The sequence below is a fragment of the Mus caroli genome, unplaced genomic scaffold (genome assembly GCF_978045245.1).
Source record: "Mus caroli unplaced genomic scaffold, Mus_caroli_1 scaffold_6, whole genome shotgun sequence".
In the NCBI taxonomy this organism is placed as follows: Eukaryota; Metazoa; Chordata; class Mammalia; order Rodentia; family Muridae; genus Mus; species Mus caroli.
Genome location: NW_028227261.1, coordinates 100,535,045 through 100,823,402, shown reverse-complemented (window position 1 = coordinate 100,823,402; position 288,358 = coordinate 100,535,045). Strand labels below are relative to the sequence as shown.

The window sequence follows — 288,358 nt, the reverse complement described above, 5'->3', positions numbered from 1 at the left end:
CAGGTGTGGAATGAATAGGTTCAGAAGAGCTGGAGGAGAGCATTGGGTCACGCCCTGAAAAAGACTTGTGGCTGGAGAGAGTGAATGAATGAAAGAGAGAGTGAATGAATGAGTGAACTTACCTGGAGGCTTAACTTTCCTCCAAATCTCATGATGACTTTCACCAAAGAAGATTGCTTTTCTCTGTGGTGCTGGGGATCAAACCTCCAACATGCTAGGTCGAAACTCTAGCCCCAAAGAAGGAATTTGTTTTATCAGCAGTGCATGTGTGTGTGCGTGTATGTATGTGTGTGTGTCTGTGTGTTTGTGTGTGTGTCTGTGTGTTTGTGTGTGTGTTTGTGTGTTTAGGCCAGAAGCTAACAATGGGTCTCTTCTCTAGTCATTCATCTTATTTTTTTTTAAAGATTTATTTATTATTATATCTAAGCACACTGTAGCTGTCTTCAGACATACCAGAAGAGGGCATCAGATCTCATTACAGATGGTTGTGAGTCACCATGTGGTTGCTGGGATTCAAACTCAGGACCTTTGGAAGAGCAGTCGGTGTTCTTAACCACTGAGCCATCTCTTCAGCCCTTATTTTTGAGACAGGGTCTCTCTCTCTCTCTCTCACTGAACTTTAAGCTCACTGGTTTGGTTAAGCCAAATTTGGCTAATGAGTTCCAGGGCTCTGCCTATCTCTGCATCGCCTGTGCTAGGATTATAGGCACGTGCCACAGTGCTCTCAGCTTTTCACAATGGCACGAGGGATCTGAACACAGGTCCCCATGCTTGAGTGACAAACACTTTCCTGACTGAGCCATCTTTCCAACCCCTTCTCAGCAGCCGTATGACTTGTGTGATTAGCATCAGAACCCTTGTGCCTAAATGGGGATATATTGCACATTTCTGACCTGATAGCTGACCCTGTCATGTACTGTGAGTCTCTAATGTTTGACACTGGAACACTTACTCTTGGTTTTCTTTCCTTCTCTCTCTCTCTTAATCATGGCTCCTAACCGCCCTGGTTCAAGGGTAGAAGTCCGAAGGTCCTGTCACCTATGGGCTGTCCGTCAGATGAATGCTTACAGTGAGCTTCAAGTTCAGAGACAGAGACAGAGAGACAAACACAGAGACAGAGAGACAGACACAGAGACAGAGGGACAGACACAGAGACAGAGAGAGACCTTGTCTAATATATAAGGTGGAGAACAGACAAAGAAGAGATCCATAGCTGACCTCTGGCCTACACACACATACACACTCACTCACTCTCTTACTCACTCATTCACTCACTCATACTAAAATTCCATATCATGTATGCCAGAGTTTGACTCGGTTTTTCTCTTCAGTGACTCAGAATACTGCACATCCCCTGCCACCAAAGATCGAGGTTCTCAAACTAGAGTTTTGAAGAAAGAGAAGTTTCTAATCTCTACATACCTGGTCACCTGTGAGTTAAAAATACCCAACAGTTAACAGTACTTCACCCAGGTAAACAGCTCCTTGGAGAGGGCATAAGGTCCTGGCATGCTTGCTCTTGGTACTTACATGTGTAACACATGGGCAGAAGGTTGCGTCTTGGGGCTCTGCCCTCTCCCTCCACAGGGAGCTGGGTGGGTCCCAGCCGTTCTGTTGAGACTTACCGTTGGTAGTGCAGGTAGACAAGGTGGGGAAAGGTCCCTGGAAATGAGACAGACAGACAGCTAGAATCTCCTGTGTGTGGGCGAGTCTCCAATGGGGAGAGGCAGTGCTAAGTAAGACTTACCAAACTTTAGGAAGACTAGAGAGGTAAAAAGCAAAATTTAAGATTATTACTTGTGTCTGTGATCTTTAATTTTTTTTTTTTTGTATTTTTTAAAAAGCTGAGTAAAAGGTTTAAATTCTTTTTTGCCTGCTAGGCTAGTTTGTTTCGTTGAGGTGCCATCTTGGAATTAAATTACTTGGGAACCAGGGATTTCATTCAACAAGCAGTAAACGTCAAACACTAGAGATGCAGTCATGAACAAAACTGACTTCAATGCCTTCCTCAGGGGTACATTAGAAGAGAGAGAAATTAAGTAAAATAGTAAATTATGTCATGTATGGTGAAGTCATAAGGACTATTAAGAAATAGAGCCGGAAAGACTGAAAGGTTTTCTAGGTGGGGGCGGGAGGGTGGGGGGAGGGAGCTCTGTGGATTTCACATATAGTGACCAGGGATCTGTTTCCAGAGAAAATGACACAGAGGGAGGAAAGTAGGCTCTGAGGGGCTAAGCCACACAGAGAGCTGACGCAAAGCCTTCGAATCCCACTTGGAGCTGGGTGTGCTTGTGAAGTGGTCAGTATAGCCAGTGCGGCTGACGTGGAGTGAGCAGAATACGCAGGCCGAGATGTGTGTTCAAGGAGAAACAAAGATCTGACTAGATAGGACTCTAAACCACTCGGAGGCCTTTGCTATTCCTCTGCAGAGCTCTGGGCAGAGGAGAGGAACTGTGACTTAAATGTGAGAAGAGGAATGGGAGGGAGGGGAGGCCGAGGTAAGGAGAGCGGTCCCCATTACACTCAAACTTCGGTGAATGAGGAGGAGGAGCGATGGATACAGTGAGGAGTGTCAGATCGCCCGGCAGGGTACATTTACTGATCACTTAGTTTAATAATCATTTAATGAATGATTAAATAAAGATTTATTGCGTCCTTGCAGAAGCTACAATCTGAAATAAAAGGCAAATGCCTAATAAAGCCAGTTGCTCCAACATTCCAAGTAGCCCCAGGAGGGGAGGAGCCAGCCGCTTCCTCTCATAGAATCCACTGAGCAGTGTAGATGCCTGTTAAGTACTGTTCCATGTGATCACCGTCAGCAGCAAGGGCAAGGGCTGAAGGATTCTCCGGCCTTTCCTCTCGCTCCTTCATTCAGGAGAACAGAACCCTTCATCTCTGACATCCACTCTCTTGAAGCCCTGTAGGATGAGGCTGTGATTTCTGTCAAGGATGCTGGATACTTGGGCTTTCTCCCGGGGGGGTTTGACCTCTGTCCCCATTTTGTTCTTGCCATCTGTCTGGACCTGCTCCATTCTCTGCATTCTCTCACTCTGGGGGCTGACTCCACCTTCCCCGATGTCTCATAGGAATCTCTGCCACTATTCCCACACGAAACAGCTACACTAATGTTGTGTTTCTCATTAAACCCTAAGACAGTCTGCTCCAGTCTCTCGGGTCTCTGCACCCTGGGCCATCTCCCCCTTTTCTGTGTGACATCTTCCCTCATATTCTTTGTCCCTGTAGTTCCCTTTAAAAGCCCAGCATCTCTCCCTCTTCTTATGTTACCTCTTTTTTTCTGATTATTCAGTATTATCAGAAGTGTCTAGGGGACTGTGGAAAAACCAGGTGAGGGAGGAAGTAATTTTCATCTTATTAGTCTGATTTCTGCCTTCTATAAGGAGCAGGGTGCTGTATTTTACATCTGATCTGGATTGGAAGGAGTAGACCTGTTAGCTCTCCTTTAAAAAAAAAATGCAACATTTTCACTTTTCAGAAGATTTTCTTTTAAAAATACGTGTTTTTATTCCCCCCTTGTGTTGGTGTGTCTCTGTGTGTGTGTGCTTGTGAGCATGTACTACACACATCCATATGTCACATGAGGAGGCCTAAAGAGATGTAGAGTTGGTGTAACTGGTGGTTGTGAGCTGATGGATGTGGGTTCTGGATGCAAGGCCCCTGGAGGAACAGCCACTGCTCCAACCTGCCGAGCCATCTCTCACGCACCAAGATTTTCAGTTTTCAGACGATGCGTTCTTACTACCGGCAACTTGAGCTTCCTGGTCAAACACAAGCTTGTGACGGTTTGAACCAGGCTCCTGTGTTAGAACACGTAGTCTCCAGCCAGTGCTGCCATTTCAGGAGATGGTAGAGCCTTTAGGGGTGACAGAGGAGGGTCACTGGAAGCAGGTCTGTGCAGGTCATAGCCTGAGCTTGGTTCCTGTCTACTCTTTGAGGCTCCTTCTGCCCTATGAAGACACTACACCATGCTTTGGGCGGATCTGCTCCCCCAGCATGGTGAGTTATGTTGTAATGCTGCTTGCTGCCTCACTCCACAGCTTGCTCAAAGGCTCATGCTTAGTTTACTTTCTTACACAGCCCAGGACCACCTACCCAGGGATGGAACCGCCCACAGTGGACTTGGGCCTCTTACAACAATCATCAGTCAAGAAAATACCCTGCAGACATGGCCACAGGCCAATGGTATTTAAGCAATACCTCAGTTGAGGTCCCTAGGCTATTTCAAGTTGACAATAAAAGGAAGCCAGCCTACAGCCTAAAGGAGCTCACAAGAGGCACACACGAGGGACACATGAGGAAATACACACGTATGAGCTTTGTATGTTAAAAGGAATGTAAAAAAAAAAAGCCCGCTACAAATCAACAGTGTTTGGGGTTTGCATTTTCAACCCCAGCTGCAGAAGAGCTATAATTTGGAAACTGTCCCTGCAATAGGCATATATTGCCACCAGATGGCAGGAGAAACCTGTGTTCCAATTCAGGAGGCCAAGTGTGCCAAGAGAATTAGTGAAATAAAATAAATGCTGATTGTTAAGAGCTTCAACTGGTTAGTGATTATTAAATAAACAACAGAGCCTATTTGTAAATCACAACATTGCAGAATAAAGCAAACAAACTTTCAGCGCAGTGAGCCTCAGTCGGTGGTTTGCACTGCCATGCTCGTCGGCAGTTGGCATCTTGCACAGAAGTCCACACAGATCAAAGCGGCACTAGTTTCTCTGAAGCTGGGTAGGGACACTGGCACATCTCCCTCATCTGCTTCTTTTGTCCTTGAGCCACCTCTGCTGAACTCTAGGTCTTCGTGGGAAAGAGTTTTAAGTCACAGGTCTAATAACTGTTTTCTTAACACCCTTTAAAAATAAGTGAAAATACTTACAACCTTTTCAAAATAATGACTTGTCAATAGATTGCATAAAATATAGATTATAACTATGTGGACACAAACATAAAATATAGCTTACATCTGTATTACATTATATGTAGAATATAGACTTTTAAAAAAACCTTTATGGACTGTACAAACATAATATTTAAAACTCTGTAATGAAGAAAAGGTTGCTGAAAAGCTAATTCTTACTATTCTAAGTTTCTATGTACTTAAACCACTGAACTTTTCTTCCCAGTTTTGGGTAGAGGATGGAAGACTGAGGCCAAGCAGTCAGTCTCTTCCAGCCTTGAAAACAGCAATAAGTTTACTCAGTGTAAAAATACTCATGAAAATGAGGGTGTTCCCTAGAGATGTGAGGATCAAAAATGTTGAAAAATGTTGCTGGAATACGGAGGGTGTGTTATGTTTAGACTCAAGAGCAAGCACAGTTGGAGAGGACCAGTGCCCCTTGCTGCCCGTGGTGGTGACGTTGAATAGAGGCAAGCTTACCTGGATCAAGTTTACCTGGGGAATGTGAGAACTTTCATCGTTCAGAGTCCACAGTACCATGGAAATGCTGAGCAAACTGATCGGGATGTGGCTGCCTTGTTTTTGTTTCCAATCTCTGCTCCTTCCTCACAGGCATCCCTCTAAACAATGGGGTTCTTTTCTATCCAAAACTGATGGAAGAAGAATATCTTCTAAAAAAATTCAGCAAATCGGAGTGTAAGCGGGCACAGTGTCAGTATGGTAATCCAGAATAGTCTTTGTGCTGCAGGCAGGGGTCAGTGGGGTCAGAGGGCATCAAGGATGGTGCCTTCCACCTGCTCCCCATCCTTAAATCCTTCCCAGAGGCTGGCTGGTGAATAAACACCCCTAATCTCACAGTCCCCCCCCCCCACCTCAGGCTAGAGGCAGATCAGCCCATCTCTTCATGAATCTCCTTACAGTAGACCTTTCTTCTGAAGTGTAAGCTTCAGTGACCACCAGGGTCATGAAGAGAATGGCTGAGAAAGGTCTGACCTAGTGAATGCTGTGGTAATTTAGGGAGAAGAGGATACCTTGAAAGGAATACCAGAGATGTGAATTCCAAGAGAATGTTCTCATGAAGTGCTAAGAGAATACTAGAATCAAGAGGCACCCAGGGAGGACCAGGAAGAAGTTGACTGCTTCTGAAATGAAGGCTGGTCCTCTGCACAGACGTAGCTGGCCCTGCAGGAGTGATGTGAATGGGGATTGCTGACCGCTGAGCCTGTAAGCGCTGGCTTGAGAGTGGGTGTCAGGCAGTCTGGGTTTAAGTGCAGCCTGTGCTACAGCAGGGGCACTGACTCGATGCCTTGGGCTTTACGTTCACTTCCTTCTGGCTCCAAGCCACTGTGGGACTGGGGATGCATTTGAGGAGGGCATAGCAGGAAATCTTTGCCTGTTTGATTCTTTTGCCTGTGTGAGTCCTTCAAGGCATTCCTGCAATTCTCTGGGTTAAACTCTCCAATTTTAGTCAGAGGCATTTTTCTTCCTTTGGATCTGAAAACAGGAAGTAAAGGATTCGAGAAGACCCTTTCTTTCACTACCCTCTCACGTCGTCTCTGACGATTCCCAGACTGGTTCTTTCTTGGCAGTGCTTCAGCACTGGACAAATAAAGCTCGCTCCTAAAGTTAGAGCCTAGGAAAATCAATGCAGAGTTTATGGAGTAATTCTGTAGCCCAGGAGGCACGGCGATGTGCTGGACGCAGCAAAGCATATTCGCTTCCCTCTGAAATAGATCTTAAAAGTCAAAGGAACATTAAAATATCAATTCCTAGTAAGAATCATGTGGATACTTTCTTCCATTAAATGGTCCAGTCTGTTAAGGGGAGGAAAGAGAGTAGGAAAATAAAAAGAGACATGGAAGTGAGAAACAATAGGAGCAGAAAAAAGCCTGGGTGGCAGAGACCAGGGTTTTGTTGATGTCTGCTGGTTAGACAGCCTACCAAAAGGACTACAGTATCCAGGATCAGCAAGAGATCCTGTCACAAGAGGATAAGGTGGGGAGTGCTAGAATAGGACCTCTGACACCCTCCTTTGGCCTATGCATGTAAAGGAGTTTGAACTTGCACACACTGATACCACACACATTTGCAAGTGTACATTCTTACATACATGCATACATACATACATACATAATACATATATACATATCAAATGCACCATGTATACACTATAGCTACACACTACAGCTTAGCAAGGCAGTGAGGTCCAAGAAATGTGAATCTTCCTGCAGTGAACTCTGAACTTACTAAACATAATTTAGCAATACAGTTGTAGGGGAGGTAAAGGTTATATGTAAAGAAATGATACTTCAGGGCTGGAGAGATGGCTCAGCAGTTAAGAGCACTGACTGTTCTTCTGAAGGTCCTAAGTTCAAATCCCAGCAACCACATGGTGGCTCACAACCATCCGTAGTGAGATTTGATGATGCCCTCTTCTGAGATGTCTAAAGATAGCTACAGTGTACTTACAGGTAATAAATAAATAAATCGTTAAAAAGAAGAAATGATACTTCTTTAAAGCGGAAAATATTGTCCCTTTCAAAATAAAGGGCAGCATCGAGAAAAGTCTGGAAGGAAAGGAGAATGCAGCTTTTAATTTCTACATTTTTTTCAATAGACCAGAGTAAAAATTGCAGTCTTTATAGTTGATAAATAAATACAGATTTTGAAAGTTTTGGATGCAATTAACTACTGGAACTCCAAATATGTGCGGGAGGTTAAGGCATAGAGCAGCTCACTGGGAAAATTAGAATGGGCAGGAAATATTAAAGAAACAAAACTCAGAAAGAATAAGATAATGTGACAGTGACCAAGCATAAAGCATATGAGAAGACACGTGGACAGTCTTTATATATTTAAATTAAGTTAATATTCTCTTCAATGAGATCACCAAATAAGAATACAGTGGTGTTTAATATACTTAGTCACACCTTACATACACAAATAAAATGCCGAAATGTATTAGGGAAACAGAAAAGTAAGAAAGAAAAGATAACACTACAGCAGTCAATTAATGACTCATCTTGTATCGGTTCATACTGGGCTGGGGATGTGGCTGAGTCTGCAGAGTGCTTGTCTTCAGTGCCTGAAGCTTGGGGGTTTGAGTCACAGAGCCCATAAACTAGGCGTGGTGGTACACACCGGTAACCCCAGCCCTAGGAAGGTGGAGTTGGGGGATTGAGAGTTCAAAGACATCTCTGACTACAAATCAAGTGTGAAGCCATTCTGGGCTGTGTGGGATCCTGTGTTTAAAGAAATCATTTCATACTGTTAAGATTGTCGATGCTTGAATCGGAAGGGAATCAGAGTGACCTGTAGGGCTCTGAAAAGCCATCTCTGGCCTCACCCAGTGTCTAGTTCTTCAGGTCTGAGGTGGGGTGGGGTGTCAGGATTTTCTGTCTAGCAAGTTCCTAGAGGAGGCAGATGCTGGTGGGAAATGGACTAAAATGCTGGAAAAAGGGGTTGGGGGGAGAAAGAAGATCGATATGGTGAGAACTCACGTGCTAGAGAATAACACGGAAGCATGCATCACAAACATGCACATCTCAACAGAGCTTTGATTTAAACAGCTATCTAATAAGCAATTAAATTATGTAAATATTTTAAACAACATCATTACAGTAACAGCATAAAGACAGGACAAGTGCATTTTCAAGTGTCCACAGGATACATAACATTCAAATGTGGATTTCTATCTTTATAAGTATCTCTAGAAAACAAGGTAGAAAAAAGTACATGATTATAGTTCTGGCATATATATGTGTGTGTGTTTAAAATGCACACTGGAACTAGAACAAGATCAAGAACCCAACTTTAAAAAGTACAAATAGGAATATGAGACTGTAGTCAATGTTTTTCTAGGATGCATAAGGCACTGGGTTTACTTTTCAGCTTCAGGGAAAAAAAGTTACAGTTTGGTAATTTGACGAAATTCAAATAAAGATGCACAGAGCACGGACGTTAATAATATTGGACCTAGGTCTGATGAAGCAGACAGATTGCTAAATTCTCAAGGTGCAAGTGGGGAAATATAAAAGAAAGGCTCAGAACAGGAACGGCAGAGTGACGTATCAGCGGCTTGGAAGTCAGCACGTCAGCCGTAGCAACAATGAGTTAGTTTGTCTAAGATGAGATGAGTTTCCCAGAGGAAGAGTAATTATAAAATCTTACCTTGTCCCATCTGCAGGCTGGGGGTAACTTTCAGTATTCTTCCTTGGCTGACAAGAGTCAGAAGATTAGCTTATCATTCTGGCTGTTGTAGAATCCAAGCTTAAAGCCAATTAAAAGCTGACATGGTTTAATATTCTAACAGAGGTAAATGCAAAGATGGTCCTCAGGCTAACCTGTGAATCTTTAATCTTTCTTTTTTGAAAAAGTATTTACCAGCAAGCAGCTGAAAGAATCAGATGCAGATATTTGCACCCAACCAATGGACAGAAGCTGCTGACCCCTGTGGTTGAAATAGGGGAAAGCTGGGAGAAGCTGAGGAGGAGGGCAACCCTCTAGGAGGACCAGCAGCCTCAATTAACCTGGACCCCCCAAGATTTCTCAAACACTGAATCACCAACCAGGTAGCATACACCAGCTAATATGCGGCCCCCCTAAGACATGTACAGCAGAGGACTGCCCATCTGAATTCAGTCAGATGCACCTAACCCTCAACAGACTGGAGGCCCCAGGGAGTTTAGAGGTCTGGTTGGGTAGGAGGGTGGGTGGTGGGGACATCCTTGTGGAGACAGGGGTGTGGGGAGGAGGTATTGTATGTGGAATAGTTGGAGGGTGGAATAAAATCTGAAACATAAAAAAATAAATAAAGTGTAAAAAAAGATTTTAAAAAAGTGTTTACTTTGAAATCTTCAATCTTTTAAAGAAGCAGAACAAAAGATGACCTGATAGAACCATATATTTTATTTCACAGTGGCCAGAGTCACTTTGAGAATTTATTTGCAATACAATATTATAGCTGTTACAGTAAGATGTTATTAATTAATTAATATATTTTATGTATATGAGTACACTGTAGCTGTCTTCAGACACACCAGAAGAGAGCATGGGATCCCATTATAGATGGTTGTGAACCACCATGTGGTTGCTGGGAATTGAACTCAGGACCTCTGGAAGAGCAGTCAGTGCTCTTAACTGCTGAACCATCTCTCCAGCCCACTGTATAATTGCTTTAATAAATGCCAACAAAGCGTGTTATAAAACATATAGAGTATTGTGTCTATTTTACTAGAAAGTTAATCCAATCTATGCACGGTGTTTATCAGTTGTGATGGTCTTGGATTCCTATCAGTCTCACAAAACAGTGGGAGCATTTACAAAAGACAGCATCTAGTCAGATCCATTTGCCTGGTGTATGGGATGTGCCTACAAAGGAGACTATATTAAACTACTTGACAAGTTCCTGATTCCCTTCATGTCTTTACAGCTGCTCGCTGGTGCCATCAACTGAGTGAAGAGCTAACTCAAGTGCTGAAGCAAGTAACAAAGATACATCTTTCACTTCCATGGCTCTAGCCAGGGTACCTCTATTGGCAGTCCTGCTCGGGGTCCATTTTCTCAGAAGGCAAGTTAATTGTAAAGCTTTTTTCCCCCTCAGTACACAAAATTCAAGGCTATCTGTTTCTGATGCATATAGCACCCAAGGAAACTCAGGAACAAGAGTTCAGAACAAAGATGAAGAGAGTATGGACACATGTTCCCCACTGCAGAAATCCACAAGCTATTGATAATGTCACAGAATGTCCTGCAGTTGAGTGGGCTGAGGCTTTAGGCTATTGTCCTCGGGTACTAAGGGACACGTCACTCAAAAGGGTAGATTGAGGCTGTGGAATTGGATATGCAAATACAAAAGAAAATGGCTTAACTTCTGCCACAAACACTGGAGAAAAATAACTCCGAATGGAAGATGCCTAAGATAAACTTGCAAATTTTCATGATCTCGTATTTGGCAAAAAGAGTTTCTTCAAGTACCAGAAGCTCAGGCATCAAGTGTCTGTAGTACCACATCGATAAATTTGACTATATCCATATAAAGTTCTTTACTTGAACAGTTTCAGAGGATCCTATCAATGAAGTAAAAATTTAATATAGCATGGACAAAAACGTTTGGAAGCCATATATCTAATAAAGTAACAGGAAGCAAGATTTAAAGTGAGTAGATGATCTGCTTAGATTATTTCTCTGAAGGAAACATACAAATGGCCAATAAGGGCATGAAGAGATGCTCAGAATCACAATTCACTAGACAAATCATGGCTTCTCTGACACAGCTTCTGGGAACAGCCTTTGCGTCTTAGAAACATAAGACTGAGAAAGACTTAGAGATATCAAGTTCCTTCATGACTCAGCTGTTCATGCCTAGGAGTTAAGCCAAGAAGATGGAGGCATGAACTTCTCTCAAAACAGAGGGGCGAAGGAAATCAAACCACAAGAAAGCCTCTACATCAATTATTTTCAAAGCAACAGTATTCCTAATATCCCGAAGCTAGAACGAGTCTACTGTCTATCAACTGATAAAAGAATAAACAAAATGTGTATCTATAAACCATAACTCAGTCATAGAAGGAATGAAATATTAATGCAGGATACATACACGTATCTGAAAATACTATTAAGATGATTGAGCCAGGAGTCTAGCTCATTGGTAGAGAGCTTGCTTAGCTTGTCCAAAGCTCTGAATTGAATCCCATGCCTACCCTTACATTGTATGATGCCGTTTTTATGATTCATCTAGAATGGATGAAACCACAGACATAGAAAACACATCCATGGTTGTCTATGGCTGTTGGTGCTGAGGAGCTATGAGGCTGGGACTTCTCTTGACTGATGAAAATATTCCAAAACTATGATAAGGGTTGCACAGCTCAGCATTGCACTGTGCACATTAGTGGGTGAAATATGCAGCCTGTGAACTCTATCTAACTAAAACTGTCAAAGAAAAACTAGAATACTTTGGACATCACACTTAGACCCAATTTCTTCAGTATATTTCCCATGTCTCTCTTCTTTTCTTCCACTTAAAGGATATGTTTGTTTTTCTTCTTCGAAGTTAGAATTTTTCATTCACCTCCCATTTTGGCAAATTGATTTTCTGTAGAATCTACCTGCTCTGTTAATTTTGATTCCATTTTTTTCTTTTTTTAATCCCAGTGCTGAGGATTGAATCTAAAGTTTTGTTCCTGTGTATCTTCAGGGCAACAGTTTGGTTTCTGGTTATTTAGCCCAGGGGTTCTCAACTTGTGGGTCGTGACCCCTTTAGGAATCAAATGACCCCTTCACATGGGTTGCCTAGGGCAACTGGAAAACTCAGGTATTTGTTTACATTATGACCCACAACAGTAGCAAAGTTACAGTTATGAAGTATTGACAAAAACAATTTTATGTTTGGGAGTCACTAAAACATGAGGAACTTATTAAAGGGTCACAGCATTAGGAAGGTTGAGAACACTGCTCTACGCCTTTTCTACTGCTGAAGTGTCATGTCTTTACAAATATTTCATTGAGTTGCATAGATGCAATATGCTGTGTCTTGTAAAAAGAAAGAGTGCCAGTAATGTGTTTGGTAGAGTGAGGTATGGTGAGGTGGGATGGGGTGCCTCTGAATTCCATGCTGAGGCATCCCCTCCCCTAAGATACCAGCCATAGAGGGTTTAGTATAGAGTTTAGTATAGAATAGAGTTTATTTAGGGCATGGGAAGGAGAGTTGAGAAGGGAGGAGGAGGAGGGAGAGGGAGAGAAGGAGGAGGAGGGCAAGAACACATGTAGAGAGGTGAAGGGGGAAGGGGAGGGAGGGAGAAAGGAGTTGAGAGTAAGAAAGTAAGAGAGTAAGAGGATAAGAGAGAGGAGAGAGAGAAGGTGGCAAGCAGCCCTTTTATACTGGCTGTTGCCAGGTAACTGTGGGGCAGAGCCTAGAAGGAATGCTAACACACTATATCTTTGGATCTTTTTGAGAATGAACTGAAAGATTGTTTCAAATTTTGTCCTGATTTTTGTGAGAAATGTATCCTATGACATTAATTAAAAAATTCCTTTCCTTCCTCTGACTTTGACATGTGAAGAACCCCAGTCCTCAGGCTAGGCACTTTTCCTGTCCTTAAAGCACCAGGAATAGGCTCGTAGGGACTGTAAACATGGGCCAGGGGAGCAATGGCAGTCTCCAAGTTCTTCATCAAGGCTGTGCTCCAGATTGTTAATGCACTGTACGAACTGGAGTTCTCTTACCTTTTTCATAGAAACTTGAAGGTAAGGGCATCTGATATCTGCTCGCTCGTCCTCATTCTGCCTAAACTTTATTTGCTAAAATGCTTAGAGTAGAATCTACCCATGACAATTTAGGAAAGTTGAGATTCCTCAATGGACATATTGAGAGGAATTCAAATATAGATGCTCAATGACTTATGATGAAGCTATATCCCAGTTAAACCCACTGCAATGTGAATACACCAATAAGATGAAGCTGTGTTTACCCCCACAGCCTACCGACTGTTAGCTTAGCAGCAGTGTGCAGAGTGCACTGTAGAGTACCAGTTACTGACTGTCATGATTTTATGTTAGACTAGAATTTGTGTCTTGGTGCATTGTTCAGGTTCATGATGGAGGATCTAAATTGTATAGAGCTAGCCCAGGAGAAGACAGAAATTCAAAGTTCAGCTTTTACTGAATGGTACCGCATGCATACCATTGTAAAGTGGAAAAATCTTAAGTTAAGTCAGGGGCCAGCAGGGACTGTCTGCCATGCATAAAGTACCTGCAAAGCTCCAACCTGTCTTATAGCAGCTATTGCAAGGAGAGGCAACAAGGAGACTTCCTGTCAGAAATAACGTTGTCTAGGTCAAGAAGATGTAAAATTTCATTACTGCTATGCATCAAAATGAATTCGAGATGCATTCAAGAGGTGGGAGAGTGGAGTTAAAAAACAGAGTAAAGTAAAATAAAAGTTTTTGTTTTCCCTCCAGTGGAATACATCACTAACTACTGAAGTAACAGAAAACCCGTAAAAGTTCACAAGTTTGGGGCCATAAAAAGAACAAGAGTAACAAAATTTAAAAGACAAACATACTTTGAATGTATTTTTTGTGAAAGTGACAAAGTCGTGGCCGTAAAGTTTCATGCCTGCACGGGGCCTCAGGAGTTACTGTGGTCCAATTCCTTCTTAGCGGCTCTGCCCGTCACCAGCTCCCAGTGGGCTCTGGGCTTGTGGCTAGATTTCTGTAAGAAGGCATTCAGCATACTAGTTGAGAGGGTATCCCGGCTGTCTTCAGGTTTTGGCTTCAGCATTCCTATACTAGCTGTGTAAGTTGTGAGGCACTCATTTTCAGTTTCCTTATCTGTGCCATGCAGGAAAATGACAATGTCTGCCTCCCAGGGTTAGAATGGGGCTAAGAAGGGCGGAACAAAGGACTGAGGTCTTCTGACAATGTCTGCTAGATAGAGTTTAATAAATGGAACTGACTGGTCACTTTCATGCTTACATGGCCATCACCATTGTCATGCCTACCATGATCATCACCATCACCACCATTATCACCATCACCACCATTATCACCATCATCACAAGTTATTACATCCTCCTCATATTTATCAATTATCTTCCTAATCAGTCATTCCGCTACCATCATCACCATCACTACCACCATCCTCGCCATCATTATCACCAGCATCATCACCATCACCACTATCACCACTACCACCATCACCGTCACCATCAGCACCACCGTCACCATCATGATGTCACTGTCATGTTTTCCCTCTTCTACCTCATCCACTCTTGTCATGTGTCATAAGCATCATCAGAGTCCCATCCTTACCACCGGGCATCCTTACCACCATCACTGTCCTACCAGCCTGCATTTCCCCCAGCCTTTTAACCCATCCAAAGCTTTTTAATCTCTTGGTAAAGACAGGGCTAAGTGAGGCCAGATGTCACAGATCTCAACCACTGGTTTACCCAACTTCCTCTCTTCCTCTGCTTCTCTGACACGGCCCTATTCCCTACTGCTTTAGTCACTCCACCCCTAGGTAATCATGTCCCAGGATATGGTGTACCCGTGATAAAACTGTGAAACACTTCTTTGCCACAGTCTCTTCACTTTGAATTTGGGGTGAGAATTCCCATGGCCTCAAGGTGGTAATGATGATTTTTTTTAAAAAAAATGTAATTATGAGAGTTAGGTTAGTGGCAGATAGACTGAAGTTTCCCCCAAACTCTAACTCTGAGAGAAGGAGACTTGTTCAATGTCATAGTGTATTGAATCAAGGAATGCCTATGGGAAGCCGGCATCTGACTACTGTTCGATTTATGGCCTGCTCTTGTGTTAAATACAGAAAGCTAGGCTGCTGCGTGAATCTGCAGCGTACAGCCCAGTTCTCTCTGACCTCTCCCTTCATTCACTTCTGAATGCTTTAGATTGGCTTTTATTTACCCAATGGTAATAGCCTTTTGATTTCCCTCCGTCCCTCCGTCCCTCCGTCCGTCCCTCCCTCCCTCCCTCCCTCCCTCCCTCCTTTTTCTTCTTTCTTTCTCTCTTTCTTTTTGTTCAAATTACTTATGACCATTTAAAAATACATAAAGAACCAAACCTGACACCCCTCCCCCAATAACAGTTGGCAAAAACCACAAAAAATATGTTAACGTTTAATTTTATGTATATACTTTTTTTTACCCCCCAAAGAAATAATAAAAAAAATTATACTTGCAAAATAAGTAGTGTGGGTCTTGAAGCAAGCAATCAAGTTACTTCTGCCAGATGCCTTTGACAGCACCCAAGAAAGTCTGGACTCCTGGGGTTCCTTTCTCTGGATGTACCCTTCTTGTTTCTGGACTTTATATGTATGTAGGATCTGGCCTGGGTGTGGTCCACCCCTTTAGTATGCAATTACTGGTGTAAAAAGGCCAGACGAAGGACATTCTTTTTGTTGTTTTGAACAGCCTGTTTCTGCCTCAACAGTCTGATGGTGGAGCAGACTCCTCTGGAAGAGCGAGTCTGTCTCTTGTGCAGTTCCTCCCCAAACCCCTCCCACCCTCGCCATATGCTTCCTTCTTCCCTGAGCTAATTCCCATCTCTTGGATGCCATACGGTTTGGCAGAATCTTGGCATGGGGCTCGGAGATCTGAAATTATACTGGGTGTGGCACCTGACCACTCTGCCTGTCTAGCCCACTTCATTGTCTATGGAAATGTGGACATGCCTGGAAGCAGGAGTTTAGATTTGTTTCTCTCATGGTGGGAACCAATTGCTTCTCATTGACATTGACACGCTTGCTTTGATTTATAGGCTGCATTTCAATTCGAAGGAATTTATTTAGAGCATGTGTTTCCAAATGATGTTATTCTTCCATAGCTGTGATTCAAGACAAACCATTTCAGTAGGAGCTGCCTCATGTGCCCCGTGAATGTGCCTCATCTCCCTCTCACAGCAGCTTGCCAGAGATGAACCTCCACCTTTGAGGTATATGACACAGGGGTCATACTTGCATTAATTTGGCTAGACTCTCTGTGGCAAATACTCCAGGGTCAGTTATAAAAATCTGTTGAAGGGCCACAAGATCATTCAAACCCCATGATTTTGGTGAAATTATTTGACTTCTGCTCTCACTATGTTCCCCTTCTGTGTGTTGCTGTGGTCACCCAGAGTCAGGCTTGCTTTTTCCTGACTGATATCTCCTTTGCCTGTCCTCTAACTTCTTTTGCAACATCTTCCTGGGCTCCTTGGCATTGTTCTCTTGTGGGATCTCTGTCCTGTGTTCACCATGACTGAGAAAACTCTTGCTCTTTTCCCTTTGTGAAGGAATTAACCTTTGGCCCACATCCAGGCTTCATTTGGCATCCCTGGTCTCCTCCCTGCATCCACTACCCACTTGGAAGTCCTTTTGTTGTTAACCAATTGTTGAATCTATGCACCGACCAGAAACTAGTCTATTCCACCTATGTAGATCTTCATTCACCCCATCCTTCCTTCTTTCACTCACGGAACATTGACTACATTCTACTCTCAGGAAGGTTCTTCTATCTACCTGGAAACAGAGATGGGAAAATAAAGGGATAATTACCCACACATGGGGTGAAGTCTAAATTAGAATGCAACATAGAATGCTATGAAGACAAAGGCATTTACATCTGGGAACTAAGGAGAGAGAAGAGAGGCTCATTTCCTGGAAAACATACTTATGAGACCAAGTCTCCCACTTGACAGTTCTTCCATCTCTGTCTTCCCTGGTTTTGCCCTGTACTTTGTTGGTTATTCTCCCAAAGTCTTGTCTTTGTGAATGAGTTCCTCTCTGAAATTCTGACCGCATCACTTTTCTATTGCCATGAAGAGGCACCATGACCAAATCAACTTATCAAAGAAAGAATTTAATTGATGGTTTACAGTTCCAGAGGGTAAGTCCCTTATTATCAGGGTGGGGAGAATGGCAGCAGGCAAGCACTGGAGCAGTAGCTGAGAACTCACATCTTATTCATAAGTATGAGGGAGGAAGAGAGGGAGGGAGGGAGGGAGGGAGGGAGGGAGGGAGGGAGAGAGAGAGGGAGAGAGAGAGAGAGAGAGAGAGAGAGAGAGAGAGAGAGAGAGAGAGAGAGAGAGAGAGAGAGAGAACAGATGCTAACTGGGAATACCATGGGCTTTTGAACTGCAAAGCCCACCCCCCTGTGTCACACTTCCTCCAACTAGGCCACACCTCCTAGTCCTTTCCAAACTGTTCACCATCTGGGGACCAAATGCCGAAACATACGAAGCTATGGGGGTTATTCTCATTCAAACCCCATGATTTTGGTGAAATTATTTGACTCCTGCTCCCACTATGTTCCCCTTCTGTATGTTGCTGTGATCACCCAGAGTCAGGCTTGCTTCTTCCTGACTGGCTCTTTGACTCTGAGCTACAAACCCTTAGGGTACCATCATCCTTTAAACGCTCAGCCTTCCCAGACACAGGATACAGAGAATCAGACTGGTAGGCTGGTGTCACTTGTTTATCCTGAGCCCACCTGTTCTCTCTGCCTTCACTTCTGACTTTTCTTCCCAGATCAGAGTCCCAACTTAACCATTCCACTGCCTTCTCTAAGATTACTGCATGCCTTGTGTGTGAGCTCATCTGACCTACAGGTGTAACTTGCCTACATGAAGAATGAACCAGAGTGTATCCCCCTAAAGTTTATTGTTTATCTCCTCTCCCCTTGTGACTCTTCAAGGTAGCTGGGCTGGGAACCTCTTTTCACTTCCTAGATAATATCTCATGTGGAAGTATTAACTTGTCAAGGCTCACAACAGACACATTTTGGGGCGTTTTAGGGATTTCAATTTGATATAAACTAATATTTCTTCTTTATCTTTTCCTCTCCCCTTCTCCCTCTCCCCGTCTCTCCCATCCCTCCTTCTTATAAAGAGAAAGAAGAAGAGAAAGAAAGAACGTGGAAGAAAAAGAGAAACAAAAAGGGAAGAAGGAAAGAAAAAGAAAAAGGAAAGAGAAAGAGGCAGAGGAAGGGCAAGAGAAAACAAGAGGGTGAAAAAGCAAAAGAGAAAGAGAGAAAGAGGAAATGGAGGGAAAGGAAAGAGAAGTAGAGAAAGAAAAGGGGGCCAGAAAGTGAAAAGAACAGACAGAGAGACAGGAAAGGGAGAGAAAGAGAAAGTGGAGATTAAAGGAAAGAAGTGGGGATGGGAGAGACAGAGGGATGGGGAGAAGAAGGAGAGGGAGAGAGGAAAAGATAAAGTGGAAAGGGAGAGCTGGAGGAGAGACCATTTAGCTGAGCTATGGAGCTGAGCTTGGCCTCTTGTGCACCTTCCCTCTCTGTCCCAAGAGACACAATTAATACAAGGGCTTCAATGCTAATTGCTTCTGTAGACATGAGCTGCCTGCAGGAGTTCATGCCTAGGCTGAGGGACAGAGACAAGGAAAGGTCTGCTTGGGAGGGGCTAGAGAGGCACTGGAATCAAGCTTTCACTTCATCGAAGAGCAGAAAGGACAGGGGCCATGAGTTAGCTGGTGCTGTAGCTGGTGGCTGTGGGTTTGCTTCCCTCCTTTCTTGAAACTTTAATACTTTCCAAGGCCCCTGCTTGGTTAAGAACTCTGGCCCTGTGAGCCAGCCCCTCCCCACCTGCTTCCACCCAGCTGCCCAGCCAGCCTTCTCCTTCTCGGTGGCACCCTTGTCCTTCCCCTACATCCAGAAGGAAGGTGTCCCAGGTGGCGGTAATGCATGTGCAGAAACTTCTGCATTTCCTGAGTCAGTGTACTCGGTCTCCTCCTGGGCTGTCCCCATTCCCTTACTGAGCAAGGAAAAGAAACAGAAGTACAGAAGTCACAGGTTTACAGGGGAGCCAGGATTTGGTCTCCACACCAGCATTTCCTCCTGGTTAAGTCAGAGTCCTTTGAGTCCTGGTCTCACTTAGACCCAGGGAGATTATAAGCCTGGCATGAAGTAACGGTTAAGTAACTACACAAATGCCAGCTGCTAACACTACCCTAAGACAACGGTATTAGATGCTATACAGAATTGTGTTTGCAGGCTAAGAAATATCCAGAAATCATTTTGCATGATGACATGCACCTTAATGGTTCCTTCTAACCTTTCCTGAAGATCAGAATCTTCAGGAAGAAGGTAGAACTCTTTCTTTGTAGAAAATACAGATTTCTGTCAGGCATGGTGGTGCATGCCTTTAATCCCAGCACTTAGAAGTCAGAAGCAGGCAGATCTCTGTGAGCTCAAGGCCAGTCTGATATACACAGTGAGTTCCAGGACAGCCAGGGCTATAGAGAGACCCTGTCTCAAAACAAAACAAAACAAAACAAAACAAAACAAAACAAAACAAAACAAAACAAAACAAAACCAAAACAGATTTTTAGGTTCCTTTTTAGAACCAGTGTTTTCCCCCTACTGGGGTGAGGGTAGTGAGAGTGGGATAAGCAGCTTGGAAGTGTTCCCTCTACATCCTGTCTGTAGGTCTAGGACGCTGGACTGTGTGATGCTTGTCAGGCTCAGGTGCTGGCCTCCAGAAGAAGAGGGAAGAATGGGTGAGGGTGGGAATAGAGGCATTCAGTTATTTACTGGGCGGGAGGCTGGAGCCTTTTGTCAAATGCTGGGCAACTTGGCTGTTGCTATTAGTCCTGGCAGTGAATCAGTCAGGAGCCTTCCCACGAGGCTGCCCTTCTCCTTGAAGATTAATGTCTGTCTTCAGCCAGAGCTGCCCGGGCAAGAGGAACTGAACTTGACAACAAGGAAGAACCTGGAATTAGTCACAGCAGCTGCCAGGGCCAAAGTGTGGGGAGGGGCAGAGTCCTTTGGGGGAGGTTGGACATCAGTGACAGTTTGCTCAGCACTCCTTGTCCCTGGTGAGTGCTGGGCCTGTCACTGCACAACTGTGGAATTCGTGGATGGCTATCCAGAGTAGAATCTCGAGGCAGGCTACTTACCTCTTCCTGAGCATGGTCCCTCTGCTATCAGAGCTGAGTTGGGTACTTAGACTCACCTATTCACATGTGCATGCTCTCTGTCTCTTTGTCTGTCTGTCTGTCCGTCCATCCACCTGTCTGTCCGTCTGTCCATCCTCTGTCTGTCTGACTCTCTGGAAACACGGCTTCACAATGTATCTTAGCCTCACTTTGAATTCACTTTATAGCCTAGGCTGGCTTCAAACTCACAGAAATCCTCCTGCTTCAACCTCCTAAGTGCTGGACTTATAGGCCTGTGCCACCAGGCCACAGTTTGAAAGGATGTCTGCTCTATTCAGGTCTGGCGGTTCCAACCCTTCTGTGGTATTCCCAGTCGTCTTTCGCTGTGTGTCTGAACAACTGGGTCTGTAGTGTGGTGGTACCACATGGTAGAAGAATCCAGATTATGGACACCAGTATAAAGAGCCTTGCAGACCTGCGTAGTGCTGTGACACCAGACGGGATCGCATCACTAAGGTTATTGAGTTGTTACTATGGTCAGTCATCCCTATAGACTGGCGATCCGGTGGTGATGTCCTTTGCCCAGCTCACGTTTGCTGTTCCTATAGCTGGGACAGGGCCTGGGTTTAAGTAGGTAGATTAGGTCACATGGAGTCATGAGCACTGGCTGTTAGAGTGGGGCTGGTGACCTCTGCTCTTGGAGGAAGTGACATTAATAATAAAAGCACAGGTTAGGAACCACAGGTCTTCAACCATCAATTTTATTAGCTGTGCATAAGGCTAGACCTTGGAGACACCCAGCCATCCCATCTGTAAAAGGGGCTTAGAACCTCCTGTTTGTTGAAGATTAAATGAGATTTTTTGACACAGCTTGGTTCTTACCTGTGACTGTTCCCAACTGTTTTCATAGATTATTTTGTGCAAGCAGGAAAACACAATTTTATTATGTTTTTGGCCTTTCTTATGGGCAGAAAATTTGGTGATTGCAGGGGTTTTTCAGGAGCAGGGAGACTAGACATTAGTCAGACCTCAGGGGCCACTCTGTTCCCTAGCCTGTTCTTCTCTGGGCCATTCTTCCTTTGTCACTTGCCACCTAGATCAGCTCATGCCTTTCCTCTGTGGGAAGTCCTTTTACCTAAAGACAGAATGAATCCAAGTCTCCAGTGCTAGGGAGAAGAACTTCCCTCCCTCTATTTCAGATAAGCCATTATCTGACATACATTCCTGAATGCCACCTAGTCCCTAGATACCACCTATTCCCTAGAAATCATCTAGCCACCAGATGCCATCTAGCTCTTAAATGCCACCTAACCCCTAGATGTCACTTAGCCACTAAATATCACTTTGCCACTAGATGTCACCTAGCCCCAGATGCCACCTATCCCCTAGATGCCATCGAGCCTCTAGATGCTACCTAGCCATTGCATGCCATAGCCCCTAGATGTGTCCTACCCCCTAGATGAGGTCATAAGCTCTCTTCAGAATTACCTGATATGCATCACCTGGGAGATTGTTCCGAGCCCAGATCTCTCAACACTGACAGTACTTTCTCATACCTCCAAAATGAATGAATAGTCAGTGGCTGGGGGCCTGGAATCCATCTTATGCTGATGTAGTCCCCAGGTAAGGATGAATTGTTCCCCATACACTGGCTTTTTATTTGCCATTGACAACAGCTGTCAGTTACAGCTCACATTCTACTTGCAGGAATTGTCTTAAGTGCTTGGCTGTTGGCTGTGACACAGGCACTATTATAGCCCCATAAAGAAGAGGATCAGAGGGGACAAACATGTGACTTCTGTAAGGACACACAGCTAGTGGGGTAGGGGCCCTGGGATTTGAACTCAGCTGCTTGACTCTAGCCCTGAAACTACTTGCTACAGTACTTCCTGGGTCACAGCCACAAAGCTAGGAAAGCCCACTGCCGGTCTATTGCTGGAGGATTCTGGCTATGTCCTCTGCTGCTGTAGTTTCAAGTGGCACTTTGTAGACAATGTGGAATGCTGGAGGCCAGGGGACCGAGGGCAATACCGAGAGTCTAGTTAGTGTGGTCAGGGGGCTGGGATATGGAGGAAGCTGCAGCTCCTTTTAGCCTCGCAGTCTGGGCATCTACCTTGATTTGTTGTTTTCAGATCCACAGGAACCTGCCTGTCAAGCTGACACTTGTTGAGCCTGCACCTTGCTGCCTCTTTGCAGCCCAAGGGGCTGGCTCCTGGCTCCTGGTTAGGTACATAGTCGTTTAACTGCATGTTTGAGGTTTAGATGGGTTCATGTTCCCTCATGAACTCTCTCTCTATAGCCTTTCTCTGGCACTCTCCTTAAGCCCTCATGCTCCCTTTGACTTACATTTTATGTCATTTAATTCATCATAGTAGCCCTGCTTACTCCGTTCCAGTTTGTTCCATCCCAGAAATTCCTTCCTTTGAGTGGCTGCCAATTAACGTGCTGGAAAGAGCCTGACACATAGAATCTCAAAAGCCAAGTAAGTGTCTATCCATACTGTCCATCCAGTCTCAAGGAAGAGAGGGCAGAAAGAATGCTCAAGCCCAACAACGTGGGATGGGCTATAAAATGCTGCCTTAGCCGCACATCATGGCTGCTACTAGTGAATCCACAGCAGCCTGCCAAGGGTCTGCATAAGACCGAACAGTAAACACTGAGTCATAGATGCGGGAAGGACTCTTAGGGTTCCACTCCACACAAGGGGAACCAAATGCATCAGTGAGCTGCTTGGAGTGAAGATGGCATTGTCTTCAGTGATGAGTTCCATGCTCCTGTGCACAGCTTCTCACTCATGCCAGGATATCTGCCCTGGTTAAGAGTGTTGGGCGTCAGAGCAAAAGCAAAGCCAAAGCAAGAAGAAAGGACTTCCGGTGGAGACTTGGGAGGATTGGTAGGTGTGAGAAGAGGGTAAGGATATAGAGGGGACTGGTAAAATAGCTCAGTGGGGCCAAGCCTCTCCCTGAGCGCTGTTCCCAGAACCTACATGGTGGGAGGAGAGAAGGGACCCTTACATACCGTTCTCTGACTTTCACATGTGCATGGTGTTGTGAGCATTCCTACATCGTAAATGGACGAATGAAGACACAAATGTTTACAAAAGAGAAGATGTAGAGGCGAGTGTGATCACTGGTAACACTTGCCTGGTAACCAGTAAGCCGATGTAAAAACCCCAAGTGTCCCTGATCATTCGCTTATTAGGTCAAACTTTAGTTTCCTTGTTTGTCAAGTGGGAAGGACTTGCCCAGGAGAGTGGTTAGGACTGAGAGAGACATATGCAAAGGGACACAGCATGATGAAAGGGCCTACTAGCTTCCCTGAGACTGCCCTTCAGGATTGTCTCTATCTGTAAGTTCCTCCCCTGATCTTGCCACACTCTCTCTCTGCCCCCTGGTAATTCTCTGTAACAGGAGTTTACTGTGACAGAATGGCTCTAGGCTCCTCCGGTCAGACAGGGCCTGATTTAAATCACCTGGCCAAAGTGACCCGGTGCATCTGTTTCTCTTTCGTACTCAAAGTGGGATTTCCCTAATGTCATTTAAGTATCGCCACCAGGGAGATAGACATATTCAGAGGAAGCTATAACCTGGGAGTTTTAAAAATTAGCTATAGTAGACTTGGGCATCGTGGCTCACATCTGTAATCCCACATCTAGGGAGGTTGAGGTAGAAGATTGTTATGAATTTGGAAGCCAACCTGGATGACAATACCGAGCTCCAGAAAACTGGGGCTACAGAATGAGGTCCTGTCTTATAAAAGCTAAGAAAAAAAAAAAAAGAACTTTAACTAGAGTAGCATATATATTCACAGAAGGAAATTGTCTAGTTATTGTTAGTTGTGTTGGCCAAATCACTGCTAGATTACCATTTGGGCCCCAAATTAGTCGCCTCACTGGGAGGTGGAATGTCTTTGCATTTGCAAGTCGGGTTTGAAGACTTATTTGAGCTGTGCTTGGTCCTAAGAATAATCTAGAGTGCATAAGGACGGGCTGTTTTCTTGCCCCTGTTTACAGAGGATGAATCAGTCCCTCAGAGATTCTTATGAGGCAACTTGGGAAAACATTGATTTCTGTGTCTCTCAGAAAATTTTTTTCCAGAGTTTTGTTAGGATTCTTATTTCTTTCTAAATAGTAACGGACTTAAAAGCCATCAGGCTGGGTCCATAGCTAATAACATATCCACATCGCACATCTGTGTTGTGCATGCGTGTGGCAATAAGAAAGTGTACATTGTGTTGATGTGAGTGTGTGGTGTGTGCATGTAGGTAGTATGCACGTGCACGTGTCTGTCTGTATCCGTACACTCTAAAAGTTAAGACACTGCCCATTGTAGGTCAGAATAACAAATTTAGGTTATTGAGTTATGAAGTTAACTCATCCTCTAGAGTCTTCCTGTTTATCCTTTACTTCTAAAAACAAAAAGGGAAGACGAACTCCCTTGCTTTTTCTCATTTCCCAGAAGGCTTCGCTCAAAGAAACAATTCCTTGTGTCTACAGAAGAAACTGTGACTATTAGAAGCTGGATTACCATTTCAATGGCTTCTGACATGGAGGGGTTTTCAAACCATTTCAGTAGGGCTGATTTGAAGATTCAGACTAAAAGTAGGCACTGTAGTGGGTGTCCCTCTACATGATCTCATTTAAATTCAGAGCAGTTTTCCCTGCCCCTAGAAGGGTTGCAGGTGTGGCTGCTATGTCACACGTGTGTCGGTAGGTGGCAGAGAGGCTATGTCACCACTCAGCATTCTGACCTGTGAACATCTGAATCATTAATATCTCCACACTCCCTCACAAAACAAGCCTGAGAAGACCACCAGCCCAGCGCCAGGCAGGCCCAGTCAGGAAGCTATTCTGAGACACTGGCCAGTCCAGCGCTGCCCAGATCCAAAGGGCTCCCAAGAGGTTGGAGACTAGAACAAACCTGCCCTGTGACCGTGGTCCCTGTCTGGAGTGAACTGGATTCAGATGATCCTTGCATGGGGCCCCAGGGGGAGGACCTGGGCAAAAAGTGAGCCTAAGATGACCACCAGTTTGGAGCCATGGAGCCCAGACACAAGCTAGCCTGAGATGACCATCAGTTGGGCACTGCAAAGACTTGGGTGGGGTTGGGGCAGACCGTGCCTGAGATGATCCCTGCCTAGTGCCGTAATTCACAAGTGGGGCATCGCACTCCTGAAACCACTCCTGAGATGACCTCAGACATTCAGAGACTCCAGGTACCACTAGGAGGAGCATGTAAGTGTTAGAGAAATGGAAGAGAAAGAGAAGCAGAAGGGTAAGTGCACAATGAAGAGAGGCAAAAATGGAGGCTTGAGGGTAGTGTGGAGTGGCCCGATGTGAGTAGCCAGTGATGCCTCCTGAGAGCATGGTGGAATCCTGGCCTGGGCTCCCATTGGGACCCATGTATGGGTCTGTGGCCCTAAAGCATTTCGGGGGTGTGTTACCACCAAGGTCAGGCAGTCATCCCTGGTCTAGGGCATGTCAATGTCTGAGGGCTGTGTAGAACTAGCCCTACTGCTTGCCTGGACATCCTGGAAAAGCCAGCCTTGGGGGTGTGAGAACAAGAGAGCTGAACGCCCCCCTAGCCAGCCGCAACACCAGGGAGAGCTGGCTCCTCACATTCTCCAGGAAGCACAGTAGAGCTGTCTCTGTTTTTGAGAGTTTTGGGTGAGCATGTCCTTTCAGAGTATCTGCCTGGCAGAGCTGGCCCTGACACCTATCTCCCATGCAGTGGCATGGATAAGGGAGGGATATTCTCTTCCCTCTTTCCCTTCACAGGGGGGAGACCTGGTCTTGAGAGTAAGAGAGCTGGCCCTGCCCCTCATCTGCTGCAGCACTCAAGAGAGTGGGCCCTGCCCCTTGCCTGGCTGCACAGTAGAGCTGATCTTGATGGTGTAGGCACAGATGATCTAGCCCTGAGGGCATGAGAGTGAGGTAGCTGGCTCTGCCCCTTGCTGATGGTGGCATTGGATGGGCCAGCTAGGGTAGGGCAGGAGATCTCGCCATGTTGGTGTGGGTGCATAGAGCTGTCTGGGCTGACCAGCTCACACTCCCCTCAGGCCCAGTTCCAAGTCTTTGAATTGGCTTATTTCAACATCTGGACTACTGGAGTGCATGAAGTGGCCAGTCACAGACCCCAAGCTATAGGATCTCCATGACACAGGACAACAACAGGGTATCTGAGAGAAGTCCCAGTGAGGTTCCAGTGTTGATAGAGTAGCAGAAGCCAGAGGCCTTGAGCCAGACTAATGACTCATTGCAGTGAACATTTGCAAGTAAAGGGGGTATGGACACACTGTGACACACTACAGCTTCCACAGTGAGATTTTTTTTTTTTTAATTTATTGTGGGGCATGGAGGTTGCAAGGGTGGAAGGCAGGTACAAGAGGAGTGGGAGGTGAGTGGGACTGGGGGGCATGATGTGGAATTCACAAAGAATCAATAACAAGTTTTTAAAAAGTAGTATTATGGGGGAATTGCTACCATGATTTTGTGGCCGTGCAAATAAAGGTTGTGAGAGCTTAGGGGTTGTGGAGAAATTCATGCCTGGGATGGTGCCGTGAAGTGCTGTGGCTTCTCTAAAATCCTTTACAAAATCCTTGATATCCCTGGAATGAAGCTTCTTAGAATCTCAAACATTGCCTTTGAGTGGACTCTTTATTATTTTATTATTTTTGAAATTAACAATTAACTTTTCGATTGTGAATTGTTAACACACAGGGACTCTTGTGGTGACATGGGAAGAAAATAAGCTTTTGTAGTGAGGCTAAAAAACCACTACCTAGGAGTCACGTGGCTTTGATTAAGACACAGAAAGCCCAGCCTCTAAAAGGTGAAGACAAGGGTGCCCGATTCACTCCTCAGGCACGAGCAGGTGGAGCAAGCGATTGAAGAGTCTACGTGTCAAGCTCACGGTTAGCACTTAATAGTTTAATTTTGTCTTCATTCTTATTTCTGGTCACCATTTGAATAGCCACCTATTATCACACATTTCTTCTCAGGCTTTCTGCTAACCTTTCCACAGCGATAACCTTTCTTAGCGGTAATATTTAAATATATACATGATGTGGGGCTAGCAGTAGAACATAGCAGGAGAACACGTGCCAGAAGGCTTGGGTCGAATCCCTAGCATCAAATACATCCATGTATAGGCAGTAAGTACTATTTATTGTTTTGCATATGCTTTACCTTTCAATTCTCAGCTCAGCATTATAAGGAGAGCATTATTACTAGCAGGTCTAGTTACAGAAGGGGCAGTATCTAAACCTATTAACAGCTCTGTGTAGAAGTGCAGAACAGAGACTTCTAACTGGGTTGGTGAACCAGAGGAGAATGGAAGAAATAAGTTGTAAGCTGAGTCTGAAAGCCTAAGCATTTGTCTAGCATGTATGAAGCCCAGGTTCAATGCCTAGTATGCATGTATGATGGGATGGGATGGAAAAAACTCTAATTCTATAAGGAACAAATCCCATAAGACTCTATATTCACACACACCGAGACCTTCCAAGAGCAAATATGTTCACGTGCCAGGCTTCTGGGTTGTTGGTGTGGCTCAGGTCTACAGTTTCTGAGCCTGACATTCTGATTTTTCATACTGGCCAGTTTTTATTTAGTACCTACTGCTACCTGATATTAAATCACACATTTAGATGTTTGCTTGTTATCTATTGTTCCCCAATAAAATGAAACAAAGCAAAACAAAACAAAACAAAACAAAACACCAGGGTGACAACACCGTGGAGTCTCTGTTTTGTTCCTGTTGAATCTCTTTAGGCTACTATTGGCAAGTGCAAAATAGATGCTCACAAGTAATTATGAATAAGTGAATGAATGATCAGCTGCCAATATTGTTTTGTGTGGAACACATACTGTGATACTTGGAATGTTTTTCTCTTAAGTATTTCATGCTTATACCCACCAAGTGCCCCACAGGCCCTGGGAATGGAGCAGGGAATTGGTATTATACATCTCACCCCTGTAAGAAGTTGTGAAGGCCACTGACTGAACTGGTTGTGCTTGCGTCCCAGTTCCTGCATATGACAGATATTTAGAGGTACTTGATAGGAGAATGGGTGGCTCAGCCTGAGAGGAATGCTGTCTTATAATGTGAAAAGGAGGAGATGGAATTATGTGGTTTTGATTCAACACTGCAAATAGAAGACCAGGCTTGTGAGCAGGCAGGGAGATACTTCTCTTTAGTGGTCACAAAGACAGGCTGTGGGTTGCCTTGGGCTTTCACCTAACTCTATATCCTTTGAGGACAGGCACGTGTCTGTTTTTAATCTCAGTGTCACTGGCACCTGCACATGACCTGGCTGAGAATTGTGGGAACTCAATCCATTCATGGGCTTAGGGAATGAATGGATTCCAATGAACAATTTCTGTAAAAGTGTCTACAACAAACTTCCTTGAGTGTTTTATCCACTGTGAAGTTCTGTGTTCACCACATTTTAAAGTCAGTGCAGGACAGTGATTGTCTTTAAAAGCTTACTTGAATCTTTCCTTTCCCCTTTGTGGGGTTTGCAAACCAAACATTCACATAGCTTTCCATTTCCCAGTGACCTGGCTAGTGTTAATGGCCACCCACGGTGGGTGATAGTACTTAAAGCTTTTGTTCTTTGGGTTTGAGTATTGGGCTGTCTGGTCAGTTTTCATGCATCCATACAAGTAGCCAGGAGAAGCACTAGCTTGCTGACTAAGATGATTTTTTCACTATGACTGAATTAAGAAACATGCGGGTGTCAGTGAAGGACAACTTTAGATCTCTGCCTGCGAGCATTCACAGAGAGAATAAACAGATTAAGGAAGACATCCTTTGCATGAGAGCAACACTATCCCATGAGTTAGGGTACTGTAATATCCAAAATAAGTTCAAGACCACCTAGCCCCTTCCCCTCTGAAGGGACTTTCAGAAACATAGCAGTCAAAATGACTAAGTCTACAGCTGCCAAAAAAAAAAGAACTGTTTTCAGAAAAATAACCATAACAAGATAGCAGTTCCTAGAGAAATCCTGAGGAAAAAAAAAACCCACAAACTGCCCTGACCTTGTCGATAGCTATGATGGTTAATAGCTGAGCCATAAGTTCAAAGTGTACTACTACTTTGTTGACCAAATCATAATAGCCCACCATGGGGGCAAGCAAAGTGAGTCACTAGGCTTGAGGTAGTTACTATACAAAGCAACCAATGCCTGAAAATGTTACTTGCTATACCAATTAGAATAAACCAGCTACCCTGTTGCCTAAATCTGCCCCTTACAAGGTATAAAAAGTGTGTTCTTTCTTTGTTCTGGGTCTCTCCTCTTGCCTGCATGCTGAGGAGGGTCCCCAACATTTTGGAATAATAAAGACCTCTTGTGGTTTGTAGCAATGGTGGTGCCTGTGATCTTTGTGAGTGAGGGTCTTTTGACAAACTCCAACAATACCAAGCTGATTAAAATGGGAAAAGGGTGCAAACCAGAAGCATATCAGCACCCATCTCTCTCTGCTGCCTGATTTGCCCAGATACGAGCAAGCTACTGTAGCTGTACAATTCTTCCTCTACCATGCCTTTTCCAGCAAGATAGGCTATATCCTCTTAAACCGAGAGTCAAGACAAATCTTTCCCCTTTGTGTTGCCTTAGCCAGGTAGGTGTGTTACCACTTTCTTCTCATTACACTTTTGGGTAGAAATACAGTATATGGAACTTGCAGGCTTTAGAGTCACCTGCCTGGGTTCAAATCCCAGCTGCAGCACTTACTAGCCATATGATCTTGGTTCAGTTGCTAAATTTTGTGCTTTGTTATTCTCACCAGCAAAATGACTGTAATAATCATATGCATTATTAGTATGTATATTTGTGTGCCACCCATGAAACAGTATCTGTAATATGGACACTGAATAAATGTTAATTATTTGGCCAAGTATCTATCAGTTATGTACAAACAAACACATTTTCCTGGTATTTATTAAGGTGTAGGCACCTCATTACTGTATACTGTTGGGTATACAGTAAGGAATAAGACATAATTACTCCCTTCAATTTGCTTGCAATTTTAGAAAAAATAAGAAAGTGTGCAGTTATTGTATAGTGGTTGAGTTTGGGAAGATGGGAGTTGAAGATGCCTCGGAAGCCAACATCAATCAAAGCTCTTAATATTGTTGGCAGAATTAAATTGGGCCAGAGAACAAAATTCCAGCTGATTCTAGAAGGATATCCTGACATTGAACACTGGGAGCATTAGGGTGTGGAGATCAAAGGCATTCCAGAGAAAGGACTAGTCTGGGCAAATGATATTTGGAGGCTAAAGGGAGGTCTAGATCGTAGGGGCAGAGACCATAGTTCAGTCTGGCTCAAGTTTGACTTATGACACAGGTATGATCAGAGGTGTAGATAGAGAATCAGAGGCTGGATCAAACAGTATCCTGAAGGTCAGTGTTTTCCAGAATTTAATGTATTGATAATTGTCTTAGGGTTTCTATTGCTCTGAGAAAATGCCTTGACCATAAACAAGTTGGGGAAGCGGACTTACTTCATTTTCCAACTCTTAGGTCACACTACATCACTTAGGCAAGTCAGAGCAGGACCTCAAGGTTGGAACCTATAGTCAGGAACCAGAGGAGAAGCTATGGAGGGGTGCTGCTTACTGACCTACTCCTCATGGCTTGCCCAGCTTGCTTTCTTATTGCACCCAAACCAGCCCACAGTGAGCTGGACCATTCTACATCAATCATTAATCAAGAAAATGCCCCACAGGCTTGCCACCAGGCTACTCTGGGGAGGGCATTTTCTCAATTGAGGTTCCCTTTCCCCAAATACCTCCCAGCTTGTGTCAAGTTGACCTTTAGTTTTAACTAGCCAGCACAACAGTCCATCTTGAGCCATCAATAAGGTGCAGACTATGAGAGTCTTTTCAGCCATCATGTCTCCAAGTTTCGCTGCTGTTGATAGGGAATATCTTCAAAGCATGAGGATAAGATGTCATAGAGCACCGGAAGCTGTCAGAAAGAAAAGAGAAAAAATAAGCAGGAGAAATCTAAAGGATACCTCTTCTTCCCTCAGGCTTTCCCTTTCCCTGAGTGATCTGGGACATTACAGTCTACTGCAAGAGCCTTTCCTTTGCCCAGGGAGTGCTTTGCCTGAGAGTGAATGCTTTCCCTTCCTCTGAGATAAAGCCTGCACTTGTTTTTATGTTTCCATGAAAGCCAGGCTCATTAGAATGTTTCTCAAGCAGGTCAAGGAGACCTCCTGCTCCGATATTATTTGGAAATGTTCTTTGAAACTGCAGTCGCTCTTCCTTTATGGGCAGTGACCAGTGTGGACTGGTAAAGTTGGAGAGAGTGTTGGCAATGGGACAAAATCAGTTTTCAAACATCACAGTAAAGACTAATTTATCTAGTTTATACTGATAGATGGTAAACCCGGGAGGATTTTTATTTAGAGTGGGGGTATTTTTGTGGTTTTACAACTTTAGTGCTATTTCAATGAATGGTTATTAGAATCAAAGGAGAGAATTTCTAGGCAGTGAGAGGACTGGAGAGCCTCTTGACTGTGCTGATAATTAGTATCACCAGTGAGGGGCAGATGGACAGTATGCACTTTAGATGTGATATGTTGACAAACTCTGTGCCACTAATGTCATATCACAGTTGGAAAATTATAACCTGGATGCGCTCATGAGAAAATGTCAGTGTCTTATAAAGAACTTGGCCTCATGCCTCAGCTTCTGGGAATGAATCTGTGTCATATCTGTAACAAGTGTCTTAGTTCAGGGTGGGGCCTGGCTGCGAACAGGGTGGGAGGTTGGATCATATGATAACAGTTGACCTCGAAGTAGATTTCAACTATAGGTGCAATCAATCAGTCATTCTGAGCAGTGGAGACTAAAGCAAGCTGAATCCCGAGACTTGAGTGAGGGTCTCTCACTCAATACTGTGTGATACACAGACTTCCAGGTGGCAAAGCAAGCTGATGCCAGGGCAAGAGGCCCACAGAAATGTCAAGTCTGCAGTCTCTCATGTACGCAGCAGCTGATTTTAATATGTGTGCTTCTTCTTCCTCCTCCTTCTTCTTTTTCTTCTTCTTTTTTTTTTTTTTCAAGACAGGGTTTCTCTGTATAGCCCTGGCTGTCCTGGAATTCACTCTATAGCCCAGGCTGGCCTTGAACTCAGAAATCCGTCTGCCTTGCCTCCCAAGTACTGGTATTAAAGGTGTGCACCACCACCGCCCAGCAGTCTGTGTGCTTCTTAAAATAGGTTAAGTCTGATAGCTTCTAGTGAGTTCAGCGAGTCCTTCTTGAAAATTATTAAAACTTCCAAAAGTTTAGAGGAGCCTTGAGTTTGCAGTATTAGATGGAAGTACAGCCCAAGGACTATGCTCTTAAAACACTCTCAACTCAATAAGCAGAACAGGCCAAGAGAGAAACTTTTTATCAAAGGAAGTGGATGATACTCTTTAAAACCTGTGCATATCATAAAATGCAAAGCAAGGCTGTGGACCTCTCCTAGGGGAGACAAGCCTAAGGGGGCGTGGTAGCTAAGTGCTAAGCATAAGTTTAGGCTGCAATTTGAATTGGAGCAAAGAAGGCTCCATAAAGGACATTTGAATCCATCAGTAAAATTGGAAAACAGAGAGTAGATTGAAATAAAGAATTAGATCTGTGCTAGACTGGCAGAAACCAGTTACTGTGGTTATAAGGAGAGTGCCCTTGCTCCTCTTAGCGATTGCACACCAGAGCATTTAGAGGTAAAGGGTCCTAATGTTTCAGATGGTTTATAAAAATTATATACAGAGAAAGAGAGAGTAAAGGATACAGCAAATGGCACAAAATACCAACATGAGCCCGAATAAAGAACAAATGGATTTTCTTTGTGCTACATTGCAACTTTTCAAATTATTTTTCTTTCAAACGAGGAATTAAATAAAATCCAGGCCCTCACCCAGCACTCAGGTCTTGGTTTCTGAAAGCTTTTTTTTCCAGCTAGCTGGAGCTCCTGGGATAAAGAGTTTCTTCTAGAACTAGAGTAAGGAAAGGGTGATGGAAGATGAGCTGTGGCATCTCATGGTGCCAGGAAGGAGGGAAGTGTTGAAATTCTCACACACAAACAATATGGCTGCCGAAATGGCTCAGTAAAAGGGGGATGCACCTGTCACAGAGCCTCATAAGCTGAGCCCAATTCTCCGAACCCACAAGTTGTCCTCTGGCCTCTGTAAACATGTTGTAACGTACACGCAATCATACATACATAGATACATGCATGTAAAATGCATGAATTAAACAAATGGACAACCAAATTGATAAGATATATCAAAGAGACACCATCCATTCCAATGGCTCAAACGTGAATAATTATTCAAACAGAATAAGCTAGTGCTAGACTACAGCCTGAAGTAGAAAGCAAAAGCTCTTGGTTTATGATAATGTACAATAGGATCCGATAAATAAGTGGAAAGAAAATATACATCGTGCTGCAAACTGCAAGCGAATGTACATATTCTGTCCTGGTCAGGGGGATGGCAACATAAACTTACTCTTTAGATGTGAACCGTACCCTGTGACTTCCAGCAAAGATGGTTTGCAGTTGGATAGGAAAAGAGAAACCTTACAGTAGAGAAAACCGTGACCACAAACAACCTCAGCTAGGTGAATAATGTCACTATCAACAGTGGTATATCATGCTGGACATTATATGCCTTTCAAACTGTGTGAGAAAATAGTACTCAAACCCCAGGACGATTTCGAGGAAGACTTGAGGCAGATTCCACCAGAGGGGCACCCTGTGCAGGAGTACTCTTCAGGACTGTCAAGGGCATCCACAGGAGACTCTGAAGAGTTGTCACAACCGGGAGTGCTGTGCTACCTGGAAAGGTATCCGGAAGCAGAGAAAGACCTTAGCGCACGTCAAACTTGATGCATCCATTTGAACGAAGGTGCTATTCTACTGTAAGATGATAGCGTCATGGGAAGCTGGCGAGGCCAGCATGCAAACTCTGTGCCACTGTTTGACAGACAAACCAAGAATCAAGGTGATTTTAAAAATGATGCTGGGGTTAGGTTAACATCCTGGGAGCAGGGTAGGTAGAAGCTGCTCATTGTTGCTAGTGGTTAGACATAACCGAATGTCCGTTGGTTGGTTGGTTGCTTGCTTTCCTAGCCAGACATTTCTTTGCCAAACTACTGAGGGCTTGTCTCCTTCTCTCTAGGACCCTGAGCGAGCATTCAGCCTGGCCTGGCTGAGTGTCTTCAGAAGCTAAGTGAATAATGAGGCTCAGCAACCGCTAACACACAGAATAGTAAAATATCATCCTTTCTTGTTCCCTTTCAAGGAGTCTTCATGACCCAGCCCTTGTTATCTATCACGAATCAACAAATATTTACCCTGGGCACTGTATCACAAGTGTTAATGATTCATCCTTCCTATTGACCTGGTCCTTCAAAGGGAGGCCTGGTGGCTTCCCTGCTGCTGAAAGGAAAAGCTGAGCAGTCTAGAGCTTTAAGGTTCATGCTGGAGGGCAAGAGGGTGCTTTCTGTTATACAATCAGGTGAGAGGATCAGGTGATGGTGTCAAGCAATAGCCAGGGCTGCCTGCTGGTTTTTCAAATATTTACTGGCTCCCTGCCTCTGCCTGGACCTTCTGCCTGAGAAACCTCTGTAGAAAGACCCATCAGGGCTGATACCTCCTCCTTCCTGTTGGGGCTTCCCCTAGTCTATTTCATTTCCTCTCATATCCTTCCTGTGTAGGCTGCTGGGTCCTGGTCTTGATCTTTGAGCATCAGTTCCTAACTTCTTTATACGAGGTGTAGCATCATGGCAAACTGAGCTTGTGTTAAAGACACTCTTTGTTGGGCATGGCTCTGGGGCCTCCTTTCTTTTGGAAGGGCAGGTTCTGAAGACCATGGAACTCCCAGGGCACATGAAAGAGCAGCTCTGGAAAAGGGAGAACGAGCAACAGTGCCTCACTCTTGGCCAGGTGTTCTGCATGGATAAATGTGCTGATGATGTGTGCAGTCTCAGCTCTTGGAGGCTGAAGCAAAACTACTGTGAGTTTAAAGACAGCCTGGACTACATAGTGAGTTCAAGGCCAGCATAGGCTACACAGGAAGATTGTGTCTCAAAACCAAACCAAACCAATCCAAACCAACCAAAAAAAGTTGCTAAAACCAAAACTATTTCATCCCTGGGAAGAAGCATCAAAAGTATATCCATTTTCCAGAGAAAGCCACTGGATCTTAGGAAGGTTTAGTCCCTTGTCGCTAATAAGTGACAGAGATGTGCTTTGGATGCAGGTAGTGATGTACCATCTTATAAAGCAGGCAGGTGTGTACAGTAACAGAGACCCATGGTGATTAAGGAAACAGGAGGTTTAGTTCTCTTTCATAAAAGTTCAAGTTATATGAAGGATGGAGAGGCGGGTAGATACAGGTCTGGATCTAAAGATTCATTTTTGTGTCTGTACTTGTCTGAGGCCTCTCCCCAGAACACTTTTTCTTGTGTATGAGGTAAGCTTAACGAGCCAGGGAAAGTGTTCCTTTCTTCAATTTCCCTTAACTAAACTGGATGAGAATTGACATATAAACCTGAATGAGCATTGGCATATAAACCCTCTAGCTCTCCTGGTCCCCTGGTAAGATATCTCTGAGTCACTTTCTCCACTCTCCTGGTGTGGTTATTGTGACTTCTCTCCAGCTGCCCACTGTGAGCACGGCCTTGCTAACCACACCTCACTGGTTTCTTTCCCTTCTCTCTTTTGCTTTCTTAGATGCCTCCAGTGTATCCTGCATCTGCCATCCTGAAATCCCACTAAAATCCTTATCTGTATGGAAACTCCTAAGAAAACTCATTTCATACACCTTCAGGACCCTGCATTCCTTGGGGTGCCATCCTCATCTTTCTGGATCAAAGTGGGATCTTACCAACTTGTGCATTCTCTTAGCCTCAAGGAAGAATAACAAACACAGAGATTAGAAGCTTCCTTCTGCTGGCTTAATCCAGAACCAGTAAGCACACAGGCTGTCTCTTATATGACATAGCCATTACCTATATGGTCATGGTCACAAGGTCATGCCTACCTGCAAAGGAGTCCTTGCTTTCTGCTAAATGCAATAGTGTTAGCAGTAGCACAGTACTAAGTTATGCCTCTCAGCAGTAAGTAGTGGTTGGTGTGAGTAAAATTATGAGGCTATCCTGGGATAGAAAAATAGGAGGTACTACCCCTCCAGAGTCTTGCTATGTAGTAGCCAAGGCTTGCACTGAATTCACTGTAATGATCAGCTTGACAGGATCTAGAATCAACTAGCAGACAAGTCTTTGGGCACACCTGTGAGGTATCTCAATTAGATTAGCATCTTGGCTTGCTCATGAGAGATTATATAAATTAGACTAAATCACAAGGGAAAGCTTATCCTAACTTAGGCAGATGGTATCATTCCATGGGGAGGGTCTGGACTGAACAATGGAGAAAATGTGCTGAGTGCTAGCATTTGTTGTTAGACCATCGTGGTTAAGGAGGCAGGCCCCATTTGAAGCTGACAGCAGAAATTGGAAGTTGTCCACTTGGTAACTAGTTTTGCAGGCATGAAGAATGCAAGATTATGGAGATCACAGAGTATCGTTTTAGGATTCCAGAGAATCACTGAGAGACATCAGGCAATAAGAAGCAAGAGGCCATTGTGTGGAGCTATAAAGGTGACTCCTAAGTTGAAATGTAGACTCCAAGATGTTTAAGATGCCAGAATCATGGGACCATGGCACAGGCATGAGATGGCTTGAGAGAGTCTCAGTGTGCTACAGCAACCAGAGCTGGAGAAGTGTGGCTACTGAGGCTCTCTCGAGCCTAGATAATTCTATGATGAGCCCCGACTCCTGACATGGAACGGCAGGATATGATGATTCCCCTGCTGGGTCTCCATCATGCGTTGGTCCAACTATTCTTTCCTATGCCCCGAGTCTTCCTTTTTGGAATGAGAACAATTACTTGGTGTCACTGTAGGTAACTTTTTGTGTGTGTATAGGGGCTCACAGTTAAGAGGCGTCTTGAGCTTTATAAGACACCACCCTTAGCCTTTTGAGCAGGGTTGGAACTATTAAAGACTATGGGGGCAGGTGGCTGACCTGTGCAGGGATCTGAACCTGGATTGTGGCACTGAAATGGAGGTGTTGATGAAGTTAAGACCAGTTCAATGAAGACTGAGGTGAGAGCTGTGTAGAAGATTAAGGATGGGGTTCTAGTCTCAGGCTAGGAGTCTCCACTCTGTCCTCTGGCAGCTGGAACCCTGTGTTGCTCTTCCAGCTCAATCTTTGCCAGCTCTATTGATATAGTCTGGTTATAACCCTTCTCAGGGCCACTTGCTAGAATGCCAGGTGGAGGTGGCTCTTTGGAAACATGAGGCCAAACTGAAAGGGAGATTTTAGAAGTAAAAGATAGGGTGGCATAAACTCAATGAAATAGTATTTCTGTCCCGGCCTCAGGGTGACGACTCCAAAATTGAGGGGAATGGATCCAGCAGAAGGAGAGAGCGCCCCAGTCTCAGTCCATAAGCCTGCTGTACTCTGCAGTTATTCTTCGCTGCCCATCTGTTTGTAATGGCCTCACTAAGTAAGCCATGGGGCTTATAAAGACACATGCACATATATGATGCCTTCAGATAGCAGATGTGAGGATGAGTGATGTACACGACCAGCAGTCAAGGGGCTCACAGGCGCTCTGTGCCTCCTTCAGCTCTATTTTCTCTTCTTTGTTCCCCAGTTTCACTTCAATGCATCTCTCAGTCATCGATATTTGGAACAAATGGAGAAGAGAGAAGGGCTCTGGAGTGTCGGGAATTCCTAGATTGTGTTAGGCACTCACAGACACTTCCTATTTAATATTTTATATCATCATTACCATGAAGAATAGACCAAATGTTCCCCATTTTACTGATGAAGAACACAGGCTGACATGGGACCACTCGTGCAGTTCCTGGACTGGGAAACAGTGGTACTGGGAGTGAGCTCTGTGTGACTGTGGAGCTCTGCCCTCAGACCGATGATGATGATGATTAGGGGCTGTGTATAGAGGTTCATGCCTGCAGTCCCAGCACTCAGGAGACAGAGGCACAAGGTGCATAACAAGTTCAAGGTGAACCTTCTCTGCAAAGAGTAGCCAGTCTGGTAAATTTAGACAGTTCCAGGTAAGATAGAGTTAGCCAGTGAGGTCCTGTCTCAGAACACCAATTAAAGCACAAACACACACAGAGGCCCATATAGATATACACAGACACACATAGCACACATGGGCACACGCAGACACATGCAACCACACACACATACCCACACAGAGCACACATAGACACAAACACATAGACACAAACACACACAGACAAACACACACACACACACACACACACACACACAAACACACACAGATACACACACACACATACACACACACACACACACACACACACACACCCCTCTGCCCCCTACTTTCCAGTTTGTTCCCTTCTGTCACACACCATCTATCTCCTTTCCACAGGCTGGCTGGACTCCACTTCTATGCTAAAGGGTGAGCTCCCTCTGGTGGCAGAGTGTTCTGTGAATGCTGAGACTTTTTTTTTTTTTTTCTTTTTATAAGTAGTAGTATACAGTTTTGTCTAACAACATATTACTGTGACTTTCTTACCACATTAGACAAATATAGTCTAAAACTGGGCTTACACCCACTGTGGAATTAATATAGGTAGAAATGGTAACCCCTATCTCACTCAGGGGAGCCACAGAGACAACTGGGTTCTCACATTTGTAGAACTTCATGGTTTTCCAGGTATTTTCCAGACTCTTCATTACACTCCGAGTGGCAGGTACCTCTTATTTATAGGATAGTAATCAAGGGACAAGAGGGATAAGTGACTTTTCTACTGGACAGCGAAAGAGTAGTTGTTCTTACCTGGAACTTGACACTTCAGCCCTGGGCTCTGCTATGCCATGGACCCTTTCAGAACCATACTCTAGTCCTGGTGGGCTGTCTTCCGGTGAGGTGAATGGTGAGAACCATAGCAATGATGGACACACAGCACGAGGCAGGTTACATGACAATGGACAGTTATAACTTCCTGCTATGTATCTCTCCTTCCTATGCTCCCCACTCTCACAGCACCAAGAAGATGAAACATAAAGCAAGTGGTCTGTCATGTTCTTGCTTTAAACCCCAGCTCTCCCCAGAGCTTTGAGGCTGCAATCTAAACTCTTGAGCTTGGCAGGCAGTGTCTTCCACCGTCTGGACATGTCTCCCTTCTGCAGGTTTCTCTTCTACACCGCAACCCATGCTCAACCTCACGTTTCCATCACTGCCTTCCAACAGCAGCTTCTGTCCCTCCTGTACCACTTGTGCCATCAGGAGCAATGTCCCTTCCTCTCCAGGGAGACGGCGTCTTTTGGAAGCTCATGGTGTATGCTGTTTAACGTCCCCTGACCTCGCTTGCTTCTTAGTTTGTGAATTTCAGTCCCCTCTGCCCCCACTGCACCCCCACTCCAGGATTAGTTTATTTCTGAATCTTCAATTCCTAGTTACTGGAACATAGCTCAGTTCACACATAGTTGGAGAATAACTTCAGCAGAGGTATAAAGGAATGCCCTGGGAATTGTAGTCAGGTTCAAAGTAACTTGATATATTAAAGATGTATTAAATGGGGGGTATAAGGCCACTTGAAAATTTGTAATGGAAATTCATTGTTAACCCATGTTCAACTATCACTAGCTATGATGTTAAAATTGATATTAAAAAGTACAAAATACTTTTAGAACAAAAAAGTATTGTCACAATAAGAGCCACTAGTTAACCTTAAATTTTTTTTTTCTGCCATCTTTCAGAGCTCTTCTGAGCAACAGGAAGAGGAGGAAGCTTGCGGTTTCTTGAGCAATGCAAGCCTTGGAAACTTTGGAGGCTTTTATAGCTCAAAAGAGAATTAGTTGACCACAGCAAGAAGGCACTGGGGCTGGGAAAGTAGCTCAGAGGAAGAGTGCTTGTGTAACATGTACAAGGACCTGAGTTTAATTCCCAGCACTGCATAAAGTTGGCCTAGTGGCCCATACCTATAAGACAACCACTCAAGAGGTAGAGGTAGGAGGATCAAAGCTCCAAGGGCTATAGGGAAGTCCAGCTAGATAGGGAATCAGGCTAGGGTAAATGAGATTGCTAAAAAAAAAAAAAAAAACCACAGGATTTCTATAGGTGCTTCCGAATGTCCATTCTCTGTGGGCAGCCCCAGATCCTGTAGGAGCTGATAGCGTTTGGATCTAGCTGACCATCTTTACGTTTTGAGCACTTCCTCCTAGGCCTTGAATGCAGGCTATCGCACATGCTAGGCAAGTACTGTATCACTGAGCTACATCTCCAGCCCCAGGTTCCTGCTATTCTAATCACCAGCTAGAAAACCTCAACAGTGTCTTCAACTTCTGAAACATCTGTATCACTCTGGAGATGGTACCTAGGCAACTGCTACAATCCTGTGGGCTACATTTCATCAGTTGTTATTAAAGTGCAGGCTAAATTCTCCTTTACCGTCCCACTTACTAGCTGTTGTACATGAGAATCATGAAGATGTGTCTTTGTGTCTCTCATCAAAATATTTTCTCATCACCAACTCTTGAACCCCTGTTCATAGACACAGCTAATGGCTGTCTCTGAGCCATCTCTGAGCAGGTTGGAGGTCTGCCTGCGGTGTGGGCTGCACACAGCTGTCACAGTGAGTGTAAAATGGAACTTAGCATCTGCCAGCCATGCACCAACAGGAGCCTGTCATATCTTCCTCTGGTGGGAGATGGCCAGACTGGAGAGAACTATGGTAACAGAATTAAAACCACCCACGCTCCCTCCATCACAACAGTGGTGTTCTTCCCTGCATTTGATGCCAATGTCCAGATGCAGAACTTGTTGATAGGGTGGAAATTTTGTTTGTGCTCATCTTTGCTGAATGTATTGATGCTTCACTTCTTATTTTAATGGCTAAAGAAAAATTCTCTTATGTAGAAAGCTACTGATTTACTCAATGACTCCCTAATAATGTAGGCTGGTTTCAGTTTTGTTTGTTTGTTTGTTGGATGTTGTTGTATCTTGCCCAGGCTAGGGTTATGATGTGTGTCACAATGCCTGGATCTACTTCCAGGTTTGGGGCTATGATGGATATGGTACAATCAAGCACTTGTTCACTACTTGGTCAGTGACTGCTTCCAGGGACTGGCCTGGATCCATGTCTGTCATAGCTTTGACATACTCCAGTGGATCTGAAAGCACTTTGGAGCCCTTGTTCTGGTACCCATAGACCCTAGGAAAGACTTGCCTTCTCAGTGTTCATAGGATCCTCACTAAATATTTTATTTTTGCTCTGGTCTCTTGCTCTATTTCTATTTTTTTCCCTTGGAGCCTGACCCTGGCTTCCTTAACTCAGACTGAAGGTAAAATAGTTGTGTGGCAGACATGACAGTGACCACCTAAATACGTTCAGAGAAAGGAGTGTGAGTGAGATCCTTAGCTGTTCAGGGAGCTGCTCGCAGATAGCTCTGCAGAGAATGTGTTCATTGAAGATGGGATCGTTGCTTTAGCGGTTTGAATGAAAATGTCCGACACAGGCTGCTTTATTTGTAAACTTGGTCTCTAGCTGATGGAGCTGTTTCGGAAGTGTTGTCTTGCTGGAGGAAGTAAGTCACTAGGATGGGCTTTCAGAGTTAAAATTTCTCCACCACTTCCAGATCTCTCTCTTGTTGTCTCTGTTTCTGTCTGTCTCTGTCCCTCTGTCTCTCTGTCTCTGTCTCTGTCTCTGTCTCTCTTTCTCTCTGCTTCACATTTGTGGGTCAAGATGGGAGCGCTCAGCTTCTTGTGACTGCCACGGTGACTGTCATTTGTAAGGAGCCGTCCTCACATTCGCCATTATAAGATGGCACTGACACCTGTGTTCTAAGTAGTAAACAAACCATCTGCACATGCGCTGGGGTAGTTTCCCACCCCATGTGCTCTGCCTTTCCCGTGATGACAACTCTGGCTGATGGGCTGCAGCCAATCAGGGAGTGACACGTTCGAGGCGGAGGACAGTCCTCCATAAAAGGGAGGGGGCTCCACTTCTCTCTCTCTCTCTCTGGCTCTCTTCTCCACTGGCTCCTGATGGGGTAAGCAATAAAGCTTGTGCCACAGAAGATTCCGGTTGCCCTGAGTGTGTTCTTACCAGGGGGAACAAAAGCGGCGGGCAATAAATGGTGCCGAAACCCGGGAGCTACTACATCACGGGGAAGGAGCGGTTAATGAAGTGTTCCCGGAAAACAGACTGTTGAGAAGGATCCGGTGTGGATTCAGAACTCTTCAGCTGGGGAACTGTGGTAATGAAGTGTTCCCGCAAAACAGACTGTTGAGAAGGATCCGGCATGGGTTCAGAACTCTTCAGCTGGGGAACGGAGCGGAACCAGAACTGTGGGGACGGGACGCACGTTACAGCTTTACAAGGTATGTCTGGTCTTGAACTTTCTCTAGTGTTAAAAGCCCTTTTATTTCTTTTCACATGTCAACAAGTGGTTAAGGCAGGGTGGAGAATTCTGGACAAAATTCAAGACAGTCTATCAGAAGTAAAGCGGGGAGAGAGAGCAGGAAAAAAGAGAAAGCATGGCGCGCGAAATAAGTATACAGGCCTTTCCACGGGTCTTGAACCCGAGGAAAAGTTAATGTCAGGGAAGAATACCTGGGGAGAGATTAGAAGGAAAGAGGAGAAAAAACAAAGGAAAAAAGAAAAGTTAATGTCAGGGAAAAATACCTGGGGAGAGATTAGAAGGAAAGAGGAGAAAAGAGATGAGTTTAAAGAGCCAGTTCTTAGTAGCTGTGAATCAGATAAAGAAATTAGCTCTTCTGAGAAAACAGACTTGGAGGAGGGAGCAGCTCGTTATGAGAGAGAAATGCGAGCTTATAGGTCAAGAAAGAAGCCAAAAGCGGCTGGCAAAGGCCAGTTTGCTGCTCGGCCTCTGGGCAGTTGGCTTCAAAGTCATAGTGCACCTCCGCCCTATGCGGAGCCCCCACCCTGCGTAGTGCGTCAGCCCTGCGCAGAGAGGCAGTGCGTGGACTCGTTCATTTCAAGAGAGGCACAAAGGAAGATACAACAGGCATTTCCGGTCTTTGAAGGAGCCGAGGGTGGGCGTGTTCATGCTCAGGTAGAGTACAGGCTTGCTGGCATGGCACTAACTCCTGCCGACTGGCAAGTGATTGCAAAAGCCGCTCTCCCCAATATGGGCAAATACACGGAATGGAGAGCTCTATGGCAAGAGGCTGCACAAACGCAGGCCCGAGCAAATGCTGCCGCTTTGACTCCAGAGCAGAGAGATTGGACCTTTGACCTGTTAACGGGTCAGGGAGCTTATACCGCTGATCAAACAAATTATCACTGGGGAGCTTATGCCCAAATTTCCTCCACGGCTATTAAGGCCTGGAAGGCGCTCTCCCGAACAGGTGAAGCCACTGGACAATTAACAAAGATACAACGGCTGAACGTCTTTGTTCAGAGCCAGATAGGCCCAAAGAGATGGTTTAATGGAAAGATGTTTTAAATAACAAATGGAAAGGCCCGGATCCTATTTTGATAAGATCCAGGGGAGCTGTTTGTGTTTTTCCACAGAATGAAGACAACCCATTTTGGATACCAGAAAGACTCACCCGAAAAATCCAGACTGACCAAGGGAATACTGATGTCCCTCATCTTGGTGATGTCCAGTGCGATAACAACAAAGGGAGAGCAGCGTTGGGAGATACAGAATTGGACAGCTAAATTTGAGCAGACCCTTTGAAAATTGAGACTTGCCCCACGCACTTGGACCTGTCCCTGACCTAAGGACTATCTTTTCAACATTTTCCTTCTTTAAAGAATGGGTGGGGGTGGAATTATTTGTAGCTGTTCTTTGCTGTGGATTAGTGTTGCTTCTCTGATTGGTCTGTAAGCTTAAGGCCCAAATTAGGAGAGACATGGTGGTTATTTCCCAGGTGCTTGCAGCACTAGAACATGGTGCTTCCCCTGATATATGGTTATCTATGCTTAAGCAATAGGTCGCTGGCCACTCAGCTCATGCACCCCACGAGGCTAGTCTCATTGCACTGGATAGAGTGAGTGTGCTTCAGCAGCCCGAGAGAGTTGCACGGCTAAGCACTGCAGTAGAAGGGCTCTGTGGCATATATGAGCCTATTCTAGGGAGACATGTCATCTTTCAAGAAGGTTGAGTGTCCAAGTGTCCTTCCCCCAGGAAAAACGACACGGGAGCAGACCAAGACCCCTTCGGGTGATGAGCCTGGGAGGAGGTTTTGTGTAAAGCCCCTATTTTACACACTGGGGATTTGACCTCTATCTCCACTCTCATTATTATGGGTGGCCTATTGCTCTTAAATAAAAGAAAAGGGGGAGATGTAAGGAGCCGTCCTCACATTCGCCATTATAAGATGGCACTGACACCTGTGTTCTAAGTAGTAAACAAACCATCTGCACATGCGCTGGGGTAGTTTCCCACCCCATGTGCTCTGCCTTTCCCGTGATGACAACTCTGGCTGATGGGCTGCAGCCAATCAGGGAGTGACACGTCCGAGGCGGAGGACAGTCCTCCATAAAAGGGAGGGGGCTCCACTTCTCTCTCTCTCTCTCTGGCTCTCTTCTCCACTGGCTCCTGATGGGGTAAGCAATAAAGCTTGTGCCACAGAAGATTCCGGTTGCCCTGAGTGTGTTCTTACCAGGGGGAACAAAAGCGGCGGGCAACAGTCATTTGTGCCATGCCTCTTTTCTGCCAATACAGACTTTAATTCTTCTGGAATCATAAACAAAACAAACTTTCTCTTTTCTTTTCAATTACCTTTGAGCACTGTGTTTAATCACAGCAAAAGAAAAGCATCTAATATAGTTTCCTCCCAAAGCTTGGATTTCCCTCACCCGGGACATCTCTATGCCGATATAGTAACGTACAGACCCTCTGTCTCTTCAATATGGGATGACGCTGAAGGATTCTGTCAGAAACAGTGTTTGCCAAAGACTAGCTCAGGCCTCCGTCAAGGTTGGTTTGCAACCCAGCTTCTCTAGTGGCTCACTCCTGCTTGCTTCCATGGACTTCCAGGCTGTGATAGAAAAAAAAAAAAACAAAAAAAAACAAACAAACATGCCCTTAACATCCTTCACTCAGATTTAAATCTCGGCCTCCACTGGCCTCAGAAACCAACTGCTTACACCTTCCATCCTTCTGCTGAGGGCTTCTATTCCACTGCCCATTTTCATTCCCTTGTGAAGCCTTCACTGTCCCCCTTGCTTGGATTGTGGCCACATCCCTGGCTAACCTCTCTGCTCTTGTTCTTTTGATGTCATGTGCAGAACAAAGTTCTAAGACTCACACTTGTCCTTTGCATAAAATTCTTTTACCTAAAGGATACCATTGATTCCTTTTAACTTACTTAAAAAAAAAAAAGAATTATTTATTTATTTCATATACATGAGTACACTGTAGCTGTCTTCAGACATACCAGAAGAGGGCCTTGGATCCCATTACAGATGGTTATGAGCCACCATGTGGTTGCTGGGACTCAAACTCAGAAGCTCTGGAAGAGCAGAGCAGTCAGTACTCTTAACCACTGAGTCATCTTTGCAACTCCCTCCGTATCACTTATAGGACCCTTAGCAGACCACAAGTGAGCCTCTATGGCCCTGATCCAGGGCCCTCTGGTGCCCGTGGACATGAACTTTCCTCTGGTGTCTTGCATACTGTAAATGCCTGCAAGCTTCCAAGTGTCTCCTCAGGCCACCCACTCTGCCTATCGTGCTTGCCCCAAACTTCTTCACATGTAGAATTGCCATTCCGTCAGATTTAGATGTCAGCCTTCCCAGGAACACCTTTTGTGAACTGCCAGGCAGAGCTGAGAAGCCCTCCTCAATGATATAAACAATATGCATCATTACCACTTACCTTTATCATTGAATCATGACTCTTACATACCTTGTGTCTTTGAAAGGCAACAAGCAAGACTTATTTGTACCTCAGAACTCCATCACATGCATAGCCCTTGCCATAGAGCAGACAGACACTTTTATAAGACTCCATCCAATGTCCTTGATTTACGGTGCTGAATTGTTTTGCAAAATATTCTATCAGTTTAAATGGTTACAAGCAGTGTGCAAATGAACCAACTGCATTATAACCTCCCTAAAGTTGGGCATTGCTGGTCTTAAATTTGATGGCTATAAAATGCTCTGCCTTGTTTTGATTGCATTTTTAATAGATATTGGGATTAAACATTTCCCCATGTGTATTACTGATTAATAGCATCTCTTGTCATATGGATTATGTATTCTTGTCCTTGCCTTTGACTAATAACTGGCTGTCTCAAGACAGTTTTTCTTTTCTTTTTTTTTTCTTTTTGACTTAGAAACATCAGGACTGAAGGGAATGTGTCCAAATGGAACCAGCTGGAATTGAGCCCTGTGAATTTGAGATAGAAATGGCTCTCTGTGAGCTAGGATTTTCTTTCTTTATAACGACAGGTTTCTTTACTTCCGAATGGAATCCCATGGTAACTTGTAAAAAACATGGACTCCTGGGCTTACATCTACCGATTTGTGTTCTGCCAAAGGAGCTAGGATTTCCCCAAACACCCCAGGCGACTCTGGCTCTGCTGGGTTAGCCAAGTCTGAAGATTGGCCCTGGGAACCACCTGCCTCCAGCTCTGTAGTGTATGTGCTTCTGTGGAGCCCAGGTACTTGGATGTGGAGCAAAGAAAAAAAGGGGAATCTGTTGCTGTGTTCTGACACCCGAGGCGCTTTATCCAGTCAAGTGCTTTCCTGTTTTGTGAAGCTCCAGCAGGAGACACAGCATGAATGAGTAGGATCTCCACAGAGGCCACTTAGGGCTCAGCAGATGTGGCAACTTGCTAAAGAGTCCCATTACCCAGCACAGGAGCAGCCGGCTCAGCAGCAGGAGAGAGGGTCAGTACCACCTGAAGCAGAGCAGGCTTGAAAGCAGCTAGCGTCTGGGTGGCCAGCAGAGGTTATACCCTTCCACCTAGAGCCGGGGGCTATTGGTTCTGCTCCCAGCTGGCTGTGTGACTTCATGCATGTTCCTGGATCTCTCCAGGCCATGGTTGCTTCATCTGTAAAATGGGGATGTAGCAGACCACGCAATGCAAGAGGAGAGTTTGGCACAGTGCCAGCTGTTAGTGTATGCTCAGTGAATGCCAGGCATTGATGTTCTAGATGAATTCCTTATCTATTGAGGACTTGAAGATGTGTGGGGTGAAAACTCATAGGGCTATTTATTACAGGAGACATTCAGGCAGCAGAGAAGGAGGATGTGGTCCTGCTGAAGTGGGCTTCTGGGTCTCTTCTTTGGGAATTGGCATATCGGTAAAAAAAATCACTATGTATGCTCGTGCACACGAGTCTCTCTCTCTCTCTCTCTCTCTCTCTCTCTCTCTCTCACACACACACACACACACACACACTGGAAGTCACATAAAGATCTTTAACCTATGGTTATTTTGTTTTGTTTTGGTATTTTTGAGCTTAGACATCATCTTTCTTCTCCGTTCCTTAAAGCCAAGAACTGGGCAACTTACTAAAGAGTCCCGTTATGCAGCACAGGAAGAGTCACCTCATCAGCTGAGGTGAGGGCCACCTGATGCAGCGAAGGCTCAAAAGCAGCTAGCCTAGAGGCCACAGTGTTTCTATCATAAAAATACTCTGAGTGTTTTGTTTGTTTGTTTGTTTTTAAATAGAGCAGATATGTCGGACATAAACAGGCCTATCTAGTCTTTGGGCTAGCTTTGTCTTCATCCTCCTCAGCCTCTCCCCTTAAACATATACATCATTTAAGCTGTATGTTTCCAGAAGGAGTAATACTCAAGGAAATTCTTACCAGGGGCTGGAGAGATGACATAGCCTTTAGGAGCATTTGCTGTTCTTGTAGACGACACAGGTTCGGTTCTCAGCACCCACCTTGGGCTGCTCACAACTGCCTGTATCTCCAGTTGCAGTGGACCCAACACCCTCTGTTGTCCTTTGTGGGTTCCTAAACACATGCCATGCAGATATATACACTCAGGTGAGCACACATGTGTCACACACACACACACACACACACACACACACACACACACACACACACACAGGTATTTTTTTTATCTTTTCCCCTTCTTCTTGGTTTTCTCCCATAGTCAAGATAGCAAGCATCCTGACAAAAGGCCAGAATAATTCTTGTCTGAGACAATACAGGGTTCCTGAAAGTCAGAAGGCAACATTGCAAATCGGCTGGGTCCTGAGACCTTGTGGTTTATGTTTATGTTCGGTTCAGGGGTTTTAAAATGCTTGTGTACAAAAGAGGCTGTGTCCACTCCGCTGTCACCAGGTGGGCTCCAGTCAACCCAGTTCTCACTTTCTGGATTACTTTTCTCTTGGTCAGCTTCCATGGATGTCTCTCTGTCATTTCTGCCTCACATCCATCCTAACAGAGGCAGGAACCATAATGCAGTGGCAGGCATATCTTTTCCTCCCAAGTGGGCAGACTCAAAGCAGTATCAATCTCCTTGAGAGTCAGAGATGTAGGCCATTGCAATCTCAATCACTGTGACCTCAGCTCACGTGTCTGGTCCATGTCTGGTCCCTGACCTAAGTTCCTAACCCAGTACCTGCTTGGGTATCAGGCTACCTCTGGATTCCCACTCCAGGCAGTTAGGTTCCAGTGCCAATGGTCGATCTGTCTTTTGGCCAGGCAATGTCTGTTTTCATTTCCAATGACATCACCAGGATCTGATGTTCTGTCTTGGCACATAGTAAGAGTGGAATAAATATTTATCGAATGAATAAATTGTAAGCATTCAAGGGCAGTGGGTATTGCAGAAATAGTTTGTGATCAGGTATTTGGTTTCAAAGCCAGGATAGTTTTTAAAAGTTTTGTTTATTTTCACTCAAACTCTAGCCCGTTAAAGAAACATGCAGCTGATTTTCTTAGATTTTAAAAGGTGCCAGAGGACTTAATTTAACACGCCGAAGCTCTTCAGCTTCCAGAGCAGTTACCCCAGACACTCTCACTGTATTCTCCCAAACCCCATTCGCATTCCTGCCATTTGGATTTGATCTTTGATTCTGTTCAGTTGGGGATAAACAGCTTTTTAATAATTTGGCAATAAAATGACTCCCTCCATCTCTGCTGTTTAAAATCTGAGTCGACTCAAATATTTATTTAAGAGCATTCCCCTTCATGTGCTTTGAAGGGACCTCAGATACTTTAGTTTTTTCTAAAACTTCACTTTTCAAAAATAATCTTTTTTTTTTTTTTGCTTGCTTCTCCATGAGGAAACCAACCACTTTAGTGATGAAATCAAGGAGAAGACGGTGGCTGACACAGACACAGACTGAATGTGAGGTCAACTTAAGAAGAGGGCAGAAGGTATGGGAACCATCCCACCCACCCTTTCTCTCAGTGCTTCCTGCTCTAGGACTATCACCAAGGGAAGCCTCAGGGCCCACTGAAGAAAGTGGTCTTGCTTTTCAGAGCATTCCTTGCTAGGGAAGCTCTTTACTCCAGATTTAATGCATATTACATGGTCTGTATTATGAACTGAATTGCCCCTACCCTCTGCCTCTGTTGAAGCCCCTGTTTGCGGTGGAGCAGTGTGTGGTGCAGGGAATTAAGACTGAGGAAGATCAAGATGGGGTCTTAACTTCATGCTCATGTTCCTTAAGAGGAATACACCTGCGGCACTCCCTATGTGCACACAAAAGCCAGGAGAGGATACAGTGATCAGCTGCCGTCCCATCCACCCTTGAGCCAAGAGGGTGTCACCAGAGACCAACTTTTGTTGCAAAACTTTGATCCCGGTCTCTGGCCTTCCTGTTACTGGTGGCTGCTGAGTCAATCTGATGCTTTGTGCTGGCAGCCCAAGTAGAAGAAGCTAAGCCTCCTCCTGGCTTTTCCTTTTCCTAGGCCAGGAGGTTGCTCTCTGTAATGGCTAACTCTGATTGTCAACTGGATTGGATCTGGAATCAAGGAAAGAACACAGCTCAAGGTGAGTCTGCCAAGGGTATTTGTAAGAAAGATGAGCTGAGAACAGGCCTTTCCCTGGAGCAAGTAGGACTGTGGATAGCGAGGACCAGGGAGAAAAGGGTGCTGCTTCTCTGCTGCATTTCCACCTGCTAAGCGCTCAACAGTGGAGCCTCCATCCTTTGCTGCTCACGCCGGGCACCAGCTTCTTTGGATTCCAGCATGGACTGAGATATCCCAAGATAGTCTTCTCTCTCTCTCTCTCTCTCTCTCTCTCTCCCTCTCCCTCTCCCTCTCCCTCTCCCTCTCCCTCTCCCTCTCCCTCTCCCTCTCCCTCTCCTTCTCTCCCTCCCTCTCTCTCTCCCCCCCTCTCATACACACACACACACTCACACACACACACATACACACTTGTTTCTTGATAGATAATGATGTCCTTTCAACACCTGTGTGACCTTGAGTAACACCCATAGAGATGGCTTTTATCATCTTCATTCTATAGAGAAGAAAAGGAAGTTAAGCAACCGGTGCAAGGACATGTCCTGAAACAATAATGTAGGTTCATTTTTCACTCAGGATTTTGAGTCCTTGTCTCCAAGTCTTGCGACCTCATTGTGTCCCACTGGCTCTTTCTGCATAGATAAAGTGAAGATGATAGTATCAAGAGATGACACTATAAAGCTTCTAATGAATGCTTCCTCTGGCCTGGCCCTGGGTTTTGTATGTGTGACTACAGACGCCTGTGTGCGCATGTGTGAGCTCCAGTGCTGGTCTCTCCTGATGGTCACTGTTGTGTTCTCTATCCTAGCTGGCCTGTGAGCTTCCAGCAGTTCTCTTCTGTCTGCCAGGATTGCACTGTGTTTCTGAACCCAGCCTTTATGCGTACCCTGGAGATCTGAACTCAGTCTGTGAGGCTTGTGAGGCAAGGAATTTTCTCAAGGAGCTATCTCCCCTGACACAGGTTTTATTTGTGTTATCTAATTCTCCCCATAACTCTAATAGATACTTCTTATTCTTTCTGCCCTTAGCACCGTGATTAGAATGCTTCCTCCCACCCTGCACAAGATGGTGTATCTGCAGGTCTTGATTTCTTTTCATTTATCCACTAATCACAGGCTTCAGCTAAACACTGCTTTTGCCAATCAGACAGTTAAAATTTCGCTCAAGAAAGACAATGACACAAGTCTGCCAAGGTAGGAATAAATGTCCAGTCAGGCCTGCTGAGTCCTGGGACCGATCAAATGATTGCATTATAATTAATGTTGGTATTATAATTAATAGTCATTTTACAGTCAACACGGAGAGACATCTCTACCTCCCTCAACCCCATACCTTAACCTGGATCACTCATAAAGGGCTGCCAGCTCTTATTCGAATACTGTTGGAAACGATTATAGGTGTAGGATTGCAGGTTAGGTCCCTTTGACCTGCAGAAGTTCATTTTGTCCTCATAGTGGCTTACCGTTATTCCTACCTTACAGATGAGAAAATTCAGCTCAGAAGACCAGAGCCAGATTCTCAGCTTAGATCTTCTGAGATCAATTTCAGTACAAGTGCTTCAGCGAGATTCCTAGAGTATTAGCATCTCCCTTCCCTGGGGAAACTTTTCTTTCTGTGAACCTCCTCATTCCACAGACAATAGAGGACATGAGGGGGCACCTGGCTCTGCCAGCATCCTCATGGCTCATAGCACCAGGGCAAGTTCAAATGCTAGGCAAATGTCCCCAGGTTTCTGGATAGTATGGGTGAAGTGGTTTGTGGACACAAGAACTCCCCGGGCTTTTTTGCATGTCATCTTCTCACTGAAGGCTACTGAGATGCTGCCTGTGGCCAGTAGCCCTCCCAGCTGGCCTTCAGTGCAGCAGAGATGCATAAGCAAGCTATTGTTTTCAAAATGCACAGACTGCTCCTCCACTGCTACGCTCCAGGCTTCTCAGTGTTGGGCACTGCTGAGGTCCTTAAGAAATGCTTTCTAAGAGACCTTTCCCAGCGTTGACCATCATTGCACTTTCCAGGGTAGAGAAGCAGGGTTGGCTGTGTGCTCCTGTGCCTGTACAGTGTCTAAAGTCCACATGCGGTGGAAAGTCCCTGCTTGGCTTAATGTTCTGCTGCCATTGTCTTGAAAGCCTCAACCATTTTTAAGAAACCTTCCCTCACCCCATGCCTGTCATGTCATGGCTCCTGCAAAGGCAGCTTCCTATCTCAATGTTATCCAACCCCTAGTCCTATGGACTCCAAAGACTGACTTGTTCTTTGGATATTGGATAACTAAACAGATCTAAGGAAGTTTAATACTCAGATTTTCTCTCAATTTTTATTCTTTCTGTTCTTGGTATCATGATTAGAATGCTTCTCCCTCCATGCACAAAATTATATGAGTATCATTCTTATGCCTTTTTCTTTTTTTCATTTATTCACTAATTAGAGACTTCAAATAAACACTGCCTTTAACAATCAGATAGTTAAGTTTTGGTCAAGGAAGACGATGACACAGGTTTGTCAAGGTAGGGACAAATGTCCAGTCAGGTCTTCTGAGTCCTGAGACCAATCAAATGATGAGATCGCTTGAATTCAGAACAGGGACTAACATACAACACAGAACTATGTGCTAACTTTTTATTTCTGTTCCTGTGCTGTGTTAGGATGTGCCATCTTACGATCTCTCTCTGGGACATGAGTATGTTGAATTGGAGATGTGTTTGGAGTAAGATTTGGTTGAAATATCATCAGTGAATGTAGCATGCACAACCTGTAGAAACTTGATAGAAAAACATTATTAAGGGACAAAGTCCCTTCGTGCCCTTTTCGAGTTTGGAGTTTAAGGGACAGAGCAGACAGAGGCAAAATCACTAAATTGTATAAATAGCAATACTGTGTGATAGACAGCTCCCCAGAAAGAGGATGTCAAGGCACAAAAAAGGCATCCAAGGAGAAGTGTCATCGAGAGAGAGTGGAAGGAGGCCTTTCAGGGACTGGACAGGACCTGGGTAGTAGAAAGTGCAGATTCGAAACTTGTGAGTTTGAAGGTGTGGCTGATCAAGGGACGAACACAGCTGGGGAAGAACTGGGACACTGAAGGTCAAGAGGTGAGCCCTGATCCTGGAGAGGTAGGTCATATTCAAACAGAGATTAGGATTTTGGTTTTGGTCTTTAGAATCAAAAGTCATTGAAATACTTTTAAGTTTTCTGGGGTTATGATTGGTCCTTTCTAATTAAGGGGGAGGGGAGGGATGGATTGATGGTAAAAGATAGGGAGAGTGGTCCAGATAGGACTCCTCAGTGCAGGGTGAGAGCTGAGACCTCTGTCTTCTCTGGGCATATCTGGGAAGGTTGACCTTACAAAAGAGGCCATGTAGAGAGAGGGTCTAAACCAGGGACCAGGGTATGCATGTAGATACTTGTGTATGTGTGCACTTGTGTTTTGGGGTAGGTAAGTAGATGCACACACATTAGTATAGGGCATTGTGTTATGTCTGTGTATTTGCATTCTTAAGCTAAGGGCTTCATGTGTGTGTATGCATGATCTTACATAGTTCTGTATATGCACATACGTGTTTGTATGTGTAAGATTTGTGGTGTGTGTGTGTGTGTGTAACATGTTTGTAGCACCTGTGTGCATGCACAGGAGCTCTGGGCTTGAAGAGCTCCTCCCCCAAAGTCACATATGCCCCTAACTGCCAGCAGGTGGCCCCTGAGCACCGTGTGCTAGGCTCTGGGGACAAGGTCGGCTTTGCTCATCCAGCCTTCTCCTTCCCACAACTCCAAGAATCTTTTCATGGTTTGGCTTCCTCTCTCAAGGCTCCTGTCCTGAGGGATCCTGAGACAGAACGGCTCGAGAGTGGTAGCGTTGGGCTGTGGGCGGGGCTATTGAGCTCCTGCGGTGCTCCTGGCTCTGTGCCTGTCTCTCAGTTGCATCGGTGTGGTTGGTCAGTAGCCACATAGGCAAGCGCTGACCTGTACTGAGCTAAGGAGGATTGTGGGCAAAGAATCGGCACCACAGAATGGACTGAAGAAAACGCCAGGCATGTCTGTTCACCCTTGCTTAAAAGTGACACCAGGACCAAGAAAGAGAGGAAGATGGAGTTTTCTGCTTGGAAGGCAGCGAACTAACATACACCTCTCATAAAAAGAGCGTCCCAAGTGTCCACAGGCAGCTAGCTAGTCTCTATCAGATCATGATTACTGGGTCTTTGAACAGTTGGGCTTGAGAAGGGAAGTTGGACCCACCAACCTGCTTGTGAGGTCCATGAGAATACTAAGAGGCTCCATTAGCACATGCTATTGCCGAGGTTAATCCTCACGTGTGGCTGTGAGCAGAGAGGGTCTTTGTAAGACTGTGCCTGATCTTTAGTGCTCCATCCAGGGGCTGAGTCAGGATGGGTGCTTGTTGATGACTTGGTGAGCATCTCAGAGGAGTAGTGCCTAGAGGAGGTTGAATGGGATGCATGGAGCTTGCAGCCAAGTTCTGGACTAAATATATGCTGGTTGGAGTTAGAAGGAGTCTAAAGGAAGCAAGAACTCTAAGACTGGTGGGAAGTAGACCCTTGGAGGCTGCACCAGAAAAACCAGAGTCAGTGGGCAATCCTGTGGTTCTTCTATCAATTTCCTGCCAGACCTTGGGACCTCTGGATATAGCTCAGGGCAGTGCATGGAGAGGAATGGGAAGAAGCTGTTGTCTGTTGGGCTGGGGATGCTACTCCTTCGCTAGAGTGATTGCTTAGCATGCTTGGAGCCCTGGGTTTGCTTGCCAGCACTGCATAAACCAGGTGTGTTGGCTCACTTATACTGAGGAGGAAGATTAGACGTTCAAGTTTATCCTGTTACATAGTGAATTTGAGGCTAGCTGAGACCCTGCCTCAAAAGACCCACAACAAATAAAATAAAATAAAATTAAATTAAAAAGAAGAATATTGGATGAAATTCTGGACCTGAGCTCTAATTAATTGTAGAAGTTCTTTTCTTTGAAGGTAAATTTGAGTCCATTTTTATCTGTTTACCATCTGTGCCTGCCTGTGGTGTATACTTGATATTCTCTCCCCCCCCCCCCTCTCTGTGTGTGTGCATGCACAGATTTTTATGCACAAGGCTCTGTGTGCATGTAAAGGTTGAAGGTTGATGTCAGGAATTATTACAATTGCTCTTTCACCTTCTTCTATGAGGCAGGGTCTCTCAATCAAACCAAGAACCCCACAGTATGTCTATCATCTTACTCCATGGGGGGAGGGTCCCCAGTGTCCTCTTCTTTAGGCTGGAATTATAGGTGGGTCATCAAGCCCACTTGGCTTTGGCAGAATCCACATGGATTCTGGAGACCCAAACACCAGTCCTCAGGCTTATACAGTAAGCAACCATTGAGCTGTCTATCTCTCTTGTCCCTGTTCATTGTTCATTGTTAACTAAGAATATTTATTTATTAAAATCCATTGTCTCAAACGTTACTGTCCTATGAAGATTGCTATCCAAGGTTCCTGCTTCTTCAGTGGTATGTTAGGGAGACAAGTAAATATATAAATGGACAAGATAGCTTTTGATGGAGACAGAGAGGAGCACGGCAGAGGTGGAACCTAGCAGGGCTCAGGGAGGAGGAGGAGGAGGGAGAGGAGGAGCAGGAGGTCTCTGGGTTGGAGACCTATACAACCTGCGAGGTGGAGACAGTTGAGGAGAAGACTATGTATGACGTGAGAAAAGCATTCCCGGGGCAACCCTTCTGGGAAAGGCTTTTGTTTGAAGAAAAATCAGAAAATCATCACTCAGTCAGTCTTATTTTATTTATATTTATTAAAATTTGAAAGTAATACAGATTTATTGAAAAATGTCAAACTTTGCATATATATACACATGCATACATAGACACACACACACACATATATATACATATAAATACACATGCACAAACACATACACAAACATAAGACACACATACACACACATACACAGGTGGCAAAATGTTCTGGCACTTCCTCGCTTCCGTGTGTCCTCCCTGAACCCCCAAATGCACTTACTGGAGAGGCCCCTACATTGGTAGGCAGGTATCCTCTCAGATGTTTTTCGATAAATTTGCAGATACATTTCTTTATTTAAATTATTTTTTATTTTTATTTTTTATTGGTTATTTTATTTATTTACATTTTGAATTTTGTTCCCCTTCCTGTTTTCCCCTCCTCTATGAAGGTGCTCCCCTACCCACCTACCCCACTCCCGCCTCACTGATCTAGCATCCCTCTGCACTGGGACACCAAGCTTCCACAGGACCAAGGGCCTCCCCTCCCATTGATTCCAGAAAGGCTATCCTCTGCTACATATGCAGCTGGAGCCATGGGTCCCTCTTTCACCATCCTCTTAGGATGTTCAAACTTAGCAAGCCCCATGTGGCGTTGTTGATTCTTTCGACTAGCTGTGTTCCAGGCTTCTCAGTTTAGTAAATGGGTTCTACCATCCCACAGAATCTTCCAGGCCCTGAGCTGGGGGCCTCTGGATTCATTCTTTGAGGTTAGGTTACAAGTTTAATGCCCTAGCGAGTTGTGCAGGCTCCATGCTCAGAGCATGGGCCATATCTGGGTATTCCTCATGCTCTGCCTGGTCCTCAGCCTGATCAAAACTCAGCACACCTTGCAAGGGCCTCCTCCCTCCTCTTCATCCTCCCAGTGCTGTTTGTTTTACAGCTCATTCTCCATCCAACTTCCAGAGCCATCTTTCAAACACAGTGAAGCAGGTCATGTCCCTCCCTCCTTGATATGCCAATGGCTTCCCATTTCCTTTAGGAATAAAACCCAAACTTTTCATCTCAAGTCTAAAATTCAAAGGCTAAACGGTTGGGCCAGACTTCCTTTCTAATCTCGTCTTGTTCTTTTCCCCTCTTATACAACATCCTGTAAGCACACTGTACACCACCCTACCCATCCTTCCTATTGTGTGAGAGGCCTTGAGCATGCTGGGCTGGCTAAGAATGTCATTCTAATCTTAGTTCAGGGTTTCTCTCCAGAGAAGCCTTTCTCCACGGCTTCATATAAAAATAGACTCCCTTCCTTCCTGCTCCTCCTTCAACCACCACCACTTTATTTTATTCCTGTTTTCTTTCCCTCCCAATGCTTGCATTACAGGACTTCCCCTTGCTCCCTGCCTGCCTCTCTGCTCCCTTTCATTTCAGTTCTCTTAGGACAGAGATATGACTGCTACTGGATCCGCTATGATTCCTCTTGCCTCCACTGAGGAAAGTTAGGGAAATGAGTTTATTTTGGCTCAAAATTCAAAGCTAAAGTCTATCATGGGGAGGAAGTAACGGTGTCGGGAACCTGAGGTGGCTGGTCACACTGCCTCTATAATCAGGGAGCTGGGAGTGTTGATGTTTATTTTGTCGTTTTATGCATGTGTGGACACCAGCCTCGAGGATGCTGCCTCCTACTTTCAGGGTAGGTCTTCCCACATCAATTAACCTAATCCATCATAGAGGCTCCCCGAGGCTAACCTAATCTCAGCTTCTAGGAGATTCTAGATCTTATCAACTAGCAATCAAAATTAACCATGGACCTGACTTTCTCATAGCTCTATTGATGGATGAACAAAATGTTCCCCATAGTATTGTTCATGCAAAGACTGTAGCGAACATTCTTCTTTCTTTTTAAAGTTTTTTTTTGTGTGTGTGTGGATATTTTATTTATTTACATTTCAAATGTTATCCCCTTTCCAGAGTTCACCCCCAGAAACCCACTATCCCCCCTCCTGCTTCTATGAGCATGTGCCCCCACCCACCCACTCTTGCCTCCCCGCCCTTGCACTCCCCTACACTTGGGCATTGAGCTTCATGGGACCAAGAGCCTCTCCTCCCATTGATGCCTGACAAGGCCATCCTCTGTGCAGCACAAAGTCTTGTAAATATATACCTTTGGGGAATTGTATAAGGGTTTCTGTGCATGGATTCTTAGAAGTGGCTCTATATGTTTTATTTTGTTTTTGGTTTTTGGGGACAGGGTTTCTCTGTATAGCCCTGGCTGTCCTAGAACTCACTCTGTAGACCAGGCTGGCCTCAAACTCAGAAATCCACCTGCCTCTGCCTGCCGAGTGCTGGGATTAAAGGCATGCGCCACCACGCCCGGCTTCTATATGTTTTAAAATTCAATAAATATTACATTACACATTTCCATCCAAATCACTATATCAGTTTGAACTCCCATTTACTTTGGTAGAGGACTGTCTTTCCCTACATTCTTATCAACTCTAGATAATAGTCATTTTTTCTTCCCTTTAGCCTGTGTTATAAGCAAAGCCTGAGTATTTTATTGTTTTAATTTGTACTTTCCTTATTATATAATGTTGAACATAGTTCTTTTGGTACTCTTTGATTTCGCTTGTAGAGTATTTTATTTTGTTTTAACTGTACTTTCCTTATTATATAATGTTGAATATAGTTTTTTTTTTATTCTTTGATCAGTTGTAGTTTTTCTCTTATTTGTAGGTGTGGTTTGAATAGGTTTGGCTATTGAATAGATTCATGTGTTTCAGTTCTTGGTCATAGGGAGTGGCAGTATTAGGTGGTGTGGCTTTATTAGAGTAGTGGTGGACTTGTTGGAGGAAGTGGGTCACTGTGTAGGCGGGCTTTCAGGTCTCCTATGCTCAAGCTCCACCCAGTGTGAAATCAGAGCCTCCTAGATCCCTGTGGAAGTTAGTCTCCAGTTGTTGCCTTCAGATCAAGATGCCGAACTCTCAGCTCCTCCAGCACCAAGTCTACCTGCACATTGCCATGATCACCACCATGGTGATGATGGACTGAACCTCTGAAACTGTAAGCCAGACCCAATGAAATGTTGTCTTGTAAGAATGGCCTTGGGCATGGTTTCTTCTCACAGTGATGAAAGCCTAACTAAGACAGCTTTAAAATTTTCTGTTTGTGTGCTAAAATCCAAATAACCACAGAGGTTAGGTACCTAATAAGGGACCAGAGGTGAGAAGTGGATCTTCAGAGGAAGGGGAAATAGAATATAGTGTTATAGAGAGGTGAAAAGGAAAAATTCTACTTAGAATAGGAGAATTTAATAAGGGGAATTCGAGAGAAGACACAGGAGGGAATATGGGGAGGGACGACTCACACTAAAGGGCATTTGAAAAACCATATAAAAGAATACTGCTTAAGAGCCTTTCTAAAACACACATGCGAGTACACACACACACACACACACACACACACACACACGGAGTCTAAATGCACTCACCAAATAATACCAAATAATAAGGGAGACAGCGACCCAACTAGACATCAACACCTCTAGTGCCAGGGATGGACTCCATCATTAGCCCAGAGAGTCATATGGACATCCTCCCCGCACCCCTAACATCACAGGTTATTGCCAAAGCTACTGATCGCTTTCCTCAACCTGATAACCCAACTGTTGAAAACAACACTTACATCTGTCATCGGACACAGACAAGTCAAAATGGCGCCTAACTGGAAAGCGTCACCCCTACTAACTAGTGATTATGGTGCTAGAAAGGTATTGACCTGCTTGCAAGCTATACTGGTGCAGTAGTGGCACACATCTTATGGGTGCAATAAACCACTTTGAAAAATTAGCTTTAAGACTCCCTCCATGAGATGGCACCCATACTTGACACTGCTCAAATGGCCAAAACCCTGAAACCAGATAGATCATGGGTCAGGGGAAAGCACACTGCTATTGTTCTGCTAAGGGAGCACAGTAATAAAATGGCATAATAGCATATTGCTCCTAATAACATATTGCTATATCCATAGACCAGTGCCTCACTCAGCCCACATCAGAGAGGCTTCATCTTGCATTAGATGGGATTTAACACAGAGATCCACAATTGGACAATGTAAAGAGTGCAGGAGACTTTGGAACACTCAATTCTTAATGGGATTCTTTAATTCTTCATCAAAATCCTCCTTTGAAGGCTCAGGGATCTATGTGGAAGAGGAAGCAGAAAGAGTAAGAATTAGAGGGATGGATGACTTCAAAGAAACTGTCCTGGACAATAGGACTGAGGTAATTATGAACTCTCAGAGATTGAGGCAGCACACATAAGCCCTGTACAGGTTCAAGCAAGATAGGGTCCCAGTACCAAGAAGGGAAAATCGACACAGGATCCCAACACTAAACAAGAACATATCTGCAATCGAAACTTGCTGGCAAAGGTAAAAATCAATGTTTTTCAATAGAGTGTCACTGGTTATATCAACAACACTCCAGTGCAAGCTCTATGCCCAGTAGTAGCTGGCCAACAAAAAACAGACTTCATGTTGCTTTTGTAGAGGGGGAGAGACATATTTTGACTTATTGGTCTTTTGCTTATTTTGATTTTTTTAAGAGAGAGAGAAAGAGAGAGAGAGAGAGAGAGAGAGAGAGAGAGAGAGAGAGAGAGAGAGAGAGAGAGGTCATAAAGTTAGGTGAATAGGAGTATAAGGAAGATATAGGAGGTGTTGGGGAAATTAAAAAAAATGATCAAAATATATTACATGAAAAACTAAAATATATATTTTTATGTTTATGAGTGTTTTGCCACATATATGTACACTACATGCATACCTGGTGTCTGAAGAGGTCAAAAGAAAGTGTTGAGTCCCCTTGGCCTAGAATTACTGATGGTTTTGAGCCACCATGCCAGTGCCAGAACCTTACCCTGGGTCCTCTGCAAGAGCAGGAAATGCTCTCAATGGCGAACCATCTCTCCAATCCCTCTTCTTTAGTTTTATATTGAGATACTTATCCTTTAAAAATACTTTAAATTGCCAGGCCGCGATGGTGCCTGCCTTTAATCCTAGAGCTTGGGAGGCAGCGGAAGACAGATCACTGTAAATTGAAAACTAGCCTGGTCTACAGAGTGAGTGTCAGGATAGTCAGGGCTACACAGAGAAATCCTGTCCCCAAAACCAAACCAACCAAACAAACAAAAACAAAAAAGCTTGAATTAATTTCTAAATTCTAATTTGTACAAATAGTTTTGTCTGTCACGGGTATGTCAACCATTTCGTTCTATGATGTAGTCCTTCTTTCAGTGCTGCTTATGGTAAAACTTTTACTCGTTTAGAGAAGGAGTAATGTGTAGAACATGTCAATTTCCATTTAGAACACACTCCTCTATTGTCTTCCTGTAGACGCTGCAACCTATATTTAGGTAATCTGTTTGTTTTCAGTCGCAATTCTTAGAGTACTGCAGAACAAGTCTCTCACCGGACTTGATGTTCTTTCCCCTATCCTGACAGCACATTTCCCTATTGATTTGCATGTTTTCTTACAAGTGTAAGCATCTTGCTTTGTTCCGTTAGGACTTCTGTCTTTGTGTTGGGCAGAATGCTGCCTGGCTCCTCATTCTTAGTTAACATCATCATCTCAAAAGCTGCTCCAGGGAAGCCTAGTGATTTAGTGGTTGTGACTCAGGGGCCTTGTAGAGGTTCTCCCCTCTCCAGTCTGAAGCGTGCTTTTGCTTGAATTCATCAGAAGAAAGGAATGGTCTCTGTGCTTGACCATATTGGAAGCTGCTGCTGTAGAACGGGGTCCTTATTTTCTAAAAGGTGTGAGTCTCTGGAGGTTGCAGGGTGTTTTGTTTATGCTGCAACCTCTCCCTTCTCTTGAAATGAAGCCTGCCATGAAATTTACTGGTGACAGGAGCTGAGACTCATGAGTGTTCAGCAGACAGATTTGAATTGCTATTAAACTACCATCAGGTCATTTTATTTTTCCAGAGAAGACACTGAGAGCTAAGGCTGACTAATACCCTTTCCTTTTTGAGCAACTTTTACCCATACCCATTCAAATATAAGAATGGTCCCATTTTACCCAGGAAGTTCATATGAGGCAAAAAGAGAGCAAGGGAGAAAGTGAATGACTCATATTCATCAATCAGAGCCAAGAACAAGTCATGCTGCTTTTGCTGGGCTTGACAACCCCGAACATGGGGACAGTATCAGTATCTTTTCAATAAGTCCAAAGTAGGGCTGCTTGAGTTAGTTAACCTGGCAGGTCAGCTGGGACCAAGATTCTCATCCTTTTACATTCAATGGAATCCGTCTGTGGTTTTCAGGTGAAGTTCAGGTGCAACATTGAACAATAGATTTTTACTACTGGCAGCTTTTCTAAGAGAGAGAAAACCTCTCCGAGCCCTTTGAGTTGATTTCCTTATGTTTCCTTTGTCAGAATTGAAACGTATGTCCCTCATCTAAGCCAGTCACGCCAAGGACATGAGATTAGTCCAGCCAATGACTGCGTTCCAAGATTTTACCTACAGCTAGAGAGGGCTGCATGGCTGGTCAAGGATGGTTTCCTGGCCAAAGCAAGCCTGATGTTAGCAGGGAAGTGGGAAATGGACAGGTAGCCAATGGGTGGCCAGGATACTGCTTTTCTTTTAACTAATTAACCATATTTCCTCCATAGAGCATTTCATGATTATAGTTGAAGCAATCCAAAACAGTGTTTTGAGATTGTTTGTACTGCTTTTCAAATGTCAGCACATTAGAGGATTGTATATGCACATGCCCTAAATCTGGATCTACTTGTTGAAGGGACACTCAGTGGGAAGAACAGGACCTTGTTGTCAACACAACTGAGCAGCATTCAAGAGGGAAGAAACCTAGAGATCCATTAGAAACAGAACTAGGTGTACGGTTCTTTTATATTCTCACCCCCTTCTTTGAATATTTAACACACACTATCCAATTTTAGAATTTCATCTGTTTGAATTTTACATCCATTTAGCTTGGTAACAAAGCTGCCATGTACTAATACACATGTAAATTAGTTATTATTTTTTTTAAGATGGGCTCCAAGGAACTTGGCCTCAAGGCTAGTTAAACAGTGCCTGACTGCTTCTAGATCATTCTTCGTCTCTTCAACGAACCCCTCCCTGGCTTTTGTTTTTTTTGTTTTTTTTTGTTTTTTTCTGATTAAAAACTTGCAGGTTCCACAATTTTTTTTTTTTTTTTTTTTTTTTGGCTGAAGAGAGCAAGAGTGGTAAATATGCTGACGGGGTATTATACACATTCTGAAAGCTGGCTGTGTGGCAGGTTAAAGTGGTAAGGTACAGATTCCCAGTGACAGAAATACAACTGAATGTATTCTGACTAGAGCCACCACTGGGCTCTGAAGACATCGGGCATCGACTTGTCACTTGAGGTGCATGCTGTTAGTGGCATGGCCAGGGTAACGAGAAGCTCTGTGCTCTGGGGGGAGGATGTTCGTGGTGCCCAGGGAATGCCACCAGCACCAGAGAACATGAATTATGCCATATGTACCCTCCAGCTATTTGCGCTAAATTGACCCTCCAGGGTCTGGAACCCAGCCCAAATTTCCCCATGCTGTTAGTCTCTGAAAGGCAGGAATGGGAAGAGAAAACTCACCTCTTGCCATGCTTTTTACAGTCTTTGAAGCAGCAGAAATGATTTTGCAAGGTACGTTTTCTTCGTGCATCTAGACATGTAAACAATGCAACCCAGAGTCAGATCCTGAGCTCCTACAGCAAGTCATCCTGAAGTTAAATACCATTCTCAGTCTGGCCAAATACCCTCTACCCCCTACCTCCCCCTCTATCACAGAAAGCCAGAGACCTGGTGGTCCTGACCTATTAATGGCTTCAGAGAGCTGGGGAGACATTCTTATGAAGATGATCTCAGCGTGAGGATTGAGAAGCAAACAAAAGATGATGTCCTTTCTCTCTCTCTCTCTCTCTCTCTCTCTCTCTCTCTCTCTCTCTCTCTCTGTGAGAGAGGGGGAGGGAGAGGAAGGGGTGGAGGGTGGGTTGAAAAGAGGGAGGGAAAGAGGGAAGGGAAAGAAGAAGGGAAGGAGGGAGGGAGGGAAGGGGAGAGAGAGAGAGAGAGAGAGAGAGAGAGAGAGAGAGAGAGAGAGAGAGAGAGAGAGAGAGAGAGAGAGAATGAAAATGTGCTGGTTTCCAAGAGAAGCCCTGGTAACAGGTTTCTGGGTAACTGCAAGTTGCATTGTCTTCAATCAGAGATGACTTGAAAGGAAAGTGCTTTAATGCTAATACTGCAGATGTCTGCAGGAAACTCAGCACCACACTGAACACTGTAGTTAGATAGCTGTGCAGAAAAGTACATGAAGGAAAGGGCTAATGTGCAATACTTCTATTTAAGATAGAAGGAGGAAATAGAAATTGTGATAGCATGCTATTTCAAGTAATAATAGAAAGTACTTGATGTTTACACGGTGAATGGATCGATACTAATTCTGTAGTCAGTGCACATAGAGTCGTTTGGATTATACTAGTGACAAATGCACTCGGTAGAGCTGAAATTTCCACCCTGAAACATTTATTTCTTGCTGCGTGTTAGATGGAATTTTCCACCCAAGTATCTGGAAGGATTTGCATAAGAATGGTGATGGAGCAGTGTTCTCTAATGATGCGCTTTTCTTTGTTAAACTTCAAAAATGTCTATGGTTCATGATGAGGTTTGGGGGAATTGCCAAGCTAATGCTTTTATATTTTCTTTAAAGAGCTTATCTTCCCTGTGTTGTGGGAGTTACTTTATATTGTGGTTAGAAAGGCAGCGGCAGCAAAGCTGAATCTGTAGCAACCCCAATAAATGTGTCCTCCTCCTCCTTCTCCTCCTCAAGAGCTGGGACTAAGAGGAAGGGAATTCGGAAGGGCGCTTGGCCACCGCTGCCTCAGCTACAGTGAGCAGGACACATTCGATCCATTCTCAGCTCCCATACCTGGCTCTCCTCACCCAGAAGTAAGGTTGCCATTCTCCAGCTTAAAACAATGACCTCTTGTTAGCCTCCATCAGCAGTGGTCTTGTCAAGGGGATTGAGGTTGACCCACAGCCTGGTGTGCTTGCTAGGGTTGAGTAGAATTATTCAGATGAGAGTCTGGGAGCAAATGGTGTTTGGAAAGCAACCTTTTTGTCCTCTCCACAAGAACCCAATGTTCACAGTGTTGAGGAGGCAAAGGGACTGGAATCTTGGGAATTCCAAGAATGCAGCCGCCCGAGCTAAAAGAGACTTAGTTGCTAAAGAAGAGGCTGCTCCCAGGCAAGCACAAAAGTAGAAAAACAAAGCCCTAAGCGGGAGCCCAGGCCAGTAGGAGACTGCACAGGAACCTGGAGCTTAGGGAAACAAAGGTTTTGAAAGCCCTGTATGCAAGGAAACTCAGGGGTCACCTAATCCACTTTAGTTTCTGATGCCCCAACCTGCTTCCCAATACAGCTTTCCAGTTTACTGAACACCAACTGATGCTTGAATACCTCTGAAGCCAAAGAACTCACTTCCTTACAAGGACAGCAGAAGACAACAGAATTGCCACCCTGTAGACATGGTGATACGCCCTCTAAATTCATGTTTTTTATTGAATGTGCACAACAACCCTCCAAGTTCACATACGGGGAAACTGAAGCTATATGTTGTTGAGAAAGGATTTAAACCTCTAGGTTTCCAGTGTCAGTGTTCTGACTTTTTTCCCCAACCTATACCATTATTGGTAGACCTGACATAACTCTTCTGAATTTTGGAGACATGGTGACCAGAATTTTAGGCATAAATCCTGACTATACCAGCAGCAGCAGCAGCAGGCCAGGCTTGGCCACATGTTCCAACAAACACCCTAATTAAAGAAACTTGTAATAGTGACAAGCAGGGGCAGGAGATGTCATCAACTCTTTGGGAAGAGGACAAAACAAAGGAATCCCTTGACTCTGAGTTCATCTTTAAGTTGTTGATGTGAGTTGTAGGACTTAGGAGAGAAGGAATTTGAGCCATGGGCAACAGGCAAGCATGGTTAAAAAGTTCTTGTCATGGCGTGGTCTGGTTGATTCTTGTCTCAGCCCTGGTTCTGTGAGATGTTTTGAAGAAGTTGTTGAGGGGGTCCATCCATTACATACGAGATGACTATTTTTGTTCTAGGGTGCAACCTCAACACTGCAGACATATCTATATCCATATCTATATCTGGAGGTGGGAATGTGTGTCCTGCCTGGGTAGCCTTGCTGTTTCTGGAATCCAAGGTGGCAGCAATAAGAATGGTCATGCAGACCACACTTACCAGTGACTACCATACCTGTCTAGAGTCAAACAGGAATCTGACCCAAAGTCGAGTGGACAGACACAGAATGGAAGTAGAGATGCCAGCTTTGCATCCTGCTGATCACCTCGTGGGCCCAAATAGCTACTTAAAGCTCCGTAAAAAAAAGCCGCGTCTATATTGTAACACCTGGGACTCTCGTCCATCTTACAGGATAGCCCTTTAAAAACTTGAGGCACTTTTCATGTAGCTCTTTTGTTCTCCCAGAATTTTTTTTCTTTTTCTTTTTTAAAAACAGGTTTACTTATGTCAGTCTAATGAGAGATTTATTTCAATTCCCCAATGCTCTTTTCAAACATCTTATTACATTAGTAGCAACCTCTCGCTCTCTCTATCTCTCTCTCTCTTTCTGTGTGTGTGTGTGTGTGTGTGTGTGTTTGTGTGTGTTCTGAATACAAAACATTAAAGACACAGGTAGCTTTTCTTATCCACTGCATTAGTTTGTTTTAGCTGCTGTGCATTAGCTGCTGTGATAAAATACTCCAACAAAAGTAACCTAAAGGAGGAAGGTCTTATTTTTTGACAGGATCCGAAGGTTGTGGCCAGGAAATTCTGGCAGCGGGTACTTGAGGCTGCTGGTTGGATTGTGTCTACAGTCAGGAAGCTGAGAATGTAAGACTCTGATGAGCCTTAGCTACACACACACACACACACACACACACACACACACGCACATACACACATATATATGTATGTATATATACACACACACGTGTGTGTGTACATAAAATATATACATGTATATACATTCTATTATATATTATATATACATATTATATATACATTATATATAGGTTTAAATATTTATTAAGTGAAGAAGGTATGATGGTATTTTGTTATCTACTTTTTATTTATTTATTTATTTTAATATTTATTTATTTATTTTATGTATGTGAGTACACTGTCACTGTCATCAGACACACCAGAAGAGGGCATCATATCCCATTACAGATGGTTTTAAGCCACCATGTGATTGCTAGGAATTGAACTCAGGGCCTTTGGAAGAGCAGTCAGTGCTCTCAACTGCTGAGCCATCTCTCTAGACCATTATTAGTATTATTTTTTATAGTGTGGTGATCACTTGAGTTTTTGTGAAACGAATTAGGAAGGAGACGACACTGTGTTGGAGATCCAGCCCTAGTGATGATTCTGAGTGACCTTGAGAAAAGCCCAGTCCCTTTCTGGGACTCCCAGTCTTTCTCTCTTGAGTTTGATGAAAGTGTATGCAAAATGGTCTCCAAATCCAGATGCCACATGTGCTACTCAACTCTCTGTTTCTGTAACAAGTGCCTGTGATAAGTAAACTTAGAAAGAAGAACGGTTTCCTGTGAATCAAAGTTTGAGAAGCTTAGTATAAGATGGGTTGGCTTGACTGCTTTGGGGCTTGTGGTGAACTTGTACATAGCAGTGGGAGGATGTAGTGGATCAAGATAGCTCATCTCATGGATGGGAGTCAAAAGAAAGAGAAAGAAATATACAACTTAAAATCCCATTGAGAGAGACTCATCTCTAATGGCCTAACACTTCCTATTAGGCCTCATTGCTTAAATATTCTACCACCTCTGTATAGGATTGGGAGCTGAGAACCAACTCTCTCTGCATATAAGCTTTTGGAGAAATTTCTGATCCATACTGAAGCATCATGTATCTTGGAAGGTCAAGGGCAAAAATAGTAACTTTGGTCAACCCTACTGGAATCTCTATTAAGCACAGATGCTTCTCTGGGGGCACTGAGCCACACATAAGAAAATCAGAGTCATGGAGACCCGGGCCAGTTTCAGACTGCCTTGTGTTATTTCATAGCATTACCTCTTACTGGTGATAGAACTGATGTTCATTCGTTTCCCATTGAACCTCATTTCTTTAAGGGATTGTACAAGAAAAATTAATGATATTCACATCAAGGGGTTCCTTTTTTTAAAGATTTATTTATTTATATTTTATATGTAAGTACACTGTAGCTGTCTTCAGACACCCCAGAAGAGGGAGTCAGATCTTGTTACAGATGGTTGTGAGCCACCATGTGGTTGTTGGGATTTGAACTCTGGACCTTTGGAAGAGCAGTCGGGTGCTCTTACCCACTGAGCCATCTCTCCAGCCCAAGGGGTTCCTTTTCTACAGTGCCTAGTACATTATAAACATTCAAATAATGCTGGTTAGGTAATGTGAACCAGATAATCATACAAAAAGTAAAATATTTCAGTATGTCAAGTGTCTTAGGAACCTGTATGAAGAGGACTGCTTGGTCTGGTAAGTAGGTATAGAGGCTGTGGTGGTTTGGAAGAGAATGAGGCATTTATTTGAATATTCTGTCCCCAGAGGGTGCTATTGTTTTGGAAGGAATAGAAGGTATGGCCTTGTTATAGGAGGCATGCCACAGGAGGATGGGGGAGTGAGATTTGAGGTTTCAATAGCCTATGCCATTCCCAATTAGCTCTCTGCCTCCCACATTGGCAAGGCATTTTTGTCACAGCAATTGAAAAGTCACTAAGACAGAGACTGAGACCCTAAGTATACATTCACTAGCTGGAAAGAGAGTAGACTAGAATTCCAGGTAGTGAGAAGGACATCAGCTGGTCTCTTGTGGAGGGAGAAGCTCAAGTTTCTGGGAACTTACAATATGCCAGAGTAAAGAGAAAGATGGAGAAAGAAGACCTAAATAGGAGGGCAAGGGCCAGGTTGGCATGGACTCTCTTCAGTTTCAAATGTAGAAAAACTGTACCATGAGTTCTTCCCTGAATTTAACATGTTGGAAACCTGGTCCCCAGTGCAGCAGTACTGAGAAGTGGGATATTTGGGAGGTATTTGAATCATGAAGCCTCAGGGATTATGGGTTATGGTGGAAGTGGCCTTCAATGATGTCCTTGGACATGCTGTGATCTTCTCTGACAACCTGTGGTGGACCAGAAGGCCTTTTCCCAGTGCTGGGTAGATGTCAGGGCCATGTTTCTGCACTTCTCAACTTTCAGAACTGTGATCCAAATGGATTTCTATTCTTATAAATGACCTAGTTTCAAGCATTTTGTTATAACAATAGGTATCAGGATAAGGTGAATTGATTTTCCTTCATCTCTGGAGGTCAGTATCTCAATTGTACTCATGACTCAGGCATCCTGGAATGATGGCTGACAAAGATTTTGTTTCTTTCAGTGTTGAACCTACAGGAACCTATTTCTGAGTTGTGGTCCAGAAGGATTGGTATCACCTGGACCACCATCTGTTTGGAGCATTAGGTTTTTAATCTCTAGGCTGAGGTCAGATCATTTCAGTCCTCTCTTCCTGTAAGCGGTTCTAAACATGGTTGAAAGATCAGACTTAATTTCCAACTGGAGTGCATTTTTAGGTTGGAATTTTTGAGTCTTCCTGAAGTCCATTACATAACAATATCTAGCATGGATGATTGTGGGTTCTTTCTCAGTCTCTGCCCATTCTGTCCTCTCCTTTTGTTCTCCACTGTCGTTACCTTGATCCTTGGACCCGCATACTTTCTCTCCAGGGCACTGTACTTTTGAATTTCTTTCTTTGGCTTTAATTTCTTACCACATCTCCAAATGAGTTCTGTACATGTTCTAGAGAAAGAAGCTTTACTGGGGTTGGGAATATTGTGAGATAAAAATTAATTAAGTTGTAAATATTTATTTTCAGAGTAAAGTAAGTAAGGCATTTTATAGGTACTTTGGGAAACCCATACAGGCTGAAAAGATCCATGGTGTCAGCATCTCCAGGCAACTAGTGGTCCAGGTTTATTGCAGTTTTTGTGAAAAATATCATATTTATAGCTGCCATCAAGCTGTATTTATATCTATTTTTATATTCAAATATTTTGCTTAATATCTATTTTTTCTTTAGACCAAATCATATGTGTATTTATCTATTTTTGTTACACAAAGTTTGATATACACAAAAACAGAGACAATATTATGATTTTTCTCACTCCCACTACATACAAATATGTAGATTAAAAATTTACCAGAACTGTAGCAGTCAGTTTTTGATATGTAACAGATGGCCCCTAAACTAAGTAACCCCAAACCATAACTATGCATTTGATTCATTATTCTCTAGAGCAGTGATTTGAACAGGGCTCAGCTTGTTGACTCCTTTGTTAATCTTGGCTGATCTGGTACATCTGGGCTTTGCTGACACTTGGGGAGGTGGCTTTCCTTGGGGAACATTTTAGGTGGCAGGCTAGACTGAGTCTTACATCTCTCATTCAACAGTCTATCTTAGGGCTCCCCCACTCGATGATGGAAAGCTTTCAGCAGGATCAGAGGACAAAGCCTTTTCAAGTTCCTTCTTGTATCTCACTGACTAATATTTCATTGACGAACGTAGGTCCTAGGGCCAGCCTCCATTCAAAAGGTAGAGAAATGAGTTCTACTTCTGGAAGGATATCATGCATCATGTTGTAAACATATGGCTATGGACAGAAGAGGAATCTGTGGCCAGGTTTATAACCTACGACAAATTTGCGCTAATCTTTCACATCAATGAATCACCATTTTTACATGTTACTGGTGATTTGTCATGACTATAATTTAGATGGCTGGTTATATGTCACCCAGTAGATGTGCTGAAGCTTACGTAACCATTCCTCTTCTGTGGGGTAGTAAGGTCTTTGTCATTTTTCTATTATTGTGAATAAGGACACAATGAATACTTTTTATATGAAGCTTTTTTCTTCTCCTGGTTTTAGGATTATCTCCTTGTAGTCACAAAAGTGATATTACTGTGTCAAACATTTTAGCACTCTTAGTACATTTTGCCAAATTGCTTTCCGAAAGGACTGTATCAATTTACAGTCCCACCGGAGTGTGTGAGAGTACCCCATAGGGATCCTTCTAAAATGCAAATCTGATTATTTCATGTCCAGTTTTAAAGTGATCTCTGTTGCTTTTAGTATAAAGACCAAACTGTGGAAGACAAAACTACTTCTGCTATGTAACTCTTGAAAACTAAGAGACTAAGAGACAGTTTTAGCTTGAGAAGACCCTATATCTAAAGGTCTTGAACGTTGCTGAGGAGTCTGCTTTGGCTCTAAACACAAAGAAGATATTTTTATATTATTCTTCAATGTAGGTGTCATGATTATAGAAGAATCAACTGATGAGAGAGAAAGTGGAAAAGTTTTCTATCTATAGTGTCATCTATTTTTGTATCATATAATCTTTATATATATGTGTGTGTGTATAAATATATTTTTATATATATAAAGTTTAAGTGCAGATTGAATCACAATTACCTTATAACATATATTTGTTTTGTTGGTTAGAATTCTTTAGGTGTGTTTGTGTGTGTGTGTGTGTGTGTGAATATGGTTGCATGTGTACATGTGTTTACATGCATGTGGGGGCCAGATGTCAATATTGAGTGTTTTCTTCAAAAGCTTGTACATTGGTGATTTTACTGCATGCATATTTGTGTGAGGGTGTTGGATGCCCTGGAATAGGAATGTTGTGAGCTGCCTTGTAGGTGCAGGGAATTGAACCCCAGTCTTCTAGAAGAGCTACCAGTGCTCTTAACCGCTAAGCCATGTCTCTAGCGCTGCCTTTCTACTTGTTTTCTTTGATGTTCCTTTTCTGCCTCCTTCTAGAGAAGGAGAATAGATATGAAGATGCTTTCTTGAGGTGAGAAGTTCTTCAGTTCAGGAGTTTTAGATAGCCCATCTGCAGTCTGGTTGTCTCCAACAACCATATGCCAATGGATGGAGGAGGGAGCTGTTGAAGATTGCTAGTCCCAAGCCTTGGCAATTTTCCAGAAAATGCCCAATAATGAAGCTCTCTGGGCCCAGGGTTCCCAGATCTGGTGAGCTCACTGATCACATGAATCTTTGAAATCGGCTGTGCATTTTATCGCTCTAGAACTGCTCAAGGTGAAGTTGCCATATTTTGGGTGCTTGGTAGCCACAATACTTTATAGGTTACCATAACCTTAGAACTGCAGACTCTCTCTGTTTTAGCTCTCTGGGGAATATAGGTCTTGGTATTTAAGGCATTTTTTTTTTTGTTTTTTTGAGACAGGGTTTCTCTGTGTAGCCTTGGCTGTCTTGGAACTCACTTTGTAGACCAGGCTGGCCTTGAACTCAGAAATCTGTCTGCCTCTGCCTTCCAAGTGCTGGGATTAAAGGCGTGTGCTACCATGTCTGGCCTGAAAGGCATTTTAAAGGTTCCAGTATGGATAGGTCTATAAGGGTCAGCACAACTATATGGAAGTCTGCTCATTTAGCCCAGGTTTGTTTCGGCGTACTCTAGAGTTTCCTGTTTTAATTGCAATGGGCCTGATCTGTGAAAACAAAACAAAACAAAACAAAACAAAACAAAACAAAACAAAAACAAACATTTATATCTTTGAACATCAATATGTAGGAGTTGGGCGATGGGAGGCTCAGGGTTTCAGATATTTTTCTTCAACAAGGCTCTATGGCCCCTATGTGAATTTGTAGGAGATGTGTGGGAACATGTAACCCAAGAGCATCAGGCTAGACAGGAGGGGATAGCTCTTAACAATGGGCAGCAGTGTCTGAGCCTTAGGCAATGGCCCAGCTAAAGTGTCCCCTTACAGAAGTAATAATGGTGTTCTTGGATGTGATGCTAGGGGGAGTGTAAAGGAATGACTCTGAGTGCAGAGAGGGAGACAGTCTGGGCTGGGTGAGACTTCCTGGAAGATGCATGCCATGGAAATAATGCTCAACAGTGACAGATAGGGTCATCAAAACCTTGCTGTGTATAAGAACTTCCCATGCCTTGTTTCTTTGTATTGCAGAGGAAACAGTTAAGCTCAGAAGGGTTGCATAACTTAGCCAAGGTCCAAGGAAAGCACTTAGGTTAGGAGACTTGGTACCCCCTCCTTTCCAACACACCATGGATGCTGCTGCACTCACAGGCAGCTGGGGACTGACTCTAGGGATCAGCTGGGATATACCTGAGGACATTTTACTCGTGAGCAAGAGATAGTTCAGCAGGCAGGTGTTAATGCACACCACTGTGCTGTCGCTGTAGCAATCTAGATGACTCTAAAAATGGCACTGAGCGATGCCTTGTGGTGCTGAGCAAAGACAGAGGCTGCTCATTGCTGTTCTGTGACATCCAGGTCCTCAGCTGGCAGCCTTGGCTTCAGAAGCAGGGTGATTTAATGTTTCACATGGCACCACCTCTGGGGTTTGGTGTTGTTTACAGTTTGAATACCCCAGATCTCTCTATGGGCCTCTGGGTATAGTCTGTCCGTATGGAATGACATCAGCTCTTTCAGCCTGGTGGCTGGATTCCGTAGGCTAAAAAGTGGACAAGAGCCAGTTGCTTATGTTTCTTTTGACCCCAAAACAAAGCATCATGCACTGTATAAATCATATTCAATGAGGTGCCAGCACAAAGGGGAGGTGAAACAGACTTGGACTTTGTGTACATGGTGTGTATGCATGTGTATGTATCATATGTGTTTACAGGAACACATACGTGTGTGTGTGTGTGTGTGTGTGTGTGTGTGTATCTCCCTCCTGGAGCTGGAATCACAAGTTAAGACCCAGATGACATGCTTCTTAGAATTAAACCCAGGTCCCTTAGAAAAGCGACAGGTAGTCTTAGCTGCTGAGCAATCTCTCCAGCCTTATTTTCTGAGCCAAGGTCTTTCACCCACCCTGGAGCTCACCAGTTCAGTGCTGCTGGATGGCCTGGAAGACACAGGGATATCAACATTCCTACTCACTCAGCTCTGGATTACAGGACCGTGCTGTAAGGTCTGGCTTTTCATACGGTTGTAAGGGATGATCCAAACTCAGGCCCCCAGACCTGTACGTGACAAAGACTTTAGCAACTGAGCCACCATCTCAGCCCTGGATTCAGTGTCTTCAAAGGAAGAAGCAAGGCTCAAGAAGGCTGTGTGGGGATAAAAATACTGCCTGGAGCCATTTTTGGAAAATATAATCTGTCACAACCATCAACATGTTTGCCAACAACTGGCTGGAATGTGGCTAGGTAACTAACTGGGAAAGAAAATGTTGTATTCAAATGCCATGGTCTTTAGTAAATGTCAAAGTGGTGAAAGAGAATTAGGAAAGTTCTAGAGAGGCAAATTAGCTCAAATGCAAATGGAGGAGAATTTGAAAAGGATTCCTTAGCTGAAGATGTTTCAAAAAAGCAGTTGACATCACCTCTGACTCAGGCTACTGCCTTTATTTCTCAGGGAGCTCCACTAGGCCAACCCCTGTGCCCTGGGGAACCTTCCACAGCCCAGTCCCAGGCAGGGGTCCCAAAGCTTGTCTTGGGCCTGCCCTCTTTCCTTCCTGGCTTAACCCCCAGCCTCCTTTCCCTTGAGACTGGGCATTTCATTAAACCAGGGCTTGAACTCAGGAGTAACAACCACCTTTATATGTACTGGCTCTTTGCTGGCAAGCTATTAGAGGGAAGACACTGTTCTATAACACTGCAGAAATAAAGCCCAGAAAATTATGCTAAAAGCTCCACCACCCAGGATAAATGTTATAGGAGGCATTAACCTTCCATAAAAATCCCTTTGCTAGGCAGGAATTTAAATGACAGTCACTGTGAGAGGAGATATTTAGCCTGAGAAACGTATTATACTGCCACCTTCTCTTAGAATAGCAAGCTCGTTGGTTATCAGCAATTGAATATTGTCCATCTTTTTCACATGCATGCTCAGAAATAAAGCAAATATGTACATGTAAGTTGGTGTGTGTCAACTCATATTGCATTTCCTATTTCCCTGGAAGTTGTATATACAGTGCTTTTATTTAGGGAACCTGAATAAGAAATTAATATTCAAGCAGAGGTGAAGCAAGCCTCCACATTGCTAGTCTTGAGAAAAATAATTATTTTTTTTCTCCCTAAGGCTTTAAGTGTGATTCTGTGGTGAGTATGCTAGACCAGAAATTACAAAGATTATATAAGATTTGAATCTTCCAGTAAACAAGCCAGAAGATATACGTAATGAAGGGTTTCACACAGAAGCTTAGGCATGCTATAAACTCAGGAAAGAGGGGGTCTACCTTACTGATTGTTCCCATTGTCCCAGCATGAAAGCCATCTGTTACAGAATGAGAATGTAGACAATCCCCTGCATCAGAATGGCTCAGTTGCTGCCTATCTGCCTCTGCCCTTCCAGAGTTTGATATGGGAAGATGTTCCATTTCCCAAGGGCTTGGTAGATGTGAATTGTTAACATTGACGCTGGCTTTCACTGCTCTTGTGACTGGGATTGCACAAATAGGAGAGTATTTTTTTTTTTCCTCCTGAGGGACTAGCTTTGCAGATGGGTTTGGGAGACCCAGAGTGGAAACCTCTCCATGGTGGGTACTTATAGACCCACTCTTGCCCACTGCTCACATCGTCAAGTTGGAATACTATGAGGTAGTAAGGAAATATCTTGAAGTGTTTTAAGACTTTCTGTAGAAGAAAAGCATAATGATAAAATCTACTGAGATTAATTATAGAAGATGGAGAACATGCAAAGAAAAAGAAAAAATAGGATGGGGAAGTGGAGGAGGAAGAGGAGGGGGAGAAGGAGGAGGAGAGAGAGGAGGGGGATGATGATGATGATGATGAGCAGCCACAGTAGCAGCAACAACCATAGCTGCCAGAAGAGGTGGTTCTTCCTCGGAACCCCAGCCTTTGAAGGCAGGGGAATCAAGAATTCAAGGCCACCTTTGGCCATATTATAAGTTTGAGGACAGCTTGGGTTATATGAACCTGTGTCTTAACAAAATGAAAGAAAGAAAAAAGAGAAGAAAAAAGAGAGAGAAAGAAAAGGAGCAAACAGGGAACAAATGAAAAGAGAAGGAGAAGGAAGGAGAAAATGAAAATAGAAGGAAATAGGAAAATGGCTCTTCTGAAAAGCCTTATATATTTTTCTCATGTAAGATAATAATGCAACTTATTGAAACATATTTTAAAAAATCGTTAATTAGACAATTGAAAGACTTGTATTTTATATGGATTGGGTTGAAAAGAATGCCATATCTGGGCTCAATGAAATATGCTACTTCAGGAGGACTACTCGCTATAGTCCAATTTGGGCTGGGAATTGTGCACACTAACTTCATTTGATTACTGTGGGTATTGCCATCTTACTTTCCAACATCGGAAAAACAAAACCCAGGAGGTCCACCAGCTTCTGCAGGTGCCAGTTTACCTAGAGGAGACAGGCTCAACCATCACCACTTACCGTCCATCACGTTCAGTTTTTAGAATCTATGTTACTTCATTCTTTCTTCTTTTGAGACAGGGCATTATATATCCCTGGATGACCTTGAGCATTATCTGAAGTTGATTTTGAGTTTTTGATCTTCCTGCCTCTACCCCCTGAGTGCTGATATTTCATTACACTGGGTCAATATGGTTCTGGGGAGCAACCCAAGGCTTTGTGTATGTCAAGCAAACCCTGTACCAACTGTGTCACATTCCTAGCCCAGAACTGCATGGAACTTCATGGCCATCAACTCTTTTAAGATGTTTCTCTTTAGGAGAAATATCTGATCTTACCATTCAGTGAAGTCTAACTGATTAACAAATCCTTGAAGTTTTAAAAAGATGACCATTGTCATCAGGATCACTGTTGGAGTCTTAGGCAACACTTGTCTGCCTTTTGCCAGAGCCCTATTTTGTTGTAAGTAGAATACCTATGTCTTAGTCAGGGTTTCTATTCCTGCACAAACATCATGACCAAGAGGCAGTTGGGGAGGAAAGGGTTTATTCAGCTTACACTTCCATACTGCTGTTCATCACCAAGGGAAGTCAGGACTGCAACTCAAGCAGGTCAGAAAGCAGGAACTGATGCAGACGCCATGGAGGGATGTTCTTTACTGGCTTGCTTCCCCTGGCTTGCTCATCCTGTTCTCTTATAGAACCAAGACTGCCAGCCCAGAGATGGCACCACCCACAAGGGGACCTCCCTGTTTGATCATTAATTGAGAAAATGCCTTACAGCTGGATCTCATGAAGGCATTTCCCCAACTGAAGCTCCTTTCTCTGTGATAACTCCAGCCTGTGTCAAGTTGACACAAAACTAGCAAGTACATTTGACCACTTGTCAACTTGACACACAAACACATCACTAGTAAGCCTCAACCCTTACATCCAATCATGCGGGACCTGAGACTGCTTTGGTTGGGGAGGCAGAAATCCGGCCTGAGTAGGGCCACAAGCCTCTTCCGGTCAGAAAAGCGCCGGGGTAGCTAGGGCGCAGGGTCGGCTGACACTCGCCAGCTACCCACAACACCCGCCACAGGATCTTAAGACTTCTGGTGAGGGGAACACAGCTTCTGCTCCAATCCAATTGCGTGCAGGACCTGAGACTGCATTAGTTAGGGAAGCAGAAAACCGGCCTGAGTAGGACCATAGGCCTCTTCCGGCCGGACCAGCACCTGGGTAGCTAGAGTGCAGGGTCTGCTGACACCCACCAGCTACCCACGACACCCGCCACAGGATTTTGAGACTTCTGGTGAGTGGAACACAGAGTCTGCTCCAATCTTTAAACAGTGATAACAATAACAACTAATCCCAGAGATTACCAGATGGCGAAAGGTAAACGTAAGAATCTTACTAACAGAAACCAAGACCACTCACCATCATCAGAACCCAGCACTCCAACTCCCCCCAGTCCAGGGCACCCCAACACACCGGAAAAGCTAGACCCAGTTCTAAAAGCATATCTCACGATGATGGTAGAGGACATCAAGAAGGACTTTAATAATACACTTAAAGAAATACAAAAGAACACTGGTAAACAGGTAGAAGACATTAAAGAGGAAGCACAAAAATCCCTTAAAGAATTGCAGGAGAACACTGCTAAACAGGTAGAAGACATTAAAGAGGAAGTACAAAAATCCCTTAAAGAATTGCAGAGAATACTGCTAAACAGGTAGAAGACATTAAAGAGGAAGCACAAAAATCCATTAAAGAATTGCAGGAAAACCAGACCAAACAGGTGATGGAATTGAATAAAACCATCCAAGACCTAAAAAGGGAAGTAGAAACAATGAAGAAAATCCAAATTGAGGCAACACTGGAGATAGAAACACTAGGAAAGAAATCTGGAACCATAGATACAGGCATCAGCAACAGAATACAAGAGATGGAAGAGAGAATCTCAGGTGCAGAAGACTCCATAGAGAACATCGGCAGGACAATCAAAGAAAATACAAAATCCAAAAAGATCCTAACTCAAAATATCCAGGAAATCCAGGACAAAATGAGAAGACCAAACCTACGGATAATAGGAGTAGATGAGAATGAAGATTTTCAACTCAAAGGACCAGCAAATATATTCAACAAAATTATAGAAGAAAACTTCCCAAACCTAAAGAAAGCGATGCCCATGAACATACAAGAAGCTTACAGAACTCCAAATAGACTGGACCAGAAAAGAAATTCCTTCTGACACATAATAATCAGAACAACAAATGCACTAAATAAAGATAGAATACTAAAAGCAGTAAGGGAAAAAGGTCAAGTAACATATAAAGGCAAGCCTATCAGAATTACACCGGATTTTTCACCAGAGACTATGAAAGCCAGAAGAGCCTGGACAGATGTTATACAGAAACTAAGAGAACACAATTTCCAGCCCAGGCTACTATACCCAGCCAAACTCTCAATTACCATAGATGGAGAAACCAAAGTATTCCACGATAAAACCAAATTCACACATTATCTTTCCACGAATCCAGCACTTCAAAGGATAATAACAGAAAAAAACCAATACAAGGACAGAAACCACGTCATAGAAAAAGCAAGAAGGTAATCCCTCAACAAACCTAAAAGAAGACAGCCACAAAAACAGAACACCAACTCTAACAACAAAAATAAAAGGAAGCAACAATTACTTCTCCCTAATATCTCTTAATATCAATGGACTCAACTCCCCAATAAAAAGACATAGACTAACAGGCTGGCTACAGAAACAGGACCCAACATTTTGCTGCTTACAGGAAACTCATCTCAGAGAAAAAGATAGACACTACCTCAGAATGAAAGGCTGGAAAACAATTTTCCAAGCAAATGGTAGGAAGAAACAAGCTGGAGTAGCCATTATAATATCTGATAAGATTGACTTCCAACCCAAAGTCATCAAAAAAGACAAGGAAGGGCACTTCATTCTCATCAAAGGTAAAATCCTCCAAGAGGAACTATCAATCCTGAATATCTATGCTCCAAATACAAAGGCAGCCTCATTCATTAAAGATACTTTAGTAAAGCTCAAAGCACACATTGAACCTCACACAATAATAGTGGGAGACTTCAACACACCACTTTCACCAATGGACAGATCATGGAAACAGAAACTAAACAGGGACACAGTGAAACTAACAGAGGTTATGATACAAATGGATCTGACAGATATCTACAGAACATTTTATCCTAAAACGAAAGGATATACCTTCTTCTCAGCACCTCACAGTACCTTCTCCAAAATTGACCACATAATTGGTCACAAAACAGGCCTCAATATATACAAAAATATTGAAATTGTCCCATGCACCCTATCAGATCACCATGGACTAAGACTGATCTTCAATAACAAAATAAGTAATAGAAAGCCAACACACACGTGGAAACTAAATAACACTCTTCTCAATGATACCTTGGTCAAGGAAGGAATAAAGAAAGAAATTAAGGACTTTCTGGAGTTTAATGAAAATGAAGCCACAACATACCCAAACTTATGGGACACACTGAAAGCATTTCTAAGAGGAAAACTCATAGCTCTGAGTGCCTCCAAAAAGAAACTAGAGAGAGCACACATTAGCAGCTTGACAACACACCTAAAAGCTCTAGAATGAAAGGAAGCAAATTCACCCAAGAGGAGTAGACGGCAAGAAATAATCAAACTCAGGGGTGAAATCAACCAAGTGGAAACAAGAAGAACAATTCAAAGAATCAACCAATCGAGGAGCTGGTTCTTTGAGAAAATCAACAAGATAGATAAACCCTTAGCCAGACTCACTAGAGGGCATAGGGAAAGTACTCTAATTAACAAAATCAGAAATGAAAAGGGAGACATAACAACAGACCCTGAAGAAATCCAAAACACCATCATATCATTCTACAAAAGGCTATACTCAACAAAACTGGAGATCCTGGATGAAATGGACAAGTTTCTAGACAGATACCAGGTACCAAAGTTAAATCAAGATCAGGTTAATGATCTAAACAGTCCCATATCCCCTAAAGAAATAGAAGCAGTCATTAATAGTCTCCCAACCAAGAAAAGCCCAGGACCAGATGGGTTTAGTGCAGAGTTCTATCAAACCTTCAAAGAAGAACTAATCCCAGTTCTTCACAAACTATTACACAAAATAGAATCAGAAGGTACTCTACCCAACTCATTCTATGAAGCCACAATTACTCTGATACCTAAACCACATAAAGACCCTACAAAAATAGAGAACTTCAGACCCATTTCCCTTATGAATATTGATGCAAAAATCCTCAATAAAGTTCTCGCTAACCGAATTCAAGAACACATCAAAACAATCATCCATCCTGACCAAGTAGGATTCATCACAGGGATGCAAGCATGGTTCAATATACGAAAATCCATCAATGTAATCCATTATATAAAGAAACTCAAAGACAAAAACCACATGATCATCTCGTTAGATGCTGAAAAAGCATTTGACAAAATCCAACACCCATTCATGATAAAAGTCTTGGAAAGATCAGGAATTCAAGGCCCATACCTAACCATGATAAAAGCAATATACAGCAAACCAGTAGCCAACATCAAAGTAAATGGTGAGAAGCTGGAAGCAATCCCACTAAAATCAGGGACTAGACAAGGCTGCCCACTCTCTCCCTACCTATTCAACATTGTACTTGAAGTCCTAGCCAGAGCAATTAGACAACAAAAGGAGATCAAGGGGATACAAATCGGAAAAGAAGAAGTCAAAATATCGCTTTTTGCAGATGATATGATAGTATACATAAGTGACCCTAAAAATTCCATCAGAGAACTCCTAAGCCTGATAAATAGCTTCGGTGAAGTAGCTGGATATAAAATTAACTCAAGCAAGTCAATGGCCTTTCTGTACACAAAGGATAAACAAGCAGAGAAGGAAATCAGGGAAACAACACCTTCTCAATAGTCACAAACAATATAAAATACCTTGGCGTGATTCTAACTAAGGAAGTGAAAGATCTGTATGACAAGAACTTCAAGTCCCTGAAGAAAGAAATTAAAGAAGATCTCAGAAGATGGAAAAACCTCCCATGCTCATGGATTGGCAGGATCAACATTGTAAAAATGGCTATCTTGCCAAAAGCAATCTACAGATTCAATGCAATCCCCATCAAAATTCCAAATCAATTCTTCAACGAATTAGAAAGTGCAATCTGCAAATTCATCTGGAACAACAAAAAACCTAGGATAGCAAAAACTCTTCTCAAGGATAAAAGAACGTCTGGAGGAATCACCATGCCTGAACTAAAGCTGTACTACAGAGCAATTGTGATAAAAACTGCATGGTACTGGTATAACGACAGACAAGTAGACCAATGGAACAGAATTGAAGACCCTGAGATCAACCCACATACCTATGGTCACTTGATCTTTGACAAGGGAGCAAAAACCATCCAGTGGAAAAAAGACAGCATTTTCAACAAATGGTGCTGGCACAACTGGCGGTTATCATGTAGAAGAATGCGAATTGATCCATTCCTATCTCCTTGTACCAAGGTCAAATCTAAGTGGATTAAGGAACTCCACATAAAACCAGAGACACTGAAACTTATAGAGGAGAAAGTAGGGAAAAGCCTCGAAGATATGGGTACAGGGGAAAAATTCCTGAATAGAACAGCAAAGGCTTGCACTGTAAGATCGAGAATCGATAAATGGGACCTCATAAATTTGCAAAGCTTCTGCAAGGCTAAAGACACCATTAATAAGACAAAAAGACCACCAACAGATTGGGAAAGGATTTTTACCTATCCTAAATCAGATAGGGGAGTAATATCCAATATATATAAGGAACTCAAGAAGGTGGACTCCAGAAAATCAAATAACCCTGTTAAAAAATGGGGCTCAGAACTGAACAAAGAATTCTCACCTGAGGAATACCGAATGGCAGAGAAGCACCTGAAAAAATGTTCAACATCCTTAATCATCAGGGAAATGCAACTCAAAACAACCCTGAGGTTCTACCTCTCACCAGTCAGAATGGCTAAGATCAAAAATTCAGGTGATAGCAGATGCTGGCGAGGATGTGGAGAAAGAGGAACACTCCTTCATTGTTGGTAGGATTGCAAGCTGGTACAACCACTCTGGAAATCAGTTTGGCGGTTCCTCAGAAAATTGGACATAATACTACCAGAGGATCCAGCAATACCTCTCCTGGGCATATATCCAGAAGATGTTCCAACCGGTAAGAAGGAAACATGCTCCACTATGTTCATAGCAGCCTTTTTTATAATAGCTAGAAGCTGGAAAGAACCCAGATGCCCCTCAACAGAGGAATGGATACAGAAAATGTGGTACATTTACACAATAGAGTACTACTCAGCTATTAAAAGGAATGAATTTATGAAATTCCTAGGCAAATGGATGGATCTGGAGGGCATCATTCTGAGTGAGGTAACATATTCACAAAGGAATTCACACAATATATACTCACTGATAAGTGGATATTAGCCCCAAAACTTAGGATACCCAAGATATAAGATACAATTTGTTAAACGCATGAAACTCAAGAAGAACGAAGACCAAAGTGTGGACACTGTGCCCCTTCTTGGAATTGGGAACAAAACACCCATGGAAAGAGTTACAGAGATAAAGTTTGGAGCTGTGAAGAAAGGATGGACCATCTAAAGACTGCCATATCCAGGGATCCATCCCATAATCAGCTTCCAAACGCTGACACCATTGCATACACTAGGAAGATTTTGCTGAAAGGACCCAGATATAGCTCTCTATTGTGAGACAATGCCGGGGCCTAGCAAACACAGAAGTGGATGCTCACAGTCAGCTATTGGATGGATCACAGGGCCCCCGATGGAGGAGCTAGAGAAAGCACCCAAGGAGCTAAAGGGAACTGCAACCCCATAGGTGGATCATTATTATGAACTAACCAGTACCCCAGAGCTCTTGTCTCTAGCTGCATTTGTATCAAAAGATGGCCTAGTAGGCCATCACTGGAAAAAGAGGCCCATTGGACTTGCCAACTTTATATGCCCCAGTACAGGGGAATGCCAGGGCCAAGGGGTGGGGGTGGGTGGGTGGGGGACTTGGGGGGGAGTGCATTGGGGACTTTTTGGATAGCATTGGAAATGTAATTGAGGAAATTACCTAATTTAAAAAAAATAAATAAAAAAAAGAAAAAAAGAAACTACTGACAACTCTTACCTTCTTGGAGAGAAATAATCAGTTTTCTCCAATGCAGTGACACTGGGTATAGCAATCACGTTCCAGGCAGTACCCATGCTCAGAAATAGCTGATCAACACAAAATGGACTGAGTGGTGTGTGTGTGTGTGTGTGTGTGTGTGTGTATGTGTTGTTGTTGCTTTTGTTTGTTGTTTTTAAACTTTTGACTTTTCTTTCTTTTTTGAGAGAGAGAGAGAACGAGAGAATGTGTGTGTGTGTGTGTATGTGTGTGTGTGTGTGTGTGTGTGTGTGTGTGTGAGAGAGAGAGAGAGAGAGAGAGAGAGAGAGAGAGAGAGAGAGAGAGAGAAAGAGAGAGAGAGAGAGAGAGGGAGAACATGAAGTTGAAGTTGAAGTTGGGTGGTGGGGAAGATTTGGGAGGACTTGGGGAGGAGTAAGAATATGATAAAAATATATATTGCATGAAAACTTTCAAAGCATAATAAACATTTAAGTGAACAAATAAAAGTACTTGCATAAAAAAGAAAATCCAGAAAAAAAAAAAAAAAAAAAAGGAATAGAAGAAGGTGAAGAATCCCAGCTCAAAGGTCCAGAAAAATCTTTTTTTTTTTTTTTTTTGCTGTCTCCTGGGAACACCCCGCAGACACAATTTTATTCTTTATCGAAACAAAGTCATTCCCTAGCACCCTCCCTTGGCTTTGTCCATAGCAAAATAAATAGCTGTTCCCTTTAGAGTGGTGACAGCAGTCCAGGGGTGGGGTGGGGTGGGGTGGGGTGGGGTGGGGTGGGGTGGTATCCAGCAGAGATGAAGAACTCACAGGAAGGTCTTAGTCCTGGGTCTTAGAGTCAGCTGTCATCCTCCTCCTCAGACTCTCCCTCAGACTCAGGTGCGCTCTCAGACAGGTCATCGTCCATCTGCTGGAATCCTCCTGACTCGGCGTCCCACATGTATTTGATGAAAACTTTGAATTCAGCCATCTCATACCCAAACAGCTTCAGGATATGGGCCTGCTCTGGGGTCAGCATGTCACCCTCTTTGCATACTTCATAGTCAGACAGCATGGTCACCACAGCTTTTTTGAGGGCAGTGGGCAGCCCCAGCTGCCTCAGCTGTGGCTCCATGGAGTGAGGGAACTGCTTCAGGGGACCTGGATCCAGGCTTACAGTTAGAGTTGCTTTGTTCCCCGCTCGAGCAAAATCCATTTCTGTATACTTTGTGAACCCCTCATTCACCTCCTCCTTCGTGTGGTTGGTAAAAAGCAGCCCAACTTCACCTCTCAACTTCTTGCTGACCTGATGTAGGTTGTCTTTGTATTTGTCAGATGGGCTTTGACCCAAGGCCACTATCATCATCTTGTTTTTGCCAAAGAACATCTGGCTGTGCTTCCAGGCATTCCGGATGTCCTCCAGTTTGCTGTTCTTCATGTTGGCCACAGAGAAGATGAAGAGGTATTTGTAGGTGTCCACACATTTCCGAAGCTCTTCTATCAGGTTCTGCTTTAGTTCCAAGCCTTTCTTGGCAGTTTTTGTTAAGGAAACTTTCTTGTCTCGCTTGGATTTGGGCATCGCGGCAAAGGCACATGCAGCGGAAGACCAGGCCTCCAGAAAACATCTTAAGCATAATCACAGAAGAAAACTTCCCTAACCTAAAGAAAGAAATGGCCAAAAATATACAAGAAGCTTACAGACCACAAAATAGATTGGACTAGAAAAGAAAATCCTCCTGTCACATAATAATCAAAACACTACACAGAACAAAGAAAAGATATTAAAAGCTGTAAGGAAAAAAAGGCCAAGTAACATATAAAGGCAGACCTAACTTTAGCAAAGAGGCAGGATATAAAATTAATTCCACTGCAACCAAATAGCCTTCTTTTATATAAATGATAAACAGGCTGAGAAAGAAACTAGGGAAATATCATCCTTCACAATAGCACAAAGTAATAAAACCTATCTTGGTGTAATTCTTACCAAGCAAGTTCTATGTGACAAGAACTTCAAATCCCTGAAAAAAAAATCTAAGAAGACCTCAGAAAATGGAAAGATTTCCCATGCTCATGGATAGGTAGGATTAGCATAGTGAAAATGGTCATCTTACAAATAGTAATCTATAGATTCAATGCCATATCCATCAAAATTCCAACAGAAATTTTCACAGACATGGAAAGAGCAATTCTCAACTTCATATGGAAAAACAAAAAACCTAGGAGAGCTAAAACAGTTCTTAACAATAAAAAAATTTCAGGAGGAATTACATCCCTGACCTCAAGCTGTACTACAAAGCAATAATGATAAAACCTGCAGGGTATTGGTACATCGATAGATATGTCAATCAATAGAATAGAATCAAAGACCCAGAAGTAAACCCATATACCTATGACCCTCAATATAAAACTGTATACACTGAATCTAACAGAAAAGAAAGTGGGAAAGAGTCTGGAACTCATTGGCAGGGGGAAATTTTTCTGAACAGAACACCAATGGCTCAGGCTCTATGTTTAATAATTGATAAATGGGACCTCATGAAATTGAAAAGCTTCTGTAAGGCAAAAGACTCTGTCAATGCAACCTACAGATTGGGAAAAAATTTTCACTAACCCTACATCCGACAGAGGACTAATGTCTAAAATATATAAAGAACTAAAGAAGTCAACTTCCAAAAACCCAAATAACCCAATTAAAAAAAAAAAAAACAAAAACAGGGTACAGAGCTAAACAGAGAATTCACAACAGAAGGATCTTGAATGGCTGAGAAACACTTAAAGAAATGATCAAAGTCCTTACTTAATAGAGAAATGCAAATCAAAATGACCCTAAGATTCCACCTTACATCAATCATATTGGCTAAGATGAAAAACTCAAGAGGAACACTCCTCCATTGCTGGTGGGATTGCAAAGTGGTTTAACCACTCTGGAATTCAATATGGCAGTTCCTCAGGAAATTGGAAATAGTTCTACCTGAAGACTCATCTATACCACTCTTGGGCATATACCCCAAAGATGCCCCATCATACCACAAGGACACATACTCCACTGTGTTCACAGCAGCCTTATTTGTAATAGCCAGAAGCTGGAAACAACCCAGATGTCCCTCAACCCACCTATCTCTTTGTCCCTTGTCAGGGTAATCTAAAAGTTCCGCCCTGTCTCCTTGCCCAGCCAATGACTGTGTGGCAATTATTATCAGTCGAAGCCAGCTGGGGGCAGGGACCCTCAGGTCTGGAAGTGTGGGAAGCCATTCCGGGCTCCCTGGCCAGCCAGACGGAAATATGCTCCAGGCAGTAAACAAGCCCATGTTTGGTGGATGGCCCGCCCTTAATCCCTGATTGGCTGAGCAAGCCTGCCTGGTGAGGTGATGTAACCTGTGGTGATTGGTGGGGGCGTGGTTGTGGCTGGAGTGGAGAAAAACACTTGTAACCAGAGAGGCTGGGGGATTTGTAAAGAGAAGCTGCCTGAGTAAAACTGCTTTAAGAAGAACCGGTGGTTGCGTCTTTCTTGCTGGCCGAGTTGGACACAACATGGAAGTGTGGCTTTTGGGAGCAGAAATAAGAACCAATCCCCAGCACTCTTTACTTAGAGTTCACAAATTAGATAAGCTGGTAGGCAGTGGGCTCCAGGGAGCTTCTTGTTTCCACCTTCCTACTACTGGGATTACCAGCACGGGCTAGGTTTGGTTGCTTACATGAGTTCTGGGGGATCATTAGTGGTCTTTATGCTTGCAAGGTAAGCACTTTACAAACTGAGCAATCTCCTGGCCCTCTCTGCTGGTTTTTGATCTAGAGTAAGATTGCAATTTATAATCTTAGCCTGTGATGCTCAGTATGACTCGTGTCAGTTCTGTTTTCTTCTCCCCTCCAGCCAGCTCTCTGCCTTGCTCTCTAAACTCCACCTCTTCCAACTGACATTTGGAATTTTTTTTTTTTTTTTTTTTTTTTTTTTTTAGAAAAGAGCAAGCTCGTCTGCTTCTAACTTAGTGTGCTCCTCTCCTGGCTCTTCCCAATGCATTACAACACTTCAGATCATAGTTCCTCCGTGGTGCTCCTTTGGCCACCTTCTTTGATGCAGGCTCTCAGCCCATTCTCTCCCATTTCAGCACCTGCTCTGAGTACGTGACACAGCCTGGCATTATTTGATGCATTGATTTCCATGCTCATTACTGGTTTCCCTTCCTCCTCTTGTGTGGTCTAGAAGCTATGGGAAAGCAGGAGCCCTGCTCATGAATTGTTTGCTGTAACATCCCCGCTGGACACGTGATTTTTCTGTTGCCACCAATCTCTCAGCCTCATTCCACTCCTGACATCTGGTGCTTTCTACGTTACCTACAGCTGCTCCCACCCAGGCAGCCTTCCTAGAAGTAGCTTGGCTACAAATATTCTCCATATGGAAATGTAGCCTCAGTTTCCATTTCTCTTCTGATGGAGATTCTTACACACTGTTCAAGATTTGCCATGTGCCACTGTTTGGGTGGAAGGCAATCCTTAAACAGCACTGTCCACCAGGGTAGATAGATTTTCTTGTTGCTACCAACTGCTGTGATGGTTGGGGGAAATTGTCTACCATTAGTAACACCTCAGTCAGGCTGAACAAGCATCCTGGAGTGAGGAATACCTACTGTGACACAGTGTAACTTACGTTATGTATCACCTATCTCGCCCCAGAACAGGGACTTCTCATCGCAAATCCTAGCCTGAGAAAGACCACGGGTAGCTGGAGACGGCAGGCTGCCCAGGGTCACCTGGATCTGAACTACGTGGGGGTCCTAGATGGTCACTTGTCCTGCTTTCCTACCTGTTAGATCCTCTTTCTCATTGCAGTCTGTTTAGGGGCAGGGAAGAGTAACATATGGGTTCTTTGGTGTGCTGGATGCTCTAAGACATCATATCAGTGAATGGTATGAGGTCTTTTTTTTTTTTTTTTGTACTATGCCCATTTTCCAAACAGGGGACATAGGGCTCTTAGAAAGATTAAGTAGCTTACTTGAAGCACCAGCATAGTGGTTACTTTGTAACTTCTTTGTCTCTCCTTGGGATTCCGGTGCTGGGACATTAAGAGAAAGAGCCACAGCAGCCCAGGTTTGAGAAGCCAGTGTGGTGGGTGGAGAGTGCTAGGATTGTATCCAGCAAATTCCCAACAAGCAAGCTTTGTAGCTTAAAAAAGTTAAATTAGGCAATTTGTAGCAGATGTCAAGATAAAGGCCAATAAACAAGTGTGAAGAATCTTCTGCTTAACAGGGAAAACAAAAACATTGAACTCTAAAATTAAGAAAAAAAAAAAAACACCAAACAAACAATTATTCATTACATTCTCACTGACATCATGGCCTTTGGGTGTCACAAGAACTCTAAACATTTCTCCAGCTAGCAAATCAACTCTAAACATTTCTTCAGCCAGTAAACATGCCTACTAGAAGGTATGTGAGAGCCAGAAGGAGGGGATGCTGACCCTTGTCTATGGGGGTGCCAGTACTGGGCTAGCATCTGCTGGGATGACAAGTTGGAGAGGACACATCTCTGGTTCCTGAGATATCAGGCTAGGCTGGCCACTGGGGCCAGATAATAAGTGTGCAGTTGAATGTTCTGTGGTTCTGGCTGTGACGACCTGAGAACTAGGAGCCTATGGCAGTGGAGGACAGAAAATTCTGAAGAGGAGTGAGCTTTGAGATGAGGCTTGAGGGATAAACCAGAGAAAGAGAAGTGGAAGGGTAGATAGAAGGATCAGTATGTGTGAAATTATAGTCACAGGACATATGTGTTATTGAAGGCAGTGGGAAGAGGGCTTGTTAAGTTGCTTAGATATGTATTTCATGTGTGTGTGTGTGTGTGTGTGTGTGTGTTGCTAGCTGGAGGTTGTGGTGCGATGTGCATGGGAGTGCAGGTGCTTGTGGTGGCCAGAAGAGGGCATCAGATACCGTGGAGTTGGAATTACAAGCAGCTATGAGTCTCCCAGACAGGAAAGCTGGAACGAAATGTGGTCATCTTGCAAGGGCAGTATGAATTCTGACCTATGTCTCCAGTCCCTGGAGAAGTTGGTGAGAACAAGACCATGAAGGCCCTGTGTGTCAGCTTCTGGAACAGGCTAGAAGAATGTTGCTTTACCTGTCCATGTGAGACTAACACAGTCTTGACCATGGCTATAGACATTCAAAACGGAGTAGAAGAGCTGTCTCACGCATTTAAGAAATTCTATAGCGGGGCAGTTGGTGGCGCACACCTTTAGTCTCAGCACTCGGGAGGCAGAGGCAGGTGGATTTCTGAGTTCTAGGACAGCCTGGTCTACAAAGTGAGTTCCAGGACAGCCAGGACTACACAGAGAAACCCTGTCTCAAAAAACCAAAAACCAAAAAAAAAAAAAAAAAAAAAAGAAATTCTGTTGTTGAGTTCTTCTACTGGAGTAGCAAAATGGGCACAAAATAGATGTTCAGTGTATGAATGAAAGCATAGTATTATGGATAGATCACCATAGGCACACAGCAGACATTTATGTGGTGATCCACATTCATGCATAGCAGTTATATAATTTCTATGATAAATAGATATTTTTAGTTAAAATATTTACTTTCATAACAGAAAGTGAATGCAAATTATGGCAATTTCAAAGCACCTAATGCTTCATACGCTATGATGACAAATTGTTCTTACCAAATAATTCATATTTAGTAACAAGGTTTTCTGCTTGATTGCTTATTATTTTGTTGTACTATTATAGATATTGTATTTGATCTTAGAGTGGAGTTTGCTGTTCCATGTCATTAAATAAATTCTCTGGGATATAATTTATTTTGCTCCTCAGAGAATAGAAGGAGTTCAGTAGCTCTGAAGCATGTGCCTGCTTTCTACGGAGCTAGGGAAATACAAAACAACTTTGCTGTGATTTCTTCTTTCTCTTTTTCTTTTTTGGTAGATGTATTCATAAAGGCATGTTCCTTTTCTTGGCAAAGATGATGCTGAAGACAGGATGTGTTTGTGGTCTGATGGAAGTGGGCTGAGTTTTCAATTCATGGCAATTTGTCCTACAGGGGTAGACAGCCACCTACCCTAGTGCTGCCGTTTAGATTTGCCGCTTCTCTTGGCATTCTGTCCCCAGCTTTCATGGCATTTAAATCAACAGTGATTTCTATAATGTATTCATTATCTGCACATTCTGCCCCCATGAGGAAGATGTGGGGTTTGCGTGTCCCTCCTGGGATTCTGGGTAGATTTTATGGCTATCAGACCAATAGATCATGGCAGAAATGAGGATGTGAGAATTTCTGGGCTTAGACTTTAATAGCATGGTAGCTCCTTTCTCCTCCTCCCTTTCTCTTGGAAGACTTTTGGAACCTTTAGCCCCTGAACAAAAAGCCTGAAGACTCCAACACTGCTTGTACAAGAAAGTGGCTATGTCGCTATTCTAATAAACTGCCCTCAATAAACCCCATAATTTGGATATCTCCACTAAGGCATTATGCTATATTGGAAGAGCACTCTGGATCCTCTAGACTGAACCCTATCTGCCAAATAAACGCATAAATGCATTGTAGCCTCTACCCACACCACGTGGCACAGAGCTCCCCAGCTGAACTCCATGTGAATTTCTGAGTTTCAGAATTATGGTATGTGATGTTTTAGAGTAGTTTGTTATAAAGCAATGGACAACAGAAGCACTTTCCATTAGTCTTTATTATTATTGCCTTTTTTAGACCATAGAACCATAAGGACAAACAGACCATACTTACCTTATTGATGTCTGTGTACTCGAATAGTTAGCTCCGTCTTAGCACACAACAGGGGCTAAATAAATATTTATTCAAATATGGATGGAAACTTTCATGTCATATGATACACAGAGCAGTTAAAACTGAGGTGAGGGTCCTTGTCTCACACCCCCTGGTTTTCCTCTCAGGTATGTTTGTGTTTTGATAATAATCTCTTACTTAATTGCATATGACATTCCACTTTATAGGATACATGATATCTATGTATGTCTTAGTTAGGGTTTCTACCGTGATGAACCACCAAACACAAAAGCAACTTGTGGAAGAAAGGTTTTTTTACTTATACTTCCAGGTAAAAGTCTACCCATGAGGGAGGTTGGGGCAGGAACCTGGTTGTAGAAACCGATGCAAAGGTCATGGAGGACTGCTGGTTACTGGATGCTATCCACGGCCTGCTTGCCCCTCTTTTCTTATACAACTTACGATCATCAGCCCAGGTGTGGTGCCAATTGCAGTGAACTGGGCCCTCCCATACAAATCTTTACTCAAGAAAATGCACCAAAAGCTTGCCTACAGGCCAATCTGGTTGGGGCATTTTCTCAGTTCAGGTTCCCTCTTCCAAAGTGGCTCTTTATTTTTCAGATAAAACTAGCCAGCATAATGTATATAACTGCATATGAGTCTAGATGTAGAAATTACATTTAGGCATTAAAAACATGTGTGTATGTACACACACACACACACACACACACACACACACACTCTTTTCTAGCGTATCTCGCATACCCAGTTTTTCTGATTTAAAAATAATTAATTTTTTGTCTCTCTAGTTTTTGATATGTCACTATATGTATAAACAAACACATTTCTGCAGTGGAAAGATGGTCTCCTTGCTTGAGTTGCTTTGACAGCCAAGCTTCTGCTTTGTCAGTATCCACAAATCATAACCCTTAGGAAGACATTCATTAAACAGTGGAATGCCGGAACTGGGTGCTTTGTCTTTTCAGTACATAATTCTGTACCAGCACCATCGGTTCTAATTATTATAATTATTGCTGTGTTTGGTTTCAATTTCACCTTCTACACCACAGCACCAAATAAACACTCAGTGACTCTTGAAGCACTTATTAACATCTCTGCACATCTTTTCTGTTTTGTCGATGGTAGCCTTTTGAAACTGGCCAAGCAGATGTGACCAGTGCAATAGTTTGCTAGCATCATTCAGTGTGGCTTCAATGCCGGGTCTTCAGAGTAACCCCTTATAATGAATAGGAAATGCTTTGTGACTTTTAGCAGGCTGTTGTAATGAGTTCCCACCTGAATGCTTGTCATTAGCAGGATCCCTCAACTTGGAAGAGGGTGCAGACCAGGGCAACTGGACAGTGTATCAGACACTTACAATCTGACAATCAGGCTAATGTTAACGTTAGGTGACTCAGATTCTAAAAGCCTTCATCTTTCATTTGTATATACACTTTTTTTCCTAATGGGGACTTCAAAGAATTGGATTTCTGTGTATTCAGAGATGGTATTTAAAAAAAAAAACAGCACTTGTTAATAATTTATTAATGTGATTAGTGCTAAGAGCAAGGCAGGGAACACACCCATTTAGGGGAGAGGGTGATCATATTGTCAGTGATTGTGTAGAAAGCTAAACTGTCCCAAGGGAGCCTACAAATTTCATCCAGGGTTGAAAACAATAAAAAAAGAATTGGGACTTTAGGCAAGACTTATTTGTTTACAAATGATAATATAAGCCAGACTCTCTTAAACAGTTGAGTAATAGGATTGATGATGATGATGGTGATGATATTACTGGCCTCAAACCCAGAGATCCACCTGCCTCTGACTTCTAAATGCTGGGATCAAAGGTGTGTGCCACCATTCCTAGCTAACGAGGTTTTTGCGTGTGGTTGGGTCTAGATACTCAGATTAGTGTCTTGTGTTGACTTACTGTAAGAAAGTTTTCCTAAGCAGCCCCTAGCAACCCAAGGCTCTTCATAACCTTCACAGTTTACTCCACCATCAACAGTAGTGAAGGAGATGAAGGAGATTCTCAATGGCCTCACTTAGGTCATATTATTGTCCCCTAGTGGCCAGAAGGAGGGTGAATCATAGTTATCCAGGCCAGGAACATGTTCTTATCTCTGCATATGTGAAGGATGTTAACTTAAAGTGCGTCCATCCAGGAACCTCAAGACTTTCTTACAACAGGAGCTTTTATTCATCATCTGGGACATAAATGAATTGATATTTGGGTAGAGAGATCTGAGGCTACACCCATTCTGCCATTCATTCATTTCATATTTTTGCTGTAGTCACTTTGCCACGTGGGGCCTCAGAGTGCTTTTTTTTTTTTAAAAAAGATTTATTTGTTTTAATTTTATATGCATGGGTTTTTATATGCACAGAGGGTTATGTGCCATGTGTGGGTAGAGCTCACAGTGGTCCAAAAGGCATTGGATCTTTTGGAACTAGAGTTACAGACACTCTGAGAACTGTGTGAGGCTCTATGTTACATGTGGGGTTCTCTGCAAGAGCACTGAGAGCTCTTAAGTACTGATCCAACTGCCCATCCCTCAGATTCACTATTTTTACAGCAAAGAGGACTCTGGAAGAGTTGAGGCTGATACTACCATCCAGCTCAAGGATTCTACAGTTTTCTTCAACTGGGAGGATTATTGTAAATATCCAGGAAGGTGGATTTTTTTTTTTCCCCTAAGATAGGGCTTTTCTATGTAGTTCTCACTGTGTTGGAACTCCATCTATAGACCATGCTGGCCTGGAGAGTTCCAATGGCCTCTGCCTCCTAGGTGCTAGGTTTAAAGGCTTATGCCACCAAGGCCTGAGATGAAGATGGTACCAGAATGCCCAAACTTCCTGGGTGTGATGGCTCATGCCTTAACCTCAGAACTTGGGAGCCCGAGGTAGGAAGATTATCATGGGTTTGAGGCCAGCCTAGGCTACATGGGTGAGTTCTAGGACAGCATGATTTCAATGTGAAATCTAAGTTTTTCAATTACAATTGCTTGAACCAACTAAGTTTATCTTTGCCTCTTAAAAAAAAAGTTAAGGTAGTCTAGATTTTAGTATCCTTTGTAAGGAAACTCAAGGAGAGCCTGAAGTCAGTAGTGACGCGGTGACAGCTGCCTTTCCTCAAGTAGAAACAGGCCAGGTCTTCACAGTTCTCAGAGACCTCGCTTCTGAGCTCTTCCCCCGACTTCCCCCACAGCTCATCAGCAATGCTGTCAGGACACTGTTTCTCGGTTGTAAGGTCATTGGGATAAATGGGAAGGTTGGCAGATTGCCTGAAAATGAGTTTGGCTTGAAAGTTCCTTGCCCAAGAAACGGAAAGAAGAAGCCTGCTGGGACAGCCAAGGGGAGAGAGAAGAGTGAGTGGCCTCTCTTGAAAGAGCTGCAGCCCTGGAAATGTGGCTAATGGCTGGAGAGGGCTCACAGTGATAACACACAGTGGCCACTTGGATTTAATTATAGCAACATTTGCAGACAATAAGTGGGCCCTGAGTGAAGCCAGCCTGATGATAGGCAGTGACACAGGCTCATCTCGACTTCCGGCCAAGAGGGGATGAGAGATGACTTGGAAATGTTTCCTCTAGAATATCCGCGTGTGTCCCCATCACCATGGTCAAATATTTATTCAGATTCCTGAACTGGAGATGACACTGTTGTAAATGGTGGAGAGAGAGAGCCTCGGACTTGGACTTAGGCTACCTGAACTCACTTCTGAAGTTTCTGTTCACAGGGGCTCATTTTCAGAACGACAGTCTTTGTTCTTTGCCATCAGGAAAATTAGCAATTTCGAGGCTAGAGATTTGTTGAGGAACATTCTATTTTTAAAAACGTTCTATGCTTTAAAAAAAAAAGCTTCTGTTGTTTACATATAATGAAAAGAAGATAAGATTCCTGACATCTACATACTCTCAATAAAAGGATTCATTAGAACGGTGGAAAATTTAAGCATTCTTTATAATAAGCTGTCAGTAGAATTCTAGGAGAAAAAAAATAGAGGCTGAAGAGCAAACATTGCTCCCCTCCCCCGTCCCTTGCTCTTTCTTTACCGAATGTCTTTCCTGTGTCAACACTGAACTTGGTGCTCTGTGTGTAGGTCAACTCTCTGTGGTGGATTTTATGAAACCCATTTTAAAGGGGAGGAACCTGAGGTCAGACCGATTAAACAACTAGCTCTAAAAATTAACACTCCTTAATAAGCCGTAGTCTCAGACGTGTTGATTTTCTTCAACATTCTTTCGCCACTGAATAAAATGGGGCCAGTAAATGGGAACAACAAAAGAGTCCTTGTCGCTCACTCCCAAGCTGTGGTAGTTTGACCAGTTCCCATAGTCTCTCTGCATCCTCCTTGAGGTTCAGAGATATGAACTCTCAGCTGTTCCTGTCTCGATGACTACAGCCTGCTGTCCCGATTCCCTGCCACAGTGGATTGTTACCTCTCTGAAACCATAAGCCCAAATAAACTCTTTCTTCTAAAAGTTGCCTTGGTTAGGATTTGTCACAGCAACAGAAAATCAACTGATATACAAGGCCAATAGGTAATTTAATAAGGTATAGAACTGGAATTCATGGCTGTCAGAATCCAAGGGCTTGCTTCTTTCATTCCTTTTCTCTCCTCTTCTCTTATGTCCCCTTCTCCCTTTCCCTTCCCCTCCCCTCTGACCCTCATTCTCCTGACCAGGTCTCTTGTAGCTCAGCATGATCACAAATTTGCTATGTAGGATAAGATGACCATGAATCAATTCTCTGGCCTCTACCATCCAAGTGCTGGGATTATGGGTGTGTGCTATGGGTAAGGCTTGGTTTATCAACACTACTCCGACTCCTTTTGCATTTCTTCTATGGCTCTCATTTTGTTTGATAGACTTGGAACTGTGGCCCTAAGAGCCATGATTTAGGAGTAGGGTTCTGCAAGATGGCCTGTTTTTTGAACTCCAAGCTTTCTGAATAGTGAAAACAAGTCCCACACAGACTTCCTCAGTGCATGTGAGGGTCTGAGGATGGGACTCATCAGATGTGGTGTTAGCGTCTTGCACCCAGCTAGCATTGCAAGAAAAGCAGCTGCTGCTGATTGCTTTTAATCCATTCAAATGAACTAATTTTTAAAAAATGAAAATAAGGTGTTTTGCCTCTATGTACAATGAAGAAGTACCTTCCAAGAGGATTCTCCTAAAAAGATTCTGATTATGTCTCATATCTATCTAATATTCATGACTCTCAAATGATTAGTTCCTTGGGTTGAATGATTATTTTTCAGGCTTGTAATTGATCTCAGTCATGGTATCAGTAAGAGTTTACTTTTTATGAACCTTCCTTATGTGTGATGGCTTAAAGTAACAAACAGGTACTTAGACCATGAATCTATGGGTCACAGCAAGGGCAGGATTCAGACGGGTGGTTATTGGTTGGCCATTGGCTGGAGAGATAGGAGCAACACTACCATACTGATTTTGCCACCCAACAGAATTACATGGGCTTGTTCAAATTGTGGTTGTATAGGATTCCATGAGAGAGGAGAATTGTTCAAATTATCTGGAGTTTTGAACTGTGCTTCTTCTTACTTCGGTTATATTCTGTTTGCTGAGGGAGAGACTGAAAATGAAGCAAGGCAGAGGGATGGTCAGGACTGCAGGGCTATGGTCAGGACTGCTAGGGGATGGTCAGGATTGCAGGGGTATGGCCAGGACTGCTAGGGGATGGTCAGGACTGCAGGGCTATGGCCAGAGTGCAGGGGGATGGTCAGGACTGTTGAGGGGATGGTTAAGGGTGCAGGGGGGATGATCAAGAGTACAGGGGGATGGTCGAGACTAGTTCAGAGAAAGTTCTGAGAGATTTATGTTTATGATGATAGTTCAAAATTACTGTTATTATATTGAAAGGGCACTGTTTATACATTTACTCAACACACAGTAAAAGAGGTCCTTTTTGGGGTGGCAGAGATAAAAACAAAGATGGAGTAGATCTGAACTGGCACAGCAGGAGCCACTACCATGAGCAAATATGTGGTAAAGAGATGCGAGAGAAAGAGAAGCTGAACAATTTGAGGACTATGAAGAGAGGAGGAACTGGAGATACATGGATTGTGAGGAATGACGTGATGAGTAGCCTGCCCTGCCACCCAAGGCCATGGTGAAGTCCCAGCCTGTGCTGGTGCTGAGGGCCATGTCTGGTTTCCAGGCCATGCAGTGGCAGGGATCTGCATTGATGTTCATGGCTCATATTACCACCAAAGGCCATGCTGATGTTTCTGGTCTGGGCTGCCACCTGGAATCATGTGGATTTCCAAGGGCTGTACAGAGATGGCCCTACCCCTCACTAGCTGCAGCAATGAGGAGCATGGTTCCTGCACCTTGCTTGGGCAGCATAGTAGAGCTGACCCTGGTGGTATGGGTGCAGGTGAACTGGCTCCAAGGTCATGAACATGGGAAAGCCGACATGGGTGAGGGAGAGTTCCTCTCCCCTCCTTGCCCCTCACTGCCTGAGGCCGGCAGAAGAGACAGCCCTGAGGATATGAGAGCAGGAGAGCTATCTCTGCCCCTTGTTTGCTGCAGCACTCCAGAGAGTGGGCCCTGGACCTCACCTGGGCAGCACAGTAGAGTTGACCTCAGTGGTGTGGGCAAGTGCCCCAAGAGCATGAGAGTGGGAGAGCAGGCCCTGCCCCTTGCTGGCTGCAACACTGGGTAGGGCAGCTGGAGTACTTGTGTTGGTGATGTGGATACAGGAGAGCTGACAGGCTGACCAGTTCAGCTACCACTCAGACTTTGAGTTGGCCCACCCCATTATCTACCCCATCTGTGGACTGCTGGAGTATGTGAATGGGCAAGTCCTGAAGATCCAAAGCTGCAGGATCTCTATGACATAGAGAAACAATAGGATATCTGAGAGGAGTCCCAGTGAAGATCCAGTATTGATAGTGTAGCAGAAGCCAGAGGCCTTGAACCAGATCAATAATTCATTGCAATGAACATTTGCAAATAAAGACATGTGGACAAAAGGTTATAGTGTGGAACACACTGTGACACACTACAGCTTCCATGACAGGTTTTTTAAAATTACTTTTTTATTTTTGGGGGGCAGGGGAGGTTACAAAGGCAGAGAGGGAAGGACAGGGAGGTGAGTGGGACTAGGGTGCATGATGTGAAATTCACAATGAATTACTAAAAATTTTAAAAAGAAACCCTCAAATAACCCGAAGGAAAGTGACAGAAACTGTCTGAATGAGGATCTAGGGCAGGACTCTAGGGAAGGAAGAGAGATACAGAGAAATTAGAACAAACAAAAATGGAAATGAGAGATGGCTCTGTGTTTAAGAGCACTGACCACTCTTCCAGAGGTTCTGAGTTCAATTCCCAGCAACCGCATGATGGCTCATAACCATCTGTAATGGGATCCAATGAGGACAGCAACAGTGTAATCATATACATAAAATAAAAAAGTAAATCTTAAAAAAAAAAAGAAATGAAACGAAAGAAGAAAGCTACTGATCTGAGACTATAAGGGTGGTAAACTTATGGAGACAATTCTAATGCCAATTGTTGACAAAGAGAAGCAAGAGCCCTGGCCTTGAGGGTTATAGAGGGGGTTCAAGTCTGAATCTCCAGCTACCATGAATGTAGAAGAATGGCTTGAAACCATTTGGAATTGTGGCTGCAAAGCACGGTTAGTGGTAACATACATACTAACTTATTAATGATTTTTTTCTTCAACAACAACAATATTCTTTCAATTTTCTTTCAATATTCTTTCAATTTTCTTCAACAACAACAAAAGGCATATTGCTTTCTACCGTGACAAAAGTTTAGGAGGTCAAGGTTGGAGACATGACTTGGTGGTTTGCTCTTCCAGAGGACTGACTGGGGTTCAAGTCTCATCACCCACATGATAGCTCACAACTGTCTGTCACTCCAGTACCAGGGAACATAACACCTTCCTATGGTTTTTGAGGGCACTAGACACTTCTTTGATACACAGACACTCATGCAGGCAAAACCTCCATACCTTTACACATAAAACCAAAAATATGGCATAAACTTATCATCAGACATTTAAAAAAAAGTCTGGGGAGCAACAATTAAATATAAAAATCACTGGGCCAGACTCTTGGCTGGTCTGCTTTCGTGAAGACACCACATCCTGATTCATCCTAGAGAACCCGCTGTACTCAAAGCAGTTGAGAACCTGCTGCACTCAGAGCAGTTGAGATCCGGCTGAATGCAGAGCAGTTGGACAACAGCTTGACTGCTCCACGGAAGACCCAACAGTCTGAAGGCCTCCAGGAGTTCTATTGCAGCCAGGGCAACAGATCAGCAGCTTCTCTGTCCCTGTGAGGAGCCCTCAGTTGGAAGGCCCCACAAGTGGTTTGCTATAGCCAAAGTTGCAGGCCTACCAGGAGATCTGAGGCAATCCAAGGACAAAAGAGGCAGACTCCAGACAGTCACCCAGACCAACAAACACCAGGGATATCGAGATGGCTAAAGGCAAGCCCAAGACCACAAGCAACAGAACCCAAAATACGTGGGCATCATCAGAACCCAGTTCTCCCACCACAGCAAGCCCTGAATAGACAAACACACCTGAAAATCAGGAAGCTGACCTAAAGTTCTATCTCATGAAGATAATAGAGTCCTTTAAGGAAGATATCAATAAGTCACTGAAAGAAATACAGGAAAACACAGGTAAACAGGTAAAGGAATTGAATAAAGCAACTCAAGACTTAAAAGTGGAAGTAGAAACAATAAAGAAAACACAAATGGAGGCAAACCTGGAAATGGAAAACCTAGGAAAGAGGTCAGGATTTATAGATATAAGTATTACCAACAGAATACAAGAGATAGAAGAGAGAATCTCAGGTGTAGAAGATAACGTAGAAAAGATTGACACAACTGTCAAAGAAAATTCAAAACATAAAAAACTCCTAACCCAAAGAATTCAAGAAATTCAGGACACAATGAAAAGACCAAATCTAAGAATGATCAGAATAAAGGAGAACGAAAATTCCCAGCTCAAAGGACCTGAAAATGTCTTCAACAAAAATCATAGAAGAAAAGTGCCCTAACCTAAAGAAAGAGATGGACATAAAGGTACAAGAAGCCTATAGAACACCAAATAACTGGGACCAGAAAAGAAAATCATCTCATCATATAAAAATCAAAACACTAAATGCACAGAACAAAGAAAGAATATTAAAAGCTGCAAGGACCAAGTAACATACAAAGGTAGGCCTATCAGAATTACACCAGACTTCTCAACAGAAGCTATGAAAGCCAGCAGAGCCTGGTCAGAGGTCATGCAGACTCTAAGGGAACACAAATGCCAGAACAGGCTACTATACCCAGCAAAACTCTCAATCAACATAGATGGAGAAACCAAAATATTCCAGAACTAAACCAAATTCAAACAGTGTCTATCTACCAATCCAACCCTTCAGAGGATCCTAGAAGGAAAACTTCAACAAAAGGAAGGTACCTGAACCAAAGAAAGGATAAGATATTAAGCATCTCAAAACAAAGCCAAAAGGAGAGAACCACAAACACATAAAGCCACCTATAACAACAAACATATCAGGAATCAACAGTCATCTCTGTTTAATATCTATGAATATTAATGAACTCAACTCACCTATAAAAAGACATAAGCTAACAGACTGGATAAGCAAACAAAATCCAGCATTTTGCTGCATATGAGAAACACACTTAAATAACAAAGACAAACACTATCTCAGAGTAAAAGAATGGAAAAAGGTCTTCCAAGCAAATCGTCTGAGGAAACAAGCAGGAGTTGCTACCCTAATATCCAATAAAATAGACTTTCAACCAAAAGTTATCAATCGTGATGAAGAAGGACACTTCATATTCTTCAAGGGGAAAACTCACCAAGAGAAAGTCTCAATTCTGAACATCTATGCCCCAAATGCAAGAGCACCCAAATTCATAAAAGAAACTTTACTAAAGCTCAAAACTCACATTGAACCACACACAATAATAGTGGGAGATTTCAACACCCCACTCTCACTAACAAGTCATTGAAACAGAAACTAAACAGAGACACGGCGAAACTAAGAGAGGTTATGAACCAAATGGATTTAAAAGTTATCTATATTCGTTGAAGAATTGAATTGGAATTTTGATTGGGATTGCATTGAATCTGTAGATTGCTTTTGGCAAGATAGCCATTTTTACAATGTTGATCCTGCCAATTCATGAGCATGGGAGATCTTTCTGCAAATTCATCTAGAATAACAAAAAACCTAGGATAGCAAAAACTCTTCTCAAGGATAAAAGAACCTCTGGTGGAATCACCATGCCGGACCTAAAGCTTTACTACAGAGCAATTGTGATAAAAACTGCGTGGTACTGGTATAGTGACAGACAAGTAGACCAATGGAATAGAATTGAAGACCTAGAAATGAACCCACACACCTATGGTCACTTGATCTTCGACAAGGGAGCTAAAACCATCCAGTGGAAGAAAGACAGCATTTTCAACAAATGGTGCTGGCACAACTGGTTGTTATCATGTAGAAGAATGCGAATCGATCCATTCCTATCTCCTTGTACTAAGGTCAAATCTAAGAGGGTCAAGGAGGTCCACATAAAACCAGAGACACTGAAACTTATAGAGGAGAAAGTGGGGAAAAGTCTTGAAGATATGGGCACAGGGGAAAAATTCCTGAATAGAACAGCAATGGCTTGTGCTGTAAGATCGAGAATTGACAAATGGGACCTCATAAAATTGCAAAGCTCTGCAAGGCAAAAGACACCGTCAATGAGACAAAAAGACCACCAACAGATTGGGAAAGGATCTTTACCTATCCTAAATCAGATAGGACTAATATCCAATATATATAAAGAACTCAAGAAGGTGGACTCCAGAAAATCAAATAACCCCATTAAAAATGGGGCTCAGAGCTAAACAAAGAATTCTCACCTGAGGAATACCGAATGGCTGAGAAGCACCTGAAAAAATGTTCAACATCCTTAATCATCAGGGAAATGCAAATAAAAACAACCCTGAGATTCCACCTCACACCAGTCAGAATGGCTAAGATCAAAAATTCAGGTGACAGCAGATGCTGGCGAGGATGTGGAGAAAGAGGAACACTCCTCCACTGTTGGTGGGATTGCAAGCTTGTACAACCACTCTGGAAATCAGTCTGGCGGTTCCTTAGAAAATTGGACGTAGTACTACTGGAGGATCCCACAATACCTCTCCTGGGCATATATCCAGAAGATGTCCCAACCGGTAAGAAAGACACATGCTCCACTATGTTCAGAGCAGCCTTATTTATAATAGCCAGAAGCTGGAAAAAACCCAGATGCCCCTCAACAGAGGAATGGATACAGAAAATGTGGTACATTTACACAATGGAGTACTACTCAGCTATTAAAAAGAATGAATTTATGAAATTCCTAGGCAAATGGATGGACCTGGAGGGCATCATCCTGAGTGAGGTAACACTATCACAAAGGAACTCACACAATATGTACTCACTGATAAGTCGATATTAACCCAAAACCTAGGATACCCAAGATATAAGATACAATTTGCTAAACGCATGAAACTCAAGAAGAATGAAGACCAAAGTGTGGACACTGTGCCCCTTCCTAGAATTGGGAACAAAATACCCATGGAAGGAGTTACAGAGACAAAGTTTGGAGCTGTGACGAAATGATGGACCATCTAGAGATTGCCATATCCAGGGATCCATCCCATTATCAGCTTCCAAACACTGACACCATTGCATATACTACCAAGATTTTGCTGAAAGGACCCAGATATAGCTGTCTCTTGTGAGACGATGCCGGGGCCTAGCAAACACAGAAGTGGATGCTCACAGTCAGCTATTGGAGGGATCACAGGGCTCCCAATGGAGGAGCTAGAGAAAGTACCCAAGGAGCTAAAGGGATCTGCAACCCTATAGTTGGAACAACATGATGAACTAACCAGTACCCCGGAGCTCTTGTCTCTAGCTGCATATGTATCAAAAGATGGCCTAGTCGGCCATCACTGGAAAGAGAGGCCCATTGGACATGCAAACTTTATATGCCCCAGTAGTGGGGAACGCCAGGGACAAAAAAATGGGGATGGGTGGGTAGGGAAGTGGGAGGGGGGAGGGTATGGGGGACTTTTGGGATAGCATTGGAAATGTAATTGAGGAAAATACGTAATAAAAAAAATTAAAACTTAAAAAAAAAGTTATCCATAGAACATTTCATCCTAAAACAAAAGAATACACCCTCTTCTCAGCACCTCATGGTTAGCTTCTCCAAAACTGACCGTATAATTGGTCACAAAGCAACCCTCAACTGATACAAGAAGATTGAAATAATCACATGCATCCTATCAGATCACCATGGCCTAGGACTGGTGTTCAAGAACAGCAAAAACTACAGAAAGCCCACATACACGTGGAAACTGAACAACTCTTTATGCAATGCTAACTGGGTCAGGGTAGAAATAAAGAAAGAAACTAAAGACTTCCTGGAATTTAATTAAAATTAATTAACCAACATACCCAAACTTATGGGACACAATGAAAACAGTGCTAAGAGGAAAGTTCATAGGACTAAGTGCCCTGGTAAAGAAACTGGAGAGATCTTACAGCAACAACTTAACAGAACACCTGAGAACTCTAGAACAAAAAGAAGCAAACTCACCCAAGAGGCATGGAAGACAGGAAATAGTCAAACTCAGGGCCAAAATCAACCAAATAGAAATAAAGAAAATAATAGAAAGCATCAACAAAACCAGAAGCTGGTTCTTTGAGAGAATCAACAAGATAGTTAAACTCCTAGCCAAACTAACTTAAGAGCTGAGAGGCAGTATCCAAATTAACAAAATCAGAAATGAAAAGGGAGACTTAGGAACAGAAATGGAGGAAATAAAAAAAAAAATTTAGATCCTACTATAAAACCCTATACTCAACAAAAGTGGTGTCACTTCCTATTCCAACCAGCAGAAAAGAGCAGCAACACTATGTTCTTCTCAAAGCAGTTTATTCAGGAACCTTTCAACATCATGCATGAATCTCTCTCCAGAAATCAATCTCTCCAGGTAAAAAACAACAACCAACCCGCCCCCAATCGCACAATCCCTTATATATCCTCTCACCCACGCCCCATCAGCTCAGTTCATGTAACAGCAGTCCATTGGCCAGAATCATCACTTGTCATATGGTCCGATCTTGCATCATGGTGCACCTGCGCAATTCTCACAATTTATGCGGCTTATTTTCAGGTGTATGAGGAAGTCAGGTGCAAGTCATAAGACTTGGCTGCATTCCCGGGTGCCATCTTGGGACTGCTGCCACACCTGCTCCTCACAACTGGAAAGTATAAATGAAATGGGTGGTTTTCGAGACATAAACCACATAGCAGAGTTAAATCTAGAGCAGGTAAATTATCTAATCTGGTCCATATTGCATAAGGAAATAAAAGTCATTAAAAACTTCCCAACAAGAAAAAGTCCAGGGCCAGATGTATTCAGTGCAGAATTCTACCAGATCTTCGAAGAAGTTCTTATACCAATTTCCCTCAAACTATTCCATAAAACAGAAAGAGAAGGAACATTACCTAACTCATTCTATGAAGCCACAATTACTCTGTTATGTAAACCACATGAGGACCCAACCAAAAAAGAGAACTTCAGACCTGTTGCGGCCTGCCCGCAGTCCACAACACGAATGGTTCAACTGAGAATGGCAGTTCGAACTGAAAAGAGAGGAATCTAGACGGGGCGGAAGAAACAATGGAGCCAAGACAACAAACATTCTGATCAAGGCTCAATTTTACTATTTTCAGACACTCAGTTATAAAGGAAGGGGGAGGGAACCCAACTTCCCGCCAAGTAACTCAGGGTCCAGTAGCAGGACGAACACGTGTGTGCCTCCAGGCAGCAAAGGCAGGTTCCAGCAGTAGGCGTGGCAGGACGAATGAGCCGGTAGCTCCACCCTTGAGCAAGTAGGTTCCAGGCTGGGGGAAGGGAGGCCACACAGACCAATCTCGCTTATGAATATCGATGCAAAAATACTCAATAAAATTCTTGCAAACCAAATCCAAGAACACATCAAAACCACCATTCACCACTATCAAGTAGGCGTCATCCCAGGGATGCAAGGTTGGTTTAATATATGAAAATCCGTTAATGTAATCCACTATATAAACAAAGAAAAAATTACATGATCATCTCCTTAGATGCAGAAAAAGCATTTGACAAAATACAACACTTCTTCATATTAAAAGTATTGGAGAGATCAGGAATTCAAGGCCCATACCTAAACATAATAAAAACAATTTACTGCAAACCAACAGCCAATATCAAATTAAATGGAGACATACTTGAAGCAATCTCATTGAAATCGGGGACAAGACAAGGATGCCCACTTTCCCCATATCTATTCAATATAGTACTCGAAGTTCTAGCTAGAACAATAAGACAAAAAAAAAAAAGAGATCAAGGGGATACAAATTGGCAAAGAAGAAATAAAGGTATCCCTATTTACAGATGATAAGAAATGCAAATCAAAACGACTCTGAGATTCCACCTCACACCAATCAGAATGGCTAAGATCAAAACCACAGGTGACAACACATGTTGGAGAGGATGTGGAGAAAGAGGAACACTTCTCCATTGCTGGTGGGATTGCAAACTGGTACAACCACTCTGGAAATCAATCTGGAAGTTCCTCAGAAAATTGGAAATAGATCTACCTGAAGACACAGCTATACCAGTCTTGGGAATATACCTAAAAGATGCCCCACCATGCCACAGGGGCACGTATTCCACTATGTTCATAGTGGCCTTATTTGTGATAGCCAGAAGATGGAAAGAACCCAGATGTCCCACGACAGAAGAATCGATACAGAAAATGTGGTTCATTTACCCAACGGAATACTACTCAGCTATTAAGAACAAGGACATTCTGAGTTTTGCAGGCAAATGTATGGAACTAGAAAATATTATCCTGAATGAGGAAACTCAGACCCAAAAAGACATGCATGGTATGTACTCACTAGTAAGTGGATATTAGCCAAAAAAAAAAAAAAAAGTACAGAATACTCAAGATACAGGCCACGATCAACAAGCTGATGTACCCAAGTGAAAAAGCCTTAGTCACACTTGAGAGGGAGAAGAAAGCAATCACAAGTAGGGAGGGAGGGAGGGGCCTGGGAGGGAAAGTGGATGGGGGGGGAGGGGAAAGGGGAACCTGATCTGGTATTGGGTGAGGGAAAAGGACTGAAGCCTGGAGGGCCAGCAGAAAGAATGGAAACAGGCAACTCAGAGATAGGAGGTTCGGGGTCCCTCCAGAATGTACGAGAGACCTGGGAGGTGAGAAACTCTCAGGATTCAAAGAGAGGGACCTTAGATGAAATGCCAGACAGTAGGGAGAGGGAACTTATAGAGCCCACCTCCAGCAGGAAGACAGGGCATCAAGTGAGGGATGGGGTTGCCATCCCATAGTCACAACTCTGACCCACAATTGTTCCTGTCTGAAATAATTACAGAGATGGAAATGGAGAGGAGCCCGAGGAAAAGAAGATCCAGTGACAGCCCAAAATGGGATCCAGCTCAAGGGGAGGTCCCAAGGCCTGGCACTATTATTGAGGCTATGGAGCGCTCATAAAAAGGGATCTATAATGACAGCCCTCTGAAAGACCCAACAAGCAGCTGAAAGAGTCAGATGCAGATATTTGCACCCAACCAATGGACAGAAGCAGCTAACCCCTATTGTTGAATTAGGGAAGGCTGAAAGAAGCTGAGGAGAAGGGTGATCCTGTAGGAGGACCAGCAGTCTCATTTAATCTGGATCCCCAAGATCACTCAAGCATTGGACCACCAAACAGGCAGTACACACCAGCTGATATGAGGCCCCCAACACACAAACAGTAGAGGACTGCCGAGTCTGGGTTCATTCAGAGATGATGCACCTAATCCTCAAGAGACTAGAGGCCCCAGGGAGTTTAGAGGTCAGGTGGGGTAGGGTGGGGACATCCAGGTGGAGACAGTGGGATGGGGAGGAGGTATAGGATATGGAATAGCTGGAGGGTAGTAGACAGGGGTGGAGACAAATAAAATACAGACTGTAAAAAAATAATAATAAAAGATAAAAATCACCTACTAACCACCCATCTGGAGAGAAAGACTTCGAGCAATTTAAAGAATTCCCCCAAACCTTTACTATTCTCACTCATCCAATACAGCTGTGCCCAGATCAGCTGTGCCCAGATCAGCTGTGCCCAGATCTGTTGTTCCCAGATCAGCTGTGCCCAGATCTGCTGTACCCAGATCAGCTGTCCCAGATCAGCTGTGCCCAGATCTGCTGTGCCCAGATCTGTTGTTCCCAGAGTGGCTGATCTCTGACCATCTTTTCAAGATTTTTAGAATTGGCGTTGCATGTTTGCATTACAGGTGGCCTTACTGCTGAAATTAATTCTAGGAAGAGTGTGGCAATTTCTGCTATCAGGATACATGAGTCGGATTGTAGTACTAAGTCACTCTTCACTGTGACAAAGTACGCGTTAAAAATCGTCAGGAAGGGGAAACAGGTTGTTGGCTCATAGTTTCAAGGGTTTCTGACCACAGTTGCTCAACTCTACTGTGTCTTAGCCTGAGCATGCTGAGATAGAACACTATGGGGGGTTGCAGGGTGGAGAACAGTGTTATATTTCACAACAGACAGAGACAAAGGGACTGAGAGGAAGGGACCAGGGACAGAAATGCCCTTCTAAGGCACACAAAAGTGACCTACTTGCTCCTCCTGGCACTACTTCCTACTCTGTCATTTCCCAGTAGGACCATGAAATTCTGAATCCGTCAGCGGAACCATCTGCTGATTATTTCAGAACCTTCACAGCTGTTACACCTCTCTGTGACTGGATCTACCAGCATCGACCAAGCCTTCTGCCCACGAGTCCACGGAGGCAGTGCAACTCCAAACCAACACTCACTGTAGTCGGATGGGATTAAAAATAAGTCCGTTCCCCAAACTCACAAACCCAGTGGGGTTATGGATCAGACAATCCAGCAGAGACACTTTGCAAAATACCCAACCATTTCTCTTTAAAACCGTGAAGTCAACAAAAGCAATGTACACCTGAGGGCAGTCGGGAGGAGTTCAAAAGGGACAGAGTGACGAAATGGAATGTGGCATCCCAGAAGTGATGTGAGGAGAGAAAAGCAACGCTGATTTGCAGGAGGGAATGCTGGGAAGGAGGGCAGTGGGCAGCGTTCCCAGGGAAGATGCCAGACTCAATCTCCAGCATTAGAGGAGGGCAGCGGAGATATCAGAGGGGAGCGTGAATTTAATCCTGACGTACTCATATCGGCAAGTCAGTCAGATTAGCTTTATACTAATGGGAAAATGTTGACAAGAGAGAACCTGGGTGCAGGGTGTATCTTCTGCAAATGTAAAGCAAGTTTGAAAGTTTATGGAAAAATAGACAAGGCCTATGAAAAACTGGAGGAAACCCTTTCTGAAAAGTGCTCAAAGGACAAGTCTATATGTCCCTAAGAATGTGAGTCACACGTGATGTCTAAGCCTTTCTAGAAGGAGCCAGAAAATCACAGATGGAGTTACTGAAGAGGACTGCACAGTAATCCATATGGCGTACTTGGAGGTGTACAGTGGTCGAGCGCATAGACACTGGACCCGGAATGTTCATTTGTAAACCCCTCTGCCAGTGCTTGCCAGTCTTGGGTTAGTAATCTCAGAAGTCCGTGCCTGGCTTGCTCAGTCTGTGACGTGGTGAGGAAACACGATTGGTTGCTTTGAGAATGAAATGTGTTGCTATTTGGGTATCAATTGGAACTGTGCTGAGCCATTTAGAGTTATAAATGTGTTTTAAAATAAATTCTGATTAAAAAAAAGCTACCTTCTTTGTGTGTGTGTGTGTGTGTGTGTGTGTGTGTATGTGTGTGTGCATGAACATTTATTTAAATGTATGCTGAAGCCAGAGGCCAATGTCATGTTTTGCTTAAATACTCCCAACCTTATTTTTTTTTTAATTTTTTTTTGATTTTTAATATTTTTATTACATATTTTCCTCAATTACATTTCCAATGCTATCCCAAAAGTCCCCCATAGCGCTCCCCACTTCCCTACCCACCCATTCCCATTCTTTTGGCCCTGGCATTCCCCTATATTGGGGCATATAAAGTTTGCAAGTCCAATGGGCCTCTCTTTCCAATGATGGCCGACTAGGCCATCTTTCGATACATATGCAGCTAGAGACAAGAGCTCCGGGGTTCTGGTTAGTACATCATGTTGTTCCAACAATAGGGTTGCAGATCCCTTTAGCTCCTTGGGTACTTTCTCTAGCTTCTCCATTGGGAGCCCTGTGATACATCCAATAGCTGACTGTGAACATCCACTCCTGTGTTTGCTAGGCCCCGGCATCGTCTCACAAGAGACAGCTATATTTGGGTCCTTTCAGCAAAATCTTGCTAGTGTATGCAATGGTGTCAGCGTTTAGAAGCTGATTATGGGACGGATCCCTGGATACAGCAGTCTCTAAATGGTCCATCCTTTCATCACAGCTACGAACTTTGTCTCTGTAACTCCTTCCCTGGGTGTTTTGTTCCCAATTCTAAGAAGGTGCACAGTGTCCACACTTTGGTCTTCATTCTTCTTGAGTTTCATGCGTTTAGCAAATTGTATCTTATATCTTGGGTATCCTAAGTTTTGGGCTAATATCCACTTATCAATGAATACATATTGTATGAGTTCTTTTGTGATTGTGTTACTTCACTCAAGATGATGCCCTCCAGGTCCATCCATTTGGCTAGGAATTTCATAAATTCATTCTTTTTAATAGCTGAGTAGTACTCCATTGTGTAAATGTACCATAATTTCTGTATCCATTCCTCTGTTGAGGGACATCTGGGTTCTTTCCAGCTTCTGGCTATTATAAATAGGGCTGCTATGAACATAGTGGAGCATGTGTCCTTTTTACCGGTTGGGACATCTTCTGGATATATGCCCAGGAGAGGTATTGCTGGATCCTCCGGTAGTACTATGTCCAATTTTCTGAGGAACCGCCAGACTGATTTCCAGAGTGGTTGTACAAGCTTGCAATCCCACCAACAATGGAGGAGTGTTCCTCTTTCTCCACATCCTCGCCAGCATCTGCTGTCACCTGAGTTTTTGATCTTAGCCATTCTGACTGGTGTGAGGTGGAATCTCAGGGTTGTTTTGATTTGCATTTCCCTGATGATTAAGGATGTTGAACATTTTTTCAGGTGTTTCTCTGCCATTCGGTATTCCTCAGGTGAGAATTCTTTGTTCAGTTCTGAGCCCCATTTTTTAATGGGGTTATTTGACTTTCTGGAGTCCACCTTCTTGAGTTCTTTATATATATTGGATATTAGTCCCTTATCTGATTTAGGATAGGTGAAGATCCTTTCCCAATCTGTTGGTGGTTTTTTTGTCTTATTGATGGTGTCTTTAGCCTTGCAGAAGCTTTGTATTTTCATGAGGTCCCACTTGTCAATTCTCGATCTTACAGCACAAGCCATTACTGTTCTATTCAGGAATTTTTCCCCTGTGCCCATATCTTCAAGGCTTTTCCCCACTTTCTCCTCTATAAGTTTCAGTGTCTCTGGTTTTATGTGAAGTTCCTTGATCCACTTAGACTTGAACTTAGTACAAGGAGATAGGAATGGATCGATTCGCATTCTTCTACATGTTAACAACCAGTTGTGCCAGCACCATTTGTTGAAAATGCTGTCTTTCTTCCACTGGATGTTTTTAGCTCCCTTGTCGAAGATTAAGTGACCATAGGTGTGTGGGTTCATTTCTGGGTCTTCAATTCTATTCCATTGGTCTATTTGTCTGTCACTATACCAGTACCATGCAGTTTTTATCACAATTGCTCTGTAGTAGAGCTTTAGGTCCGGCATGGTGATTCCACCAGAGGTTCTTTTATCCTTGAGAAGAGTTTTTGCTATCCTAGGTTTTTTTGTTATTCCAGATGAATTTGCAGATTGCACTTTCTAATTCGTTGAAGAATTGATTTGGAATTTTGATGGGGATTGCATTGAATCTGTAGATTGCTTTTGGCAAGATAGCCATTTTTACAATGTTGATCCTGCCAATCCATGAGCATGGGAGATCTTTCCATCTTCTGAGATCTTCTATAATTTCTTTCTTCAGAGACTTGAAGTTTTTATTATACAGATCTTTCAGTTCCTTAGTTAGAGTCACGCCAAGATATTTTATATTATTTGTGACTATTGAGAAGGGTGTTGTTTCCCTAATTTCTTTCTCAGCCTGTTTATTCTTTGTGTAGAGAAAGGCCATTGATTTGTTTGAGTTAATTTTATATCCAGCTACTTCACCGAAGCTGTTTATCAGGCTTAGGAGTTCTCTGGTGGAATTTTTAGGGTCACTTATATATACTATCATATCATCTGCAAAAAGTGATATTTTGACTTCATCTTTTCCAATTTGTATCCCTTTGATCTCCTTTTGTTATCGAATTGCTCTGGCTAGGACTTCAAGTACAATGTTGAATAGGTATGGAGAAAGTGGACAGCCTTGTCTAGTCCCTGATTTTAGAGGGATTGCTTCAAGCTTCTCACCATTTACTTTGATGTTGGCTACTGGTTTGCTGTAGATTGCTTTTATCATGTTTAGGTATGGGCCTTGAATTCCTGATCTTTCCAAGACTTTTATCATGAATGGGTGTTGGATCTTGTCAAATGCTTTTTCCGCATCTAAGGAGATGACCATGTGGTTTTTGTCTTTGAGTTTGTTTATATACTGGATTACGTTGATGGATTTCCGTATATTGAACCATCCCTGCATCCCTGGGATGAAACCTACTTGGTCAGGATGGATGATTGTTTTGATGTGTTCTTGGATTCGGTTAGCAAGAACTTTATTGAGGATTTTTGCATCAATATTCATAAGGGATATTGGTCTGAAGTTTTCTATCTTTGTTGGGTCTTTTTGTGGTTTAGGTATCAGAGTAATTGTGGCTTCATAGAATGAGTTGGGTAGAGTACCTTCTGTTTCTATTTCGTGGAATAGTTTGTGAAGAACTGGGATTAGATCTTCTTTGAAGGTCTGATAGAACTCTGCACTAAACCCATCTGGTCCTGGGCTTTTTTTAGTTGGGAGACTATTAATGACTGCTTCTATTTCTTTGGGGGATATAGGGCTGTTTAGATCATTAACCTGATCTTGATTCAACTTTGGTACCTGGTATCTGTCTAGGAACTTCTCCATTTCATCCAGGTTCTCCAGTTTTGTTGAGTATAGCCTTTGGTAGAAGGATCTGATGGTGTTTTGGATGTCTTCAGGATCTGTTGTTATGTCTCCTTTTTCATTTCTGATTTTGTTAATTAGGATGCTTTCCCTGTGCCCTCTAGTGAGTCTGGCTAAGGGTTTATCTATCTTGTTGATTTTCTCAAAGAACCAGCTCCTTGATTGGTTGATTCTTTGAATAGTTTTTCTTGTTTCCACTTTGTTGATTTCACCCCTGAGTTTGATTATTTCCTGCAGTCTACTCCTCTTGGGTGAATTTGCTTCCTTTTGTTCTAGTGCTTTTAGGTGTGTTGTCAAACTGCTAATGTGTGCTCTCTCTAGTTTCCTTTTGGAGGCACTCAGAGCTATGAGTTTTCCTCTTAGAAATGCTTTCATTGCGTCCCATAAGTTTGGGTATGTTGTGGCTTCATTTTCATTGAACTCTAAAAAGTCCTTAATTTCTTTCTTTATTCCTTCCTTGACCAAGGTATCATTGAGAAGAGTGTTGTTCAGTTTCCACGTGAAGGTTGGCTTTCTATTATTTATTTTGTTATTGAAGATCAGCCTTAGTCCATGGTGATCTGATAGGATGCATGGGACAATTTCAATATTTTTATATCTGTTGAGGCCTGCTTTGTGACCAATTATGTGGTCAATTTTGGATAAGGTATCATGAGGTGCTGAGAAGAAGGTATATCCTTTTGTTTTAGGATAGAATGTTTTGTAGATATCTGCCAGATCCATTTGATTCATAATTTCTCTTAGTTTCACTGTGTCCCTGTTTAGTTTCTGTTTCCATGATCTGTCCATTGGTGAAAGTGGTGTGTTGAAGTCTCCCACTATTATTGTATGAGGTGCAATGTGTGCTTTGAGATTTACTAAAGTTTCTTTAATGAATGTGGCTGCCTTTGTATTTGGAGCATAGATATTCAGGATTGATAGTTCCTCTTGGAGGATTTTACCTTTGATGAGTATGAAGTGTCCCTCCCTGTCTTTTTTAATGACTTTGGGTTGGAAGTCAATCTTATCACATATTAGAATGGCTACTCCAGCTTGTTTCTTCATACCATTTGCTTGGAAAATTGTTTTCCAGCCTTTCATTCTGAGGTAGTGTCTATCCTTTTCTCTGAGATGAGTTTCCTGTAAGCAGCAAAATGTTGGGTCTTGTTTGTGTAGCCAGTTTGTTAGTCTATGTCTTTTTATCGGGGAGTTGAGTCCATTGATATTAAGAGATATTAAGGAAAAGTAATTGTTGTTTCCTGTTATTTTTGTTGTTAAAGTTGGCATTTTGTTCTTGTGGCTGTCTTCTTTTAGGTTTGTTGAGGGATTACCTTCTTGTTGTTTCTAGGGCGTGGTTCCTGTCCTTGTATTGTTTTTTTTCTGTTATTATCCTTTGAAGGGCTGGATTCGTGGAGAGATAATGTGTGAATTTGGTTTTGTCGTGGAATACTTTGGTTTCTCCATCTATGTTAATTGAGAGTTTGGCTGGGTATAGTAGCCTGGGCTGGAATTTGTGTTCTTTTAGTGTCTGTATAACATCCGTCCAGGATCTTCTGGCTTTCATAGTCTCTGGTGAAAAATCTGGTGTAATTCTGATAGGCTTGCCTTTATATGTTACTTGGCCTTTTTCTCTTACTGCTTTTAGTATTCTATCTTTATTTAGAGCATTTGTTGTTCTGATTATTATGTGTTGGGAGGTATTTCTTTTCTGGTCCAGTCTATTTGGAGTTCTGTAGGCTTCTTGTATGTTCATGGGCATCTCTTTCTTTAGATTTGGGAAGTTTTCTTTTATAATTTTGTTGAAGATGTTTGCTGGTCCTTTGAGTTGAAAATCTTCATTCTCATCCACTCCTATTATCCGTACGTTTGGTCTTCTAATTGTGTCCTGGATTTCCTGGATGCTTTGAGTTAGGATCTTTTTGCATTTTCCATTTTCTTTGATTGTTGTGCCGATGTTCTCTATGGAATCTTCTGCACCTGAGATTCTCTCTTCCATCTCTTGTATTCTGTTGCTGATGCTCGTATCTATGGTTCCAGATTTCTTTCCTAGGGTTTCTATCTCCAGTGTTGCCTCATTTTGGGTTTTCTTTATTGTGTCTACTTCCCTTTTTAGGTCTAGTATGGTTTTGTTCATTTCCATCATCTGTTTGGATGTGTTTTCCTGTTTTTCTGTAAGGACTTCTACCTGTTTGATTATGTTATCCTGTTTTTCTTTAAGGATTTGTAACTCTTTAGCATTGTTCTCCTGCAATTCTTTACGGGATTTTTGTGCTTCCTCTTTATTGTCTTCTGCCTGTTTAGCAGTGTTCTCCTGTATTTCTTTAAGTGTGTTATTAAAGTCCTTCTTGAAGTCCTCTATTATCATCAGGAGATATGCTTTTAAATCCGTGTCTAGCTTTTCCGGTGTGTTGGGGTGCCCTGGACTGGGCGAAGTGGGGGTGCTGGGTTCTGATGATGGTGAGTGGTCTTGGTTTCTGTTAGTAAGATTATTACGTTTACCTTTCGCCATCTGGTAATCTCTGGGGTTAGTTGTTATCGTTGTCACTGTTTAAAGATTGGAGCAGAAGCTGTGTTCCACTCACCTGCAGTCTCTAAATCCTGCGGCGGGGGTCGTGGGTAGCTGACAGTACCCTGGTGCTGGTCCAGCCGGAAGAGGCCTGTGGTCCTACTCAGGCCGGTTTTCTGCTTCCCTAACTAATGCAGTCTCTGGTCCCGCGTGCAATTGGATTGGAGCAGAAGCTGTGTTCCACTCTCCAGAAGTCTTAAGATCCTGTGGTGGGTGTTGTGGGTAGCTGGCGAGTGTCAGCTGACCCTGCGCCCCAGCTGCCCCGGTGCTTTTCTGACCGGAAGAGGGTTGTGGCCCTATGTAGGCCGGATTTCTCTCTCCCCAACCAGAGCAGTCTCAGGTCCCGCGTGATTGGACTGGAGCAGAAGCTGTGTTCCACTCACCAGCAGTCCCAAAATCCTGTGGCGGGGGGTCGTGGGTAGCTGGCGGGTGTCAGGCAACCCTGCGCTCCCGCTACCCAGGCGCTGATCTGGCCGGATGAGGCCTGTGGCCCTACTCGGGCCGGTTTCTGCTTCCCTAACTAATGCAGTCTCTGGTCCCGCGCAATTGGATTGGAGCAGAAGCTGTGCTCCACTCACCAGAAGTCTTAAGATCCTGTGGTGGGTGTTGTGGGTAGCTGGCGAGTGTCAGCTGACCCTGCGCCCCAGCTGCTCCGGTGCTTTTCTGACCGGAAGAGGGTTGTGGCCCTATGTAGGCCGGATTTCTCTCTCCCCAACCAGAGCAGTCTCAGGTCCCGCGTGATTGGACTGGAGCAGAAGCTGTGTTCCACTCACCAGCAGTCCCAAAATCCTGCGGCGGGGGTCGTGGGTAGCTGGCGGGTGTCAGGCAACCCTGCGCTCCCGCTACCCCGGCGCTGATCCGGCCGGATCCCAACCTTATTTTTGAGTTAAGGTCTCGCTGAGATAGGAGCTTGCCACTTTGGCCAGTAAACTCTAAGGACCGTCCCATCTCCTCCCCAGACACTGGAGTTGTAGGGATGTGCCATTGTGGGTGAATATTTTAAAACTTTTAATAGCTTCTTTCTGAACTTCACATCATGCACCCCAATCCCACACATCTTCCTATTTTTTTGTATCCACTCTCTGCCATTTTAACCTCGCCTGCCAAAAGGAAAAAAAAAAAAAGATGAATCCAAAACACTAAACCACACACATCTCATCATAGAAGCTGTGGTGTGTCACAGTATGTCCCACAGTGTACCCTTTTGTCCACACAGCTTTACTTGCAAATGTTCTTTGCAACGAGTCATTGGTCTGGTTCGAGGCCTCTGGCTTCTGCGACACTATCAATGCTGGGTCCTCACCTGGACTCTTCTTGGTTATCCTGTTGTTGCCCTGTGTCATGGAGATCCTGCAGCTTTGGATCTTTAGGATTGGTCATTTCACATGCTCCAGCAGTTCACAGATGGGGAAGATGCTGGGGTGGGCCAACACAAAGCCCTGCATCTGGGCCTGGGTGGTAGCTGAGTTGGTCAGCCCACCAGTTCTCCTGCACCCACACCACCATGTCGAACTCTTGAGCACTGCCCCAGGTAGCTCACAAGTGCTGCAGCTGGCAAGGCGCTGGGCCAGTTCTCTGGTTCTCATACCCTCATGCCCATGCTTATCTTTCTCTTTGCCACCAGGACTAGCTCTACCACCTCTACTGTGTTGCCCAAGCAAGGTTCAGGCTCCGTTTTCCCAAGTGCTACAGGGCTAGCTGTCCTGCTCTCATGACCTAGGGGCCAGCAATCCCTCTAGCCTGCTACAGGGGTGGGGTGGGAGTGGAGATAGGGTAGAGAGGGCCTCTCTGCCATGCCCACACTGAGTGAGCTTTTAATGTCAGTACTAGGGATTTGAACTCAGGTCCTCTTACATCTGTAGCTGTGCTCTTATCCAGTGATCCATCTCCTATGCCCTAAGTTATAGTTACTTTTGATGTTTATATTTGTGTTCAAGTTAACTAATCTTTTCCTTTCTTTTCTTTTGCTATTAGATTTATTTTGCTATGTTTCATTTCTAACTTCTATGGCTCAATGCATTCTTGTTTTAGTTTCAGTCATTTTGTTTAACACAGTTTTTAAGGCTGTGAATTTGGCTGTAATTATAGATTTGGCTGCATTATGTAAGTTTTATTTATGCGATAAGCACATTGTCCACATTTTCTAAGTATGCTGTAATTATAGCTTGAATTTTCCACCAATAATTTACATAAGATAGTATTTTAATAATTAAAAATACTTACTTTTCTTTATTGTTTAATACACATTTTAGGGGCTGAGAAGATGGCTCCATGGATAAATTCTTCTGTGAGAGCATGGGACCTGTGTTCAGATCCCCAGTATCCATGGGGAACATGAGCATGACAGTGGGTACCTGTAATCCCTGGAGAGGGTGACAGAAACAGGGGGATTCTAGGAACTTGCTGTCTAGAGAGTCTATCCAGTCTCTGAACTCAGGTAGTAATATCCTTTATCAAAAAAATGAGGTAAGGATGCTTGAGGAAGACACCTAGCATTGACTACTGGCCTCACATGGGCATATGGACCTGTATATATGGACACACATAAGTAACACACACACACACACACACACACACACACACACACACTTTATTCAGTTTCAGTTCCATCATGCTGTAGTCAGACACCATGGCAAACCACTACTGATTTGGAGATTCATTTGGGTTTTCATCATTGGAAAATTTACATAATAATTTCAATATAAAAAGGAAATTTTTACAGCTTGAAAAAAATGAATAACACGGTGGAGTTTTTTTTTTTTTTTCAAAGCAAAAGTAGGAGTTCTTCCTCAAGTCTTTGTCCTATCTGTCTCTTGCCTTGCTGTCTACCACCCTTCCCTCTGTGTTTTTAAGTCTTTGGAGGTCTCTGCATGCTTTCCTGGTGATGTTTCATTTCTTGATTTGTCCATTGTAAGTAGCACTAACTGGCTGTACAGAATGAAATGTGAAAGTTACCACACCGTTACATTAAACTATCCCCAGTTTAAAATTGTCTTTTTAAATAGTGTGTGTGTGTGTGTGTGTGTATACATTTGTGCAGATGTCCACAGAGGCAGAAGAGGGCACCTAGTGCCCCAAGAACTTGAATTACAAGCAGGTATAAGGTATCCCATGTTGGCTCTGGAAACCCATTCCAGTCTTTTGCAAGAGTAACAGGAACTGCTGAGGCAGTTCTCCAGCCCCTGCCCCCAATTTTTGATAGTAAAATGAGTCTTTTAATTATTTAGTTAGTTTACCCTTACAGCATTAAATTCTCACTAAATGAGTAAATCTATATTTATTTTTGCTATATGGATATACATTTCTTTATGTTTCTAATAACTCTACTTTTATTATATTGTTCCATAACCCAACAAACAGGGCAGTTCTACTTTTACATATTTCTAACCCAGGATAATGGGCTTGCTCCTGGGGCTCTTACCTTTGCTTTTAGAAATATTGATTTTATATTGCTTGTCTTCTATACCCACTGTGAAGGTCATCAACATAAATCAACATTTTACATCATGTTGCATACATTTCCCAGGGTCTTAAAAATGTTAATGGTATGATCTCTATTCTTCTTTTGTATGGTTTTCTCTTGATTTTGATCACAATTAAAAAAAAAAAAAACAACGCCACAACTTTCAATTCTTTTCACTAGTGTACTTGCTAAGAGCACTGTTACTCTCTTACCTACTGTTAGGAGATTCGTTATACAGGCTGGAGGGATGGCTCAGTGGTTAAGAGCACATGTTGCCTTTGCAGAGGACCTGAGCTCATTTTCCAGTATCCACATTGAGTGGCTCATGAGTGCCTGTAACTTAGGCTCCAACAGATTCAATACCTGTGGTCTCCTTGGGCACTCACAAGCCCATGCCTATACATAGACATATACCCACCTCCACATAATTAAAGATTAAAAAAATAAGAAAAGGTTTATTACAATGTTGAAGTCTTTGTTTGATTGATCTACCATTTATTTCTGTTTCTGTTCTTTATGCTTTCCTCAATTCTAAGTTTTTGCCATATGGATATGAAATTCTTTACATTTGTAATAATAACTCTACTTTTATTTGCATTCTTCCATAACCCAACAGTAAAGCAATGCAGCACTAATTTTACATTTCTCTAACTCAAGACGATGGGCATGTTCCTGCAGCTTGTGGCTTTCACTGTGCCTGTCAGACTTGCAATGCAGCATAGGATTTGGAGAGCCACAGCTGATAGTAAGTCATCTTTTCACATTTTACTTATTTGTAGGAAATTTTGTTTCCTGGTCATTTATTATACTTGAGTGTTATGATTACTAATTTCATGTAAGGTCCATTTTTTTTCCTATACTATGCAAGTATCTGAGGCTTTGTTTTAAGTCAATCCTTGACCAGTTGGAATCTAACTTCAAGTATGTTCCTGAAGACTGTATGTGACTTACAAGCTTGATAAGTCCTTCAATTTTCAGAATGCCCCCTGGCTTCCTTGATTGAGCTAATTTTTTTTTAGTCATTGTTTTATATAAATGTACACACATACATGCATATACATGCTCAGTCACTGAGTATATTCATTATTTTTGTAACATTATATGTATATTTATTTATTATGAGATTTGGCTTATATAATTATGAATGCCTAGAAGTTCCCTCATCTGTGGGGGACAAGCTAGAGACCCAGGGAAACCAGTGGTGTAACTCAGTCTGGGTTTCAATTTCCAGAACCAGCAGCTCTGTCATCCAAGGGCAGGAGAGGGTGTTTGTCCCAGGCCTAGAAACATGGGTAAAAGGAAGTTTCCCCTAATCCATGGTGGAGCATGTAGAAGCCTCTGTTGATGGCTTCAATATACATACATATATATATTCAATATACATGCACACACACACAGGCACACACAGACACACACAGACACACACAGACACACACACAGGCACACACACATATACACACATATGTGTGTGTGTGTGTGTGTGTATATATATATATAATGTTGTACATGAACACCAAGTCATAAAACAAGACAGAGTAGCATGTAGTCCAAACAGACATTATCAGAATGATTTTAGACTCGTTAGGCTAAAGTAACCCTCATAAACAAAATAAGGATAATAGTTTCCATTTTAGAAGTTTGTTGTAGCAAAGCCACATAGACTGTGTGAAGGTCTGGGACACAGATATTCTGCAATGTAGTGAAACCAGGTTGACACACAGCATTTAGGCACAGACTCTCTTTTTTGTAAGACTTAGACAAGTACAAATGGTTTTAATTTGGATTTGTGATTGGACAACCTTTTACCTGTGTTCGATTTGGCCATTCACTGATACTCTTTTGTAAACTGTCCATACAAGTTTTTTGACCATAATTCAATTGTATCATTTCTTTTCTTTTTTGATGCTATAATGGATCTTTGTACGTTAAAAGTTGGTCCTTATCAGGAAATATTTTCCCCATTATACCACTAATCAGTCTCAGCATTTACACTCAATACTCTCTTTTGAGAGTCTCTCTCATGTAGCTCAGGCTGGCCTTTATGTAGCCAAGGATGACCTTGACCTTTTTATCCTTGAGCTTCTGCCTTCCAAATGCTGAAGCAGGCATGGGCCATGGAACCTACCCTGGCTTATGTGGTGTTGGGCATCGAACCTTCGGCTTTGAACATGTTAGGCAAGCACACTCCCAATTGAGCGACATGCCAGTCATCTGTTCATTTTTAAAGGTCTTTTTTAATAAGCAAAGGTTTTGAATTTTGATTAGGTGCATGTGATAGTTTAAACTGTCAACTTGACATAATCTGGGATCTCCTGGGAAGAGAGTTGGAGTTGTGTTGGGGGCATGTCTATGGGATTTTGTCTTATCAATTGATGTAGGAAAACCTAGCCTACTGTGGGTAGCATCCTTCCCTAGGTAGGAGAATCCTGAACACACTAAGAGAGAAGAAAGCTAGCCTAGAGCAAGCAAGCAAGGATTGGTTTATTCTCCCTTTGCTCTGAACTGGTGGATATGATGTGGCTAGCTGTCTTGTTTGTTTGTTTGTTTGGTTGGTTGTTTTGGAGACAGGGTTTCTCTGTATAGCCCTGGCTGTCCTGGAACTCACTTTGTAGACGAGGCTGGGCTCGAACTCAGAAATCCACCTGCCTCTGCCTTCCAAGTGCTGGGATTAAAGGCATGCGCCACCACCACCCGGCATGTGGCTAGCTGTCTTAACTAGCTGGCACCTTCATTCTTCTACTATGGTCTGTAACTGGAATTGTAAGCTGAGGTAAACCTTTTCTTTCCTAAGTTGCTTGTTGCCAGGGTATTTTTATCACAGTAGTCAATATGAAACTAAAACAATATTGTTTACCAGCTTCTTTGAATAGTCTGTGGTTTTGTGTCATGTCTAAAATACTGTCTATTTGCTATCTGGGAGAGCAAACATTTTCTCCCCACCCCCATCTCTGCCTAACTAATTTTGCTTGCATCACATTAAAGGCTCTAGACAATCTTGCTGATTTTTTTTCCCATGGTATAGGCAAGTATCAACGTTCATTTTCTACTTATGGATATTTAATTGTTTCCCATACAGCCTGGTGAGTAAACTTTCCTGTATCATTAAATTGTCTCAGCATTTCTGTTAAAAATGAACTGAGCCTATATGTGTGAGCCAAGTTCTTGAATCCCTATTTTTTTCTGTTTGTCTGTAACTAATCTACATATCTATTTTTTTTCACTACTACATGGTTCCGATTACTGTTTTTAGAATTAAATTTTAGAATTTAGCCCTGAAATCCGGGTGGTACATATGCTTCTGTTTTGTTTTAATGTAAGGTTTCAAGAGGTAGCTCAAGCCGACCTGGAAGTCTTGGTCCTCCTGTTCGCTTCCCGAGTGCTGAGACAGGAGACCTGGTTGTGTGAAAACTGTTGTTGGCCTTGTGTTGAAACTACAGGCACGTTTGGAGACAGACATCTTAATCACATTTACCCTCTTAATATAAGAACACAGTGTGTCTCTCTATGTATTTAGACCTAATCTTCTAATTTGTCCTTGGGATGCTCTGTCCTTTTTGGTGTAACTTTTATTTTGATTTCATTTTTCTTGATGTTGACTTCAAGGTTTAGGAAAATATTTAAAGAGTGATTTTGCTGATGAATTAATGTTTCCCTTTAAGTCTACTTATGAACCCTTAAGGATAGCTTCATTAGCAGAGAGCATGAGGCTCTCCACCCCAGACACTGCTACACGAATCTGACATGAACTGAAGGAACAGCAAACAAACTCTAAATCATGAAATACAGTAATTTTGATTTTAGAAGGCTTAGTTCAGTAGCCCAAGATCTTGCTACACTCACCCATTAGTTCCAGTAATCTCTGCACCCCCTACACCTTTAAGGTTTTCTATACAAACAGTCCTGCTACCATGGCTTCCCATCCTCCCGTTATGATGGAGCTCAGAGCAGAAGTGGTGAGTGCACAGGGTGTGGCCAACTGATCTTGAGGGTGAAGCTTATGCTCTCACCATGGAGCACAATCTTAGCTGTAGATTTGCTTCGTACACACCTTTTACCACACAGAACAAAGGTCCTTCTTTTCAGGTTTCATGACTGAGTTGGGATTTTGACATTTTTTCCCCTTCTTTTTTCTGTTAATATGGTGAACTATATTGGCCTGCTTCACTTCAGTTTTATGTCATTCCACTTCATATCTTTTTCCCCCCCCCTGAGATGGGCTTACTGTGTTGTCTGTGCTGAACTTGAATTCCTGGGTTTAAGTAATTATCCTGCCTTAAGTCTCCAGAGTCATTTCTTTTGAAATGCTGACCAACCTTGACTGGGGTCATTGCTGAGATCAAATACCTGGCAAGAAGCAATTTCAGGGAGGAAGGGTTTATTTTAGCTATCAGTTTGGGAGTATAGTCCACTGTTGAGAGGACGGCATGGGGACTGAAGGGGCTATTTGCTATATGGCCCAAGGATCTCTTTGCTTAACTGTGTGTGTGTGTTGTGTGTGTGTGTATGAGTGGGTGTGTGCATATGGAGACAGAATTGGTTTTGGAGATAGAATGTCTTGTTGTCCTGAAACTTGTTTAGTAGGCTCTCCACTTTCTGTACTAGGGTTATAAGGACATGCCTCTGTACCTGGATTTTAGAAAACAACTAATGAAGTTTCAGGAAGATCAACTTCAGGTCTTTGTGCTTGATTGAGTTACCTCTCCAGCCCACTATTTTATTATTTTTTTGAAGAAAACATCCATATTTTATGTATATTGGTGTTTTGCCCGCATGAATGTCTGCACAACACATGCATGCCAAGAGGCCAGAAAAGGTCATCAGATCTGGAATACAGAGTCATCTCTGAGCTGCCATGTGGGAATAGGGAATCAAACCTGGGTCTTCTGTAAGACAAGGCAGAGCTCTTAACCACTGAACCATCCCGCTAACTTCCTACCTCTACTTTTGTCTTATAATAATGCCACATAAATTCTGAAAATTAAGTATATAAAGTTATGAAATGCACAAGAGTGTACATTCAAACCAATAAATAGTTAAGATAAAATGTAAGGTAGCAAAGTAAGCAAAGACCGAATAAGGGAGGAAAGAAATAAGAAGGGTTCAGAAAACATTTATAATTCAATAAAATGGTGGGCTGAAGATCAAGCACAAAGGCCAGGAGAGATGGCCACTCTCTGTTGGCAGTTATTTATCTACTTATTCATGGTTTTTCAGCAGTTTAAAGATATTCTGTCATTTTCTGGTTTACATTGTTTCCGCTGTGGTTTGTGATTCCCCTCGCTGTTTCGCTGTATGCGGCACCCCCTATCATGCCCCCTGTGCTGCCCCCTGTGCTGCCCTGTGATGCCCCCTGTGCTGCCACCTCAGCTGCTTTCACACTTCTGTCTTGTATCTCTGCTTCTCAGCACTTAGCTGGAGTTCCTCACATTGAAGTGTCTTTAGTTTTCTAAATCTGTAACTGTATACCTTTCACAAATTTGGTTGTTTTTTTTTTAAATCAACTAACTGATTGATTAATTAATTTTGACAGTGAGTCTTTCTATGTAGACCAGGCTGGCTCACAATCCACCTGTTTCTGCTTTCATGAGTGCTGAGATTAAATGTGTGTGTCATAGTGCCCAGCATGAGTTTTTTTTTTTCAGTAAATATTTTCTGTCTTATTCTTTTTCCAGGCAAAGCATTTTGAAGTCTCTAGTTCATAAGTCTACAAACAAGGACCTAGTTTTTCATATATATGTATATATCTATATCTATCTATCTATCTATCTATCTATCTATCTATCTATCTATCTATCTATCTATCTATATATATAATCCAGAAATGGGCATTAGATCTCATTAAACTCAGGACCTTCAGAAGAGCAGCCAGTGCTCTTAGCTGTTGAGCCATCTCTCCAGCCCCCTACTTATTTTTCAATGTTTTCTTTTTTATCTCTCTTATTTGAGCTAAATGACTTATCTGTCTTCAAATTTATCTTATTAGTTTATACTTTATTTTAGTGGTGATTAGTATAGTGTGACTTAACTAGGGGTTGTGAAGTCCTTGGTGGGTTGAAGTTCAGAACTGCTTTATATCTGTAAGCCTTATATGTTAGCTGCTTTTTAAAAAAATTTTTTGAACTAGTTATGTACAATTCATGGGTCATCCCATGAATTAAATTTAATGACAAAATTTGGTTTATTCCTAGTTCATCTCTCTCCTCACTCTCTAGTTGTCTAGTTTCCATAGCATCCCCCTGTTATATCCTACCATGCCATGCTGGTCATAATTTTAGTTGTTCTCAGTACTTAGAAAACTGGGTGTGATGGTTTCCTGTTCAATGTTGATGCCCTCTCAGCTAGTGGAGACCTCAGGCAGTTATACTGTTTACTTGTTAACCCCCATTTTACCTATGCTAGCTTGATTGTGCTTCTGGTTCTTGTGAAATCATAAATAAAGCCATTCATCACAGAGTTCAGGACTGTTGCAGACCTGGTGGAATGGCTCAGTAGCAAAGGTATAGAATTGTCAAACAGATATGGCATGGTATTTGAGCTCTGTAGCTTAAGTGAGCATGCGTGTTATATATCATATATCAAATCCCTTGAAAACTTAATAACTTGATACCAGATAGATTTATTATGTCCCATGGGTTTTGAGAAAACAGCTTCTTAGATGGAGATTTCTCTGTTAGGTTATTTTATGAGAATGCTATCACATTGCCATGAGGGTCACAGTGCTAATAACTTGACCAGGATGGTAAGTTCTGTTTCTAAATACACTATTGTTCAGATACAGGTTTTCAGGTTCTTGGGCCATGGCCCCATACAGAGCTACTACTTAGTACATGGTTTATTCCAGAGAGTAAGGAGAGATTTAGACAGGAAGACAGAGATATTCATGACTGACTAAATTCACAGCTGTGAATCTATCCTGTCCTGGAGTTTTCCTGGAAGGGAGGCTTTTGATTGCAGCCCTGATCTCATTGCACACAGTGGGTCTGTTTTTTTTTTTAAATCTTCTGACTTGAATTTTGGTAGGTAATATTCACCTAGAGACTCATCTGTTTTGTCTGTTTTTCTGCTTTTTTTGGAGTATACATTTGCAAGTATTCTCTAATGATGATCTGGTTTTCTAATGGGTCTGTGGCAAAGAAACTCTTTCATCTCTAATTGTGTTTCTGTGTGTGTTGTTCATGTTTTGTTAGATTGTCTAGGGATATGTTATAATATCTTACTAAGTTCACATAAATGAGCCCCCTTTCTTACAGCACCCTTAATGATTGGCGATGAGTGGTAGTTTAGAATATAAACTGCTAGATAGCTAGTTTACTTCCATTTGGAAGCACTTTGAAGCTGTTGATAGGTCTGAACACTACCACTTAAGTCTCTAACTTGAGTTATTTTGTAATTCTTAGATAGATTCCCAGATATAAATGAATCTTGAGTGTCACATTTCGACTTAGTAATAGCCTGAGAATCTGTTTTGTTTTGTTTTGTTTTCTTTTGTTTTGTTTTGAAAGACCTCAGAGCCCATAGCTATCATAGATCAAGAGAGGAATGGCTTCCTTCAGTTAATAGGATCCCCCTTCCCACCTCCAGCCTGGCCTTGGTAATTTCAACAGCGTACATTTGCATCTGGGACTGGCATGGTGTAAACCCACTTTGTATACTCCATTCCTTTCCCCAGGAGCCCCTGAGAAATTACCCAATGTCCACAGCAGTGGGGCAGCTCTTATGCTTGTCCTTTGGAGTTTCCTGTTTTTATTCTCTTTGCTTTTTTTTTTTTTGTCTCTTTATTATTTATGTCATAGACTTAATACAAAAACTAGCTTTTGGTTGTAGCTGTGAACCTTAAAATGTATCTAAATTCCATGGAGACCCAGAAGAGAAGGTTGTTGAACATATTGAGATGTGTTTGCCTTTAACCTCCTGTGTTTGTAACAGCAGCCACAAGAATAAAATGGTCTCTGTGAGAGAATGTCTAGACCCCTTTGAGTACATCAGTGAATTTTCCCATGGTGTTTGGAAATAGTTTTGTAAAAAGGTACCTTTTATCTTAGTGTTTACTAGGAAACTCACTCATGGGGGTGCCTTTGGAACACTGGTGTTTGTGAAACTCAATGAAAGAGAAGAATAACTGTTTCTGTTGACTTAGTCTTTCTGTCCCTGGCATAGAAATTTGTAACTACAGTCTTCCACTGGAGATTTCATTTCTCTTTGGCATCCAGTCTAGCTACTTACCTGGCATCTGAACCAATCTTCCTCTTTGTTTATGGCCTGGATGTTTGCCTGTATTCTTCTAAGGACCCGGCAATGAAAATGACTTGACATCTCCCATGCTTTTCAATATGCCAAGGTCCCACACCAGCAGAAAGAATACTCAGTAATGTATTTAATTCTGGTGAACTACTTTAGTAACTAAAGCTCCTTAAGGATTAATATGTCAACGTTCCACTCCTTAATACGTCAAGGTACTACCACCCCAGCAGCAAGAGTACCCAGGGTGTCTAATTCTGATGAAGAGCTTTAAGGACAAAAGCTTCCTTCCTGTGTGGAAGGAAGGAAGACAAGAATCAATGACCTGCTAAGCTACCTCAGTTTCCCCAGAGATTGGGATCAGTTATTGTGAAGAAAAATAGACTTTGTTATTTTGGGGACTTGCATGAATGTCAGAAGAGCCATTTTTGTATTTTTCAGGTCAAGACAATATTCTCCAGTCCACATACTATCTTAATACTGCTCAAAATGAAGACCCATTCCTCTGGAAAACAGGGGAAAGCTCATTCTTAAAGCTCTTTGATGCCTTGCATAGATTCATTTGTTTCTTTGGGTCTTATGATGGCTAATGTTGGCTGTCAGTTTGATATCCATGGAATCAACAGAGTGACACACCTCTAGGTGGGTGTATATGAAAGTGATTCTTGGAAGAATTGGCTAAGGAAGGAAAGCCCTTCTTCATGGAACAGGCACAGATAGAAAGATCTATAAGAAAAAGTAGAGCTCCTTTTGCCTACACACCTTTGATCCTTGCTGGTGAGTACATCGATTACTCTTCTTTCCTCTTTCTTTCCTTGTTGTCTTATGGATCTTGGTGGTTTTGTTGTTGTTGTTGTTGTTTGTTTGTTTGTTTGTTTGTTTGTTTTAATCAAAACTACACTGATACCAGAATATTTGTGCTCACCAGCAAGAAGAAGCAATAGTGGGGACTTGGTCAGGGTCCCAGAGTTACAGGAACAGTGCAGAGACACAAACTTTACTTTCTATTTTTGGGAGTTGTGTAAACCCTTGACTCCCTTCACTAAACTTCTCAACCTCAGTCCGGAGAAACCGGGAAAATGGGAGATGCTGTGTGTAGTTGGGTGAGATAGGGAGTTTCCCTTGTAGGACGGGTGTGAAAGGCTATGTGGTGCTTGCTTGGTTAACTGCTGGTCTCTCCGCTTAAAAAGCTGTAGGTGATTCTGGTAACATGACAAACAAGACAGTGGCATTTCTGTCCTTCGGAACTTAATCTTGGTCTTGGTTATTTTAAGACTAACTATCCAAAGTAGCTTTGATTACATGTCCAGATCTACACTATCTGGTAGTACAATTTTACTTGGTATTATGGGTAATGTCCATATTGCTGGATTCATATTGATTGAAGAGCTACAGCCAGTCCACAGAATGAATGAGTGCTTGTGCTTTTTATGTAGAAATTTGAGAGAAGATGCTGAGTTGAGAGGAGGATGCATCTGTGTACAGAAAAAGTAGAAGTAATACTATCAATAGAGTATTAAAAGGAGAATATTTTATAACTTAGGGTGTGCCATGATTTCGTCTCAGCAGTAAACAGGAGTAGTATTCACTTTGATGTGCTAAGAGTCCCCCTCACTGACAAGGACCTGATTCTGAGTTTGAGGACTCTTTTCTGAGTACATGCAGACCCCTGAGAAGGCCACCTTGTCTGTCTGTTTCCTACCCCGCACTCTACTAGAGAAGGCTGAGTTTCTGACAGCCATATCCCTGCTCTATAGTTCTCTAATTTGCATGTGTTATTTTTCATTCATTCTCCACTCTAAATACACTGACTTACCTTGGTTTGAATTAGTTTTACTTAGTCATTAACCTGGTACAAACAATGAACATTTAAATCTAGCCTTGATCTGTGTCTCTGGATATATATTTTATTATTATTTATTTATCTTCAAGTGTTATTCAGATGGATTCTCACTATGTAGTTCTGACTGGCTGGAATAAACCCTCTATGTAGACCAGGCTAGATTAGAACTCATAGAGATCTGCTTGCCTCTGCCTCCTCAGTGCTGGGATTAAGGGCATGGGCCACTGTGCTTGGCCCTCTTAGTATGACTGAGTACCTGACACCTGAATGAATGTGCAGAAGGAAACTTGAAAGGCAGCCTGTAATATAAAGAAATCATTTTGATGGGAGTAAACGCCTAGAAGTGAATGTTCAGCAATGAAGCTAGCCACTTATTTCAGAAAATCATAGTGATTACTCTTTACCTGCTATGTATTACTCCAGCCCTGGGTTTTGCAGAACATGCTGAGCTTTTTTGCCAACTTGTTCCTCTTTAAGTCATATGAACAAGACAATTTAAATGTGTGATGGATAATCCAATTAGAGAAGCAGAGAGTTTTCTCACTGTACTATGCTGCTTAGTCAATAAATGGAGACACATGCATCATGTGAAATAACAGATGTATAATCCTGCAGAGTCAACAAGCATGGTAGTCAGGTCCACTGAGTGTGAGCACCTTCCTGTGAAAGAATGATATAGTTAAGTTCCTTTTGCTGTTCAATTATTACAATAATACCAAAATTGAGCTCTTACTTGATGCCAGGAAATCTTAGACTGATATCTGCTTCAATAATTAAAGCTTTATTGGCACACAGTCACATCATTTGTTTAGATATTATCTGTGGATATTTTCTTGCTATAATGGCAGAGTTTCCACAGGGACTACATGGCCTATTATGCTTAAAAGATTTACTTCCTAGTCATTTATAGAAAGCTACTTACCTGTGCATCATAAAATTTATTTCTCAAAATATCCTTGGTGACTGCAGTTATCTCCAACTTACAGCGTTATAATTTGAATGTGAGATGTCTTCCACAGGCATTTACCTCTAGCTCTTGTCACTGGTTTTGGAAGTTATGGAACTTTTGGGAGTGTGGTCTTCCTTGTATAGGGAGGTTACTGGAGATGGGCTTTGACAGTAAGTTCTGCTTCTGGTTCTAGACAATATCCTCTTTTTCTTGATGCCTCAAAATATGAATAAGCAAGCCAGGCATGATGACACAAGCCTTTAATCCTAGCACACAGGGAGGTGGAAACAGATCTCTATGAGCTGAGGCCAGGCTGGTCTATAAAATGAGCACTAGGACAACCAGGGCTACACAGAGAAGACCTGTCTTCAACAACAACCACCACTACCACCACCACAACAACCAAACAAAAAACCAAAAGAAGTGAATAAGCTATGTAGCATACTATACTGTCCTTGTCATGATTGAGATATCCTGAAACTGTGAGCCAAAAAACAAACCAAAACCAAAAAACCAAAACCAAAATACTTTCCTTTATCCTGTTTCTATCATATGATTTGCCATGGTGATAACACAATTAACTAACAAAGTCAATAGCAACAATTGTGAGTCTATGACTGAGATAAACCTAACCAAGCAGTTTATATATAGTTTATGGGAGAACATGAGAGTTTGCTGCTATGAGATGGAGGAGCCCTAGAATGCTATCATCAGAGCTGAACAAACAATTCAGATGGGAGTTGGACCATAATGCTGTCAAAAATATGGGCAGTCAAGGCTGTATGCATGAGGTTTCAGAGGGGAACAAGAAGTTTGTGAAGAACTGGGCTAAAAAGGCCTTTTGTACTATATTTTGGCAAAGAACCTACATTTTGCCTTAGTCCTCAAAGTATGAGTGGGACTGAACAGAAAACTAATGGGTTAAGTTAATTGATGGGAGAAATTTCAAGATAGTGGAACATGTAGATTATGGCATTGTTACTGCTTTATGCATTTAGTCATACTTAACAGTGATCAAAAGGCACAAATAGAAAGATGTAAAAATGAGTGGTTTACATAGGAAAAGAGTGTGAAGGTAGTTTAAGTTTTGCACAGGGAAAAATTTATAATTCTTAAAAATGATTATCATCATTGAAACCATCAGCACCATTGAGAAATAGTACACTTTGCACTAGGACAATATAAAATGGTATCTTGAGGTGAATATCTATCAAAACCTCCAAGTTATAAAACCAAACATTCACCCAAGAAACTTTCATTTAAAAAGAATGTACTTAAGAATAGAGACACTTCTTGGTCCTAGAGGCATGGCAATTGAAACATTGTGCTTCAGTAGATGAGAGGTGCTTCAGAGAGGAGAGAGACTATGTCTACACCAACTGTTCTGACCTGTGAACATCTGAATGATTAGTAGCCTAACATCCCTGAAAAAAGAGCAAGCCTGAGATGACTACCAGTCTACCACTATGCAGAACTTTACAGGTTCCCAGGGCAGTGCAGTGCAGTGCAGGGCAGGGCAGGGCAGGGCAGGGAGCCAGAAACTGGAAGAACCCTTCCTTGGACCTCGGACCTCTGGTGGGAGTGAGCCTAAGATAGATGGTCCTCAAATGGGGCCACTCAGGCAGCTCTGGGCAAGGAGTGAGCCTGAGATGACCACAAGATGAATGTCAGGGGGCCTGGACTGTGAGCTAGCTTGAGATGTCCACCAGTCCAGTGATGCCCAGGTCTAGGGGAGGCAATCCATGACTGAGATAACCTCTGCCCAGTGCCATAATGCATGACTAGGGCGTTGCACTCCTGAAAATACTTCTGAGATGATGCCAGGCACACAAAGACCCCATGCACCACTAAGAGGAACAAGTACATGGTGAAGGAATAGAGGAGAAAGAGAAACAGATGGCTGTGGGCACAATGAAGAGAAGCAGAACTAAAGACTTGAGGGTAGTGAGGAACAGCATGATGTGATGTCACTTGGGACCATGGTGGGGTCCTGGCCTATACTGCCACTATGTATCATATCTGAGTTAGCTGCCAAGGGTCTGTTTTCACCAAAGGCCAGGCAGACATGGCTGTTCTGGGTTACCAGCCTGGGGGCATGTTTATGTCTGAGGGGTATACAGAACTGGCCCCATCCTTTACCTGGGCATTCTGGAAGAGCTGGCCCTGGGGGGCATGATAGCAATAGAGCTGTCCCATCCCCTCATCAGCTACAGCACTTGGGAGACCAGGCCCCACACAGTAGAGTTAACCCTAGAGGCAGGTATGCAAGTGATCCAGCCCCAAGAGCCTGAGTGTGGGAGAGCTGGCCCTGCCACCTGTCTGCCATGTGGTGACATGGGCAAGGGAGAGATCCCCCACCTCTCATCCCTTAGTACTTATGGCAGGCAGGAGAGCTGGCCTTAGCCCTCACTAGCCATAGCACTTAGGAGAGTGGGCTCTGCACCTTGCCTGAGCAGCATAGTAGAGCTCATTCTGGTGGAGGGAAATGGGCCAGATGGTCTTGAGGGTGTGAGTGTGGCAGAGATGGCTCTGGCTCTGTCTACTGTGTAGTGGTATTGTTTTGGGAGTGATCCCTTTCATCCCTTTTCCCTAGTCACCATCAGCAGGTAGGAGAGCTGGCCCTGACAGCTCATGAGACCTGTCCCTGACCCTTACTTGCTGCAGCACTTGGCAGAGCATGCCCCACACCTGTCCTGGGCAGCACAATAGAGCTGACACTGATGGTGAGGGGCACTTGTGAACTGACCCTGAGAGTTTGAGTGTGGGAGAGCAGGCCCCACAACTTGTCTGCTGTGTTGTAATATGGGCAAGAGAAAGATGCCCTCCTCAACCCTCAACCCTTGGTACCTACAATAGGTAGGTGAACTGGCCTTGAGGTCATGAGAACAGGAGAGCTGTCTTTGGCCCTTACCTGCTGCAGTACTTAGGAGAGCTGGCCCTGTACCTCACTAGGACAGCACAGCAGAGCTGGCCCTTGATGTAGGGGTTGCAGATGAGTTGACCCCAAGGGCATGGACTCAGGAGATCTGTCCCTGTCTCTTGTCCGGTGTATGGTGGTGCAGATGAGGGAAAGATGCCTTCCTCTCCTCCCTCCATATATAGCAGGCAGGGCAGATGGTTCTGGGGTCATAAGAAGGGGAGAACCATTCCTGTCCCTCACTGACTGCAACACTAGAGAGAGTGGACCCATACCTTGCTGGCCCTGACAGTGGAAAAGCCAGTGGGCTGGTTAACAAGAAGATCTCTCTGGCTTAGACCCAGGGCTTTGAGCTGGCCCACTTCAACATCTATTGCATCAAAGAACTATTGTAGGTATATAAAGAGGCTAGTCCTACAGATTCAAAACTGCAGGATCTCCATGACACAGGGCAACATCAGGATATCTGAGAGGAGTCCCAGTTAGGTTCCAGTATTCCTAGAGTAGCAGAATCCAGGGGCTTCATACCAGACTAACAAGTCATTGCAATGAACATTTGCATATACTGGGACACACTGGGACACACTACAGATTCCACAATGAAATTTTTTTCTCTGAAGGGAGTGTGTGTGTGTGTGTGTGTGTGTGTGTGTCTGTCTGTCTGTCTGTCTGAAGATTGAAAGGGTGGAAGGCAGGTATGAAAGGAGGGAGAGATAAGTGGGATTGGGGTATATGGTATGAGATTCACAAAGAACCAATAAAAAGCAAAAATAAAACAATAAAACACCAACAATAATAGCAACAAAACAAGCAAACAAAAAGAGTATAGAACCTCAAGGAAAAGGGACACCCGGGGAAGTGTTTTTATTCAGACACCAAGACTACATCTTGAGCTTGCAATGAAACATGGAATTATCTTCACAGTGGTTTTGTAGGCATGCAAACTGCAAGAATTTGGGGTCATGGAGGCTGGCAGGAAGAAAAGCTCATGAGACCAGGCAATGTGTAGTATGGTTAGATTCTCAGGACTGTTGTCCTCTTGAGGCAGGCCTGTATAAATCTATGTACGTAAAGCATGAATAAGGTGCAACGGGAGACCCCAGAGTGTCAGAGACATGAGGATCATGGAATGTCTGCCAAGGAGAGCCTGTGCTTACGAAGTGAACAGACCAAGGTGGAGGCCCACGTGCTTCAGATGGCGTGAGCTCCATATACCGGACATGGAACGATAGGATTTGGGTTTTAGTTTTGCTTTCATCCAATGTTTCCCTGCTTTCTTCCTGTTTCTCTTTGTTAAAATAGGAATTTTAACCTATTGTACCACTGTGTATCAGAAGGATGTAACTTTTTATATAAGAATTCACTTTTATATTTTAAATTTTCTGTTTATTACTTATTTATGTGTATAAGTCTATGTAACTATATGTGCATGTATGTGCAGATTCCCATTCAGACCAGAATGAGGTATTGGGTTCTCTGAAGCTGGAGTCACACATGGTTGTGAGCTGTCTGATGTGGATGCTGGGGAATAAACTCAGGCCCTCGGCAAGACCAGCAAGTGCTTTTCACCATGAAGCCATCTCTCTGGCGCCAGGAATTTCAAATTTATTTATTTATTTATTTATTTATTTATTGCTTCCTTCTTTTCTTCCTTCCTTCTCTCTCTCCATTTTCTTTCTTTTTTCTTTTTCTATCCATCCATTTATTTATTTTTAATATTTCATAGGTAAGATAGTACCTTGAGTCTCAGAATAGACTATGGATATTTGAACAGTGTTGGGACAGGCAAGACTGTGGTTTTGTTTGAAGCAGAATCAAATGCATTTTGAATCACAACGTGTCTGTTAGCTCATGATAGTCCAGGAATAAATTGTTACTGTTTGACTATGACTTATTCTCCATGGGCTCATGTGTTTGAAATTTGGTCCGTAGCTGGTAGTGTGGTTTTGGGAGGTAGAAGAAACTTTGATGCTGTGGCCTAGCAGAAATAAGTCATGGGGGTGGATTGAAGATGATAACCATCTTCTGGTTCCAGTTTAATTTCTTTGCTTTCCAACCTTCCATAATTTAAACAAAACATGCTATAAGCTCAGACCTTTGGACTGAACTAGTGCAGCTCTTAATGCCTCTCTGCTATGATGGGACATGTGTGTGTGGTGTGTGTATGGTGTGTATATGTAGTTTGTGTGTGTAGTATGTGTATGTGTGGTGTGTGATGTGTGTGGTATGTGTATATGTGGTATGAATATGTGTGTATATGTGTGGTGTGTGTGTGTGTATACACACACACACACCACACATATACCCTTAAGCATAAATAGGTTAAATAACTCCAAGGTTTCACAATTTGGAGTGAAACTATAACTAATGATATAGACCCAGGCATTAGAATCCTATGCTTTTAATAGCTACCCCATATTATTCCTCTTATACTTTAAGAAAAGGCTCTAGTCATCTTGAAAATAGAAAACAACTTGAGGTCACCTTACACTGTGTGTCTCACCAGCCTGTTTTAGATTATGTCTGGAGAGAAGATCATTTTGGATGAGACGAAGAACATGTTTTTTAAGGACATTGGCCATGAAGGAACCTGCCATGGACTGGGTGTTTGTGCCCTCCTCCCACAGTTTGGGTGTTGAGATTTTGTCTTCTACGTTACTGACAACTAGAGTTGGGACTTCAGGAGGTAACAGCAACATGTGTTAGAATGCTTTCATTGGTGATATTAATATGCTTATTGAAAAACACAGAGAAGGATACTGTCTCTTCTGGCTACGTAAGTATACAACACAATGATTGGTGTCTACGGAAGAGGAAGAGTTGCCCTCACCAGACCCTGGGTCGGTGGCTGTCATATGGTTTTTGGGCCTCTCAAAAAGGAATATTTATCTCTTATTTAAAGCACTGATTTGATAAGTCAGCCCCAAGCAACTATAGTAATATTTGTCTATTCTCTGACCTCTAGTTAGATATCCCAAAGTGAACTCTGGTTTGGTTTTAGAAGAATTTTCCTTTTAAAAAGCATTATTGTGATATTTCTTCCCAGTGGCCATGACTTCTTCTACAGGATATTAGCATCTTGAATTTCCATAGGGAAAGCATCCCTCCTATGACCAATCACATGGAATGTGTGGGATTGGCATTACCTTGATTCCAGTTTGGGCTCTGAATATCTCACCAAAGAATCTTCTCCCCTAACCCTTTGGGACTGGTTCAGAGACAGGCACATGAGTTAATCTACTCCAACCAGAGTGGAGCTTACTGTCCATGATGAAAACGCATAAATGTTTTCTTCTTCACTGAAGTTGGTTCTGAGAGGTTACAAGGCAAGGAACTCCATGAACAGAGCCCTACATCTCCTGGGCAGCTGCTTTGTGGAGCTTGATGGTGAAGTTACCCAAGATAGCCCGGATCCTGAAGATAGATTTATTCCCCAAGCTATTATTGTATTTTTGGTATAAAGTGTCCCTCAAAAGACCTGTTATTTTGTTGAAGGCAAACAGGTATTATTCTCATCTGGTATATCTAGTAATTAAGTAATGGTTGTACCATTAGGGCTCTGAACTATTGAATGGAATAATTCCTTGATGGCGTTGTTGGGAAGTAGTATAAAGTTACAGGTAAGGCTGTGGAGGAAGTGGGTCACTGGGGTATACCCTGGAAAGATGGATTTCATTCCTTGACCACTCTTCAGTTTCTCTACCTCCCAGTTGCCATGAACTGGGTAGCTGTGCTCTATCTCTCTGCCATGACCTTCAGACTCACTCAGGCAGACAGTGATGGGGCCAAGTGACCAAGAACTCAAGCTTCAGAAACACAGAGCCCAAATTCATCTTCCTATTTCTAAAACTGTCTCTCTGAAATCTTTATCACAGAGAGAAAATTAGCACAACTCCTTAGTTACATAAATCAAAAAGACAAATTTGCATTCTTTATGCAAGCAAATTTGAAGTTTGGATTTTCTGTTGCTTCCCTGTTAGAAGCACTAAGCTGCATAGTATTGAAAAAATGAAACATAAAAACTAGGCCTTTAGGCCCAGGCTTGAGAATGTGACCTTTGTGACTCAATGCTCCAAGGCATGCTAATCATAAAACAGCGGCATTCCTCCACCCACCTGCTTCCTGGGTTCAGGGAATGTTTGTTCAAAAAGGACCACCCTGACCATTCATGGAACCCACTATGCAAATGTGCTATTGTTAGGGGCTCATAGAAACTGTCTTGAGAAATAACCTGCACAATTACTAGGTATTCCTTGTGACTCTTGTGACTTTGCACTTCCTCATGACTCTTAATTGGTATTTTTGGTATTTTCCAACAACTCCCTCCCCACCCCCTTGAGTTGTGGTATCTTCCTTTAAATACCCCCTTACTCAGCTACTTGGGGCACCACGGTCTGAAAGACCCACAACATGAGGACTCCCCCACGTTCTGATTCAGGAGATGCGACACCCCAAATCACTCACGAGGAACGGTCTTGCTGCAAACTGCAAGAGGACTTTTATTCAAGAGCACTCTCAGGCCCACAGTCATACACCACGCAGGGGTAGAGGACTGTGGTGCCCTGAGTAGCTGAGTAAGGGGATATTTAAAGGAAGAAACCACAACTCAAGGAGGTGGGGAGGGAGTTGTTAGAAAATACCAAAAATACCAGTTAAGGGTCACAAGGAAGTGGAAAGTCAAGACAGTAACAATGAGCCTCTAGCAGTAGCACATCTGCATAGCAGGTTCCAGCAATGGTCAGGGTGGGTCAGGGTGACTTTCTTTGAATGAACACTCCTTGAACCCAGGAAGTGGGTGGGTGGAGGAATGTTGCTATCTGTTTTATGATTAGCATACCTTGGAGCATTGAGTCATAGAGGTCACATTCTCAAGCCTGGGCCTAAAGGCCTAGAATTTTGCTTTTATGTTATATTTTTTCATTCCCCACTTCTACTTGTCAGTAGTTCTAATCTTAGAACTAGACACTATCTTCTCCCTGACACACTTGATCCTTTAAGGCATGTGATACTGTTGTCACAAAACTAAAAGGCACACTGTACTAATTCTTGTTCTAATAAAGGCGACTTGCCTATTTAACACACATAGACCTATAATTAAAAGCAGAAGCAAAATCAAAAGGGGTCCTATAAAGGTAGAAAGTAGGAAGCGATGTGGGGCTTGCAGGTCTCCTTCTCTTGAGTAGGCCTTCTAGAGCTGCTTCCACACTCGCTGTCTCACCCACTTGAGCGCCTTGAACCTAGAGAACAAAGGCTGGGAAAGCAGCATGTCAGCACTATGTACAGAGGCTATTTTTACCAGTGGAGGGGTCCCCCGCAGAGTAATTTCTACAGGGGGGGTGTCAGTCCAAACTGTCCAGGGGGGTTTCTAACCCTGAAGAGCACAAAGGGTAGGAGAGCTATTCAATCATTAGTGCCAGTCTCCGCTGTCAATTTGGTAAGTGTCTCTTAATGGTTCTATTCATTCTCTCTACCTGTTACTTCTAATCAATCCCCAATATCTTGTCCAGTCCCTGACTTATCTGGGCAACAAAGGCAGGTCCATTATTGGACCTGATTACCTTGGGTATCCCAAATCTCGGGAAGATTTCTTCTAGGATCTTTTTGGCTATCACATTGGCCGTCTCAGTCCTCGTAGGAAAAGCTTCTACCCACCTTGAAAAGGTGTCTATGAACACTAATAAGTACTTGTTGCCATATCTAGCTGGCTTAGATTCTGTAAAATCTACTTCCCAGTAGGCTCCAGGCCTACTGAGCCTCTTCTCAGGAGTATATACATGGAGTATCTTGCATTAGTCATAGCACAGGTCTTGCAGCTTTTGACTATTTCTTCTGCCAAGTCAGAGAGTCCTATAACATAGTAGTCGAAGGACCTAACCACACCTTTTAATTTCTTGGCCCCCAAGTGGGTCAAGTAAATTAAGTTGGGTAACATACTTGCGTCCTTCTTCCTGTGGGAGGACTAGTTTTCTTTTTTCTGTTTCTACTACTCCATACAGGGTTTCCTTTACCAGTCCTAATTTGTCCATAACTTGATAGTCTTCAGGGGTGTATCTAAAGCTGGTCTCCCTGATGTCATAATAATCTTTAGGCTCCTTGACTGCCAGGATCATTGCTCCTTGGGCCACCTGTTTGGCGGTTAGAACTGCCATCTGATTTCCTTTAGCCACAGCATCTTAGGTCTTTCTCTGCAGATGTCAACAGCCCTTTTTGTCTGTATATTGCTCTGTACAGTGACAAAAGCATACCTGCTATCAGTGTAGACTTCCCTTTTGCCATTCATAGAGCTTGTATCAAAGCCACAAGTTTGGCTTTTGGGGCTGAAGTCCCTTCAGGGAGGCTGCTGGCCTAGATCACTTGCTTTCTGTCTACCACTGCACTGCTGTCCCCTGCCTTCCGCTTACCTTCAACCACGAAGCTACTGCCATCCGTGTACCAGCTCGAACTCCCAGGCCAAGGCTTATCTGATCCTTCAGATCATTTCGAGTACCAGTTTCTTCTGCCAGAATGTCAGTGCAGTGATGAGTAGGTGAAGTCTCAGGCAGTGGGGTATTGGGATTGAGGACAGCAGGGTGAGCGAAGGTCACTCATTCAGTTAACAAAAGCTCTGATACTGTGTCATACAAGTATTGGTCATCCATCTATCCATCAGGAGGCTGTCGGATAATGCTTTCAAGAGTATGGGGTGCCACTACAACTATTTGCTGTCCCAGAGTGAGCTTATCAGCATCCTTGACAAGCAGAGCTATGGCAGCAATAGTTTTCAGGCAAGAAACCCACCCACTGGTAACAGGGTCTAACTTCTTGTGTAGGTAAGCCACTGGCCTTTTTCAAGGTCCCAAAGTTTGAGTAAGGACTCCTCTGGTGACCCCTGATCTCTCTTCTACATAAAGAGTGAAGGACTTGGTTAGGTCAGGCAAAGGCTGACCATCAGTAGGGCCTTTTTTTTTTTATTTCTTTAAAGGCTTTCTGGTGATCTGGGGTCCACACAAACACTTCCCCTTCTTTGTTTAGGGGGTACAACAGGGCAGCTAAGGTCTCCAACCCAGGTATCCAGAGCCTGCAGAAGCCAGCAGTACCCAAGAATTCCCTTACTTGCCTTAGTGTAGTTAGGGTGGGGATCTGAGTTACAGTCTTTTTTCTGGCTTTCTTTAGCCACTCCTTCCTGTCTCGAAGGGTGTATCCCAAATAAGTAACTTCAGTCTGACACAGCTGAGCCTTTTTAGCTGAGGTTTGGTCTTCTGTTGCCCAGGTTTCTAGGTCCTGTCTTTTTTTTCTCTCTCCTATCACTGTGGCCAACATTGTAGTCAAATTACTCTCTTGTCTACGATCCCTCCTGTCTTTTCTTTCTTCTGCTTCCCACCTCCCACCTCTCCCTTTCGCTCTCTCTCTCTCTCTCTCTCTCTCTCTCTCTCTCTCTCTCTCTCTCTCTCGTAATATGCCTTCTCTGCCTCTTAATACACCTTCCAATCTCTGAAGTTTCTTTCTGATATCGGGGGCCAACTGCCTTATGAAGGCCAGGGCCACTGAGGCCTTCTGGGCTTCTGAGGTAAGATCAAAGGGAGTGAACCGCCTGAAGGCTTCCATAAGCCTTTCAAGGAACACTGAGGGTGGTTCGATCAGCTTCTGCATTATCTCTTACCTTAGCCAAATTAGTGGGCCTGTCTTGAGGCACCTTGGAGACAAGATCCTGGCAATAGATTTTCAAGCTCTCCCTACCTTCGGCCATGTTGCAGTCCCAACTGGGGCGAGTCAAAGGGAATCCCATGTTGATCTCATTTTGTAGCTGTGTAGGCCACCCTTTGGCTCCCAGGCTATTTTTCTAGCCTCTAACAGAATTCTCTCTTGGTCTTCGATTGTGAAGAGCATCTGCAACAGCTGTTGACAATCATCCCAAATAGGCTGATGAGAGAACATAAGGAATTTTACCAACCCTGTGAGGCATTGGGAATCCTCTGAGAAAGGGGGGTGGTTAGTTTTCCAGTTATAAACATCAGCAGAGGAAAATGACCAGTACTGAAGGGTTTGAAGTTTGGGCGGGTCCACCAGAGTCCCTGCGGCTCCATGTACCCACAGTGTTCTGCCTCTCGCTGCCCCGAGGGGTTCAGGGCTCCCCCCGGTGGCTGGGGTTGAGGCTGTGGATAAAGGGGAGGTAGTGGACTAGGCCACTCAGGAGGCTTCATAGATTTTGGAGGAGCTGATGGATTTAGCTGGTGGCTCCAATTTGGGAGAAGCCTTCAATTTCTTTTGTAACATGAGAGTACAGCCACAATTTTGGGAAGCAAAACCCAATTTTAACAGTGTAAACAATCCATTCTCTTTAAAAATTAACACCAAAAACATTACTTGTTACAAAGTTTGGCTGCCTGTACCTGCACACAATTGCAAGAAGGTGTAGCCGCCAATACCTCAAAAAGACACTGCCCTAAATCCTATCTTTTATAAGTCTGGTTTCTAGGATAAGAATTACATAGAATATTACCCAATTCAGGTGTATCTTTAGAGGCCTGTTTCCATGGGTTGGCTCATGCCACTTGTTGTAGTTCTAAATTATTCCAACCCAAAGTTACCAGTTTTAAGCCAACTTTTTGTTACCAATGTTACAAAGTTTTAATCCATAATCAATAACTTATGAGCCAATAATCTATAACCAATACATATTTATACCTTTGAAACTATTCAGAAACAAAAATGAAATGGCCGTATACATTTGCTTATTTAAACCAAACAAAATTCTTAATTTTTCTAGCTGTAATTTCCAGAGAGGAGCACCTTGTCACCTGATGAATCCAATAATCACAAGCACAGAGATTTTTGTAGGAAAGACAGCCATCAGTTACCTTACCATAGAACTTGAGAAGTTGCTGGTCCCTTTAAAAGCAGCGTTTGCAATCAGCTCCTAGCAGGGCTTCTCCAGCCACACTAGACTCCTAACTATAGGTGCAGAGCTCCAAAGACCAAGTGATACTGTCTATTTATTTTTTCTTTTTCTCTTTTACCAAATTAGCTCCAGATAGTCGGAGAGAACTGCTTTTCTCAAACTCATTCTCTTATGTGTAAACTATCTCTAGTTCTAACTTCAGTTCAATGGTTAAGAGTCAGTCGAAGGGGATTGCTAATGGTCTGCCCCATCGTCTAAGTCACATACAGGGAGACAAACAAGACACACACAAAAAAGATTATGATAACTGAGACCAGAACCCGACTCCTGCAGGACTTCTAACACCCAGAAACAGAATCAGACGGCTGAGTGAGCACAAAATCTCTCCTCTCCAGAAGGGATTCCAACTCGGCACCCAGATGGGAAATCTCCAGGCATCCCTGGAGCTCCCTCAGACCTTCTGGGGCGTCTCCCAGGGTAGCAGCTTGTGGTCCTTCTAGCATGTCTGCCTACCACAGTCCTCCAGTTCTTGCGGCCCGAAAGGACAACTGCAAATACAAACCGCGCACATTTCAGAAAACCCCATTGTGTACAAACACTGTCGTCCACTTCCACCTAGATGACCAGAACCAGAGAAACTAAACCCAGGCAGATCCAAACTCAGGCTGCGCCGTGCTTCAGAAACAAAGGATGAGATACAAACAAACCAACACAACAAGCGCACGTTCATTTCAGAAAACAGAAAACAACACTCAGAACAGAGACACCTGCCAGCATGCACAGCACACAAGAAGGGATCCCCATACCTCCAAGTCAGTTCTCGGGTGTGAGGGGTGGTCATGTTTCCCAGCCAATGCACCAAATGAAAGACCCACAACGTGAGAACACCCCCATGTTCTGACTCAGGAGAGCGACACCCCAAATCACTCACAAGAAACGGTCTTGCTGCAAACTGCAAGAGGACTTTTATTCAAGAGCACTCTCAGGCCCACAGTCATACACCATGCAGGGGTAGAGGACTGTGGCACCCTGAGTAGCTGGGTAAGGGGATATTTAAAGGAAGAAACCACAACTCAAGGAGGTGGGAAGGGCATTGTTGGAAAATACCAAAAAATACCAGTTAAGAGTCATAAGGAAGTGGAAAGTCAAGACAGTAACAATGAGCCTCTAGCAATAGCCCATCTGCATAGCGGGTTCCAGCAATGGTCAGAGTGGGTCAGGGTGACTTTCTTTGAATGAACACTCCTTGAACCCAGGAAGTGGGTGGGTGGAGGAATGTTGCTGTCTGTTTTATGATTAGCATACCTTGGAGCATTGAGTCATAGAGGTCACATTCTCAAGCCTGGGCCTAAAGGCCTAGAATTTTGCTTTTACATTATATTTTTTCAGGTCCTCTACCCCTGCATGGTGTATGACTATGGGCATGAGAGTGCTCTTGAAATAAAAGTCCTCTTGCAATTCGAATCAAGACCATTTCTCGTGAGTGATTTGGGGTGTCGCCTCTCCTGAGTCAGAACATGGGGGAGTCCTCACTTTGTGGGTCTTTCAGTATTAAGACTATGGAAATTTCTGTTTTAAGGACTGGCTCTTCAAAGAGATACTTCTGTTTTCCTGCATGTTGCTCCTAACATGGGTTAGATGTTTCCTCAGTTGAAGAAAGGGCTTTGGTTCATTTTCATTTCATTTTCTTGTAGAATTGTTGGGAAGATGAAACTGTACACCCTCTGTGTCCATAGTTGTAGAGAAAGAGAGCATCTTCCTGTAGGCTTGACATCTTGCATATCACTGAAAACTCTACTTTGTTCAGAGAACCCAGGAAAAGTGCTATATTTGCTAATATTCAGAAGCTGCCCATATTTTTTAGACTTGGTTCTTAGTGGCTGAAGTACTTTGTGTAGGAAATTCTTGCTCAATAAATTATGCTTTCCAGTGAGAGATCTCATAGGGAATGATGGCTTTCAGGCTACTGAAGGTGTTAAGGACTGAGCCATGCAGCTGCTTTCTGGGGAAGACCCATGGACCACCAGCAGCAGCATCACCATTATCTTTTCATCAGTACCAAGCATCAAACACCAAAAGTGTACCAAGCAGCAGAGTGGACACATCACAGACATCTGTTGCAGATAGCTCTGGGGCTTTTTGTAATTTGATGCAAATTCTGTTCTCCTGGGAGGGCCTACCAACAAGGAATGAGTCAGCACTCAGGTGATTTCCTGTAAACCTGCTTCCCACCTTAATTTGTAAAATAAAGGCTAGAGCCAGTGATTGGGCAGAAAAAGCAAAGGTGGAGGTGAAAGTGGAGAGAGAGAGAGAGAGAGAGAGAGAGAGAGAGAGAGAGAGAGAGAGAGAGAGAGAGAGAGAGAGAGGATGACAGAGGAGGTGGAAGTAAAGCGGAGCAGAAGCATGTGGCCTGGAGAAACCACAATAAGAGGACTCATAAATGTGGAAGATGGTGGTATACTGGTAGATCTGCTCATCTAGGCACACAGCTTGTATTCATATTAACTGAGTTATGTTTTCATTGCATATTTGGGTTGGAGATTTACCACAACAGACATCCACTTATTAAAACACTCCTATATCCATGTGAGTTGTTGTCCCCACCCCCTTTTTTTGAGAGACTGTGTTTTCTAAGGTCATGCAGCTAGTCGAGAGCTGTGCCAAAAGCCAAACCCTTTTTTTTAACCACTGAATCTCGGCCTCCACGGAGGGGAGCTTTACAATTAGACCTGGAAGTTCTGATCGCATTCCATGGCTTTGGCAATTCAACACAAAGGCTCTGGTCCAACCTTTTTCCTTTTGTGTCTCAGTAAGTAATATTTCATCCCTCTCCCCTCTGATCCCACCCTCATTGCTGGATTCTGGAACTGTCTGCGCATTTCTGGTCTATGGTTCAGCTTCTCTCCCCAGGCATTTGAGAAAGGCATTCTCCACGAAAAGGGAAAACACATTTTATTAAAGCAAACATGCAGTCCTCAGCACTTTTACTTATCTTATTTATACACTGCAGTGCAGCTTTCTATGACCTGGTGATTATCATTTCCCAGAGCTATCATCATTTTAAAGCTACCTGTTCATCCCGCTTCAGCAGATGGTACCCTGTGCAGAGTATTGTAAGGGCTTTAAAGAAAGCAAGACAAACAAACAAAGGCATTATGAGTGGTTGGGTCAGCTAGAGGAAGAACTCACTTGCATTGTCTCCTGACTCAGTTACCTTTCAACTGGGGCTGTCAGGTGAGAGGGGACGCCAAGGGCTTGCTCCCTAACCTGGAGACATTTATTTAGGTGTGTTTCTTTTTCTCTCTGGACCTATCAGTCAGCAGTATGGAGTAGGTGGTGGTTGGTTAAAACATTCTTTCATCTGATCTTCCCAATCAAATCTCTCTCCTTCTTCTATTTGTCTGCTCTGCAGTTTCTGAGTGCTGACCCTGCTCAGGGTGCTGCTCTGGAGTGAGTTCTGATTGCCACAGATGCTACTATGCCCCTGGGTGATCTCAGTCTTTCCTTCAGTGAAATGAAAATAAGGTCAGAATGCTGTCCCTTCTCAGAAACAAAGGGGTTGGAGCTTGTAAATGTCCTTATGAGTAGATATGTCTAACGCTACAAGCAAGCCAGGCTTATTCAGTAGGCGTGGAGTCCACAGAGACCTCACGGACTGAGAGTTCTGTCACTGGGCTTCTCTGGGTGCATGAGACTCAAGCTTTCTTCTTTCTCTGTCTTGAGTTCTCTGGTTTCTAACGCCTTAGAGCATGTTGCTCGGCTTGCTTTCATCATTTCTCCTTATAAAAAGCCTTTTAAAATATTATTTCCTAGTCCCTCTCAACACGGTGAAAATTTAACACCACAGAAATACTGGATACACGATGGTGTTCCTGACCCTGGGAAGGAAAGAGATTACCACTGTAATATCTAAATTTTCTGGCTTTCAAGATCCAAAATTTTTAACCTTTGGGAGTTACACGGCCCCTCCTCTCCATGGGGAACATATATACCCTAGAGCAACAGTTTAGCTAAAGTGGTTTTTAAAAAACTTATGTAAACCTTTTGCAAAATGTAATATATAAAATTGATAAAAAGCAATATTTTAGGCAGCCAATGAGAAAACTAGTTATTATCATAGCAGTTTCTCAAAGGTTAACATGGGATGCACAAAACACTAATATACCTCCTGTGATTTTCCTTTTTATTATAGTTTTACAATTATAGTAGCAAGGTGATTCTCAGAGCTTCATTTTCCTGATCTGTAAAATGGATAATGGGCAGAGATGTTTATGTCACGAGATATTTGCATGGAAGATCAGCAGTGTACAGAATGAGCTATACAATTCCACTCTGTTCTCTATGTACTTCAGTCGGCCTTATAGTTTCTTCCATTGATCACGGCAACTCTGGCTTGGACATTCAGCTGACAAGTGCTGCTTAGGAGCTCCTGGCCAAAGACAACCAAGGACTCTGGCGAAACTCCGAGTGCCTGTGTTATACTTTTCCTGACATTGTTCAGGGAAGGGTATTATTATGGTAACTGAACTGTGTTACCTTGGCATGAAATCTTGCCTTTTGTTAAAAAGAGAGAAGGGGGGGGGGAAGGAAAGGGAGAGGGAGAGAGAAGAACGAAACTAGTGGCTCTAGTTATTAGCTCTTCATATCCTGAGTAATATAAATTTTACCTTATAAAATGATATGTTTTTTAATAAAAACATTTTATAAATAGAAACACAAAGTATTATTTTATAATAAACACAGTGTATATTACATGATAGGATTTGGCAGCACACATAATTTATTTTGGTTGTTTTGAATGCACATAGTCTATAGATGTATTGAATTGGGGTATCTCAACTATAACCACAACTTTTAAGTACTAACTTCAATGCCTTTTTCAAAGTGGTAGTTGAGATGTCTTTTCATAAAGGTGGGAGGTGACTTCCTAGGGCTTGACATTTAGGGAAATGGGCAGTCGTTTTGTCTTGTTTGGTTATTTTGGGAATTGTGCTGTGGCTTTTGGTGGGACTGTCAATGAAGGCTTGTCTATGATTCATTTTTCCCCAGTCCACCAGGGTAAAAGACAGAAACGGTGATTGTCCTGGTTAGTGCTAAGTGCCTACCTGACAGGCTTTAATATCATCTAAGAGACAAGCATCTGGATATGTGAGGGAGGGGATAGGGTTAAGAGAGATGGGAAGATCTATGGTGTTACAGTCCATGAGCTGAGGACCCAGATTGCATGGACTGGAGAGAGCAAGCCGAACACAGCATTCATTGCCCTGTGCTTCCTGATGGAGCCGGGAGACCAGCTGCCTCACCCGATGGACTCTAGGCAGGAAGCCTAGGCAAGGGGTAACTGACACATCGATTCTAAATGCCCTTCCTTCTCCCTCGTATAGTATGTCTCAAAGAGGAAGAAAGGAAAGGAAGAATGAGAAATCCAGAAAAGGGGGGGGGGAAACCCATGATCAGTTTATTCTTTAAAATTTCTGCCAGGGGAGAAAGGAGAGAGAGAAAGAGCGAGAGAGCGAGAGAGTGAGAGAGCGAGAGAGGGAGAGGGAGAGGGAGAGAGAGAGAGAGAGAGATTGACACCAAGAGTTGATAGAATTGAAGTTCTACATCACAGATTCGAGTTTGGACATTCAGTTCTGAGACCCTGCATCCAGCGGCTTTATCGCTTTGCTCTGGAGTCACAATCACTAATGGAATCTGCCAGCTTTACACATGCTGAAATTAGCTTGGATTCCCTTCCCAAGCCCATGTTCCAAAGCCACACAGGAATGTAGTCTACACACTGACCCCACCAAGCAGTCACTGCTATGGAGGAGGCTTGTGGACCCACCTAGAGGGCTAGAGAACTGCCCCACTAGGGAGAGCCTCCTTCCCTCTCCATGATGAAGAGGATTCAGAGGGCACTTTGCCTGAGTGAGAAGAATCGGTTGTGCTCTGGGACCTGTTTGCTTCTCTAGTATGGAACCTGATACCTGTTTGGATGAGACACTTCCTTGGATATTCACAGGAATTGAGCCCTTAAGCTTTTAACAAGAAATTCTGGGCTGACTTGCCTAATCCCTCTGGGTGAAACTTGGAAACCCTGAAGATTTCTTGAATGAGTCTAAAAACAAGCCCATTCTAGGAGCTTACTAAAGTATTCTTTGTTTAATATTTAAGAGTCATCTGAGATAATCTTAGTTGTCCCGCGTTTTTCCTCCGTGTCCCATTATCCCCCTCTGTTCCGTCGCTTTCCCTGTCTTTCTCTGTTTCTCCCCCTTTGCATCTCCCTTTTCAACCCATCTCCTTCCCTCTGTCTTTCTCTCACTTGTTCACTTACACACATTGTCCCTTCCCACCCTTTCTCTTTCCCATTCTCAAGACACTTGCCCCCATCTCATAAACCACCAAGCTGCGAGATAAATGAGCGGGAGAAGGAAGTGTGTTTCTTTGTCACTCAGGGTGACGATTAAATGGCGTCGCCAAGGCCAGTCTCCTTCATCATCGTTTTTAAATACTGTCAGCGTCAACTTGGCCGGAATTATCCTGTCCCATGCATGAGTGGACTTAGTCATTTTTCACACGGTGTGATGCAGAACCTTAGAATCATTTTAGAGAGTAAATGAGTCTCCACCTCATTTAAATGTATACCCGGGATACCCTTCTATTGTTGCAGACTGCCCTAGCTGTAAGAGGTGGGGTAGGATGTACTCGTAGGTGTAAAAACTGTCCATAGCATAGATGACGGTTTAAAGGCAGGTTGGTGTAACAGGCTTTGATTCCCTAAGAGCACACAGTGAGTAAATTGTAGCTACTCACAGTGGGATTCTATTCTGTACTGCAACTGTTCTTCAGGTCTACACAATTCATAGGAGCTAAAGGGGCCCTTCCAAGTGAGTGGATTCCTGTATCAGAGAGATGATATCCCTCTACAAAGCAGAGACCCTGACTGCCTTGTCATTAAAGGCATTATTCCCTTCCTGTCACCTCTTAACTTCTTTAATTGCTTGTAATTGGTAATCCACTGAACTCCTGGATTCATGTCTGCAGCTACAGGATGCTATGAGAATTTTATTTCCTGAATAGTTTTCTGGAGAGGGAATTGTGGAAGGAGATGGCTATAATGCAGATGTTAGGGCCACAACACTTTTCATGAAAAGACTGGAGTCTGATTGTTCTTATTTCTAAAAAAGGCCCTCAGGTGATATCAGCTCATGATCAGTAGCGGGATTAGGTAACAGAAACCCAAAGTCATATGGTCTAGGAAAGTCAACACACTTTTTTGTTCCTGGAGGCAGTTGTATTTCAAGACATATAGTTCATTGTCTGTCCAGAGATCTGTGACCTCAGCTGTCATCCCTCATTGTTTTTTATAAATTTTTATTTTATTTTTCATTCTTGTGTCCATTCCTTCAATGGTTACTCTCTTTAAGGCTCAGTTCAAATAGCAATTAAAAACAAACAACTGCCCAGTTCTCCTGGCTGGTCCACTCATCTTCTCTGGCATTTGCTGGACTAAATTCTGGCTACTGATTTCTTCTTCTCTGCCAGGCATTAGCTCTCTTAAAGCAAGGGTGCGCTCACCATCTCTGTGCCTCCGGCATCATACCTGCCCCAGTTTAGGTGTCAGTGAATACTCAATGCTCTCTTCTGAAAGAGCCAGTTTGTGAGAAGTCTCTGAGAAAAAAAAAACAAGTATTTTGTGCTCTGTGTTAAGACTTTCCCAGATTTAATTCAGGTATAGGCTTGGAAAAAGAAAATACCAGAAACCATGACATGGAGAAGGGTTATAAATTATTTAAGCAAAGTCAAAGGATGCTGAACATCCCTGAGAAGTCATCAATCCTAATTTAATAGGAGGGAGAGAAGTTTCACATTTCAGATGCTGTCTTTATGGTTGTGAGGGCAATGCCGTATTGACCAATTGTTCATGCCCAACATTTTTTCCCCTCCCCTTTTCCATCTGTGAACAACAATCTCATTGATGTTGGGAGATGTTCATGGACGTTGAAAGCATTTCACTTTGTTGTTTAAAGAAACCTTTGTCCTGAAGGCATGAGCTTATTCTTTCACACGAGGTGGAAAGGCAAACGAGAAAGCCTCCTTCTGTCCTTGGGATCACATTGTAGGAGCTCTTTCTTGCAGCCATAAAAGCCTTTGGAAGGGACCTTTCATTATAAGGCCTTCACGTTAAGTACTGCACACGGAGAGGGAAGCTAAATCCCAATTTACCCTGCTGCATTCCTCAAGATTTGTTCCCTCCCAGTGTCTGCCCTGTGCAAGCTCCATCAGGCCACTGCAGACCAAGCCAGAGGATTTGAATATTAATGCCATTCAGGTTTCCTTGTGAGACTCTGCCTGCAAGCCCATGCCTGAGCCAGAGAATAAAGAGAATAAAGAGGAGTCAGAAGACGAGCACAAATCATGTCCAACTGCCCAGCTCTATGAGGGTGTGGAGAATGCTTTCTGGAGGGATGTGTCCAAGGCAGAATGAAAGCTTGTCGTTCGGGAGACAAAATAAAATAGCTCCTTCCCATGTAGTCAGATACATTCTTGATGAGATTCCGGGTCTCACAAAAGAATGTCGCAGATTCCTTCCCCTCTCACGAGGCATCGAAATGTTGATCTGGAGAAACAAAGAAATGGAAAAAGAAAAATGAGTTTGTTGTCAGATTGAAATACCACATTTTTGTATTGCTGGCTGCGGTGTCTGTAATTCTCATCTGTCATTTCATCGTGAGTGTGTGTGTGTGTGTGTGTGTGTGTATGTGTGTGTGTGTAATTTCCCCCTCCAAACCTGCAAAACATTGCAAAACTGGATTTAAATATTTCAGGCAGACTGCACCAAGCATTTGCATTCCTCTGACTCATTCAGAGAAAAGACATCTGAGCAGAAATACTGCAGATAAAAGAGAAACCATTAATCCAAGGAAGATTACTGGCACCGAGTCTTTATCCTGTACCCTTCCTGAACGAAGACAAAGATCTCACTCTGTACATCCCTCTGGCTTAGCTTCAGATAGTAAGCAATAGAGAAGTGTAGACACGGTCTTTTTTTAAAGGCACACTGCATGGAGCTGAGTGCCGAAGCTCAAGCCTCATCCCTCCTCTGGAGTCTTGCTTTCCTGGGTGTGTCGCTTTCCTTCTCAGAGTCTTCTGCTCCTGCTTTCACTCCTTTCACGGTGGCTTTCTGAGGTCCTTGCCTTCCCCATGTTTCAGGATCGACTTATGAAAAGACCTTTACAAGAAGTCCAAGGTAATCCTAAGTGCCCTAGGTCGAGTGCGGACAGATGCTAAATGTTCGGGGCTAAGTGCCAAGTAGGTACTAAGCACACCTGTACAACAACCAGTCTTGGTGTGATGTGCTAATTATTGGACTCTAGATATGACCTCACTTTCTTTGCCTATAAAGCAGGCAAAAGCCAAATCTTTATACTGTACTCCACACATACCCACTGTCTTAGTTATTTTATCTATTGCTGTGATAAAATGCTCTGACAAACACAACTTCAGGGGAAAAGGGCTTATCTGAGCTCACCGTTTTAGGGGTGATAGTCCAGCTTGATAAGGAATTCAAAGCAGCAGGAACTGGATGCTGCCAGCCACACTGTATCCATATTCAGAAAGCAGAGAAAGATAAGTGCTTATGTTTACCTGCTCGGTCTGTCTGTCTGTCTGTCTGTCTGTCTCTGTGTCTCTCTGTGTCTCTGTCTGTTTCCTTTCTTTTTAGACAGGATCTTGTTGTATAGCTGTGGTTGGCCTGCAACTCTCTATGTAGACCAGGCTGTACTTGAGCTCACATAGATCCACCTGCTTCTGCCTCTGGGACGCAAGGATGACTAAAGGTGTGCACCATCACACTTGGCACTGTATTCTTCTTATTCCATTGATGACACAAGCCCAAGAAATGGTGGCAGTCACTTTCAGAGTGAGTCTGTCCATCTCAATGAACCCAGTCGGCATAATCCCTCCTTATAGTGATGGATACCTTGGGTGATGCCAAGTCTTGCCACCTTGGCAGCACTTACCACCATATACAGATCCTGTGTTCATTTTAGAGAGTTTTAGAGTAATATAAATATCCAAGCACTAGTATTTTAAGAATAATATTTAAAGGCAAGTTAAATATAGCATCAAATAATATTTAGGGGCATTATCTCTGTTTACTAAGGACACTTAAATTAGCTTTCCTAGGAAAGACATTTTTGTCTCTCTTTTTCTTTTGAAGTCTAACACACTATCAAGCATGTATGTAGACCATGTTGATAAACATGATGCTGATGATTTAAAGAAGGGGTTGATCGAACAACCCTCTGCAGAACCCTGCCACACAATGCCAGGCTTCAGAAGTGATCTCATGTACATTCTACATCAACTACAAAGAAGAAGTCTTAGTTATCAGCAAGTATTCCTGCTTTGTAGACCAAGCAATTAAAGTTTAAAGACCCTAAGAAAACTTCCCGAAGATACACAGGATTTGAACTCAGGTATAAGCCTAAGTAGGTTCTAAATTATTTCTACCACGTTCTCAGCTACTACAGTGTCTACAGGGCCACTCATGTTACATTTCCACGTTGTTGTCTCCCCATTTAAATGTTTCTAGTCTCCATGCTTGGGAATACGTGCAGTTACAGATATTTTACCCAAGGTGTTTTAGTAAGCATTGACAACCCCTGTCATTTCTTAATTAAGTGTCGATTCTCTAGGTCAAGCACAAGTCCTCTTATTCTTACCAACAACCAGGAGCTGGTCTTCCCACTCCATACAAAGTTACACCCTTACTCCAAGTATTGTGTTTTATAAAAAGACAAAGAGAGAAGGAATGTGTTTGGTGGAGGTGCAGTCAGGTGTGGGGGCAGGGAGTGCCTCTGTGGGCCCATGCTGAGGCATCTCTTCCCCCTGAGGGACCAGCCACAGGACAGCATAGTATAGAATAGAGTTTATTCAGGGCATGGGGAGGGGAGTTGAGATGGTAGTAGACAGAGAAAGGAAGGAGAGAGACAGACAGAGAGAGAGAGAGAGAGAGAGAGAGAGAGAAGAGTAGAAGCCAGCCATGAGCACGTGGAGAGAGAGAGGAGAGGAGGGGAAGGGAAGAGAAGACAGAGCGGGAGCAATAAGGAAAGAGAGCAAGAGAGAGTGGAGGGGGCGAGCATCCCCTTTGATAGTGGGTCAGGCACACCTGGCAGTTGCCAGGTAACTGTGGAGCAGAGCTTAGACAAAATGCTAACACCAAGGATCCCATAGTAGAGAGAGTGTCTGATCTGAATTTCCCATGGAGAAGCAACTTCTGCTGAGGTGTCTCTGGTTCTTCAGTTATCTCACTTGTATATCAGAAAAGTGTTAGTACGAGACATGGGTCCAAGCGCACAGACTCTCCAAGCCTTCTGCAAATGGAGAGTATGATGTTGATAAACACGACGGTGATGATGATGATGATGATAATTTAAAGAAGGGGTTGGCAAAACAAGGACCACTCAGTAACATGTAAAGTTTTATGGGCTGTATACTCTCTACTACTGTCGTGACGTGTAGCTGAAGACCATACTTAAGTGGAAGAGCACAGGGGCACTGCAATAAAAACACATCATGTATTAATCTGGATTTCAAGATTGATGAGTCAAGTATATTTTTAATTAAAAAATTATCACACGGGCATGGATACTTACTTGCATGTGTGTGTGTGTGTGTGTGTGTAGCTGGTGTCCACTGAAGACAGAAAAGGGTGTCCGATGGCCTGGAGCTGGAGCTACAGAGAATGGTGAGCAGCCATATGGGCGCTGGGGATTGAACTTGGGTCCTCTGGAAGAACAACCAGAGCTCTTAACTGCTGAGTCATCTTTCCAGCCCTGACTAACGCATCAGGAATGAGATGTCAAAGAATTTCTCTTATTTTCATTTCAGCGACCCCCTTTAATCTAAGTGCAAGAGAACTCAGGAAATATGAAATGGACTTTTGTGACCGCTGTCCCTTTTTAAGAACATTGGAAAAATACAGTGAACAACATCGATGATGATGATGATGATGACGACGGTAATTAAAACAATGATGCTATTCACAAACATCTAGAATATAAGCGATTCTGTTTCCAGCAGTAATTGGAATTAGACTCTTCTCTGACCACTGTGCCTGCTGAGCTGGCAATTGTCACCAGCTACTTTTAAAATAACTGATTTCCATGTTGCAACAATAGCAGAACACACTGTATCCAATTAAATCGCCACTTACTGTAGCCCTTACTGCAGCCCAGGGCATGAGCTCCCTTTCAGGAGATGTGTGTCCCTGTGACCCCATCTTCCTAAGCTGTGCATTGAGTTATGACACCAAGTTGCAGGAAGTGATTTAGTGATGACTCACGCAATGTAAAAGATTCAGAAGCCAAAAGTTCTATGGGTGGCAAACGTGGACTGTATTTAGATGGAAAACCTCCACAATTGAAAGAGGCTTTGTGAACTCCATCAGGTCAGGAATCACCAAGCTAGGTGGGACTTCTGCCTTCAGGTCTGCTCCAGCAAAGTCTTCCACCACAGGCTCTTAGTTAGTTAGACGAAGAGAATTTACCTTTGTTTTTTGTTGTTTGTTTTTTTGTTTTGTTTTTGTTTTCTAGGAGAAATCTCTCAGTTTGGTTTTGTTTTTAAACTCTCTAGTAAGGAATTTTCTTGAGTCGCTAGAGTCTATAGAATCTATCTAAACTCTCCTGGATGAGAAATGGAGGGACAACATTTGAACTTGAGGTGAGGGAGCGTTCTGCCAATCAGAACTAAGCTGTGCTGCTTTGGTTGATTTAAACCAACAGAAAAGTGAGGTCAGACTATAGTCTTGCTTCCTGTGTAATTTTGAGGCCAGGAGCCATGATGGGTCTCCTCAATCCCATAATGTTTAAATGAGGCATTCAGAGTGATTAGATTTCAGTCTGAGGCTAGAGATCACAGTAGAAATCTTTCTCAGGATGAGCCACTTATTTGCAGGGTAGTCTTTGCCATTTTTAATTGCACTTTCCTCTCATGCCCTTATTAATTATCTCTCTAGTTCCTCTCAGGTCTTGTCACAATGCCAAATATTGAAATAGAAAGGTTTATTTATTTCCAAAAGCATTGAAAAATAGGACTGGTTCTACAGCTGGCTGTTTTGACTCTTTTTATTTTATTTTATTTTATTTATTTATTTATTTATTTATTTATTTATTTATTTATTTATTTTTTTCGTTTTGACTCTTAAAGAGTCACATTTTCTCAGAAGTCAAAGGGCACTTTGTGGAAGTCAGATTGCCCCCTGAACTGTCCACTACTAATACACTCTTGGATTGTTATTTAGCCAACAGACACTTCATGTCTTAGGGAACTTAGTGGAACCATAGTTTCTAGTTATGAGGTTCCTTTGCTTGATGATGCTCAGTGGTCCCAAATGCTTGTGGGATTCAGTGGCATTTCCTCTAAGGTGATGTCAGTTTTAGATCTATCTCAGTTTAGTTTCTTCTTCTCAGGGTCAAGACTCTTTGGGTGCCAATACTGGTACTCAGTATTAATAGCAGTCTTTTATTTAGAATGTCCTTGTTTATACTTGTTGACATTTTACATACAATCTTTCAAAACCCATCAAGTTTTACATGTTTGATGGAACACTAAAATAACGAACTTGCTTTTGATGTCAGAGATCTTGGATAACCTTCCTCAGTGTTATTCTCTTCCTACCCCTGCCTCTGCCTCCCAGTGCTAGGGTTGAAGGCACATGCTCCACACCCAACTGTATTTTTGTTTTAATGCCCACAGCTTGACTGGATACTCACTGAGGGCATGACAGCACCTGTTTGGTTTTTTTTCAGTTCCTCAGTATGTTGCCAGTGTGTGGTGTACAGTAGGGTTCTACTTAGGCCAGCTGAGCTTATTTGTGACAAAATATTCTGGATCCGTTCTTGAGGGTCTTTTCTGGAGAGGGCTGAGAGTGAAGAAACTCTTTGGGGAAAAAAAAAACCCCGACTCTCATCATTCTAATCTGGCTGTGAAGACTCCAAGGAACGAGGAAAGAAGTTTAAAACGAAACAAAACAGAACGAGTTGATTCAAACACTGTGTTTACAAAAATTCTGCCCCTCAGTCCTAGATGACAGGTGTGTAGAAAAAGGAAAGATCCATCGACTGTACACAGCTACAAAATCTCGGTGGCCAAGAAGTCACATGGGCTGGATATGGAGAAGAGCTTAGTCTGTCTGTAAAAGACGGATGGTTCCGAAGCTGATATCTGTACGTTTCTGAAGTTGGATCCAACCTTCCTATGTGAAATGAAATCTCCTGCAACCTGGGTGAGGAATGAGAGTTGCCCAGACAGCCTGCCTTTGTGTTTTGCTTTTTAAACAACTTTTCCCAAGTCTTACCTTTCTCCAGTGTCTAGGGCAGTTGAATGTTTCTGACTGAATTATCTCAGCAGGCTTCCGCAGCTTCTTAGGAGGCCAGCGTGCCAGAAAGCATTTGGCTTAGAGAATCCTTAAAACAAATGCGTGTACCCTGAAGGCAGTTAAATTCCTCAGAAGGCGCTGGAGCCTGCTTGTGTGCACACATGTGCACGCTCAGCTGTTAGTGTGCCACACACTCTGAATGTCTCTTTAGCAACTTGGGTTTTTTTTTTTTCCTTTCATGCTGATTATCCACACAGATTCATATGTAATAAGATGCGTATTATATTCTTCTTAGAAAGTTTTAGAGAAAACTGTTTTTTCCCCCCTGAGTGAGTCAGCTTCCTATTGAGGCAAAAAAAAAGGGACCTCTCAGAGAAGCTGATGAAATGGCAGATTATTGTTAATTTTATTTAATGGCATTAAGTTTTCTGCAGGACCCTGAGCTTGAATCATCAGCTGGGCTGCTTTTCTCTCTCTCTCTCTCTCTCTCTCTCTCTCTCTCTCTCTCTCTCTCTCTCTCTCTCTCTCTCTTTCTCTCTCTCTCTCTCCTGTGTGTGTTATGGAGTGCCTTTTGTGGTTGGACATTAATAATCAGTCTGGCCATTGATCTCGGCAGACACAGAGCATCTTTCCAGATATGCTGACTGCTGTGTTTAGTGCAATTTTTGTTTTGCTCTTACTGTGGAAAGGAAAAATGGGACCACTACATATGTGTCAGATTTGTTTGCTTTTGACACGAGCATTTCTTTTGACCTCTTTCCTTTTGTAGCCACTCCTCAAGCAAATTCCGTCCTCCATCAAAGATTTAACATATGACCCCTTCTGTGTGCCAGGTTCTGTGCTAGGAGCTGGAAAGTCAAAGCCCTCCTAGGAAACAAATGAAGAACAGCATCCAAGAAAGGAAATGTTTCAGACAGTCCTGGGATGGCTATGCTTTTAGAACCACAAGCCTCATGGTAACCTTCCCTTCCTTCTAACCCTAGAGCCCGGAAGACCTCTGTGTGCCTGTAAGTCCAGCTCTCACAGATATGTGGCCTGGGGACACGCTCTTCTGTCTATATTATACTTACAAGAGAGGGAGGTGCATGAAGCTTTTTCTAACCCCGCCCCCCACCCCTTTTCTTTCTTCTTCTTCTTTTTTTTTTTTTTTTTTTTGATTAGCATCTGCACAAATGGCCTCAGCTCATCGCTTTAAACTAACTAATCCGGCTTGTTAAGGAGATTGCCATCCACAAGTTGTTATCCGCAGGCTTCTAAAGGAAGAAGTTCCCAGTCAAAGCAGGACAGGCTTGGGAGAAAGGTTATATTATATAATATGTTCTCCAGACACCAAATGAGAGGGAGACAATGGCGCCTCCCAGGGCCCCTTCTCAAGTGCTACTTCACTGGCTTACATGGTTCTGGCTATTCTAGCTCATGAAAAGGGAGATCCAATCATTGCTCTGTGGCAACTATTCTCCTCATCTCTTTGGCTGTCATATGTATTTAACAGTAGTGCCCTCAAGGACAATGGGGTGGGGAAGCGTCCTAGGGGGCTTCGGCCTCAGCCTGTAGTTTTTCATTCCCTGTAGCTGGCTGGCATGGCTAAGAATGGTCGTCTTTGTTTCCATTTTGAGTCATGACTGAATTCTTATATGTTGTCTGATCTTCAAACTCAAAGACCCAAGGGACCAAGGCAGCTGTGAATCAACCCTGTGTGTCAGCTTGCGCGCATGTATATTTGCTGGCAGGTACCGTAGCAAAGAAGGCAGTATACTTTTCCTTATTTCTTTAAATCGATAGGGATTTGGAGAAAAGACTTTAATAATATAGAATTGTGGCTGATTATTTTCCCTCTTTCCGTGCACGGCTGTAAAATTGGGAGGCTACGAATAACATGAAGGGAAAAAAATCATGGGAAAACCCCCACACCAAGTCCTTCTGATAGAGTCCTGTGGGTTTAGACCCGAACCTTAGGCTCAGAAGGAAAGCTTGGTGCCTACATGCGAACCTCTTCCTTGAGATGGGTGTCCTTTCTGACTACGGAGTGTCACGAAATCTTCCATATGTGTTTACTCATCAGGAAGGTACATGCCTGCTTATCTGTTGTTTACTTTCCACTTAGTCTACGCTATGATTTGGAAATCCGATATATCCTGTATTCTCTGCCCCCTCCCCCAGGCTAGATGTTTTATCCTGCTCTGTTAAGTCATCTTGACATGTGGCCACAGAATAGAAACAACTGCTACTTTTAATATGGCTCCATATCTTTATTACAAGGTACGTCTCATGCATCTTAATTCCTCATACTCTCCCTGGCTGCCATTCTCTGATCTTCTCCATCCCAACCCCCGCCCCCCTTTCACTCCTGAAGAAGGCATATTGTAATTGTGTGACGGTTGTGTCCCAGTGGCTAAAGAGGTTCTAGATAGCATAATGAATATGCAGCACATTATCTCTGGGGATGTATGCCTGTGTCTTTAATCACAGCTGGAATGCAAAATCAGACTCCACCTTTCAACTCTATCCCCATCATGCTGAGAGAGAGAGAGAGAGAGAGAGAGAGAGAGAGAGAGAGAGAGAGAGAGAGAGAGAGAGCACAAGAGCGAAAGGGAGACTGCTAGACAGCTCGAAAGAGATTGCAGCTCAGATGTCCTGAAAACAGCAAATCCCTCAGACCTGGCAGATTCCGTTACCATGAGAACTGCAGATATTTCCATTGTGATGGTTTGCTCCAGCAGCCATCTGTTACTCCCATTTGATTAGGAAGTACCGTTCAGCTTGTATGGGATTTTCATCACACCTTATCCCAGGGCAGTATACAGAGGCGCTTGCTTTTTTATATGCTAAACTCCAAGGCTTCAAAGTACTGTAATTTACCAAGGCAGAGGGCATTTAATGAAATGGCTTGAGAAGGTCACTAAAGAGCAAAGCTTCTAGAAGAAATACAAAGAGAGAGAGAGAGAGAGAGAGAGAGAGAGAGAGAGAGAGAGGAAGGAGATGATCAGGCTACACAACAGAAACACAACCAAATGAAGAAATTAACCCTATTTAGCAATCCTGTCTCTCACCAGAGAAAAGAAAACCAAAGATGTAAGACCTTGCATCCTGGAAGGGGAGGATACAGTCATGGCAGGTCTGCTGAGAGAGCAGTCATTCTCCCCCAGGTCTCAAGGACAATCAGAAGAAAGAGGGAGAAGGGGGAGCCTTAGACCTATCTTGACTGATGAGATGAACCAACTGTATAACAACTGCATTAGCTCTAAAAATTTTATGATGCCATCTAACTTATCCATAGACACAGAACGACCTTAAAAGTAACTTGAAGCAATGCTGCAATTTACGGATTTAAACCAGTTATTTGAACTAGTTGCCCCTCTGTGTATTTTTGTGGGTGAGGAAATGCTGATGGTACATCATCTCGACATAAAAATAGGAATTTCCTTCAATTAAGACTCTCCAAATATCCATCCCAGGTGGAAGGCATTCTGGGTCCAAGCTCCACGAGGGTTGGCCTAGTCCAGGAGGAACTGCTGAGTGCGTCTTAAATAGACTGAAGTTCCTGCAAGTGTGGGAAGCTAATTAAATGATTATCCACGGATATTGCTGCACAGGGGCCCTTGACAGGGTCTTCTCTTGTTTCCCAGCTTGCATTTTCTAGGTCGGACTTGGATCATATATCATTCGAGTAGGGTGAGAAGAGCCAAAATTTCCAAACTTGCTCGCTTTGCAAGTCCCATCATGTCATGTTTTGTCTGTTGCCCTGGATGACTGAGTTGGGGGGGGGGGGGGAGGAAGCATGTTATGTGAACGGGGCTTGAGAGCCTTTATCCATTCTTCTTTGGTGTCATATTGTTACCCAGGGAGACTGGGATGCTCACAGCAACTGGAGAGCTCATTCTCTGTTTGAATGCCTGAGATATATTTGGGGTGTGAAAGAAAAGGACAGTCATGATGCTTGTTAAAGACATTATTCAATGAGGGGCATGGTCATAAGTCGAGAACCCAGTACAGTGAGGTCTCATGGATGGTCGGAGGAGAGAGACTGGGGTTCAACTCTGCTTCCAACAAGAACAAAGTAGGAACTGATACCCAAGCCAGTGGATGGGAAGATGCAAAGGGAAACAGGAGGAGGATGCTTGATAGATTGACTCAACCAAATTTTGACATAAGGCAGATTAAAATGATGATCGGGAAGGTGGTCAGGATCCTTTAACTAATGATTGGACAAGACTGAGGACCCAAATCTGCATCTCTGGAAAAACATTCAGAAGAGCCGTCCTCAAGTTTGGAGACAATCTATAAAGTCAGTGGCCAGGACTAAGAGAACTGAACATCAAGATGAAATACTGTTCTCTTCATTTTTATAAAACTGTCTCAGAGTCTTCTCTTCGCCTGTAGTATAAAAGCTCCAGGGTCTTAGAGAAAGACCTATGTGTTTCTTGAAGGAGAAACTGGCTATGCCAAGGCTACACAGGGAGTCTCCCATCAGTACCTACCTTTGTGGAGTAGGTAGTCAGCAGGCCCTCCTTCTCACCCCAGAGCTTCCCTCTGCAGACCCTCCAGCAGTGTTGACTTTCCCAAGCCCTCATTCCTGCACCCTGGAGACCAGCCTTTCTCCAAGGCCTCAGAGGCAGGGGTCTGGTTTTATGAACACAGTGTTTGTCTTGAGAGGTAGCAGATGCACAGAGGGCTTTCGGCGTAACAATAAATACCATTCAGGTTTCCCAAGGGACCTTTGCACAGTGGTGTCTTTGTTAAAGAAAATGTGGACTAAAAGACCTTCTCCTCGGCTCCCTTCCCCCACCTCAGGTCAGCTTGGCAGCCAGGATCTCAACCACCTTAAGAAGGCAAAGGGTAAGCACCTGGGGGCGGAGCGAAGGGGTGGAGTTAGTCAGTCAACCCACTAAAAAGAGAGGGCAGTGAATGTGAAAGGGGTGGGGCTATGAACTTCCGGGGGCGGGGGAGGGGGGTACGGGGCGAATTTTAGTTGAAGTTCGATGAAAAACAGCCCTAAGAGCAGAGTGCTAGTTAGAAATCCTCCTCTCTGAGCTGGGATGTTGACAGTGGCACCTTCTGACTTAATGTGGCATCTTTCTTCATCGTTATCAATCTCCGGAGAGATTTCCTGCCATCTGTATCATTGCTGCTTCAGGCTTCCATATGAAAGTCCAATCTGGCAGCATAAATACTGGCTAATGAAGAGTAGGTGTCTGCCTGACTGGATCAGAAGCCATGAATTCATTCATTAAAAAAATTAACAAAAACCAAACCAAACCAAAACACACACACACAAAACCCAACAACCCTGTGTTTCTAGCCATTCCAGAAGACATCTCTCTCTCTCTCCTCTTTTTGTCTCTACTTTTTGTCTCCCTACTCTCTTCCATTCACCTTCCACATTTTCTTTCCTTATATTGCTCCTTAACAGAGTTCATGACAAAGTCAGCATAAAAACGGTCTTTGCCTAAAACGTTATACCTTGGAGATTAAAAATAGGGGCTGCGACGTGGACTTGCTGACAATGCGGTGGGCTATTTTTCCCCTTCTTTCAGTGGGAAAGCTGTAACTACAGAGATTAGCAAAACCTGTGCAGGGATGGATGTAAAACAGATTTATCTTGGTGTCAGCTTTATCTGATCCATTTGGTCTTGCGGAGTGTGGATGGCTTCCTTTGTTACAATAACCAGCGTTCAAACATCTATATCCTTGGGGTATTAAATGTCAGCCTCCCGAAGTACCAGTCAGGAAGAGGTGGTTGACAATCTGTGAGCTAGAGGAACACTGTCTGTGTGCAGGGGAGAGACATTCCTGGTCCACCAAGGCTGGCTCCCAGTATGGTATGACCTCCAGGAACTCCTAACACCTCCAGCATCACAGCAGCACAGAGGAGGGGGTGCTGAAGCCTGCCATGACCATTAATATCCCTTTGCAAAGAATTCAAAAGGATTTCCTGTCACTGACAAGGACGGATTTGTTAAAGGTCTCTCAAGGAAATGGACAATAGCTAATTAATTGAGCTCTCCATGACTGTCTGTCCTGTCGTTTTTCATTTATCTGCTCTGGTTTCTTACCTCTCTCTCTCTCTCTCTCTCTCTCTCTCTCTCTCTCTCTCTCTCTCTCTCTCTCTCTCTCTTCCCTCTCTTCCCTCTCTTCCCTCCTTCCTCCCTCACTTCTTTTATTTACCTCTTTTTATTATATCTATCATTCTTTTCTTCTTGTCTTATTTTCCTGCCCCAGATCTCTTTTCTGTTTCTTTTATAAAAATCCATCTTTAAAAAGAAATTTAGATAAAGTGTAGATATATAAAGCTTTTTTAGGAACATGGTTATATATATATATATATATTAATTTAATTTTTTTCTGAGCCTGATTATTGTTGTCTTTTAAGGTTGTAAGGAGGCCCAAGAAATTCCTGTTTTTGCTGGATATATAAATTAGAATTTCTGAAGAAGGATTACAGCTTAGGAAGTTTGGTTAAGAAAGAGTTTATGGTAAGTTAGGATGTAGCTCAGTTGGTACGGTGGTTACCGAGCATCCACAAGGCTCTGGGTTCATTCCCTAGAGCGATAGCTCTCATCTGTAATTCAAGCAGATAAGCAGATATGGAGTTCAAGTTTGTCCTGTTGTACATTTAAGTCCAACCTGAACTACCTGAGACATTTTCTCAAAGAACATCGAAAGTCAAATCAACCAAACAAAAAAATACTACCTCTTCCCAAAAAACAAAAACAAACAAAAAAACAAAGAAAGCAACCTATAGTGGTGGAGCTGGCGTGTTGTTATTATTACTGATGTTGTTATTATCCAGAAATGGATAAAGTGTTGTTATTATGGCATATGAAATGTGCTGTAGAAAATATGGAAAATCACTTATCTCAACTTAAAATGAATGGAGACCAGATTAGTTAAACAGAACAGTAAGTTTACCATGCCAATCACAGGAAGCAAGTCTGTGAAGTCTTGGAAACTGAGGGCTAACTCTGAGGTAACCACCCGTTTCAGCTTGTCCAGGGGTGAGGTGTTCTTTGGGGGCACTGGACTTGCATTGTCAAACTAGGACAATCTAAGAGTAACTAGATGGGTAGATATCTTACTCGGTAGTTCTTCCACAAGAGGAAGACCAAGGTCTAGCTTGAGCCAGAAGCCCAGCAGCTCATGAAACTTTCTCCATGGTTAAGCGAAGTCTCTTTTCCTTCAGTGGCCTGCTCTGTTTTGAATGCATGCATTTTCAACTCCAGCCTCGAAGAAGGCTTACTATGTGACTGTGTCAGAAAGTGGCGTGAAATCTCAACATCAAAGTATGAGGGTGTGAGATGGGAGAAGCATTTCTTCCTGACTTGGAACCTATTTCTGCTTCACAGCACAGCACAGTGCCCGTTACCCCAGTCATAAGACTTTGGCACCTAACGGTTGATTGTCTCTGCCCTCAGACTAAAGCTGAGATTTCAGGGTGTAATGTAATGGGGCTCTGCTTCCTCTACTCAGATAGACCTGGAAGAAGACACAGGGCCTGGCTTACATTTTCTAAGTAACCACTGAATGAATGAAAGAGTCATATAAATGGGAAAAGGGAGGGAACAGATAGCCAAAGAAATGAATAGATCCGAGGGAATGCAGATTTTTCTGTGTGTATTAATAAGCAGGGTGGGTTTCTGTTTTGAATTGGCACTACTGTGGCATTTGAAGTGTCTAGAATCTTAGAATTAAAAACCTATATTCATATAGCACCTTAGTTCTCAGGCCCACTCATGATACTAAACTCCTCATACCATAAATGATCCAGCAATTGGGGGTACCACTCACTGATGTGGCTGGGGGATGCTGCATTCCTTAAAATTCTACAAAACAGTTAAGAAGCTAGAGTGAAACCCAAGTGGCAAGCAGAAAAAAAAATCATCCCAGCTACTAACTCGTGAGTCACAGGAAGGGTACATCTTACCCAGCTTATCTGGACTCCAGCTTAACTTCATTTAATCCAAAGTTTTATTTTATTTTAGATTTTTCTTTTTTTGGTGAAGACTATTAATGTTCTAAGTATCCTAATTTTGGGATTTTTGTCAGTGTTCAGAAATGTATTTTTATTCATCGGTTGTGAAAGTTTGAGATGATAACCATTGACTGTTCTCAGGATTGAACTCCATCCCTTCTCAACGCCTTGGGAGCTTTCTATGTTATCATTACAGCGATTTTAATGACTAGCTATTTGCTTACACAAACTCTCCATCCCCTGTTTGTTAAGTTGGATTTTGGATTATGAAATTCCCACTACATAGCATATATATTGACATTACATTCTTATCATTCATGTCTTCATCTTCCCCTTCTTTCTGCTTTTCTGCGGCATTCATGTTTATGTTCTCAAATTTTAAAATATTCAAGTTGCTTCCTTTCCACTTCTCTCTAGTGGTACTTTCTCAGGCATTAACTACAACTCTTCAATTAGGTTAATTTATTTTCGTGGATGTATGTGGGTCTACCCGTGTGTGCGGGTATTTGTATACATGTAGAGAATAGAGGGAAACGTCAAGTATCATTCTTTAGGGGTTGCCCATCTTTTTGTCTGAGCCTCTCACTAGTCTGGAGCTTGCTGGCCAGTGTCCTCAGAGCGGGACCCACCTGTCCCTGCCTTCTCTGCAATTACAAGGGCATGCTCAGGTCCTTGCAATTTATAGAGGTACTCTACTGACTGAACTGAGAACCCAGCTCTCCTTCTGATTGTCAGCCATCAGAACAATAATATTTACAGAGCTCATCTCGATGGATGAATGGGTTCCAAGAGAAGAGCGTGTAACATGTATCCTACAGCGCAGAGGTCAAAGGGATTGCTCTTGCTTTCTTTGGCATGTCTCTCCTTTAAGTAATGGTCAGAAGTTATTTTTCTTCACACACCTGTCTTCTCTCACTTTGCTTCCCATACTACATTCTCATTTTATTGGCTCTCTTTTCCAGGACCTTCTAAAAAAATGAAGTATAGAGTATAACAGTTAAAATCTTTGTCTAGATTTGTATGTATGAAAGTATGTGTTTTGACTTCACTTCTGATGAATAGTTGGGCTAGATGTAAATTGTAAGTTACGAGCGTTTTCTTCAAAAGTCTTTTGGGGATGAGCGGACTTCAGACAGAGTCTCACTGGATGGATTGGCCTTGACGTCATAACTGTTCCCCACTCCCACTGTCTCAGTTTCCTGAATGCTGAGATCATCGGTATGACCTTCCATGACCACCTTTCACTCAGGATTTTGAATGACCTTTTTCTCCTGGCTGGTAAGAATTATGCCTTTTCACCATGTTTGCTAGGTAACTTTCCTTTCTAATAGCTTGTAGAATTTGAAATTTCATCAAAATTTATTCAGCTGTGTGCAGTTTGCCCTGGAGATGTAGCTCAGTGGCAAACAGCTGCCTAGCAAGTGTGATGACCTAGGTTCGATCCCCAGCATTGGAAAAAAGGTCATCAAGTTGTGTGAACACTTTATTCACTTCCTTTAACCCTTGAGAGTTTTCCAACATAAACAACGATCTCTGCACCTCTGGGACCCAATGCTTATTTGTTCTCTGAATGATTTTATTTTCATTTTTCAATATCGAATTTTTGATCTTACAACTTATATTAGATAAGTAAAGACCCCTGGTCATATCTTCCAGTCTCATAATTTCTATGTCTTTTTAAATGAGAAATTTTCTCTGTTTAGTCATGACAACCATACATTGTTATTATTTACCTATTATAGTTGTACTTTTAATTTTCTGAAAATTTTCTTATGCTTGGATTATCTTACTTACCAGCAGTGATGACAATCTTTTTATTCACCTATTTATTTTGATGTGCCTTCAATATCTGCTCAAATATCTATAAAAACACATCTTTGTATGTATGTATGTATGTGTGCATGTATATACAGGTGTGTGGAGGTCAACATGAAGAAGATTTCTCAATTATCTCCCCCACTTCATTTTTTTGAGACAAGGTCTTTTTTTCACTGAATGGGTGCTCTCTGATTCAGCTAGATTGGGTGGTCATAGCGTTAGGGATCTTCTTGTCTCCATCTCCCCAGGGATCCTGGATATATACTGGGTGTCCAGCTTTCACATGGGTGCTGGGTTTGCACATGTCATGTTCCAGTGCAAACAGTTTCCCAGCTGAGCCCCTCTCAAGCCCTTAAGGACACATCTGAAAACCCAAGGATTCCACCTTCACCTTTGCAGATCATTTCCTTTTCTTCTGATGTCATACTTAATCCATTTTTTAAAAAATGACGATTGATTTATCTCATCTTAAACATACATAGAGTTATTGATCCATATAATTAGCTTACAGGACATTTTCCAAAGTTTTTTGGCTCCTGTCTTGATTGGAAACCCTTACTTTTGGCAGTCAGAAGATGAACACATAGTTCAGTTTCTCCATAGAGACTATGAACATGAGGAGTCTTCCCACAGTCTCCAATGCAATAGATTTGCATTCTAGAGTTAGAGTATTTTAGTTAGTTTTACTCATAAATAGCATCAAGTCTTCTTCCATATATGTTCTAGCATGGGCCATTACTACAGTAACACATTGAACTCTTTCAGGTCCCATCTCCTATACTAATTTCCTTTCCAATCATATCTCCAGTGTTTCTAGAAAGATATCGCCAGGCTTTATTCTGAAGGCAAACAATATTTCTGCTGATCATGCTAGCTCTGTAATCATGGGTACACAGCAAGGGGTTGACAATGAGAAATAATCTGTATAGGCTGTTATATCTTTGGACTGAACTATTTTGAGAGTTTATTTTTAGACTGTGACTTTTTCCACTTTTATTTAAGACACACACACACATACACACACACACACACACACACACACACACACACACACATATATATATATATATAACTAATTCTTTGATGATTTCATACAACATATTTTGATCAATTTTAACTCTCAACTGCTTTCCTTAACTCCTTTCAGAAGCTCTCACACTCCATATCCCACCCCAAATTCCTGTCTTATTCTTCTGCTTCTTTCTTCCCTCCCTCCCTCCCTCCCTCCCTCCCTCCCTCCCTTCTTTCCTTTCTCTCTCTCTCTCTCTCTCTCATCCTCCTCCTGCTCCTCCTGTTGTTCCTGCTCCTCCTTCTCTTCTTTCTTCTTCTTCTTCAACTCAGCAACTCATTAACTCCACTTTGTGCTGTCATATACTTCTGGGATAGGGCTATCTTCTGGAGTCTGGTCAACCTATCAGTGGCCGTACCATAAAGAAAATTGATTCTACCCTAAAGCGCCAGAAGTGATCAACTGTCCTTAACTCCTGAGTAAGGGGTCACCGCTTGTGAAACCTTTCCTAGTCAATGCTAAAGTATTGACCGTCTTGATCTTGAAAAAAATCTTATATTCCCACTACTACTCTTCATAAATCTTACTCTAGTTACTTATAGTATAGGATTCCCTCAATATTTTTGGAGACAGAATAGTTTCCTTTCAACTTGGTTTCCACAGAAACCCTTTTTATTTTCTCCTTTGGTATCGATATATCCATAGGGCCTCAATAGGTGGGGAAGGGATGGACATGCGGGTATAGCAGCTAGTAAAGAAAGCATGGTTAAATCCCCAAGAAAGTATGTACATCAATGGTGCATGCATGATAAGCATCTGAATGGACTCCTATCCTTTGGCCTACTAGAAAGCATCCTTCCTCTACTCCTTTATTATTTACTCCAAAGCCTTTCTCTTTCTCTCTGAAATTTCTTTTTGACTTTTCTAGCTCACCTAAAGTCTGAGCTTCTAGAACTGCAGGACCACTTCTTGCCAGGGCAGGAGAGATGGGTGCATGAGAAACTTCATAGCTTTTCCCCATCGGTTGACTACTAGTTAACACATAGTAAAATCTCTTCAGAAGTGAACTGTGTGTCTTTTCTCTTGAGTATTATATAAGACTATGCGGATGTGGGGAGGGAGGGGGAGCGTAAAATGGATGAGAAGAAGTGGTTCACTGGGGCTGGTGAGATGGCTCAGTGGGTAAGAGCACCCGACTGCTCTTCCGAAGGTCCAGAGTTCAAATCCCAGCAACCACATGGTGGCTCACAACCATCCGTAACGAGATCTGGCGCCCTCTTCTGGAATGTCTGAAGACAGCTACAGTGTACTTACATATAATAAATAAATAAATCTTAAAAAAAAAAAAAAAAAAAGAAGTGGTTCACTAGTTCTGTAGCACATGATAGCTGAACATTTGCTGATAAGTTGGAAAAGTACAAAAACCAGTCTCATAAAGAGGCTTGACGGTGCATGAGTTCTTTTCCAAAACTTTACTCAGGAATGTGTTAGAATTGTGCTACTGAAACCTTGATAAAAAAACCCAAGATTTTCAGACTCAAAGTTTTTCTTCCTTCCTTCCTTCCTTCCTTCCTTCCTTCCTTCCTTCCTTCCTTCCTTCCTTTCTTTCTTTCTTTCTTTCTTTCCTTCTTTCTTTCTTTCCTTAGCATTTTAAAATAGCCCATTAGTGCCCGAGGGGTTTAGACTTGTAATACATAATTAGGCATCTTCAGTCAGTAAGCCTGAAATCACATATTCATGGCAATCCAACATCTTTGTAATCTCACTTTCTTTTTCCTTGCACAAGGAAGGTTGAAATATTAATTGCTGTATCAGCCACTTTAAGATTTAATGTATTTTTCCCCTTTCTGAGGGCTGCATACCTCCTGCGTGTCTTCTAACTGTCTATTCCCACAGCTGCTTGAGAGATAAGCAACTGTATGTCTCTGGAAGTAATCTATAAATCATATTCAAATTCATGTGTCCAAATGATCCTTCCTTTAATCTCTAAAATGACTCCACTGGAGGCTTGCTAGTGAGCTTCAATTGGAAACATTATGTTTTCCACCTACCCACACTTCTGTCAAGCATATTAGTGTTAAGAAAGGAAGACGAGTGAGAAGGGGAAACCCGGCTCCCAGCTCTGCCAGCTAGAGCACCTATGGGTACAATAGGGCACCTGGTTTAAATCAGTTAAGTCATGACTTTTTAAAGGCAAACAGAAGAAAGAGAATGGAATACTTGGGTGGTTGCTAGAAGAGACAGCTCTTGTGACTCGTCTTTATCATGCCATTACTCTCACACAATGAGAAAAGTGTCATGAGTCCAATCATTGTTTAATGTTTTAAAATATGCCAATGTGATAGCTTTAGATGGCTATCATCTTAGTTTCACAAGACAGCCATTTCTTCTTACAAGACAGCGGATCAACTTAGAAGACCTCATGATCTACTATATCATGTAGTCTGGTCTATCAGTTCAACCTTGTTTCTATTATCCATTCGGGGGGTCAGTCCTTGGCATGAGCCATACTTGTTGCATGTAATTTTAAAATGCACGTTTCCTCCTTTGCCCAGGGCTGCACTCTTGGCTTAGCTCTGATATCACAGTTCCACCCACTGACTACCTCTTCCTCCCAGCGAGCTTTGCCGAGCTACCACCAATCACCCCATTTTCTCTGTTTCTCCTGTCCACCTTCGCTTCTTAGAAGAAAAACATTAAACCATTCTGTTATTTTAAAACTTTCCAGATAATACAATTGTTTGGAATAGGAATCTCTAGCCCTAAACTTATCAGCTAACCTATATCAGCCATCTGCTGGTGGTGGAGGATGCTGGTTCTGGTTGCCCTAAGACCTTACATAGTTGTTGCATCCGTCTCCTTCCAAAGCCTGATCTGAAGTGCCCCTCTTCTATCCCTGTGTCCACTTTTCCTCCTTCTGGGCCAGAAGTCCCATATTTTCCCTTTTGTCCAGCAATTGGCTTTCACCTTCTTTATTGACCAAATCAAGAACCAATTAGGGAAACAACACTTCCCCTACAATACTCAATTCATTCTCACCTTAGAACCTTTCCTCTGACATTCTTCTGCCCAGAATACTGTCATTTGTTATTCCATATTCAAATCTTTTATATTGAACAAGTAACCACTCCAGTTGTCATTCAATACCAAAAAGTGACTTCTTCTGAAACACTTTTATGTTCTTTAACACCCTGCTAGCTGAATGGGATGTGGGAAAGATGTTTAGTTACTGTCCACTCTATCCAGGTGCTGGCCTAGGTCATACCCATTGAACACGAATAACCAGGTTAGTTCCACATCTTGTACAACTTCTATTTATACACAAATAGAAACCATCAATCTAGTAAATAGAAGAACTAGTATCAATGCCTATGTCTAGGTACCTGCAATGGCATGTACTTACTATTCTCTTTACCAAGGTATTCCTGCCAATGGATTTGTAATTTAGTTGGAGTGTAAGATAGACGTATATAGAATCACAAAAATGACCAATCTCAGGGCCATGAAGGCCTTTCAACATCATGAAGTTCAACTCTATCCTGGATATTGAATATTTTGTTCATCACAAGACTAAGAAAATAGCTTTTATTAGAAAACCTTCAGTGACAGGTCATTTTGGATGAATGGACCTAGGTGAAACTTTCATTATTTTTCTATTGAATATTGTAATACATGGCTATTCTTTTTTTCTTGGCCATTTCAGAAAGTTTTGTATCATTACTTGGTCATTAATACTATTTCTGCATGTGATTATTTTCTTATAATGTCATAGATATAGTTATCTAGACTCAAAATGCTTTTGGGTTGGATCTGTGTGCACACTGCTAGAGTTTCCCCATTTACTGACATACCCTTAATGGGGCTGGGGAGACAACTCAGTGAGAAAAGCGCTTACCTTGTAAGCATGAAGACCTGAGTTCAAATCGTTAGGACCCACGAAAACCAAACTAAACTAAGCCAAACCAAACCAAACCAATCCAAACCAAAACAAACCAAAACAAACCAAAACAAACCAAAACAAACCAAGAAACCATATGCAGGCCTGTGTCTATAATCTCATTGTTTCTATGGTGAGCTAGGTAGCAGAAACAGGAGAATTCCTGGAAGTTCATAAGTCTACTAGGTTGATGTACACAGTGACAAACAAGAGACCATCCACATCAAAGGAGGTGGAAGGCAATAACTGACACCTGAGATTATCTTCTTATCTCTACAGCATGCACTATAGCACAAATATGCCTATACTCATAAACGTAAACACACACACACACACACTCTCACACACACAAACATGATTTTCATGTGTGGTCATTTGCTTATCTAAATGTTTCTAAAGCAGTTTGCTCCTCTTGAGTTAGTGGTCAGGTGTGTCCTAGTTAAATGCATGGGGAAAGGCAGAATGTAGCATTTGTTCTGATTCAAGTTTGACTTCTTAAAATCTCTCAATCAAAAGTAATCAAGGTTCTGCTGTGACTTGTTTTTGATAAGCCCCTGTCCATGGCACAGAATCTTTTAATTGTTTCCCCCCCCCACCTCCACCAAATCTTCATAAGGTACTTGGTAATCTCTTACAGAATTTCTCTCAAAATGATGTAAATGGCTTATTCAATAAAATTCTTGAAGTTTTAACGTGTAGTGGTGTGTGTTAGTGTGTGTGTGTGTGTGTGTGTGTGTGTGTGTGTGTGTAAGCATAAAACAGAGTCTTTGTTACAGAAATGCAGAATTGTTTTACATGGACCCTTTGTGCACGAGGAAGAATGTAAGGTGTGCTTCATACAAGAGGTGGACATTGGAGGATGGTTGGAGTGAGTCAGGAAGTAAGGAGATGAATGAGAATCTCAAGTGGTGATAATTGGGTGAACAAAAGCATGGAGGTCTGACTGTGGTGTGCTGGTGGACTGCAGAGGCACTGGGCATGTCTGGAATAGTGAGGGAAGATGAGGATGATCACACACACAACAGAATAGGCAAAGTTGAACTAGCTTGTGGGACAATCTTCAAGGGGATACAGACAATGCTGCTGTGATTTTTTTTTTGTTTGTTTTTGTTTTTTGAGACAGGGTTTCTCTGTGTAGCCCTGACTGTCCTAGAACTCACTTTGTAGACCAGGCTGGCCTCAAACTCAGAAATCTGCCTTCCTCTGCCTCCCCAGTGCTGGGATTAAAGGCGTGTGCCACCATGTCCGTCTCTGCTGTGAATATTGTAGTGGGATAAAACATATTGAGGCTTTTTGATTACAGAAGTGACCCAACATTGAAGGAAGAGGATCCTGGCCATGTGTGCAAGAATGCAGAATGCAAAGTGTAGGGCTACCTCTGGAACCCAGGAGACTGCATTGGACCCAACACCATCATTTCTGCATGGAGTGCAAGACACTTGCTGAATGTAGCATTGGGAGAATCACATGGAGATGAACCCCTGTGCCATCTCAATGCAAAGTAAGCCAGCTAGGTGGTTTACTAACCCAATGATGGAGTGATTGACTGAGAAGATATCAGAATCAACCAATAGCGGTAAGTCATTATGAATATGATGTTTCTATTCTTCAGGCTGGTCTGGAACAATCCTGTCTTCATTAAGAGAAACCAGATGAACCGACGTATTTTTGTTTGCACAACTGGGTTAACTGCCAATGAAATCCCATGTAGAAACACTGCTTTCATGGTCATTCCAACTACCTCTCTACTGAAGTTTACATTTGGAGGAGTGTCCATTGTCGGTGTCTCTTTAAACATATATGCAGGGACAGCAACATAACCTCCCACCTCAGATTTTTAAAGGAAATAAGAGGTACTGTAACTCTTGAGGAAAAATATACTCACCCTTAAATTATATTGTTTTAGAGGTTAAAAGTATATAATTTCCCCAGAAACACATTGCGCCTCAGCCTGCTGGGAGACTATTGCTCAATTACTCTCAGCAGTAGCAAAGGTGTCTACAATTCTGTCAGCTCTGCTGAGGCTGCTGGGAAGAGAGGCCTTGCCCAGGCTGTGAGCTGACATGGCAGGTTTGGGCCAGACAGGGCAAGTGGCCCGGTACTCTTGAGTCGTAGTCCCCCTGCTTTGACGTGTCAAAACCCTGCCTAATCACAGGTTGCCTGCACAGGTGGCCCTGGCCTCTGCTCTCGATACTTGCTGGTTAGCTGCCATATCCCTGTGCATTTTTGTGTCCTAGGTACCATCCTTTGGGTGTGCTCAAGTGGAAAAATCCATGTAGTTTCTTGTCAGGGTGGAAACGGTCCAGATCTGGGATGACCCTGTGGAGGGGCCAGAGGGACTGCTGGGGTGACCCTGCCCTTCCAACATCTACTGTCATCAGGGGTTTCCAGTAGAATCCAAAGGGTCATCTCATACATTTACATATTTCCATCACCAATATAATATAATGTGTTTCTCTGCATTTTCCCCCTGTGTGTCTCTCTTGATGTTCTGGTGGTTTTGAAGAGAGTTGTTGGAACTCACTCCTCAGGGATTTTAAGCCTATCTTTATTCTTAATGCTTTCATTTGGTTTTGTCAATTTGAATGTTCCTTGGTATGAGCAGAAACAACCCTTGGTCTGGTAGAGGACAGATTGGTGGCTTCAGAAAGTGGCAGGAAAGCAAACAATCCCAGGAGAAGAGCAGTGGTGGTTCTAAGGATCTGGCAAGCCCCTGTTCTTGTCTGTGCTCCTTCCCAGTCACCCATTCTGCTCACTGGCAACCCTCAAGAGATTGCTGTTAAACATACAGACAAACGTGCGACCAAAAGCAACCACCGTCATAACCCCAGTCTGATTCTGGGCTGCAGCTTTAGATTCTGGGAAAGGATTATAAACAGGTCTCAATGTCAGTCAAAGGCAGAGCCTTGAGAAGCTGAATGCTAGACTTTCTGACTCTTCAAAGAACACTCACTGATCCTTTCTCTTTTCTGCCGTCTCTCTTGGTAACAAGCAGAGTTTGGAAATTGTTTTTTAGCAAACGTATTAGGGGGAAGCCAGAAGGGAAGTGACACATTGACAGGTGACTGAGGAGACAGGTCTGGGAAGGAATGGCTAAAACAAAAGCGGCAGAATGCTCAGGTCTCCTGAAATCTCTTCAAGGCTTAATTGCAGGTGGGCAGCTGACCCATGTAAACGGAAAAGAGCAAGGGAGGAGGCTGAATAGCTTCTTCCCTTTGAAAACCCAACGGATCTTAAAATGCGCAACAACAGAAGCACCCCCTAGGCTGAATTATTCAGTGCTGGCTCTGACAGTAGTATTCATCTGTACTCCATCTGCAACACCTTGGTTTGTGCATCTCAACCTCCACCTCTGTGCAGATCCCCACCCTACCTCCCCTGTCCCTACCACTGCTACCACCACCATCAGCAATCAATACCATTATCTTAAGTAGTAGCATCTTCATTCATTGTACTATAAAGTAGTATATATGCCAGATACTTCACTCAGGGATTATTTCTTCTGCAGAAAAACCAATGAGGCAGTTACTACTACATTGTTAATTTATAGAAAGAACCACAGCGCGTGAATGGAGTCAGTGTTCCACACAGGTAGACCCGTGTACAGTTTACAGCCTCTACACTATAAATGAGTAGATGGATGTACACTTGAAACAATGAAGGAACATCCCTCTATAGGTTCTTAAATGTCTTAAATGTGGCTCTGACCCTCTTGGAGCTCATAGTCCAGTGAGAAAGGAGATATTTTACTCATGGAACAATTAATTTTTTGTCAATTAGCTTAATAAAATCCGAGACTAGGGTTGTCTGTGAGAAAATTTAGGAAAAAGGATAAGGTGGGGTTTATGTAGATTGTTAATGAAATTCCTATTTTTTTTTTTATTCTGTTGGAGGGTTTTCATCAAGATACAGGGTAAAAAGCAAGGTCTCCAATGTTGACCGGAAGACCTTTCCTTTGTTTGCTTCCTTGTTACTGAGATAAGCACTATGACTAAATCCACGAAGCACAGAAATAATCTATTCTTTTCTCTGTCTTACTCAGCTAATCTTCTACAGCCACCGACCTTGGGATACTACCACCCACAGTGGACTGGGCCCTCCTACAGCAATTAGCAAGTTAAAAAAATTTTTCACGGACATGACCACAGGCCAGTTTGGCGGAGACAGTTTTACAATTGAGGTTCCCTATTTCCAGGTGTGTCAAGTTGACAACTGAAGCTGACAATGGAAGCTGCTTTCTGAGACAGACTGCTGGGTGTGATGGCTGAGTCTGATCATTTTCCTAAAAAAAATGTCTGGAGACATTATCCTTGGGTCCGTCCACTTAATGCCTATTAGAAATGTCCAAATTGGGGAATACTGTGATGGTTTGAATAAGAATGCACTCCTATAGGCTCATGTTTTAATCCGTGGTCTTCAGTTGGAAAAACTGTTTGGGAAGGAGTAGGAGGTATGGCCTTGTTGGAGAAGGTGTGTGTTAGTGACAGCACACCTAGCCCTAGCCCTAGCCCTAGCCCTAGCCCTAGCCCTAGCCCTAGCCCTAGCCCTAGCCCTAGCCCTAGCCCTAGCCCTAGCCCTAGCCCTAGCCCTTACCCTAGCCCTAGCCCTAACCCTAGCCCTAACCCTAATCCTAACGCCTATTCCCTGCGTCCCCCAAGGTCCCCTGCCTGCTCCAGGAGCTTCTTTTCTGGGTTACTCTACTCCACTTCTCTACTTCCTTTTGTCCCACTGGTCCAACCTTGTGATTATGAATTATGTGTACTTCCCTCTCACCTACTGGGAGCATTTTGGCATCTAGATAATGCATTCTTATTTATAAGTTTCCATCTAGCATGTGGCTCACAATGGTATACATATTGATCCTAAATTTTATAAATTTTAAAATGGCCATTTTGTTTACTTTTACTTGTGAATGTAAAGGTGCTTAAAAAAATAGTCTGTGCTAAAACCAACCAAACAAACAAAACCCCAAAACATTAAAATGTGGGATTAAGCCAGGTGTGGTGATACACACCTTTAATCTTAGGACTTGAAAGGCAGAGGCAGGTGGACCTCTGTGAATTCATCGTCATCCTGCTCTTCACAGCGAGGTCCAGGCTAGCCAGAGATACTCTATGTCAAAAAACAACCAACCAACTAAAGGACAAAAATAAGAAAGAAGAGAGATTCATTGAAATGTCTGTTCTTAGGACCTCAAGCTGTATAGGTTAAGTTGTATTTGTGGGTCTAAGCAGCTTGTGCTATGCTGATGTACCAGGCCCAGTGAGATGGGACTGATGTTCAACTCTAACTGTAGACAGTACAGCATCTTTAATTCTATGGTAGTGAGTCTGCCTCTGTCCCTTCTTCTGTAGCATTTGCAGGTGGTGCTTGGACAAGCTCAATTTGGGCTTGGTACTGCCAGAGAAACCTTTGTAGGCTGGGGAGACTAGCTGAGGGAGTTATCTTCCCATGGCTAGAATGAAAACTATCCCCAGGGGAAAGCATGCTTGACCTTCTTTGAATCATCTCTTCTGGATCTGTTAGGGCCTCATGGCCCGTCTCAGCATCATGACTTGCTCAGTTCCCACCTCTAGGATCGAAACATCTTCTGGTTCTTCTTTCAGAGCCTTTTCTGGGATTCTTTGTGAAGCATTTGTAAACAGTGCCTGCATCGTTTCTGGTAGTGAATTGATTTAAAATATCCTTTGTTGATAGTCCAGCTTCAAAAGTGCTCAAGTGTGCTGTTAATCTTCTTTTTTCCTTCCAACCACTGAGGAGATACTCCTGCAAGGGAGAGGGGGAAAAACAATAATGCCCTTGTTCTGGTTTAGAGATTCATTATGCCCTCGCTGTGTATCTATGCTGTCAAATGTGGGGCAACTGTAAATCAAACCATCCTATCTAAGAAGAGCAAACTTTACATTAAATGTTGATAATTTTCTTCTGTTCCAGATGCTTACTTAATTTTACTTCAGCAAACACTCACCGAGCATTTCATTTGTGCTAAATGCAGATAAAATGAGATCTACAATTTTGGGGAACCCCATGGGCTACTCAAAAAGAGACAGGAGTAAATGAACAGCTGTAGTTTTCAGGGCAACTGGGGTACCAAAGACATCAATGTTTACCATGGATGTCATAGACTCCTAAGGACTATTCTGGCATACGTTGCCTTTGTACACACCTTTTGTATATCATGCATCAAGCATATGTAGCAAGTCAACATTTATTGAATGGATGACTGATAGGATGAACTAAATTTTGAATCCTGTCATTCTCACATTCTTGCACGTGTTTTCTTAACACGACAAAAGATGACTAGTCTCAAGAACTCCTTGGCTAATAACTCCCCTCTCTGATCTAAAAGAGGATGTTAAACTCAATATTGGTTGGAATTTAAAGTAAAACTCAAAATCAGATCTGAACCCCGCTTAGTAAGTGATGGAGACTCGTATGTATCTTGGGAAATTTTCTATGGTGCAGAACTGGGTTTTAAAGAGCTGGACACTCAGTACTCAGCCCATGGTGGTGGAGAGTAAATACCACTTGGTGATGTGAAAGCCAGATAGGTTGTAAAAATGCCCCCAAATTTTGATCCTACAAATTCTTGCCCTTAGCAGTATGACTCTGTAATTTAATTTAAGAGCCTTTCCCCCAGTCCTCAAATTGGGGTAGTCGTATGGTTTCTTTGGCATATGAAATGAGCTGGCAGTGGTAAAATGCATGCTTAATCCTGGTCTCAGAAGAACTACACCCTTACTTTATCAGATCCTTGTGGCTGTCCTGTGATTGAGACCAAACCAGTTTACTGAATAATGAGTCAATCTTGACACCTTGGTCAGCAGCCCAGACAACTGGTAGCCATGAGAATTAAGCCTTCCAGAGTCATGTCGCAGCATGGAACACATGAGCAAGCCAAGTCAAGATTAACCATGTCTGACCCAGAAAACTAGGATCAATTCAGCATACCTGTAGACTTGTATTTATTTCAATTCATGTGGTTTAGTTCAGGAGTTGTTCTAAAGAACAACATCTTACACACACCAGAGTTTCACATTCTTCATCTCTTTTGGGGGGAACAACCAAGTTACCTCTTTGGTGGTAACTAACTCATGTACTGGTTTAACCAAAATATTTTATTGTCTTAGTAGCTCATGGGTGACTCAGGGACAAAGGGAGTCAGGTTAAGAACAGGGGAAAGCACATAATGAGAAAATTCAAGTGTTCAAAGTGGCTGCAGCCACCTCTGTAATTCTAGCTGCCAAGATAAGGTCCACATTGCTATAGAATCCTAAGACAGACCTTCATCTTTTCTGAAGTGCCAGTTACAAAGAGAAGATTATATAAAACAACAGCCTCACAGATGCTTGGTCCAGAGTTGGGCAGAGAGTGAAAATGGTATTGGTCATTTTTCTTAGTTTTCCCTGCTGTTCTCTGATCCTCAAGAACTTAGTATCAAAAAAGTCACAAGCTACAAAGTCTTGCCCTCACCTGGGAGCCAGTCAGTGCTGCCTGGAAGTATACATTTGTACTGTACAAGCTCCACTATCCTTACCACCTTACGGTTTCTATCCATATAAAACTATACAAGATACCTGGTCCCTCTTTTCCTTGTGACTTTGTGACTAGAGAAGTCCAGTCAAGAGTTGTAAGCATTTAGAAGTTTCATATCAACTCGATATTCTGAAAACAGCCAAGAGCTTGAACTCCTTTCATTGACTGTGTCATAGACCAGGTGAGGGATTGTTAAACGTGTGTGGTGAGGTATTGCTGGTACAAACTGCACACTAGTCATTTCAAAGGTAATAATATTACAGGCTCAGTTCTGATAGATTAGAAACAAGGCACAGATACAGATAGAGGGATCCTCCAAACCCAAGCTGACAGACCAGTGTGAAAATATAAAATTGGTCCTTCATAGTATGGAATTTGAGAACGCACTGGTTTGGAAACTGTTCAACAATCTAGTTTTGGCTTCCCAGGCACCTTTAAAGATGTGCTTTGAAGTGAATTGAATGAAGTGAATTGAAGATATTCTCCCACACCCTTTGGTTTTGAACACTTGCTCCCCTTTAGTAGTGAGGTTTAGGGGGTTATGGATCAATCCTTTAGGAGGTGTTCCTTGCTGAAAGAAGCCATGTTTGTTGTTCTGGGGCTGAGCTGTGAGAGCCTTGCCTTGTTTCAGTTTGCTTTCTTTCTTTGTGTTTATTTGTTCATGGTTGAAGATGTGGTTACTCAGCTTCCTGGTCCAGTCACCTACTACCATGCCTCCTTGCCATGGTAAATTCTATCTTTGGAACCTAAGCCCGAATAAACTCTTCTCCCTACAAATTATCTTGGTGATGGCACGTCATAACAGCAACGAAAGAGTAATATAATATACCCTTTATGCTCCATGTAATTATGATTTTATGATCGAAAGATAAAATTACATGTATTTATTTAAAATTATATCTATTTAACAAATTGCATTTATTTAAGTGCATGCCCACACCATGAGGATAATCTTCAGGAATCAGTTCACTCCTTCTACCAAGACTGAGCTTATAGCAGCAGGCTTACCTGCAGGAAAACCATCTTGCTAGCCCTATTGGATGACTTTTAATGACCCGTTCAGCTCTGGACTGTGAACCTAAGGTCACTGGTTAGATCTACATGTGGGACAAGACCCAATTGTTATGGATGAGTGAAAGAAGGAAAAAGTGCTTCCTGTTTTATCTCCACCAAGGCCTTTTCTCCGGGAGGCGGAGAAGTCTGCTCTTTAATTTGGATTTTCTTTGTTAGATGAGTGGTCTCTGTGTTGTTCAGTGTGGGTGGGAGGGCTGAAACAGTTCACAGGGCGTAAGCAGAGAGGAAACATATGACAGCAGAGAAAAGGGAGGTAAAGATATAGCTGACCTTAAAGATCCCTAGAATCAGGCACTCCATTTTTTTTTAAACTTTATTTGATAGTTTTGAAAGCATTCACTATTTAACTCAATACCCTAGTGACTTAGGAAGGACAAACGCATTCAATATTAATTCAAAAGAAAAATAAGTCAATATCCTCATTTTTTTCAGTATGTCACAAACTGTTTATTTTAATTTGTTTGTTTGTTTTTATTAGATATTTTCTTTATTTGCATTTCAAATGTTATCCCCTTTCCTAGTTTCACCTCCAAAAATCCCCTATCCCCTCCTCCCTCCCCCTGTTCCCCAACCCACCCACTCCCACTTCCTGGTCCTGGCATTCCCTTATACTGGGGCATAGAACCTTCAGAGGACCAAAGGCCTCTCCTCCCATTGATGACCAACTAGGCCATCCTCTGCTACATATAGGCACTCCATTTTTATCAGGCTCCTTTCTACTTACAATGTCCTTTGAGATGAGTCAGTAGATAAAGGTGCTTGCTACCACCAAACCTGACAACTGAGTATGATCCCTAAGTCCCACATGGTGGACATAGAGATCTGAACTCTGGTATAGCTTTACTCTGACCTCCACACAAGTCCATTACCACCTAAAATAAATGAATAAAAATATAAAAAATATCAAACACTACTCTCTGGAATAGAGAGGCATGCTAGGCAGACAAACTATAGCTATCTACCCCAGCTGAGAAGCATTGATTAATATTGATTTTTGTTTGAAGGGAAAACCAAGCCTAACATTCAGCTACTTGGGATCTTTTTATCCATAGCCACCCCTTCTGGTGTGGGACATTGTAGTCTAGCTTTCCAGTTTTCATTATGTATATTTAGTAAATGTCTGCTATATATAGGTATCAAACCAGGAATATTGTACATGTTATTTCACTTATATACTAATCTTATAAGGAAAAATGATTATCCTACTTTGTTGAGGTTCAGCCCCTTAGATAGCTTATGCATCCCTTTGCACTCTCTGTATCATCCATACCTGCTTTCTTCTTGTGGTCAAGTTGTTGCTTGGGGCTTGTGCATCTCCAGGATAATGTGTAACCAAAGTCAAAGACTTTTTACTCCCAGCCATGGCTTCTAAAACCACCACTGGAAATTCTCCTTCTATGGCAATGTATGGTCATGTTACATCAGAGATCAGGCACAAGGAAAGGTGTTTGGAAGCAGATTGCTCTATACTTCCCTTGATCCAAATCTGGAGCCTAACTGATTGACAAGGCAAAGAGTGACTGTGGATCATACTGGTTATTGATTGGTTGTCCATGGAACCAGTTAAGGTTTCTGTCTATGACAACTGCTTTTTTTTTTTTGGAGTTATTTGGGGAAAATTAGCTGATGTAATGCTCTAAAGATGTATTGCTTTTCCAGGAGAATGTCCTGTCTATTGCTAGGTCACTGCAGGGGCTCTCATGTGGCCAGCAAAACAGCAGTGATGGGTAGTGGCAGTAGTCCGTGGTAGTCTGCTGCTGGATCTCTTTTTTCTTGAGCAGTAGAATATATGAAATTCAGGTAAATTTTGAATAAGATCATTAAGATCAACTACATCCTCTTAGCATGGTATAGAAAGATTAGCTTAGCTTCCTTGGTGCAGAATGAATAACGTTTATCCTTGTTATAGCATTGACAGTAAAGATGAGGGTAATGTTCATCCTGTGTACATTGTCCTGCCCCTCCTGAAGCAAGGATATGCCTCACCTCCTATGTAAGGGAAACTGCCAGAGGGATGTTCTGGATCACTATTCCTTAAAGGCTTAGCATTGCATGTGAGTGTTGATTAAATGAGAATGTAGTACTTTGCACTTCATGATTGTTTAAATATACATTGCCTTATTAAACTTTTGTGGCAGCCCTGGGTGGCTTGTAGGACAGTGATAACTGATGTCATTGCACAAGTGGAGAGACTATAGGGCTGAGGTGCTTGGAAGATGGCTCAGTGGATAAGGGGACTTACTCTGCAGTATGAAGACCTGAGTTCAAATCTCCCCAATCCACATAAAAGCTCAGCACAGCCATATACACCTGTAATCCTAGCATTGGGAGTAGAGACAGGTGAATTTTTGAGAGAATCCTCTGGCTAGTCAGCTTTCACCAAATGACAGACTTTCAGTTCAATAAGAGACTCTATCTTAAGACAGTAAGACTGAGGGCAGTGAAGGAAGATGGCCCTGCTATGACCTCATCTTATGCATGCAAAGATGCTATCAGGTGCACATACCCACAAACTCATGTGCATGCCTTTCACATGCACAACACACACACACACACACACACCCCTACGTCACAGAAGACAGAATTTAATGCTGAGACTGTAAAGGACTAAATAAATTCACTAGTACTAGGGGGTCCATGGTGGTCAACTCCATAGAATTTAGAATCAAAGCAACTGAAGATTTATGAGTGACTGCTTGCAGAGGGGTTTGACTAAAGTGGAAGACCCACCCTGGATATCTGGGGTGCCATTCCACATGCTGGGGTCCTGGACTGAAGAAAGAAGAAAGTACATTGAGTATACAGCATTCTCTGTGATTCCAGACAGTCAACACAGTATGGCCAGCTCCTTCTTGCAATTCCCACTGATTCCCAATATCCTTAAACTGTGAGCCAGCACAAATTCCTCCCACTTTACATTGTTTTTGTTAGATATTTTGTCACTGTGATGAAAAAAAGCAACTGAATGAAAGGGATTAACCTGAAATTCAGGAATGTGATTCCTTGTTAGAAGCACAAGCTATTAGATCAGCAAAGGGTTAGTTTTCATATTTCTTTTAACAAACAAACGAACAAACAACAGACAGGGGAAATGATGCGTGCTACCCGTTCTTCCTTTTTCTCAATCCATTTTGCATTCATTTTGACCTCTTCTGTGCACGGGAGGCTGACCTCATAGGGTGCTTCATAGGAGCTTCCTGTTGGCTGGGGCCAATAGGAATCCTTGGTAGTTCTAGTAGCCCAGGAAAGCTACTCTGTATGTTGGGAGTTGTAGTTCCCCTCGAAATTGTGTAGTGTGCTGAGTGGCCCCTTCTCTGTGGCCTCAGTTCTTGCTAGGCTCCTGTGACACTGTTTCTTCTCTTTGGCTCTTCTGGTCACCTCACTGCCTTGGTTATTCTCCCACCCTTCCCAACTCTGTGAGTGCTCTTTTATTTAATGCCTAGTTATTTGAACTATCTGAGATGGATTCAGTGTCTTACTGAGACCCTGACTGTTACAATAGTGACTTGTTTATTTTTAGTGGCTTAAGTAAGGGCCTAAACAAATAAACAAAATCAGAACAAAATTGTCACTTCATTTAACTTATTAAAGCGAAGATCGGTCTGTCTGACTGTCTGTCTATTATGACCTGCACACATGTGCATACACACACACACACACACACACCACATACATACACACAGAGCAAGAGAGAGAAAGAGAGAGAACCACAAACAATTTTACTATATTATTTTACTCCTATTTTATTATGATCTAGTAAAAATGTTATTGGAAATTGGATGCCATGTATGGATGATGTCTGGGAGCAAATGGATGAACTCATTTTACCAGACTTTCTGTCTTCTCCTTGACTACTGTTAAGAAAGCACTCCCAATGATTTCTATATGCCATCACCAGTACAGTTTACAACAGTACTTTGGAGTTCCAGGACTGCTTTGTGAATTCTTTCTTGACAAATTTGCATGAACAATTAATCAATCTGTGTTCTCCAACCTCCTCCAACCTGGTGAGATGCTGGTGTGTGAAAGATGTGATTCCTGCATCACAGTTGAGCTGGTGGCATATAGGAAAAAAGCAGCTCTAGCATTTTGAGGACAATGCAAGGAAAAGGTCGGTCCAGGGCTGTAAAGCCACACGGCAGAGGTTGCGCTTGTTTTCCTGGTGGTGGGGGTGTCTAGGCCAGATGCCTTTGAGTGGAAGCTCTGAGCACTATAGGAGTTTGTCTAATGGACAAAGGAAAAGGGCATTTCAAGCAGATTTTCAATCCTGCCTTGAATAGCAGTTAGGGGACATGACAGAATATGGCACCCAGGAGATGGGTTCCTGAAATTAACTCTGTGAGGCTGAATCATAGGATAGGGAGTCAGGCATACAAAGGATGTGGAACTCTAGGCTCTGTGCTTAGGGATGGAGCTGCTACCCACAGACAGCTGTGATTTACTGGAGATTTTTAACTTTTCTTTTTTTAATTGAAGGGGATGACATGGTCTGATTGTCATTTTACAAAGATCACTCTGGTTATCATTGAAGAGACAGATTAGAGAGTCTGAGATTAGGGACTCAGATTCTGGATAGGATGTTCCTGCAATGGTGTAGGAAATAAAGACGGGAGACTCTTGATTAAAGCCACAGACGCGATGTGTAAGTCCCAGGGCAAAGCCCCACAAATCCGCTGCTGATCGAGAGGGAGGTCAGCAAGCAGTTCTCTTTGAAATGTTCTTGTAGACTTTTCCTTCAATCTATCACTTTGTTACCCTCGTCCCAGACAATCTGTGGAAAATAATGACTGAGTGGCTTCTCCCCTCTCCTCTGCTTTTGGACTTGGTGAGACGTAGGAACACTATAATTTTACCAACTGGGGTATTGGTGAAATAAAAGGCAGACGGTACCCAGGAACTATCTCTAGGCAAGTGCCACATCCTTTGATTTGTGGTTACTTTGCCTGTGTGTTTGTACAATTAGGGCCTGAAGGCAATGAGAGGTACCTGTTTTCTCTCTTTCTAGATGTGTGTCCTCTTCTCTTGTGCCCACTGTCACCTTGGAAAACAAAATGCTATTTGCTAGCTGACTGGGAACAAATCTACTACTTCCAAGTTGGACTTGGGAGAGGTTTGGATCCTGTTGGGTGATTGGGGCTATGGTCCTGTAGCCTATTTGTCAGGGTTTCCATTTTAAAACAATGAAAATTTAACCAGCATATACTAATCATTTTCACGAGTTCTGCCACACAGAATATTTCAGGTAAGCTAACAACATCACTTGGTGTATGGCTTTGTATGTGTGTTAGAAATTTTCTTGCTATTTCCATGGGAAACTGAAAAACCTGGTTTATCCAGCTCTAACCTGAATATCCTCATCTTGTTGGATGGAGGAGTACCAGGTTGGTTACTGGCTTCTCAGAGCCTAAGAATTATGGTTGGTAAAATGAAAGCAGTTCTTTTTTTTATTAGATATTTTCTTTATATACATTTCAAATGCTATCCTGAAAGTTCCCTATATCCTCCCTCTACCCTGCTCCCCTACCCACTCACTCCTGCTTCTTGGCCCTGGCACTCCCCTCTACTGGGGCATATAAAATTTGCAATACCAAGGGGCCTCTCTTCCCAGTGATGACCAACTAGGCCATCTTCTGCTACATATGCAGCTAGAGATACGAGCTCTGGGGGGTAGTGGTTAGTTCATATTGTTGTTCCACCTATAGGTTGCAGACCCCTTCAGCTCTTTGGGTGAATGAAAGCAGTTCTTAAACTCCAAAGTGCATTTTGAATTTTACTGTTGTTGCTATTATTATGAGCAGCACAATTTGGGTGTATCCCAAACACGACTGTGACCTTTGGAAAATTTGATATCTGACTATGGCAATCATGAGTGTAGACTCATGCATTTTAGAGATTTTTATATGTTCTCAATTGTGTAGCTGAAATATGGGGCAGGCTTTCTGGGGGACACCAGTAGAAAATACAAGAGGATTTGTGGATGTTGACATCCACAAAGGTTACACATTGCTAGCTTGAGGTCTCTAGAAGGGTACAGGTCTTTCTATTGTCTTATCTCTCCACAAAGGGACACCCTTTAGTCATCTATATTTTAGGGAACAGTTGCAGACACCTCTGCTTTTTAACATTCAATATGGAGATATGAGCGGCTCTCTGTTCTCATGATGGGCATTACATTTTTCTGAGCTGCCACTTCCTTCTTGAGGTGATGTGAGCATCAGGGATATGTTTTACACTTGGGTTCATCTGAGCAGTCAGCACTGTAGGTTCCAGTTAGATGAAGGTCACAGCTCAGTCAGTGATTGCAGTATTGACAGAAGACACTGTATACACTTTAAGCTTTAAAGACTTGCTTCCTTAAAGCAAGCTTGATGAGGCATCATGGCAAGAGAGATAAGAACCATGAAATGATTCTTAGTGGCATTTACTCTATATATTCTCCTCTTTGCATATGTTATCTTTATCTCATAAATCTTGTTGAAAGGATTATTGTCATTCCATTTTATAGATATAAAACAACAACAACAACAACAACAACAACAACAGCAACAACAACAGGAATTAAAAAAACCCAGTTAATAAAGTGACTTATCACCACACAGGAAAGTTGAAGAATTTATATTCTCAGCAATTCTACTTGATCTCCATTTATCTCGTCCTATTTCTTCTCATATACAGGCTTCAGGTTTAATATCCATATCTTTAGAAAGAATGATAGGTTGATATGAGGGTCTTCAAAAGAGGTAGTAGGGATGTTATGTGTTGCTCAGGGTTCAGGGACAGAATTCCTTATTGGTTGCCTGGCTTAGAAGGGACAACAGAGGAGAGGGAGTGTCTATTCTGGATTCTCCAGTAGTTTCTGTGAGAAAGAAGTTTCTGATTCTCTGGCTATTATCTTCATGGATTTTGGTATGGCCGCATTTAGTGCCTGCTGTCTGCCTCTTTTTGGAGAACATTCTTTGAAAGGATCCTGAGGAGGTTTCAGTCTTCCACATAGATTGCTGTGGAATGAAAGAGAGACAGAACACATAGGAAAGAACATCTGGAGAACAAGGGGAGTAGCTAACTTTGGGGGTATATATACATGTTAGAAAGTATATTCTTGCTAGATCTGAGAGAGAGAGGAAGAAGGAGAAAGAGACAGAAGGAAACAGTTGAGTGAAGATGTACTTGTTTGCTAAAGAGATGGCACAAACTTTTATGATGAGGAATGGGGTAGAGTCAGCTAATTCCAAAGTCTAAACATAACATTCAGTATGGATTCATAAGAATGATTAGAAAAACAAGATTGAGAGCCCCTAAAAAAATAGATGAACCTAATATTATTAAAAGAAATAACAATAGAAATCTCCAAAACAAAACCCAAGACTGGGAGTATAGCTTAATTGGTAGGGTGCTGACCTAGCATGCACAAAGCCCTGGGGTTAATCACCATCATGAAATAAACTAAGTATGGTGACATATGCCTGTAATTTAGATCTTAGGAATTTGAAGTAAAAGGATCAGAAGCCCCAAGTTACTGTCAAGTGCATAGCAACTTAAAGCAAAACAACAACAACAAAACAAAACAAAACAAAACAAAAACAAACTGAACCAAATAATGAAACCAAATCTTCAATAACAACAAACAAAACTCCCTAACAACAGGCAACCTCAGTGTGTGAGCAGAGATTCTTATTCTTCCTGAGGTCTGCAGGGCACTTTAGCTGGGGGTCTGTGCTGTGTGCATTTCTTTTAGATGATGTCAGGGTGAATGTTAGCACCAACTACTACCCACACCATGGTTTCTGTAGGATCCTCATGAGTTCTGATTAAACTGCAGAGCACAGGCTGAAGAGTCAGGAACCAGACGATAAGGGGCCTCATCTCTGTTAAGGTTCAGAAAAGTGAAGAATGGGAACCAAAGAGATTCATGGAGGATGTAAAGCAAGAAGTTCTTGATATGTTCATGCTCAGTAGCAAAAGCCCTTTTAGTAAGAAAATTATGAGGTTGAAGGAAGCAAGAGTGGCTATCAGTTGTCACTGAGAGAGTTTATGGATGCTTACTGATAAGAAAGGAGAAAACGGCAACAAAGTGGCCTATAAGTGAAGAACAGGGACTCTGTAGCAATCAGAGAAAGGTATGGATCTGCCAAAATATGGCCTGAATGAAGTTCACTAATGGCCATGAAGAAGAAAGCAGAGACAGTGAATATGAATATATTAAAGCAGGGAGTTAATATACACAGACATAAAAATTACATAGAAATGTTCGTTTTCAGTGGGAAGATTATTTACAGACATGACTTTTTGTAGCAAAGCACCTGACTTTTATAAAACATCTTGAGGCTGTAACAAGAAAATCCATGAAAATGCCTAAGTCATGCTGAGATGCACATGATTCTAGAATATTACCATCCTATTATTTTTCCTGGGCTGTTCTGTTCCTGGCCATGTATTCACACTAGTAGCTTTTGTTAGCAACTACCCACTTGGGGATACCATGTCCCAAAACATAATGGAAGAGAAGAACATGCTAGCCTTCTTGAGGAATTCGAAGGTCAGCTGGAGAGTCATTGGAGGATGTTGGTCTAGTGTATCACGCCATCAGCAGATAGGTGTTAATCCTACTGTGAGTCAGAGGAGGCAATTGAATGGCAGGCATGTGGATCTAACTTGATTTTGGAGATGGAAGTGATACTTGAAGAGAAGTTTCCTATTTAAATAAGATGCAGCAACTAGATGAAGGAGTTGGGGAGATTACCCAGGAACACATTGGGTTCTTCTAATGGTAGTTGTACTGAGCCTTTGAGGGGCAAAGGTTATATGCTGGCACGATAGACTCAGAGTCTTACAGTTACCACCCTGAGACCTAAAGACTCAGGGTTCCTATGGTCCCAGGCCTTGTGTAAGGGACACCCCATTCTGCGTGCTCAGCTAAGAGGGTTAGCATTCTGAGTTCTAATTGCTGGTGGTCGTTGCTCAGCATCCAGTGAAATCCATGGCTCTGAGGATTAGAGGATAGTAACAGCCAACACCAGTTATAACTGTTGAACTCTTGGTGTGTTAGGATCCTCAGCCATTTCATGTGCAGTTTTCAGGCTTCAGGTTTTAAGGCCCTTGGTCTTCAAGCCTGGAAGCTTCCTGAAACTCGTTTTGCTTTTGCTTTTTGGAGACAGCATCTTGCTATGCAGCCCAGGCTGACCTTGAACTTGCAAATCTCTTATCTTAGCATTCTAAGTAATTGATTTAACCCTAAAGAACTCTCCTGTGAACTTGGGCTGCACTCTCTTACTCAATACCTTCTGCCTTTTGTATAGTTCTACTGGTCGATGTCATCTTCACTTGTCTTTGTTGCCCATGAGCTTCAGGAACTCTGGTGGACTTCTCACTGCTTCTTTTACCACTGCCATTGCTGTTGCTGCCAAGGTGGAAGTTGTCACCACCTTTCCTGCCATTCCATTGCCTCTTCATGTTATATCTTAGGCCACTGGATTTGCTGTAAGAGAGATAAGCAGGTGAGGAAAAGAACACTTGAGAATAGTCTTTCTGGCCCCAATATTGTAACACCAAGGGGCAGGAGAGAAGGGCATCTCCGAGATGAGTTTTGAAGTGAGCTATACAGTTTCTTCTACAGCCAGGAAGATGGATTTGGCATGCAAATGAAGGACTGTATTTTCTCTAAACACCTACTTGACAGCTTCCTGTTGTACCAATTACAGGCCCTGCATAGGGACCAACCACAACCCTTGCATAAAGACCAACCACATCCCACCAATCACTGGCTTCTGGCTGAGTTACTGAAGGAGGTGCTCTCTCTCCAGTGTTGACTGGGACTGGCTGTAAGGTAGCCTGAAGCTCACCAAGGCTTGTTATACCAGAGTACAGCTTCCCAGGCTTGTGCAGGTTGTCTGGAGCAGTCATGACTTTAGTTGTGGAGAGTCTATAACTGGAGTGGTTCTGAGTGATTCTAAAATGCCTAAAACAGTCAGGCTTCCCTGATGACAATCTGGCCTGTTGCCAGAGAGAAAGTTGCTTAGCCAATAGTTCCCTGCTCTGGGATGCCAGACAGAAGGAATGAAATCTATTATACAGTTCAAAGACCTACATGGTTCCCTCATTCACAGAATAAAAATATGTAAGGTACCTTGCAAACAAGATTAGGAGAAATGAGACCTGGGATAGGGAAGCTGGGTGAGGATGGAGGCACAAGAGGAAACATGCGATAAGTATTTCACTCCTGCTCTTTGCCCCAGGAAGTGGTAGGTCACCCCCAGCTGCCTCAGAAGTTGTAAACATGTAGGCAGATTGGGGAATGATGCATATCAAGACAGACTTCGAAAAAAAAATCCACAGAAGTGCAAGTGGCTGGAGTGTGGGTTCACGTGGCAGCTTATGAGGCTGGAGGGCACATCTGAGCCCAGTTCACATCTGAAGCTGGAGAGCAGACCCTAGGCCAGGTCACTGAGATCCTTGTGAGCACTGCTGCAGAGCTTGAATGTTACCGGGAAGCCAAGGAGGACACCTGCTCCCTTTCTTTCCACAGTTGCCCTCTGGGGATTCTAGACCAGATGTTTAGATTAGCCAGACTCCTTCCTGCCATGCATTTTTTCTTGTTATGAGGCTTGAGACATACAATACTGCTATGCCTTCTGCCTCAGTTCCCTAATCTGTACAATGAGATTTATTAACATTTACTAATATTTACTTCCTGATGATAGAGTTAGGGATAAATGGAGAGGACTTCCTGAAGGTTTGCTGTTTGACACTATTACCAGGGCCCATTAATTTGTGTCCCTCCTGCTTTCTTTTGTGCTTGTTTTTAAAAAAAAACAAAAAACAAAAACAAAAGCAATTATCTTGTTCTCATGATAAGGAATATGCAGAATACTTCAGGCATTGTTTTAGATGTGAGCATTTTGATCTAGAGACACGTTTTAATCCTGGATGAACAGGGGAAATGTGACTTCCATTTTGTCCTTTCACAGAACTTGAGTGGAGGGTAAGCAGCAATCTTCAAGGCTAATTTCTTAGAAGTGGATGGCACAGCTGCATGGTGAAGATGAGGGAGTGGCTGGTGGTTCCTGAGCACATAGACTTAAGAGTTTCTTGCTTTATTCCTATGTCATTTAATGTGCATAAATTTTTAGTTGTTTATTTTCAGGGTAAGAAAACAGACTTAACCCATCTCCACATACGGGCAAGATTTAACCCAGGTGTCTGTCCTGATTCCATAACCCATGTTTTCCCCAATACCACTGTCCCACTGGGCAGGAATTCCATGGGAAGGCTAACTCTTCCTCTGAAGCCTTGGACAGAGACATTGGCTGAACCTTATGTCCTTCACTTGAGAGTTTAGGGAACACTGACCAATACGAGATCTTGCCTGTATCAATGTGGGAAGATGCACAAAACATGGCCTCACTTATTATCTAGGATCCAACTTTGCTTCCAGTAAACATGGTTAAGTTTTCTTGAATTTTCCATGCATATAGACAGACTTCTGGTGGATTAAATGAAGAAGCCTTAGAATTCTTAGTGATTTTTTTTCTTTCCTTCATCTCATTCCTCATGTTTGTTGAGGTTTCGTTAGAGTGTCATTTGTTCTGAATACTACCATGTGTAATAATGTTTAGTATGGTAGATATAACAATTCTAGATGGTGGGAGAGATGGCTCATCACCTCAGCAGTTAAGAGCACTTGCTGCCCTTCCAGAGGACCCTGGTTCCAAAATCTGGCGCCCACATGGTGCTCACAAGCCACTAATCTCAGAAGATCCACTGTCCTCTTCTGGTTTCCTCCTGCACTGCATGCATGTGGCCGACACACATGGTAGCAAAACACAGGAACGCACAAACACTCCTCTGATGCTTATTAAAGGTTAAAGAGGAAACATATTTGGGAGAAATGAGATACTGAGAAGGAAGCTGGGGTTGGTAAAAGCATCCTGGGGTATGGTAGCTGGGAGGAGAGCAATATCTTCCTAAGCTGATTATTCAAGATGAAGAATTTCTTTACCTTCATACTTTGTATCACTTGTTCTTCTTTGCCATGCTCTGTTTTCCGTTTTGCCCTTCCCCCTTTCCTTTTGATTTGAGTGTCTTTTCTATGAAAATCTACTTTAGTAACAGAAGCCAAGACTCAACAGGAAGATGCGATGTTGTTTTAGAAGAGAAAACAGTTTGTCTTAGGAGAAAGAACAGTTCATTTCCTGAGGGAATTAACAAAAAGAAGCCCATTTCTGCTTCTTTGCAAAGTTGCAGATCAAGGTTGTGTGGCTGCTTCCAGATTGTTCCGGAGTAACATGTAGGCTAGAAAAATGAACCATTCCTTCACTGGTGAAAATTAGCCCTAACTCCTTCTATCATAATTATCTACAGATTTAGATGGAAGTGATTGTGGGACACATTGTCCTTAAAGATAGTCAGGGACGTGACCACGAACAACTCTGATGGAAATGACTGAAAACAGTATGGTTCATTATCGCAGCCCCCAGAAAGCTGAGATATGCAAAAGTGCTAGTTTGATCCAAAAGGTATAAATAGCACTGGAAGAGGAGGCTGTGCAGGGCTCGCAGGCTGCTGTGTTTGAGGAACAATTTGACAGAGACAGAGCAAGATGATGATAAGTTGGAAAAAGGATAATTTGTCATGATTACCTCCCCCCCCCACCTCCCTAGAAAGAATAGCTTGCACCTATCAGAATTCATGTGTAGAGAAGGGGAAGAAAGCAAATTGGCTTTGTCACAAAGAAAACAGATCATTTTATCTCCTTTCTTTTCTGGGTCGACACTTTGGTGGCAGCAGACTGTGAGGGTTCTAACAAAAAAGACATGGCATCTTTCCGGGGCTTCCTTTAGGTTTTGGACACTTTGGTTTGAGTAGCCATCATTGTGAGTGAGTGAGTGAGTGAGTGAGTGAGTGAGTGAGTGAGTGAGTGCTGCTCCCACATTCAGGAGCTTCAAGTTTGTACTCACAAGCAGTCGCCACAGGAAGCATGAGTTAGTCCACCTCTTCCACCGATTTTGCTCTGAATCCCATAAGTACAAATGAGCTAACTTATATCACAGGTATAAGAGGCTGGGCAGATGACTGAGGGCATGCTCGCTCCACAAGTATGGAGACGTAAATACAAATCCCCAGCACCCATACAGAAAGCTGGGCATGGTTTGATCTACCTGTAATCTCAGCATTGACACGGTGCGATTGTGGATTCTGAGAGCTTTCTGGTGCAGTAGACTAACCTAAATGGCAAGCTTCTAGGTCAGTAAGAGGAACTGTCTTAAGGGAATGAGATAAGTCAAGGAAGGTACACAAGGTGCTGTTCTCAACTCTGCATGGCCACACACATCTGTGACACACACACACCCCACACACAAATAAGTAAAGCAACATACATATAAATAACATTATTTGGACTCGACAAGTGGTGTTTAAGAATATATATATGTAAACACAAATACATATAAGCACGCAATTAGTGAAAAATAGGCCATAAATTTGAAGGAGAGAGTAGAAGGGTACATGGGAGGGCTTGTAGGGAGGAATGGGAAGGAGAAAAACATATTGATTAAATTATAATCTCAAAAAATAAAGCAAAACAAAAATAGCCCACATGACTTTTCTTTTTAAAATGGTGGTGCATGCCTTTAATCCCAGCACTTGGGAGGCAGAGGCAGGTGGATTTCTGAGTTCAAGACCAGCCTGATCTATAGAGTAAGTTCCAGGACAGCCAGGGCTATACAGAGAAACCCTGTCTCAAAAAACAAAATAAAACAAAACAAACAAACAAAAAAAACCCAAAACAAACAAAAATGTTTGCTATTCTGAAAATAAAAGTGCATAAATAATATTGTATACTTATTATATTATTTATTAATATATTATTTATTAGTATTAATTATTATATTATTTCTGGAAATCCAGAAAGTATGACAACCAAAGAATGGGATAGTACCAACCAGTCCATCACCCAGTGTGAGCACATTCAGGCTCTGAGGCCTTTGAGATCTCCTGCCTGACCTGAGTCAGGCACAGTTTCCTTTGTCCAGCCTCCTTGCTCCTCTGTTCACCATCTTTGCATCTCACTCGCCTCTGCTTGCTTTTATGTCTATGTCTTTTGGCATATGGGCCACACTGCCAAAGACAAAGAACAGGGTAAAACATGGCTTTCTTATTCTATCTTATGTTTTCCATGTTTGATAGAAATTTAAATGTTAGAAATGTTTGCTTTTTCTTGAACTTTACGGTTAGCCCAAACTTGATAATAAATGACAACTGACTTGAGCCTCAGGACTGGGTGAATGGCTTAGTCTATTCCAGCTGCTGTAACAAAATGCATGAAACTAGGTAAATTATAAACAGTAGGGATTTATTGCTCACAGTCTGGAGACTGAAGAGGGAAAGATCAAGGTCCCAGCATATTTTGTCTCTCTCGTGAGAGTTCTTGCTATGTCAGCATGGTGTTCCAAGACTTCTTCCATAAGGACATTAACTCTACTCACTATAGCTCTACCCTCATGGCCTTTTTACATCCTATAGCTTTACCTCTCAATGTTATCTCATTCACAGTGAGGTTCCAGCATGTGAACGCTGAGGGACATTTTCATATATATTGAGCACAGGAACGTTTCAGAACTCGGCAAATCTGGCCTCCTTTACAGAGACAGTCACCGTTCAACTTTAGTCAATTGCTTTGAGAAGAGATTTGAAGACAAATTGGAAGTTTGAAATTCAATGTGAAAACCTTCCTGTTGACTAGTCATCAATAATCATACATACTCTTCAAGTAAGGTGAAGCCTGTCGGCAGGTGTGCATTTCCTTTTGTGTGAGGACTCTTGACCATGCCCACTATTTCAGTCCCCCAACACATCCAGGTTACTCACACTCATTCTCTAATGTGTAGAAATACCAATGACAGCCCATGAATATACACAATTGTTATTTGCCAATTAAAAGAAAAGCTACTTCCAACAATAGAATTCTCTACCTACTACCCTTTTACAGAAGGCTATTTCCATAATAGTGGAGATATAGGGACTACTTCTTTCCCCATCACAGCACATATTCTACTGTATTAAAATTGCCTCTAATTCTCTCTCAAGTCCACAATAACCTTCATAGGCTTTGTGCCCTGTTGGCTCCTGTGTTTTATGGTCCAGGACCCTGGAGCATAATGGATACTTAGAAATCTATAGTCAAAAGCATCGGCAAGGGTCAACTCTGTTCTCATCCATTTGACCAGTAAAACCCCAGATGCCTTTAATTGTTGAGGCTGGTCTATTGTTTCATTTCATGAAGGATTATTTGTTCATTTGTGTGTTTGTTTATGTTGTGTCCATGAATTCAGCACCAGTCACAGCTTTTGCCCCATCTTAAAGAGGTGTCTGTACTCACTTACACACGTGCATAAATTTTGCATTCTCCCTGATCCCCTGAGAATTAAGTACATTTATTTGTAATATTTTACTTCTTATACCTGTCCTCTTACTATTCTTTGGTCCAGGCTTTGGTCCACTACCACTCTTGAATCTCAATGAATGGGCATTCCATTCTTACTAAACACACATGTGGTATGTGACGGGTGTGAAACCCTACTTGGCCTTCTCAGGAAAGACCAGAGGATGACTTCAAAGGAAATCCCTTGAGCAGAATCATGGGTGTTTTGACCTTCTATATAAGACCATCCAATACCCTTCTTTTCCATACCAGTTTTGTTTACCACTTCCGTGCCCATGATTCTCTGTACCAAAAACACTGAGAAATGTCTTTGTACTAAAGTGAATTGTATGAAATATTTTTGATAAATAAGAATGACATATTCAGATAGACATTTTATTATAATGACTGCTTCAGGAAAGATAGTAGTATCATCTTAAGTTACTTCCTTAGAGTAACTATTCAGAATCCAGTGGGTTTTTGTTGTTGTTGTTGTTGTTGTTTTAACCTTGAAAACCTTTCTTTGATTCTTCTGTTTGATTTTTGGTGTTCTAAATAAAATTCAAGAGGCACTTCATGTGTGGTTTAGGGGAGGAAATAAGGGCGTATTTCTCTCTCTCTCTCTCTCTCTCTGTGTGTGTGTGAGAGAGAGAGAGAGAAAGAGAGAGAGAGAGAGAGAGAGAGAGAGAGAGAGAGAGAGAGAGAGAGAGAATGGGCTGTCTGTTGAGATGCTACAATGCCAGCTTGGTAGGTAGTCACATGAAACTTCCAATAGTTTCAACTTGGACAAATGTGGGCATAGTTTCATATCACTAATCTCTCCAAGAATCATGTTTTAGGTAGGGTTGCAGGGCCCAGTGTCTGCTCATCCCCAGGGCATGGCTACTTGGGGAGGCAGAATCTGGGGAGTTTGACTGCACTTATCCCATGCTTTGCAGGGCTGGGGCATTGCTCTTACATGACTGATGGCTACATGTCTCGGGGTGGGGGTGGGAGGCTGTGGTTAGTTACAGGGGCCTGGTGCCCGGGAGCAGGTGAATCTCCTACCGTCCTTTCAGGGTCTCCGGGGCTTCAAAGCCTTTAGCTCAACAGAGGATCAGGCTACCTCTCACGGTCCATTGCCCCACAGTTTTACACACACACACACACACACACACACACACACACACAAGCAGAAATTATTCCCACCTGGGCAGATCACAGGTGACATGTTTTCTTCTATTGTCTTCAGTAGACAACAATAAGGGGAACAGTTCATGTGAAGGTGGTGATGAATTGTAGGGTAGTTGCTAGGGCAGTTGACTCATCTCTTGATCTCTGCTTCTTTCCATGGAATCCCTCCTTCATCTTTATTTCTCTGTCAATGAATCTTTTATATGTTTTAGAGAACAACAAAATCTGTTCTCAGCATTTCTGTTTTACACTTAGATCAGTGGCTTTTGAACTTGATGTTTAAGAATTATGTCCTCTTGGTTTTCTGATTCTTTACTGTTCCCTTTGTCTCCAAGCAACAGGGAACTCAGAACTAGTGCCAAAGCAAAAGAGGATATTTTCAGAGTAACAGTGAAGGAATTCCATGACAGCAGATGTGAAGGGAACACACTCTGATTATTTTATACCACTTAGCGCTATGTTCTGTCCTACCTTGTAAATATGTTCAGAAATTTAGTAAGACAATATCTTCATGAAGTAGACTGTGGTTTCACATAGGTGTCCCATGTTGGGCGCTAGCTAGGGTCCTGAGTTCTGCTTTCTACCTCAGGGTGTCTAGATGCTACTGGACACTGGGCTGGAAGGATGAAGTAGTGCCCAGAGTAGGTGAGGTCTTCAGGATCCTAGTCTTGGAGGAGTGCTGGGGGGAAAAGGCCTTCTTCAAAGATTTTAGTGTTATAGCTCTTTTAGAGGGCATTCAATGAAACAGATTGTGCACATACACTTTATTTGGGGTAGACAAGGCTATATATGAGCCTGAGAAACTGTGAAGGAGTTTTCAGGGTGAATGGAAATCACTGCCTGGAGTTTAAATGAGACTGCCTCATTTGTATGGAGAGGTGTTCCAGGAATCCCAGGTACTTGCTGGGCAATTTCTTTTGGGGGTGGGGGAGGAAGTTGAATTTGTAGGTTTGCCAAGCTGTGTGACCTTCCACAGGTAGGCTTGTGCTCCGAAGCATACGGTCAGGCAGAGAAGAGGAAGCCCTGCTAAAAAAGGGAGTCTTCCATTTTGTGCTGAGCTTAGAGGAGCTATCCGGACATGGTAGTCTATGACATTTAAGGAGCAGGGTTTCCAATTAGTAGATTTACTTAAAAGTGAGGCATGTTGCTAAAATCAGGGTGAAAGCTTGCATAATCCTTAGTGTCAAAAGTGCTTTTACATTTGACATCATCCCCATACAGAGATGTTATATGACTTCCAGAGATGCAAAGCAGGTAGGTATCAGAGGATCTAGTCTTTAGGTGGCAGGCTTCTGGACTTCAGTCTAAATCATATTCTATTACCCCTAGGCTGTCTTTCCATGAAAAGCTAATGGAGAAGTTTAATCTGTTATGAGGCATCTCTTCCCTGGTGGTGTCCATGTAGGGCCAGAATATGACCTGACACACCACCCTACATCGTATGGCATTGAGTTTTAGACAGATGAGCTGTCATCTCTGACCTTTCCTAAGAAGGACCTCTTGGCCTCCATTCCTACCATGGCAGACAGGACTGTTGGAGCTTCTGACCTTGCTTTGGTAAGTATTTAATTAATCGATTGGATTGCATATCTACTATGGAAAAGAGCTGTGTACTTTGTCCTCTGAAAAGAATGAAGAGGAATGGCAGAGGAGGAACAAAGCTTGCTGCTCTTGTGTATGGTAGAGATGCTTTTGTGGTATGGGAAAACAGAGATGGGACTACTAACCAAAATCGTGGTTAAGAACATTTTCATGGAGTGAGATGAGATGTTGATCAGGCCAACATAGAGGAAGATTATACCAGTATACACATCAGTTTGTAAATCAGTATGCATGTTGTTGTTACTAGTATGGAGTTTGAAAGGTGAGTTTTGAAGGGAGAAAAGAATTGTGGAGATGGATAGAGGGGTAGGTCTTGGGTTTACATCAAAGTAGGTATGTATGTGTGTGTGTGTGTGTGTACATGCACACACATGAGCTTTCAAGGTAGTAAAAAAGAGGGTAACAAGAGAAATTAAGAAAGCCTTGCTTATTGCATAGAGGCTGAATTAGAGGAAAATGAACGGAAGATTTTTACCATCTCTTAGAGGGCGAAGAAGGTCTCTAGATCCAAGCCTCATTGGAGCTGGGGCAGAGGGACACTTGTCTAAGAACTCTGGGGAATCCACTGCTAAGTTGTTAGATGAGGGAACTGACACCGTTAGAAATGTAGTGGATCTGGTGATGCTGATGATGGGAAAATCTTAGGCTTCCCATCCTTTTCCCAGGGCAAGCAGAAGGAAGAAGCCCTGAAAGAGAAGTAGGATGTGAGTGAGGCAATGGATGTGGATGCTCACGTTTATCAAAGGGTCATTGGTGTATTTAATAGCAGGGGAAACAATGGAGTGTGTCAGAGTCATGTGAGAACAGACTTGGATACTTCCAGATGGAAGGGAATTATCTTAGGAGATTTCTCAGTACCTGGCTGGGCCTCACTCAGATCAACCTGAGAAGCAAGAAGAATTTGGATCAATGCAGGTGGGATTCTCCTCTGTGTCCAAGCTTAAGGACTGCTCAGGCAATGACGGGAGGAAGGAGGGGTAGAAACTCGCAGTGCAGCTGCGATTAAAATCAAGAATGAAGAAGTAATGTCCTTGCCAAGCCTGCCAGGGGACAAGACGAGTAACTTCAAATCAAACCTCAGTTGATCCGATCTGAAATAGATTTAAACCAGCTCCCCAAAGCCTGGGTAGGTTTTTAATCAAAACCTGTGTTTCAGGTTCCTTTTGTTAAAGAAATGCCCTTCCGAGATGGAACACCAAAACCTCATTAAATTGCAAACACTGGACTATAAAAGATGGAGAATGAGCAATTCCATTTAAATTGTGGCTCTGCACACTTGCCCCACAAGGACAAGGAGCTCTAAAGGTCAAGGCTACACAGAGCAGGGTGAGTGCTTTTCTCTTTCGAACGCTAAAAAAAAGTGGCCTGTGTGTGTGTGTGTGTGTGTGTGTGTGTGTGTGTGTGTGTGTGAGAGAGAGAGAGAGAGAGAGAGAGAGAGAGAGAGAGAGAGAGAGAGAGAGAGAGAGAGAGAGAATGTACTGCAGTTAGTCTTCTTCCCAAATGAAAACAACCTTTCCATCCTGAAGGAAAAAGGAAACGGAGAGCCAAAAGCTGCTAACTAGTTGTCTAGCTGTCTATTTGTGGACACGGTCCTTTCATCTTGTCATATCTTTTGTGCTGTTTGAAATGTTTGGAGCTTAGGAGTGGAGGAACACTCAGAGGAGTCCAAACTTTTATCAAAAGGAAGAGAGAGGGAGGCAGCAAAGTTCTGACAACAAGAGTGTGTTGAAGATGTGGGGGCCAAATGCTGTCCAAATACCAAGCAGAGGAATGGTTTATATTTAGCTAAATGAATGAAAAAAAAGATTTCTATTAAAAATTTTAGAGACGATAACTCAAAGGGAGGCAACCTTTTTCTTTCTTTCTTTCTTTTTTTTTGTGAGGGGAGTCTGCTGAGGGATACAAATGGACCTTAAGAAGGGGCTGGAGGAGAGGGGCCTCCTTCCCAGGCTTGGCTAGGGTTCCTTTGTGCTGCTCCATTGCAATGCTAATTTCTGCTCCTTTGTAGCATGGTAGCTACTGCTTCGCCTCCCTGGAAGCCCTTTCTCATTCTCTTGTCTTCCGAGGTCTTCACCAGCTGCTTCTATTAGCTCAGAGCCTTGGGAGGCCGTGTTTCCCTCCACGTTGTTTTGCCTGGACCTCTTTTTGATTTGATCGATCCAATCCCTGTATTTGATTTTCTTTCCTCCTTGTGTTCTTCGTCAGGGCTTAGACTACCAAACGATGGGATGGCTTCCTTGTCAAAATTAGAAACTCGAAAGTGAACCGTCTTGAGGATCCTGGGTGTTTTTTTTTTTTTTTTTTTTTGCCTTTGACGTTCATTTTGGAGGAAATGGAGATTGAAATCTTAGCTGGAGAATCTCTTCAGGGACTCTGATTTTTCCCTTTAAGAGGAATGAAGTTCTGAATTAAAATAAATACCTAGGCTTCAGATGAGGCATCAGAGAATCAACAGAGGCCGGGAGCCTTTGTTTCTGGCTGGCAGTGTGCACCATCATTAAGGGGAAAGAGCTGAGGGAATTCGAGCGCTCAGCCCCCGTAGCCAGTTTTCTTTTTAAACTGGATCTTAAACACAATGCTCAGAAAGTATATTTGAAAGACTTCTCTGGGTGCCTGTGGTACAGTGTAGCAATGACAGATGGGCAGAAGCTGGAGAGGCAGATGGGCTGCGCTTTTCTCATGTCCCGAAATACCAACAGTGTTTGGTTGATGCATCATCTCTGTGGTCCTGAGGGCTTTTTACCTGGCCTTCCAGTGGTGCATGCTCTTCTCTTCCATACACCAGAAGCAGTTGTTACAGGACAATAGGGTAACATGGTTGGAAGAGCCCAAGCAAGAGTTACCCAGATATGACTTCTGCTCAACATCCTCCAAGGACCTTGTTTAGGGGCAAAAGTTTGTATAGTAATCTTGATCGGGGCTCTCCGGGGAAGGAAGATCAGGGCCCATTGGAGAAGGTGTCTGGCCTGGGTAGAGGGCTTGCTTTCCCATCTGTCACTGTCAGACTCTGGCGAGCCTTAGTTTACTGGGACACCCTGAGTGAACGATGCAGAGCCAGGAATCCATGCAAAAAGCAAGAAGAATTTATTGTTCCAACATGTTGGTGTCGCCCTGCACATGGAGAGAGAGAATGAACACGCACAGTGAGCCTTTATACAGTTCTCCAGGTAGCAGCAATTAGGCACAATGTGATTGGCAGAACAGTGTGACTTTTAAACGGATTGCTCTTTAGGGTATGAGGTAGGTGGTCGCAAAATGTGTCTATGATCTCTGGACTTCCCCTTCCCGCAGGAGGTTGGAGGTTGGTCCCTCCTCCCCGTGGTCTGAAGAATGTAATTAGCCCCTCCCTTCCGGAGGGGAGGGTTGCCTATGGCCGGTCTCTTCTAGGAGGGGAGGAGTCCAGTGGAATTTTCTAAAGTTCCTGAGCTGACCTCTTCATTAGAAACGGACGATTTAATCCAGCCGAACAAGCCAATCACATGTCTAAGGGATCATCCATCAGGAATGGGACCACCCCTAGGAGTGCGGCTGCGTGTTAAGCCACGTTGAAGAGATAGGAGGGATCATTATTTCTTTAATGAGATCATGTACTTTTCTTTTCTGGAATTCTCCCGCCTTAGTGCCCACTCTCGACCACTCGCCACGAGGTTCTGTTGGGTTGGCCCACCTTTCTGAGTTAGAAAGGAGTAACTCTTTCTTTTTTTCCTTTAAAGCACTGGCCAGAGCTCACGTGTGCCTTTCCTGATGCTCTGGACTTTCTTACTCTTTCTCTGACCTCCTTCCTTACCACCTCTGCCATGCTTGTCTGCATGTGTGACTGACCCCATGCATATCTCAAACAGTTTGGCTCTCCTACCAGCTTGAGCTCCCACATATACGTTTATAACAAACTCTAAAACTCACCTTTATACTTTGTGTGTATTCATTTTCAGATTTGGGAGACAAGTACCTGAGAGTCCCTGGCTCAGGGTAGCTGTGGAGACCACTACGTTTTTAGATTCCCTAGCTCCCTGAAAAAGACTTTGTCATTCTCAAAGACACCCCAGTATTCCTTTATTGCCTCGTTTTAAAACCCAGCTTTCCCCAGAGAGGATAGCACTGGGGTCTAGAAAGTATAAGCACTGTTTAATAAACTTCACAATAAACCTCACAATAAACCTCATTTTTCTGGCTCCCTTATAAAATCCAGTTATTTGCTTTTATTATATTCTTTAGCATTTGTAATCACATACAGTTTGTATGAGGCTTATTGATAATTGTGTGTCTCTTTTACTAGGCTATCATCTTATTGGCCATTTACTCAGCATATACAATGAGGATTGCCTGATCAGGTCATCTTAATTTGTTTGGTGAATAGATCTGCTCTCGCCATCACCCTGAATGGACTTTGTGATCACCATCCAATCTCCACTACTGTACAGTTTAGGCTGCAAGGAGTACAGGTATTAACTCTGCATGTAGATGATATTGATTCCCTGAGCCTAGGAAAAAATTTGAGGTCCATTTCCTAAGGGCATTTAAGATTCATTTTTCCTCTTAATTTATATATGATGATGAGGAACCTTCAAAACACTATGGGCTACAATGATGTATCTTTGTTTTTTCATGAGCAGGATTTGAGTGTATGGAGAGTTTTCCAACATGCCAAGGTAGGTTCATTATACATAATAATTTGTGCTTGACTTAGGTTTAAAATGATACAGTTGAGTTTGATTCCATTCTATCGGCTCTATTTCTCTAGACCACCAAGTCACTGTGTGATTTTGATCAAGTCACTTAAACCTTTTTCTCTACATTTCCTAGTCTAAAAGCTCCTCTGATATGGTGTATAATTGCTATGCTTCTGCATGCTATCTCTAGGTCAATTTCTTTAAAGTGCCTTTTTATGCCATAGCCTTGAGTCTTTTTATCTTATGTGTATTCTCAACACATATGCATTTTTCATTTTTGTCCTGATCATGGGGTCTAGATTAAACTAGTCAATCCTTGGGGTTTACTGGGAGCAGAGATGGGCAGGCCTGGATTGGTCATTATCTTTGTCATTGTTTTACTGCTGTGAAGAGACACCATGGCCAAGGTAACTTAACTGAGGGCTGGTTTACAGTTTCAGAGGGTTACTCCATTATCATCACAGCATGGAGGGGGCGTGGTGGCTTGGAGGTAGACATGGTGCTGGAGAAGTAGCTAAGAACCACATCTTGATCCACATGCAGAGAAAAGACTCAGGACCTGGTGTTCTCACCTATTCCAAAAAGGCCACACCTAATCAATCCTTCTAATCCTTCTCACATAGGGCCTCTTCCTGATGACTAAGCATGTAAGTATATGAGTCTATGAGCATCATTCTTATCCAAAAACCACAAGCACTGAATGGAGAGCTGCACCCTCTTTCATGGTGATCACATGAAGATTCGAGTCCTGCTTAACATCAACTAGAACTCTTACCTCTTCAATTATTTTTCATTTGTTTGTTTGGTTTTGGTTTTCTTTGAGACAGAGTTTGTCAGTGTATCTTTGGCTGTCCTGGAACTCACTCGGTAGTCCAGGCTGGCCTCAAACTCGAAGATCTGCCTGCCCCTACCTCCTGAGTGCTGGGATTAAAGGTGTGTACCACTACCACCACCATCCAGCTACCTTTGTAATTCCCAGATCAAGGTTTACATTCTTATGGCACTCTGGTCAGTCTAGAGATGCAAAGTCGAATCTTTGGTTGCTTTCTTGTTCATTACTAATTTATTTTATTGTCTTTTGCTGAAACTTCAGGATAAAAAAATAAAGCCTAACCCACTCAAAGATATTACTCTCACTTTACTCAGACAATTTTGTGAGAGCATCTTTAGGGCAGGCTATCTTAGCATCCCTCTGAGTGTTGTGCAGGGCCCAAGTTCTTCCCAGTAGTCTCTAGCTGTGATGGGTAATCTTGAGTGTCAATTCCATGGAATTTAGAATCACCATGGGAACACATCTCTTCATAGGTCTGTGAAAATTAGTTGAATTAACTGAGGTGTGAAGACCCACGCTAAACATTGGGAGCAGCATCCCACTGATATGGTCCAAAATACTTTAAAAGCAAACATGGAGCTGAACATCAACATTCATCTCTCTGAGTTTCCTGACTGCAGCTACGATGTGACCAGCCGCTCCACTGTGCTGGGACTGCAGTTACGGATTCCAGTCTCAAACTGTGAGCCCAACTAAATTCTTCCTTCCTTGAGTTGCTTTGGTCAGGTCTTTGGCTGCACTCACAAGACAATGAATGTATACACATGCTGTGTAGGTAGTGGTACCATTAAGAGAAGAACTCTATACTAACTCATTATTGGAGGGCCTCAGTGTGGCGCTATGTACAGGTACAAATGAAGGTATGTCTTTGTTCTGAGCTGTGTGCTTTTAGGGTATTTCACATTTTGTGTGTTACCTGTTTTCAGTCCTGTTGATTTCCAAAGTCTTGGCTGCTGTTGGCTCATTTAATTCTTCAGCACAGCCATATGTCAGGATCTCTGTTTCTCTTGCTGATGTAACCCAGAGCTTTCTCTAGCCTTGGAAAAAAAATCCCCTTCTCAGCTTTCTCAGAGCCTGGGGCCTGTTGCCTTCACTGATATGCCACTTCTGGTTGACTTGATATACCAGGTTTCCCTGTGTTTGTATCTGCCGCTCAAGTCAAAACGGGAGGGCTGGAAAGCTGAGTTTGTCCAACTGAGTGTGATTTCTGCTATCAGAATCAGAGTGTGTTGTAGTTTAGAGTAGAGCTCTCTTCCAGGCCTAGGAATAAGGAGAAAATAGTTGTGCCTAAGCAGAAAAGGGAGCTGACACCTTTCTCATATGTAGGACCTAGTTAGATACCCAAGATCCAGCAAGCAGCTGGATTGAGGAAGCCAGAACCTGCTCAAACAGCCTATGATGTGATGGCAGTGAAGGAGTAAGAAACATAAAACATTTTGTCTTGTCTGTCTAACACTGTTAAACTTTTGCACTTGACGGGAATTAAAATCTTTTAATCTCCCCTACCTTTCAAAACTTTGTTCAAACATTTAATCTTTTTAACCCTGTAATACTTGTTCACACAAAAGTTCTGTTTCTTCTTGAAACTTAAGTTTTTTTTTAAGTGGCCCACCCATTTCGATTTTCCTTCATTTCCTTGGTGGCTTTTTTCTTTTATTAGCCAATTGCAAAAGACTGAGAGGCAAGACCCTAACCAATGAGGAAAACAGTTGCATTAGAATAAAAACCAAATGTACCTCTTGCCTTGGCAGGCTTCTCTTCCGAGAGGACCCTCTTGATTGACAAATTTTGCCTTGCTGGAATGCTCTCCCTTGGTTTGGGTGGCCCTTTCTTTGTGTGACACGCCACGTATGTGTCTAACAATGGGAAGGAAAAATATAAAATGATAAGAACAAACACTTATCACAGTGGGCTGGACACTGTTTTAATTGATTAGCATGTATTAATAAAGTTAATTCACCTGGAATATAGTATCATTTTAAAGATGGAGGTAGTGATAATGACTAAATATAGAAATTGGCTAGGCAGTTTATGGGTTGGGACTACAAAAGCCACAGTTTGACAAATAACCTTGCTAGAGGCTAGGAATGCGACTTCTTATCCCCTAAATCGTCATCTCTGCCTGGAGAGTATATATGACTAGAACTCCAGTCTAGACCCTAATGCCTTCAGATGAATAGCTTTGGAACTATATCTCTGGTCTTTCTTGATTAAAATAACTCATATCTATTTTCCATCTCAGCCCATTGCCTAAATGATGTAACCTCCTCAGAGGCCCATCAAAAGAAAGCTAACTATTTCCTCCTAAATGGAGTCTACTTCTGGAGTGGGTAGAGAGACATGAAACACCATTGTTTCTCTCCTTGAGAGTTAATTTAGCTGGGATTGTCAGTCACCTTGTTAATCACCTGGCCAAGAGACTACCCCAGAGAGGGTGATTCATTTAAGGCCTTGCTAAAGAGAGGGGAGGAAACATTGTGCCCTTAATGAGATAATAGATATTTTGTTCCCTATAAACCCTGCCCTCAGTGCAGTCACGTAGGGAGCAGCCTTGTATCTCATTTAAGTCTATTCGTTTGTCTGAGACTTAGTTTGAAAAAGCATGATGTTTCTTTCTATTTTCTTCCTATCTCTTTCTTTTGGATGCTAGCCAAAGCTCAGGTGTGCTTTCTTTAGTGTTTCAGGTTTCTTCACTCTTTGCCTGAAGCTTCCTTACACCCCTCCCATCGTGTGGCTGCTTACTGAGCATCCCCCCCCCCATCCCTCCCCTTCTTGAACATGGCAGCCTCATTGAAAAGGTGTGACCTTCTCCCTTTTTCTCACCCAGCTACCTTCTCTGGGCAGCTGCCCAGATTTCCAGCTTGCCTGTCCTGCTATTTTTCTTTTAAATTCTGATACAACTGTGTAGACAGAATATCTTATGTATGGTATGGACGCACCACCTGTCAATGAAAAAGCCTATGGCCTAGGTCTTAGGCAGGAAACAGACAGCGGGGCATCAAGGAGGAAGAAAGAACTCTGGGATAGAGCAAGACATGAGAAGATCTGCCCTGGAAGATGTGAGGATACATGGAACCTGAACACAGGGGAACCAGCCACGTGGCAAACTGTAGGTTTAAAATAAATGTAGGTTATCTTAAATCAGGATTCTAGTCTGAGAAGAGCCTTGCTATATGACCGAGGTATTTGTAAATCAGTTTTGAGTCTCAGTCTTATTTCTTGGAGCATGAGGATGGGAGGAAGAAGCTAACTTTTAAACAACTGCCCTCAAGCTTCCTGCCGAGGTCCTTCTTAAATAAATGCACGTATTAATAAAACTAAGAACCTGAAGACTGATCTGCAATCTCCCTGATACTGTGTGATGACACAGAGGCATCTTTCCAGATTTTTTTTTTTTTTTTTTTTTACTGACAATAATGAGGACTCAAGCTGTTTCTAGATAGAGTGAGCTGAAGTTGCTGAGCGGTCCTTCTGAAAGAGCCCGCAAAGGACTCACAGAGAAAGATAACTTTGTGATGTCAGCACCGTACAGTAGGCTGTTGTGGTGGGGACATTTAAAAAGTCGATTTTGAGAGGGGCTGTAGTGATGTGTTCTAGTGGGTTGGGGGAGCTGTTTGAGAATGGAACTGCTGTGATCAGCATTTCTCTCTTTCTTCTCTAGATTGGCTATGTCTACAAATCTACATCATCTGTATCTATGGCTGGAACACCTACTATAATCTCTGCTCCCTTTAACCTTGAAAGGAAGCTACAAAGAGGTTGGGGCATGGAGCTGAACATATTTGTCTTCGAATCTAGTGTGGTGTGACTTGGAGAAAGATTTCCTTTGTCAGTTTTATTATCTACAAAAATGGAATAAAACCACCTTATTGAGTCGTTATGAATGAAAAAGTGGTGGTGCACAGTCCTGGACATGGCAGAGACCTGAGAAGTGCCATCCCTCACGTCTGGGTTGCTGCCTTAAGTTTGTTTTCTGTTCTGTCATTCTGCTTCTTTGTCTTTTTTGTCTTTTGAGCTAAATGTAAAAAGGCCATGGCGAGAAGGCTCGTTGCCTTGTCTCCGGGTCTTGGTTGTCATTGTCTTCTCCCTGTATAAATGAAGCACCACATCCTGCTTCCTTGTTGATTTTCAGAGACACGACTGTTTGACAAACCATTTCAGGTGCTGTCTGCAGGCTGCCTAACGAGCCCTCATCTTTCACATCACTGACTGTTCAACTGATTTAGGGGAAAGTGCCCCCCGTGGATGTGGAAGAAACAGATGCAGCATAATTGTTACCTCTCTCTCCTCTTCTTTCCCTCCACTGTGACTTCTGTGCACGCTTTCCCAGGAGACCGAATCATTTCCCTTACCATTTCTGTACTGGGAATTTATCCTAATGATGTAATTTATTGCTAATTGAGGTATCATATTAATTGATATTTATGGCTTTAAAAATCCACTTTTTCATCTGATTCTACTTAATGGCTTGGTTTCCTGTTTCTAGATTACTTTAAATCTTGAAAACAGTAACAACCTCTCTTTGAATGTCACCTCTATTGCTCCCTGCCTTGGTGGCTTCTCCTTTTCTTTCTTAAGGTGGTAAATATAGAAAGATTGTGTGCTTGTAAGTTAAGCAGTGTGTCAGAGCCTTTAGCAAACTTTTCCCGCTGTGTGATTCAAGTAACAGCATGGGATTAGACCCTATGCATGGTCTTATCAATCCCCTTTCCCCAGACAGAGAGTTTGAGTCCTCAAGTAGCAGAATATACACTTGAATCATGGGACCCCTAGGCTGCCTGGGACCTGGAAAGTGATGTAGTTCAAATATCTCCTATCAGATGATTTATTTACTTCCCGAGGCACAGAGCTATCAGAAAGAGCTATCAGAAACTCTCCGTTGCCTTTGAATGCTGGGCAGGCTGTCGGAGCAGAGGGGGCAGGGGGATGGGGATTATGGTACAGGATTTGGCAGAAATTTTATACCTATGGCTGCATTAATACCAGATCCATTTTGTTATGGCTAAATTAGAACGTGTGCACTATGATAAGTGGATGCTGACTGGTGGTTCCACGATGATTCTTTGAGAAATCCTTAATACTCCTCGACAGATCGTCACCTGCCTATGACAGTGTTCTTTCCCATGGCTGTGGGACCAGCTTGCTTGGAGTGATCTAGTTAATCCCGTTTTGAAACAGAGATGAAAAGATTCAAGGAAAACTCAGTTGCCTCTGCCCAAATCCCCAAACTTGATGTTAAGGAGCAGTCGGTTATGGGGATTCTTTCAGGTGGAATTATTTAAAATGGGAAATCCAATGTTCTTTAGAAACAAATTTCTATTCTTACTCCTTACACCAAGGATTTGAGGCAGGTCAAATATTATGTTTCATTACACAACAGTCCCTTTTACTTAAAGAGCTGAATAAAATACATTTATTTTTCAGATTAACATAAATCGAATTAAATTGTATTTTGGACATTTTTCAAAGATTAGGTGTACATGGAAGCAGGAGTTTTAGAGTTGGAATCAGAGAGTTCTGGCCTCTCTCCTAGCTTCATAGAATAATAGCTGATGGTCCTGGACAAGTCACTTTGGTTTTGCATTGAGACAACTGAGACAACAGTATTGCTGATATAATACCCACAGTGTCCCTGTGTTTAAGTGTCAGAGCTTAATTGTTCTATTTCTCCTTAGAATTTAATGCTCTATTTATGTGTGTGTGTGTGTGTGTGTGTGTGTGTGTGTGTGCATGTACCTATGTACCCATGTACAGAGATCAGGGGAGAACTTTTGGGAGTTAGCTGCTGCCTTCTACCTTGTTGAGGCAGACTCTCTCTTGTCTCTACCTCTCTGTGTATCCAGGCCAGCTAGCTTACTTTCATGTGTGTGTAATGATCCATCTCCCATGTCACCAAAGAAGTGCTGAGGGATTGTATTCAGGTTGTCAGGCTTGCTTACCAAGTGCTTTCAACCACTAAGCCATCCTGCCAGCTCTCCTTTTCTTTTTTCTCCTTCCCCTTTCATCCCACCCCTCCCCTCCCCTTCTCCTTTCTGTCAAACTGAGTATTGACCCCAAGGCCTCATGTACTCTAGGCAGATACTTTGCCCCTTAGCTATATTTGTAGTCCCCAGTCACCTACTTGGAGATGAGGTCTTGTGAGCCTTGAACTTACTACTAGCCTTACTAGTAGCCTTAGTCTACTAACTGGGCTATGGTCTGAACCACAAGTCCTGGATGTTCTATGGATGAGAAAAAGGGAGTCTTTGCTAAGAGATGAAAACTGTCCACATAAGCTGGAATAGCCAAACAAAAGCCAGCCCTGGGTCCCATAGCATATTCCACAATGCTACAATGGCTCTAGGCACAGTGAGGAGATAGAGCAGTCTGATTCTGGTCTTACAGTCTCTCTTGCTCATGGAGAGAGAGAGCCCATGAATGAGGTGCCTCCGTGTAGGCACAGTCCTCTCACTGGGACAGCTGAGCTCTCTCCTCTGTTAGATTTGCTGTTGAAAAGCGACCCACGTAGCTCAGTTCTTATTCATGCAACTGAAGAAATAAAAGTTTGTCAGACAACATGAGTGGGAATGTGGAAAAAATAGTCCTTTATAGGTTGCCAGTAAGATTGTAAATCAATGCTGTGACTACAGACATTGAGATGGAAGTTCTTTCCAAAGCTAAGATAGAACTCTCATGTGATCTGGCTATACCACTTTGAAAATACCCACAAATTCTAAGTTAGATTACCAAATAGAAATCCTCACATCTATTTTATTGTTGTCTGAATAATGGTAACCTGGATACAGAACAACCCCAAGTGCTGGGCAACAGATAGGAGAGGAAGTGTGGTGCTCATACACAATGGGGTTTGATTCAGCCAAAAAGAAGAATGCTATTATGTCATTTGGGGAAAAATACATGGGGCTAGGGTTATCATGTTAAGAGAAAAAAAGCCAAATTCTGAAAGACAAATACTGCATATTTCTGCTCATTTGCATAGTCCTGAGTTTAAAATGTATGCCATGAAAGTAAAAGGGCAAGTATTTGAGGGAGGGGCTGTAAGGTATGTGTGTGTGTGTGTGTGTGTGTGTGTGTATGTAAGAGTGTGTACGAGTGCATGTGTGTGGATGCATGTGTGTGCATTTGTGTGGATATAGGTTTGCATGTGTGTGCGTATTTGTATGTACATTCATGTGTGTGCATGTGTGTATATGTATGTATGTACCTGTGAGTGTGTGAGTGAGTGTGTGTATGTGTGTGCTTATCTGTAGGTGTGTGTGTGTGTATGTGTGTATGGTATTAGATGAAATGAATATAAGCAAATTACAATGATGTGTATGCATGAAAAGGTCATAGTGAAACTCATTACTTTAGACACTAATTTTAAAATATTAGAAACTTGGGGACAATAACAACAAATTTAGAGTTCAGGTGGCTAACACAGCAGTTCTCAGGGCAAGTATTAAATGTTTATGATGGAACGATTGGGGTCTAAGTTTAGCTGTGCTTGTATTAGTACACCACAATGCCATAAGTCAGCATGCATTTATTATAATTACTATAGGCCAGAATTGCAGAGACAACTGAGTTGGGGAATCTCTGCTGAGTTCCAAAGACTGCACTCAAGGAATCTATTTGATTGCATCCCCATCTGTAGGCTTGAGTGGAAGAGACTATACTTCATGCTGTTTCAAGTTGTCAGCAGCAGTTACTTGCTCATTCCTGGCCTAGAGGATCTTAGGATCTTGGCTGCTCACTGGCTGTTGCCTGGAAACCACTGGTGGTCCTAGGGATCTTCTGTATGCCATTGCCCTAGGCAGTTCACAGTATAGAAATAAGTTTCTTCCACCAGAAGACCTAGATTGGGTCTGCTGACAAAAGGTACAGAATCTGCCATAAGTAATCTTAGGAGTGATGGCTAATCCTCTGTGCTACCCTCTGTGGGTAAGATGGAAATCACAGTTCCTGTTCATACTCAGGGAGCCCCTAATAGCTGATTTGAAGTTTTCTTGGGAGAGTTGTGGCCATCTTCCTTTCTGTAGGGGAAGTTTGGCTTCAAAGGAGAACCGTGATGGGGGCAGGTGACATCTGTCATGATGATCACATGGACCAAATCGATTTGGGTCATCAGCGTTGAGGTCAGATAGCTTTACATGAAACCGACATTTGGGAAATTACCTATTCTTTCTGAATTTCCTTAATTGTTCAACTGGGATCACAATTTCTGGCCCGGCAGGATTTTCATGCGGTGGGAGATATCAAATATTTATTTGCAAATGGTAACAAAATCTACTTACTTGTTACCTTCTGGAGCACATTAGCTTCTGAGAGATGGCAAGAGGCCAGCTGCTTTTCTAGGAATTCATCTGCTCCTGCCCCACAAAAATAAAAATGCAAACACTTTCTGGCATGATGAAAAATAATGCAATGATTTGCACATTTTGGATGCTTAAAAATCAACTGGGGCCATTGTGAAGCGTCTTCCAAGCGGTCTTTTTGAAAAGGACTGACATGTCATCATTTTGCTGGGAGTTTTCATCTCTTTTTCATTCCACCTTATAATGTTCCTTCTGGACAAGTTAGAAAAAAAAAGTTTCAAAAGCAGCAGAGAAAGAAAGCCTTAAGAAAACACCCATAGGCCCTATCCAGAGGTTTTTGAAATGGTCACTTCCTGACTAATTCTGGCCTCTCGTCCTTATTCAGGTGCCTGGGTTGGGAATTTTCAGTTTAGCAAACAGGACCATAATGATATCTTGTGTAAACATATGCTTACTTTTAAAGGGATTCGTATGATTACCAGAATATTTATAATTTCCATCACGAGGATTGGCTGAATTGGAAGGTTTAGTTTTTGATGGTTCCAAATCTTGACATATTTTTAACAAATGGTGGGTGACTGTACCTTTAGTAGTTGCTCCTCATGTTTATAAAACTAGATGGTTCAGCTCAATTCAGATTACACAGTTTGTCTATATTCCTCCTGGGATTCCCATTAATAGTGCCTAAACATTTAAAAACCTTTACTGTCCTTTTGAATATAATACAAACTAATTTTCACTATTTTTTAACTCATTGTGATATGTAATCAGTGTTTGAGGGGGCTTTCCTCTTGGCAACTAGACTTCTTAGATAATGCATATTTACTGACATTGATTCTCTATATGTGAACTGTTCTTAGTATTAACCCACCAATGTGGCCAGTCTGAATTCCTTAGCAGATCCTAACAATGCATGTACCAAGTTGAAGGACCCCACCCCTCTAAGCAAGCACAGCACTTTTTAAAATGAGCCTCTTAATACGGATTTGCAGTCAGAAACTGTTCTTTCTGGAAGCTTCTTCCAGAGCCCATTGTGATCAGACATTCTGCTTTGAGGAGTCTAAGCAGAAACACTAGCAGGATTGGCTTAGCTGTAAGTTCCTTAAGGGTGGTAGCTGTGCATTACCCATCCTCAAAAACACCAATTATAAGCATTTAAACATGTCAACAATTATAGAAAAATAGATATTGCTAATATATAATTATTAACAAAATGTCCTAGAACCAGATATTTTCAATGATGAATTATTTCAGAATTTCAAAGCTTAGATACAGGGGCAGGAGAGATGGCTCAGCAGGCAAGTACTTGCAGAACACCCAAATTCAGTTGGTTCCTAGCACATATGCTGGGCAGTTTACAGCCTCCTGTTTCATCAGTTCCCAGGGATCCAGATAGAACACCATCTTCCAGCCTCTGAAAGCAACGGTACTAATATGTACATATGTCTGTTCCACATGAACATAATTAAAAAAAAAGTAGATAAAGCTTAGACACAAAAAATTTTATAACACATGAAAAGAAAGGAATTCTTCATATAGAAGGCATTTTTTCCCATTCTTTCAAATTCTTTTTCTCTGTTCTGATTTTCATAGAAGAATGGATCTGTAGTCCTTAGTACAGTTTAACAATTATGCTTTTAGAAAGGCTCTCACTATTTTCAGCCCTCTTGAAGATCACTATATAGTCCATGCTAGCTTCAAGCTCAGAATCCCCTGCTTCTATTGCCTTCATTCTGAGATGTCATGTGTATAACTAGGACATCCCACTTGAAGGGGTTTAGTTTGGACGAGCAAGGGAGGCAAAGAAGCAGGAACAATTGAGAACAACGATTCTGGAATATTTTGTAGTGGTGGAGATGGCCTCTAGGGTTCACAGATGGCAATGGTACCGGCTGTTTCTTAATAAGCCCAGTTCCTCTTATCCTGTAGGTCTTGTCTTTACAGTAATTGTTCCTAAGAACTACCCAGGATATTTTTAATAAAGCCATTTTTCAATTATGCCTTCCCAAGCTGACTTAGTATTGCAGTTCTATTTGACAACATTTCTGAAATGCACTCAAATCTCCCCCCAGATCCTTCAAGTGTTCTCCTTATGCACAGGGATGAAATCATTTTCCTTTCTAGCTCCTCTAACCTGGAAATGTTTCCTCAGTTTTTCAATGAAAAACCCTGACTGGTACAGAATTATCATAGGAGAGGATTTCAAGTGACTACTCCTTGCTGTCTTGCCAAGCAAGGATGTGTGAATGCATGAGCATGGATGTGTGCGTGTATGCATGGACATTGGCAATTAAGGATCATCCATCTGTCCTAATGAGAAGAGAGGTGGTGAGAATCCAGATACCGGGCAGGGAAAGGCCAGTGCTGGGAGTGCCTTTGTAAAAGCTGCTTATGCTGTCACCCGAGGGGAGCCTAGAATGAAGTGCCCAGTGGAGACTTCACTTTATATGGTCTTCTCCATATGTATCCAGGCATAGAGGGGAGAAAGAAGGCAAAAATGATCAGAAAAATAGGTTCTCTGAATGGTGATGAGTGTCCCAGAGACAACGACCCATTCAAATGACTTGGCTCAGTGACTAAACAAAAACCCAGGAAAATTTAGTGGTTTTGCCTCTCTATAGTTCAAATGGGATGGTGTTCACTAATGGGCAAAATCTAATGCATATGCCTAAGAGTTTCATTGTGTGAAAGACAATGCATTGCTTGGGAGGAACGAGACCCTAAGGTGTGGAACAGAGATCTCTGCTCCTTGTCAATCAAATAGACCTCCTTCTCTTGCACACTTATAGTAATTGCATCCTGCTTAATGATGTTGTATCATTGCACCTCTCTCACTTGAGGGAATTGGTTTGTAAGATAGGTAGCTTTTTACATCTGTTCTTCTTTATTTCAAAGCCAATAATCCAAACCTAGATTATCTAAGTAACTCTGTCTTAGTTAGGACTTTACTGCTGTGAACAGACACCATGACCAAGGCAACTCTTATAAGGACAACATTTAATTGGGGCTGGCTCATAGATTTAGAGGTACAATCCATTATCATCAAGGCAAGAGTATGGCTGCATACTGGCAGGCATGGTGCAGGAGGAGCTGAGTGTTCTGCATCTTCATCTGAAGTCTGCTAGGGGAAGACTGTCTCCTGCATGGTTAGGACGAGGGTCTCATTGCCCACCCCCACAGTGACACACTTCTATCAAGGCCATACCTACTCCAACAAGGCCGTATCTCCTACTAGTGCTACTCCCTGGGTCAAGCATATTCAAATCACCACAGAGACTTAATCCAGAAGAAGACTTTAAATCAAAAAAAATTTAGGGTTTTTACTAATTGATATTGGTAAGATTCAGAACAATGTGTGTGAGACTATAAGGTGCCTAAGCTGCTATTATGTTCAACTAGTCAGAGTGGATACTTACTGGATTCAGGTTTGAGAGTACTGCTTCAGGCTGGCCTCACCTGGAGCTTCAACTGTCATCTCATCCTTAACCCATAGATTATTTTTTAATGCAAACTTAGAAACTAGAAGAATTCTCATTTGGGCTCTGTGACTCTTACCAAAGAGATGGCATAGTAGAAAGGGCCAAATGGAAACTCATGGAATTTTTCCTTTCTGTGAAGAATAGAAATTCAAGTCAGTATTCTACCTTTCTAGAATTTTTCAGTTATTAGTACTTCTGTGAAAGAAGTCAATAAGGTGTGATGGAGATTCCCATAATGTTATTATTCTTAATTCTCCAGTGTGGTCTTAGAGATATTTGGAGTAGCATAATACTGATAGAATACAAAAGACACTATGGATTATTCTTAGTATAAATTTGATAAAAATAAAGTTAGTGCTAACAGTGCTGCAGCACATCCGAAAGATCGTCCATTATTACTAAGTATGATTTGTTCTGGGAATCTGAAGAGAGTTCCTTTATATTAAAATGAAAGGAAGCTGATTAATACAGACCATAACAATTCTAGGTAATACAACAAGAGCTGTATGTCAGTACTAGTAGAAGTACAATGTACTTGGTAATGGCTATCCTAGATTTTATAAAAATAACTCCTAGGAAACTAAGAGTGTGATTTTTTTCAACATACTAAAAATGAACTGCTAAAAACCAAACCAATACTGAAATGTGACTTATTACTTGCATCCTCAGGAAAAAAGTTTTACTTTTCTTTTTTTCCTAAAAATTCTAGGCAACATAATACATCAGCAAACAGAAATGAGACATGTGACTGTTATAAAGGAGAAGCAAAGCCATGGCTATTTGGATATGATTTTCTGAAAAAAATGGACAAGAAGTTTGAAGAGGTGAGGAAGAGGGAGGTGAATCTGAGAGGAGTTAGAAGAGGAAAAAGGAGCAGAAATATGATCAAAACACATTGCAAGAGATTCTTAAATAAGTAATAAAAATAGCATATGAAAAGAAAGCCCAAGAATACAAACTGTAAATCACTTAGAACTGACGAGTTCAGTAAAATAGTTATAGATAAGACAAATAAAAGCACCAACATATTTTCTATAATAAAATATTGAGATATGATGTGAGAGATGAAAAACATAACCAAAATGTGTTACTAAAAATTGGTCTGGAGAGATGGATGGATTAGTCAAGGACACTTGCTACTCAATCTTGAGGTACAGCACCCACATTAGGCAGCTCACAAACCCCTGCAACTCTGGCTTCAAGAAATGTGATGCCCTCCCTGCAATCTACATGCATGTGGTACACAAACATTCACACAGATATGGACACCCCCCCCCCCAAATAAAATAAATACCAGTAAAAAATAATAACTTTAAGTATGAAGGAACTTTTTAAAGTTATATAGCACAATTCTAAGAATCTTTGTTCTTAGATGAGAATATGAATGTGCAGTGCTCAGCTCTATGAGGCCTGGTGTTAGATGAACCATTGTTACTTTGTTGCAATATACAATCTTTATACAATCAATGTGCCACATTGTGCCTCTGCTGGCTGGATCCTTAACTGCACTCAGAATCTACCATTTATGAAGGAACTAAGTGAATTTGTAATGAGATATGGTAAGCTAAGCTTCCGTTTGGGTATCCCATTTCCTGTCAGTATGTCACCAAGGATAGACAGACCAACCACTCCTGCCATTAAGAGAAATTGAGGCTTGGAAATCCTCAGCTAGTTTAGGAACCATGGCTGGCTTCATGGGTGAGCTACTTTTGTAGTATAACTGTCAGCTTTGTATTACTACAGTGAAATACACGAGGTAACTCATGTTGTAAAGAGGAGAATTTTACTTAGCTTAATTACAAGTCAATAGTTTCAGAGTCTAAGATTAGATGTTTGATCTCTTGCTATGTGTGTGGAGGTTGGTGGGATGGTGACATGTCAGGAACACAAGTAGGAACATCTTCAGGCAGCAGTGATGGGGATAGATAGGATAGATAGAGACAGAGACAGAGAACTCATAAGATCTTAAAGGTTCCATGTTGCTTCTTAGTACCGTCTGTGGCCTGTGGCCCACACCTTCAGTCACAATGGGGGGCAGAAACCATAACCGAGTTACAGAGACCTGCATGAACCCACACATATTTAAAAGAGTCTGATTCTCAGATTAAAATTTTGTTGGCAACCCTGAGATCCTTAATATTTTGACAAGAGACCCTGCATTTTCATTTTGCACTGGGTCCTATACATTAGTTAGGGTGTCCTGGTCGATACAGTAGACTGTAATGTTCATGAGCTCACAGATGATTCATCTGGCCTCAGGCTCAGCTGCTTCAGTTTGTGTGCAGTTCAGCACTCGTTCAGTCAATGTTCTCCAGGAGCATCCTATTCCTCTTCTCTCCTTCCCTCACAGACACCTGAGGACATCATGAATGTTTATTCTGCATCAAATTCTGACCTAAAACTAGAGAGTTGTATCTCTGACATCCAAGTCTCCTGTCTTGTTGTAAACTGTGACAGGGAAAGAGCCCAAGGTAATGTAGGCGCCAGGAAAAGGGTGAAGCAGGAAAGAGAGAATTGACTGTTTTATTATAGAAAGGCAATGTTTGCTCTGGTCATTGAGGAGGAATAGCTGCTAATCTTGGGGACGAGAAGGGTGACCTGATCAGAGAGAAGGATGTGGGTAACAGGACTGGGAGAGGACACAGTGCACTTTAGGAACAGGGAGGAACACAAAGAACTTGACAAGGCCATGGGATAAAAATAACATGTCCCAGGAAGGGTGGGTTAGAATTAGATTGAAGATATTTGCATACCAGACAAGGAATGATTTTCCAACAGAAAATGAGGATGATATAAAAGATTTCATTTTTAAAAAGTTATATAAACAAAGAGTTGAAGTATACAGTAAAATGGATTTTTTATAACAAACAGCCGTGTATACATTATTAGAGTTCATCATTTATTGACATTTTCCTCATAACTACAAAAGTAATATAGCTCTGAGGGACCACCATTAAGGAATTAGGATGAGAACATAAAAGATATGTTATCTAGACCAGAGGTATACAGAAGAATAGAAAGGTAGTCAATGAAGAGCCATTTTTTAATATTTAAGTCTAACATAGGCTAAGATTCACAAAGGAAACATTATTTTCCTAGACTTGAGGTTATTTTTTCCCATTTTTTGAGACAGCCCCAACTGTCCTAAAAATTGGAATATAGACTAAGCTGTCGAACTTCTAGAACTTTACCTACCTCTGTCTCTCAGAGTTCTGAGTCTAAAGGTGTTTGCCATCAAGCCCTGTTTAAACTCTAGATTTTTATTTCACAATATTATTTTCTCAAACTTTTATAGATAGTGCCTTATAGATAGGTCTCCTTATCTAACTCTGCAGAGATTTTTAAGAGAAGAATACAGATGCCTAAGGATTCCTAGTTTTGTGGCTTCTACACATTTCTCTACTAAACCTTGAAAATGAAGGGTGTCTCAGTCATCTCAGTCTGAGTTGTGTTAGAAGGACGAAGTACAAATCTCACAGCCTCTCACTTAAGGCTATTTTCAGCAGAATGCACCCATGAGTCTCCAATCTACCTTTGTTTTACTTCAGTCAGTGGGTATTGTATAACACACTGTCCCTTTGGATGGCATTGCTATCTTTTATGTTCTTCACGGGGTAAACCTCTGTTCATTCTAAATCATCAAACAGTCACTCCAATGACATTATTTTAGAAAACAAACAAACCTTCCTTTAACATTTTCACTGAGACTTGATTGTTCAAGACTCAGCTACAGTTGTGTGTGGGTGCTTGTGTTCAGTAAGTTGAATATGATTAGAATAGCATTATGAATGTATGCAGCATGGAGAATAAAAGCTGATTCATTCAATCAACAACTACTTACCACATATCACATGGTAAATATTATACTAAATGCTTGCAATAGGTTCATTAGCAGAGTCAAAATTCCTGACTTCACGAAGCTCATGGGTGGATGGTGGGATGATACATGGCAAGTGAGTAAATAATTTCAAGTAATGACCCATAGAAAACATACATATTGTTTGAATTTTATTTTAAAGGTGAATATTTGGGGCTATCAGAGAAGAAAGTCATAGGTTTTTACAGTAGTTCCTGTGGTTGCATAGCATCAAACCAACCAGAACCTCAATGCCATATGACAGTAGTATGTTCCCCTCATGTGGATGTGGTTCAACTCAGTTGTCCTAGCCTAACTTCAGCTGGGTCACTGAGCTGGGCTCACCCATGTATTTGGGACTGCCAGGGATTAGCTTGTCTAGACTGAGCTTGTGGGAGTAGCTCATCTGTCATTTGAAATCATCAAAACAATGCTTGCATAAGGTTCAGCAATTCAAGCCCCAATAAGCAAATCTTTGGTAGTCTTGGCATATATATGCAATATATACATCTCCACTGCCATCTATTTAAACAAAACAAGTCACATGGCCAAGCCCACATGCAACGGACAAGGAAACATACCATAGTCACAATGGAAAGGCATTGGAAAGGTACATGGCAGAAGGTAAGGATTTATAATCCTATTACTGCCTTAGATCTCATATGTATATATCATAAGAACTTGAGTCTGTCAAATCCCTGAAGCAGTACTTTTCTTTATCTTTCTTTCCTCTCTATTTTTCTACCCTTGTACCATCAAACATATGCTTGCTTGTTCATGTGGTCTTGGTTCACTTATGCATGGTGATGTTGTGTTTTCCAGCATCTATATCTCTTACTTAGAACTCTACCTCATGGAGTATGTGAAATTTTGTAAGTTTATGAGTATCTACTTTGCTAACTGACAGGGCAAGAAATCTAAAAACTACAGCCCAACAGGCATTGTATGTAAATAGTGGCTCTTACACTCAAAGGAAAGGGATAATTCTGAAGTCTATCTCCAACAAGCTTCTTGTTTGCATGCAAACCCTGATGACTGTCTCCTGTCCATTTGCTGATTCCCTGGAGTCTCTATCAAACTATTTACAATCAGGGCTTTGTCTTGGGTGTCTGCCTCTGGGGGAAGCTGTATAAGAAGATATATACCAAAAGTCTGTTGTGGGAAGAAAGCATCTTTGGAACTATTCCTACTGTAGTTGAGTCTTGAGAAGTTATATCAGTATGTATCAGACAGTAGTGCAAAGACTACAAAATTTGAATGAAAGAATCTGGCAATCCTGAGACCAACACTTTTTTTCTAATTTACTTCCCTGGCCTTCTCAGCATTGATGCTGTTGTAGGTAAAATTCCCAGAGGGAAATCCCCAATCCTCCCATAAGAACTAGACACATTAAGACATAATATCATATGGTATCTGGTCCATCGTCATATTCAGTAAAATACCTATCTGCTACATTAAGGTGTCCGCAAGGTAATAGTGAGAATAACATTTGTGTGTGTGCGCAAGTGGTGTGTGTGTGTGTGTGTGTGTGTGACATTGTAAATAGACTTAATCTTCTTTAATCTTCGTTCAAGTGTCTGGGTGAAGATATTATTATCAATGCACTCATTTCACAAAAAGAGAAGCCAAAGATCAGAGGAGCCTAGAGACCCTGGATCATTCAGCAAGTGGTCCATCTGAAATGGATCTTCCCTCTTCAAGTTTGGCATTCTTTCCACTATGCTCTGCTTTCCTTCAGCTTGTTAGTTACTTATTCTTTGCCTTGGCCAGTCAAAGTTCCCTAAAGACAGGAATAGATTAATTTTCCCTGTAGATTTCCAGGCTCTACTCAGGGAACTTGGTTATTGAGAAAAGAATTAGATAATTGTCAGCAGGAGAAGACAGCTTGTAGGAGAATGTGATAAATTCAGCCAAGTTCCCGCCATGGGTAGAAGATGTGAAGCTAATGCCAGAGTATGGGCTTTTGGATCTTACTTAAGAATAGTAACAGCTAATGTTTGTCTAGCATTTCACAGATGTCAAAGTCCTTTCTGAGGCTTAGTCTCATTTAACTTCAACAGTCCTGTGCTCTGAGGTGACCTCCTTTGTCAACATAGTCACTATAGAAAACCGAGGCTCAGATAAATGCTGTGCTTAGACAAATCCAGCTAGTGAGTAAAGGTTAGTGTGAGCTAGGGACTCAGAGCATCGGTTGTCATCTGCAGTGTTTGCGAGGTACACGTTTCCTTATTCTACAATAACGGGAGTTTGCATAGTTCTCAGTGGTGATAGGACACGCCCAGTTTGAAGTCCTAATTTTAATAACTGTGAGGTTATTATTTAAGCTTTGTAAAGGAGAAAGCAAGGGTTTGGAATGTTAAGAGAACTTTCCCAAGAACATTGTTCATAATCGTCAGGGCCAATGTTCAAATTGGGGTCCTTTAGTATTTGATCAAGTTGTGAGCAGCCCTCACAAAGGAGGAACAAAGTTACAGCAGAGGCCCTAGCAAGAGTATACATCATCTTATTTGCTAATGAGAATCAGCTGGATTTCATGAGGTCCTCGCCTACCAGGGGCAGGGAACTATTTCAAGGAGCAGGGGAAATCTCAAGGAGCTTAAAATGCAGAAGCAGAAGCAGACATTTCTTAGAGATCAGAGGCTGGTTGGGGTGGCTTCCTGAGAAGGATGGAATTCTTGTGTTCTGGGCTGGGCATGCTATCTGTGGTCTATCTGGCTCTCATTCTTCCTCAGGAAAATATGGTAGTGAAGACAAGTCAGGAGGAAGAGGATAAACAGAAAAGGAGAAAGACAACGATGAGGAGGAGAAAGATGATGATGAGGAGGAAGCAGAGGAAGGGAGGAGGAGGAGAGGGTGAGGAGGAGAAGAAGGAGGGACAAATAAGTAGGGAGGGAGGAGAAAGAAAAGAGGGAGGAGAGAGGGAGGAGGGGATGAAAGCTGATATGCCATGCTATTCTGAATGAGAAACAGCTCCCTGCTCGTAACCAGCACAGGATCTGGGAAAAGAGTACACTTTGGTGCTTTGTCCAACTAAAGGGCTTTTATATCGTTGCAGAATCTGGGTGTTTATTTTTCCTTGCTTGTATTGCAAATTTATAACAAGTTGAAAACAGAGCAGATTTTATCCCCCCCCTCCCTTTTTTTTCAGTTGGCCTCTCACTTTCTTCCCAACAATGTCTGGGTTTCCCCCAAAGCTACCAAGTGCTAATTTGAAAAATATGTTGTCGACAAGTGGGAGAAAAGGAGGCATCTATTGTGAAATACCCTGTGGGGCACTGAAGAGCTTCAAGAGAGGAAGACAGACAGACAGAGGATACAGGGAAAGAGTTGGGTGAGCAAAGAAAGATAAAAGGGGGAGAGAGAGAGGGAGAGGGGAAGGGAGAGAGAGAGAGAGAGAGAGAGAGAGAGAGAGAGAGAGAGAGAGAGAGAGAGAGAGAGAGGAGTTGTTGTGCCCTGAGCAAGGGAGCCTGTGAGAATAAGAAGCAGATGGACCAGAGAATGCCAGGCATCCAAGTCCCCGAGTAGCTTGGTAAAAGTCAAGGCTGCAGGCTTCAGTCTTCTATTGCAAGGCTACAATCTTCCATCGGACATGAAACATACACAGGAACCTCACTGTTAATATTAATTTCTGCATTTCCCAGAGTCCCATGTAGGACACTTCATAAGAAAAATGTTGAGTTAAGTATCCTAGGAAGTAACTGCATCTTCTAAGAACCTCCTGGGAGTTCTTGTGAGGAGAAAGAGCCATCACCAATAAGCTTCCTGACCTTGGATTGGCTGTCAGGAAGCTTATGGCCAAATTTACAGCTCAAACAGAGCTTAGGCAGAGAGCCAACCACGGTTAAACCTTATCCTATTTGTCTCTCGGCTTGTCTTTGGTTTTAATGAAAGAAAAAGATTGTCTTGTTGATTTGAAAGAAAGAGTATTCTATAATTTCCGTCTGATATAGGAATGGCTTCAAAAATCTTTGCGCAATAATAAAGATGTAAGTCAACAACCAAGAACAGATAATCATCAAAGCTCGAAGGGGCCAACGAGTGATGGGAGGGAATCCTGAATCCTGACTTCAGGCTTTGTCTCCATGCACACCTCGAGAAAGGTACCTTGGAGGAAACAAGAAGTGGTTTCAGAGGAGTCGCCCGTGTCGTGTGTGGCTGCTCTTGTTTGCGGAGCACCAAACACGAAGGTCTTAGAGGCAAATTAAACTCCTTCAGAGAACGTATCTTCTGAATCCTTTCCTGAGCGGGCTCAATTTTTAAAGCATTGGTAAGAGATGGGATTTGGAAGCCAAGGACAGAAGTTTGTGGCTTTTTCTCCAGAGACTCTTTAAAGAGTAGACAGTCATAAGATCCCAGCTTAACTCACTTACAGGGACACCACGAGTCTCACCGTGCTATAACAAATTGAAGGCTCTGTGCTCTTATTTTGCCACATGTGCTTTCTATCCCTTGTTCAGTTCTCAGTTCGTTGCTGAAACTCTATCACCATTCTTTCTCTTCCCAGGTCCCTTCTCTCTTCTTGATTCTATGGTGAACTCCTACACAACCTTTAAAGCCCAGCTCAGTGCCATCAGTTTCATGAAGCCACAGCACTACCATTCTTTATGAGGACTTGGTTTGTTTTTGACTTACTTCATTCAGTTCGCCAGTAGTCTCCCCCCATTACTATGGTGTGATAACAGTGGATAGAAGTTTGGTTGTTTTCTGCCTCATGCATCTCTGAGCTGCCTCCCCAGTGGTAAAAATTGTTCTGTTCATCTTTAAATCTCCAGCACACCACAGTTCTGCAGACTGCAAAAAAAACCAACCTAGATGGGGTGAATATTGACCTGTGAGTGAAGAACAAAGTTTCAAGATTATTCTAGACTGTATATATATTTGGTGCTATAGGAAAACATGATTTAAAAGATGAAATACAGATCAAAAGTGCTGGTGGATTCTTTAGCTTTATCAAAAAACTGAAAATAGTCTTGGTTTCCAAGCCTACGGTTGCATTGATACATTTATGGGAATAAGGGATGTGGCTAATCAGGTGCTGTTCTCGACTGTTTTGCTTTTGGGGATCAAGAACAAAAAAGCAGTGGTAGGAGTGGAGAGCAGAGAAATTGGAGTTGAGGCTGTGATACCATCTGGGTAAATGACTTAATCATCCACTTCCTCATCTGATAAATGGGAACAAGGATAGCGGATAGTAAGGACCACATTGGCTGGCATTTAGTTCTAAGTGACATAATGCATGAAGATCAAGGAGGGCAGCTACTACTCAGTAAGTGTGATTTCTTCCTATAATTGAAGTCCAATTTTGTCTTCCTCCAGGAGCTCTACCCAGCTTGAGCTTTCAGAATTTGACTGTTTGCTCGTTTTTTCCTCCCTCTAAGTGGACATGTGCTCTTGCATTGTCTGGGAAAGATGGAAACTTGGCTTCAGTAGTTGACACAGGTGTGACTAGGACCTAAGGGCACTCTGACTGAGGGTGGGTGACCAATTTCTGCTGTGCTATTCAGAGCTCATCAAAATGTTGACTCATGTCTAGATACAGCCTCTGGGGACTAGTGTGAGTAAGGAGGGCCATGCCCAGTTATTTCCTGCTTGTATCACGAGGGTGGCATTCTCTATATAGTTTCTGGGAAGAGCATATAATGTATATGTCCAGGTCCAGGTGGTTTACAAATAAAAAAGTTTGGTCTGTATCTTTGTGTTTTAATATAACTACCTAAGATCGAATTTTGTTCCAAGGACCACAGCATCCAAACAATTTTGTACGTGCTTGAATGGCTGACCACTCTGCACTTGTTGTCATCAGTTACGCCAGTTGGGGATAGCACCAGAGATGAGAATGGAAGAGAAGACAGATTACAGTGATGTCTTTAAGCATTTGGTGCTAGTTGTAGATTTATTCATTGGAGTGAAAAAGAAAAGCCCAAGAAGGGAGCGGCAGGGGGTTGAGGGAGATTCTTCCTAGCTACACATGAAACTTGGAGTAATCTCTTCCGGTTGACAGGGAACCACAGTCACCTCTGCTGACCTCAGAGAGCTGCCCCTGGGATTATGGAAGGTTGTCATATAAATATTGCCCTCCCTAAGCCATGGGAGCTGTGTCAGCGTTTTAGAAGATTGCTGAACTCAACTGTTTAGAGAGCCCTACATCTTCTCCCAGACAGGACACCAGAGCAGCGGGGAGGATGAAAGGCAAGGAGGATGTTCAGGGAAGGAGTGTGCTGATTTAAGCTGATCTCCTGCTCACTTTGAAAATGGGTATCAAGTAGGCAGCTGGGATCTTGATCTAACTGAGGCTTCTTGATTTGGGCAATTGCTTTGTTTCTGAAGATTTGTGTGCTTGGAAGACTTTTGTAAAACGACCATTGAAAAGCCAGTAAGGAAGATAACCATTTGGAAGAAGAGTCCACTGACGTCAGGATCTTTTGCGGTGGGGGTGGGGCGGGCGGCAGCTTTAGGTGTGTAACACATTTGAAATCTTAGGCTTTTGATTGCTTTTGAAAGGTGGGCAATGCTAACAAAAATATTATGCGTTTTGCTAGAAATCTCTCAAACGCTGGCTTGATCACATTAGACAAATGTGTAAGACGCTGCCAAGTATTACAAAGTTCATTGGAAATTAATTCAATTAAAGTAACCTGGACAGTTTGACGCCTGGGATCACTGTGTAAATCCAATTACTTTACACAGTATGGAGCAAAAGGGTTGAAAATTTCTGTGTAATCCTTTATATCTAGAACATTTACATCTCTCAGGTATCCTTTTGGAGGAAAGAGGATATTTAAATATTCAGAAAATGTTCCTGTGGGATAGTGAAAGAATATGAGGTATTTTGTTTATTTGACATTGTTTAGACTTATGTATTGGCAACTGAGACCAACCACCAGCTTCTGAACACCTACATATATGTACTATCACCCTAGACACTTTCATGTTCTTTGTTCTCCATTTCATCATTACAATGGCTATTATTTAACTTGCTTTATGGGGAAGACTCAGGGGCTTAGGAGACACAAGCAAAATGTTCATTGCTTGCCAGTGGCTTAATTGGTTACTGATCTGGGACTCTTTGTCTGAGGCTTTGCTCTTCAACATAATTATGTAAGAAGTGAGGCAGAGGCAAGAGGGTCAAACCCCAAGTCCAAGGCTAATGTGGTCTATAGAGTGAGTCCTAGACCAGAAGGGACTACACAGTGAGACCTTATCTAACCCCACAAATGAACAAAATTAACTAATGGTTGGAGTCAAGGTATAATATATGGGAACAGGAGGGAGCATTTCTCACCGGTGGCTGCAGAGGTCACTGGCAGAAAATGGAAGAGGCTTCATGACGTGGCTCTCACACAAGCTTACGGCTGTCACTTATCAAGGGTGTGCCTTGAGCCTGGCGCGATGGGAGGGCTTTCTCCTTAAGACACAGACTTCCCATGAAGGATGAAGAAGTGGAGGTTCTGGGTTGGACGTTCACTTGCCTGGGCCCATGCAAGTCATAAGCAAGGCCCTTTGGATGTAGGCGTAGTTCTACCTGCCTTGCGCTATTTCCGTACTGGTACTGCTTGAGAGCTTCACCGTGCAAACCCTGAAATGTAAATGCTTTTATCTTTCATTAAAAACTGGAATTTAGAGGCAGAGGCAGGCGGATTTCTGAGTTCGAGGCCAGCCTGGTCTACAAAGTGAGTTCCAGGACAGCCAGAGCTATACAGAGAAACCCTGTCTCGAAAAAAAAAAAAAAAAAAACCAAAAAAAAAAAAAAACTGGAATTTAGGTACAAGCCCAAGACTTGTTCAGTAATGTACAAGGAAAGAGTGCAATAATGTGTGCTAACCCTGCATACCCACAGCTTTTTACTACAAAATGTCTTATTTGATGCCATAGACACAGTAAAAGTATAGAGATTTTGAAGATGCTGGAGAGACTTTAAATCTGGAAAGACAGATTTAAAGATGACTTTTTAAAACATTGCAAGAACACATAGTCTTAAAAACTCAAGTCATTTTACAAGCTATATAATGGGAGAAAGCAATCTCTTTTAAGTTTCTGGCTGTCTCTTGTTTTCCATCCCTTCTCGTATTCCTGTCCCTAATTTTCTAGACAATCTCTTACATTTGTGGTTTCTCCATCTTTAAAACTCATACATATGTTGCTATTTCTTATTCATTTTATTTCTCTTCTCTGTCTCTGTCTCTCTCTTTCTCTCTTTCTTTGGGTGTGTATGTGTGCACATGTGTGGGTGCATGTGTGCATTTGCACATGGAGGCTTGAGAATGACACTGGGACTCTGCTTCCACAGCTCTCTATGTTATTTATTGAGACAGGCTCTTTTCAAGGAGCCCAGACCTAACAGGTTCAGCTGGTCTGGCCAGCAAGTGTACTTCAGGGATTCCTGCCCTCTAAGTGCTGGAATTACCATGGGCTGCCTTGCCCATGTAGATTTATATGAATTCTGGAAATCAGAAGTATGGTCTTGATGCTTACATGACAGGTGCTTTAACCACTGAGACATCTCCGCAGCCCTTCTTTTTTTTATTATTAATTAAAGTTGTTGAGTTTCAGTACAACATTTTAAAAGAATTTTTCCCCCTTTGGTTAGGTATGAGTGTATGTGTGTGTGTTGGTATGAAGATCAGAAGTCAACTTTAGGTTGTTGTCCCTCTGATGTCATCCATGTTGCTTTTTAGACAGAGGTTCTTCTTCAGCCCAGAGAATCCCTGTTTAAGTGGCTAGCTGACCAGTAAGCCCTGGTCCTGTGAGTATCTGCCTCCTCAGTGCTGGGATTTCAAGTTTGTGCCAATATGCAGCAATTTTCTGTGGGTTTGGAGATGGACTCTCAGTTCTCATGCCTTGCCCTGTGAACTAACATCCAAGCGATGACGTTTTCATAGATAGGTGTAATGATACTGTGTTGTCACTCATTGCTTGCCCTTCTTCCCCTCTCTGTGTCTGGTGCTCTCTGGCTAGGCCTTGACTTTCTTCCTTTCTCTAGTGAGTCCTTTCTTCTACTTTCTTGTCTCCTACTACAGGGGACCTCTTCCTTCTCATGAACCTCCTTGCATCTCTGTGCCTGTGCCTGTGCCTGTGCCTGTGTGTCTGAGTCTGTGTCTGAGTCTGAGTCTGTGTCTGTGTCTGTGTCTGTGTCTGTGTCTGTGTCTGTGTCTGTGTCTGTGTCTGTGCCTGTGCCTGTGCCTGTGCCTGTGCCTGTGCCTGTGCCTGTGCCTGTGCCTGTGTGTCTGAGTCTGTGTCTGTGTCTGTGTCTGAGTCTGTGTCTGAGTCTGTGTCTGTGTCTGTGTCTGTGTCTGTGTCTGTGTCTGTGTCTGTGTCTGTGTCTGTGTCTGTGTCTGTGTCTGTGTCTGTGCCTGTGCCTGTGTGTCTGAGTCTGTGTCTGAGTCTGTGTCTGTGTCTGTGCCTGTGTCTGTGCCTGTGCCTGTGCCTGTGTGTCTGTGTCTGTGTCTGTGTCTGTGTCTGAGTCTGTGTCTGAGTCTGTGTCTGTGTCTGTGTCTGTGTCTGTGTCTGTGTCTGTGTCTGTGTCTGTGTCTGTGTCTGTGTCTGTGTCTGTGTCTGTGCCTGTGCCTGTGTGTCTGAGTCTGTGTCTGAGTCTGTGTCTGTGTCTGTGCCTGTGTCTGTGCCTGTGCCTGTGTGTCTGAGTCTGTGTCTGAGTCTGTGTCTGAGTCTGTGTCTGTGTCTGTGTCTGTGTCTGTGTCTGTGTCTGTGTCTGTGTCTGTGCCTGTGCCTGTGTGTCTGAGTCTGTGTCTGAGTCTGTGTCTGAGTCTGTGTCTGTGTCTGTGTCTGTGTCTGTGTCTGTGTCTGTGTCTGTGTCTGTGTCTGTGTCTGTGTCTGTGTCTGTGTCTGGGTCTGGGTCTGGGTCTGGGTCTGGGTCTGGGTCTGTCTGTCTCTCCCTCCCTCTCTTTCTCCCCCCCCCCCCCACACTACAGTGAGCTGACTTGGTGTGTAAGAGCACTTGCTGCCAAGCCCAATGTCCTGAGTTTAGTTCCTGTTTTCCCACAGATATCCATCTTCTGCCTCTGGCTCTTACAATTGCCCTAGCTCCTTTTCCAAGATAACCTCTGAGCCCTGGGGAAAGGGAATGCGATACAGCTGTCCAGTCTAGAACTGAGCATCCTCTTCAGTTTCTTGAACATTAAAAATGAACAAACAAACAAAACAAAACAAAACAAATCAAAAAACTCCCATCCCATTGCATTTCTTCTTTTGAGAACTTTATGTGTTTGGTTCTATGCCTCAATTTTCAGTTGTGTTGTTTTCTTAGAGTTTAAGGTTTTTTTTTGTTTGTTTGTTTTTGTATATTATAGATACTAACTTTCTGTCAGCTCTGTAGCTGATAAAGACTTTTTTCCATTCTGTAAGCTGCCTCTTTATTCAAATGATGATGTCCTTTGTTAGATACCTCCTATCAAGGTTTTTAGTTTCACGATAGGAACTGATTTTCAGTTGTTGCTCTCAGTGCCTGTGCTGCTGTGGTCCTATTCAGAAAGTCCTTTCCTGTGCTTGTCAGTTAGAGCATATGTTCTACTTTCTTCTTCAATTCTTTCAAGGTATTGGGACTTATATTGAAGCCTTTAATGCATTTGGAGTTGACTTCTGTGCAGGGTAAGAGGTAAGGATCTAGTTTCATTTTCTGAGCTGTAGCTATCCAGTTTGACCAGCACCATATGTTAAACCACTCTTGTTTTCAAGGTAGTTTTAATAGTCTTTTGTTGTTGTTCAATAGGACTCAAATAAATACATAGAATGAATGCAGATTAGGGAATACTTGTGAATTTGAAGCAATGACTTAGGTGTTTGCTCAACACTGTGGTTTGGGCATGTTTCCAAAATTTCAAGTCAGAAATTTGATCCCAGTGTGTAAGACCTGGGAAGCAGGATTCACAGGGATGCCCCGGGTATGAGATACTACCTCCTGAAGTGATGAATGCCGTTATTCTAGGATGCCTCATGGAAGGATGAGTTCAGTAGCTCCATGCTCTCCCTTTTATTTTCTTGCCCTCTCTTCACCTTCCATCACAGAATGAAAACACTTGATAGATACTTGGCTCTCCATCTCAAGTGGGAAGACTTCCCAGCTTCCAGAAGCATAGAAAATACATTTCTGTTTATTTAAAAGGATATCTGCTGTTGTGTTCTGTTATAGAAGCACAAGATGAACCAAAGCATGTTCTTGATAGATCTAAGCAATAGTGTGAAGTGAAAGAAAAAAAAAAGATATGGAGTGAAATATGTATGCAAGTTGCAAATTCGCATGAATAACATTATATCTATTTGAAAAAAAAACTCATATGAGTGAGACTATACACTTTAATTGCACCAGGCAGTTTACATATAGAGGAAAGGAAATGAAGGAGATGAGACGAATAAATGGGAGGGTTTATTCTAAGGCCAATCCAAGACATAGGGACTATGATTATCTCAACCTCCAACCATTGACCCCTGAGGTCTGAAAAGAAATTCAGTGTTTACATAATTATGAATGCATAAGTACTCTTTCCATGCAATACATTGTAACGATGTTTTCCTTATGGGAAGTTGAAGGACTTGGAGGTTGCTTTTTCTTTTTCTTCATATTTGGATTTAATAATGACATTTGATTTGATTAGGTTTCTTTCCACTATCAGTTCATCTCTAAGAAGCAGGCCATCTCTAAGGCAAGCAGAGAACCCCAGAAGCAGACCACCCTGTGGTGCTTTCATCTGAGACTTCTGACTTCAAGAACTTTGAGGAGGCAAATTTCTGTAGCTCAGCCATCCACTGAGATTTGCTAGAGTAGCCTACATGGACAGACAGATTTAGACAGTCCCTAAAACATGGAGGTAACTTTAAAACCAGAGATAGTAGCATCCAAGGAGCTTTGATGTCTATGCTTGAAAGATCCTCCATTCCTATAGAGGGATGTGGTGTTCTATCCTCCCACAACCCTCATCCCCCATTTTTTCTTTTATAGTCTCTGAAGATTGTTCTCAACTTCACTTTCTAACTTGTGCCATGGTTGTATGTCTGTCCACTTATTTGGGTATAGGGCATCTCACCCAACTGTCATTTTCCAGCTGAAATCTCATTTATCAGTTCTCCTCATCCACCCTAAAGTACTGAGGATCTCTGATTCATTGTCTTCATACTTAGTCTTCCACTGGGATAGGAGGAGGGGAACCCAACTACATCTTCTCACCTATTCTCCTGGTGGACTCACCTAAAGTAGCATCATCTGGATTTGGTTTTCAGAAGCACAGGGAGCAATACCTCCTTGTGCTCATTTGCCTTACTCTGGTGCAGAGACTAATCTCTAGGCTACCCATAACCACCTTAGTAAGTGCAGCCTCGCGGATCTGGCAGTCCCTCACAACCTTTCCCTTTGCTTTTGGGTTTCCAGAGTTTGTGGAAACTTTGGCCTGATTAAAAGTCTTCTAGTAAACTTTTGGGAGGAACAGGAATTGCTTAAGAGATAATTATTCTCTGAAAGAAGATTTTAGAGTGGCAAACTCGAATTTTGAGTTCCAGTTTAGATTCTTGATATCTATGTGATCTTGGAGGTGCTATGTCTTTGAAGATAGGAAGAACAAAATTGCAAGCACCTGAGAGAGTCATTTGAATGAAAAACTTGCTTACAAAGCACCCTGTTCTCAATCAGACTGTAATAATTACTCAATCAATGACAACTTTTAGTCCCTTATGGTTGGATTAGAGTGGGTCCTAGTCAGTTACTTCCTGTCTTCTAGGAAGTGAAATAGAAAACAGAAAAGGAATCCAAATGTCATTTTTATTAGTGATTCAGGGAAATGTCATGTAAATGCTCCCCGTGCTTCTTAAATGCCAGGTTCTCTGACAATAGCTAGGTGGGAGACTGGGGGAGGGTTTCCTAGATTCCAGTAAGAATGGAAAACAGCAGAAAGTGTCCAGAATGAACAACTTCATTTACTTACTTTGTTGCCAGTCAGAGGAAAGGCTGGAGGATTCCTGAAGAGCTGAGGGTGTGGTGTGGGGCAGGAATCCTGGGTTCTTCTCAGCCAAACAAGGGTCTCCTGGAGGATCTCTGCCTTCTCTGTAGACTAAAGGTATAGCAAGAGCAGAGTATGCCTACATATAGACTGGTCCAGGAGAAGACAGGAGGGAAGAGACATGTCAAATAATGGAAGCCTTCTGGGCATATCCATCCTGCTTCCTGTTAAAAGTGTGCCTAGTAGTGCACACTCACCAGGCCAGTGAGTTCTATTACCATGAGCCGACTGCTTAACAAAGTGAGAGGCAGTGTTAACTTTAGGTCTATCTTCTAAGTCTGTCTCATTCCATACCACTTCCACAGACAGCAGTGCCAGCATTGGGAAACCCGGATCTGTGGAATGGCAGGCATGTCATTCAGCGCACCATAATCCCAGCATCTCCAGAGCACTCACTATCATTTCTTTATATAAAAACTTGGTCTGTTTTTCATTTTTCTATAATTAGTTTATACCTCTACTGGAGTTATGTCGGCTTGTCGTTAAGTTTTTAAAGCAGATAAAAAGTCCCTGTCCCAAAGTAATCCACTCACATATATTTACAGAAGTATGGATTTTAAACATACCTAGTAGTCTTGAAACTGCTCTTTTCTTGCTGGAAATGTGGTCATCCCAGGTTCTTTGGGGTTGGAGGGGTTATATGCCCAGCTTTCTCTCTCTCTCTCTCTCTCTCTCTCTCTCTCTCTCTCTCTCTCTCTCTCTCTCTGCGTTGGTGTGGGATTTCTTCCTTGAAGCTATTAATAAGCAATTGAATCAGACCTCTCTCGTATGCCTTCCCTGGAATGTGAAATACATTATTTTTCCCACTAATTTTCCTTCTGTAGAGACGTATTGGTAAGCTTGGAATTCTGGCCATATTTGGCAACTGTGAAACACGAGGTTCTTATAAAAGAGAGACCTTTGTGGTAGGAACAATCACACACACACACACACACACACACACACACACACACACACACACTTCATCTTTTCCCTATCTCCCCTCTCTTTTCCCGTTTTTTTTTCTCGTTTTCACTTTTTCCTTTACTTTCTCTGCCTCTTAGCCCCTCCCTCCCTCCCTCCCTCCCTCCTTCTCTCCTTTCATCCAGGTTTTCATATATCGACTTTGTTTTCTCTTTCTCTTACTCTTCTCCCATTACTTGTCTTTATCTTCCTTAAGTTTTCATTCCCTCAGCTGCATGAATTAAGTTAGGACACAATTCAGAGACCTTGTAAGGTAAGGAGATGATAATATCCCCTCTTTCCTGCAGAGTTTATGTGTAAGAACATAAGTTTTCAAATATTAACGTGCTTAGGCCCCACTTACAGTGGGCTCTTAGGCCAGTCAGTGGTCTTCTCTTGGAATTGTGATCCCCTGGAGAACTCATGGGTGTCAATTATGGGCAGTGGCAACAAACTAGTGACCTCTCTGGACCTCCGACTCATTTCTCAGAGGGTACAGAGAGCCCAGCTGCCACCACAACTTTGTGTAACTTCCCAACCTCAGACAGATCTGAACCAATGACCTGAGGGTGAGAGGCTATGTATAACTTGATTACATTTTTAAAAAATTCCATTTTTCTCTTGAAAAGACACCTTCAGAACACAATGTCAGTTTATCTCTGCAATTTTAGACATCAAATAGCTTATTTTTTTTAGTTCTCTCTGGGTCAAAGAATGTTATTAAGAAGAAAAATGTAAAAAATATTGGTTTTGCAACCATTCAGTATCCAAACTGAAGGCTCTAATAAACTCACAGAAATGACTTTCTTTCTTTCTTTCTTTCTTTCTTTCTTTCTTTCTTTCTTTCTTTCTTTCTTTCTTTCTTTTTTCTTTCTTTCTTTCTTTCTCTCTCTCTCTCTCTCTCTCTCTCTCTCTCTCTCTCTCTCTCTCTCTCTCTCTCCTTTTTGCTCAAAAGATCTTTAGAGACTATAGAATATTTAAAAAACATTGTGCAGGACATGATTGCTCTAGAATTCATGTACAAAATAAAAAACAAAGCAGATAAAACAGCCAAAAGATATAAAAAGATGATGTGCTCAAATAACCTAGATTTTTAATTTCTGAAAGGATTTATCACCATGTTCTAGATAGTCGATGTGTGTCATCTTAGCCCTGTGGGACATCACTTCAGCATCCAGAATATAGACTAGACTATAGACTAGACTGCATGAACAGCACAGCACGGTTACTTTAGTTTCTCTATTTATTCAAGAGTCTGTCCACTGAAGTGTCCATCTCCTCATTCACTGTGCACAGAAGGTGCTAGGTTTTCTTTCAGCCCTTGGATTAGTACTTCATCTACAGATATTGTGAGGCTCCTTTGCCAAAACAGGCACAACAAAATTAAAACAACAGGCACAGTGTAATGAGAATGAACAAATCTTTCCTTATTTTTTAGTAGTATACAGGGGAAAAATGAATATTTTATCTTCAAGTGCTTATACCTGTAAGGGAAAGAGATGTGGAGAAACGAATTGTTCCATCTGTAATTTCAGGCAGGGAAAATGAGTTCCAAGCCTATTAACAGAACACATCCAGAGGGAGGGCCAGTGAGGCAGAAGGACAAGCGGCTAACCTCCCTTTCTCGCCTTATTCCCATAACTGATTGGCTGGAAACAAAGCGCTCTCCTTAGAATGAGAGGCAAGAAGTCTGACACTGAGCAGTGGCTACTTCCCAAGATATCTTTGTCAGCAAGATGGGTTCAAGTTATGATTTCACCGACTCTATGATTGACATTGTTACGGTTCTTAGAACAGTTACCATGGAAACCAAGGGCCTTGCATGTATTTGAAGTAATTCACCTGACCTATTGCTCAACATGAGGGAGGGCTGTGGGCTAGAATTCCTCCCAAGTAGTCCCTGTGTTCAGGGCATTCTGGCTATAGTGTTACTTTGAATCTGAGGAGCCTTTTCCAGGCAGTATAGATGAGGAAGTGTGGGAAGGAAATGTCAGTGTCCTGTATCTGCTCAGGGAAATTCCAGTCTGACAGTTCCCTAGGGAGTTGAGATGTCAATAGGCTCTGCTGTTTTCTCCCTCCCAAGCACAGTCTTCCTTTCTGCTCCTTCATCCCTGGTATCCCCTAAGAAGGGCCAAAGAAAAGATGCTGAGGCAGTTAGTTAGTTGTGCTGTGCCTATGTTCTACCTCTGGGTTGGAGAAATATGGAGAGAAGGGAGAAAGGCTAAATGACCTTAAGATGACCGTATCACAGTCATCTTCAGATGACCATCACAGAGAAAGACTGTGCACTGTACTGACTGAAACTCTACTTGCACTGGCCCAGGACTTCTAACACATGTGGCTGTCGCGACATCACAGTATCTCTTTAAGGCTGCCAGCCATCAGATCTGCCCAAGACCCATTCTTACTCCACATTTCCTCTGAAATCCTTCACCCTTCTTAACTTGAGGACACTCTCCTTCCTTCCTTCCTTCCTTCCTTCCTTCCTTCCTTCCTTCCTTCCTTCCTTCCTTCCTTCCTTCTCTCTCTTTCTTTCGTTCTTTTTTTAAAAAAAACTCTGCACCAAGGCTCTAGAAAAATCCCCTCCATTCCCACCCAACTCCCCTACCCCTGCCCCCACCAGCCAACACTCATCAGTTTTGAACTCAAGCTGCCGCCGGGTCTCTTCTCTTCCCCTCGCTGCTGCCATTGGCTGCTGTTAGGATAGACCTCTCTCCTTTGCGACCTTAATATCTGACTTGGCATTTTTGCTTCCCTACATCACCTCCCCACCCCCACCCCGTGCTCACTCAAATTCAAATTCCCATCAACACTTAAAAAAAAAAGAGGCACAGATCCCCTCAAAAATGCATACCCTGTTTGTCCTTTCCCAATGGTCATGAGAGGAAAAATGGCTGCATTTTATTTTCACTTTCTCATCAAACCCAAATATTTTCCTTCACACCAACGTTTAGCATCCGTCCTTTTCCTTTTTTTTTTTTTTTTTTTTAATCAGACAGGGTTTCTCTGTGTAGCCCTGGCTGTTCTGGAACTTACTTTGTAGACCAGGCTGGCCTTGAACTCAGAAATCCGCCTGCCTCTGGCCTCCCAAGTGCTGGGATTAAAGGCGTGCACCACCAAGCCCAGCCCATCCTTTTCCATACCCTCCATGTGCTGGGTTTTATGAAGACTTCATGCTTTGGGAACATTCTGTTTTTAAAGTCACCATGGTCAATGAATTCAGCATTTTCAATACAATCTGGGCCCTTTCCAAACCTACTCACAGGATTCAGAACTACTGTCTATTCATTCGTTTGCCAAATATTGACCCAAAAGTTGGCATTTTATAGGCAGTAAGGATATAGAACTTTCTCTCCTGGAGTTATGAAATAGTAAATTGAGCAGAAAATGAGCATGAACATGAAAACACAAAACACAGCCACAGAGGGAAGCAGGGAGTGCTGTGTCGGCCAGGCGCAGGAATACCCGTAAGGACCAGATCGCATTATGAGTTCTATGTGCTTCTTGCTCTATTTGACACTCCTATCCAGCCTCTGAACCATGACTTCACTGTTTCCAACATGCCTGGGAAACTAAGGTACCAAGCCAGTGTGTTTACTTGCCTAGGAGCTGAACAAATGATAGCTCGTGGACTTGAAATTAGATGGTCAGGTTCTCCCGTCCATCCTTTTAGCTTTTGAATCTCTGGGATAGGGTAACTGTCACATTATTTTCATAGACAAGAAGGTCACTGGGGGACTCTTTGAAAAGAAGGTATTTAGCCTGAGGCTTCCAGACAAAGAAGGAGCACTTCACACATACATAACTAAAGGAAAGAAGGAGTCAGGGATGCATTCGGTGAGAGCCAGCAGCCTGGAGAAAGGCCTCAGTGTACATGAAAAAATGGGAGGAGCATCAACACTTCTGTACCACAGTGAGAGAGAGAGAGAGAGAGAGAGAGAGAGAGAGAGAGAGAGAGAGAGAGAGAGAGAGAGAGAGAGAGAGAGAGGAGCCCAGGAGGCTGGGCCAGGCTTCAGAGATTTGGCAAATGAAGGGATCCTGTGTTCTAAGAGCCACGGGGAGCCAGAGCCAGTTTTCCTTTTACAAATCTCTCTGTGGCAGATGTGTGGAGAGTGGATCAAGGATTCGCAGGGTTAGTAAGGAAGCGGGGAGAGTTTCTGGGAGGCTGCTGCAAGGGTCCAGTTGAGGGAAAATTGTGGCTCTGTTTGTGTTGTGACACTGGGTATGTAGTCATATGACTCTACTGTGGCAATAGCTACATTAGACATGGCATCAACAGAGCCAGGGGATGGATAAACTGGAGGAATGATGGAAAGAACAGAGACAAGGGTGGCTTTCTGCTTTCCGACTCGAATAGTAAATGTGGTCCATATTTTCACAGAGCAGAAGAAGCCTGCTAGCAGCAAACAGTTTTCCTTAATCTTTTGAATTATCTCTTCTTCCCATCACCCTCTCCCCTCCCCCTCCTTCTCCCTCTCCATCTCTCTCCCCCTCCCTTTCCCCCTCCCCTCTCATGTCCTTATTCCATGCCTATATAATACCTCCAATCTGTAGTCTTGAACCTTTTCTCCTCATATATTTTCTGCCTTTACTCCCCTGTATGCCCCTGAGCTGAACCAACAAACCCAACTCTCCTCCATTCTGAAGAACGGCTCTTCTCATACTGTTGTCTCTTTAGTTGCTTCCACAGACGCCATCATCTTTTAAAAGCAAGTCATTTTAGTAAATGAGCTACACCTCTCATGACTGCTGCTGGAATAAATGCTCTCACCTTGATGTCTCATGAGATGTGAGTGATGGTGGGTCCTCCTGGATGCTATCCAGGCATGTGATTTACAACAGTTATGAATACTGCCTCATGCCCTATTGCTGCTGAGGTTTTAGATCCCTTTTTTGGCAGAGATTTGCCCAAAGACAAATTTTGCCTGGTATAATTACATTGGGAACCTAATGCCTGCTGCCTTGAAATTACCCTTTTTGGAATCTCTTAGCTTATAGGAATTATGGGTTTAATTGGCAAGTATCTTATTATTAAACTAATGGAAAATTTGGTAATGATTTTCACTGAGATAGTCAATAAGTTAAAATATAGCCTTTGTGATGTGGAAAAAAAAACATTAGAAACTTCTATTTATCCATGTGGCCAAATACTCAGAATCATGTTTAAATACCCAGTGTTGAGTGGTCATTCAAACAACATTAAACAGTTGGCATTTTAAAACAGCTGGTTTATCAAAAAGGGACAGTTTTGTTATTATGCTTCATAGGGTCATTGTCTGATGAGCTAACAAAGTTAGCTATTGCATTAAAGTAGACCACCAAGGAGAGGAGAAAATTGGTTTTAGAGTCCCAGGAAGGGTCTTTTAAAGAACTCAACTCTAATAGTAAGTGTAGGAGAGAAATCAAGAGGCTATCGTAAGACGCTGTAGTCTTGAACCTTTTTATTCTCATGTATTTTCTGCTTTTCTTCCCCTGGCTCCCCCTGGGCTGAACTGACAAACCCAGGTCTCAGCCAGGGAACCTTCAGGTTTATTTCTCTTATTCGTCTACACACACTGCTAAGTTATCTTCAGATGCTGGACATGTGTGCTCGGACCATGCCGTTCCTTTTGTGCATTGTCTTGAGCACTGCATGTGAGTTCTACTTCCCCTGTGTTCTGTGCAACACAGCCTGCAAAATCCGCAACATCATCAGGGCAATACACCTTGGATCTGGAACTGTGGAATATTCTCTGTCTCTCTGTTTCTGTCCCTCTCTCTCTGTTGAAATTTCTCCCATGTACACAGTGCATATTGACCACTCTCACCCCTCATCCCCTCCTTCCCTCCCATCTGTTCACCCTCCTTTCCCTCACACTCACATGTATTTCTTGTGTTTTGTTATTCACTGAGTTTAACCAGTGCTGTTTATGTGACTCTGAGTTTCGCCTGGTCATTGGAAACGAGTGAGCGCAGCAGGTGGTATACCACCAAACACATCGATTCTCTCTCAGAACCCATCAATGATCAATAGTTCACCAATAATGAGTAGGGCTCCAGAAGCCCCTCCCCTTTCATGACAGATTGTTGACAGTGTCTGTCTGGTGTTGGTCTGCTGCAGCTGGCCACAGTTGTGAGGTAAGGACTACCATGGCTGCATCCAGTCTCTGATACTGTCTTTTAGCTGTGTGACCTCAGTTAAGGGATACAGTCTTCTCATGTCTCTGCTTACCATTACACAAAATGGAAATGACCAGAGTGACTTTTTCATGGTAGTGTTGTGATGCTTATAGTTGGCATATATAAAGTATTTTAAATATTGGTTAGATGCATTAAGTGCTTAATAAAGGAATCTAAGAGTTTTCCTCGAGTAAAATTATTCATTTCTTCTGCTGGACTCTCATAGTCAATTCTTATATGGTAATAATTGGTACAGTGTAGCATGTATTTTGTTTATGTGCATGTAAAATGTGGTATGAAAGAGATAGAAATGACAACATTAGTTTTTCTGTCTTTCATGGAGCCTCTTTTAATGCATGATCATAATGAAAATTCAAGAAATATTAAATGAGGTTATGATATAACTGTAGGAAAATTTGTAGTTTATTTAAAGGTAAATTAATCAGGGGCTCAACGTGAGATTGTAAATAAATTCAACTAGAGTGGTTATCTAAATTGTGTAGTTATTTGTAATTTTGTGATTCTACGTTTTGGCTACATGATGCTCAAGTCTCATCCCTGTGAGGTGTTCAGTTTAGGTCAATAAGAACACCACAGTTTTACCTGAGCCCTTAGCTTCACAAACCTTTACTGATATGGTATGATTTTACAAGCCTCAAAAGACAGCTCCCAATCATCGAAGAGACAGGATCTACTTCTTCATGCACTTAGGTTTATACTGGACTTTCTCAAAGACACCCTCCTGTATCTAAGTCACAACACTCCGACTCCCATATAGAGAAATCTTCATTACTGAATCCTTCTTTTCCTTGGGTACTTCTTGCATGAACAATTTTCCATGAATATCTGTCCAGTGCTTTCACATTCTAACTTACAAATCTAGTTCTTTAATATATATGGATTTTGATTGTCCCCTGAGGTCTTTCCTTCTATTTCCCATATATAATTTCTGTAAAAAACAAAACAAAACAAACAAACAAACAAACAATCCAAGGATTCTTTTCACTTTGGGACTCCGTTCTCAAGTAGAATAGCTGGGTTACTCAGGCTGCCCACGATTCATTTCTTTCAGTGATGACTTTGGATCCTTCATTCCCTTTGCACATTTGAGAACTTAGGCAATTGAAAAACAGGTCAGATTGCCACACTATTGAAGTGGTTTTGTTTCTTCTTCTCTTTTGAGTTACCAATCTTTGATGTTTGAAAAACATTATACACTGCTTGACAGCAAAATCTTGAGGGCAAATTTCCACCATTACAAAGGTGTATCTATTTCAAAGGACCTGGGAGATTAACTAGATTACTGATTTATAGATAACAAATATGTGATATCCCAGGGGCAAACACTAGTCTAGAAATTAATGATAGACATTTGTGAAGACTGGTGTCCTTCTCCCCACAAGTTTATTAATGATGGAAGAATTTCAGTTGGCGAAATCAATTTAAAGTATTACACTCTAGGTATGTTGTTTTTCTTCCGCAGACACTTCTGTTATTTTGGATAAATAAGTCAGTCCCTTCATGAAGCTTACAGATTTCTGGTCATTTGCAACTGTCTGTGGCCTCTCATTTATTTTCTTTAATGCAGAAACAACTTTATGTGTATAAGTGTTTGCCTGCACATACATACATGTAATCTGTATATGCCTAATGCCCACTGAGGACAGGAAAGGGCCCTGGGACAGGTGGTTGTGAGACATCATGTGGGTATTGAGAATTGAACCTGGGTCCTGAGGAGTCAGAGTTCTTAATTGCCTCTACCAGCTTTTCCGGGTGAGGTGCTTATATGGCTTTGTATACCCATCACTTCCTGTGCCTAGTTTTACTCTGTTTAGATAAAGAGATTTTTGTAGTTTTCACTTAAAATGATACTTCTGCATGTCTGATTTATTTTGTGATCCACTAAATTTGGTGAGCATAGTTTCATAAGCATGTGTGTGGGGTCACTTACTGGAGCATAGACAACTAACCAGTGGCTACAACCATTGAATAAAATGACTCTCTCTGTGACAACTTACCTTTTGGCTTCTGCCTTTGTTGCCCTAAATTTATAAGCCAAATTGAAGTGGAAGTCAGCTGGTCACACCCCTCGGCTTGGCGTCCACAGCTTCCTACTCTTTATGGAGTCCCATGCAGTGACCCCCAAGACCACCTTGGTTGAATTTCAGCTCCTCAGTGTGTCTTTTTTGATCACTCTGTCCTATAGCTGTTGAGTGACTTATCCTTTCTTGGCTTTAACAGCAAAGTCCCCTGCCTTAGTAACCTTAAAAGGCCTTCCAGGTTCTCACTTCCAGTGTCAGTCTTTGGGCTCATGTCTTTTCAGAGATGTGCATGTTGGGTATGAATTTCCCTAAGAGCCTTATTTAAAACATGTGTAACCCAGTGCTTGTTCGACACAACAGTCCTCCCATCCTTTTCCATTTCAGTTTTCTCTATCATGTGTCATAGTATTTGCAATGCTCATTTAAGACTTTCCTACCTCTCTACAAAAGTACAAATTCAACTTGGGCAGAAATGTTATCATCTGCTTACTGGTTTATTCAGTGTTCAGAACAATGTCTGGCACATAGTAGATAAGCAAATATTTGTTAAACCAATGAGTGTCATAGCCTAGAAATCTGGCATTCTTTTCACACCTTCCCCTGAGTTCTCTGATAAAGAAGAGGGCCTAGATGTTTGCCATTTGGCATCTTTCTTCTCTTTTCTTTCCTTTTCTTCCCTTCCCTTCCCTTCCCTTCCCTTCCCTTCCCTTCCCTTCCCTTCCCTTCCCTTCCCTTCTCCTTTCTTTTCTTTTCTTTTCTTTTCTTTTCTTTTCTTTTCTTTTCTTTTCTTTTCTTTCCTCCTTTCTTTCCTTTCCCTCTTTCTTTCCTTCTTTCTTTCCTTTCCCTCTTCCTTTCTTCCTTTCTTTCTTTCTTTCTTTCTTTCTTTCTTTCTTTCTTTCTTTCTTTCTTTCTTTCTTCCTTCCTTCCTTCCTTCCTTCCTCTCTCTCTCTGTCTGTCTCTCCTCCTTTCTTTCTTTCTTTCTTTCTTTCTTTCTTTCTTTCTTTCTTTCTTTCTTTCTTTCCTCCTTCCTTCCTTCCTTCCTTCCTTCCTTCCTCCTTCTCTCTCTCTCCTCCCTTCTTTCTTTCTTTCTTTCTTTCTTTCTTTCTTTCTTTCTTCCTTCCTTCCTTCCTTCCTTCCTTCCTTCCTTCCTTCCTCTCTCTCTCTCTCTCTCTCTCTCTCTCTCTCTCTCTCTCTCTCTCTTTCTTTCTTTCTTTCTTTCTTTCGAGTCTTCTGGCCCCCTGGGTTTGTCACAAAGACCTTGAGGTAATACTAAGATAGACTTTTTGGCAGGCTTTCTGAGGTGTACTCTTACTAATAAGCCTTTTAAAATTTTGAAGTAATTTTAGACATTCAGGAAAGTTGCAAGTATATCTGGTTTTCACTCTTCTGAAAAATCTATATTATTGAGATATATTGAAATGCAAAAAGCTGTGCACACATGATGTGTGTAATTTGATGAGTTTGGTGATAATGATGTACTATCACCAAATTTATGCCACAGACCTGCTCATCATCTCTAAAGCTTTTCTCCTGCTATTACTATTAGTATTGTTATTAACATTCTGCAGCAAGAACAATTAACAAAGGCTCTATTGTCTTACCAACATTTTAAGTACATAATGTATTATTGTTTCCTATTAGAAATAGCTTTACTAGATCTTTATGGTTTGCTTCTCTTTATAATTGATATTCTGTGCATTCTGACTAATACCTTCTGGCTTTCCCTCTTCCCAGCCTTCAGCAATTCATCAGTTCATTCTCTGCTTCTGAACATTGAACTATTGTTGACTCATTGCACACTCTGTATGAAATAGGATTTGTGCTTCTGTTTTTTAACTTATTTCACTTTTCATAATGCCTTCCAGATTAATCTGTGTTGTCTCAGACAGCAGGGTTTCCATTCCTTTTTGCAGACAGAACAATATTTCGTGGATGTATATCGCACTTTAAAATCTATCCTTTTATGAGCATCTAGGTTGCTTCTGTCTTGCCTGTTGTGAATATTGATGCTGTGAACATGGTGATACACTGGAGATTGAAGCCCCTGTTCTTTACCTTTCTTTCATATTTGTCTTTCCTTCTTTCTTACAACAATCTCACATACAAATAACATTCCAATCCATCTCTAATGATATCATTGGGATGTCATATCAGTCCTGTAGATAGGAAAAGAAGGAAGAGAGGAGTAGCCCTTGGTCTTGTGAAGGCTGGATGCCCCAGTGTAGGGGAATGTCAGGACAGGGAAGTGGGAGTGGGTGGGTTAGTGAGCAAGGGGAGGGGGGATGGGATAGGGGTGTTTTCAGAAGGGAAATGAGGAAAGGGGATAACATTTACTATGTATATAAAGAAAACCTCTAATAAAAAAGAAAAGAAAAGAAAAGGAAGAAAGGAATGAGCCTAGTAATAACTGAGCCTTACTTTGTGTTTGGAACCGAGTCATGAATGTTCACAGTGTCTATTGATTTATGTTAGCTCCAGGGCGGAGATCTCTTTAATCCTGTTTTATAGATATGGCCCAGTGAGTGACTGGGAACACGCCTGAGATCATGTGGTCACTCAAACCTAAGCCTCTTTTTTCTTCTTATGTCTCTTGCCTCTGTGTTCCCAAAGCCCCTCATGTGTGGGCTTGGCTTCATTTAAGCCATGCTTGAAGCTCTTCTTCCCTGGAGAGTTTTGATAAAAACAGGTTCTTGTATGTTCCTCATTTTGGCTGTTACTCATCTGTGAGTGTGAACTCAGGGGCCAGAGAAGTCAGACCTGGTGTAAAAAAAAAAACCAGAAACACACACACCACATACACCATTAAAACTGTGTAAGGTTTTAACTCCATAGGAAAAAGTTACCCCAGAAAATCAGGGGCATGTTTTAGAAGTCGGGCTGTCTTTGGCATTTGGCTTGACACCTGGAAAGTGAACACTAGGAATTTTATTGGCGAAAACACTGGAAATTGTTCCTTCTAGGAGGGGAGGATTTTAGTTCTTTCGAGGCAGAAGAATTTATGTGTGTTCTTTGAAAAGGGAGGGGTGATTGGAAGGAAGCAGATTTGTCCCTAGCAAAAGTACACACACACACACACACACACACACACACACACACACACACACACACACACACAAAACAGAGCATCTAATCCAGCCAAGTTTTTCTCTGTTGGCAGAGTCCAGGGTATGTCTTCATTTTAAAATCAGCCCAGTCCTGGGAGAACTTCTTACTTAAAAACTTAAAGAACTTAAAAAAAAAAACGAATGGGCCCCAAATTATCCATATTTGCTTGCTTGGGAAGCAGCCAAGGGGAACTACATCTTTCCTCTCCCTACCACACACAACTCCCTGCATGCCCCACTTCACAGCATTGGATGTCGTGGGTAGAGTGTCTTCCCATGGTCCCAGCAGCCCCACACTGTCCTCTTGGCACTATGGCATTCTGGGGAAGGAAGCCAAAGGCCTGTGGCTTTCCTTGCTTCCATCCTCACTCCCAGTTTGCTCACGTGTCCCTCAGCTTCTGCCTGGAGTTTAAGTTCTTTTCTGAGCAGGCTGTGTGTGTTGTGCTTACATGGGGAAGGGATTTTGTTTTCCATCTGAGCAAGCTGGTTTTGAGAGCTTTCAGGATACACTGGTGCAAACAAACAAAGCGCTCTACCACCCCAAAGAACACGTGTAGAAAGTATTTGAGAGCAAGCACCACTAAAGAAGGTTGTACAGGGTTCCACAAAGCTCACCTAGTGGTGGAGAAAGGTTTGTAGTGGGAGGCATGAGACATTGGTGCAGTGTGCTTAGGGACGCATTGGTCATCTTAATTTGGGAAATGATTGCTCTGACTTGTGGGCTGTTGTTGTTGTGGGAGAAAAGCAGCACTGAGGAAGGAAGGACGAAAGGAAGGACAGAAGGAAGGAGGGGGTGGAAGGGAAGGAGGAAGGAAAGAAAAGGGAAATGAAGAAGAGAAGAGAATTTGATTTTTGACTAGAAGTACTTGGATGACTTAAAAAAAACCCAACAAAACCTTGCCCTCCCTTTCTGTGACCTTGGTGATACCGTTTTACCTCTGAGCCTTCTCTGAGAAGTGGGAATCAGGAATCCTTAATGGAGTTCTGTGAAGATCTTGTGCACACATAGCATCTTTCTTTCATTCCTTCACAGTTCCCACCCTACTTTGCTGGCTCATGGGTCCTCTGGGTGTAACTGGGTGGGTTTTCCTTTCCCTCCCACTTTTTAATCAAGTTAGCTCATTCTCTCTTCATTTTTTCTCCCTGAAGCCATATATTTTAGGGGTGAGAATTGCACGGGTTGTATTAAGGTTAAATCCTGAGGGCATCAGAGCATTGAAAGTTGCACAATGATCTTCTACTAAATATTACAGAGAGTGTATTCAGGAAGTGCAGAATGCCCTCTCCATCAACACTGGTCCACATGTGTGGTGATGGCTGTGTGCTATATAGCCTGGTTTGTTGTAGGTTATATCATCAAGGCTTATGTAAGTACAGTCTACAATGTTTATGTAACAAAAACATTTACAGGTAGATGTTATCTGTTGAGATGTGATTGTCATCATTAAATGAGGCATGGGTGAATTTATACTATACTTAACAATTTAAAAAGTACATATACTTATTTATTCTATGGGGTGTGTGTGTGACTGTGTGTGTATGTGTGTGTGTGCGCACACGCGTGTGTGCATGTAGAGGTTAGAGGTCAAATTTTCAAGGGTCAGTTCTCTTCTTCCACCATGTGTGTTCCAGGGATCACACTTGGCCCGTTGGGCTTGGAAGCAAGATCCTTTCTCCACTGAGGCAATTTGCCATTTCTGAACTGCATTTTAACATTTAAGAAACACTTCTAAACAACTCTCCCTGTTTCGCTCTTAACATGTTTTGTGACTTAGGTTTTAGTCCTGGTTGCCACTCCATTTTTCAAGTGAGGACTTTGAAGCTCTGAAAAGCTACAGGACTTGACCAAGGTTACACAGCTGGACATCCTGGGTTAAGCTGGGGTCCACCCTGGGCAGTTAATGGTAAAACCCTAGCTGATTTTGGATACGGTTCCTCCCTTTCCCTGTTCTCTGTCTCCTCGCTCAGCACTGCCTCTTTTTGGTCTCTAGTATTTCAGGTCTCCTGTCAACTTTTTTTGAGTTCTCATAAACATATCTTCTGAGCAGCTGTTTGGTGTCAACCACTTTTTCTCTCCCAGGTTAGTTTATTTTTGTTAATAGTTTGCCCCATGAATAGAACTATTGTGAAGGCACCTCCCTGTTGCCATGGCTACTGATGCCAGCCATTGCAGCAGCTCACTGTAAGGGTAGTCTCCTTGCGCTATCAGTCACTGGAGCTGCTGTTCACCATTGTCATTGCCCAGGCCATGATGAGCATGCTCATGTAGCTCTGTGGTGAGACCCCCAATGTAGAGATTTGTGTCAATTCCCTTTCAGACCTCAAAGTAGTACTGCTGCCTCCATCCACACCCCAGTATCCTCAGATTGATATGAGTCACTTGAAAAGCCAGGAAAGTCTTATGGGCGGGCTAGGTCTGTGCAGAGGTAGCACACTGACCTCAGGATTCATCTTTGACCCCAACCATAAATGATTGATGGGCACGATTCTTTTTAATCTTTTAGTGGTCTCCCTGGCTACTCAGGCAAGAAAGTTACTTGCTGGTGGTGGTCCCCTTTTGATTCCAAATACATCCACCAGATATTTTGTTGACCCTAGCTTTGGTCCACACAGGGATCTTTGCCTTTGAGATACTATGACCACTATCCTATAACTTTGATTTCAGAGATCAGCAATAGTTCAGAAACAATTTGTGGAGATAACACTGAATTAACCACTGTTTACTGTAACAAGACAGAACAAGGTGTAAACAATAGCCATTGACTAAAGCCATGGGGAGAAAAAAAAAGCTGGGTTTAGGCCAGCTCCATGGTAACAGCAAGATGTTAACACCAAACACAGGGACAGAAAAACCATGACCCTCAAATAAAAGATCAGCTGTTAACTGAACCAAATTTATCACAAACTCAAATACTGCTCTTCTTTTCCCATCTTGCTGCTGTATTGGCAGTATTGTCTTGACTCGTTTGATTCCTCAGTAGTACTATGGGGTAAATGCTACCACTACACCTATATTATAAGTGTAGAAAATCAGAACCAGAGAGAGATTGGGCATAATGCCAAAAGTCATGGAGATACTAGGGAAAGGAGATAGGGCTTAAACAAGCCCTCCAGTGGCAAACATGCCTTCGCTTGGTTGACTAAGCCATTGAATATGATGGTGTACTCAACCAGAATGAAGCTTGCTCACATATTTAGATTTTTTTAAAAAAATATTTGACGCCTTTAAAATATGTTATCGTATATCAGTTTTCTCCAGTATGTTATTGTGGAACCATATTTTTAATAGATGTACACATACATTGTTAAAGTTTATCATTCTGCATATTCAGTATTACAATCTGTGTTTAAATCCCTTTATTCCTATAGTCCCTAAAGAGTCTACTATTGGAAACAGTAGTCTGGTACTGTAATTCTGGATGCTGTAAATGTCCAGCCTTTTCTGCGTGTTCACAAAACACAGAGACTCAAGGACGTTTTCTAGATTACAGCCTGCTTGTCATTTCCACCCCCCCCCCTTTATTCTTTACATATCTTTGCTCTCTGCCAGCAAATTGGAAACTCTCCAGGTAGTACATGCTTGCTGATCAGGCTCAAGACCTAAGTCATGATGGGTGGTTTAATTCAGATCACATCAACAACAAACATGAACAAAATGGCTTATTCTTGGAGGAACAGGGCTGGAAAGACAGAAGAAATCATTGGGAGGACCAGCCATGTATAGACTCAGTAGTCAGTTTTCCTACCTTTGTATTAATGACTGGAGTGATTGACAAGGTACATATAGTGTATATATTTTAATATAAGGCTCTTTTGTGTTTAGTCTTATGGTTAATACATGCTTTAAATTTTTTCTAGAAAGTCAGAGAAAGTGACATGGGCTAGAGAATCTTGACTTTGTAGATAAAGAAATTTTGGTAAAACATAGGCTACAGATCTAAGAGGTAATCAAAAATTGGAGTATTTGGGACAGCATGGTGACACACACCTTTAATTTCAGCACTTTAGAGGCTAAGACTAAGCCCAGGTTATTTTGTGAGTACTAGTCACGCCAGAACTATATAGCAAGACCCTGTCAAAACTAACCTAAACCGACAAGTCTTGGTCTCATCCTCCTGAAATGTAAGATCCTTAATAGAACCAGTTCTACTAAAATAAGTTTCAAAAGTCTTACTTTGATAACACTGGGTTACTGGAATTTCATGCTTGAATCCTGCAAGCCGTTAAAGTTGATGCCTGTGACGATTAATGAAGGTTATGAGCACAGTGGGATCTTGAGTTAATTTAAACAACACACCTCTGGGCATGTCTATGAGGGATTATCTAGACTGGGCTAATTAAGGTGGGAACATACACTTTAAGTGTGGATAGTACCATGCCATGGGCTACCCATCCTTAAGAAGAAAGTGAGCCAAACACAAACATTCATCTTTCCCTGCTTCCTGACTCTGAATGTGATGTGACCAGCTGCCTCAGGTTCCTGCTGCCGTGAGTTCCCAGAACGATGGCCTGGACCTATGAGCCGAAAATAAAACCCTTTTTCTCAAGTTTGTTTTTTCAGTGTGTTTTGTGCAAGGCAAGTCACTAATACAGCGCCTTTAAAGATGATCTTCTGTTAGGAATTCACACATTTATTTTTAGCTACTGAAAATAAGGAGAATTTGAAATCTAGAAATGATATAAGGCCAAAAAATTGACTATTTAAGAATATATAATAAATTGTGAGTTCTGTGATTTATGGGGACTATTTTTCAACTTCTTATCTATTGGAACCAGCAATAATCATGACACAAACTTGGATCCTCTGCCCACCATCTAAGACAAATCCTCGCCAAGGAAAAACATCTAGAGCCATCTGATGTTCTAGGCCTAAGCCGGGTTCAGAGACAATCACTTCATGGTTTTTACCCCTTTGCCAGGAAGTTTTTCGTGATTACAGAGAAGTTTCTGAAAATATTGGCATTTGCTTTTTTTTTAAATTCTTCTGGAGAAATCTCTCTTGGGACTTTGTGGAATGAAAAATGCATCAAATATGAGGATGGGAGGGGCAGAGAGGAACAACGTTATTATTTCTGTTTCCAGAACATCAACTAGAGTACAATTGGATATTAAGGGAAGACATTTTTCAGAAGAGTAATTTGTTTAAGATGGATGAGCAGATAAATTCCTTTGGGACAGATTGGTAAGGTGTCATCTCGAATTCTTAACTTCTAATTTTCTCTTTATCCAAGATAGGCCTTGGGACACAAGTGTTTTAGAAGTGCCTAGGAGAACGAATACAGATTTTCTGAGACTCCAGACAGTAACATCATACACATATTCATGGATTATTCAGTCATTGCTTCACAAATATTTAATGTGCTAAACTGCTCAAACTGCTCCAAGCATGACTCTAGGAGCTGTTAAAAAGTGGCAAAGAGACTTCTGACCTTACTGTCTGTGGAAAAACAGAATACAAACATGTAGAAATGTAGAGTAAACGTTTGTTGAGGATTCCAAAGGAAAAGCAGTGACTAGAGAAGGAAGGGGAAGACCCTAGACCTTCTGTTTTGTCCATCCATTAATGTGTTCAGCACTCTAAGCCCACTCAGCAAGAACAGATTCTCACATGCTAGCTTTGTTCCCAGAAACATGTTTAGTCGAAGCCCTAACGTCCGACTTTCTTTCTCGTCCCCATTCTGCTTATTTATACACTAGTTCATTCAGCACACATTTGTTCAGAACTGCATCATTTTCAGACCTATATCAGGCACTAGGATCCCAGAATGGATGATTGTTTGGTTCTTAGCATCATGGTTTCTCTAGGCTGGATGGGATATGCAGATTAGTTGCCAGGCCGTTAAAAGGTAGTAGTTGTGGGCTCTGGGAGAGATGGTACTGATCAGTGGAAAGTGAACAATATTGGAGGTGGCGGTGAGGGTCAGGATTTAGAACATTCTAATAACATTATACACAAGTGGGGTTAGATAGAGAGAAATTTTATGTTTGGCAGAAAAAGTTAAACACAGTGGAGTTATGATGCGAATGGAGAGACGTGGAAGGACAGAGCACAGGTGTGGGCGGCAGGGAGAAGCCGATGCAGGACTCTGAAGGTCATGTTAATTAGTTGGCAATTATTTAGCAGCTGGTACCTAGGCATTTTCTCTTGGTTTGACCTTCATGTTCTTTCTGGTTTTTCTTTTTTCTTTTTCTTCTGAGAATGTCACTCCATTGATTATACTTCAATCTCTGGAAGCCATCCCTACCATCCATTTAGTTTCCTGGTATTTGTGACTAGGCCTGACCCAGGCTTGTTGAAAAACAGCTGGATGATCAAGACCTATGAAAGAAGACCTAAAAATTATCCGGAGACTAACCAAGTCATCTAGACTGCTTTCATGAGGTGAATGCACAGAGCCTCAGAAAGGGTGACAAGTGTGAGGAGCTGCCGATCTTTCTCTTGAACAAGAACACTTTATGATGACAGAACTCTCAAGCACAGGTGTCCAGGGAAGCATGCGCTCATTCTTGCCTTCTGAAGATCAAGTTTCTAAGATGCGGATGCAGCTCAAAGGATAAGTGCTCAAGGGATAAGCTCCCTTCCACAGAGGCGTAGCAAAGGCTTTGTTTAGGGCCATAGCCCTTATCTGAATAATTGGAACTAAATGCTTTCATAAGTAAAATATTCATGATTGGGGAAGGAAAAACAAACCATGTATTTTATATTGGAACACTTGAAGTGGCTGTACCTGAGGTGGTACCTTAAAAACACACTAATATTTTCCAAGCAAAATGTTTGAATATTATCTAATAATCCAAAATATAAGTAAGTTTCTAGTGAGTTAAGGGCAGACTTTAGCTCCCTGGATCCGTCAAGTTCTCAACAGGTTTGGCTGCTGGATTTTATATAAAAAGGCTTGGATTTCAGAGCTTTGGGATTTCAGAACTGCAGATGAAAGACAGTGGGCCTGTAGCATATCGATTTGTTAGGCATCATGGAAGACATTATTCATCATAGGAATTGAGAAACTCTAGAAGACTCTTAACCAAGAGTTTTAGTTCTGGCTGGAGACCTACTAAATCAGATTGTATTGGTTACTATAGACCAGGAAAAGGTGCTTTTAACAAGTTCCTTGGGTGATTTTGATTCACATCAAAATTTAAAAAGCCATGATCCAGAGGAAATTTCCCAAGGAAACTATGAAGTTCCAATTTCAGTACACTTAAAACAATGTTGACTTTTAAAGACTTCTACTAACAGATAAATATACAAACTGTGCATCAGGCAAGTTCGTACTGCAGCTAGGGTGAGGAATGCCTTAGTTACTTTTCAATTATTGTGACAAAGCACCATGACCAATGCAACGTATAGAAGGAAGAGTTTATTGGGACTTCAGTTTCAAAGCTTGAGTTTATGATCACAATCACAGGACAAATGACAGCAGGCAGGCAGGAATGGCACTGGAGCACCACTGAGAAATTACATCTTGAGACAACATCCACAAGACAGAGAGAGAACCAACTGAGAGTGGTGTGGGTTTTTGAAACCTCAATGCTCACCCCCCCCCCCCCCAAAGACATACTTTCTCCAACAAGGACTTATCCTGAATTGTTTCCAAACCGTTCCACCAACTGGGGACCATGAATTCAATAGATGTGTCTATTGGGGCAATTTTCCTTTAAAGCATCATAGAGAGATTCTGAGATTTCTCTGTCTTTCACTGTAAGACCTGTGGATGATGGGTGCTTGAACATGCTTGAACGTGGGCTTTGCAGGAGTGATTTATTTGACTAAGTTAATTAAATAAATAACAGCTCTTCCTCCCAAAGAGCTGTTTCCACAGAGAACAAATGACTGCCTACATTATTGCCAGAACTTAAGAAGCCCCAATATTTTATTAATTCTTTGAGAGCTTTGAATATACATATAATGTAAAGGTAAAACTTTTATTTTGACCAAGTTTAGCTCATCACCGATACTACTGCAAGGCTCCATTCAGAGACACAAAAATGTTAAATTTGTATTTATGTTTTGGCACTTTTGGGAAAAAGGGAACTTAAATACAGAGACAACAGAGAAATAGAAGATCTCAAAATTTTAACATATGTTTTATAATGCCTCACCATAGATCCTGATCATTTCTATAAGCAAGGGAGTGTTAATAAACAAATGTGTTAATACCAAAACAACTTGCATTTTTATTTTTAGCTCTGACCTGATCTGATTTATCTTAGTCATGTTCACTAAACCTCTGTGAATCAGTTTTTTTACCACATACGATGACAACGTTAATACCTACTTCAAGGATGTTGTTGTGTGGGTTCTTCTCGTCTCTATGGAATCATCTAGAATTATAAACATTATTTTTTTTCAGGTTCTGCCTCACAGAACTTGGGTCTGCTGTGCTTCTATCCTATAATACCATGCCCAAGGTATCTGTTAGTTTCTCACACAGGACTGTGCACAGCACTGGAGTATGGGCCTTGCCATTCTCTCTCATTTCTCTGCCTAACATGTGGTAAGTATTCAACAATGTCTTTCTGAGAAGAAAGGGGGTATAGTGAACTGTAGACCTGATAAACAAAGTGGACTTTGAGGTGTGCTAGGAATAACCAAACCACCAATAAAAATGCCAAAGTACATTATTTTTAATTAAGATTTTAATCATTTAAAGGACTTATCACACATATTTTCAAATCATGATAAAATATATAATGTGCCCTTCTAAATTGTTTATTTCATATATCAAATTGGTTCTCTTGAATTGCTTTTTAAAAATATTATATAAATTTGGGTATTTTGCCTGTATGTATGTCAGGTACCTGATGAGGTCATGAGAGGATGTCAGATACCTTAAAGTTAGAGCTACAGATAGTTGTGAGGCACTGACTGTGGGTGGATGCCTGGAATTAAACCAAGTCTTCTGTAAATAGCAAGTGTTCTTAATCACTGAGCCATCCCTCCAGCAACTTCAGAATGATTCTGAGCTCTAGATCAAGAATTGACCAACTTTGTCCTGGAAGTCAAATTTGACCTGAAACCTATAAATAAAATTGTATTGGTGTATAGTTATACTCAATGGCTGCCTTTGTACATCAGTTGCAGAATTATATACTTGGGACATAAATCCTACAAACACAAAGCCATTTTCTATCTGGCCCTTTGTTCATTCCCATTTTGTGTTTTTTTTTCTTTCTCCCTCTATTTCTTCTTTGACCATGCTTTCAAGTGAAAAAGTCAACTTTTAGTGTGTGAGTCATAAAAGAATAAGCTAAAAGTTGTGTTGACTGTTGGGGCATAACTTGATAAGCTCTAGCCTTGACAATCAACAGAACAATACATCAAGCCTTGATTTGCAGCACTTACTAATTTACTAGTGTCAACACTGACACCGTGGTTGACTGCCAGCTACTTGCATGGTATTATTTAATGTACATTGGAGGAGAAGCACAATACCACCCCTTTCTGTACTATTCCTGCCATGTGGAATGCCAATCACCAGAGGAGCATAGGAGTTACATGTAATTAAATAATGAAGAGGTGTTGTGTTTTTAACAGTTTGCCACTTCAGTGTGTAAGGTAACTCTTTTTAATAAGATGTATGTGTAACTGAATTTTTAATATTACCTATGATTAACCACTAACTTTTAAAATTCCTGAAAATGTATTAATAGTCGTGAGAGGTAATTAAAAAAAAAAAAACCCGAGTCTAGTACATTCCTGGTTCTTTGAATCTTCTTCATCAGGGACCTAGGTCCTTCTGAGCACTGCTAGGGAGTGTTACATGGTTTTCACACCTCATCTTTTGGTTTTATAGCTTTCCTCTAACTGATGTCCCAATGATGCTATTGTAGAGCCTGGCTCATGTTGGGCTCTTCCTGCAAAGGTCTGGACTAGATTATCAGAGCTGAAGGTAAGGGTAAACTCCAGGGAAGGAGCCACAAAGAGGGTGAAACTGTTAAAGCAGAGCTCACGGCCCCAGAACATGGCCCTACCAGCTCAAGTGGTCATTCTGATGCCCTGCTTCTCATGCTCGGATGGAATGCTGTGCGTAGGAGATGGAGAGAAGGAGGTTCAGTATGTTGATTTGCTCAACATTGTTTATTGCTGGCTATCTGTCAGCAACTGGACATTTGGCTTCTATACTTAGGAGGCATATCCTCATCTCTAATGGCAACGGAGTAGTGCCCTGTTATTTTCAATATTACACTTTTAGGGGAGAGCAGGGAAGAGTCAAGCGTGCTGATGTAGTCATTATCATGAGCTGACAACAGGGTAGAGCCACCATCGTGCCAAGCCCCTCATGCCGGGCTTGTTAATGGGTGTCATTTTGTTAGTCTTGCAGGAAGGAATCTTTAGGTCATTCACACTGTGAGAGGTGAGGAGGAAAAGCTAATTGAACAAGGTTGTCACCTCCCTGAAAGCATAGTCAAAGGCTTGCTGAGAGCTGAAGGGTTGCAAATAAAAGGGAGGAGTTTTTGCCAAAGCCTTTTTCTCCTTTCCAGTTTTTTCCCCCCTTTTCTTCATTCAACAGGGATTTCTTGAAATATTATCTAAGGGATGGAGAAAGAAGGATAAAGAGAGAAAAGCTACACGTCTTCGTTTTTTCCCCTCTTTCCTTTGAAAGCTCACAGGAAGGGTGTGGGGGCTTGTGTGGAGTGGATGCGGAGTTTTGCAGCTCTGTGACATTACCAAGGGGAATCCAGGGCCAGAGGTGTGCAGGTGGGGCTGTCAATCAGAGGCAACATCAAGGGCTCTTACAAAAACAAAAGGGAAGAAAATGGATGTTTAATCAATAAAGTTGCTCTCTGCTTAACCTTTTGTGTTTTAAGCAACATTCACCGGAACCCAGCAACAGAGTCCAATATTTAACACATGAAAGATGCTTAGAAAGGTGAAGCCTCGGGGAGCGGCTGGGAAGTGAAGACGGGATGGAGGGTCAAGAGATAGAAAGAAAGAGCCTTAAGGAGAAGGAGGTCAAGTGCATGTTGAATGGCTGGAGGCTTTCTGAAGGCTGCTTGAGAAATGGAGGAGAGAGCCAGGACTTAGCCCGCGTGGGTGCTTGGTCCCCGGTGAGCCTCATTTGCATGCCCTCTGCTTTCCCTTACCTGTAGAAGGTAGAGCATCTCAAGCTTTAGCTAACAAAGCGAGTGGAAGAAGCAGCCGCAGTTGGCTCTCCTCATTTAGACCTCTGTTCTCACAGTACCTGCTCATTTCCCTGTGCCCTCTCTGAGCGAAGATATATAGTTCAGGAAGGCAGGAGGGCAGCGCGAAGTGATGATAGAGAAAACCTCCAGGCAGCGCCTTTGGCCCCTTTGTTGTGATCATAAAAAGAGAAAGAGCTATTAAGATATGTTCTGGTGGGCTGTGGGGGAAGGGGGTGCTTCAGTGGGACCATGCCAAGGCATCCCTTCCCCCTGAGAGACCAGCCACATGACAGTACCGTATAGAATAGAGTTTATTTAGGGCATGAGGAGGGGAATTAAGAGAGTAGTAGATCATGTTGTTCCAACAATAGGGTTGCAGATCCCTTTAGCTCCTTGGGTACTTTCTCTAGCTTCTCCATTGGGAGCCCTGTGATACATCCAATAGCTGACTGTGAACATCCACTCCTGTGTTTGCTAGGCCCCGGCATCGTCTCACAAGAGACAGCTATATTTGGGTCCTTTCAGCAAAATCTTGCTAGTGTATGCAATGGTGTCAGCGTTTAGAAGCTGATTATGGGATGGATCCCTGGATATGGCAGTCTCTAAATGGTCCATCCTTTCATCACAGCTACGAACTTTGTCTCTGTAACTCCTTCCCTGGGTGTTTTGTTCCCAATTCTAAGAAGGGGCACAGTGTCCACACTTTGGTCTTCATTCTTCTTGAGTTTCATGCGTTTAGCAAATTGTATCTTATATCTTGGGTATCCTAAGTTTTGGGCTAATATCCACTTATCAGTGAATACATATTGTGTGAGTTCTTTTGTGATTGTGTTATTTCACTCAAGATGATGCCCTCCAGGTCCATCCATTTGGCTAGGAATTTCATAAATTCATTCTTTTTAATAGCTGAGTAGTACTCCATTGTGTAAATGTACCATAATTTCTGTATCCATTCCTCTGTTGAGGGACATCTGGGTTCTTTCCAGCTTCTGGCTATTATAAATAGGGCTGCTATGAACATAGTGGAGCATGTGTCCTTCTTACCGGTTGGGACATCTTCTGGATATATGCCCAGGAGAGGTATTGCTGGATCCTCCGGTAGTACTATGTCCAGTTTTCTGAGGAACCACCAGACTGATTTCCAGAGTGGTTGTACAAGCTTGCAATCCCACCAACAATGGAGGAGTGTTCCTCTTTCTCCACATCCTCGCCAGCATCTGCTGTCACCTGAATTTTTGATCTTAGCCATTCTGACTGGTGTGAGGTGGAATCTCAGGGTTGTTTTGATTTGCATTTCCCTAATGATTAAGGATGTTGAACAACATGATGTACTAACCAGAACCCCGGAGCTCTTGTCTCTAGCTGCATATGTATCGAAAGATGGCCTAGTCGGCCATCAATGGAAAGAGAGGCCCATTGGACTTGCAAACTTTATATGCCCCAATATAGGGGAATGCCAGGGCCAAAAGAATGGGAATGGGTGGGTAGGGAAGTGGGGGGCGCTATGGGGGACTTTTGGGATAGCATTGGAAATGTAATTGAGGAAAATATGTAATAAAAATATTAAAAATCAAAAAAAAAAAAGAGAGAGTAGTAGAGGCAGAGAAAGGCAGAAAGAAGGAGAGAATAGAGAAGTGGATGCTGGCCATGACCACGTGGAGAGAGAGGGAAAGGGAATGGGGAGAGAGGGGCAAGATGTAAGAGAGAGAGGAGGGGGCAAGCAGCCCATTTATAGTGGGCCAGGTCTACCTGGCCGTTGCCAGGTAACCGTGGAGAGGAGCATACCTGGCTGTTGCCAGGTGTCTGGGGTGGAGTGGGATGTGTGAAGTCCAGATAATACCAATACCCTTGGTAGGCGTCTCACAATTTCCTCCCTGTGCTGTCAGCCTGCCCTGGCCCATCCTCTCTTGTCATTCTGTAAGACAACTTCTAAGACAAATTTTGAAAGTGTAAAAAGTATAGAAAGCTGTGACGAAACAAATAGCCACCCACAGGTCACCAACCACATCCTTGCCTACTACCTCTCTTTGTCTTTCCCAACTTTATTTTTATTATTTTCCATTTCTTGCCATGTATCAGACACTGTTTTAGAAGCTAAAAATATGGCCTCCATTTGGAAGGAAGACTTGCAGGAAAATGGCTACATTATTTTTTTCCAGTATATGCATACGTACCATGTTTATTTTCATAACAACTTTATTTAATTTGTATAAGCAACTTCATAACATAAAGTGAAACTTAGGTCTCTCTCTTTTTCCCCCCCTCTATTCCTTCATTATTTAACTTCTCATTCCAGAGCCAACCTCTGGTAAAAATTTCTCATTTCCCTTTTCTTCCTGACTTCTGAAATGTATATGCATATATGAAAAGTATGTGCACATGTAAATACACACGTGCATATTGCACATTTCATCATATTTCTCATTTTGCAGGTTTCATATTTTACTTTGTATAGTAAGAGAACATTTGTAAGTGTCTAAGAATGCTTCCTTCCCACTGGCTGCATAGAGTTTAATTGTGCGCATATTAAAACATAAATTTTTTTAAAAAGTGTGTTTTTCAAGGATTTACTTGACTGTTTAAACGTTCTGGTGTCAATTATTTAGAGTTACCTAATCATACGTGTTGCTTCACAAGACATCATCCACCCTGCTACTTGGGAGGTCCTCTTTTTTCTTTTTCTTTCTTTCTTTTTTTTTTAATTCACTACAGTTTTTTCTTTCTTTTGAAACTCTGGGTTTCGTTGTGCCTCTATGATTTTGTTGCTTCTAAATAATGCTTAGCATATGATAATCTGGCCTCTGAACGTTTTAATTCACTGTTCCCGCACTGATTGACAGCTAGATTGCTTCCAACAGTTGCTGTACAAACAGCTCAATGTACTATTCTTCAGTATATTTCCTTCCTTGCTTGTGAGATATAAATCCAGGAGTGGAGTTGCCAGGGAAGGAATATGTAAGTCCATCCAATTAAAGTGCTGCTGGGTTGCACATTGGAGTGACAGTGTGCATGTTTCCAGATCTGTTGGAGGTGTCTTGTATTACCATGCCTATCCCAGTACTCCATACCAGCCTGTCTCACCATGTCTGTCCCACTAGTGGTTCAAGCCCGCTTTCAAGTGTTTCTTACTGATTAGCATGCAGACCTACTTCCTTGATAATTTAAGTTGCATTTTTATAAGTTTAAACTTATTTGGGGAAATTTTTGTAAACTTTGGTGTCTGCTACACTTCTGAAGTTATTGGTAACTCCTCTTTCTGTCTCATTTTCCTAGATAGCCAAATCTTTTATTACTGATTTTGGAAATCTTAAATATTTAACCTATACAAAATAAAATGTTTGGCCCTAGTTGTGATCTGTCTGGTAACATTGTCAAAGATATCTAATTTTTTGTGTGTAATAAAGTTTTTTTTGCCTTATGAATTAAATTCTTGAATTTTTAAGAAGGTCTTTCTCTATCCTTGGCTCTCTATGTTCCCATGTACTAAGTTCTGAGTTTCCTTTTTATATCTAATTCATTCTTTTTTTGTCTCTTTTTTTAATACTTTTTATTACATATTTTCCTCAATTACATTTCCAATGCTATCCCAAAAGTCCCCCATAGCGCCCCCCACTTCCCTACCACCCATTCCCATTCTTTTGGCCCTGGCATTCCCCTATATTGGGGCATATAAAGTTTGCAAGTCCAATGGGCCTCTCTTTCCATTGATGGCCGACTAGGCCATCTTTCGATACATATGCAGCTAGAGACAAGAGCTCCAGGTTACTGGTTAGTTCATCATGTTGTTCCAACTATAGGGTTGCAGATCCCTTTAGCTCCTTGGGTATTTTCTCTAGCTTCTCCATTGGGAGCCCTGTGATACATCCAATAGCTTACTGTGAGGATCCACTCCTGTGTTTGCTAGGCCCCGGCATAGTCTCACAAGAGACAGCTATATTTGGGTCCTTTCAGCAAAATCTTGCTAGTGTATGCAATGGTGTCAGCATTTGGAAGCTGCTTATGGGATGGATCCCTGGATATGGCAGTCTCTAGATGGTCCATCCTTTCATCACAGCTCCAAACTTTGTCTCTGTAACTCCTTCCATGGGTGTTTTGTTCCCAATTCTAAGAACAGGCATATTGTCCACACTTTGGTCTTCATTCTTCTTGAGTTTCATGCGTTTAGCAAATTGTATCTTATATCTTGGGTATCCTAAGTTTTGGGCTAATATCCACTTATCAGTGAATACATATTGTGTGAGTTCCTTTGTGATTGTGTTACCTCACTCAAGATGATGCCCTCCAGGTCCATCCATTTGGCTAGGAATTTCATAAATTCATTCTTTTTAATAGCTGAGTAGTACTCCATTGTGTAAATGTACCATAATTTCTGTATCCATTCCTCTGTTGAGGGACATCTGGGTTCTTTCCAGCTTCTGGCTATTATAAATAGGGTTGCTATGAACATAGTGGAGCATGTGTCCTTCTTACCGGTTGGGACATCTTCTGGATATATGCCCAGGAGAGGTATTGCTGGATCCTCCGGTAGTACTATGTCCAGTTTTCTGAGGAACCACCAGACTGATTTCCAGAGTGGTTGTACAAGCTTGCAATCCCACCAACAATGGAGGAGTGTTCCTCTTTCTCCACATCCTCGCCAGCATCTGCTGTCACCTGAATTTTTGATCTTAGCCATTCTGACTGGTGTGAGGTGGAATCTCAGGGTTGTTTTGATTTGCATTTCCCTGATGATTAAGGATGTTGAACATTTTTTCAGGTGCTAATTCATTTTTAACCAATATTTTATATTGTATACAGTAGAAACCCAATTTACATTTTTCTTTATATATGAGGACAATTATTTCTTGTACTGTATTAGCCTATTATTGCTGCTATTAAAAAACCCTGCCACATATGAAGAAGCAATTTATAAAGAACATTAGTTTATGACTCACTGTTAATGGTGACTGGGGAGCTCAAGATTAAGATGTCAACAGGCTTAGTATCTACCCAGGACCTGATCTCTGTTTCCATGATGTGGTCGTGAGTGCTATGTTCTCCATCACAGAACTAGTATCCTCAAAAGGCAGAGGGTATAAGGGTAAAGGGTAGGAGATCCAGGGGGCATATGGACACTCTCTTTCAGCTGTCTTTATAAAAGAACTAATCCCTTGGTGAGGGTTTAATCTCATAACATTAGCAGTTTCTAAAGTCCCAAATGTCATTCCATCATTTGAGCATTAAGTCCCAGTACAGATATTTTGGAGGGACATATGCATTCACATCATAAGCAAATATAAACTGTAAGAAACTTATTATCCATTTAAGAGTTGATCTAATTAATTTAATTACTGCAATGGCTTTGTAGCTAAGCCTAATATCTAAATACAATTCTTACTCTTTATTCAAGTCGTCAAGACTGTCATCATTAATCATAGCCATCTTTTCTTCCTTATGAATTTCAGAAATTGTCCTCTATAAAGAAGCAACTAAAAGATTGCTTAGATTTAAATTTTGAAGTTGATTTTAGAAGGAATTAGTATCTTTATGCTATAAAGTATTATTATCCAAGACAATAGAAGTTATTTACATTGATCTTTATCTTACTGTGTGCCCCTGAAAACACAACTAAATGCCCACATTGCAAGCCTGTGTACAATTAAACTAATTCTATGATAATTATCAAATAGAATGTTTCGGTAAATTTTCTATTTGATAAGTTTTGGAGAAAGAAAAAAATGACATTTAATATACTTCCCTTGTGTTAGAACTTCATTGACTCCTTATTATTCCTATAGCTTGATGGTAGTGATTTTATTTCTGTGTAGATTAATATAGTCTTCTTTTCCTTTTTATTGAAAACACGTGTTTTTCCATACATAATATATTCTGATTATGATTTTCTCTCCCTCTACTATTCCCCATTCCTGCCCACCTCCATCCAGTCTGGATCCACCCCTTTCTGTCTTTCATTACAAAAACAGGCAGACAGTTGGGGATTTAGTTCATTGATAGAGTACTTGCGTAGCTAGCACAAAACGCATGGTTGATTTCTCAGGTCTGTTAGAAAACAAACAAACAAACAAACAAATAGCAAAACAAAACAAACCTCCAAGCCTTAAAAGACAAAAACAAAGAAACTTCTAAAGGAGGATATGATATGATATGATATGATATGATATGATATGATATGATGATATGATATGATAAAGTAAAAACTAACACTTTGGTATTAGGTAAAACAAAGAGAAGGAAAATAATCCAGGGGAAAGGACAATAGAGTCTCACCCTCCCATCTGCTGTTGAGTTTGTTTTGCGTTGGCCATCTACTGGTGGGCATGCAACCTACTCTTGAGAGTTGTTGGTTTCCTCAGTGAGACTTCTTTGGAGGAAACTAAATTTTCCTTTGCAAAGGGTTATCAATTGGAGAATGCTTCTGGGTTAGGAATGGGGACATGTGTCCACTTTCTAAAGCTCTAGGACCCCACATGGTGCAGATCCACACAAGCCCTGCACATGCAGCTTCTCTTTATGCATTCACATGTGTGCAGAGCATGTTGACTCTAAGGGTCTTGCTTTCTTGCTTTCCATCCTCCTGGTTGTTACATTCCTTCTGGTGTCTTGTGGTCCCGAGCCCTGAGGAGAGGGATTTGATGGAAACATTCTATGTAGAGCTGAGTTTTCCAAAGTCGTGCACTCTTTGCATACTGTCTGGTTCTAAGTCCTGTATTTGTTCCCATCTGCTGCAGCAGAAAGTTTCTGAGATGATGGATAAGAGTATAGCAGAATGTCATTTTATTGCAACATTAAATGTATTTTTAGAACAGCAGTATTAGTAGCATTTTTTTTTCACCCTACATCCCTGGGCTATCTAGTGTCAGGTTCTTTGCCACTCAATCAGTAAGGTTTGGGGTTCATCTCATGGAGTGGACCGTAAGTCAAATCAGACACTGGTTGGTTACTCCCACAAACTATGTGCCACTATCACTGTAGCATATCTTGTTGGCAAATCACTATTGTTGATTAAAGGGTTTGTGGATGGGCTGGTGTTAGCCTTTCTCCATTAGTAGTGTGCAGAGTACCTTCCTGAACCAAAGATGCTAGCATGCAAGGGTGTAGGCTCTGTCTAGGCACCAGCTCGACTTCTCCCCATCCAATAGGTTGTGTAGGTGGCTTCAGCAATAGAGCCTTGTCACCAGTTTGTGAGGAATAAACTACAGTCTTCAGAACATTCTGGGTTGTTTGGTGGTTCTTGTGGGACCCCTTTAGTCAACAATTCAATTAGTTGTAACCAATTCAATTAGTTCCCAGTATTGAAAACTTTATTTGCTGTTGAGGGATGTCCTGTTGGGCTCTCTTTCCCCCATTATTGTTGATTTCATTTAGATCACTTAATATAAATATATTTTGGGAAGCTTCTACTGTATTAAGTTTCCATACTACCCCTTTAGCAGCCCTTAAAGTTTTAGCTGTCTCTCTCCATATCCCTTCCCTCATTCCCCTCTTCTCTCTCCCCTTGATCCTTACATTCTAGTCTCCCTCCTCCAATAATAATTCTCTATTCTATTTCTCTTTCCTGAGATCTATCTGTCATCCCCCCACCCCTGAATGAGTCCCTTATTTTATGCATATTTAACCACTTTGCTTCTATATATTGTGAATTGGTTGTCATTGACATCATCAATCTTTATGTGAATACATACTGTCTTAGTGAGGGTTTCTATTTCTGGACAAAACATTCATGACCAAGAAGTAAGTTGGGGAGAAAAGGGTTTATTCAGCTTACATTTTCACATTGCTGTTCATCACTGAAGGAAGTCAGGACTGGAACCCAAGCAAGTCAGAAAGCAGGAGCTGATGCAGAGGCCATGGAGGGGTGTTACTGTCTTCCTTCCCCTGGCTTGCTCAGCCTGCACTTTTATAGAACCAAGACTACCAGCCCAGAGATGGCACCACCCACAAGGGGCCTTTCCCCCTTGATCACTAATTGAGAAAATGCCCTACAGCTGGATATTGTGGAGGCATTTCCCCAACTGAAGCTCCTTTCTCTGTGATAATTCCAGCCTGTGTCAAGTTGACACAAAACTAGCCAGTACACATACTATATGTGTCTTTTTGGGCCAGGATTAACTCAGTGTTTTTTTTTTCTAGTTCTATCCTTTCATCTGCAGATTTCCATGATTTCATCTTTTTCAATGACTGGACAATATTCCATTTCATTGGCAATATTCCAAAATGTACCATATTTTCTTTATCCGTTCATGTGTTGATGGAATATATGTTGTTTCTAATTTCTGGGTATTATAAATAGAGCAGCAATAAATATGGTTGAGCAAGTGTCTCTTTGGTAGGATGAATCATCCTTTGGGTATATGCCCAAGAGGGTACAGTTGAATGTGGAGGTAGATTGATTTACAACTTATTGAGGAACACTTACACTAATTTCCATACTGGCCATACAAGTTTGCACCACTACCAAAAAGGATGGGTGTTCTTCTTAGTCTACATGATCACTAGCAATAAGCTACCATTTGGGTTTTTTTTTTTTTTATCTTTGCCACGCTTATGGGTATAAAATAAAATCACAAAGTAGTATTGATTATAATTTTCCTGAATGCTGAATATATCTTTAAGTGTTTCTCAGCCATTTGAATTTCTTCTTTTTGAAAATTCTGTTTAGATCTGTTTCCATTTTAAATGGGGTTATTTGCTTTCATGATATCCAGTTTCTTTTAGTTATATATATAAAATGTGTAATGGATAAACAAAACAAGACAAACCTTTTTTTTTCTATTCTGTAGGCTGCTGCTTAGTCTGAATCAGTGTCTTTTGCTATGCAGAAGTTTTCCAGCTTCACGAGGTTCCATTTCCTAACTGTTGATTTTAGTGCCTGTACTGTTGGGATTCTCTTGAGAAAGTCTTTCCTGTGCAAAGGAGCTCAAGGCTATTTCCTACTTTCTCTTCTATCAGGTTCAGTATATTTGGTTTTATGTTGAGGTCTTTGATGCATTTAGAGTTGAATTTTGTGCATTGTGATAAGTATAGATTTATTTGAATTCTTCTGCATACAGTCTTCCAGTTTGACCAACACAATTTCTTGAAGATGCTGTCTTTTATCCAGTGTGTGTTTCTGGCATCTTTATTAAAAACCAGGTGTTCATAGGCGTGTGGTTTTATATCTATGTCTTCAATTCAATTCTATTGATCAATGTGTCTTTTTTTGTGCCCAATATTATATATTTTACTATCATAGTTCTGTAGTACCACTTGAAATCTGGGATGGTGATATCTCCTACAGTTATTTTATTATTCAGGATTGTTTTAGCCGTCCTGGATATTTTGTGTTTCCATGTGAAACTGAAAAATGTCCTTTCAAAATGTGTGAAGAATTGTGTTAAAATTGTGAGGGGGATCACATTGGATTTGTAGATTGCCTTTGGTATGGTAGCTGCGCCTGGCTAAATTAACCCCACTGATTCATGAGCATGGGAAATCTTTCCATCTTCTGATATTTTTCTTCAATTCTGTCACTGATGTCTTAAAGTTTTCTTACAGAAGTTTTTCACTTGCTTGGTTAGACTTACTCCAAGATACTTATACTTTTTAAAGATATTGTGAAGAGTGAAGTTTCAATGATTCATTTTTTCAGTCCATTTGGCCCTTGTATATAGGAAGGCTATTGATTTTTTTTGTGACTTAATTTTGTATCCAGCTACTTGGCTGAAAATGTTTAGCAGCTGTAGGAGTTCCCTGGTGGAATTTTTAGTCACTTAGATATACTATTCTGTCATCTGCAAATAAAACCTTTTTGACTTCTTCCTTTCCAATTTGTACCCCTTTGATCTTCTTCAGTGTTGTTGTTAACCTCTAGCAAAGACTTATTATTCTGAATAGCTATGGAGAGAGTAGACAGAGAATTTTATTCCTGATTGTAGTGGAATTGTTTTGACATTATCTCCATTTGAGTTGATATTGGCTATTGGTTTGCTGCAAACTGTCTTTGTTATGTTGATGTTTGTTTCTTGTATGATTGATCTCTCCAGAACATTTATCATGAAAGCATGTTGATTGTGTTCAAAGGCCTTTTCTGCATCTAATGAGATGATTATGTGCTTTTTCCCTTCAGTTTGTTTATATGATGGGTTATACTTATTGATTTTTATGTACTGAACCATCCCTGTATCTCTGAGATGAAGCCTACTTGATCATAGTAGATGTTTTTGATGAGTTCTTGGGTTAAGTTCCCAAGTATTTTATTGAGTATTTTTTTCCTCTATGTTCATAAGGAAAGTTGGTCTGTAAATTTTTTCCTCTAATGTGCATTTGCCCCCTAAAGTTTTATTTTATGTATATGAGCATACTGTAGCTGTCTTCAGACACACCAGAAGAGAGCATCGAATCCCACTACAGAAGGATGTGAGCCACCATTTTGTTGCTGGGAACTGAACTCAGGACTTCTCCTTCTTAACTGCTGAGTCATCTCTCCAGCCCCTAGTCTGTAATTCTTTTTCTTTGTTTGGTCTTCTTGTGGTTTGTGTATCAGGGTAACTGTGGCCTTGAGAAACATATTGGATAATGTTCCTTCTGTTTGTATTTTCCAGAATAATTTCAGGAGTAGTGGCATTAACTCTTCTCTGAAAATACTGGTAGAATTCTGTGTTAAAATCATCTGACCCTAAGCTACTTTTTGAGTTTGATCTGTGATAAATGGTATGTATGAAGAAAATTATCTTTTTTAAAAAAATTTCCAGTTTAATGGAGTACAGATTTTTAAAGTATGTCCTTCAGTTTCTCTGGATCTTCTTGGTGTCAGTTGTTATGCACCCCTTTTCATTTCTAATTTTGCTAATTTGGATCTTCTCTTTGTATCTGTTAATTAATTTGGATGAGAGTTTGTCAATCTATTGATTGTCTCAAGGAACTGACTCTTTGTTTCATTGGTTCTTTGTATTTATTTTGTTTGTTTCTATTTTATTGATTTTAGCTCTCAGCTTGAGCATTTCTACCCAGCCTTTCCTTTTGGGCCTGATTTCTTCCTTTTGTTCTAAAGCTTCCAGGTGTGCTGTTGTGTTATTCTTTTGAAATCTCCCCAACTCTTTTTATGTAGGTCCTTAGTGCTATGAACTTTCCTCTTAGAACCCCTTTCATTGAGCCCCATGTTTGGGTATGTTGTGGGTTTAGTTTTATTCAGTTCTAGGAAGTCTTTTCAAATTTCCTGTCCCATTTTTTTTTTTTTTAATTTCAGTAGTGAGTTGTTCAGTTTCCATGAGTTTCTAAACTTCCCGTTATTGTTAGTATACAGTTTTAGTCTCTGGAGGAGAGGTGTGATTGGTGAAGCTCTGCAGGTAGCCTACCTTCTTCCATGGCTGGAGTAAGTTGTGAGTTGCCAGGGAATGCCTGCTGGAGTTTGGGACTGCAATAAAGCAATGATAGGGAGAAGAAAGTTTGGAGGAGAAGATGTTTGACCTACTGAAGATGGATGTTGAGTGGGAAGGGAGGATGCAACAGGTAGTCCGCGCCAGCGCTGGGGGTCGTATAAGGAGAATGGATTTGGAGGAGCAGAGGAAGAGGTGAAGGTCTGCAGATAGTTTCTCTGCTTCCTTGTCAGGAGGGCCAGTCTGGGGAATGGCTGCTGGAGTTAGGGACTGGAATAATACAATGCATAGGGGCAGTCCAGTCCAGTCCAGTCCAGTCTAGTGATTCACTGGAGATGGCTGGAGACAGAGGAGAGAAGGTGGACAAGCAAATAATCTGCTGTAGGACTGGATTTGGAAGAATGGAGAAAAGGGGGAAGATCTTTAGTTAGCCTGCCTACTTCCCTGGCCAGTGTCATCTTGGTATATTTAACTGTTGACTTCCCTTCTTTCCAATACTTCCATCTTATGTATCTTTTCTTATTCTTTGGACATAACCCACAGTATTATGATGAAAAGTAGAAACTGTTCTGTCCTGTTTCTACTCTTAATTTTTTTTTCTCTATTAAGGGCAGGTATAGTACATTTTTAGATAAAGCATTTTCCATGTTAATGAAGTTCTCTTTAGTTTTTTTTTGTGTTATAGTGACAAATCTTGTCCTTTAAGGCATGAAAGGCCTTTCTTAGTGCTGTATTGCCCTGAACTATACTATTTTATGTATATGGGCATTTTGCTTATATGTATGTTGTGTACAACTTGCATGGAGGTCAGAGGAAGGATCAGATCCCTTAGAACTGGAGCTACAGATGGTTCTGAGCTTTCATGTGTCTGCTGGTGATCCATCCTGAGTCCTCTGTGAGAGCAGCAAGTGCTCTGAAGTGCTGAACCATGCATGACTCTAGGTTTGTCCTTCCTTTCTTCTTCTTCTTCTTCTTCTTCTTCTTCTTCTTCTTCTTCTTCTTCTTCTTCTTCTTCTTCTCTCTCTCTCTCTCTCTCTCTCTCTCTCTCTCTCTCTCTCTCTTTCTTTTTTTCTCTTTTAGTGGAGCCAGCTTTCCACCTGTGGAATTAAACTTGTCTGGTCATGATTTTGTTTTATATACTATCACATGAGTAGTTACTGTTCCTATATCCAAGGACTAATTGGGTCCCTTATCATGTTGTTGGGAGAATGAAGCAAGGCTTATGAGTACAGAATTTTGGAGCTAGACCCTCTGGATTTGAATTGCAGCTTGACTGCTTATTTGTTGTGTGACCTGAGGAAATAATTTTCTGACTTTATTCTTTTTTACCTATAACATTCAATCAATCTGAATGACATCCAAGCTACATCTTATCATGAGGAATAAATAAGATAAACTTTAGTGAACACTTATGTAGTACTTGGTATGCAGTAAGCTTTATTTAAAGCTAATTATGAGTATGACATCATGTATACTTTGCTTGGCAACTTATATCACATTACACTAGTTTTATAGCCTAATCTAGTTTTTTCTGACTTAATCTACTTTGTGGGAACAGTGCAAGAAACTTATTTATTCCTTAAAATTTGGTAAGAAATGACAGTAACATTTTATGAAGAAATTCTTTTGAGCTTATAATTTTTGTCTTTTTAATGCTTATTGGAAGAGTCAAGTGTTGTGATTTCTTTTCTATTGCTAGAACAAACACCGTTACCTAACGTAACCAAGGGCAGGAAAGGGTTCATTTCAACCAATGGGCATCAGTCTATCACTGAAGAAAGCCAGGGAAGGAATTCAATATAAAACTCACTCAACAGCAAAATAAGCACACAGAAATCACTGAAGAGCTCTGCTTTCCTCCTGGGTCTCCAGTCACTCAGGCTGTTGGTCAGTTTGTTAGGCATCCTGACTTCCTGCCTAGGTAATGGTACTTCCCACAGTGGTCTGGGCCCACCTCCATCAATTAACAATCAAGATAATCCTTCTCAGATGTGTCCACTGTCCAACACAATAAAAACAATTTCTCAATCAGGGCTCTTTTTTTTTTTTTTTTTTTTTTCAGATAACTCTCGGCTGTATCAAGTTGGCAATTAAAGTTTGATGCCGAGTTTACTCCTCACATCAATTTTGTCATTTCATGATTACTTTTGCAGAAATATATTCTTTATATCTGTATTTAAAATTGCTTCTGGGATGGTTAATTATAATATTTTATAGTTTTTGAAGATGTATTTATTGACTGTAGTTATTTATTATTTTAATTTTATATTTGGATATTTATATTCATTATACTTTGATCTGTATAGCTAAAATCTCTCCTTCCCCTTTTAAAGAAAACAAAATAAAATACTTTCATGAAATAAACCTATTTGTATATAAAGACATAGGAAGTTTTTTTTTGGAAAAATCTCCACAGATTTTTATAGTTAGTCTATTCTATCAAAATATTTAAATTAATAGCTTTATTTTCTTATGTGTGTTACTTTTTTATGTTCTTGTTTTCTATTTGTCTCTTGGAACCTGTGAGTTTTGTTGCTTTGTTTTAACTTCTCAAGTTAAAAACGTAACTTTTTTTTTTTTTTTCAAGACAGGGTTTCTCTGTGTAGCCCTGGCTGTCCTGGAACTCACTTTGTAGACCAGGCTGGCCTCAAACTCAGAAATCTGCCTGCCTCTGCCTCCTGAGTGCTGGGATTAAAGTTGTGCTCCACCACGCCCAGCTAAAAACTTAACTTTTTTTTTTTTTTTTTTTTTTGGTTTTTCGAGGCAGGGTTTCTCTGTGTAGCCTCGGCTGTCCTGGAACTCACTCTGTAGACCAGGCTGGCTTCGAACTCAGAAATCCGCCTGCCTCTGCCTCCCGAGTGCTGGGATTAAAGGTGTGCGCCACCACCCCCGGCTCAAAACTTAACTTTTGTACATGTGCTTTTGCTAATGATAAAATACATCTCAGAAATTACATTTCCATACTTCTTTGGCTCTGTGAGTAAATATTGACATATTAAATTTTACTATCAACTACTTTTAAGTACTTTCTGATTTCTCTTCTAATCATTTGAAGTTCAAAGACTATTTAGTACCATGCTGTTTGTTGTCTAGATAGATGAGCTATTTAAGTAAAGGTTTTATAATCAAAACACTATTCATATTTAGAACATTTGCTATATATTTTATATACACAAAGTATGAATAATTCCAAGGACCCCAAACTAAAGAGACATAAGGGTGAACAAAGATGTCACTATTATGACCACTATTATGAGCACTGAAAAATACCTTTGGCAATAGTTAAATTCCAGGTTTAAATATTTTATCTTTTAATATTATCAAAATGATGTTTAGTAAGAATTGTGGAGGGGTTTTGGCATTTAAACATGCAACACAAATTGACGTATATATTTAGCCATGAGCTAATTCTCTACATTGGAGTTATGTACCTGCTCTCTGTGTGTGTGTGTGTGTGTGTGTGTGTGTGTGTGTGTGTGTGTCAGATCACACAAAATAGTCCCATTTGTGGAGAATCTACTCCTTAAGGAGGGAATAGGGTATCCACCGCCACACCTGCACCCACTTTGGAGGGGACAACCTTCAGTCTGGCTCAGCATTGCCAATCTGTGCTTGCATTCTTGTGAGTTTCCAAGTCATGCTTGGGAGCTCATTTAGATGGGTGGGAAGAACATTGTTATTTGGCTCTAGAGGTGACAATATCCTTCCTACTTAGACGGCAGTAACTCCTATCCCTGTTTAAAAACAAAAACAAAAAAACTTGAGGTAGAAGATTTTGCTGATTTTGGCTGGTGGGATCAGCACTTCCACTGTGGAAGGTCCATCATCTGTCTTAGGAACACCTTCTGATGCAGGAGAGGTATTGGGGAAAGAGTTGCTAAGTCCTGTACATGGCGGGAACCTATACATTAAGAGGTATACAGAGAAGCCATTCGATCCAGAGAGCAAAAGGTTGGGTATTAGCACTTCCTGGGTGGGAGTGGTGGTGCTTTGCTGTGTTTACCCTCGGGGATTGGTTCTGTCATCCCTAGCCTGTAGAGTTGCTTTGGCAAGACCCTCTCAGGCCTGGCATCCTTGGGGGTAATTAAGTAAGGCAATTCCTACTTCTTTTCTCTATACCAGGGCAACATATTCAGTCCGGAGGTACTGATTGTTCTCAGTAATGGGCTGAAGTCACATTCCTTACACCTCTCATCTTCCTACTTAACTGAGGCTTGAGTAATTGAGCCAAATGAAGAACTTTTTTTCCTGTAATTTTTTTCTCACAAACATCATCTTAATATCAGCTTAAGAGTCTTATAATAGGCTTTAGAGAAATCACATTTATTTCATTAAAATATACCCACAACAATTTCCTTTATAATTTAGTTTGGCCTGGGAATTTCTTACTTAAGTCCATTCTTATTGAAGTTATGAAATTATTTTAAAATGAAGGAAATTCCCTTTAAGTTCATGGTAAGTCTTCATGGAAGAATGGAAATAATTTCATAGAGGCTTTCTGTGATCAGACTGACAAGGTTTCCACTTTCATGGAAATGTTCCAAAATCCTATTTCAATGCTTTCTTCTTAGCAAGAAGTATCTTGGGTGGGCTGATATATTTTATATTCACCACAATACTTTATAGATATACACACAGGAAGGTTATCTCCTGACAAGAAACATATTCCTTACATTCCTTACTTTTTATTTTTTATTTAAATCTATTGGATGTCTAAACTGCTTTTTGATCCATCCATTCTTGAAGGGAATTCATTAAAATCTCTCACATTTTTTACTGTAATTATCAGAATATACGATACTTTGGAAATGTAAGTATCTTTTAGTAAAGCATTTGTTTCATCTCTGTAGGCATACATCCCAAAAGGCATCTACTGGAAAGAAATGGATTGCTTATTGTAGGTGAAAAATCAAACCTTTTTGAAATCTCGAACTTGTGTTTGATCTACCATCTGAAAGTGCAACAGTGGGTGCTGCTCTACAGTTTGGGATTCAATCTCACTCAAAGGCTCTTGTGCCGAAGGCCTGGTACCCTGCTATCAGATCAGTCATTGAGAGGTGATTGGATCATGCATGGAAGCTCTAAGTATTAATCCGTTGATGGCTTCATAATTGAGTGGGGTGGAAGGCATGTGCACTGTGGTGATTGGGGATGGGCTGGTGAAAGTAGAACTCTGAGGGTATGGCTTTAATTGGTTTATCTTGGCCATCACTGCTTCCATTTTTTGTCTTTTTGCTTCCTGGCTGTCAGGAGGTGAGCATCTCTGTCTCAACATGTATTCTACTGTGTCTATGTAGCTAGTTAACTATGGGCTGAAACCTCTGGAACTGGGATCGCAAATAAATCTTCTGTATGAGTTATTTTTTAGTTATTTTGTCTCAGTGACAAGAAACTAACTCAAATGAGCATTCTTGCCTAACTTTTGTCCTTGTGGCACTTATCTCAATAGGACTGATATTTTTTTTTGGGGGGGGGTGGGTTTCACTCTATAGCACAGGCTGGCTTCAAGCTTTCCTAATCTAATTGGCTCATGGCATGCTCCTGAGTGCTGGAGTTTCAGAGCTAAGTCATGATGCTTTGCTCAATAGGATTCTTGATGGTTCTTCCTTGCTCTTATCTCATTGATACCATTCTTGTTATCTCAAAAAGGTATAATGGATGGGCAATGATCCTCTCAAGATGACATGGAGAGGAGGCAGGAGCAGAGCATAAGGGATAGTTTCCAACATATCCTCTGCTCAACCTGGAGGATCTAGCCTAACACAATATTCTTCCCTCTATTTCTTCTTCACTTAGTTTCCTACAGTTATAAGGTTTCTTGGGGGTATCTCACACCATGTAGGTCTTCAGACAAAGGGTTGTTAAAATTCAATTTCTCTATGATAGATTTTTGAGACTAGAAGAGAATCTTTTCTCAGGGTAGTTTTCCATTTTTTTTAGCATGATGTACTTTTGAATATTTGATATCACTACATATTGAAACTCAGAATTATTCACTTTTCATTTCAGTTTTGAAATTAGCATCTTTTCATTTTCTTTTGTCACCAATATTCCAAATGAAGCCATTTTAGTGTCTCTATAATACTCCATCGATTGTTTCAAGCCTAAATTGTTTGATTATTTCTTTAGTGTTGAACATTTTGATTGCTTCCATTATTTTCCACAAAGAAATGTTACGTTGAGTTGGAGATATGTGTACCTCAATATTTGCCCAGGATTTAAAGTAGATTAAATTTGTAAATATGTGACTTGATTACACCACTTACTTGATTATAAGGAGGCCATTTCCTATGGTGAACTACTGTAGCTGAAAGGAAACTCTCTTTTAAACACAAATAAAATGATGGAGAGACCCCACTTCTGCATCACAGGACTGGTGAGGAATTAATTACAGAAACAATAACAATCTTTTTTTGAAGACAAATTAATGTTTGCTGTGAAAGTCAAGATGACGTAAGATGGTGTGATAAGAAAGGGTTATTTAGGGGAAGTTGAACTTTTCTCCATGGAAGTGTGAACATTAGGAACTATTTTTTTCTATAGCTGTTTTTAGCTGCTTCAGAGTGCATCTTTAAATGGTAGCTTGGAAGGTGCTTGGTCCTAGGAAGAGGAGATCAAATGGGGAAAAGGAAGATGCCATAAGTCTAGTGCCCCATGAAAAAAGTCCTGGTAGGCTGTTCCCTCTGACAAGGCATGCAGGTGGCTGGGACAATCACGTCTAGAGGAGTCCTTGGAGAATGAAAGGTCTCTCTTATGATTATGGGGGTATCAATGCAAGCAAATTGGAGCTGACTGGGAAGTACTAAAGAAGAGGTCACTGTGACTCAGATAGAATTTGGGCAAATAGGATGCGACATGACCTGAAAGCAGAGTGCTTCATGCAGAGAAAGGCCTTGCAATTTAATTAAAGAAATAATGGAGGTTTGAGTTTTATTACTGTATAAAGGGAAGCAGTGCTTTGGGAGATAGAGAACTTGGGGACATTTGGATTATGAGACTTAAGCAAAGCAAGGAGACACTATTGTGTGCTTTAGAGAAGAAAATACAATAAACTATGTTCTTTTTTTTTCATGTGAATTATCTCAACCAGAGTCAAATAATTATATCCTAAACTGTTCCATGACCATCGTCCCTTTAAAATGTGAAGCTGACAAGGTCAGGAAAATGTTTGTTTCATTTGCTGATCATTAAAAAAAAATCCTTCTGGTAGATGGGTTGATGGTTGTTGAATGTTTGTGAAATGAAGCCACGCAGTCAATGTGTGATGGTGTTTTGACTGTTATTAAAAAGACACTCCCCATACCAGCTCTCCTGTGAGGAAATTAGATTCAACAATAGCATCCTTCTCTACTTTTTGTCTTCTCAATATGCTTTTCATAATGTTTTCACTTTCAGAGCAACAGAACTTACTCTTGGTGAGACCTTTTTCAGTGGATCGTCTGTCTAGTCTTTGGAGTCTGCTTCTGCTGCTCTGTTCTTCCTGGTAACTGAGATTGATTGGCAAAGCTCTGCTAAAATGCCCAGATTTACCCACCAGAGAGCTAATTACAGACCCATTCGATGGCACTCCTCTGCCTTTAGGAGCTCCTTAGGATTGTCCTTCAGTTTACCAATGTGAAAATTTATGTCTAGATTTTTATTCTCTATAGCTATGCCTTGATAAATGATGAAAATGTGTCTGGGATGATAAGTAGCATAAATCTAAGATTTTTGTACTCATTGGCTTAGCTTGTGTTAAAGGGAAAGTTTCCATAGGCTGTGTGTGTGTGTGTGTGTGTGTGTGTGTATTTGGGTTGTCTTCATTACTAATTAGTTCAATCATACTTACTTTAAGACATTTGATACATTTTTTTTTTTCTGAGAATCTGCTCCTTTGGGAACTGAGGGTTTTTCCCATTGGATGTAGTGACTGAGATGTACTAAATTTGGATTCTCTTGGGTTGGTGGCATCCAGTCTTGAAGTCGCCATGCTGTGTTTGTTTTATGTCTTCTCCCTGCCATTTTAAAGTACTTCCCGTTTCTGACAAGCTTTGTCAGAAGAGGCTGCAAGACCCACAGGGAATATGGAATTCTTTTGTTTTTGAGATTAGGCTGAGATGAACAATCCTGAAGACATAACTCTGTTGGAAAGGAATGGTCTGGACCCCATATCACTTCTCCTCTTAAAAAAAAAATCACACTCAATCTCTCTGTGGCTCTTTACTTTAAGCTGTGGGTGAATATGGTCTATCTGCCTTCACTCACTCACCTCTCTTTTACCTCTCAGTTGGCTGCAGCTGGATTCCATCCCAGAGTGACTTATTGAAAGTGCTCTGATGACTGTGACTGTCTCGACTAATGATTGGGAAGTGGAGTTTTCAGTGTCTCAAGGTTGATGCCTGCATTTTATTTCACCACCGATCCTCTCTCTGATGGGTGGGGTTTATTAGCCTGGAGTCTCTTGGCTATCTTCTTCCTCCTTTTCCTATTTCCTGTTTTATCTTTGTCTCCATCCTTTATGCACTGGTTTTCTCCAGAGTCCCATTCATTCTTGGCTGTCTTTCCCACTCTTAGTAATTACGTCCAGTTCTCTAAGTCTGACTAGGACTCACATGCTAGTGTTTCCCAACTGTGTATTTTTTAGTTGAAACTTCCGTTGGAACTCCAGTTGCATATTTCAATCATCTCTATGACAGCTTTCAAGTATGGACCTAAAGGCAAGTCCAACTAGTATGTTCAAAGCTGAGTTTATTTTCTCTCCTTCTCCAAGGGCCATCTGCATTCTCTGCCTATTTTTTTAAATCTTGGTTAATGAGGCTATCATTTACCTTCCAGAAATATAGACGTTAGCCTTAACCTCTTTTCTGCCTGTGAAATTAATAATTAAATCCTGTCAATTGGATTTGATAAATGTCTGCCACATTAAATCTTCCTTCTTTATTCCACATGCCAACGAAAGCACAGGCTCTACTGATTCTATCCACTCTACTGCCATCAAAAGTGTCTTGGCAAAAAAAGACCGTAATCTTTTTTTAAAAAGTAACTTCAGTAGATCGAGTTACTTAAAAATGTTGATCATCATCACCATTATTACTAATAGTATTGTATATTTTTGTGTCTGAATGTCTGTTGCATGTATGTAGGTGTCTACAGTACGCAGAAGAGAGCATTGGGTCACCTGAGCAAGAGTTACAGGAGGTTGCACATCACTTAATATGGGTTCTGGGATCAAAATTCTGGTCCTTTGCACACAAAGCAAGGCACCTTCCATGAAGAAAAATAGCATCTTCTACATTCCAGCATCCATTTGCACTTCTTCCAGTTTTAAGGGGCCTTTTGTTTTGTTTTGTTTTTGTGTTCTTCATTAGTAGAGATCCAACCCAGTGCCTTGGGTTAGCTAGTCAAGTGTTCTACCATTAAGCTAAACCACTACCCCCAACCCATAGCACTTTGTATATAACAGGCCCCTTGGCATAGTATATCTGATTATTATGTGGACCACAAGTGTATTATCTAGTATGATATAAATGCTATGAGAGCAAGAGCTATTTTTAAAATGTTTTTGTTTTATCACTGCTAAACTCCTAGTTTAAAACTGTATTTAAAAAAATATAGAGATGGATAAAGTAGATAAGAACTATGTAAAGTGTCTGTCTTCAGAATGGCAAAGATCAAAGGATTGCAATATAAAAAGTTGATAGAATGACATGAAAAAATAGTGAAAATAATAGAGACCCCAAAATGAAAGACATTGGTCAACAAAAAACTTTTCATAATGCATCCTTCCTGGAAGTGTCCTGTTCTCTCTCACAGGCTGCCTTGACAGTGGGGCTTATAATATCTCTGAAAATCCTTGACACTCCTTTCTTCCAAAGGTGGAGCCCAATTCCCATTCCTTGAATGTGAATCAGACTGGAGACTTCCATGCCTCTAATAAATCAAAGTGATGCTCACAACTTCCAAGGTTAAGTTGTTGAGCCGACAGCTCTGCTGTTCTCCCTTCTCTTTTTGATGGTTTATGCTGAGAGGACTCTCAAGCAACCTTCCCAAAGGTTTGTGTGGGGAAGATTATTACCTGCATAACTTTTCTGCCACCTGGATGCAGTACCCTGAAAAAGCAACTTCTTTCCAGTCAAGCCTTCAAGTGACTGCAGCCTTGGTAACTTGGTACAAGAATCTTCATGAGAAATGCAGAGTTGGAATTGCCCAGTAAGGATGCTTCAGAATTCCATGTGCACAGAAATACTGACATGATTGAGTTCTAACCTACAAAATCCAAAAGTAGCTTGTTGTGGGGTCATGGGTAAACAACACATCCTGTGCTGTGAATGACTGTCCCCTTTACTATTCTGCATATTCTCAAGTCTGATATAAATCCCTCAGCTGTTCTGCATCATTCTTTATTTCCTCTAGTTTGAATCAGTGTCCCTCTTGCCATGTCATATCTCCATATTGCTTGCTATCATTGATTCTTTTAGAAAAATGTATTCATTACTTATTCTTAACTACATTATCGGGCAAGATGAGTGGTTCAGATTTAAAAAAAAATAGTTTCACTCCACAAATAAATCCAACTTTCTTATAAAAATAAAAGAACTATGATTGTTCTTTTGGTAGTCTGGAATTAAAAGTATGGTCGCTGGATTGGGCTAGCTGGATAAGAATCTAGACCACCTGTAACTGGTCCAGATCACTTTATACTTGACTTTGGATAAATTAACATAACAAAGCTTATGTTATTCTGCTTACATAATGGACTTAACAGTGATTCTGTCTCATGTGATCATTTGTCAATGGTGTGAAAGATCTGGAAGAAACTGTCTCAATAAGGTAAGGTTGATTTTGGTTATGGTTTCACACCATGGTCACTGGCCTTATTGCTTCTCAGCCTGTGATGAGCAGAGCATCAGGAGAGAAGGACACCATGGGACAGAGTTGCTCATATCATGGTCACAAGGAAGCAGGAAGTGAGGAAGGTGCTGGAGACAATATTTCTTTCCAGATCATGTTCCTAGTGGCCGACACACTCCAGCTAAGCTCTACCATCTGTCTTTTTCACAACCTTCCAATTACATCACCCTACTAATCTATCCATGGATTAATCTATTGAGAGGTCAGAGCCTCCCAGATCTAAATGCATGTCAAAGCCAGCTGGCAACCCAACCCATGAACATCCTCAAATGACCTTCTTTTATTTTGTCCTGCAATCAAGAGCTTCTTCTGCCTTCCAATGATGCTACTGAGTTATCAAGCCATCAGTGGATTAATCCAAAGATTAGGTCAGAGCTCTCGAGGACCATCACCTCTCAGGGACTAGATCTTCCAGTTGGGGAGCAACATATAAGCCTTTTGGGAGATACTTCGTAGTCAAACCCTAAGCAGGCTTTAGGGAATCCTGATCCTACTGTCAGTGATAGAGTCAACAGATATTTATTTAGCAACTATTATGCACTGAAACCGCTATTCTTTTTTTTTTAATTTTTAATATTTTTATTACATATTTTCCTCAATTACATTTCCAATGTTATCCCAAAAGTCCCCCATAGCGCCACCCACTTCCCTACCCACCCATTCCCATTCTTTTGGCCCTGGCATTCCCCTATATTGGGGCATATAAAGTTTGCAAGTCCAATGGGCCTCTCTTTCCATTGATGGCCGACTAGACCATCTTTCGATACATATGCAGCTAGAGACAAGAGCTCCGGGGTTCTGGTTAGTACATCATGTTGTTCCAACAATAGGGTTGCAGATCCCTTTAGCTCCTTGGGTACTTTCTCTAGCTTCTCCATTGGGAGCCCTGTGATACATCCAATAGCTGACTGTGAACATCCACTCCTGTGTTTGCTAGGCCCCGGCATCGTCTCACAAGAGACAGCTATATTTGGGTCCTTTCAGCAAAATCTTACTACTGTATGCAATGGTGTCAGCGTTTAGAAGCTGCTTATGGGATGGATCCCTGGATACAGCAGTCTCTAAATGGTCCATCCTTTCATCACAGCTACGAACTTTGTCTCTGTAACTCCTTCCCTGGGTGTTTTGTTCCCAATTCTAAGAAGGGGCACAGTGTCCACACTTTGGTCTTCATTCTTCTTGAGTTTCATGCGTTTAGCAAATTGTATCACATATCTTGGGTATCCTAAGTTTTGGGCTAATATCCACTTATCAGTGAATACATATTGTGTGAGTTCTTTTGTGATTGTGTTACCTCACTCAAGATGATGCCCTCCAGGTCCATCCATTTGGCTAGGAATTTCATAAATTCATTCTTTTTAATAGCTGAGTAGTACTCCATTGTGTAAATGTACAATAATTTCTGTATCCATTCCTCTGTTGAGGGACATCTGGGTTCTTTCCAGCTTCTGGCTATTATAAATAGGGCTGCTATGAACATAGTGGAACATGTGTCCTTTTTACCGGTTGGGACATCTTCTGGATATATGCCCAGGAGAGGTATTGCTGGATCCTCCGGTAGTACTATGTCCAATTTTCTGAGGAACCGCCAAACTGATTTCCAGAGTGGTTGTCCAAGCTTGCAATCCCACCAACAATGGAGGAGTGTTCCTCTTTCTCCACATCCTCGCCAGCATCTGCTGTCACCTGAATTTTTGATCTTAGCCATTCTGACTGGTGTGAGGTGGAATCTCAGGGTTGTTTTGATTTGCATTTCCCTGATGATTAAGGATGTTGAACATTTTTTCACGTGCTTCTCTGCCATTCGGTATTCCTCAGGTGAGAATTCTTTGTTCAGTTCTGAGCCCCATTTTTTAATGGGGTTATTTGACTTTCTGGAGTCCACCTTCTTGAGTTCTTTATATATATTGGATATTAGTCCCTTATCTGATTTAGGATAGGTGAAGATCCTTTCCCAATCTGTTGGTGGTTTTTTTGTCTTATTGATGGTGTCTTTAGCCTTGCAGAAGCTTTGCAGTTTCATGAGGTCCCACTTGTCAATTCTCGATCTTACAGCACAAGCCATTACTGTTCTATTCAGGAATTTTTCCCCTGTGCCCATATCTTCAAGGCTTTTCCCCAATTTCTCCTGTATAAGTTTCAGTGTCTCTGGTTTTATGTGAAGTTCCTTGATCCACTTAGACTTGACCTTAGTACAAGGAGATAGGAATGGATGGATTCGCATTCTTCTACATGTTAACAACCAGTTGTGCCAGCACCATTTGTTGAAAATGCTTTCTTTCTTCCACTGGATGTTTTTAGCTCCCTTGTCGAAGTTCAAGTGACCGTAGGTGTGTGGGTTCATTTCTGGGTCTTCAATTCCATTCCATTGGTCTATTTGTCTGTCACTATACCAGTACCATGCAGTTTTTTATCACAATTGCTCTGTAGTAAAGCTTTAGGTCCGGTATGGTGATTCCACCAGAGGTTCTTTTATCCTTGAGAAGAGTTTTTGCTATCCTAGGTTTTTTGTTATTCCAGATGAATTTGCAGATTGCACTTTCTAATTCGTTGAAGAATTGGTTTGGAATTTTGATGGGGATTGCATTGAATCTGTAGATTGCTTTTGGCAAGATAGCCATTTTTACAATGTTGATCCTGCCAATCCATGAGCATGGGAGATCTTTCCATCTTCTGAGATCTTCTATAATTTCTTTCTTCAGAGACTTGAAGTTTTTATTATACAGATCTTTCACTTCCTTAGTTAGAGTCACGCCAAGATATTTTATATTATTTGTGACTATTTAGAAGGGTGTTGTTTCCCTAATTTCTTTCTCAGCCTGTTTATTCTTTGTGTAGAGAAAGGCCATTGATTTGTTTGAGTTGATTTTATATCCAGCTACTTCACCGAAGCTGTTTATCAGGCTTAGGAGTTCTCTGGTGGAATTTTTAGGGTCACTTATATATACTATCATATCATCTGCAAAAAGTGATATTTTGACTTCATCTTTTCCAATTTGTATCCCTTTGATCTCCTTTTGTTGTCGAATTGCTCTGGCTAGGACTTCAAGTACAATGTTGAATAGGTATGGAGAAAGTGGACAGCCTTGTCTAGTCCCTGATTTTAGAGGGATTGCTTCAAGCTTCTCACCATTTACTTTGATGTTGGCTACTGGTTTGCTGTAGATTGCTTTTATCATGTTTAGGTATGGGCCTTGAATTCCTGATCTTTCCAAGACTTTTATCATGAATGGGTGTTGGATCTTGTCAAATGCTTTTTCCGCATCTAACGAGATGACCATGTGGTTTTTGTCTTTGAGTTTGTTTATATACTGGATTACGTTGATGGATTTCCTTATATTGAACCATCCCTGCATCCCTGGGATGAAACCTACTTGGTCAGGATGGATGATTGTTTTGATGTGTTCTTGGATTCGGTTAGCAAGAACTTTATTGAGGATTTTTGCATCAATATTCATAAGGGATATTGGTCTGAAGTTTTCTATCTTTGTTGGGTCTTTTTGTGGTTTAGGTATCAGAGTAATTGTGGCTTCATAGAATGAGTTGGGTAGAGTACCTTCTGTTTCTATTTTGTGGAATAGTTTGTGAAGAACTGGGATTAGATCTTCTTTGAAGGTCTGATAGAACTCTGCACTAAACCCATCTGGTCCTGGGCTTTTTTTAGTTGGGAGACTATTAATGACTGCTTCTATTACTTTGGGGGTTATAGGGCTGTTTAGATCATTAACCTGATCTTGATTCAACTTTGGTACCTGGTATCTGTCTAGGAACTTCTCCATTTCATCCAGATTCTCCAGTTTTGTTGAGTATAGCCTTTGGTAGAAGGATCTGATGGTGTTTTGGATGTCTTCAGGATCTGTTGTTATGTCTCCTTTTTCATTTCTGATTTTGTTAATTAGGATGCTTTCCCTGTGCCCTCTAATGAGTCTGGCTAAGGGTTTATCTATCTTGTTGATTTTCTCAAAGAACCAGCTCCTTGATTGGTTGATTCTTTGAATAGTTCTTCTTGTTTCCACTTGGTTGATTTCACCCCTGAGTTTGATTATTTCCTGCCGTCTACTCCTCTTGGGTGAATTTGCTTCCTTTTGTTCTAGTGCTTTTAGGTGTGTTGTCAAGCTGCTAATGTGTGCTCTCTCTAGTTTCCTTTTGGAGGCACTCAGAGCTATGAGTTTTCCTCTTAGAAATGCTTTCATTGCGTCCCATAAGTTTGGGTATGTTGTGGCTTCATTTTCATTGAACTCTAAAAAGTCCTTAATTTCTTTCTTTATTCCTTCCTTGACCAAGGTATCATTGAGAAGAGTGTTGTTCAGTTTCCACGTGAAGGTTGGCTTTCTATTATTTATTTTGTTATTGAAGATCAGCCTTAGTCCATGGTGATCTGATAGGATGCATGGGACAATTTCAATATTTTTGTATCTGTTGAGGCCTGTTTTGTGACCAATTATGTGGTCAATTTTGGAGAAGGTACCATGAGGTGCTGAGAAGAAGGTATATCCTTTTGTTTTAGGATAGAATGTTCTGTAGATATATGCCAGATCCATTTGATTCATAACTTCTGTTAGTTTCACTGTGTCCCTGTTTAGTTTCTGTTTCCACGATCTGTCCATTGGTGAAAGTGGTGTGTTGAAGTCTCCCACTATTATTGTATGAGGTGCAATGTGTGCTTTGAGATTTACTAAAGTTTCTTTAATGAATGTGGCTGCCTTTGTATTTGGAGCATAGATATTCAGGATTGATAGTTCCTCTTGGAGGATTTTACCTTTGATGATTATGAAGTGTCCCTCCCTGTCTTTTTTAATGACTTTGGGTTGGAAGTCAATCTTATCAGATATTAGAATGGCTACTCCAGCTTGTTTCTTCATACCATTTGCTTGGAAAATTGTTTTCCAGCCTTTCATTCTGAGGTAGTGTCTATCTTTTTCTCTGAGATGAGTTTCCTGTAAGCAGCAAAATGTTGGGTCTTGTTTGTGTAGCCAGTTTGTTAGTCTATGTCTTTTTATTGGGGAGTTGAGTCCATTGATATTAAGAGATATTAAGGAAAAGTAATTGTTGTTTCCTGTTATTTTTGTTGTTAAAGTTGGCATTCTGTTCTTGTGGCTGTCTTCTTTTAGGTTTGTTGAGGGATTACCTTCTTGTAGTTTCTAGGGCGTGGTTCCTGTCCTTGTATTGTTTTTTTTCTGTTATTATCCTTTGAAGGGCTGGATTCGTGGAGAGATAATGTGTGAATTTGGTTTTGTCGTGGAATACTTTGGTTTCTCCATCTATGTTAATTGAGAGTTTGGCTGGGTATAGTAGCCTGGGCTGGAATTTGTGTTCTTTTAGTGTCTGTATAACATCCGTCCAGGATCTTCTGGCTTTCATAGTCTCTGGTGAAAAATCTGGTGTAATTCTGATAGGCTTGCCTTTATAGGTTACTTGGCCTTTTTCTCTTACTGCTTTTAGTATTCTATCTTTATTTAGAGCATTTGTTGTTCTGATTATTATGTGTTGGGAGGTATTTCTTTTCTGGTCCAGTCTATTTGGAGTTCTGTAGGCTTCTTGTATGTTCATGGGCATCTCTTTCTTTAGATTTGGGAAGTTTTCTTCTATAATTTTGTTGAAGATGTTTGCTGGTCCTTTGAGTTGAAAATCTTCATTCTCATCCACTCCTATTATCCGTAGGTTTGGTCTTCTCATTGTGTCCTGTATTTCTTGGATGTTTTGAGTTAGGATCTTTTTGCACTTTACATTTTCCTTGATTGTTGTGCCGATGTTCTCTATGGAATCTTCTGCACCTGAGATTCTCTCTTCCATCTCTTGTATTCTGTTGCTGATGTTGGTATCTATGGTTCCAGATTTCTTTCCTAGGGTTTCTATCTCCAGTGTTGCCTCATTTTGGGTTTTCTTTATTGTGTCTACTTTCCTTTTTAGGTCTAGTATGGTTTTGTTCATTTCCATCATCTGTTTGGATGTGTTTTCCTGTTTTTCTGTAAGGACTTCTACCTGTTTGATTAGGTTATCCTGTTTTTCTTTAAGGATTTGTAACTCTTTAGCAGTGTTCTCCTGCAATTCTTTAAGGGATTTTTGTGCTTCCTCTTTATTGTCTTCTACCTGTTTACCAGTGTTCCTTTGTATTTCTTTAAGTGTGTTATTAAAGTCCTTCTTGAAGTCCTCTACCATTATCAGGAGATATGCTTTTAGATCTGTGTCTAGCTTTTCTGGTGTGTTGGGGTGCCCTGGACTGGGCGAAGTGGGAGTGCTGGGTTCTGATGATGGTGAGTGGTCTTGAAACCGCTATTCTTAACTCATCTACTGAATACATATTAAACATTGATGTGTCAGTTGTTCTTCAAGGTTTTTAGGTCATGTTTGTGAGCAGTATAAGATCTTCTGATCCTTACATGCCTTTCATTTTCAAGAAAGAAGGTGGGGAAAACGTCATTCATCTTATACATTAAGTTTTCTATAACACATAAGGAGTGGGAGAAGCTTTGAGAAAGAAAGAAAGAAAGAAAGAAAGAAAGAAAGAAAGAAAGAAAGAAAGAAAGAAAGATTAGAGCAAGGGAAATGGGCTCAGGAATGCCAGGACTAGTATCTTTATGGTATCTCCATGGTATTTTACAGTTTGGTATGTTTCTTATTTAAAAGTGAGATATTCACAGAGAAAGGAGTTAATTTTAGTGAAAAGCCAGTACAGGGCCTTCTTTACTACGTAGTGAGAAATACAGACACAAATAAAATAAATAATTTTTCCTTTCAAATAGTGATAAATGCCATCAAGAGCGAGGGCAGCATGGAACTCAAGGGCCAGACCCAAGCTGGCTGTTTCCTTCTGGGAAGGCAGGCCAGGGCAGTACCAGCTGTGGCCACCCCTATAGCACATATATACCTGCTAAGCATGCTCACAACAGCCTGTCTGAGACCAGGAGAGGAAGATCTCTGTATCTGATAGCAGCCATTCCAACTTAGCTCTTCAGAAGACACATTTGTAATCTTGTGGTCATACTCCTGATGGTGTAAAAGGGTGATGATTGTAATTTACACATGGACTCCAGACTTCTGCACAAGATGGAGAAAAGCTTTGAGAAATGGGCTCTGGCCTGGCAGTGCATGCTGTCATCGAACGGGAAACAGCCTGCGATCACATTTGCTCACCGTGCAAGCAGAATTTCTCATGGATCTGATTTGATTTTAAAATGAGCACTATTAAAAGGCAATGAGTGTGTTTCCTAACGTAGGTTTTAATTTCGCTATGAATAAATGCAGTATGGCTCTGTCTGATGTTGACGGGGTGAGCTGGGTTGTAAAATGTTTGTTTCAGTACAGTTGCAGACAGAAGGAGTCTGGGGAGTTTACACACCCTTAAAAGGGATGCAGACAAGGAAGTATTCAGAGCAGAGCCACAAAAGATGATTAAAGGACCTGGGAAGCAAGGGAAACCAAAATTATTAGGCCTGCAGAAAGACCTGCGTGTGGCAGGAACTGTTCAGAGCACAGGCACACTGCTTTAGACAGAACTAGGGAGAGCAGGCTTCAATGAGAACAGGGTGGTTTAGGACCCAAAAAACCGTTTCCTCCCTGGATTCTAGAAGCTGGTTCTCTTCCATGGGATCTCTAGGGAAGAGACCTGCTGGTCAGGTATAGCTTGTTTTAGTTTCAGTCTGCTCCTTCCGAGGATGTGTAGCTCTGTCTGTCTCTTTCCGTGCTGGTAGCTGGCAAAGAGAGCACACAGCCACCTGAAGGCAGGCAGCCTTAAGCGGGAGAAATCTAATCTTAGTGGAACGTATTGAATTTCCAATTAGGATGCTCATTTGTTCTTTGTGTCACATATTTAGGGCCCTGGACTAATTGGAGTATTGTCAGTGGAGCCCTGCCTGGAGACAGGAGGGTAGTCAAGGGACACCACTCCAGAGTACCAACTGAAGCGTGGGTTCAAGCAAGACGTTTTAATAGAGGTTGAAACGTTTATAGATGATCTGTAATAGTCTCCACTTCATAAGTGGTATGCGTGGAAATTCTCTGTTTATACAAAATGTAATGTGTAATGTCATTCTATAGACATAGTGCTGTGAATGAATAATGCATTTATGTAAAATATAGGTATTAAATAGGATTATGTGTATATTATATGTGCTGAATAGTATTATGATTGTATAATACATATAAAATAAGGTTGTATGTCTATAATATGTGTTAATCAGGGTTATAGATATATAATCCATATGTATTAAATAGGGTATACGTATATAAATAGTTATATGAGTATATATAGTTATAAAGAGGTATATGAAAGGTGGTCATACAAATGTCAATGCTGCTTACATAAAGAAGATGGAATTTCATGTAACCTTTACTGTCCTTTGTTACACCACATAGTTCTTGAATTTTTTATGAGATTATATCATCCATACAATCAGAACAATAACAATAACATGATACAGAAAATAACACAACCAGCTATGTGTTAGGTTATGACTCAAAGAATCAAAGTGAACTAATTTCTCAGGATTCAAACCCAAACCTCACGTGATCAAATGGGACTTGGTTCCACAATCTGAACAACACCAAAGAGCCAAAGAGCGAGTGCTCTCACCGGGGAACAAATGATCTGAGTGGAACTAGAGAAAGTAGGCTTGAGACAAAATAATCAAGCCAGTGACAGAAAGTGAGAGGCCCTCGGGAGTCCTGTGAGGAGGGTTAAGGAGTGTCCTGGGTGACGGGACTCCAGGCTGCAGAACTGGTGTCTCCGGAAAAGGGGAAAGCATCGCTGTCAGAAGACCCAGTGTTCGAGGCTCGCAGAAGGAGGAATATAGTTGGCTCGGGTGGCAGGGCTCTGCTTGAGTCCTCATTTGTGTTTGGAATCTGTTTTCTTCAGTTGTGGGGCTAAAATGGAAGTTATTTGAAGATGACAGACATTCCTGGTTTTTGTTTTTTAAAAGCCCAGCTTATTGTGATGGTATCAGAAGGACAGTGGGAACAGTGGAAAAGCCACTTTTCCAAGACTATGGGGCTACAGGTTAGATCTTGAGGCCAGCAACACCAGCTTCCTGCACTGGCGTAGTGTTCCCAGAGGGGGAAAGACAAAGACAGCACAAGGCAAGCAAGGACTTTGATGACACTAAGTCTTGGCAGAAACTAGAGGCTAAATAGGAGATTCCCGCATCTGTGCAGAAAGCAGAGGCCCTCTAACCCGCTGAAAAAAGCACGGAGAAAGCATGGGCACACCCCCTTGTGGGCATATTCCCTCGATTGAGTCCACTAGCTTCTGAGACCTCAGCTCTTCCAGCTACCAAATAAATGGGTGTGTTCATTCCCTCCAGTATTGAAAGTTATTGAATGCCTTATATTGGGATTGCTGGAAGCGGTAACTCATTTTATCCGGCCAAGGAAATACCTGTGGTATGGAAACTCCATTTTAAAAGCTGAGACTCTGTCCTTTCCAGTAGGAGACATGGCAATCGCACATGCTTTTTGAGTCTTCCGAGCGGGGAGGACAGTATCTGATCAGAGGTGCATTGTTCTTTCCTTGCAAAATCAGCTGGGACAGGGAAGACTCCAGTGTAAATTTCCCTCACGACCCTAGCAAACAGCCACCCCCACAGTCCGTCTCTTTACCACGCTCCTCATGTCTATGGATTCTTGTTTGGAGAGAGAGAGAGAGAGAGAGAGAGAGAGAGAGAGAGAGAGAGAGAGAGAGAGAGAGAGAGAGAGAGAGAGAGAGAGAGAGAGAGAGAGAGAGAGAGAAATCATGTGCAGAGAGAAAAGAAAATCACTTCCTGGACCTGAATATTTAGTGATGAACTCAACCTTCAAAGAGGGGTGAGAAATATGATTCTGTTTGGAAGGGAAAAATAAATGTCTTCCAAATCTATGTGAAAATGGAGACCCGAGGAAGTGCGGTTTGCATCTGTCCTTAACGCGGCTCTGGAAGGATGGAGACAGAGGCAGTAAATGATATATCAGATGTGGCGCTTTGCTTAGAAATTGCAATTCTAAATGTCATATGCTGTGAGCTTCCCTCGCTCCCCCCATAATTCAAGACAATTCACAAGAGATAGCTTCTTTTCTCTGCCATAATAATATTCTCTAGCTTGTATTCCAAGTAAAGAACACTGGTTACTGCTTTAAGCAATACCTTCTCCATTTCCCCATACCACTTAAATCAACAAGCCCTTTGTCTGATGTGAGGCCTGAGCCCCCAGCCTTGTATTTCACCACAGACAGTTTTCTCTCTTGCAGCTTGTATTCCTTATCTTCACTGCTAAGGAACAGGTCAGCATCACCCTGCTTGTACCTTAGCTTTTCAGTATGCTAGATAAAATGTTTTGTACCTTTTTTTAAAACGGAATTATCTTTTTTAATGTTCATCATGAACTGCTTTTCTATCCCCTAGACTGGTGATTTTATATTTTCGTGTGTGTGTGTGTGTGTGTTTTCCCCTTTAGTAACCTTTACAGACTCCAGTCTAGCCATCTCCTGCCTAAATGAGAAAATTGGCATTCATATCACTCAGCATGGTTGGCTTTGGAACCTGGCAAAGATTAAAAAGACAAGTCAGCGTATAAGTAACGTAGAGGGAATTAGAAGGGCTATAGCGAATGTGTTTCTTCACTGAAAAGAGCTCATTTGCACATGTGGAACCAGGAAGTGACTATCCACAGACACCAAGGAAAATGCTGCCTGAGATGTTTCTCCTGAAGATTTCCTACCGGTGATGAAGGACCAAGTAAAAGTGTGCCATTGCTGTAGATGACCACGTGGGCGTGCTCGTCAATGCTGCAGGCTTGAGAAAGGAGAAGATCCTGTCTATTGGAAGCAGAGCTTGCTCAAGGAGGAAGAAAATGTCCAGGAAGACAAATAAATAGGATATATATGACCAAAGCCTCATGGAACTTGAAGAATAGTCATTTCTTCACAGCCCTCTAGACACATAGAATTCTTTTTCCCTCAAAAATTCAGCCATGTGATGTGTCCTTCGAACCAGGAAATAAGAATCTTATGACGGTGATGTTCCCAAATCAGCAAAGATGACATGGGGTAATGAACTGGCCTATCTTTAGACAGGTTCATTCTCTGGGGTGTATATACGCTGAGGAAACAGAACATCTGTAGATTCAAATAGTATACTTAAGGTTTGTCTTTAAAACTAGACTTGAAAACTGGAGAAAGTCTTGATACGTTTGGAGATCACACATAATCTGGATTAGACACGCGCCTTTTGCACCAAAACGTGGGCTCCTTGAATAGGCAGCTT

At 42.1% G+C, this 288,358-nt stretch overlaps 2 long non-coding RNA genes and 3 pseudogenes across 5 annotated transcripts; 4 read left to right on the top strand and 1 right to left on the bottom strand.

Moving 5' to 3' along the window:
• Window positions 1-24,960: 24,960 nt before the first annotated feature.
• LOC115031011 (small nucleolar RNA SNORA17) lies at window positions 24,961-25,085 on the top strand (annotated as a pseudogene).
• A 25,069-nt stretch (window positions 25,086-50,154) lies between these two features.
• On the top strand, window positions 50,155-156,945 carry LOC115030860 (uncharacterized). Its single transcript, XR_003836429.2, has 5 exons — window positions 50,155-50,313; window positions 153,147-153,208; window positions 153,352-153,481; window positions 155,542-155,746; window positions 156,673-156,945. It is a non-coding gene; the product is annotated as an uncharacterized LOC115030860 (long non-coding RNA).
• Window positions 84,500-85,219, bottom strand: LOC110293733 (mRNA turnover protein 4 homolog pseudogene; annotated as a pseudogene).
• On the top strand, window positions 130,993-131,102 carry LOC115031031 (small nucleolar RNA SNORA17; annotated as a pseudogene).
• A 14,934-nt stretch (window positions 156,946-171,879) lies between the features above and the next one.
• Window positions 171,880-206,201, top strand: LOC115030859 (uncharacterized). Of its 4 annotated transcripts, none has more exons than XR_015047382.1 (7): window positions 171,880-172,073; window positions 172,185-172,425; window positions 174,615-174,767; window positions 197,100-197,327; window positions 198,529-198,698; window positions 201,649-201,814; window positions 201,986-206,201. It is a non-coding gene; the product is annotated as an uncharacterized LOC115030859 (long non-coding RNA). The 4 variants fall into 4 exon arrangements; XR_003836426.2 differs by lacking the exon at window positions 172,185-172,425 and having other exon boundaries at window positions 171,880-172,148; window positions 201,986-202,021; window positions 203,348-206,201; XR_003836427.2 differs by lacking the exon at window positions 172,185-172,425 and having other exon boundaries at window positions 171,880-172,148; window positions 201,986-202,021; window positions 202,666-206,201.
• The last annotated feature ends 82,157 nt before the right edge of the window (window positions 206,202-288,358 follow it).